Source organism: Dermacentor variabilis, chromosome 1, assembly GCF_050947875.1.
Source record: "Dermacentor variabilis isolate Ectoservices chromosome 1, ASM5094787v1, whole genome shotgun sequence".
NCBI lineage: Eukaryota > Metazoa > Arthropoda > Arachnida > Ixodida > Ixodidae > Dermacentor > Dermacentor variabilis.
In genome coordinates this window covers 225,653,335-225,938,782 of record NC_134568.1, presented here as the reverse complement: position 1 = coordinate 225,938,782, position 285,448 = coordinate 225,653,335, and the positions used below count along the sequence as shown (strand labels likewise).

At 48.5% G+C, this 285,448-nt stretch overlaps 1 protein-coding gene across 1 annotated transcript; it reads right to left on the bottom strand.

The window, feature by feature from the left end:
* Positions 1 to 73,517: 73,517 nt before the first annotated feature.
* Positions 73,518 to 231,650, bottom strand: Atx-1 (Ataxin 1). The gene is made up of 4 exons (XM_075669960.1): positions 231,614 to 231,650; positions 222,010 to 222,075; positions 75,753 to 76,546; positions 73,518 to 75,334 (listed from the first exon to the last, which is right to left on the bottom strand). The coding sequence occupies exons 1-4, from the start codon at positions 231,648 to 231,650 to the stop codon at positions 75,038 to 75,040; spliced, it is 1,194 nt and encodes a 397-aa protein (XP_075526075.1). The 3' UTR covers positions 73,518 to 75,037.
* Between the last annotated feature and the right edge of the window lie 53,798 nt (positions 231,651 to 285,448).

Sequence of the window (285,448 nt, the reverse complement as noted above, 5' to 3'; positions counted from 1 at the left end):
TTTGACTGTAAGATGTAGAGTTTAAGTTCATCAAAGTTATGACCTGGTTGGTTGAAATGCTCGGCGACGGCTTTGGAAAGCTTTTTAGCTGTGTCCGCGCGATGTCCGTTTAATCTGACATTCATTGATTGTCCCGTTTCACCGACATATTGTTCCTTACAGAAGGAACATTCAAGCATATAAATCACATCCGAACATCCCGCTGGGAAAAGCGTCTGCGAAAAGCATTCCCGGATGTACCCAGGGTTACCTATTGCTGAAACAAGAACATTAAAGACATGTTAGTGCACGCAAAAGTCAGCCAACAGCATTCCCCCATAATAAAAGCATGTTGTCGCCCTAGGTGCAAAACCTGCAGGCACCTTCAAAGTGACATTAAAATTAAAAGCATCACAAATAGTTATACACATGAAGTCAAATCTAGCTTCACTTGTACAAGTTCGGATGTGATTTATATGCTTGAATGTTCCTTCTGTAAGAAACAATATATTGGTGAAACAGGACAATCAATGAACGTCAGATTAAACGGACATCGCGCGGACACAGCTAAAAAGCTTCCCAAAGCCGTCGCCGAGCATTTCAACCAACCAGGTCAGAACTTTGATGAACTTAAACTCTACATCTTACAGTCAAATTTCCATTCTGAACGAGAAAGAAAATACAGAGAATCATATATTATTCATAAGCTCAAGACATTGCAACCAATAGGCATAAACGTTTCAAAGGGAGCTTTAGAATCTATTCACTATGCTAAACTTCAGGCTATAGGCAACAACACTTAGTTTGATTTCTTGGCGTATCCCCCCCCTTTTTTTTTTCCTTTGCTTTTTTTTTTTTTTTTTTTTTGAGCAGGGGTGTCAGACGCCCTTGACACCCCGGCTAACGCGCGTGCATTGACAGACCGGGGTGGGGGGTGAGGGGGGGTGTGCCCTGGCTTTGACCTTGTACACAGCATTCCTTTATTCTCAATTCGACACGCTAACACATTTTCCCTTGTTTCCGCATTCTCCCGCCTAACACCCTCTCCCTTTTAGAAGAACCCCACCTATATATACTGTGGCGAGGAAAGCATATGTCGCCTTGAAGAAGACTAGTCCACTTGTCGAAACGTTGGCTCCTGCATTCACCTTGTTCACGTTTTGCTCATCGTCTTGAATTTCCATCTCCCGCATTCCCCGTCTTTTCTCTGGATTAGCTGTTCAAATAGCACTTGAATAGTTTGGTGTTCATTTGGTGGTTCCTAAGGACAAGTGGCCAGTCATGTGATGTTTATTCAGCATGCCCTTTCTGCTCAGCATTGTTGGCCTTAATTTTATTGTTAATTGTGCTCATAGCTAGCACAGTGTAATTTATCAGTGCCCCATTTCATGAACAGCCAAGCATTTGTGTGGTTCTGCTTGTTATGCCTGTTGTAAATATGTGTACATAAACAATGAAAGCACCCATATGTTATCTTCGTTTTATTCTTTGAAGTATTCAAGCTGACAAATTGAAATGGATAAAGTACAAGTATTATACAGTTTGCATGGTAGCTTAAATTCAGATGTAATTAAAAAATTTGTTTTCACCATATCATCATTTAGGTGCATACGAAAAGTCGAGTGTCTCTTGTTCCTTAGTGTACAGCAATGTAAAATTAACAATTCATCAATCAAATTTCATCACCCATTACAAGAACCACAAGTGTATGACGTACACTGGGTTAGCACAGAAATCATGTGAAACAGTTGGTGTTAAATTAATGACAATGCACCCATTTCCTATATTTTGTTCGAACCAGGTCACATTTAATCAACTGAACATGGGCCCAAGTGGAAGTTTTTACATTATGAGCATTTTTTTCCCCTACAACATTAACATGTAACTGACAAATCCTTGTCTTAATATATAGACAAAGAAGCTTTTATTCTTTAACATTCTCTTATTTGATCATTTTTGATAACTAGTGACATGTGCATAAATTACCCTTTGCAGTCATTCTACTGCCCTTATCTTGGTAGCCCAGTGACCATAGCCACTGGGCTACCAAGATAAGGACAGTTCACATGTAATGTCTGTCCTGAAAAAGAAAGTGCCCTACCTAATGGAGCTCATACATGGCAATAACAGTATTGGCCTCGAGCTCCACCACTGGAAAAGCTGGCGCCACCATCGGCGTGACGTGCTAGGAGGGATCACGTGGACATAGCGGCCGCGTCGGCTGCTTCGGGAGCGCCGAAGCGAGCTGAAAACGAGTTTAAATTCCCTCGTACGCTGCGGTCCTCATTTAGTGGCGAAATCTTCCCGCTTCGAGTGTCTCCTTCACAACGCTTGAAAGCACTACAATAGGTAGTGGCTGCCTTTGAACGCGCGCAACATGGTAGGCTACTGCTCGGTGCTTCAGGGCCGGACGCACGTAACGGAGGCCGGTGTCAGCCTTATTCACACGTAACCGCAGGAGTAGAAGCTGCGTGAAGCTTGGCTCCCAAAACATAAAACCAGCAAACAGTCATCGGCTACAACTCGGGTATGCAGCAAGCACAGACGTGAGGACGATTTTTGCTGCGGCGCCCGGTCTGCGATGTTCTGAAAACACGCACGGAGACGCTCGTTCGAGTCCGCTGCCCGACTAATGTCATGACGGTTTGGTCTATGAACTTGTCGATACTATAGATACTGGCAAGTTCAGTGGAGTGGAAAGGCAGCGGTAAGAAGCGCATTTAAAAAAAGCATGGCATATGGTCATGTTTGTGTTATGAATTAATGCACTGGATTACAAAAAAGGAGCAGCGGAAAATTGCACGCTGAGAACACCGATAAACATACAGTGCAACGCAACTCGATAAATAATATTGAAAGGTCAAAGAATTTAGAAGAAAAAAAAAAGATTGAATCGTCGCGACGGCACATCACAGTCCCCGTAGGCGTCGAAGTCTCTACAATGAAATTATTTTTGAATAGCTGTGATAGCGCCCACGCAACAATGGTTGCTTGTATACTGTCAAATGCTCATATTCTGCGGCCTAAAGCTCATGGCACGGTGCGAAAACGCGCGCGCAGAGAAAGCGAAACAGTGCGCGGGCAAGCATGCAGACGCGCAGTCGGTCGCTGTGCATCTGCACGATCGTGCATTGAGGCTTCGTTCTATTACGCTCCATTTAGTTATACAAACACTATAAGAACATATTTCACATAGTTTGCTCTCAGCATTTACCTACCTTTCACGCAAGAAGCCGGTTCGGGAGACTCCATCACGGCGACCGCGCGCAGTGGCGTTCACTGTACGTATTCGGTAAAGAGATAGCGTCTGTAAAAGATTGTGCGCTTTCAGTTTGCCCAAGATTATTATTTAGACAGTAAAAAACTTCTCTCGTTTCGAAAGTACTTACAGAAATGTCCGGGAGAGCTCGCGTGTGGTGTTTTCAGTGAGCGCTGACAGCAAAACTTATGAGGAGCGCGCCGCGCGATCCCTCATACTACGCCAGCCAGGCGCTTCCAATAGATGGCGACTCCGTAACTCCTCGCCGCCAATACAGCTGAATTCACTGGCACTACTGGAAGGACGGTTTTCGTACGGACATTATTGAATAGCTTTTGTGAAAACTTCACCGTACCAACACCAGTGTCTGAAAATGGTGTGCAAGAAAGTAACTTTCTCCTAAAAAGCAAAGTGTTACTAAGGACAGAGTATTAAGACTAGTACACCAGTACTTGCCGAGGACTTAAACAAGAACTTGTCGTCACAACACTGCCACGATGTGTACCTGCAGTGGGGAGTGCACATGCTTGTCCCAAAACAAACATTCCATGCTGACACTTCCTTTGCTATTTCAGCTGTGCTGCACAGTGAAGCCAACCCCATGTGCCAAGATATCCTTCAAATAACCGCTCAAGAATTCCTAGTTTGCTAGAAAATCCCTAGCTTTAGATATTATTTTTCATGAGATAGGGGGGACAATGCAATTTATTACTTGCATCCTAATGGCTTTACTAACGCAGAAAGCAAGGACAAGAGCTCCAAAACACGGCATGCACTAATATTTATATACCTTATATAGACCTTATATTTTCTCATAATGCTGCAAAAGCCATTACAAATTAATTCGAACTCATCCAACTTTCTGACTACATTTCATTGCTCATATACTTCAAATGGTGGCCACTAATTATTGTTATCTTCAATTTTCCCAAGAGGGGGCATATTGTAATTTCCATTTTAAATCAAGGCTCTTAAGGATTGACGTATTCAGGTTTCTCCAGTTATGATGCAGCATCCTCAGTTATGAAATGCATGTACAAGATTTGTGAGTTTTCTTCCTGAACAGTGAATCGACTACTGCGGAGAATTTCTCAACAGCCCATTACTTTGCATTGATTTCAGCACTTTTGCTGGCACCATTCAACACGAAAATCCTTTAAGCTTTTTGAGAGGCCATAAGTTGTGATGCGTATTCACTGATACCATTCTTTGTTTGGCATGCTGCTGAACTTCTGAAGAGCAGTTCCCTTCCAACAGAACAAAATATATTTTGTAGATTACCATGAACGAGTGTTCAGCGAGATACAGAAGCAAAATGGAAACCAGTCACTAGCTGTTTTCACTTCCTAATGTAGCTGGTATTAACATCTACCCGATTGCAGCAGCCTTATTTTGTAACAGTCTGATATCTGTCACGCCAAGTGGCTGATTCAAACTATAACGATGGCATCCCAGCCAACAACAAAGGGCAAGAATAGTGGGAAGTGAACTGAATTATTACAAAATAAGGCCCCAGGTGTACAAGTCCATCGTTAGGAAGTAGGTCAAAGCTGCCCTGTGCATCTTTTTAAAGAAACCCAGATATAGCCATAAAGACTCCAAATGCCCCATTTGATTTCAAGATGCCTGGATCTATGGATAAATTCCTAGACTTTGGCATCACCGGTTCTGCATCTCCAAGACTCAGCAAGTCAAGTGACCTCTAACACTGAGCTTATGAGAAGACAGCACGCACGAATCCACTAGCCTTCTGGGCTCGCAATTGATGCTCGCCTGTCGCTGTGGCGACCTCAGGAGATCACACGACCTCCAGACATGGCGCAAGGGCTGCTTATTCGCCCGACCATGTGGGCAGTATACGAACATGGCTCGATCACGTCGCCTCCAACATTGGGCGTGCAGGAAGACAGCGCGCATGAAGCCACCAACCTTCTTGGTTCACGCTTGCCCGTTGCCCAGGCACCTTCAGCAGATCAGGCTGCGTATTCGCCTGACCACCCGGGCAGTGTGGGCTCGATCACGTCGCCTGCAACACTGGGCGTGCAGGAAAACAGTGTGCATGAAGCTGCTACCATCTCGGCTTGCCTACCTTGGCACCCGCAGCAGTCCACGTGACCTGCAGCATGCGGGCTCAGAAACTTGAAGATTACGCAACCTCCAACACACTCGATCACATGACAAACATTGGGCGCGCATCAAACCACCAGCCGCCTCAGCTCACCCTCGCATTCTTTCCTGTGCAACCGCAGCAAATTATGTGGCCTCCAACGTGGCGAAAACACTCCTGAGTGTCTGTATAAGTATAGGCGCTGACTACAGGGGGGAGGTGGGGGGCAGAGCCCTCCCCGGCGATGCCGTAGCCAACATTCCACCCCCCAGCCCCCAAAAGTGTCCTTACCAGAGTTCTGTTACTCACATAATTTGAGGTTTCTATTGAGTTGTCTCTACCTTTTCACTTAAACTTTTATTGCGGTAGTGGTGGCGAGTTGTAGCAGTGATCGGGTTTAGCCTACTGATCAAGGCCGGCAATTTCTCCGCCCGAGCGCCACTTAGAATATCACTGTGGTGTTTCACAACATGTCCGTCAAAGCAGTCTCTAAAAAATGTGATAAGGAGACGTGAAATTCTTTGCAGGCTATAACTGTTCCTTCAGGAAACACAAGGTGCTGCAGACACGCATGCGGACGGTCCTATTCTTACATATATTCCAGGAGAGTGCCCTTTTCATCATGGAATTTCAGGCACAACCACAGAAAGTGTTCATTGTCTCCTGTCTCGTTGCATGCCATACAGTTCGGAGGATTGATACACCCTTAATCTTGTCCTTATTTGATATAGAAGTGAGGCTTCCTCTCAACGAAATCTCTTGGTTACGCAGGGCATATGTGGTGGAAACCAAAGTGACCCAAAGCGATTTCATATGTCAGATTTTTTAACTTGAATACTGTTTGGGGCCTTTGGTAGGATGATAGCGTATGCAAGAGCATAAACTATTTTGTTGCCAGCACTAGGAATGTGGGAGTGAATCCACTGAAACATTACTGTGAAGCCTTTGTTGTTGAGTTCTTTTACAAGGGCTAGTGATTTGCGCGGGCACTTGATGGACGGTAGGCCACATTAGAGTTGTCGCAACGCGGACTTTTAATCCATAAGGAGAACCACATTTTGTGGAAGCAAAGACTAGTTTGTGCAAAGCAGTAGCTATAGCCACGCCTTCCACAACTGTTGATGAGGCTATACAATCCAGGTGGCCAGACCACACGTATCTCGGAGAGGGAATAAAGAATGCAGCTGCGCAGTGGTCTTTCGTCTACTTTGACAGAGCCATCTGTGTATACTTGGAGATGATTCAGGTAAGTCGTGTTCAAATGTTCCAGAACTAGTGTCTGCTTCTGCTGATGGAATGCAGCTCTTTTCAGTCGTGGTACATTTAAGTTGCATGTGATATCTTCGAGTTTACAGGGCGGGTCCACCTTTCCCGTTGTCTCAAGCAGCGCAATCCTAAGACTCGTAGCATGTTCAGTGCTGCATAACAATGTGAGCGCGGCCTGTGACCTACACCTATCTGTCAGTAAAACGAGTTCTTGGGTGAGTTGGTCACTTATTGCAGGCATAACAGCAGCGAAAAAAAAACACACAAAAGAAAGGAACACTGTCTGTGTCTGTCGATGTTCCTTTCTTTTGTGTGTGTGTTATTTTTGGCGCTTCTGTTATGCCTACACCTATCTGATCTGATGTCACCCTCAGATAGTTGGTACGAGCGCTTAGAAGTCATGCACAGAAAATGTCTTCGACTGTGCCTGGGAGGCCCTCTGCCGGCATCGAACAAAAGTGTTCTATGGAGCTGAATAACCGTCTGGGACTTGGGCTTCCCAGACTCTTGTAACCAACCTACTACGTTTGAGCAAGTCTTTGCCCCGCAAGGCGCTCGTAAACATCTTTAGTGTGGCTAAATGCATGCTGCATCATTGTTGGCGCGGACGTGCACAGCATTTAATTTATATTTTCTGTTTATTTCTGCAAATGCCGACAATAGGAGGACAAGCACATTAGAAGCACCAGCAGCGGCTGCCTCATCCATATTGTTTAACTTCGACATCTTTTTTTATTTCCACTGTAAACGCCATGTACAGACACATTTTAATTAAATGTATACAGAGGACGAAGCCTATTATATCTTTAAAGATTTTAAAGAGAAGGAAGTACCCAACTAACAATTATTTCTAATGGTATGGATAGCCTATACCTAAAGAATGAATATGCTGCTGTATGTGTGCCTCGCTTCAAAATGCTTTGCGTGCTTTCCTGACCCGGAAAAACACCTCCTGCCTTCAGTGACCCCTTGAACAGTCTTTTATCAATGGCACATGAATGATAGGTGTCTCAGTATTGCTTAAAGGGATACTAAAGTGAAACAATAAATCAGTTTAGACTAATGAAGCATTGTTTCAGAAGTCTGCAGGCAGTCACTTCAAAAAAATTGTTTGATCGTTAGATGAGAAAATGAAGGTCCAAGTATCAGTATTGGAATTCCGCGCCGAAACCCCAGCGCCGGTGCGTCAGCGTGACGTCAGGGATTCCAAAGTATGTTTTTGCATTTGGGCCGCGTTGGCTGAGTAAAAGTTCCCGAAGCTTGCCATGTTTAATATTTGGTTCTTTTAGAACACAATGCAGTCAATCTGTACGGCTATATATATTTAGTAGGCCCTAGAAGATGCCACGAAAATCCATGACGTCACAGCCACAAGGTGCGGGAACTTGAGTAGGCGTCGCCACCCATACTTCGTTCTTGCGCTTTTTCTGGCTTACGAAACGTCTTATCGTTGTCAGAGTGGTGTTTTTGGTGTTGTAGAAAGGTAATTTACTGATGCAGAAGAAATCATTTTTCACTTTAGTGTCGCTTTAACTTTCCAGTTAGCAATGCTAATGACTCAAGAAAAAAAAAATTGACAACATGTATTAGGGATGGAAACGTCGCCACTTGCATGCAGAGTTCATAAATATATGGGGTGTTTCATGTAACTTGAACCAAGGATTTAAGAAAAGTGGCGAGCCACAGCTGAATGAAACCAACGGCATATGGTTTGCCGTCATGTGGCGCTCCCTGAAGTTTTTTTTTTTTTTAATATATTCCGCTTGGTTAACTAAGATGAATTATGTCAACGTTTTAATCACTTTAGGGCCAAGTGCCATTTCGTTGCGTTGTAGAGGGGGTTCAGAAACGACCGATTCAATTTCTTGTGACAGCGTACATGCTGCGTGGCGTTTTTTTCTTCCGACGTTTAAAGAAAGCCCGCGAAATATGAAATAAAACCACGTGACTGCGCTCGTGCGCTATCGTATTACAGCGCTCCCAACCGTGCGTTGAGCCAGAGTCCTTCAATGCTTTGTGAAGGACTCTGGTTGGGCCTATCGCTTATCAGGGACGACGGCCGTTCCTCTCCGTGTGCCACCGCCAAAGATGCTGACGCACTGTGAAGCCGGTGACTAGAGCCGCGGCCGCTCGCTTCGCCACGGTCCACGTGCACGGTTCTTTCGCCCGAAGAGCGGTTGAGAGCTCTGCAATACGATAGCGCATGAGCGCAATCACGTGGTTTTATTTCATATTTCGCGGGCTTTCTTTAATCGCCGAAAAAGATCAGCACGCAGCATGTAAGTTGCCGCAAAAAATTGGGTCGGTCGTTTCTGAATCCCCTCTACAACGCAACGATACGCACTTGGCCCTAAAGTAAATATAATAAAGCTTTGACATAATTCATCTTAGTTAATTACCTTAACTAAGCGGAATATAAACACTCTAAGGAGTGACACATGACGGCAAACCATATGCCGTTGGTTTCATTCAGCTGCGGCTAACCACTTTTTTTTTAACTCCTTGGTTTAAGTTACCGTGAAACACCCTGTAATAATTCACTCACTAACCGAAAGGAGGCCAAGCCGGATTCGCTCAAAATCAGAATAACTAGCACTCAAAAAGAAAGAAAAAAAAAAAGCTGCAGTTTCGCCGAAAATGTGAAATAGGGTTAGTGATAGCGAAGTATAAGAAAATTACACGAAAGAAAATTCTTACCATATAAATCCGTGTCAGAGCCACACCCGTGTAAAGGCCGCACTCACAACTTGACAGTCAATATTTTTTTAAAAATTCAACCGAGAAGCAATCGCGTTCAGTGCGCCGATTCCGATCGCGCTGCGGAGCGCGATCGGAATCGATCAGCGTTACAACTGTTATTAAAGGTAAATATTTATATATAATGTGTGTATGTGGGGGGGGGGGGGGCGAAAAGCTAGCAAAGCTGGAAAACTATCATGCTTTGCTGACTTATTGTTCCCGAGCGTGTTTGGTGGCGTGAATCGGACGTTTCCCAGTGTGAGTGTCCAAAAGTTGCTGAGCTGACAGCACAGCTAATGCATTTTGCTGAAATCCTCTATATCCTGTATCTCTTGATTTTCGTTTTTATTGCGATTGCAATAATGCGGACACTACAGGCGAATTTGTGCAGTCTCCAAGATGTTGCAAACAAAGTCCAAGTGCGAGGAAAGTTATTAGCCCTTGCGCCGTATGCTGCGGGGCCGAGGACGATGGCGGCTTGATGTGCGCTAGAGTTGGGATATAACTCTGATGTCCACCGTCTTCCCGCGCGCCTAGCGTTAGAGGTCGTGTAATCTGAGGTTTAGAGATGTGGCAGAGATGGTGAAGCGACAGACAGACAGAGAAATTTAATGAGGTGCTGAGAAGCGCCGCCCTCAGAGCAGCACCGCGGGGCGCTCCCGCGTGAGGACGGGGAGTCCTAGCCTCACCACCGCATCATGGGCTCTCTGGACAGCCCGGAGTTGTGGGAGAAGCTCGGAACTCTTGGTGGCAGAGCTCAACTCCTCCTCGGTGACTTTACTGGGCCCCCGTAACGAGGGGCACCGCCCAAGCATGTGATCTAAGCTGCTAACCGACCCGCAGTCCGGGCAGGTAGACTCGAAGGCGTCAGGAGTAATAATGCTGAGGAAATCTAAACTGGGATATGACCTAGTCTGCAACATTATAAGTGTGATTGCCTGAGACCTGGAGAGTTTACCATGATGGGGGGGGGGGGGGGGAGAGGTGCTCACTCTCGGGCGCGTGCTCGTCAAAGCGCGCGCCCGAGAGCGAGCAGTATCATTGAGGTTGGTGAGGGAACCCAGTTGAGAATCGAGATGTGCCGGAAACCAAGTAACGGTGTGCGGGGATGTCATGTTATTGCCGAGAAGTTTAAAGGCTTCGACGGAAACGGAGCCAGAAGAAAAGGCCCTAGCAGCCGATCTAGAGTCTGTGTAGATTTGCGATCTGCTATCGTCCAGGAGGGCGAGAGCTATGGCCGCCTGCTCGGCCCTCGAGGTAGTGGAATCTTTGAAATATGCGGAATAAAACTGCGAATCTTCGGTAATTCTCTCGCTGTCAATTCCTTTCGGACGTAAACTGCTACTTTTTTCTTTGTTTTCATTTTGTGCATTAACGTGCATGTGTAACTTATTAAACTTACTGCTTAATATGTGTGCAACGTGGGCAGGCTTCACTAAAAGAAGGCTGAAATGCAAACTTGCTATACCGAGAAAACGCATAGTTTTTACAGAGGCAGCTATGGGTTGAAACAAAAATTTTAAAGGGGCCATATGACACCATCTTTTCATAACCCAATTCTGCATATCACCGTGTTCTTTGTACTACATCAAATGACAACACTGAAAAACGAGCGAATTTCATGGTCTCGACATGTTTAAAATACTTTTTATTTGCTCGTGAAATTTTTGGCAGTTTAGCAACCCTCGCGCATTCGCACTGATAACGTCCTAAGTGGTGACTCGCTAATCGCGTCTTTTGCTGCAGCTACTGATAGCGTTTGTTCGCCTATAGATGCATATTCACAACACTACCGGTCGTTGGCTTGTTGTAAAACGCAAACAGCGCTTCGCTCAAGATAACGTGTTAAGCCAGCATTATCTTAAAAAAGTCGCAGTTTCGCGCGAGAGGCGAAGCATTGATAGCGATAGCAAAGTATTATAGAACTACATGCAGTAAAGGTCGTACTTTTATCGGCCGTGTAAATTGCAGCAAACATTCGCTCACTAATAAATTAACAAGCGCCGTGTCACGCACGCACAGGCAAACATGAACAGACCTCACTCGATGACCGCGGACACTCGATCGCTGCCGCAACGCTGGCGTGTTGGAGAGCGCCGGCAGCGAGGAGCAAACGCTGCGTGCTGCGGACCACCAACACTGGGCGCCCGAGAACACAGCGCACATGAAGCCACCAGACATCTCGGCCCGCCCAGCATTGGCACCCGCCGCAGATCACCTCTAAAATAGGGCGCTTGGAGTCGCGCTAAGCCGCGCATTCGCAGCAGCTGTCGGGCTAGAAGAGACGCACAGCTGCCCTTTCGCAACACCCCTCTTGGCGCGCGCTTGATTACGGTACCGCGCGCTCACTCCCGGCACATCATCTCGCGCGCAGCACTGCATGGGCGAGCGGGAAGACGGCGCGCAACAAGCCACCATCCTAAAGTCCCTCAAAGAGGGACCTTACGCCATCCTTCTCGTCTCACAGTCCCACCTACAGCATACGGCGGGTGTGGGGCCCGATAGGAATTTTTGATCGCACTTGGACAGATGATTATGATTATGTGCATCCCTTTTGAAACGGGGCGGCGACAGTCACGTAGCCTGCTTGGTTTAATCAGATTTTACTTCACATATCGCCATCTAGTCTTTTGTCTATCTGATCTCCATCTTTCGTATTTAAAACCTCTGCCGTTTACCCGCCGTGGTTGCTCAGTGGCTATGGTGTTAGGCTGCTGAGCACGACGTCGCGGGATCGAATCCCGGCCACGGCGGCCGTATTTCGATGGGGGCGAAATGCTAGAACACCCGTGTACTTAGACTTAGGTGCACGTTAAAGGACCCCAGGTGGTCGAAGTTTCCGGAGTGCTCCGCTACGGCGTGCCGCATAATCAGAAAGTGGTTTTGGCACGTAAAACCCAATAATTTAAAACCTCTGTCGCTATTTTGTATCGTTACCTACGCTTGCTATGACTCCGGTTCTATCAGTCTCTTTCCTACTTTCTTCCACGAATACTCTAAACGTCTGTTACTTGTCTAATAATAATATTTGGGGTTTTACGTGCCAAAACCACTTTCTGATTATGAGGCACGCCGTAGTGGAGGACTCCGGAAATTTTGACCACCTGGGGTTCTTTAACGTGCACCTAAATCTAAGCACACGGGTGTTTTCGCATTTCGCCCCCATCGAAATGCGGCCGCCGTGGCCGGGATTCGATCCCGCGACCTCGTGCTCAGCAGCCCAACACCATAGCCACTGAGCAACCACGGCGGGTTGTTACTTGTCTCTACTGCCGACCAGTTAATGCTACTATCTTTGAATCCCTGGACTTCTGGAAGGGGGACACAACATGCGCGTCTCGCTGAGTAAATATCTTGGCATTCAGAAAACCGACTGATTTTCGCGAAACTCGGATTTTCACGAAACGGTCGCCGGACCGCCGTTAAGAAAGAAATTGTGCCGCGAAGCACACTTTATCCGGGAACCGCGCGAGCGAATTCCGCAACCACAGCTATACTACTGCGTAGGTAAGTCGCTTGTCAAGCTCTCTTTTGAAGTCGTGTGAACAGCATTTCGATAGCATTTTATTGCTTGCTGTCCACAAGACGGACGAGCCGTGAGTTATCATTCTATCGTTTCCCAAGTGCCAGCAAGGCGAATAGGAAGCAGCTTAGCGTCCAGAAACTGCGGATGAGCAAGCTCATAACGGCGGCGATGATTCTGTGCTCACGGAGTTTTCAGCCAGATGACGAATTTGGCTCGGATGAAGTCTACTATACGCACGTGACTCAATTGACCGCTCCTATAGTGATTGCACGGTTACTTCTAGCAGAGAACAGGAAAATACTGAGGAATCACTTTGGTTCAAAGATCGTTGCGTCAATTCTGCCTTTTATATAGAGGTAGAACGAGGTGTGTTAATTTGCCGACATAATGTGATACACGAAGCAGGGCACGTGGACAGCGGCTATCCAATTTGACCCAGCAACATTTTATGCGGTCCCGATAAGTGTACATAGAACATGCAAGAAATGCCGTGGTAACATCCCGACACAGCTCTGCCAGTTCCACCGCCGAGTAAGTCTCTTGCACCAGACTTGTACATGTTACGGAAAAAAATAACAGAATACAATTAAAATTGCTTCATTGAGAAATGTAATTGATTACAGTAACCGATTACAGGCTCACGAAAATAATTGAAGAATTACCCAAAAAATTTATCGATTACTCCTACGCTATTTTCCTCTGAACTTTTATTAACATTGCATAGATACAAGTAAAGAGAACAAGCTGGCCTGGAACTTCCGGTGCGTCCTCGGCAGCCCTTCATACATTACTTATTTGCACTAACAATCGCCTTTAAAAAAACCTCGTCAGGCATCGTCCAGTGGCGTACCAACTATTTCTAAACTGGGAGGGGGGGGGGGGGGCAAACAGCAGACGTTCTGATCTCTCTCTCTCTCTCTCTCTCTCTCTCTCTCTCTATATATATATATATATATATATATATATATATATATATATATATATATATATATTGCCAATTACTATTACAATAAGTGAAATGGTCTGGAAATGCTTCTGTCCGTTATATTCATATTTAACAGACAGGGACCCATTTATCAATCACACATGGTGAACCATGGTGGCCCGAAAAGTGATCTGAATTTGCAGTTATCTCTTGCAACTATATACAATCTCAAGATGATACAGGGACAAAAGGCATTGAGTGTCCCACAGTGGTCCCGGATCCTGCCCAGTAGCACAGTACAGCGCACGCTAAGAAATGCACATTTGCTCCAAAGAATTTGAATTGAACTTGCTGTTTAAGTCTACAGCATAAATGCTGTAGACTTAAACTTAAAGGAATAGTTTGTTCCTGGCGCTAGTTAAGGTAACGGTATTGTCGAGGTTATACGCAACGACGTACAATCAACTTTAAAAACTTGCTATATTGACACACAAAAAAAAATTGACTGGCCACCCCGGCCCTGCGACTCGCCATCCCGGCCCTGCGAATCTGTTGAAAACCACCACTACAACTGATGAGGCGGGTATGCAATGCTTTATTGCTTTATAATGCCCCCCCGTCACTCAATTGCCGCTAGATATGATATGTGCTGAGTTCGCAGTTCTTCCAGGGTAACGGGATAAATTCTTTGTTCGCAAATCACGTCCATAAAGCTCCGGATAGCTTACATGCGTAATTTACTACAAATGTCATAATTACTGCCCTGTTTTCGAAGTTTACCTACATATTGCCCATAATGCGCCCTTTGATTTCGCCAAATATAAACGAAATATTTAGTTCACAGAGAACATCGCTGAAATTAAGACGGAACGTGTTATGACGCTTGAAAATAAGGAAAGAAAAACTACGGCGCATTAATTATTTGCAATGCTTTTAACCGGACCAGGAATATAACAATTTTATCGCACATTGCAGTTATCATTTCCCCCTTCCCTTTCTGGAAAATATAAACCTGTTGTAAACTACAGCTACGTCGGGACATTAGGAAGCATAGCTGATAGCGGCCATGCATATCACACGCTCTAGCACTTGAATAAGAAATTGTTTACAAAGGCTGTTTGATCCAACCGCATTTAACTTCGCACAGAGTTTCCACAATGTACCACCTATTTTTGCTAAATTTGGTCTTGGCGGCTTTTATAGTTCTGCCAGGGCAGCGGGCTCAATTCTTTCCCGCTCGTTAGACACGCTCATAACACTCTAGAGTGCTTGCATACGTAATTTATTGCGAAAGTCCCAGTTTCCCATCTATTTCGAATTTCGCCTCCACATCACCCATTAACTTGTCCTTAGTCACCAGATATAACGAAGCTGCCTCCTTTAGTTCAGTGAGGACACCAGACGAAACTAATATAACACGCATGAAAAGGTAAGCAGAAAAAAAGATGAGGGTTCAATAATTATTCGTTACGCCTCTAAATAAGCCAGAAAGACTAAACTACGCGACACATTGTACTTAAAATGCTGCCTAATCCTTCAAAGTATAAAATATCTGAAACGCAGAGTTTTCTTGGGACATTGGGAAACCTAGCTAATTGCAGTATCGTGATACTTCCGAACATTTGCTTACAATTTTTTTAAGGCTGTATTTGATCGACGCGTATTTACCATCGCACATAAACTTTGTGTATTGTTCCCCTTATTTTCGCAAAATTCGACCTCAGTTGTTGTAATTATGCCAGCGCAGCGGTCTAAGTCTTACACCGCTCGTAAAACAGACTAATAACGCTACCACTTGCATACGTATTCTACTGGAAAATGCGCATTTCACCCACCCATTTAGAACATTGCCTGCACCTTATCCATACCATGCCCCTAACTTTCCTTAGATGTAAACAAGATGCCTTGTTTAGCTCACAGAGGACACCGGAGAAACAAACTACGAATCTCGTAATATCCCTTTCAGTCACGGCGTACACATTTGTGAACGCGACTTATTTTTGCTGTTACTGTGCAGTGGTTGGAAGGAATTGACAATGAATATTAATATTTTAGTAAATTGAACATTTTGCATTCTTAAAGTACGCCCATTTCATTTTTGAGTGAATTGTGTCGCTTCACACGACCGCTTTCGTGAAAGCACTACCGTATTTGACGGGACGTTTAAAGGGGGACGTTTCGGTAGCAATCGCGAAAGATTATTCCTTCCCTTGTAAGGCTTGTTCCCAATAATTAGCCTGCGCATGCAATTCGAGCGGATGCTTCAATATATTTATTGAAGAAACGTAGCATGACTGAAAGCGCAATAAATAAATGTTTCATTACTATGTAATTATGATGGGTCACTATAAAATGCACAGAGTCATTCTCCCACCTTGACTTGCTTTCTATATGGAGTCTCCAGCCCCACCTTGGGATAAAATTATGTAAATTTCACACATTTATCGACAGTCGATCGTAATTCTTTACTGGAGGTAGTTCACGAAAATACATGAGAAAAAACGAGGGTTTAGTGATTATCGGCGACACTTGCATATAAAGCAGGAAAGTGAAAGTTTCGGAATGCTTGACATTTTCCTATTTTCGCGAAACTTCACGTCCGTATCTCGTGTGTTGTTTTAGGAGTCCAGGAAACATATAGATTAGCGGCAGTACGACACCCTATTACGCTTCAATGAGTAAATTTCTTCAAAGGTTGAATTGAACCTACACAGAATAAACATATATCGCCCGTCACTCGGAACATTATTTCGTACGTCGAATAAATATAAACACCGTGCCCCGCATATTTTACCGCTGATAGCGGGGGAAACAACCAAATGCCGTATATAACGCATAACAATTGGGTTAAACTGACCAGTCAGTTACTGTACTGACGGTTGAAGGCATGGACATCAATCCGGAAGACTTCGATGGAGCTGGGTGGACCACCGCCCTAGGCGCCAGACGACGACGGGATCCGGCAAAGGCCGCGACGCAGGCAAGCACGGCGACGAAGAACGGTTTCAACGCCCGCTCCCGCTCGACAGTTCAGAGGGTCGTAGCCGCTTCGCGGCTCCTCCGGCTGCCAAGAGACGAGATTAAGATCATTGTCCGGCCCCGAGGAGGGCTCGACGTTTCGAAGGCGGACTTGGTGCTGCTGGCGAGGGCTCTGACCATGGCCGCGGCACTAACCGACCAACAAGCATCGGAGGACACGATCTGCCCCAATAAGGTACAAAATATTATTGTAATTTCGACTCCAGTGTCATCCAACGCTGCCGCTTATGCCGGCATCCAGAAAATTCACACAAAAGTCGGAGCTTTCGAGGTCTCTGCATACGTGGCCGCGCCTGAAAGCACTTGCAAAGGGGTCATCAGGAACGTTGACCCCTCGATAGAAGAGCATGCCCTCAAAAGCATGATTGTAAATCAAAGGAACCCGACCGCCATTGAGGTCAAGAGAATCAAAAACACGCATGTCGTTGTGATCCTCTTCGACGGACTTCGAGTCCCAAACAACGTCATGTGCGGAACGGCCCTATTGCCATGTTCGCTTTACAAACGACAAGTCGACGTTTGTCACGCCTGCGGCCGGGTCGGGCACAGGGCCGATGTATGCCACAGCAGCAAAGAAGAGAGAAGTAAATGCCACAACTGCGGAGAAGCGCTCCCAAACGGCGCTGCAGAACTACACAACTGCACCCCGAAATGCAAGCTCTGCGAGGGCAATCACCCCACGGGCGACCGTTCGTGCAGACAAAGATTTCACATCCCATACGTCGTGCGAAGACGCTGGAGAAGAAGACGAAACCGCTCCGACAGAGATGCCAACCCGTACGAGGTCAGTGACCCAGCGGCCATGCAGCAGGATCCGACAGGTGGCTCCATCCCCAAGCAGCGCTCCCAATCCAGAGGGCGCTCCCAATCCAGAAGGCGCTCTCAATCCAGAGGGCGCTCCCAATCCAGAGGGCGCTCCCGCTCCAGGGGCCGATCCCGGTCGAGATCCAGCTCCAGGCGGCCCGGCAAGAAAATGACATGGGCCGACATGGTCGCCAACAACGGTTCTGCACCGCCAACTTCAAAGCCAGGTAAGGCACAGTCAGAGCACGTGGCAGACCCGCGAATACACACACTAGAGAGGGAAAACAAAGCACTCAAACATGAACTAGCTGAACTCAGGGCAACCCTAGCCAGGCTAGAAGGTCGTATCTTAACAAACAACACACCGACACCCATCCCTCACTCTTCAGGGACCATGGTCGCATCGTGTAGCACACACAAACGCAGGGCCGTCGTCATCCAAACTGATGACACATCTGATGCGGATGCGTCAATGTCTGATGTCAGCGAGGCTCCTTCTAACGCATCCGTCAGTGACAACATAGCTAAGAAGCGCAGCAAGAAGAAGAGCAAGTACATGCAACGTACTTCAATCGGCAATTACTGAAATTAAGGAGGTACTCACTCAAATCTGCGGCAGACTCGACCGCCTAGAAAGACCAATCGCTCATCACAAAACCACGAAAATAATCCCCACGCCGGACCTAGGGCCCATGTCTGCACTGGGACCCACACCTGCGCCGCCCGTACCCTCCAAGCCGCCAGGCCCAATGAGTGAGCCCAGCGTAAATGGGGCCATGCCAAACCAGTACAATGGATAACGCACCAGAATATTTCAAGATCTGGCAATGGAACTGTAACTCATTCAACAAAAAGAAACCTAACCTAACGCAATTCGTCAGGTCATGTAAAGAAAAGCCACACGTCATCATCCTACAAGAATGCGGGGCGGAAAAGAACATTCAAAACATGTCCTTCTCGGGGTACAGGGTTTCCAGGCCGACCCTGGACCCCGAGTTTAAACAATCCAGGGGCGTTGCCACTCTCATCCGCAAAGATGTCAGCTTTGTGGAAAGGGACACGCCGACGTACAAAAAAGGCCTGGAATCCATGCTCACAGAAATCATCCCCAGTCGGGCCCTAAAGACCAACCTTTACATATTAAACGTCTACAGTTCCCCGACTGATAGACTCAGAAATTTTAACAAACTACTCACATCGGTCGCGTCGCAAGCCAAGAACAAGCCACTGATCGTTGCCGGGCACTTCAACGCGCACAACACAGTCTGGGGCTACGCCACCAATGACAGGAAAGGAATTAACCTTGCCGAGTGTGCGGACACCCTAGGCATGCAACTCATCACGGACTCAAGGTTTCCGTCACGCAGAGGCAACTCGGTTCAGAGGGACACCACCCCGGACCTGACGTTCCTCAGAAACGCTGACGGGTCGTGGGACAACCTGCAAGAGGACCTTGGCAGTGATCATTACATCCTAGAAATCAACGTCCGCATCACACCCACTTCTCCGAAGAATTACACCTACGTCGACTGGGACCTCTTCAGAAGAATGAGGAGTAATGTGGACCAAGAGGAAGAAACCTTCGAAGAGCTCCTGGAAAACCTGAAAATTACGGTGGCCAATGCCACTAAAGAAATAAGCGTGGATCTGGAGGTGCCAGCCATGGACTCCAGACTCGCACACCTCCTGGAGGCCAAGAATGCGCTAAGAGAAAGATGGAAACAGCAGAAGCTAAACAGGAGGCTGAGGTCTAAATTAACGAAAATCAACAAAGAGATCGAAGAACACTCCAGAAAGTTGAATGCGCAGCAATGGGACGAAGTGTGTAATGAGGCGGACGGTAAAATGAGAAGGGGCAGCAAGTGGAGCCTTCTTAAGAACCTATTCGCCGACAACAACAAACCGACCAAGAGTTATGCCCGACTAACGATCGAAAGGCTCGTTCATCTTCACACGAAAGAAGGCACGAGTCCGCGGGACTTTGCTGACGCCCTGGCAGACACCTACCTACCAGTAGAGCGCAAATCTGTCCCGTGGGACGACCCGACACGCGAGTATAAGGGGACTGCTCAACTATTCCTGGATCGTCCTTTCGAAGTTTCGGAGATTGCGCACGCCCTTCATGAACTAAACGGACGCTCGGCCCCCGGCCCAGACGGACTAACAAACTACTCAGAAATCTAGATGACAAAGCCATACATATCATTACGAGCAAAATTAACGAGGTATGGGCTGAAGGCCGGGTACCGGATGAATGGCGAACTGCCAATGTAGTCCTCATCCCCAAACCCGGAAAACCGCTTCATGCCGAGAATCTGAGACCCATCTCCCTTACGTCGTGCCTCGGGAAGGTCGCAGAACATGTCATCCACAATAGAATTGGAGCGCACATTGAAGAAAATGGCCTATTCCGCCACAATCTCATAGGGTTCAGAAAATCACTATCCACACAAGACGCCATGCTACTCACCAGGAACGCCGTCATGGACAACAAATCCAGGGATGTAAAAGGCATCCTGGCGCTCGACTTAACCAAGGCCTTCGACACGGTCAGGCACGAGCACATCCTCAACGAAATCTCCACTTTAGATCTCGGAGTAAATTTCAACAATTTCGTAAGATCGTTTTTGGATAACCGAACGGCCACCATAAACGTCGGACAAATCAGAAGCAGACAGCACATGCTAGGTAACATCGGTACCCCGCAAGGGTCAGTGCTTTCGCCGCTTCTTTTCAACATCGCAATGCATGATCTCGCAAACAAACTCTCGAAAGTCCCGGGGGTAGGGCATGCGATTTACGCCGACGATATCACCATTTGGTCTACGAACGGCCCGCTAGGCACTCTGGAGCAGAACCTACAGCAAGCGCTGGACACCACGGAAGCTTTCCTTGCAAACACGGGACTGAAGCTCTCCCCCAGCAAATCGGAGCTCCTTGTGTGCAAACAAGGCCCCAGGCTGAGACAGCCCCTTAGCTCCCTCCCCGTTAACCTTCACACCAGGGACGGAGGAAACATCCCCAGGTGTAACACAATCAAGGTCCTGGGCATGGTCATTGGGGCTTACAGCAATGACAACGCGGAGGCACTAAAACGCATCACAAAGAGCACCCTCAACTTCACCAGGGTCATATCACGGGTCGCCAGCAAAAGGGACGGACTAAAAGAGGACAACCTCATGAAAGCATTTCACGCCTTCCTCATCAGCCACGTAACCTACGCCGCCCCCTTCCTCAACTGGAAGAAGACGGAGCTGAATAAAATTGATACATTAATCAGAACGGGATTGAAAAAGGTCCTAAGCCTCCCTAGATACACTAGCACGGAACGACTCCTCCAATTGAGGCTACACAACACGGCAACCGAACTCTTTGAGGCACAGCGAAACTTCCAAATTAGTCGGCTCTCACTCACAAGGGCGGGCATCGAGATCTTATTAGAAGCAGGCATACAGCCCCTGTTCATGCCACCAGAGAAGTTGCAACTATGCACAAACGCCAAGAGATCAATAACCGTTGATCCCATCCCACGAAACATACACCCCATCCACAACGAAGGGCGGAGAAAAGCGAGAGCGAAGGCAATCCTTGACAACATCAAACGTAAGGAAACGCAAGTCCTCTTCGTTGACGCGGCCAGATATTGGAATCGAGGCGCCTACGCGGTCTCTGTGGTGGACGCCCATGGCTCACTCGTCAACGCAGCCACGGTGGTCACCAACTTCACTCACGAAGCAGAAGAAATGGCCATCGCGGTGGCCCTTCGAAGCTGCAAAGGAGCGTCAGTCATTTACTCGGACTCAAGAACAGCTATTAGAACCATCTCGTCGGCCGTCGTCTCTAGGAAAGCAGCTACGGTTATCAACACCATCTTCTTCAAAGAAACGGGAGGAGACAACCTCACGTCCCCACACATCACATGGTTCCCGGCCCACATGGGCAACATTTCCGGACATCCTGACTGTAATCCGAACGAGCGGGCACACCAACTGGCGCGAGAGCTCACATTCCGCGTCTGTGGTCCGCCCTCTCGCTTCAACCCAGCCTGGAGGGACCTAGACAACAAAGACCCACTCGTAGCATACCACGAAATCACTTCAAATCATAGGTTATCACGAAGAATTTTTCCTCCTCCTCACCCAAAGCTCAAAAAAGCACAGGCCGTCCCTTACAGACAGTTGCAGACTAGGACATACATCACACCAACGACACTAAGCAGGATCAATCCTGACCTTCCTACTGAATGCCCACACTGCGGCCACGAATACAACAACTTCGAACACATGCTCTGGCTGTGCCCTGCCAACGCGAGCACGGACTTTCCCGACCAGTCTTCCTGGGACTCAGCGCTCAGAAGCACAGAGCTCATCGCTCAGATCATGGCTGTCCAGAGGGCCCGGGCCGTCGCCGAAGGACTCTGTCTACCGGCCCCGACCTGGGTGGAGCCGCCGGATTGACCTCCCCTCAGGACCTAAATAAAGTTCTAACTCACTCACTCACTACTGTTCTCAGAGTACCTAAGAAACATACACAGTGCAAAATTTCGGCACACATCACCAAAAAATGGCCCTCATTTTTTCAAAATTTGAAATATCTTTTGTGTCCTGCCAGGAAACAAGTAATAGTGTAGCTCCTAATTAGAAACAGCCTGAAAATGAGATCGTCAGTCAGAAGTGACACATGTCTTTAGAGAAAGTCGGTGTTCTATTGGTATTCAAATAGCTCTGCGAGTTCGACCAAGGTCATTTTCACGAGCATATTTATGATAACTCGTGATTACACAATGAAATTCGACAGGTATACCTGTAAGAAGTTTGATTAGATTTCTGATTGTGATAACAACTGGGACCGCAACGCTGCAACGGACAGATATCAAATTGTTCCAGCAGTTGATAATCCAGCGAATTCATGCCGTAAGGCACACCAGTCGTTGGGCGCGGCTGATTATAATACTTTATCCGGACCTCCCGCTCACCTGGAGATGAAATGTAACAAGCTGATTCTGTTTTAAAATACGGATATGGCGGTCCCAAGAAAAACTGGACGTGATTCAAGTTGCGCAAGCCGACAGTTTGTTAAGGCGGGAACTGCCCAGCGCCACACGAGCATGTATGGAGAATCCCGCGCGTCGTCCGCTACAGGGCGTCCCGAGAAGGCACAAAACCGTCGTTGTCCAAGCAAAGATATACGCAGTAAAGAAAAGCATTACTTATGTTGTCACTCAAGCAAAAAAGAAAATTTAGCTTCAGCTGTTTTTTAATGGAATTTCCAGCTTGCAGTCGAAAGTGTCAGTACCCTATGTAAAAAGTGTGTAGATACGCCTATGTCATCGTCTTTCATTTTTGTTCTGAAGACATCAGAAGCGACACTAAAAACTGGTTCGAGGATGAAAAGGAATCGTAAAGAGATGTAGGTAACCAGTTCACTCGATGTGCGTGCCGGGGGTTAGGGCAGTGTTGTAATGTACGTGCATCTTGCGCACAAGATTGTGGTTACTCAGCATCTGGATCCTCGATAAAGCGCAACGCGTTTCATTGTTGCTGGGGCTTGGAGGAGACTCTATACGGCGCCGTCGATGGAAATTAGCCAGAAGTGTCCCGTCAGAGTTGCGGAGTGGAGCCCTCCGTTCCATTCGTACGGCGTTGGAGAGAGGGGAGATCCCCGAAATTCCACTCCTGTTAAATCCTCGTAATGGTCAGAATTGGGCCATTCCCATTCCTGGAGTGGCATGAGCTGGTCCATTTCGTTCCTCCGATTCCAGTGAATGAAACGCTTTCTCTATAATTGTTTGCTACTTGCAAATGCGTGTCTAACAAAAAAAAACAACATATTTTTGAAGTCATAACGACGTACCAAATAATGTTGTGTACTACTTCTTCCCACAAGAACAAACACGCTTTGTGGCCTCTTATCTCAGGGTGTTGCTGCCTCTTAATAATTCGAGCAAAGAAAGTACAAAATTTTCACCCTGTCCCCCGTAGTGAGCGAGCGCAATTATTTGAGGAAGAAGCAGGCAAGCAAAATTAATATGGTATAGTCTTCAAGGAGAATCCTGCTGTCGCTGTAAACGGGTTCAGAGCCAAAAGAATCACTGCAGTCCTCAGCTTTTTGTTTTGTTTGTTTGTTTGTTTGTTTCACGTTCCCTGGCATATTACCAGGCACCATTTTCCAGCACACAGTTCTGACTGCCTGCATGTAATCGCGCCTTCTGGATACTCGACAGTGTGCTAAAAATAGTAATGCGCGTTTTCCAAATCACCGTGGACTCCTGCAGGGTGCAACGGTTTGCGACGTGGCCATTTTGGGCCTGCATCCCTTTGTCGTTTGTATGCCTTTGTCCTTTGTCGTATGCAACGCTTTCATTTGAAAGCGTTGCATACAGGCGAACAATAATTCATCCAGAGAGCGAGAACATCGCTTTTCTGCATTTACTCAGCGCGTCGTCCGCTATCGGGAAGGGGAAGCCAGAAGGTGCTCAAACTTATGGCTCAATGGCGACGAGATTACGTGTTGTAAACGGTCTATAGGCGGGGTGCGCCGCCTGAGCCCGATTAGTGGAATTTTGATGAGTCTGGGGTGAGCCCGGCTCAGTAGAATTCTGGTGAGTCTGAGTCCGAGTGCGCCCAACTGAATTGAATTTGATGAGACTGAGTCCGAGTGAGCCCTCAGAAAAAAATATATATTTTCTGAGTGAGTCTGAGTGAGTTCCGATTATTTTGCCGATCTATGCTTAAAGTACGCAGAGCTGAAACTTCCGTATTAGGTGCACGGGTTCCTATACCTTTCAGTGCAATGTAAAACTCCGGTGTGACGGTCAACCATGTGATTTTCGTTAAACCCTAAGATGTGGCTGTATTGGTAAGCCACCGAAGTTCTGCAGGAGTACATACTTGGTGAATGAAGTTTTTCTTGCCATTAGTTTAATTTCTGTAGTTGCCATTAGTGACATTATATGGCCTAAATCAACTGTTTATTGACGAAGGATGCAGTGATGCATAAATCTGGGTTATTCTATGGAATAATTTGTTTTATCGTTTTAAGTGCGCGTGTTTTTCGTCGCAAATGCGGTCACTGCCCAGAAACGGAACCTGTCGCGCCATCGTTGTCTTGGACTGTGAGGTGTAAAGTGAAGGGAGCAATTGTGCCGTTTACATAGGGCATGACCACATTTGTCTCCCTCAGTGCTTCAGTTTCGACAGCTCCATCCCCTTGCTGCGCGACTGCTTATGAGGCTAAAATTACGCCATTCGCGCTGTAAACCTTTATGGCACACAGATATAGCGGCTACTGCAACACTGCATTTGGCGCGTACACTGTTTGATTGCACGCTGTCACGGTTACGTGGACGCAAATTGTGACGACTGGGGCAGCCATATGCGTGAGCTTCGTATCGCACTGCGTCAATCCGCTTTGCTGTGGCAGCATTCACCGAAACGCTAATTCCAACCCCGATATACGACATCCAAATTCTTATCGCAATATATAAAATTATGAAGATGTAACGTCTGAACACGTCATCCACCCGTATTGCAGCTACATTATCTCGCACAGTGTTGAGCTGCTGAACCGGCAACGTCTTTCGGAGCGCGTATCCACTGCACCGCATATACTGAGTGTACACTTTGCAGTTACATATATGAGAGGGTGATCGATTTTAAGTTTTCCGGAATTTTTGGAAATCGCCTGTGACAGGTAGCATAATTCTTGTCCTTGAGCTGGATTATTCGGAGAGGCGGACATTACTAGCACGGGAAATCGAAACATATATTCTACTAATTAAATAAAATTCACTAAGTACTTTGTTAATCAGTTACTTTACGGCACATATTGCAATTTATGAATTGTAGCCAATGACTTTGCGAGACGTATGCAGTTGAAGTGAATCTTCAAGATGACAAAAGTTTCGAGATATTATTTCCCAAAGTGTGGGACAAAATACGTACATGGGCATACCATTCACTTTTGTGCTTCATTGGATAAAGAGCGTTTTGTTTAGTAAGTCTGTGAAATAACAGTGCATTTTTACGGCGAGTTTGGTGGCAGATCTCCGATCTGGTCTCATTCTGTAAATATATTTAAGACCCCTGTATGTAAGTGGCGATGCTCCTATCACTGATAAATGTGAATACTCAGTTTAGCGTTCAAAAATATTTCTCTCGGCGAGTCGGTAATACTAGCAGATATTCGTGGGATTCATCGGTGGTGGAAAGAAAAAAATTGGGTCAAGGTTCAACTGGTGTTCGATAAGTTAAGTGGTTCCTTCTTAGCGTGGGATGATGCATAATGATCTTCGGTACAATATACAGCGTGTTTCAGCGAACACCTTCAAAAATTCTTAAAGGTTGCGTCTGGCAGATAGCATAATTCTCGTTCATGAACTGGTGTACTCGAAGAGGCGGACATTACTTACACAAAAAATTGAAGTGCGTAGTCGACTAATTAACAATAATTCACTGATTAAGTTATAACTAATTACATTATGGCCCATATTGCAATTTAGGAATTCTAGCCGTGGAGTTCGCAAGGCGGATCCGCTTGGAACAAATTCTCTGGATGACACCAGTTTCGAGATATTAATTCCCGAACTAATTCAAGCACAAAAGTAACTGGAACGACAATGCATCTCTCTGCAAAGTTCAGGAATCAATGTCTCGAAACTGGTTTCCTCCTGAGAATTCGTTCCAAGTGGATCTGCCTTGTGAACTCCATGGCTAAAATTTGTAAATTGCAATATGGGCCATAAGGCAACTAGTTAAAATGAATCCCATGGTGGAATGATGAATGTCGGAAAGCACGCAAAAATAAAAACAAGGCTTGAGGATTGTTTCGCAATTGAAAACCTTATTAATTTCGAACAGGTCAAATCACAAGGCAGGAGAACACGTCGACGTGCAAAGAGAGAGAGAGCTGGGAGCGGTACATATCTGGCATAAATTCTTACAAAGACGAGGCGAAGCCGTGGAATATGGCGAATAAACTAAAAGGCCGAGAGACTAACGCCGTGTCCTTAGTAGTACCCAAGCAGGTGGCCTGGAAGGTCAGGCATACTGTCTGGGTGAACACTGAATATATTTCCAGTGCATCTCATTACACACAATCATTCCTGAGGTTCAAACAACGCGCAGAGCGACAGCCCCTTGATCGGAAATGTGCCCAAAATGAAGACTACAACCGCCCGTTCACTTTGGCTGAGCTTTAAAATTCTCTTGCTTGTTGCAACAGCTCAGCACCAGGTGGTGACCGTATCATATATGAAATGATCAAGTACCTACACACTGAAACACAGAAGACACTCCACTCCCTTGTTAATGTCATCTGGGCCGCTGGGTATGTTCCATCTTCTTGGCAAGAAGCTATAATAATACCCATACTCAAACAAGGTAAGGACGGGTAGTTACAGACCCATCGCTTTGACAAGCTGTCTCTGCAAGCTCTTTGAAAAGATGATAAACCGGCGCCTAAACCATCTCCTTGAGAGCAACGGATTATTACCAGTGTGGTTTCAGAGAAGGCAGGTCGACCGCAGACCACCTAGTCCGTATTGAGGCAAATATAAGGGATGCCTTCATACACAAAGTTTTTTCTCTCCGTATTTCTTGATTTGGAGAAAGCACATGACACCACATGGCGCTTTTGTATTATCCGGGACCTTTCCACTATGGGTATCCACGGCTGTATGTTGAGTATCATCGAAAGTTACCTTTCTAACCGCACATTTCGTGTAAGGGTAGGCCATGCCTTGTCAAGGTCTTTCACCCAGGAAACTGGTGTTCCACAAGGTGGTGTGCTAAGCTGCGCACTCTTTATTGTGAAAATGAATTCTTTGTTCATGGCTATCCCACGAACAATGCTATACTCTGTATATGTAGATGATGTGCAGCTTGTTTTTAAATCATGCAACTTAACTATCTGCGAACGACATGTCCAGCATGCCTTATATAAAGTGGCAAAATGGGCTGAAGAAAACGGTTTCAGGTTTAGCCCACAGAAAAGAACATGCGTTCTTTTCACGAATAAGAGAGGAATAGTACCATGTCCTGCTATTGAGCTCTCTGGTAGCAGATCACCTGTAAGTGCTGAGCACAAGTTTCTCGGCATCATATTGGACTCGAAACTGACATTCATCCCGCATATTAAATGCTTGAAGGCGAAGTGCCTTAAAACAATGAACTTATTGAAACTTCTATCAAGCACAACATGGGGCAGTGACAGGAAATGTCTTTTGAACTTGTATAGGTGTCTTGTCGGCTCACGTCCTGACTACGGCGCTATTGTATATCAGTCCGCTACACCAAGTGCTTTAAAGATGTTGGATCCTGTCCATCATTTAGGAATCCGCCTCGCGACCGGGGCCCTCAGGACAAGCCCCGTACAAAGCCTTTATGCAGAAGCAAATGTATGGTCACTCCATCTTCAGAGATCATATAGCAGTTTTACATATTTCCTTAAAATAAATTCAAACCGCGAACATCCCTCTTATTCATGCATAAATGATATGACCGCTGCCATACTCTTCAATAACCGACCTGCAGCGAGAAGGCCGTTCTCTTTGCGTGCAAGGAACCTTAGTGAGGGAATGAGTGTACGATGCTTGAACACTGTCTTATAGCTCCAGGGAAACTGTTACCGCCATGGCAGTGGCAGCTGATAGAGTGTGACACGTCCTTTGCAGGGATCACTAAACAAGCGCCAGAGACACATATTAAAATGCATTTATTAGAGCTCCAGTACAAGTACTCGTGCACAGAGTTCTACACAGACGCTTTTAAGTCGCATGCCGGGATGTCTTACGCAGCCATTGGTCCATCCTTCTCAGAATCCGGTGTACTGCACCCTAAAACAAGCATCTTAATGGCTGAGGCTTACCCACTATTGTCGGCTGTGAAGCATATAAGGAAATCAAAAATCCAAAAATCAGTTATATATATGGACTCCCTAAGTGTTGTGAAGGCCTTTATGTCATTTTGTAAGCACAAAAATCCAGTAATTAATTAATCTATTCTGTCCTTTGTAAGGCGTATATATCTAACCAGCATGCGATTATATGTTGGGTGCCTGGCCATAGGGGCATCGAGGGTAACGTTCTAGCGGGCCAGATGGCCACATCAATTGCATCGCATGCTGTTAATCCTACCGCTCCAGTCCCGGTCACAGATCTGAAGCCCTTCTTACGAAGGAAACTGCGAAACTACTGGCAACGCTTGTGGGACTTGGAAACAAATAATAGGCTGCACGTAATAAAACCACAATTAGGTTTTTGACCTTCTGCAACAAAATCACGCCGAACAGATGTCATATTCTGTCGTATAAGAATAGGTCACATATTTGGCACCAATAACGTTTTACTCCCTGGAAACGTGCCTCCAACCTATGGTAGATGCGGGGAGAGGCTGACCGTCCTCCACGTCCTCCTGGAGTGTCGGGAAGCCGAATCTGAGAGAAAGAAATATTTTCCCTTAGCATACCGGCAGCACATCCCGCTTCATCCTGTAAAGTTACTCGACCCAGAACCGCTCTTTGACACCAACGCAGTCCTAGGTTTCCTGAAGGATGTTGTGTTACATGTTATTAGCCCCAAACATTCGTAGCGCCTTCTCTCTTCAGAGGATGCCGCTGTGATAGTTGTTTCGCGTAGCACATGCCTCTAGGCCTTTGTGTTTCAAGGGCTCTGGCGAGGCAGCAGTGCTCTAGGCAATTTTAGCATTTCACATATTTTGTATATTGCATCATTGTTTCCCAATGCGTTTTAGTGTTCATAGTACACGTCAATAATCATTGCCATAATTTTATTACGCGTAGATTTTATGCAATTTACACCAACACTTTAGGTCCCTTTACAGCCACGTCACATTAACTTCACAGCCTCCATCAGTCCACTGCGAAATCAATACTAGCATGGCGCTCTTTGGCCATACCTGGCCCTTGCGCCATTAAACATAAAACATTTATTCATTCATAGTTAAAATTGATTAGTTGTTTTCTGTTAATTAGTCGATTATGCATTTCAATTTTTTTCTGCAAGTAGTGTCCGCCGCTTCGAGGAGACCAGTTCATGAACGAGAATTGTGCTATCTGGCACAGGCAACCTTTAAAAAAATTTGATAGTGTTCGCCGAAACCCCCGGTCTATATACGCAACCATATAAACACAATAGGTAATGAAGCTAAGGAAACCATAGGTGAAGTTGTCTGTCGTTTTTAACGAAGTTTGGAAATTTTAAATTAAAGGGTAATGAAAGTGGACCGAAAGATGTCTTGGCGCCGGTGCCAGCCAAAGCCGGTACAACCTTCGCATTACGCATGCGATGCAATTGTGCTGTGGCGGCGGTTGTTCCAGCGTCCACGCTCTTGAGTATTTATGTGTGTTATTATAACCTCCCCCCCCCCCCCCAGCCTCCCCACCCGGCGTCTCTCATAAAACCCCGGAATTCTGACGACCGATCATTTTCCCGCGGTAACGAAAGAGTTAACGGCACATCGTTATGTAATGACTTCGTGCAGAACGACGCGGCTCACATCCCTTCAATGGAACTTTTCCGCAGCGCTGTTTGCCGACGCAGCTGACGGAACTACAGACGCAACCGGCTGCGCGAAACTCGAGAGGTGATGTGAGGAACTGTGAGGAAAAGGAGAATGTGAGGAACTGTTCAAGCCGGTGGCTTCCGTATCGCACGCGCTGGCTTTCTAACTGGGCGAACGGTTCGAGCGAGGCTTTTGTATCGGAGTGGCGACAATCGTCACCCTGCCGTTGAACGCAGAAGAATAATGGGATCCTAGGGGCTAGATTTTTCGTTAGCCACAACCATACAAAGAAACACTCAACGAAGCCGGTGAAAGCATAGGGGGAATTATTTGTTTAGTCTCATTGAAATATAGAAATAATGAGGTAAAGAGAAATGAGAGGACGAAAACGTAGCTTTATTCCGCATTACGCGTGCATTACCTAAGCTACCGCGGGGCCATCTTGCCGCCCACTTTCTTGGGTAATTGCGTATGCGCGCATTTCGAACAGCATTCAAAAGTTCATCGAAGTGCCAATACTAGAGGCGTCAGGTCTCGTATGTCGTTGCTACGTCAGTAGTACGTTTCAAAAACCGTTTTCCGAACGAACTTATCGAGTTAGGTTACGCTATCTGGCTACGAATTCATCAACGTTCGGCGAACCCAGTAAAGTGGTCGTTTACGAGGGCAAATAAGAAAGCCTTTGCCCCTAGTTTTTTTTTTAAAGCCAAATTACGGCTGTTAATGCGAAGTCAACATATCCATTCCCAGCGGTGGGCCTTTCTTGGACCGGCCAGGCCATATATGCCGGTAGCTCCGCGGCGCTGCTGTCAGTTGTTGAAGAGGGCGGTTGTGCTTCCCACGTCCACGGCGTACGAGTAACGAAGTGTGATTTGTTTTCTATGAAGCAAGGGCCGAACGCCCATCGAAATCCACAATGACATGCAGCCCACATATGGGCAAAGGTGTCTCGCTTTGAGAAGTGTGAGGGGGTGGTTCTTTTATAAGCTCGGCGGTTTGCATCCCGTAGCTTTGGTTGCATAGAACTCTCTAATACATTCTGCAGCAAAGGCGATGCGCGGGTCATTTTATCGCACAGTATAGCGAATATTCGTTTTACACGCCACCCAATTTACGTCACAGCGGGCCGCCGACCGCGATTAGCAATCCGCGTACTTAATGAGGTGAATTGAGCGAACAATTTGAGGGCAGTTATTTTGGTCTACATGGCCACCAAGCACACAGATACATAATCAGTTATTAGAAGACCCACAACTTTCTGGAAGTAATAACAGATCGTCACCTGTCCTGGAGCCCAACGTATGTAACTGGAGCCCTCGCATCTCCTATTCGAAAAAAGGTACCACAACTCGCGTTTTAAGATTTCTTGCGGGAAAGTCGTGGGCCGCATCTGTGCGAGTGATGCTTGAACTCTGCACCGAATGCCCTGTTCCTGGCAAACCTTGACAATTGTCGTGCGCTACATCATGCTCCTGTGCAGTTCTTTCTTTTCCTTTTATTTTACTTTATCTCATGCTTCCTTCTATCACTTTGATTCCCTTTACCATCTCACCCGTGCACAGGGTAGCCAGCCGGTCTATGCATCGGCTATAGCTTCCTCGTCTTTCCCGGTCTTCCTCTTCTTTAGAACAATTGGGCGACCGACGCATGCATTCCACGAGTGAAAAGCAACCTTTCCCCTTCGTGCAAGCCAACTTCGCGACTATATAGACGCGTTTGTCGTGTCCCTTAGCAATAATTTGCTTATAAAAGCGAGAGCGCGCCAGTTCCAAGTGGCAGCACGCTTCGAGACGCTGAGATTGCACCGCCTTTGGGATTGGGCCAGTTTCCAGTGCACTACCTTCGAGATCGGCCCACGTTGTAACAGATTGTGAAGTTTTTTTGTCGGACTACAAAAGTTGACGGTCACTTCAGCGCACGCCAAAGAGGACGAATGCGCGCTCACGAGGCATTCATTAGATTACTTTGAGATTCTAATTCGAATGCGCTCTTACTTCCTATTACTTGTTTGCTCCCACCAAAGGTGATGGGTACGAGTACCTTAATTAACTTTGATTTAATTAACATCACAGGTCTCGGGTTCGACTCCCGCCAAAGGTCGTAGGTTCGAGTGCCTTAATTACTTCTATCTTTATTAACTGTTCCTAATTAACTTCACCTTAACACTAAAGGTCGTGGGTTCGACCCCTAATTTTGGTGCCATAATGGCGGACGGTCAAATTTTCGTCCCATAAGCCGTCTAAAGTTTTCACCTTAATAAATCAGGCGTCATACCATCGTGCCGTTGTCGCAGTGCGCGCACGCACGCACGCACGCACACACGCACACACACACACACACACACACACACACACACACACACACACACACACACGCGCGCGCGCGCGTCATCAACTTACACAGAGGTATTCTTCCATCTTGTCATACTAGCTTTGTGGTACCCCACACGATGCTATGACATATAATGACAATGAAGACAATTGTATGCATCGCATTTAGTTTCAGACCATTTATTAAATTGCATCACAAAAGATTTGCATCACATAAATTATAATATGCGCGTTGGATCTGCATAATTTTATTCTATCACTCTTCCCCATTTGTTCCCTGGTTTACGTAACATATTGAGTAGTCACCGTGCGACTCTTACCATACATGCTATTATTTTATAGTTTTGCAACCCTGTCCACATGAAAGCAGGAGCCAACGCTACGACGAATGGACTTGTCTTTTTAAGGCGACATGAATAAACTGGGTAGAAAGTTCAACCCGAACCAATCTTGCTGCAAAAATAAACTTTCAATCAATCCCATAAGAACAGGGGAGCAGGGTCAACGAACTTGCTTGGTGTTCAGCAAGGTACTTGGAAGCACCTGCGTTGAGGGAAATCGGTGCCGGCGAATTGTCAGCTTAGTTGTATATTGTTTATACAGCTTCCCGTTGCTTTTACCTAAAAGGTGGCATGCTGCAGGCTCCACCAGCTTGAATGTTTCGGTAAGGGAGCATATACAGGAACACTATGCAAGGTCCGATTACCGACAATCTCTACGAACAAAACATGACTAACTCGGTTTCACGCGGACGTTCAATGCCTCTAGCGGGCACATAGGTCGGGTGTCTGCTTCACTTTTCTGCGTAGGGTTTCCGCTGTAGGCAGTTCGGCATTTGATAAAGGGAGGCCACCTCTCCAGTCACTGTGGGCCGCATTATAAACGAAAGAGACGCACGCCTGAGTCGTCGCTTGATTGTGCCCGCCCATTTTTTTTTCAGTAATTTGTTAGGCGTGGAGTTTTCACAAGTAAATTTTAAGGCGTTAGCATTAGACATGTCACAGTCTCACGCACGGTGTCGCTGCATCCTACACGGTCCTGAGCATTACGGCGAACAGAACCTGCCTTCTACTTGTGAATTTTCGCTTCACCAAGCAAGTAATTGCACAGGGGCTTCCCGTAGCCCACCTTTGCCCCTGCAAGACTTTCAGCTAGAAGCTTTTGCAATGGATGCTACATGTCCTCAGAAAGGCACTGCGACGCCGACGACTTGTGGCAGCCACGAAATTCGTAGCATGATCGCCAATGACCTTCCGACTGAACACACTGAAGCCCTCGGACCCATTCTCGAGTCGTAGCGAGACATTTTCGACTTCGGTAATCGGTCTTTGGGCCAGATGCCTGTAGTCGCGCATCGCATACACACATGTTATGTCAGCCTTGTTTACCGACGCCCCTATCGAGTGTCTGCGCCTGAGCGAAGCGTCATCCAACAGGAAGTCAACAAGATGCTTGCGAAGGACAGTATCGAGCCATCCTCCAGTCCTTGGGCGTCCCAGGTTGTTTTAGTTAAAAAGAAATTTTGATCGTGACGCTTTTGCGTGGACTATTTCCACCTCAACAACATTAGAAAGAAAGACGCTTACGCGTTGCCGCGAATTGATGATGCTCTTGATTGTCTGTATGATGCCGCTTACTTCCCTTCTATCGACCTTCGATCTGGATATTGGCAGATTGCTGTGGACCCCATGGGCCGAGAGAAAACGGCTTTGGTAATTCCTGATGGGCTTCGCTAGTTTAAGGTTATACCTTTCGATTTCTGTAGTGCCCCAACCACATTCGTGCGAATATACTGAATCAAGACAGCAAGTTAGGCTAGTTGGCTAGAATTAATTATAAGGTTCGTAACAGCGCAATGCAAGACACGGACAAAAGGAAGGTAAAATTAAGCGAACGATGGACTATCTGGTTCATGGGTTCAAGTGGTATAAAAGCTTGTGTTTAGAGGACGTAATTGTGTTCTCGCCTACGTTTGACACCCACCTCGAACGGCTCTCAGCGTTTCTTGACGCTTTAATTCCACCATGCCGGAGTTCAGCTAAATTCATTGAAGTGCCATTTTGGCCGTCGCCGCATTACGATCCTTGGCCATACTGTGAACGCTGCTGGCGTACAACCTGAGCCAGAGAAAATTCGAGCCCTGATAGTATTTTCTGTAGCCAAGTCTGCCAAAAGATATGCGACTCTGCTACTATTTTTAACCGGTTTGTGAAAATTTTTGCAATGATTGCGAAACCGCTCACAAATCCTAAACAAGACGCCCCTTTTACCTGGCGTCCGGCACAAGCCGCGGCTTTCTCCGAGTCAACCACACTCCTCACAACGCCTCCCATTTTGGCCCACTTCGAACCATCAGCTCAAATCGAAGTCCGCACTGACGCGAGTGGTTACGGAATAGGCGCGGCCATGGCCCAACCTCAACGTGAAGCGAACTGCGTCATCACTTATGCCAGCAGGCTGCTGTCCACATCAGAGCGAAATTACTCAATTACAGAACGTGAGTGCCTTGCTCTTGTATGGGCCGTTGCGAAATTTCGCCATTATCTGGTTGGCCGACCGTTCACAGTAGTTTCCGACCACTATGCCCTCTGTTGGCTTGCCTCTTTGAAAGATCCTACAGGCGGACTCGCTCGATGGGCACTGCGCCTGCAAGAGTACACCTGAACGGTGTACTCTAGATGCGGATTGTTTGTCCCGCTACCCTGTGGCCGACTGTGACTCTTCGGGCACTGAATCCCTCATTGCGTCTTTTCCGTGAGCCATTTGCTTAACGTCGCGACGAACAGTATCAGGATGGCTACTTAAGAGAAATAATCGAGCGCCTGGAATCCTCTCCTAGCGACGATATGACTATATACATATGTTTATGTGACGGCTCACGTGTGGATGGTGAACGAGGAAGTTGAGGAAGGGCACGTATTGACGTTGCCAACAGTGTACTATACGAAGCACGCTTACCGTCTCTTTTGCGTAGATTTCGGTTATTAACGGTCCAAACATTCTTAAATATCTGCGATTCCCCTATAAGATTATAAATCATCTTTATTTCTCAGCCTGTAATATTTATTTCAATCTTCCTGTCCTCGGCTGCACACTCCTCAGGTCATCTTCGTACAGGCACTTATTGGTCACTCAGATGTACGATTATGTGAGATCCCTCCTATTGGAAGCGAGAAGAGAATCTCCAGATTAAATTTGATGATATATATCCAAACAACGCGAAACACCTTACTTACAGTGTATTAAATGGGTTATTACAAAATCAATTATTGGAGCTAAAAATAAACACCATCATAGCGACAGGTGTATCGCAAACAGAAGAAAAAATCTGGAATTGTAATTTTCTCATCCGCTTTTGACTGGTTGTTCTCTTAAAGACTTCCCGACTACATACCAGTATATTTAGCTGAGTTTCTGGCAGTTACATTGGCTTTACAAAAAGTGAACTCATCAATCTCGGAAGTTGTAATAGCAACGGATTCTTTATGTTCAGCTCTCAGTGCAAATAGTGGCTGACATATTTCACGCACATTTCTATGTCTAATGCCTTGTCATCTAGCACTAATTAGATTGGTATAGGTGCCTGGTCACAAGAATTAGTTATGAATAAGTTAGCAGACAGCTTGGCGAGAGCGGCCCTTAGTGGTCCAATTCTCCCGATCCTTCCTGTATCAGCTTTCATAACTGCTGCTAGGTTCAGGAGACGCGCCGTCATGCAAGCCTCTGGGAACCTACCATTAACCAAGTTAACTGATTAACTCCAAGGAGTTAACAAAAGTCAACTCCTTGGGGCAGAAACTTAATTCTGCCGCAACAGAAAGTTGGAATCTTGTTCACCAATCCGTTGTCGAATACCAACATTAAACTATTATCTGCATCAATCTGGTCTGGCGCCCTTCCCCTTGTGCTCAAGATGAGACAATAGAACACTTCTTCCTGTCATGTCGCCGTTTTTCATCATTAAGAAAACACTTTAGAAGGACAATTTCATGGTGTTGGATTGGATATAACGATTCCCTCTTCTCTCAGACATTATCATGGGGACGTTGGTGCAGCTGTTGTGAGGTATGTATTTGAATCAGGACGATTTCCTTGCTCGATTCTAAATCTTTATGTGATTGCATTGTTTTAGCTATTCAAAATTTCTCAATAGTGCTTCCTTTTAGACTCGTATAATCGTTTTCTTAAATAATCCGATTCTTGGTCAATCCCTCATAGTGGGTATCAGCCACTGTCGGACGCAAACAAACAAACAAACAAACAAACAAACAAACAAACAAACAAACAAACAAACAAACAAACAAACAGGCGTCCTGAATGACGCTATGACTGCTTTGTCACACTAAGTCGAAAGGATCTACCCCAACAGCATCATCAGCACTTCTAAGAAGACGATCAACCTGACCAAGTACGCCGGGGTCGAAGACAATGTCACTGTGGCCAAGTAGCTGCGCCTATTGGAGACGAAAGCGACCAACGCTACAGGGACGGAGCGAGATGGCATCAACCTCATCAGCGAGCATCTGGAAGGTGAGGCATTCCGCTCGCACCTGACCGAGATTTTCGACGACCAAAGCTCGTGGGAAGGCATAAAAGAAAGCATGTTAGCTCTAGCGCTTTGCTGGCTCAACGGAGACCCATTCCGCCAGTTCTTACGTTGCCGGCTCAAGAAAGAGCAACGCATCAAGTACTACTATGAGGAAAAGACGCGCCTTGGCCGCCTCGCTGAACTGAAGGACGCTCATGTAGTATCAGGTTTGACCAGGAAATTGAAATGCGCCTCGCTGGATTGATTGTCTCAACACCTGCGAAGTGGCTTGTCGCTGCGCTTCAAGCAGAAGTGTCTTTCCAAAAGGATGCTTTTCAACGCTCGTCGAAGCGAGAACTAGACTAACGGGAGCCTCGCCTTATGCGGAAATGGAATTCTGCGGGATCTACGCGCACTCCTCGCAATGAGTGCCGGCGGTGTGCAGGCTGCTGGTTTGCCAAACCAACTTGAATGGCACAATGAGTGCCCCATCGTGAAATGATGTCTGTTATTGCTGACGACCAGGGAAACGACTAGGGCGACCCAAAGCTGTGTTAATACGGTTCGGTGCACTTGTGCACGGACACTTAGTGAGCGCAACTCTACATGCAGGAGCCACTATTACCTGCATCAGTGACGTTGTGTCTAGAACTGTCAACCTACAATTGCTGAAATATTCATGCATCTGTGCCTAACAAGTCACCTCAACAAAAACGTTGGTTCGCGTAAAAATAAAAAAAGGATATAGGAAAAATAAAGAGGGCAGTACAAGCACACGTTCTTCAGGGCATGAAGACTGATTTTTTGCTAGGCCTGGACAAGGCCTCTTTTTTTTAACCTTTCTTTGAACTTGAACACCATGACTTTGCTCCAAGACAACGAAGTTCTTAACACCTCCTTCGCGTACCGAAAGTAAGGTCTCAGTGCTGAGGACTCCTCGCTACAGTCCGTTAATGTTACGCACGTTCCGACTCCGCAGCAAGTTGCTTTGAGGGACGTGCTTCGCAGTTACGAGCACATTTTCTCAAAGTCTCAAATGGACCTCGGGTGTATTGCGAATGAACGTCACATCATCCTCAACAACAACGTTGCGATTCACAGACAGCCGTATCGATGCTCCCCGGCAGAAAATGCGGAAATCTTCAGGCAAGTGGAATCCTTCCTAAAGCAAGGCGTAGTGAGTCCCTCTTGCTCACCGTCCGCGGTACCTATTATTCTTGCAGAGGAGAAAGGCGACGGGTGTACTCGCTCATGCATTGATTACTGCAAACTTAATGCCGTCACTGTGCCCAACTATCGGCTTATTCCGCGCATCGACGATGTGCTGGACCACCTGGGAACATGGAAATATTTTTCAACATTAGACATTACATCAGAATATTGGCACGTCAGAATACACCCAGACGACATTCCAAAAAACAGCTCTTGTTACGCCAAACGGCCATTACAAGTGACTCGTGATGCCTTCCAGTTTGAGGAATGCCTCAGCTACATTTTAAAGAGCTGTCAAGTCAGTGATAAGAAAACATAACTTGAAGAACGTCGTTAACTACTTTGATGATATCATACTTTTCTCCGACAGATCTTCTGAGCATTTAAAGCATCTCCAAGCTTTATTGCAAGCCCTCCGAACTGAAAACGTCCAACTAAAAGACTGAAAAAGTGCCACTTTGGCCAGGAGTCTATTGACTATCTGGATCACGGAGTGTCTCACGGCACCGTATCGCCTAAAAGAAGCAATTTAGAAGCGGTATTGTGATTCCCAAAACCAGGGTATCTGAAAGAGCTGCAGTGTTTTCTGGGTACTATCAACGTTTACCGACTATATATTCTTCATTTCAGCCACACAGTTTTCCCACTTACGAAATTACTGAAGAAGGACACACTATAGGAACGGTATTTCAGTGCGAACAAGCTTTTGAGGAAAAGAAACGTCTGACCGAAGAACCCATCTTAGAATATATTCTTGCAAGAAGCATTGTGTACTTTACTGCGACGCGTTGAACGTAGGCATCGATGCAGTCCTAAAGCAACGAGATCACGAAGGCACAGAACATCCGGTTGCTTATCACTCGGCAAACTGCTAAAGCATGAATTAATCTATGCTATAACTGAGCTTGAATCCCTAACCATAGTCGATGCTGTTGACAAGTGGCGCTGCTACCCCGACGACAAACCATTCACTATTGTCACCGACCACGCTGCTTTACAGTGGCTGAAAAACATCAAAAACCCAAAAGGTAGCCTGTTTCAATAGTCCTTGACGCTTTCCATGTATGACGTCAACATTCAACACCAAAAGGGCAGCCTAAACATCGAAGCAGACGCATTTTCTCGAAGTTCAGTGGTTCAACCCATAATGCAAAAACTACTGAAAACGGCGTACCATTCTCACGTGGAAAGTAATTCGCAAAGTTTACGTTCCTCACAAACTTTGTACGGACCTTCTGCACAAAACACACCATCAGTTCGAACGAGTGGAAGTAATTAAACTCTGGGGTTGTTGTCACCTCATTATTATTGGCCAGGAATCATTAGCGACGTTTCATATTACGTTCGGCACTGTGACATACGCCAAAGGTGCAAGAAACTCAAAACCAAGAGATTGGGATCGCTGGAATCGCAACTACCCCCAGAGCAACCCTTCGACCTTCTAGCAATGGACACTATAGGTGGCTTTTTGGGTACGGCTCCGCAAAGATATTTATTCACTTGGCGATAGATCACGCTACGCGTTATGTGTGGGCCTTTGTATATAAAAACGAAACTTGTGACCATCTTTGCTGCACGGAAAGAAATTCCTCTCTGATCGTGGACCAGCGTTCACTGCAGGCAAGCTTAAGCAGTTCCTAAAACACAACAATATCCACCAGCTTCACATCCTTCCAATACCCCCAATGCAATGGCATGAATTAGCGTATGAATGAAACCATTGTGACCTGACCCAAGTGCTATATGAATGAACAACCACAGAAGTCCTGGAGGAAGACATCTTTCGGATGTTGTTCAGAAGTACAACAGAATCCCACACGAGGTGACCAGGTATCCACTATCATGTCTAATGTATGTCATGCGTTCTTAGATACCATTGTTAGGTACCACTCTTTAAAGTGTAGAAGAAGCAAGGGAGATTGCAGCTCGAAACACTATCACCTACCATGAGAGGAATATGGTCATAAAAACGTCTTTCCGCAAGATCTTCAAGTTGGCGAGCTGGTGCTCTACGAAACACCTTGGCACCCAAACAAAGAAAAGCCGAGTTCGGTCCCCATGGAAGGACCCTAAACAATTATTCGCAGAGTGCCTCCAGTGAACATTGAGATTGATCGATGGGTGACATCGTTAAGCAGAGCTACCGACATTGTGCGCGTTAGCACACTTTACCTTTACTATTATCCGAACAAGTTGTCCCTCTCCAGGCGGAGGGACAAAGCGTGTAGCGGTTCACGGGTGGATTGTAAACGAGGAAGATGATGATTGGCGCGGATTGTCAATAAACTGGTGTGCTGACTGACACTATGACTGCTTCGTCATATATATATATATATATATATATATATATATATATATATATATATATATATATACACTTGAAAAACACAACAGGAAATTTTAGACTGTCGTATTTTGGGACGTTGTTTCTGTTGTCTGTAGTGTGACGTCCTGTAGTTCTTGATCAATACTTAATTAAAAATTGACAGAGACCTCTTTAAGGCTATGTAAATTTGTTAGTAGAAAAAAGAAAAATGTAAAAGTAAAAAAAAAGAAACAGAAAAAAACTTCCCCTGATGATCCGAGGATCCCGAGCCCAGCATCTTACCACTGCACCACGCCGAACATGTCTCTAAGTGTACATTTTAGCTACGTCAAAGTAAGAATCTCTATATGCGTTGATGTTTACATTTGCATTTTAAGAGCCAAGATGCGCTTTCACTCCACCGCGTCAACTGCCGCATTTATAGAAGAGTAAAAGTGTTCTTACCATCGACAGATACATTGTGTAGTACTAGAACATCGATTTTGCTGTAGGATATCCATATTAAATAAGAAATACAGAAATAGACAACGGTGACCGGGGAAACTCTTAGGATTGTTACTGCTAATTTCTACAGTTGTCTCTCGTTCTTTACACTTTTGAGCACGCATATAATTCTGTGTTCAATGCAAAATAGCTACATAAACATTCGTGGATGATTGTTCATTCTGACAGCATACTGGCTTCTCTCGGCAGCGCTGTACCAGAATAATGAGACCTGAGCGAGACAGCTTTTCACGCAACTTTGTGGAACAACCCTAAATTTCTTTTTCGCTTCGTAAAAGCTTATGCAATATTTCTGGGAAATTAACTGTGTCAATGTAACGGCACATGTAAGTCCACAGGCCTGTGTGCCACGTCTTACAAATAACACAAAACGGATACGCAGCCATTCCCGCAGATGGTATGATTTTCATCAGTGGCCGATTTTGAGGAGGCCGGTAGGGCGTTTATGGTGCTTCGTCGTCACGGCACAATTATAACAATTGGCCACGTCGACTTTAATACCGGTGTCGGTGCTATCAGCATTGCCGGCTTCAGAGAAGCACGATTGAATACCGCGCGAGAGAAAAGTACAGGGTACACCACCGATGCGAAACTGACATACAATTTTAAAGCGTCGCTACTGAAAGCGCTTCTGTCGCGGCGTCAGCACTTATGTAGCTGCGACAGAAAGTGGCACATTTCTCACGCCACGACAGAAAATGTGTAGTCCCGACAGAAAGTTCCTGTTCCGACGTCAGAATCGCTGTTGCGATAGAAAGTTGTTGCGACTTCATAAACTCTTGTTGTAGCGACAGAACGTTTTTGTTGCGACTTCAGAACTCTTGGCCGTCGCGACACAATGTTTCTGTTGCGACGTCAGAATTGCTGTCGTAACGTCAGAGTCGCTGTCGCGATAGAAAGCTGTTGTTGCTACTTCAGAACTCTTCGTCCTCGCGACAGAATCTTTCTGTTGCGACGACAGAATTTCTGTCGTATCGTCAGAATCGCTGTCACGATAGAAAGCTGTTGTCATGACTTCAGAACTCTTGTTGTCCCGACAGAACGTTTCTATTGCGACTTTCAGAACTCTTGGTCTTCGCGACAGGATGATTCTGTTGGGACATCGGAATTTCTGTCGTAATGTCAGAAATGTCTGTCGCAACTAAAGAAACATCAGGAACTTCTGTCGTACAACAGAAATTTCTGTAGTTGCGACAGGAATTCCTGTTGTATTTTTTTGTACTAGGTATATACAGTGCAACTGACGAGGGTCTCTGCTCCGGACACCATCAGTTGCACTTCGCTCCTCGAAGAGGCAGGAAGTGTGCCGAATGAGCTCCTGGACAATGTGGTGAAAGCTGAAGTCATGGATCCGGGACCTCGAGGTCCCGGATCCATGAGTTAAGCTGTGTCCTTGATCCTCCTTGATCAAGGAGGTGCGACGTAATGCTAACGCATTTCTCTCGCATTTACCGCTAAATCACCACTGAATTACTTTGGTGCGCCTTTGAATCCCCTCTGATAGCTTACGACACGTCTGGGCACAGGTGACTCCTGAACCGTATCTCCTGAAGACAATATCTTCTGAAACCACATGTCTTTTGGCTGCAGCTGCCGCAGAAACCGGCCCAGAGCGAGAGCATGCGGTGGCGCGACGGAGTTCGGAAGTGTAAATTCTTGCACCGGCGCTGCGTCTCACCAGCTGTATAGTAAAGCGTGAAGCACGTGATGATGTTTACACAGGTGTTGCGTTTCGCCTGCGACACGTGGTTTTGCCGGCGCGACTGTGGCGGGGCGGCAGACATTTTGGCCCGATCGTCGTCGCCGCAACGCTCTTCGGCAGGTGTTTCCAGGCGCGACTGCGGCGATGCGACCGCAAAGGATCATCCTCTCATTACAGTCATTGTGCCCGACCGGCAGCGCTACGACAGGGTGCTACGAGATCGTGCTCGACATGGTGCTACGGCAGCGCTACGACAGGGTGCTACGAGATCGTGCTCGACATGGTGCTACGGCAGCGCTACGACAGTGTGCGTCACCATTAGCCCATTGTACATTCACGTGCTCGTCTTTTGAGGGGTTCCTTCTTGCCCTCAACTGCGAGAGTATAAAAACAGCTGCCCCCGGACGCCAAAAGGAGGGCTCCGATTTCTTCTGTTGAGTGAAGTGCTCTCCCGTCTCTCTACTTCGGTCAAACCTGACCGCCAACTCTTTGCGATGTTAAAATAAACAAGTTGTTTCGTTGTTACCAGTCGACTCATGCTTTGCCGGGACCTTCGGATGCTTCCAGTTGTACCCCAGGCCGCCAGGCCAACGCTACCCTTGGGGCTTGCGACCCAGGTACAACCACGGGCGTCAGCGCCGAGTTCCCAACAGATCGTACCAGCGGTGCGATCCAAACATCTGGTTGGCAGCGGTGAGATCGCCTCCGACTTCAAACAACTGTCTGCCAGCGGTGAGATCGCGACAACGGAGGCCAGCAGCAAAGAGATGCAGTTGACTGTATGCTGAGCAGCTCAACGACGATCCGGGAGCAGTGCAACGAGCCCTGTGTGACGACTGGTTGCCTGCAGCGGAACGACTGCGCGGAATTCCTGCCTGCGAGGTTTGGTGAGTGCGGGACTTTCTTCTTCTGAGCTTTGCCAGGCTTTTGTTAGTGTTAGAAACAGAGCTGGTATTTGTGGTTGTCGTTGCTGCCGGGTTAGTTTGCGGCAAGACAATAGTAAGCAGTAGAGAAAGCAGCATTCAGAGCAGCCATGGATTTGAAGTCGTTGCGCAAACCGAAATTGTTGGAGCTTGCAAGAGAGTTGGGTCTGGATGTCTCAGACAAACTAAGAAAACCTGAACTGCTAAAGGCTATTCTGGAGTTAGAGGCTGAGGATGACGAGCTGTCGGAATGCCTTGAGACCATTGAAGAGAGGGAGACTGCAAAAAGAGAAGAGCGTGAACGTAAAGAACAGAAAGAAAAAGAAGAGCGTGAACGTAAAGAACAGAAAGAGCGAGAGCAACAAGAGCGTGACCGTCAACACGCTTTGGAAATGAAGCGTCTTGAGGTAGAGATGGAACGCGCTCGTAATGGAAGTCAGGCACACGGTGCAGGAGAACGCGTATTGTTCAAAATGACTGACCTAATGCGGCCGTTTAAGCTTGGAGAGGACATTGGTTTGTTCCTGGTTAACTTTGAGCGAACGTGCGAGAAGCAGGGGTTCTCTCGGGAAACGTGGCCACAGCGCTTGCTCACTTTGTTACCCGGCGAGGCGGCCGACGTAGTCGCTCGCTTGGATAGAGAGGAGGCAGAGGATTTCGACACAGTGAAATCGAGTCTTCTAAAAAAGTACCGGCTGTCTGCGGAGGCGTTCCGTCGGAAGTTTCGGGAAAATGAGAAAGGCAAAAGTGAGTCATATACAGAGTTTGCGTATAGGCTTATGTCGAACATGCAGGAGTGGCTCAAAGAAGAGAAAGCGTTTGGTGACCACGATAAAGTTCTGCAGTGCTTCGGGCTAGAACAGTTTTATAGTCGGTTACCGGAGAACGTGCGATACTGGGTCTTGGATAGGCCAGACGTTTGTACGGTGGCTAAAGCCGCTGAGCTAGCCGAGGAGTTTGTGACGCGTCGGGCTCGCGGAGCTAAGGACGGTCAAAAGGGTGAATTTGGCTCCAAGTTTGAGAGGCCAAGGTTCACGCCCATGAGATTTAAGGGGGACACGCGTAGTGAGGATGCGAGTGAAAGCAGTCCGACCAAACGTAAAGAGACGGCGGCAGCCAAACGCAGAAAGCGGTTCGAGATGAGGCGAGCGCGCGTTTGTTATACGTGCCAGAAGCCGGGTCACTTTTCGGCGCAGTGTCCGGAAACAACACCAAAAGTTGTGTTTTTTTCAATAGGCAGCACTGACGAGAACATGAAGCTTCTCGAGCCTTACATGCGAGACCTCCTCGTGAACGGGAAAGAGTGCCGAGTGCTTCGCGATTCCGCAGCTACGATGGATGTAGTTCACCCGTCTTACGTAGAACCCCATATGTTCACGGGCGAGTGCGCATGGATCAAGCAAGCCGTGGAAGCTCATAGCGTGTGTCTGCCGGTAGCAAAAGTGCTTATTGAAGGACCTTTCGGAGCGCTTGAGACGGAGGCGGCAGTGTCATCTATGCTGCCCCCCCAGTACCCGTACCTATTTTCAAACAGGTCCGATCACCTCCTGCGCGAGAAGGGGCTTTTGTTTGGTGAAGCTAGTGTTCAGGCCTTAACCAGATCGAAGGTTCGGGAGCTCGCTGCAAAGGCGGTAGTTGCGGGGCCGACGTTATCAAACAACGAAAAAGGGTCAGAGGCGCAGCCAGCTGATATTCCGAGCACGCCCGAACTGAATAAACTTGAGTCTGTAACGTTAAAGGCGCCAGATACTGGAGAGGAAACGCCCGACGCGGGAAAGTTAGAAGAGCTATCTACTGATTTGCTCATCGCGCCTACGTCAGACGGACTTGATAGGTTGCTAAAAGTCAGCCGGACGGCTTTGATAGCCGAGCAAAAAAAGGATGGCAGCCTGGAAAACGTGCGCTGCAATGTCAAAGAAGGTATCGCCAGGAAAACTGCGCGTTTTGTGGAAAGAGGTGGAGTCCTGTACCGGAAGTATCTAGACCGCAGAGGAGTGGAGTTCGATCAGCTGATCGTGCCTCAATGCTATCGTCAGGATCTGTTGCGCTTGTCACACGGGGGTTCGTGGTCCGGACACCTAGGAGTTAAGAAAACTAAGGACCGTCTCTTGCAAGAGTACTATTGGCCAGGGTGTTTTCGGGACGCAGACCATTTCGTGAGGACATGTGACACTTGTCAGCGGGTGGGCAAACCAGGGGACAAATCAAGGGCGCCGTTGAAATTGGTACCTAACATAACGGAGCCTTTTAGACGGCTCGTTATTGATACAGTGGGACCTCTGCCGGTAACAGCCACGGGGTACAGACACATTTTGACTGTGATCTGCCCAGCGACAAAGTTGCCTGAAGCAGTGCCGCTTAAAGAACTCAGCTCAGTTGAGATAGTTAATGCACTACTGTCCATATTTGCGCGAGTTGGTTTCCCTGCGGAAATCCAATCAGATCAGGGCACAGTGTTTACTAGCGCTTTGACGACAACTTTTCTCGAAAGGTGTGGGGTAAAGCTGTTACACAGCTCAGTGTACCACCCACAGTCGAATTCCGTTGAGAAGCTCCACTCCGTCATGAAGCGCGTGTTGAGAGCATTGTGTTTTGAACATCGAACTGACTGGGAGCTGTGTCTGCCTGGGGTGATGTTTGCTTTACGGACCGCGCCGCATGCAGCTACGGGGTTTTCGCCAGCTGAACTGGTGTACGGTCGCTCGCTTCGGTCTCCGCTTCGCATGCTTCGAGAATCATGGGAAGGTAGGGGCGACGACCCAGTCGTGGTGGAGTACGTACTTAAGCTCCTCGAACGCTTAAGAAGGGCACAGGAGTTGTCAGGTGAAGCAATGACAAAGGCCCAGCAGAGGGCCAAGGTTTATTATGATCGGACAGCCAGGGCCCGTCGTTTTGAGGTGGGCGATGAGGTCATGATATTGCGCACATCGCTAAACAACAAACTAGACGTGCAGTGACAGGGCCCAGCGCGAATTGTTCAGAAACTGTCGGACGTTAACTACGTGGTAAGTCTGCCAGGAAAGCGGAAAGCACAGCAAGTTTACCACTGTAATCTGCTCAAACCTTATAGACAAAGGGAAGCAGTGGTGTGCATGATGGTAAACGTTCCTGAAGAGCTTCCGGTCGAGCTTCCAGGACTAGGCTCAGTGACGAACAGGGAAGACACCGGTCAAGTCATTAGTGACCTTATCAGTAAAGCACCGCTGTCGCCCGAGCAGAAAACCGAACTACACCAGCTATTACAAGAGTTTCAAGGTCTGTTCTCTGAGAGGCCTGGTAGGACTTCTGTACTTACTCATGATATAGAACTTACCTCCACAGAGCCAGTACGATCCAAGGCGTATCGGGTGTCACCCCGCCAGAGCGATATTATGGAGGCTGAGGTAAAGAAAATGCTACAGCTCGGTGTTATTGAGGCAGGTGAGAGTGATTATACCTCCCCTTTGATTTTAGTTGAGGTACCGGGCAAGGAACCTCGTCCTTGCGTCGACTACCGCAGGCTTAATTCCATCACTAAGGATCAAATTTATCCGATCCCTAACATCGAGGAGCGCCTTGAGAAAGTTAGTAGCGCTCAGTTTATTTCCACCCTAGATCTTGTCAGGGGTTATTGGCAGGTTCCACTTACAGAAGAGGCTAGTAGGTATGCGGCGTTCATTTCACCAATGGGAACATTCCGTGCTAAAGTGTTGAGTTTTGGTTTGAAGAACGCGCCATACTGTTTTTCAAGCCTCATGGATAAAGTGTTGCGGGGACAGCAAGAATTCGCTTTACCGTATCTAGACGACGTAGCGATATTCTCCGCATCCTGGTCTGAGCATGTGGCACACTTGCGGGCAGTGCTAACCCGCCTGCGCGAAGCGGGCTTGACAGTAAAGGCTCCTAAGTGCCAGTTAGCACAGGCCGAGGTTGTCTACCTCGGTCACGTGATTGGTCAGGGTCGTCGCCGCCCCTCTGAAATAAAGGTGGCCGCTGTGCGAGACTTTCCGCAACCGCGCACAAAGACCGATATTCGGTCGTTCTTAGGTGTCGCCGGCTACTATCAGAGGTACATCCCTAGGTACTCTGATATCGCGGCTCCCCTGACGGATGCTCTAAGAAAAACAGAGCCTCAAACAGTCGTCTGGGACGAGACAAAGGAAAGAGCTTTTAGCGCCCTAAAGAGTGCCCTAACAAGCCAGCCTGTGCTACGATCGCCAGACTATACAAAAGGGTTCATTGTTCAGTGCGATGCTAGTGAGCGAGGCATGGGCGTTGTACTGTGCCAACGGGAAAAGGGAGAAGTAGAACACCCCGTCCTGTATGCTAGTCGTAAGCTGACCAGTCGTGAGCAGGCGTATAGCGCCACCGAGAAAGAGTGTGCATGTCTCGTGTGGGCCGTTCAGAAATTGTCATGCTATCTAGCCGGCTCGAGGTTTATCATTGAGACGGATCACTGCCCTCTCCAATGGCTGCAGACCATCTCTCCCAAAAATGGCCGCCTCCTGCGCTGGAGCCTCGCTTTACAACAATATTCCTTTGAGGTGCGTTACAAAAAGGGGAGTCTCAACGGTAACGCCGATGGCTTAAGTCGAAGCCCCTAACGTAGGAATCAGCCTCAAAATTGTTTGTTACTGATGTTTTTCTTCCTGAGGCAGGATTTTTTTTAACATATTGCTTTTGTTTAGTGTTTCAAAGTGATGATATGCTTTCTAGTGCAATTTTCCAATTTGTGGACGCGTTCTGAGTGATGCTAGACTACTGTAAGGAACTAGGCAGTGGTATAAAAAGGGGAAAGAGCCTGGCAGGGCTTAGTGAGGGTTGTGCCGTGCTTGCTGACTGAGCGGTTGAGTTTCAGCGTAGTTCTAACGCTTGCCGGGAACGAGAACAAAAATGTGAACTCTCCCGAAGTCACTTTGCAGTGTCCCGTGCGAACCTGAACGAGAGAACGAGGCCTTCTCTGTGCGCTGCGCTCAAGAAACGTCGAGGGACGCCCGACTTCGGTTATGAGCATCATCGAGCGACATCCCTCCGGACAGCGGATGCAGTCCCCTGTCCATCGGGATCTCCTTTCCCCGGCGGGGCGGTCTGTTGCGTTTCGCCTGCGACACATGGTTTTGCCGGCGCGACTGCGGCGGGGCGGCAGACATTTTGGCCCGATCGTCGTCGCCGCAACGCTCTTCGGCAGGTGTTTCCAGGCGCGACTGCGGCGATGCGACCGCAAAGGATCATCCTCTCATTACAGTCATTGTGCCCGACCGGCAGCGCTACGACAGGGTGCTACGAGATCGTGCTCGACATGGTGCTACGGCAGCGCTACGACAGGGTGCTACGAGATCGTGCTCGACATGGTGCTACGGCAGCGCTACGACAGTGTGCGTCACCATTAGCCCATTGTACATTCACGTGCTCGTCTTTTGAGGGGTTCCTTCTTGCCCTCAACTGCGAGAGTATAAAAACAGCTGCCCCCGGACGCCAAAAGGAGGGCTCCGATTTCTTCTGTTGAGTGAAGTGCTCTCCCGTCTCTCTACTTCGGTCAAACCTGACCGCCAACTCTTTGCGATGTTAAAATAAACAAGTTGTTTCGTTGTTACCAGTCGACCCATGCTTTGCCGGGACCTTCGGATGCTTCCAGTTGTACCCCAGGCCGCCAGGCCAACGCTACCCTTGGGGCTTGCGACCCAGGTACAACCACGGGCGTCAGCGCCGAGTTCCCAACAGATCGTACCAGCGGTGCGATCCAAACACAGGGTTCTCTTTTTTTAGAAAGTGCAGTTTCTCTCTCTCTCTCTCTCTCTCTCTCTCTCTATATATATATATATATATATATATATATATATATATATATATATATATATATATATATATATATATATATATATATATATATATATATATATATATATATATATATATATATATATATATATATATATATATAGCCAACGTGGTGTTTTTGCAGACGAGTCGCTAGGCGAGGCGGACTGTTACGTTTCGCCTACGACGCGCGGTAAAGCCGGCGCGGATGCAACGGACGCCGGGGCTTCGTTCAAAGCGGCAGACATTTTGGCCCGTTCGGCGCCGTCGCTACGCCTCCCTGCCAAGCGCGTCCAGGCATGTTCCAATGCCACGTGTCTTCATGTGCGTGTGTGTGTGTATGTGCATGTTGGTGCCTACGCTTGTCGAAGCGCGGCAGCCGGGGAGAGGAGCTCCCCCCAACTGTGAAGCGAGGGGGTCTGACCGGCGCCGACACGACGTATGAGCCACCTTCTCTTCCCATTGTGCCCCAGCGGCGCCGGCACGACGGCTGCGCCACCTTATCCCATTGTGCCCGAGCGGCACAGTCACGTGCTCGTCTATAGAGGGGTTCCTTCTTGCCCTCAACTGCGAGAGTATAAAAGCAGCTGCCCCCGGACGCCAAGGAGGGCTCCGATTTCATCTGTTGAGTAAAGTGCACTCCCGTCTCTCTTCTTCGGTCAACCTGACCGCCAACTCTTTGCGATGTTAGAATAAACAAGTTGTTTTGTTGTTACCAGTCGACTCATGCTTTGCCGGGACCTTCGGATGCTTCCAGTTGTACCCCAGGCCGCCAGGCCAACGCTACCCTTGGGGCTTGCGACCCAGGTGCAACAACGGGCGTCAGCGCCGAGTTCCCAACAACTCGTGCCATCGGTGCGATTCCAACCACTGTCTGCCAGCGGTGAGATCGTGACAACGGAGGCCAGCAGCGGAGATATGCAGTTGACTGTACGCTGAGCAGCTCAACGACCATCCGGGAGCAGTGCAACGAGCCCTGTGTGATGACTGGTTGCCTGCAGCGGAACGACTGCGCTGAATTCTTGGCTGCGAGGTTTGGTGAGTGCGGGACTTTCTTCTTCTGAGCTTTGCCAGGCTTTTGTTAGTGTCAGAAAGAGAGCTGGTAATTGTGGTTGTCGTTGCTGCCGGGTTAGTTTGCGGCAAGACAATATTAGGCAGTAGAGAAAGCAGCATTCAGAGCAGCCATGGATTTGAAGTCGTTGCGCAAACCGAAATTGCTGGAGCTTGCAAGAGAGTTGGGTCTGGATGTCTCAGACAAACTCAGAAAACCAGAACTGCTAAAGGCTATTCTTGAGTTAGAGGCTGAGGATGACGAGCTGTCGGAATGCCTTGAGACTATTGAGGAGAGGTCAAAAAGACAGGAGCGCGAACTTAAAGAACAAAAAGAGCGAGAGCAACAAGAGAAAAAAGAAGAGCGCGACCGTCAACACGCTTTGGAAATGAGGCGTCTCGAGATAGAGATCGAACGCGCTCGTAATGGAAGTCAGGCACACGGTGCAGGAGAACGAGTATTGTTCAAAATGACTGACCTGATGCGGCCGTTTAAGCTTGGAGAGGACATTGGTTTGTTCCTGGTTAACTTTGAGCGAACGTGCGAGAAGCAGGGGTTCTCTCGGGAAACGTGGCCACAGCGCTTGCTCACTTTGTTACCCGGCGAGGCGGCCGACGTAGTCGCTCGCTTGAATAGAGAGGAGGCAGAGGATTTCGACAAAGTGAAATCGAGTCTGCTAAAGAAGTACAGGCTGTCAGCGGAGGCGTTCCGTCGGAAGTTTCGGGAAAATGAGAAAGGCAGAAGTGAGTCATACACAGAGTTTGCGTACAGGCTTATGTCAAACATGCAGGAGTGGCTCAAAGAAGAGAAAGCGTTTGGTGACCACGATAAAGTTCTGCAGTGCTTCGGGCTGGAACAGTGTTATAGTCGGTTACCTGAGAACGTGCGGTACTGTGTCTTGGATAGGCCAGACGTTTGTACGGTGGCTAAAGCCGCTGAGCTAGCCGAGGAGTTTGTGACGCGTCGGGCTCGCGGAGCTAAGGACGGTCAAAAGGGTAAGTTTGGCTCGAAGTTTGAGAGGCCAGAGTTCACACCCATTAGAGCAAGGGGCGACACACGTAGTGCGGATGAAAGGAGACGGCGGAGACGGCGGCAAAACGAACGAAAGGAGACGGCGGCAACCGAAGCCGAACGCAGAAAGCGGTTCGAGATGAGGCAAGCGCGCGTTTGTTATACGTGCCAGAAGCCGGGTCACTTTTCGGCGCAGTGTCCGGAAACAAAACCAAAAGTTGTGTTTTTGTCAATATGCAGCACTGACGAGAACATGAAGCTTCTCGAGCCTTACATGCGAGACCTCCTCGTGAACGGGAAAGAGTGCCGAGTGCTTCGCGATTCCGCAGCTACGATGGATGTAGTTCACCCCTCCTACGTAGAACCCCATATGTTCACGGGCGAGTGCGCATGGATCAAGCAAGCCGTGGAAGCTCATAGCGTGTGTCTGCCCGTAGCAAAAGTGCTTATTGGAGGACCTTTCGGAGCGCTTGAGACGGAGGCCGCAGTGTCATCTATGCTGCCCCCCCAGTACCCGTACCTATTTTCGAACAGGTCCGATCACCTCCTGCGCGAGAAGGGGCTTTTGTTTGGTGAGGCTAGCGTTCAGGCCTTAACCAGATCGAAGGTTCGGGAGCTCGCTGCAAAGGCGGTAGTTGCGGGGCCGACGTTATCAAACAATGAAAAAGGGTCAGAGGCGCAGCAAGCTGATATTCAGAGCACGCCTGAACTGAATAAAATTGAGTCTGTAACGTTAAAGGCACCAGATACTGGAGAGGAAATTGCCGATGCGGGAAAGTTAGAAGAGCTATCTGCAGATTTGCTCATCGCGCCTACGTCAGACGGACTTAATAGGTTGCTAAAAGTCAGCCGGTCGGCTTTGATAGCCGAGCAAAAGAAGGATGGCAGCCTAGAAAACATACGCTGCATTGTCAAGGAAGGTATCGCCAAGAAAAATGCTCGCTTTGTGGAAAGAGGTGGGGTCCTGTACCGGAAGTATCTAGACCGCAGGGGAGTGGAGTTCGATCAGCTGATCGTGCCTCAATGCTATCGTCAGGATCTGTTGCGCTTGTCGCACGGGGGTTCGTGGTCCGGACACCTAGGAGTTAAGAAAACTAAGGACCCTCTCTTGCAAGAGTACTATTGGCCAGGGTGTTTTCGGGACGCAGACCACTTTGTGAAGTCATGTGACACCTGTCAGCGGGTGGGCAAACCAGGGGACAAATCGAGGGCGCCGTTGAGATTGGTACCTATCATTACGGAGCCTTTTAGACGGCTCGTTATTGATACAGTGGGACCTCTGCCGGTAACAGCCACAGGGTACAGACACATTTTGACTGTGATCTGCCCAGCGACAAAGTTCCCTGAAGCAGTGCCGCTTAAAGAACTCAGCTCAGTTGAGATAGTCAATGCACTACTGTCCATATTTGCGCGAGTTGGTTTTCCTGCGGAAATCCAATCAGATCAGGGCACAGTGTTTACTAGCGCTTTGACGACAACTTTTCTCGAAAGGTGTGGGGTAAAGCTGTTACACAGCTCAGTGTACCACCCACAGTCGAATTCCGTTGAGAAGCTCCACTCCGTCATGAAGCGCGTGTTGAGAGCATTGTGTTTTGAACATCAAACTGACTGGGAGCTGTGTCTGCCTGGGGTGATGTTTGCATTACGGACCGCGCCGCATGCGGCTACGGGGTTTTCGCCAGCTGAGCTGGTGTACGGTCGCTCGCTGCGATCTCCGCTTCGCATGCTTCGAGAATCGTGGGAAGGCAGGGGCGACGACCCAGTCGTGGTGGAGTACGTGCTTAAGCTCCTCGAACGCTTAAGAAGGGCACAGGAGTTGTCAGGTGAAGCAATGGCAAAGGCCCAGCAGAGGGCCAAGGTTTATTATGATCGGACCGCCAGGGCCCGTCGTTTTGAGGTGGGCGATGAGGTCATGATATTGCGCACATCGCTAAACAACAAACTAGACGTGCAGTGGGAGGGCCCAGCACGGATTGTTCAAAAACTGTCAGACGTCAACTACGTGGTGAGTCTGCCAGGAAAGCGGAAAGCACAGCAAGTTTACCACTGTAATCTGCTCAAACCTTATAGACAAAGGGAAGCAGTGGTGTGCATGATGGTAAACGTTCCTGAAGAGCTTCCGGTCGAGCTTCCGGGACTAGGCTCAGTGACGAACAGGGAAGACACCGGTCAAGTCATTAGTGACTTAGTCAGTGGAGCATCGCTGTCGCCTGAGCAGAAAACCGAACTACACCAGCTCTTACAAGAGTTTCAAGGTCTGTTCTCTGAGAGGCCTGGTAGGACTTCTGTCCTTACTCATGACATAGAACTTACCTCCCCAGAGCCAGTACGATCCAAGGCGTACCGGGTGTCACCCCGCCAGAGCGATATTATGGAGGCTGAGGTAAAGAAAATGCTACAGCTCGGTGTTATTGAGGCAGGTGAGAGTGATTATACCTCCCCTTTGATTTTAGTTGAGGTACCGGGCAAGGAACCTCGTCCTTGCGTCGACTACCGCAGGCTTAATTCCATCACTAAGGATCAAATTTATCCGATCCCTAACATCGAGGAGCGCCTTGAGAAAGTTAGTAGCGCTCAGTTTATTTCCACCCTAGATCTTTTCAGAGGTTATTGGCAGGTTCCACTTACAGAAGAGGCTAGTAGGTATGCGGCGTTCATTTCACCAATGGGAACATTCCGTCCTAAAGTGTTGAGTTTTGGTTTGAAGAACGCGCCATACTGCTTTTCAAGCCTCATGGATAAAGTGTTGCGGGGACAGCAAGAATTCGCTTTACCGTATCTAGACGACGTAGCGATATTCTCCGCATCCTGGTCTGAGCATATGGCACACTTGCGGGCAGTGCTAACCCGCCTGCGCGAAGCGGGCTTGACAATCAAGGCTCCCAAGTGCCAGTTAGCACAGGCCGAGGTTGTCTACCTCGGTCACGTGATTGGTCAGGGTCGTCGCCGCCCCTCTGAAATAAAGGTGGCCGCTGTGCGAGACTTCCCGCAACCGCGCACGAAGACCGATATTCGGTCGTTCTTAGGTGTCGCCGGCTACTATCAGAGGTACATCCCCAGGTACTCTGATATCGCGGCTCCCCTGACGGATGCTCTAAGAAAAACAGAGCCCCAAACAGTCGTATGGGACGAGACAAAGGAAAGAGCTTTTAGCGCCCTAAAGAGTGCCCTAACAAGCCAGCCGGTGCTACGATCGCCAGACTATACAAAAGGGTTCGTTGTTCAGTGCGATGCTAGTGAGCGAGGCATGGGCGTTGTACTGTGCCAACGGGAAAATGGAGAAGTAGAACACCCCGTCCTGTATGCTAGTCGTAAGCTGACCAGTCGTGAGCAGGCGTATAGCGCCACCGAGAAAGAGTGTGCGTGTCTCGTGTGGGCCATTCAGAAATTGTCATGCTACCTAGCCGGCTCGAGGTTTATCATTGAGACGGATCACTGCCCTCTCCAATGGCTGCAGACCATCTCTCCCAAAAATGGCCGCCTCCTGCGCTGGAGCCTCGCTTTGCAACAATATTCCTTTGAGGTGCGTTACAAAAAGGGAAGTCTCAACGGTAACGCCGATGGCTTAAGTCGAAGCCCCTAACGTAGGAATCAGCCTCAAAATTGTTTGTTACTGATGTTTTTCTTCCTGAGGCAGGATTTTTAACATATTGCTTTTGTTTAGTGTTTCAAAGTGATGACATGCTTTCTAGTGCAATTTTCCAATTTATGGACGCGTTCTGAGTGCTGCTAGACTACTGTAAGGAACTAGGCAGTGGTATAGAAGGGGAAAGAGCCTGGCAGGGCTTAGTGAGGGTTGTGCCGTGCTTGCTGACTAAGCGGTTGAGTTTCAGCGTAGTTCTAACGCTTGCCGGGAACGAGAACAAAAATGTGAACTCTCCCGAAGTCACTTTGCAGTGTCCCGTGCGAACCTGAACGAGAGAACGAGGCCTTCTCTGTGCGCTGCGCTCAAGAAACGTCGAGGGACGCCCGACTTCGGTTATGAGCATCATCGAGCGACATCCCTCCGGACAGCGGATGCAGTCCCCTGACCATCGGGATCTCCTTCCCCCGGCGGGGCGGTCTGTTACGTTTCGCCTACGACGCGCGGTAAAGCCTGCGCGGATGCAACGGACGCCGGGGCTTCGTTCAAAGCGGCAGACATTTTGGCCCGTTCGGCGCCGTCGCTACGCCTCCCTGCCAAGCGCGTCCAGGCATGTTCCAATGCCACGTGTCTTCATGTGCGTGTGTGTGTGTATGTGCATGTTGGTGCCTACGCTTGTCGAAGCGCGGCAGCCGGGGAGAGGAGCTCCCCCCAACTGTGAAGCGAGGGGGCTGACCGGCGCCGACACGACGTATGAGCCACCTTCTCTTCCCATTGTTCCCCAGCGGCGCCGGCACGACGGCTGCGCCACCTTATCCCATTGTGCCCGAGCGGCACAGTCACGTGCTCGTCTATAGAGGGGTTCCTTCTTGCCCTCAACTGCGAGAGTATAAAAGCAGCTGCCCCCGGACGCCAAGGAGGGCTCCGATTTCATCTGTTGAGTAACGTGCTCTCCCGTCTCTCTACTTCGGTCAACCTGACCGCCAACTCTTTGCGATGTTAGAATAAACAAGTTGTTTTGTTGTTACCAGTCGACTCATGCTTTGCCGGGACCTTCGGATGCTTCCAGTTGTACCCCAGGCCGCCAGGCCAACGCTACCCTTGGGGCTTGCGACCCAGGTGCAACAACGGGCGTCAGCGCCGAGTTCCCAACAACTCGTGCCAGCGGTGCGATTCAACAGGACATACTTTGCAGCTAATAACGTGAACATCGGAAGACTAATTAACTAACATTCATTAATAACCTTTTTTTATTTGCGCTTTTTGGTGCAATTGCTTAAACGATGAATTTGAAGGTAGTCACATTTTAACGCACCCTCAATTTTTTAAATATCTTGAAAATCGCACCTAATTCTATGGATGCTTATCAGCGAATTTCGTCGTTACATATCGAAACGGAGCGCCGCGGGAGCGCAGAAAAGGCGGCCCCGCTATCATATCAGACCGAAACGCACCGTGACGACAAGCGCAAGGAAGTTTGAAACTTCTGGGCCAATCGCGGCAGCTACTAATACGGTGCGCTTGGCCTGGCGAACATGTGGCGCTGTGTGTCGGGTCAGGATTTGCCACGGCATGATGCTGTCACTCAAACTTGGCCCCACACTTCTTTGCGGGGCGTTGCCGTCTGACGCGCAGCGGGACGCACTCTAGTGGCGGTATTGCCTGGATTTGGCCTTCAATTTCGATTATGAATATCTCAAATTGCCTGCCATTTTTTGGACTTATAAAGAATGGTTATGCCGTAAGGTATGACGCCCTACAAGTGTTTCACATAAACAACCGCCCTCAAGTTATTATTTTTAAAAATTAATCAACATTTTTTTTTTTTGTTAATTGGTATTTTCAGAACAACTTAAGCGGCGGCAAAACGTTTCCACCTCGCCAAGACGGCAAGTATGTGAACTAACGGCCACAGATTTCTTAGCGAAAAAAGTCTGTATTGTCTAAAAAAGAAAAGAAAAGGCCTCGTGCACCGCCTATAGAGGCGCCACTGATAGCCACCTAGCGGGCGCTTCCAACAATACGCGCGGGAGCAGTAGCAGACGACAACGCTTTGCAGCAAGGGTGACTGAAGTTCGCGGCTGCGATTTGTCCTTTGTTCGGGCGCCAGACTGCTTCTTCTGCGGTGACAGCTGTAGGGAAGACGCAGACCTCTGTGGGAGCGGGTATGAACAAGATGTTACCGGTGTTTGGGGCAACATGGTCCACACACGCGCCAGGTGCGTCCCGCAGACAAACGCCATGAAGACCATTTACATGAAGTGTAGCTCATGTAAACTAGCCGACAAATTTTGTTGACTAATGCGATGTCTCGACCGTGTTTTTTTTTAATTCTACCCTTGCCGTAATGCTGCTTCTGTACCTCAATAATAAGCACCCGTCGCTAGTGCAGGCTTAGATAACAAATCCGCACGGTGCGATGTCTGCATATGCCGTTGTGATTTTTCTGCCGATGAATACATGTGACGCCGCCGAATAAGTGTAGTGAAAGTCGCCTGAAGAAGAATAATTGCGAATTTATTGATAGAAACGCGTACACTATAGTCAACGAAGCCACCAAACGCACGGGTTAATAAAAGCGCGTGTTAGCGCTGTACCGCCGATGAACTGCCGTTCGCGCTGCAGTTTTTGCAATCTTAAATTCCCTAAGGGAGCTGCTTGGAAACGTACAAAGTTATAGTCTAACGTTGCAGTACTTTTTTTAAATGTTACTAGAGAGAGGTGCCACATGATATATTTAAAGGCAGAGCAGCGCCAGTCAAATTAGATCCAGCGCTGGCGGCAAGGCCGGGTTTAGTCCTATGCGGCGTAAGCATAATAAGAAATAATTTAGTTGAGTAAAAAATTCACTTGCAAGAAGCGACTACGTTGTGAAACAAACAAATCACTCGGCGTGTTAAGTCTGCTCAGACAGCATCAAGGTGTGATGACTTACCAAACGTGACGCGAACTATTCAGCGAAAAATGGATCAGCGAAAAATGGAACAAAATACTATATGCAGCAACTATTAGCAATTCTCGCCCTGAGCTACCTATTTTCTAAACACATTTCCCAAAAAACCACGATATCTAAGATGCCCTCGGGCGAAATGAATAAAGCTGTTAAAGAAGCACTTGCTTGGTGTCATTCCGATAAGACACAGCGTGATTTATACCCTTTACAAACGAGGCAGGGTGAAAACCTCGCAGCTCAAAAGAATCAAGAGTTATGCATGAAGCAACTAGCAACAGTTAAACATGTGCGAAGCCACGCATAAAATAGATGTAAAAACATGAAGCGCGCGACAGCTGGTGCGAGGATTTACCGGGCCACATAAAACTAACAATTTCAGTTCTTGCAAACTTCTGTAGCTTTAACATACTACACAATGCGCTCATGCAGTCGTGCTGCCTAGCTAGCCCAACGCGGTAAAGAAGCGGAAAACAATATAAGCGGCAAACGGCATTCCGAACTTTAGCGAAAGGCCTTTAAACCACATGCTGCACTGCAGAAGGACTTCGTCGCTTACGCGTCTAACTACAATCGAGTAAAAAAATAATAATAAAAAAGAAAAAAAAAACCGAAGCGACGAAGGAAAGGATGAGAACAAGAAATTTCGCGCCGAAGCGACGATCCATTGCCACCGTTGCTCCTGCTGATGAGGCTTTGCGGGGAATAATTAGAACCCTATCGCCGGCACGTTTTCGCCGGTATTTGAGCTCCCCACCCTGCAACAATTCTTCTTCGACATTCTTCGGAAGCTTTGGCCATCCCACACATGCGAAGGGTGTTGCCTATTTTGCTCTCAAAACACAAACAAGACGGAGAAGCACTATCAGCGACGCAACAAACTACGGCGTGCTACGGCGCGCGGCTCGCTCCTCTCCCGTGCGTTCCGCGCAAGGCCGCCACCAGTGGCGCGGCCATCGTGCACGCCGCGAACGGAGCGTTGCTCGCTGCGCCGGCCGGCAGACACGCGAAGTCGGAGCATGTGAAACGGAGCTTACCGATGGCGGTGCGGCGCTGCTCGTTGGGACCATCGCAACACATTTAATGGCTTGTTGGTGGGCTAGTTGGTTCTGGTTCATACAGTCAACGAATAACAGCGAGAACTGACGGGTACGAGCGCATGTGTGCGTTTTTGCCCTCTCGTTTCGCCAGTTCGCGCTGTTATTCGTTCAAAGGTCACTATGAACCGTAAAACGGCCGGGCTTGTGTGGCAGTCGCCCGTCTGACTCGGACCGTTTCGATAGCTTCGCGCATTTCTGGGAACTAGACAAAGTCATCTAATGAATGATCACTGCTTAGCAGCAGGCGTTCCTGTGCTTAACTGCTGAATTTCAGGCTACACGCTACAGAGAGAGAGTCTTGCGCCGCGGGATGGCGTTAGGGCAAGGAATCCACCAAGCCCATCGACAAATACGTCCAGTAGTAGGAATGAAGGGAAAATGGTTTATTCGACAGTAGTTACACTGCTCCAGTTACGGAAGCCCACTCCATGCAGGAGCATGTTAAACGTCCGAGATCACACCAGGACACGGCGGCCACACTTAACGAAAAGTCTCTGCGTCCCTAGGCGACTCGACTATGGAATATGATCACTGTATCGCGGCCAATCACAATTGTCGACTCGGTTGCAATAACACGCCCGTGATATCGCATCGTCCCGCAGCAACCGCACCTCCGATCAACTCGCACACCTGAAGCATGGAATAGGAGACAGGATAGAAACCTGGGAATCCAAGGCCGGCGCCGTTTTTCGGTAGCATTTGACGTTGACCCTTTTCATAATTAGTTCAGGCTGTCAGATAGTGGTGGGGGGTGCTTTTTGTGGACTCGTCAGCAGTCGGTGTCAACGCTGCGTTGACTTCTCGATGGGCGCTGATGGATGGGTGGGGTTGCCTCGTGGCAAACGTCTAATTAACGCCTTTGGCCGTGTTGCGACATAACAAGAGTTCACCTTTCTAACATCTAAGTGCGCTCGAAGACAGGGAAAGGGGGTCAATTTTATAGTGCAGAGGGCACCGCCTGCACCGCGCTCTTCCACTTGACTTCGTTCAAGGCAAGTTCTACTCGAGTTCCGGTTCTCCTGCGACAATAATTTGGAAGTTCAGGTATCGCGCAAGCTCCCGGTAGCAGAGGAAGAACGCAGCGCTAGTTAAATATTGGTGCGCTGACGTAAATATCTTACGCTTTGGTAATAACAGTTCTTGTAGCTAGCATAAGAATGTGAAGTACAAGTTCGAGAACTGAATGGTTGCGAGGGCAGGTTAGTAAAGTCATGTGACGCATTAAATTGCTTTCGATCGCATGTCTTTCTCTCGGAACGCTTTCTATGACGAAAAAGCATCATCTATACCCACCATTCCGTCCTCACGACGTATAGTACTATCACAATAGCGATTATTGCGATAACCAAAATAACACACTCTCCCTTTCGTTACACTCATATTTGTCGGAAAGGTTCACGACAGGCTTTGCACTAAGTCTATGGGAGTTTCTGCCCGATTGCAGATGCTGTGCTCAAAAATTGGCTCCTGTGCACAGGAGCCAATTTTTTAGCACAGCATACTTGAATGCAAAGCATTTCTCGAACAGCGAGGAGCAGCACCAACTCAAAAAGCGCTCGTAGGACGATGTGGCGCCAACAGCAGACGCTATATGATACGCCCCGCCGCATGCTGTACGTGGCGCGTCACAAAAGCAGACGATACGACACAACGTGCCAGACACGCGATATGCGCCGAGGCTCGCACTTTTCTATTCATTTTCGAAATAAACGTGCAGCGCAAGTGCAGCCACAGCACTTGAACTTTCTGAACTGGCACTGCACTATATGACACTTGCACAGTTCCGCAATGGAACTAGTAGAGAAAGTGCAAACAGACCTTTTGTTTCGCGCACGTGGGGGGAAATGCGCATGCCTAGAACGCAAATATTTGAACCACGGTTTGAGGGCATGGTTCACGCTTGCGTTGCATGCTCAGCACGCGCGGATGGGAGGCTTCGTAATGACATTACGCGAACAAGGAGCTCTTGGTTGCAGCAGTGTTCACATCCCCTTGTTGCGTTTCGCCTGCGACACGTGGTTTTGCCGGCGCGACTGCGGCGGGGCGGCAGACATTTTGGCCCGATCGTCGTCGCCGCAACACTCATCGCCAGGTGTTTCCAGGCGCGTCTGCGGCGATGCGACCGCCTAGGGATCCTCCTCGCATTCCAGTCATTGTGCCCGAAACAGGCGATGCCAAAGCAGGGATCTCATTCCAGTTATTGGGCCCGAAACAGGCGATGCCAAAGCAGGGATCTCGTTCCAGTCATTGTGCCCGAAACAGGCGATGCCAAAGCAGGGATCTCATTCCAGTTATTGGGCCCGAAACAGGCGATGCCAAAGCAGGGATCTCGTTCCAGTCATTGTGCCCGAAACAGGCGATGCCAAAGCAGGGACCAGCCTCTCATTACAGTCATTGTGTCCGACCGGCAGCGCCACGACAGGGTGCTACGAGATCGTGCGCAGCGCCACGACAGAGTGCTACGAGATCGTGCGCAGCGCCACGACAGGGTGCTACGGGATCGTGCGCAGCGCCACGACAGGGTGCTACGAGATCGTGCGCAGCGCCACGACAGTGTGCGTCACCATTAGCCCATTGTACATTCACGTGCTCGTCTTTTGAGGGGTTCCTTCTTGCCCTCAACTGCGAGAGTATAAAAACAGCTGCCCCCGGACGCCAAAGAGGAGGGCTCCGATTTCTTCTGTTGAGTGAAGTGCTCTCCCGTCTCTCTACTTCGGTCAACCTGACCGCCAACTCTTTGCGATGTTAAAATAAACAAGTTGTTTCGTTGTTACCAGTCGACTCATGCTTTGCCGGGACCTTCGGATGCTTCGAGTTGTACCCCAGGCCGCCAGGCCAACGCTACCCTTGGGGCTTGCGACCCAGGTACAACCACGGGCGTCAGCGCCGAGTTCCCAACAGATCGTACCAGCAGTCCGATCCAAACATCTGGTTGCCAGCGGTGAGATCGCCTACGACTTCAAACAACTGTCTGCCAGCGGCGAGATCGCGACAACGGAGGCCAGCAGCAAAGAGATGCAGTTGACTGTATGCTGAGCAGCTCAACGACGATCCGGGAGCAGTGCAACGAGCCCTGTGTGACGACTGGTTGCCTGCAGCGGAACGACTGCGCGGAATTCCTGCCTGCGAGGTTTGGTGAGTGCGGGACTTTCTTCTTCTGAGCTTTGCCAGGCTTTTTGTTAGTGTCAGAAACAGAGCTGGTAATTGTGGTTGTCGTTGCTGCCGGGTTAGTTTGCGGCAAGACAATAGTAAGCAGTAGAGAAAGCAGCATTCAGAGCAGCCATGGATTTGAAGTCGTTGCGCAAACCGAAATTGTTGGAGCTTGCAAGAGAGTTGGGTCTGGATGTCTCAGACAAACTAAGAAAACCAGAACTGATAAAGGCTATTCTTGAGTTAGAGGCTGAGGATGACGAGCTGTCGGAATGCCTTGAGACCATTGAAGAGAGAGAGACTGCAAAAAGACAGGAGCGCGAACTTAAAGAGCAAAAAGAAAAAGAAGAGCGCGAACGTAAAGAACAGAAAGAGCGAGAGCAACAAGAGAAAAAAGAAGAGCGTGACCGTCAACACGCCTTGGAAATGAAGCGTCTCGAGATAGAGATGGAACGCGCTCGTAATGGAAGTCAGGCACACGGTGCAGGAGAACGAGTATTGTTCAAAATGACTGACCTGATGCGGCCGTTTAAGCTTGGAGAGGACATTGGTTTGTTCCTGGTTAACTTTGAGCGAACGTGCGAGAAGCAGGGGTTCTCTCGGGAAACGTGGCCACAGCGCTTGCTCACTTTGTTACCCGGCGAGGCGGCCGACGTAGTCGCTCGCTTGGATAGAGAGGAAGCAGAGGATTTCGACAAAGTAAAATCGAGTCTGCTAAAAAAGTACCGGCTGTCTGCGGAGGCGTTCCGTCGGAAGTTTCGGAAAAATGAGAAAGGCAGAAGTGAGTCATATACAGAGTTTGCGTATAGGCTTATGTCGAACATGCAGGAGTGGCTCAAAGAAGAGAAAGCGTTTGGTGACCACGATAAAGTTCTGCAGTGTTTCGGGCTAGAACAGTTTTATAGTCGGTTACCGGAGAACGTGCGATACTGGGTCTTGGATAGGCCAGACGTTTGTACGGTGGCTAAAGCCGCTGAGCTAGCCGAGGAGTTTGTGACGCGTCGGGCTCGCGGAGCTAAGGACGGTCAAAAGGGTGAATTTGGCTCGAAGTTTGAGAGGCCAAAGTTCACGCCCATGAGATTTAAGGGGGACACGCGTAGTGAGGATGCGAGTGAAAGCAATCCGACCAAACGTAAAGAGACGGCAGCCGAAGCCGAACGCAGAAAGCGGTTCGAGATGAGGCGAGCGGGCGTTTGTTATACGTGCCAGAAGCCGGGTCACTTTTCGGCGCAGTGTCCGGAAACAACACCAAAAGTTGTGTTTTTTTCAATAGGCAGCACGGACGAGAACATGAAGCTTCTCGAGCCTTACATGCGAGACCTCCTCGTGAACGGGAAAGAGTGCCGAGTGCTTCGCGATTCCGCAGCTACGATGGATGTAGTTCACCCATCTTACGTAGAACCCCATATGTTCACGGGCGAGTGCGCATGGATCAAGCAAGCCGTGGAAGCTCATAGCGTGTGTCTGCCGGTAGCAAAGGTGCTTATTGAAGGACCTTTCGGAACGCTTGAGACAGAGGCGGCAGTGTCACCTATGCTGCCACCCCAGTACCCGTACCTATTTTCAAACAGGTCCGATCACCTCCTGCGCGAGAAGGGGCTTTTGTTTGGTGAAGCTAGTGTTCAGGCCTTAACCAGATCGAAGGTTCGGGAGCTCGCTGCAAAGGCGGTAGTTGCGGGGCCGACGTTATCAAACAACGAAAAAGGGTCAGAGGCGCAGCAAGCTGATATTCCGAGCACGCCCGAACTGAATAAACTTGAGTCTGTAACGTTAAAGGCGCCAGATACTGGAGAGGAAACGCCCGACGCGGGAAAGTTAGAAGAGCTATCTACTGATTTGCTCATCGCGCCTACGTCAGACGGACTTGATAGGTTGCTAAAAGTCAGCCGGTCGGCTTTGATAGCCGAGCAAAAAAAGGATGGCAGCCTGGAAAACGTGCGCTGCAATGTCAAAGAAGGTATCGCCAGGAAAACTGCGCGTTTTGTGGAAAGAGGTGGAGTCCTGTACCGGAAGTATCTAGACCGAAGAGGAGTGGAGTTCGATCAGCTGGTCGTGCCTCAATGCTATCGTCAGGATCTGTTGCGCTTGTCACACGGGGGTTCGTGGTCCGGACACCTAGGAGTTAAGAAAACTAAGGACCGTCTCTTGCAAGAGTACTATTGGCCAGGGTGTTTTCGGGACGCAGACCATTTCGTGAGGACATGTGACACTTGTCAGCGGGTGGGCAAACCAGGGGACAAATCGAGGGCGCCGTTGAAATTGGTACCTATCATTACGGAGCCTTTTAGACGGCTCGTTATTGATACTGTGGGACCTCTGCCGGTAACAGCCACGGGGTACAGACACATTTTGACTGTGATCTGCCCAGCGACAAAGTTCCCTGAAGCAGTGCCGCTTAAAGAACTCAGCTCAGTTGAGATAGTTAATGCACTACTGTCCATATTTGCGCGAGTTGGTTTTCCTGCAGAAATTCAATCAGATCAGGGCACAGTGTTTACTAGCGCTTTGACGACAACTTTTCTCGAAAGGTGTGGGGTAAAGCTGTTACACAGCTCAGTGTACCACCCACAGTCGAATTCCGTTGAGAAGCTCCACTCCGTCATGAAGCGCGTGTTGAGAGCGTTGTGTTTTGAACATCGAACTGACTGGGAGCTGTGTCTGCCTGGGGTGATGTTTGCTTTAAGGACCGCGCCGCATGCGGCTACGGGGTTTTCGCCAGCTGAACTGGTGTACGGTCGCTCGCTTCGATCTCCGCTTCGCATGCTTCGAGAATCATGGGAAGATAGGGGCGACGACCCAGTCGTGGTGGAGTACGTGCTTAAGCTCCTCGAACGCTTAAGAAGGGCACAGGAGTTGTCAGGTGAAGCAATGACAAAGGCCCAGCAGAGGGCCAAGGTTTATTATGATCGGACAGCCAGGGCCCGTCGTTTTGAGGTTGGCGATGAGGTCATGATATTGCGCACATCGCTAAACAACAAACTAGACGTGCAGTGGGAGGGCCCAGCACGAATTGTTCAGAAACTGTCGGACGTTAACTACGTGGTAAGTCTGCCAGGAAAGCGGAAAGCACAGCAAGTTTACCACTGTAATCTGCTCAAACCTTATAGACAACGGGAAGCAGTGGTGTGCATGATGATAAACGTTCCTGAAGAGCTTCCAGTCGAGCTTCCGGGACTAGGCTCAGTGACGAACAGGGAAGACACCGGTCAAGTCATTAGTGACCTTATCAGTAAAGCACCGCTGTCGCCTGAGCAGAAAACCGAACTACACCAGCTATTACAAGAGTTTCAAGGTCTGTTCTCTGAGAGGCCTGGTAGGACTTCTGTACTTACTCATGATATAGAACTTACCTCCACAGAGCCAGTACGATCCAAGGCGTATCGGGTGTCACCCCGCCAGAGCGATATTATGGAGGCTGAGGTAAAGAAAATGCTACAGCTCGGTGTTATTGAGGCAGGTGAGAGTGATTATACCTCCCCTTTGATTTTAATTGAGGTACCGGGCAAGGAACCTCGTCCTTGCGTCGACTACCGCAGGCTTAATTCCATCACTAAGGATCAAATTTATCCGATCCCTAACATCGAGGAGCGCCTTGAGAAAGTTAGTAGCGCTCAGTTTATTTCCACCCTAGATCTTGTCAGGGGTTATTGGCAGGTTCCACTTACAGAAGAGGCTAGTAGGTATGCGGCGTTCATTTCACCAATGGGAACATTCCGTCCTAAAGTGTTGAGTTTTGGTTTGAAGAACGCGCCATACTGTTTTTCAAGTCTCATGGATAAAGTGTTGCGGGGACAGCAAGAATTCGCTTTACCGTATCTAGACGACGTAGCGATATTCTCCGCATCCTGGTCTGAGCATATGGCACACTTGCGGGCAGTGCTAACCCGCCTGCGCGAAGCGGGCTTGACAGTCAAGGCTCCTAAGTGCCAGTTAGCACAGGCCGAGGTTGTCTACCTCGGTCACATGATTGGTCAGGGTCGTCGCCGCCCCTCTGAAATAAAAGTGGCCGCTGTGCGAGACTTTCCGCAACCGCGCACCAAGACCGATATTCGGTCGTTCTTGGGTGTCGCCGGCTACTATCAGAGGTACATCCCTAGGTACTCTGATATCGCGGCTCCCCTGACGGATGCTCTAAGAAAGACAGAGCCTCAAACAGTCGTCTGGGACGAGACCAAGGAAAGAGCTTTTAGCGCCCTAAAGAGTGCCCTAACAAGCCAGCCTGTGCTACGATCGGCAGACTATACAAAAGGGTTCATTGTTCAGTGCGATGCTAGTGAGCGAGGCATGGGCGTTGTACTGTGCCAACGGGAAAATGGAGAAGTAGAACACCCCGTCCTGTATGCTAGTCGTAAGCTGACCAGTCGTGAGCAGGCGTATAGCGCCACCGAGAAAGAGTGTGCATGTCTCGTGTGGGCCGTTCAGAAATTGTCATGCTATCTAGCCGGCTCGAGGTTTATCATTGAGACAGATCACTGCCCTCTCCAATGGCTGCAGACCATCTCTCCCAAAAATGGCCGCCTCCTGCGCTGGAGCCTCGCTTTACAACAATATTCCTTTGAGGTGCGTTACAAAAAGGGGAGTCTCAACGGTAACGCCGATGGCTTAAGTCGAAGCCCCTAACGTAGGAATCAGCCTCAAAATTGTTTGTTACTGATGTTTTTCTTCCTGAGGCAGGATTTTTTTTAACATATTGCTTTTGTTTAGTGTTTCAAAGTGATGATATGCTTTCTAGTGCAATTTTTCAATTTGTGGACGCGTTCTGAGTGATGCTAGACTACTGTAAGGAACTAGGCAGTGGTATAAAAAGGGGAAAGAGCCTGGCAGGGCTTAGTGAGGGTTGTGCCGTGCTTGCTGACTGAGCGGTTGAGTTTTCAGCGTAGTTCTAACGCTTGCCGGGAACGAGAACAAAAATGTGAACTCTCCCGAAGTCACTTTGCAGTGTCCCGTGCGAACCTGAACGAGAGAACGAGGCCTTCTCTGTGCGCTGCGCTCAAGAAACGTCAAGGGACGCCCGACTTCGGTTATGAGCATCATCGAGCGACATCCCTCCGGACAGCGGATGCAGTCCCCTGTCCATCGGGATCTCCTTCCCCCGGCGGGGCGGTCTGTTGCGTTTCGCCTGCGACACGTGGTTTTGCCGGCGCGACTGCGGCGGGGCGGCAGACATTTTGGCCCGATCGTCGTCGCCGCAACACTCATCGCCAGGTGTTTCCAGGCGCGTCTGCGGCGATGCGACCGCCTAGGGATCCTCCTCGCATTCCAGTCATTGTGCCCGAAACAGGCGATGCCAAAGCAGGGATCTCATTCCAGTTATTGGGCCCGAAACAGGCGATGCCAAAGCAGGGATCTCGTTCCAGTCATTGTGCCCGAAACAGGCGATGCCAAAGCAGGGATCTCATTCCAGTTATTGGGCCCGAAACAGGCGATGCCAAAGCAGGGATCTCGTTCCAGTCATTGTGCCCGAAACAGGCGATGCCAAAGCAGGGACCAGCCTCTCATTACAGTCATTGTGTCCGACCGGCAGCGCCACGACAGGGTGCTACGAGATCGTGCGCAGCGCCACGACAGAGTGCTACGAGATCGTGCGCAGCGCCACGACAGGGTGCTACGGGATCGTGCGCAGCGCCACGACAGGGTGCTACGAGATCGTGCGCAGCGCCACGACAGTGTGCGTCACCATTAGCCCATTGTACATTCACGTGCTCGTCTTTTGAGGGGTTCCTTCTTGCCCTCAACTGCGAGAGTATAAAAACAGCTGCCCCCGGACGCCAAAGAGGAGGGCTCCGATTTCTTCTGTTGAGTGAAGTGCTCTCCCGTCTCTCTACTTCGGTCAACCTGACCGCCAACTCTTTGCGATGTTAAAATAAACAAGTTGTTTCGTTGTTACCAGTCGACTCATGCTTTGCCGGGACCTTCGGATGCTTCGAGTTGTACCCCAGGCCGCCAGGCCAACGCTACCCTTGGGGCTTGCGACCCAGGTACAACCACGGGCGTCAGCGCCGAGTTCCCAACAGATCGTACCAGCAGTCCGATCCAAACACCCTGCTTTGCTACGCCCAGAGAGAAGAATCTGAAGACCGGCATTTCCAATATGTCCTCGTGGCGACTTCTACGTACGCCGAATGTATATTTCTCTCCTTTTTTGTTATTACGTTTGTGGCTATAGTACGAACCATGAACGGGATGGAAAATCCCTGGGCCGCACCGCAGCCGTCTAGTTGACGCATGACGCGCGGAGGGGTACCAATGTAAAACAGCACTAGTAGAGACGTTCTCTATGGTGTTGGACAGAAGTCGACAGAAGAGTACATAATGCAGGAAATAGTAGCGAGGAGAAAAAAATGGGGGGGGGGGGAGATTTATAGGATTTCGGGCAGTTCGCGCTTGTGGCAAGGATGGTGCCGCGTGAACTTTACTGTCCACCATTTTTCAAGAAAGAAGTTATCAAAGCTCGACTGAGTCTGCAGTGCCTTCTAAATGCGACGTAATACGTGTTTATCGACGAACTATGAACACGTCCCGGGCAGAGTAGGCAAAATCTCGTGATGTCATAGGGTACTGGCGTGGCGACTTCCAAAATGACTTCGCTATCCGTCTTTCGTTCTTGCGTATTTCATGGCGTGCCAAGCCTCCACTCACGGCAAGACTTGACATCTTCGGTATTTGAGAAGGGTAATATATCAATTGTCTATCTGTCGCTGCAACTTTTGGCACGAGTCGTTAGCACGGGTGCCGCTCGCGAAGCCCCTGCGCACGCATGTGAACTGTCTATAGCATTTTAGCATAGCGTAAACGTAGTAGAGAAGACGCGCCTTCTCTGTTATACATATTCAGGAACAACCATAGAGTTTCCCACAGCAATTATTATAGGGGACTGGGGGCGCTAGCGTCTGGAAGTTGCAAGCATGGCTATACAGCCAACATGGGAATGATGATTAGTGCATAGATCTGCCTAAACTTCCGTCATTGTGGCTTCAAACGGCTTTGTCACTTTGCAAGTTGATCATTTCCATCAAGGTACTACGTTATAAATGCAACAATCCACAATTACTATGCACATGCGCACAGTGTTATAGCCTCCCGCATTTAGAAGAATAAGGTTGCTCCGAAATTTGGGCCAGCGAAAGCAGGTAAAGCACAGTAAACAATGCCACAAAAAAAGTCTTGAGCTACCAACAAGAAGTTCAGACACGCCCACGTTTTAACCATCATTCCTATTGTGGCTGAACGATCGCGGCCCCAGAGTGCTCTATATAGTAATTTCAGTAGGAAACTATGGGAGAAGCAGTATTGGTGGCGACATCATGCGATTTTGTGATGGTATATAATGCGTTTGAAGCGTCCGGGTTGAAGGACTCTTGGGGAAAATGTACGAAGAAGCCTTTGTGGTGATTATGTCGCTGCTGACACGTTAACAGTAGACTATGGCGGAAGCCGTCAAGATGTCGCCAGCGGCGCTACCGTTTCATATCTACACGTTCTAGCATACGTATGCGCTATGGTGTACGTCATTTATGCACAACGACACACAGAACACGTTTAGCCCGTGATTTAGTGGCATTGTACCGCAGGCGAATCATCCTTAGGAAGATCTTAGATCCATGGCCAACATATTCATTGCCAAGTCCAGCGTCACTGTCCCTCCAAAGCGAGCAATATTTTTGGCAACCATTCAGTTGAGTGTTTATCTGTGATAAGCCCACTCGATGGGATTTTGACCAGACTTGGGCCAATTCAGTGCCTGGATTCATGTACTTTCATTTGAATGTAATCCGTTCTTTCTTATGTGCCCCGATTTTAGTGGTTATGTGACTGGGCTATGTGTTTACTGTGGTGCACCTATGTGACTGAGCTTTTGTGTTGCTGCGTTTCTGAGTTGACTTTCAGTTTTAGTGTGGTAATAGGTTGACTTCAGGTTTAAATGCGTTTAAGCTAATTCTTTTTTTTTTTCATATGTCTATGTGAAAAGGCCAAGCCAGCAATTAAAGGCGACAACATCCATCTCCCGAGTACCATACATAAAAAAAGAACAAGTCTACGCTATGAATACGTCCACACTATGCTATAGCTGTCTAGGAGACAGAGGAGCACCAGTTGCTGTGTTTCTAGCACTCTATTGTTGTAGTATAATCAAATCCGCGCTTGTGCTGCCATATTACTGTCGCACCATGTAAGCGTCGCCTACACCTAAACTCTGCCAACAATCACAGTATGCTCGAGCAAATGGGCGCAGATTAGGAACAGCCTTTCGTGCGGATAAAATACTATTTTTCCACCTATAGTAATCTATTAAAGAGCCCCAGATTTGGGCGTTGCAAACAAATGAGCACGGTGCACAGAACACACTGAAATGATTGTCTGAAAAAGAGAGAGAGAAGCAACCAAAGAGCTGGACAAACTATCGACGATGATTGTCAATGTAAGAGAAAAGCCGAAGGCTTTAACAACACTATTCGCTTTATTAAAGGATTAATTGATGCAGAAGTTGTATATTTATTGTAGCCAGGATATTTAGGTAGCGTTTTTGTTTCATTGCATAATTCCGTAGAAAACAGAGGCATATAACCAGCACATCTGTAGCGGTACTGTTAGACAACTATATATACTATAAGCAGATTCGTCATATTTGCGTCTCCAACGGCGCGAGTGCCGTCGCGGAAGGCAACTGCCATTCTCCTCAGTCGCCACCGCTACGGGGGAAGAAAGCGGCAGGGGAAGAGGAGGACTGCCCTTCCCGAGCGCTCCATCACAGTATCTAAACCTCCAGACGGGCCCAAAGCTCTAATGTGACAGCATGCGCCCTTTGCATTGGCAGCGAAAGTTCGACCACCACGAAAACGGGCGTCAGATCCGAAGAAAGCTGTTCGCCTTTATAATTCACTAATTTAAGCCGCGAAAACTGCAAATTCAAATTAAGGTCACGCGCCCTTTCTTAGAGCGGCCATTCCCTCCAGCAGAGGCGATGTCATAACTTTCGTCCTCCGCATCACACTTCCCGGCTGCAGCGCACCAACAGCAACTGCAGCACTGCGAATACCCAATATTTCCCACGATGCAGTGTGTGCAAAACCGCCACCCTAAAAACATGTATTGCAAGGAAGGGGATAAAAAGTGGCGGGACTCATGACGGAAGCGTCACGCGGGCCCTTAGAGCCGACATTGAAGGAATGGGAGAAATGCGCTGGCAGACAGAGCCTCTGCTGCAGGGAGGGTAGCTCGCTCCTCGCATCATCGCCTCGTCACTTTATTTACTTTTGTGTCAGCTACTATACTAAACCCATTTTTAAAAATTCTCGCGGTAGAAAGCTGCTTTGCAGGTGCTTTTACTTTGTGTGTATACGAAAAATTTGCGGTAGTCTCTAGTGAGGGGCACATTGAAAAACAAGGTTCAGTAAATGAACTATGATGACGAATACAGCAAGCAATCATTACTTCTCGGACCATTAGTGCACGCAAATAGTCTGTATGGGATAGGGAGGCGTTGAAATTTTGGCGAGAAATCATGATGGATTTTAAAATGTGTGCGTGTGTGGGTGGGGGGCACTTTTCTGGAACGTTAAGCCGAAAAGAGATTGCATGATTGCATGTCTTGCCCACATGCAATCAAAGAAAGTGTTGCGTCCCAGTTGGAAAGGCTGAAAGGAAGTGGGCATCCTATGCATGTAATCGTGGAAGCTTGTGGGAGACTGGCAAAGTGGATCAAGGCAGGGTCGCGACCCAAACTCCAGGAAACAGACCGTCGAAGCGTTGCTGTTATACCATATGTGCACAAATTGGCACATTGCCTTAAGGATGTAGCAGGGTGTTACAACATTCCGATAGTATTTTCCGCCCCTAGGAAGTTGTTGGCAATCTGTTCGCAGGTGTACAGGCAGACGGAAGAAGACGGCATAAAGAAAAAAAAAAAGAAAAAAAAATGTTTGCAGTATCAAGCACACAGCCCCGTTCGTTCCTTGTGCCAGGGGAGTTGTCTACCAGGTACCATTATCCTGTGGCGCACTGTACATCAGCCAAACCGGACGATGCGTTAATGAAAGATTAGGAGGGCACCGAAGATTGCTTGGGGGAGCTTCCCTTGTTAACCTCCCAAAACATTGCCACACGTGTGGTAAGAACGATAAGAAAAAGATGCAATGCAAACCGCTCTTCGACAAAACAACAATCCTATTCAGGCACAGGGATCAACTCATGAGAGAGCTCATGGAAGCCTTCCATAGGCATATCAGGAGAGATAAGTGCGTCAGTCAGACTTTCATCCGCTTCTCTGATACGGAGTTTCAGTTTTCGGCCAACTCAATCAGGTACACAGGGTAGCACGTGATGTTCAAAATGATAGCCTTGTTTTGTTCCGTTTCGGTTTTTCTATTTATTCGTGTGTGCGTTTGGAATAAACTTCAGTTGTGAGTTAGCGCTCGTCCCTGTCTTTTCTCGGCATTGTCCTCGTGTCTCCGTGCAGACTTTTTCAGTATGCTGAAAAGAGAACTCCGGAGAAAGAGGAGGGGAACTAGATCGGTTTACCTCTTGGGTCGGAACACAAAAACTCCTATGCGTAACATTCTCTCTAATCCTTACCTCTTGAACATGTACGCAAGCATTAACGGCAATGAGCACTTTTGGTTGTCCTGCTTTCCTGTTTGGAATATGTGCAGAATCACCACTGACTAACTGCAATGCAGAATCCACCAGCAAACAATAACTGCTTGCACAATAGGTGTTGGTTCCTCAAGCTTACCATTATAAAGATGGCAAAATGAATGATATAGCACGGTATGCACACAGAACTCATGGCATGCACAAAAAAGTTAACGTGACGCACATAGCAGGCAAAGATGCTTGCAATGGACCTTGGAAAGCACAGAGAAATAAGAAGTCAGACCTCACTGCTTTCCAGAGTCCTGCAAGTAACCCTACAGCTGCCACTACCTTCACACAAACGCTACTCGGGGAACTTGGATGCCACGTGCGGCACCTGGCTCCAGAAATTGAAACCAATGTACAGCTAAAGATAAAACTACTAAAATAAAGAAATGCAACATTAGCTTGAGAATTTTACATTACGCTCTGCAATTATCAATTACAGGTTCATTATTTTAAGCAAAAACAAAAGGAAGGACTGTAATTTTCGCGTGTCTACTCCTTTAAAGCTGCTTGCTGCTTTCTTGGATATCATTGAAAAGAGGCGTGAGTCGGAAAGAAACAAACACTGGTTTAATCTTGGTACGTAGGCCAGCAACACTGACAGTTATAGTATGTGCACTGGTATAGAACACTTGTCTCAAAGACAACAATGAGAAAAGAAAAAAAGTTTTAGTCTTGCACTTCTACCACTTCGTGTTGACAGGTGGTGTTAAGAGATCAAGTGAAGGAGTCTCAAAACTTTGGTGGTGCCCTTATTGGACAGAACAGCCATTACAAACAGTGTGGGCAACACATATGTAGGAAATTCGCACTTGCCCATTGGATAGTGCAGTAAAACCGGCCCCTGAAACCCATCTGTCCAAAGGGACAGCCACTGCCCTCGTAGGAAGTACACAACACACCTTGTACAGGTTACTCCAAATGCACTGACTGTGCGATGGCGGTTTTTGGAAGCAACAGACAGCGCTTGTTTCTGGGCTTCTCTGGCAGGAAGAAGGCACTGGACTTTTGCTGGCACTCCAAAGAGGACTGTGCCCACACTAGCTGTGGCCTACATTCAGCAAGATTTCTGCAGGGGCAGGTTTCACTAGCATTTCAATTGGCTTCAGTCAACAAGGACCCTGTGTAAGCATTTAATATGAACACGTGGACTTTCCTTTAGTCCATTACCTTTTGGCATCACTAATGTGGGCTTCACATAAGCAGCCAGAAAGACAGCCAGGGCTTGAGCTGACGACTTTTGCCCATTACAGAATGGCATGTCTAGCTGAGCAAGGAGAGGCACCCAAACAGACAATGGCAATATAACGAATGCAGTAACAAACATGTTTGGTGAGGGAGCACAAACAATTACAGAAGTATTAAACAACAAACAAAAAACAAGTAGCAAACATTGCTGGAGATCGCCAAAACACAACACCCATGGCCAGCATGGTCTCTGCAGAGAGCAAGGAGTCTGCTGCTAACTTCCAAGAGAGCCTCAGTATTTGAATTCGGAGTTGCCTTGAGCCTTGCTCCAGGCAGTGAGATCGTTCTCATTTTGCATCTGCAAATATTGATGGGAGCACTCAGCTCTCTGGGTGACTTAGATTTGGACAACTTCCCAAAAATTCCCTTATAACTGGCCTTCGGCAACATTTTCTGGTACGGCTAGCTCCAAAAATGGAGCTTTTTCATTCGAAAAATATTCTTTGGGAGGTCTTTCTACCCAGATTGAGAGATCTTGTGTACATATGGCTCTGCTATGGAACCGAGAGTTCTTTGGGTCTCCAAGGGCACAATTTGTGCCTCGGAGACTAGCACATGGTGACGGGCAGTCTAAAGGCCTATCTGGGTATACGTAACACATGGACAAACTTGGGGAGCCCGACATCACAGTTCTCATTAACCGGGGAGCCCTTAACTGGCCATTGCATACCCAAATCTGTAAGTAGACAGCTAAGTCACACGGTGGTTGGATGTGCAGCCTGCTCCTCCCAGCTGGAAGAGGCCACTGGTCCTGGAGAGGAATGTGGCAGGGAGGCCACGAGGAAAAAAAAACCAGTCATCACAGCACTACAGCAGAGCATCATGTGGTCCTCTCTGACACAGGAGCCACCTGGTCTGGGGCAGACCAGCGACGCTTGCGGGGGCCTGGCTCACGGATGCTCAGCGGGTTCATTGGGTCTGCCCCGGGGGCTGTAGGGGGTGGTCGTGGGGGCAGCCCTGTTCGGCGAGCACGGTGTGTCAGCGAGATGCAGACATCACCAACACTCAGCTGGTGGCACTGGAGCTGGTAGCGCTGCAGAGAGCGCTCGGGATTGCAAGAAGACCAACCCCGGTTGAAAACAAAGAAAGGGTGTTCCACTGGTGCTTCCACTGTCACCTGCATGCCAACATATCATAGGTATGGTAAAGTGATGGAGACAAATTCTACTGCTACCACCAAGCATACAGCTACTGGATACTATTCTACGAACCCTTTGTAATTGTGTTTTTGTAATGGGTCCCTCACTAACCTAGTTGGCTATGGACCCAGATAATTTTTCAACCATATTTTTTTGCATACATCGAAAATGAAACAATGCAGTTATTATTATTATTATTATTATTATTATTATTATTATTATTATTATTATTATTATTATTATTATTATTAATAAACAAACACCTGGCTCTGCTACAATCTAATTGTGCAACAACCACACACAGCTATGTGTTGGCAGCGAATTGATTAAATGAACAACGACCTGAGCAGAGGACGCAATTGAAAGAACGTTTCTGAGTAGAAGTGTGATGCATACCTGGACCTGGTTTTGGCCGACTGAGAAGCTCAGCAGGGCGACGCCATCGCCCTTAGAGGGTGCTTCAGCAACGCGCAACACACGGCTCGAGTCGATGCGCAGGTCTCGGCTCAAGTTGGCACTGCTCACGAAATCCTCCGTACGCAAATCCTCAACTTTCTTGAGCAGACCACTGCCGAGCTGGATGATGGAGCCTTTGACAAAGTAGGCGGGGTAGTGTAGAGCACCGGGCACTTGGCCGCTACTGCTGCTGCTGCTGCTGCTGCTGCTGGCCGCGACGGCCAGCTGGGGCACCTCGGGCGCCCGAGTGCGCACGGGTGGTGCCGACAGTGGCGCACCTGCGAGCAGCGAGGCCGGGGGCTCAACGATGCTGATGCTGGCCGGCGGCTGGAGGATGCGGTGCTTGAGGCTGCCCTCCTTGCCGCTGGGCAGTCGGTACGGCGGGCTTGGCGGCGACCGGCGCCGGGTCTGGAACGCCGGTGGCGGCGGTGGCAGCGGCGGCGGCTCCGGCTGCGGGTAGGGCCGCCGGCTGGCCAGCAGAGAGGCCGGCGGCGGCGCCCCATACGCCGCCAGCGGGAAGGGGATGCGTGGGTAGAAGGACGGGTAGTCGGGCGGCCGGAACCAGGCGTCGGCCGGCGGCGCCTCAACGGGCGGCGCGCCGCTCATGGACGCCCAGTCGTGGCCCCCCTCCGAGGCGCTGCGCACCTTGCGCTCCGGGCCGCCGCCGCAGAGCGGAGACAGGTAGTCGGGCTGCCGCAGCGACAGCATCGAGGCTCTGGCCGCCGCGCACGGCCCTGCGCAGAGCAAGGCACGTGTCGAGATCGACAGCCACCGGCAACACTCGGAATTACGCTGGCAGTGTCCCGAGACCAAACAGAAGTCAAACCTACGCAGCTGGTTTGAGAACTTGATGGCGAATAGGGCTGGAGACTCAGCATGGGAGCAGCGTTGCGACAAATGGACTTATCGGACAAATACTTGTCGAAGCAAGTACTTTTTTTTATTTTTTAGGATGTCGATATTCGGCAATTTTTCCATATAAAAAAAAAGAAATCGGCTTCATAGAGTCACTAGTATTCAAATTTTTCTGTCAAATGCAACAGATTTCATTTAAAGCGGTCCAGCGGTTATCACACAAATCCTTTCTGCGTTTTACATCTATTTGAATAGGGAAGTCGGAGTTGGCCCCGAACTAAACCTTCCTCTTAATGCGACACTAGTGCATCCCATCATCTTTCTAGCGCATCAGCTTAATGCGCGTAACGGAAGGGATGGAAGGACAGACGGATAGAGTAGTTTGAAGCTATTAACTGCATGCTGTCGCAGTAAATTGGTTCCATATCGTCCTTACAACGTAGCTTGCATTTTTAGAGTCAAGGGCTGTTCATAAGCTAGAGTACAAATTAGGACTTACGTGCACCCAATGCACTTTTTACAGCTTCTCTTGCACAAGCTATACAGGGTGTTTTAAATTAGCTGGACGAAAAGAAACAAAAAGCCACATGTGACAGGGCGTCTCGAGTGATATTGCTGTACGGCTATTTGGAGACGCCAGCATCACTTGCTGGAGAAATCAAAATGTTCAATTAGCTTATTAATATTATTTAGTGTATCGTTTCTTTAACTACATCAGGGCGCATATGTTGCAATAGTCAAGAGTCTGGTCATGCAGTGTTCAAGGCATTCATCTAGCCCGAAACGGGCCATGAAATGCTGCCAGTGCTTTAAGTACGTATTAGGCAGGTTTTGGGAGCAATTACACCGATACGTTCAGGTCCTTTTTGAGCGGCACTGCGGCTGTTTTGACACTTTCACTGCGGCTGTAGCATACATTTCCAACACCGTGTCTATTGCAGCTTCCAAGGTTACGTGTGTAACGCCATACAAGACGTTCATCAAGGCTGGCTTCTCCACAACATGAGGCCTTGTGAGGAGAAGCCCGCTTTTTGCACTTCCCTGCGTTATTCAGGCGATACGTGAGAGTGTAACCGAAAATGTTACCACGGCATTTGCTAGCGTCGTTGTAAATAGCAAATAAAAGCGCAGCATCGGGCGTTCGCGCTCTCTATTTCCACCTGCTTGCGCCTAAAAGGCTCCAGAGCCGTGCACATACAGAACACTGATAATGAGTGATGATGAGTTTAATGCTCAGAAGTGGGGCAATGCTGTAACAGTTTAGGCGTATCGTATACAAGGTCAAGTGCAGTGAACACGGAGGCTAGTGTAAGCTGTCGAAAGGATAACTGCAAAATCTCAAGTATATCGATATAGCTATCCCGAGGTTTGGTCGTCCAAAATGAGCCAAAGATCATAGGTAGCGAATTCATGGCGAAGGCGTAAAAAAAGGAACGTTGCGGTAGAGTACACAAAGTTTAAAAAGGCAATTTAAAAACGGACAAGCGATAGTGTTCATATTTTATCGCACAGTAGCTTAAGATAACAGCAGGCTTTCTATTCTTTTCCTTCTTTTTTTTTTCGTACGTGGTTTTGTCTGATACGCTCAGAGAGACAGCGCTTCATTACAGTATATCAACAATTTATGCAAACAAAATTCTGATGCCTGTGTAACTGAATACGTTACCACGGTGCCTCCGTTACAGGCGGCGGGCACCACGAACAGACGTTCCCATAATTCCTATACAGGAATGATTTCGAAAATGTTTCCTATATTTTTTGGGACAGCGTTACCACTTTCTCCGCGGTTCCTCCTCGCCTGTTAATTGGCGGCGGGAAACGAGTTGGCATACGGACCTCCGTTGCTCCGTCATTCAATGAAGCGCTTACTCTGGTTCTGTAAGCTCAGCTCAGTGAGCCCGTCGCCTTTCGTACGCGCACATAACTGGAAGGCCAGGGAAGGTCGCTTCGCCAGCAGCAGGCCTTTCATTGTCGACGGAAAGCGACAAAAGCACTCCATGCACGGTGATTAAGGCCAGCCACCGACAGGAGACATCAAATGCGACGGCTTCGTTCGCGCTGGTCTCTCGCTGCCGCGGTGTCCGCACAGGACACGGGTGCCATCGATACGCGTCCACGTTTGAGTGGCCGAGAGTGCGACCCATTTGCTACCACAAAAGATGTTACCACAGGGAACCCCAAAAATGTGCTTCTCCTGTGCCATGACCTCGAAGCAAAGATTCTGACACGTAATAAAATTAAACACGACACCAAAAGTTTCAAAGGACGGCACTGCCACGAAACTGTCACGAAGACATCTTAATATGGCACGAAATAATCATCATGACACGAGGACGTTTCAAAGAGCGGTGACACAAAGTTCCGATTGCGCTTTTTGCAGTCAGCTTTCTTTGGACCGGAAAGCGGCATTGCTTTCCTCCCCGGGCAAACTACACACAAGCAAAAACGTTCACGAAACGCTCGCCGCCAGTCATGTCTCGGCTTCCAATTGTATTTCACAAACAAAACACAATCAGGTTGCCTAATCTAATTTTGCTATTTTAGTTTATATATCTAGCAGTTTGAAAATGAGCGCATGCAGGCGGGCAAGCTCTGTTGTAAACAATGCGGCGTAAACAAGTGCCTTTGTGTGCACAAAATAAGGAGACAATGTGGTACGCAATAGACAATAGGTGCACAAATGCGGCTCCAAATGCGTGCTCGCTTCCATACAAAGCAACTATCAACGATGCAAATCGCTTGCGCAAGACGTAATTAACACACGAATTCGATACCGCAAAGCGCATCCTTGAAAGGAACGGAGCTAACAGCTTTCGTACCTTGTGTCAGCGTCGCACACGTTCGCTCACTATACCGCCTTTATTGCGAAGTGTTCACCACTATACACTGAGAGACAACATAAAGCCACGTGGTCACTGCAATGCTGGACACACGCCAAATGCGCTGCTGACCATCTGACCATTTTACGCCGTCTAAAATACTAGACCTACACAAACTCTGCCAAACGAACGCGGCATCATGCGCCAAAAACATACAACGAGTGCGCGCAGAAGAGTGTGCATGTCCACTCCGAAAAGCGCATCCGGTCTCCACTCCCGCTCTCTCAAACACACCCACACTTTGCACAGACAATGCTGCATTTCCTGAAAACACGGTACCACGTGTGAATCTGGGCAACACTGAACACCGGCGCGCTCCGTGACGTCACCCATCTGATACTCTGATAATCATTGCTCCAGAGAAAGACTGACGTTTCGGGCATCGCCCGCGTCTTCCACTGAAATGCATGAGCTATACACCTTCCGCGATGTCACGGCGCAAAGGCCGCAGGCGCTGGTATTGGCCTCTGCCAGCATCGTCGTCTGCGGCAACAAAGCGTACGTCACCCATCTTTTTTTTTTTTTCTCTTCAAGAAATACATGCCCTAGATTCTTAGTTGTGCTACGTATATCCTACTAGTAGTTACTCATATTCTGTAACCTTGTTTGTTCAGTTCTGTATCATTCCTGTGTACAATGACGTATATTATATGTTTTGTATACTATCACGCTTGTTTTACAGGTATCATTTTAAATACTTATTATTTGTGTATTATCAATGTTAGCTTGTACGATTTATTATTGGATGTACTTATTGTTTCTTTCTTTTTTTCTTCTACCCCGCTGCTTAATACAATGTCACCTCTTTTATGTACAATCGCGATCAAAAATACCCGGCCCACGGCTCCGGGCGCAGGAGCGGCTGCGGGGCCACACCGCGGCGCTGCTATCTCCATCGGGCTAACATCGGGCGCCTGCTTTGAGGGTGCACCGAGTGACGACAAACTTCGCCCTCACTCTCGTGCGGCCAAGTTACACTGTAGCCAAGTCACGCGCTTGATAAATTTCAAGTGCGGCGTTCGGCTGTTTCGTAGCTGACGCCTCTGTTACCAGCTGGCACCTCTTGCACACACGCACCGACTCCGGCAGGCGCGCGTTAGGCCGTTCGGCGATAAGCGCATGGTTTCACGCTTCATGTTTACGTGCGCCTCGCGCCCGTGTGTGCCGCGCTTCTGTGCTTGGCGTACGGCGCACGTCATGCAGGCTCTCAACCAAAGACGCCACGTAAAGCCATTGGTGCATAGGAGTAGCAAGCAAAACGCCACCACTTTGTTGGTGTCAACGCCCGTCCTGACTAATGTTCCATTCTCGTTTAAGGCGAAAGCGTTACTAGACTCACATTGCAGAAACCGTCCGAACCTGCCAGCCGTGCCCGGAAGCCGTCCGCCGCCGCCGTGCAAAGAACTACGACAACACGATCGAAGCAATATGGAAGCGCCCTCCTGTGCACTGACCATCAGCAGCGCAACAGCCGAGCGCCGCACTTGAAAATTATCAAGCGCGTGACTTGGCCGCACGAGAGTGAGGGCGAAGTTTGTTGTCACTCGGCGCACCCTCAAAGCAGACACCCGATGTAAAGAGCTTTAACCCGATGGAGATAGCAGCGCCGCGTTGTGGCCCCGCAGCCGCTCCTGCGCCCAGAGCCGTGGATCGCGTATTTTTGATCGCGATTGTACTACCTGACATGAGGTCCCTGACTAGCCTTGTGCTCTGGGACCTCCTCCTGCATCGTCATTTATGTATACCACTTATTAACTCATTAAAACATGATTCTCACATAGTAAAGACCTAGCCATATGAAGAAGAATTTAAAAAAAATGTAACAAATGGCACTAGAGGTTCACATTTACACAAATCACTCACGCTACACTCTTAGAAAATTTTACACCCTTTGAGGCTTATCTTGTCCCAGAACGATAATCGTCATCTGTCTTGCAAGCGTTTCCTTTCTTTAACGCCGCGAGCCCGGTACTTCCCAGTCACGAACGACATGCGCGTTATCAGTGTGACGCAGCATTCTCGACAGGAAAGTAGCGGGCGCCGAGTTTTCAAGGAAACGCAAGCAAGGCAGATGACCATTATCGTTGTGGGACAAATATACACCCCAAAGGGTGCAACCGTTTCAAGAGTGTAAAATGTTCACACCCTTTGGGGTGTATATCTGCCACACAACGATAATCGTCATCTGCCTTGATGCGTTTCCTTTCTTGAAAACGCTACGCCCGCTACTTTCCTGTCGAGAATGCTACGTCATGCTGATAACGCACGTGCCGTTCGTTACCGAAAAATACCGAGCTCGCAGCGTTAAAGAAAGAAAATACGGACAAGACAGATGACGTTTATTGTTGTGTAACAAGATACGACTCAAAGGGTGTAAACTTTTCTTAGAGTGCTGAGTCTTCTTCGCAGGCGCCGGGCGCGTGGTCTCTTTCCAGAACGTCAACAACGTGCACTGGAACACATGTCAATGACAAGGCCACTGATGCAAGGCACACTGCCTATCCTTCATTGCAACGGAAAATGTCTACTGCGGTGCCAAATTACCAGTTGAAAGTAAGACAATAAAAAGGAAACAAACAAGTGCTGGTGTCTGCACGTGTCTTCTGTTGCGTCCCGTATTTTGTCATTTTGCCATGTCTGCTACACTGCACCCGCGGCGGAAGAAGGGCGGGCGAACGAACGACCGAACGACAACTTCCGCCCTTCTTCGCAACTCGGTTGCGCGGTGGTATGCACCGTTCCCCTCGGCGCCTTTGTATCACAATTCCGACGACCGACCGCCGCCAACCACGATATGGGCGAAAGAGGAAACGAAAGTTGTTCGCTTTAAAGAGGACGCTAACTGCTATGGACAACACGTTCACTGACGCTGGTTAAATAAATAACCAAACCATTGACGTTAATTAGCAGATCATACAGGATGGTGAATACGACTGGAAACTGCGGTAACCAGTGCGGTATAGACTATCTATAGAGACCTCTTACAGGACAAGCCCCTGAAGCAAGTAAAACCCACCGCAGCGTTTGTTTATAAGGTTACACGTACCACAATATTGGGCGCAGTGAAACGGCGGTCAGAAATACTTAAGTCTTCGATAAACAATCGTTCCTCCGCGAGAACACGACTGCTTAAAAAAATAACATTAGTTCGACCCGCTGTGAGCGCCAGAAATGCATGACAGGGAAATTTAAACAAAAATTAAAATTACGGGGTTTTACGTGACATAACCACTTTCTGATTATGAGGCACGCCGTAGTGGAGGACTCCAGAAATTTGGACCACCTGGGGATCTTTAACGTGCACCTAAATCTAAGTACGCGGGTGTTTTCGCCTCCATCGAAATGCGGCCGCCATGGCCGGGATTCGATCCCGCGACCTCGTGCTCAGCAGCCTAACACCATAGCCACTGAGCAACCACGGCGGGTTTTTAAAAAAATGATAACGTGGTGAATAATGCGCGTAAATTTCGTTCAGCCTGGAATATTGCGTTGTGCCGGAATACGCCATTTTGCCAGTACGGTTTTCTAAACGAACGGACTGATAGAAAACTAAAGAGAGGAAAGAGTTGCTCGATTGAGAATCCTTGGACCGTCTGCAGAACTTTTCTCCCGGCGCCCTACCTCTATTTTAACCATGCATCACACTGCTAGAAAACTTCTAGAGAAAACTTAATTGACTGTTGTCGAACAGGCCACCATTAATAAGATATGTTATCCTGATGTCCAACGTATAGCAATTGTTCGGTGTTAAACAATGATACGTCAGGAAACCGAGCTGCGCTTGATTTTTCAAGTTACGAGCTGTCATTGGACGCCGGCGCTGCAAGTCCATGGCCTGCATATGAAGTGATTTAGCGACTTGTGTGCCAGTGTACTGCGCTTCCTGCTTTCCGTAAGTATACATACTGTTATATTTCATTTCAAAGTTCGTCACTTCTCGCACAGTCGCTTCGAACAGTCGTGGTGGTGGTGATGGTGGTGAGTTATAGCAACAGTCGGGTTTAACCTGGCGATCAAGGCCAGCAATTGCTCCGCTCGAGCGTCTCTTATAAAATCACTGTGGTGTTTCACCACATGTCCATCTGACCAGTCTCTCTTAAGAATCCGATAAGAAGACGCGAAGTTTCTTTGCGGTCTATGACTAGACAAGTTGTAGGCACGTATGCGGAAGGTCCTTTTGTTGCAGATTCTTGAACAAGGCGTCCCTTTCATCTCGGAATTTTGGGCACGACCACAGACAGTGTTCAATGTCTCCCGTCTCGTCTCATGTCGTACAGCTCGGAGAATTGATGCACCCCTTCTTAAATAACCATGCTGTACTAGCTGACCCTGTCCGTATTCGATATTTAAGTGAGGCTTCCTCTCGGAGAAATCTCTTGGTTACGCATAGCATACGTGGTGGAACCCAAAGTGACCCAAACTGATTTTGAATGTCAGATTTCTTAACTTGATTACTCTTTGGGCCCTTAACTTTGGGAGATTGATGGAGCGCTGCGTATGCAAGAACATCAGCTTTCTCGCTCCCAGCAATGCCAATGTGGGAGGAAATCCACTGAAACTGTACTCTGAACTTGTTGCCGAGTTCTTTCACGGGGGCTAGTGATTTGCGTGGGAACATTATGGACGGTATATGCCACGGTAGAGTTGTTGCTCGCCGTATACGAGCAGGCAGACAATGCTGATATGATGCGAATGTCACGAAATATTTAAAACCAGAGTTTAGCGAACTAAGTGACCTCCTGTCATCATTCGTGCAACATCTGCCCTAACGAAAGTAGTGATCGCTACAAGCGTCATGATCGATCATACTACACATTAGTAAGGCTCTTGGTGGTGAAAAGTGGATTCAGCGCTGTAGTTCACGCCTGTTGACTACCGGTGGATTGAAGGGTCCGTTCATTTTAATGCAAATGCGAAAATGGGATGGCGTGAGCAAAGTAAACGAATGTAGTCACGCGAGGGGTGTTAGGAATGGCCGGCCGGGGTGGCAACGTGCCAGCTATTTCAGCCCGCTGCACGTGCTTCGACCGACCCGCGGTGGCGGCGCCCTTCAGAGAACGAGCGAGCACGACAACGCTAACCGACCATGCGCCGCGTTTGGAGGATCGAAGACGACAGCAGGGCTGGCCACGTTTGGCGCCCCGTGCATTGTTGGTTAATTTGCCGGGTCGTCATGGTCTCTCTGCGGCAGGGGCAGCCTCCCTGGCAAAAGGGTGCTTTGCGGTACGGGGGCCCCAGGATTCGTCACAGTCTACCGACACACGTGGCGACTACAGGAAAAAGGCAGCTCTGGAATTTCGAGGCGCCGGCTGGGGTCGGGCGTGACCATCTGACTACGGGGACGCAAGACAATGGATACCACGACGACTGCGCTGCAAAAGTCGTCGGCCCTCGGAGAGAGCACTGAAACCTGTGCGGCATGTGTGTGTGTAAAACCCCTACCCCCTTCTCACAAAGGCGACCGCGAGGACTTTCTACGATGACGTCGAACGGAGTGGTTATAAGCGGCTCTTGTCGGCTGCTAGTGCGTGCTCGTTGTCGTGCTCGAAATGTACTCGTGAGCTGTGTGCTCGTTTGCTGTATGCTTCGTCTTGCGGGCTCCATTTGGGAGTCACGCTAGACTGTCGATGTATGTCTTGTTTCAACTGTAAATAATGTAAATAAACCCTGCTCGCCTAAGTCCCGACGAAGAGTCAAGGGCCTCCCTACAGCCCTTCTCCAAATCTTACAGGGGGAAGAACAGTAGTACCTGTATCAGTGAAACGGGCATGCACCTACGGCAAACTTGCTGCCATTAAAGGCAGCAGTGTCGGCCTGCATATCTCTGCTCAAAAATGATCAAGCTGACTTCGTACATTCTATTCGTGCGCATTAGTTTAATGAGCCATGAATACGCTTCGAACTGCCAATTCTGCGTAATCGGTGCTCACGCGACTTGCGCATTTTTTAACCTGCATAGCGCGAATACCCTTGCGAAAATCATGCGCGATATTCAATTGGATATAAACCGACAGACTGCCGAAAATACGCGAAAATTCAATAGACACACACGGAATTCACATGACGCATTTATGCTAGTGTAAATGAAGAAAATAATCAGCAGAAGGCGCAACCCTACTTACCGTGTGGCAGTACCATTTTTTATGCTTTGCAATGAACAGTAATGAGATCGCCAACGGCGATCGCAGGACACCACTCTGAATGCCCACGCATGTTAGCACTCGCACCATACCGGCGGTGTTCGATCACTTCGCCTTGCTTAAGCTTTTGCATGACTCCTCCCTACCGTATATCGACTCGTGCTCGACCCCGTAGGCGCGTTTCTCCAGCGCGCTATGTATACTACGTAAGAATGTCGCACCATTTTCTCTACACGGCGCCGAACATACGCTGTTCACGCTTCGCGCTGACTTCCCCGCCGCAAAGCCATCTTTCGTGAGCGGTGCTTCCGTCGCGACGGTGCATATGGGTTGATCGACCGCGCTTTGTGCGCGAATTTCTGCAGCCCTCGTGCCCGCGCTGTCAGAGACAGGAGGTGGCAGACAACGAATTATATTGCCCGTCCTTCCCCAACGGCCCTGGGCAACCGCTTCGCGAAAGATCATCATCATCAGCCTATTTATGTCCACTGCAGGACGACGGTTTCTCGCAGCGATCTCCAGTTAACCCTGGCTTGCGCCAGCTGACACCATCTCACGCCTGCGAATTTCCCAATTTTATCACACCACCTAGTTTTCTGTCGACCTACAGGCTGCGCTTCCTTTCTCTTGGCCCCCGTTGTGTAATTCGAATGCACCACCAATTATCAGCCTCTACGCATTACATGGCCTGCTCAACTCCGTTTATTTCTTTTTATGCCAACTAGAATACCAGCTATCCCCCGTTTGCTCTCTAATCGACAGCGCTGTCTTCCTGTCTTTTAATGTTACGCCGAATATCTTTCGTTGCATCGCCCGTTGCGCGGCCCCCTAACTTTTTCTCAGGCTTCTTTGCTAACCTTCAAGTTTCTGTCCCATACGTAAGTACCGGCATAGAACGCAATGATTGTAGTTTTCTTTTCAAGTATAGCGGTAGTAAGCTGCCGATCATGACTTGGAAATGCCTGCCGTATGCACTCCAGCATTATTCTGTAAATTTCCTTCTCGGGATTCGGGTTTCCTGCAAGTAATTGGCCTAGATAAGCGTAATCTTGCACCTATTCTAGAGGCAGACTGCCAATCATAAATTCTCTTTCTCTTGCCAGGCTGTTGAACATTAGCTTTATCTTCTACTTATGAATCATTAGGCCTACTCTTACACTCTGCCGGCTAAGGTACTCAATAATTTGTTGCAAAAGTCATCTCCAGCGTTAATGTATCTGCAAACGGCAGGTTGCCGCTATATTCGCTGTTGATTCTCGCTCGCAATAATTCCAAGTCTATATCGCTACTGCTAAATTTGTAGTGATCATTATCTGATCCCCTTTCTTGATCGGTATTTTTACGCTTGTGAGGAATTAATGTAGCTGTGGAATCCTTATAAATATTTGCTAAGATATTCACGTATGCTTCCTGAATGAAAGGTGGTCCGCAGTAATGCGCTACCTCCTACACACCTTATCAAACGTTAGTGAGGAGAAGGCGCAGCAGATCTATTGCGTTTGTTTGCTGTGTGATATCTCTTTAAAACAGTTAGAGCTCTGCCCTCCTCTCCGCAATTATCTGCCAGAAGCTGATGTATGTTGCGTGCATTAGACCCGGAAGACGCTGCTACATGCACCACCAGCGGTCTCGTTTATACGAGAGATTATAAACTAACTTATTGCCTAGCCTCTTTTCCAAGCTTGTGCATCATAAAGAGCAGTGGGAATAAAACGAGCAACTCTGGCGCGCAAGCCTTTTGAACGTCAACTGCCCCACCGCGGCGCTAGTCAGCCTTTTTACTTGCCTATTGTGGCGGTACAATGCGACACAGAAATGACTAGTTTACCGCCACAATACACTTGCTGCACTACGCTTGAATATTTTATCTCAGGGCCGCAAAGTGCTCGTCCATTTGGCGTGCTCAAACGTATCGGGACTCTTTGTACCTACTTCGATGTCTAATATCATAAAAGATGAAATAATGATTGCAAGCGCATGTATAGCTACATATCGACATGGCGCGAGTGAATAAATGTGCCGAAAAAAAATTGTCAAGCCCACACGCATGCATATATGTACGCGCACGCGTGGGTGCATCTGTGCGCGCGCCCACCAAGCTGAATGCGTTTATATAACTCATTTTTTACGTGACCACAGTGCGTTGCTTGGAGGTTGTGGGACATAATAATGTATACGTTTACTGCATAAGTTTCTATGATACTTCGATTATTGAAGCATACCAACAAATATAGTGTACTTTTACTAGAAGTTAAATATGTGACGTTGACGACGTTGCCTTTCTTTTTTTTTTTTTTAGAAATGCACAAAATATCTAAAATGTGTACTTATATTAAGGATTGCGAGATAAGAGTGCGCACACACACACATACACACGCATATAATTTTGCGAAGCACACAAGATTATACGGCATGTGTTTCCTTAAAATTAAAACCTATCCATTTAGTGACGTTTCAAGCCGCGTTGAGCCAGAACGTAAGGTCTTCGTTACATATGTGCGAAAGCTGTCTGCAAGTTTGTTTACCTCACAATTACACGCGATGCGTTGCGCTAAGGCGCCTCTCCGGGCCTCAGCACAGGTCGCAGAAATGCGGCAAGCTTACTTATTGCGCCTGCCTCTAGTGCGAAAGCCCGACTCGGGGGGGGGGGGGGGGGGGGGGGCTTACGCCGCATTAGACGGCGAATAAAGGGGCTGTCATCAGAATAAAGTGATGCCTGTAAGCCAGTGAGCTGCTGGAATGACAGTATGCGCAAACCTACATGCACAAGCAGTGCCACAAGCACAGGGCACACAATATAAAGTGGAAATCATTACACAAGCACGGTCTGCCTGCCACCACTCTAGACGCCAGCTCATGGGTACATGGTTGGGCTCATGGACAGTGGGCTAAGGAAAGCCGGCGATCGCACCCGCCACGGCCAATTACTCGAAAAGTGGACTGAGAAGCTCGACTGCAAACCACTACCGCGCAACATGAACACCACAAGGCATGCCGGACGACGCGACGCCCGGGCAAGAGCCATCTCCAGGACCCTGGAGGAAGACGACACTGTCCTATATACAGACGCCTCTCTACCGAAACGCTCCACGAGGGCAAGAGTCGTGGTCACCGGGCTAGAAAAGCTGGTCACCTGCGCATCAATCAACACTCCGGCCTCAGAGGAAGCAGAAGAAGCGGCGATAGCCCTCGCACTCCTGCAACCTAACGTCACCAAGATCGTCACGGACTCACAAGCTGCATACAAGAACTACGGATCTGGCTGGGTGTCGCTTGCGGCACTAAAAATCCTCGGAAAAGCTACGCCTCCTGAACAAACAATCGAACTAGTTTGTGTCCCGGCCCACTCCTCAGTTGAGGGCAACGAATATGCTCATCAACAGGCCCAAGCGATCAACTCCCGGGCCACCGAGGAGGAGGCAAGGGGATGGCAACTCATCACCAGTTACATAGATAGAGTCAAGTATTACAGGGACGGTAGGAAGACATGCCCGCAACTCGCCTCCCCCCCCCCCCCCACACACTCCTTGACCAGAGCCGAACAAACTATATACAGGCAAATCCAGGCAGGATCCTTTCCCCACCCCTACCTCCAGAACAAAATATACACCGAGAAAGATACAACACATGCCCTCACTGCAATGCACTATAAGGCAACCTTCGGCGCGTCATAGGAGAGTGCAATTTTTCCAAAGACCCCCCGCCCCTATACCCATAACTAACCCGCCTACTATCCCCACCCTTAACGAGCGATGGGAGATCATGCTATCCAGCCCCGCCCTGCAAGACCAGCTTCGACTGATCCACAGGGGCCAGGCGGCTCTGGAAGCATATGGAGCCCGTGAAGAGGGAGCCACCGCATCAGATGCTTAACGTGCTCCATTTCATTATGGGCCAGTAAAGTTGTTTCTCTCTCTCCCTCTATCTCATCTTCCACAAATCAAACGTCGTGGAAACACCGGCAAAAAAGAAAGAAAGAAAGAAAACGTTCCCCCCCCCCCCCCAATTTCACCAAATAAATAATTCAGAGTCGGCACTATAGCTCTCCAGTGACGAAAGCGGTGGCCTTTTTACATTGTATGCGAGCGTTACTTTATAAAAGCCGAAAACTGCGACGTCACTTTCCTACGGGAGGAAAAACACCTACAATTGGCCCGCGATACGAGACGCGCGATCGCGCGTTATCCTCCAGTACGAATCTGAAGAGCCTTCAGATTGTGCAGCACTCGCGCGAGACGTCGTAAAAAAGGGGCGCCCTAAGAGAGCGCGCCAGCCAGGAAGAAACGAAAGCCACTGGCGCTGCTACGCGACGACGGTTTTGCTGCCTCGTCCGCTGTTGTACGCGATAAGATATAGTCAGGGAATGAAAGCGTCGCCTATTACGGAAACAGCACAGATCACAAAGAGACGCTGTACCCAGCGAGAAGATAAGGGCGCTCACGCGACAGCTGTTTGCGCGCCGGAACGCGGGCGCTGGTGGCTGATGTCGCGCACACTCCTCGCACGAGAAGGACTCGGTCTGTTGGCAGTAGTCCACGCCGCCGCGTCCCCCCGTCTCCCAAACGGCCCTGTCGTTTCAGAAGCGGGCTCTTCAAGTCCAGCGGCAAACACGGCTTCCTAATAACAGTGCCGAGCCCTGCTCACACGAAGAAACCGATGAACCGACACAATCACTCGTTTAGACGCATCTGCGGAAAGGCACGCGAAGTCAGATGGGAGGCCGCTTCTTGCTCACTGTCATCCACGTCCTTGCGGGGGTATTGCGGGCATTCGCGGGTTGGTATCGCGACTCCGTCGCCGCATACTGCTTTTGGCAGACGCATCTCGGAAGACGCAACTCACCACGCTGCAAGTTCGTGAACTTGCTGCATTAGATTATCGCTTTAGGAAACCACTTTGTCACAGTCGCAGTCATCGCGGGCTCTTTGCTACAGGGTTCCGCTAAGCTGGCCGCACGGCCGCAGCGATCGGCACTTGCCGACGGTGCTGCGTCCCATGACAAGAGAATCCGGAGCAAGAGCTGTGGAAATATGGGGTCTTTGCTTCAATGCAGTTTTATCCGTCGATTATTTTACTTACAGCCTTTTTCTTTTTTTCTTACTGCTTTTGTTTCCAGCTGAAGTAACGATGTCATAAACACCCATTGATGAACTCTTGTGCAGCGCTTTCATTGGTGAACGGTGGCCGATGCCACGACACTATAACCGTGCGCTTGTTGAATTATTTTGAAGCTATTAGACATGTTAGTGCCGGTACATAATAATCCTTTCATTTTTTTTTCCCTGAAAATTGTAATGAAGCGGTCGGAATCAGCACATATCGACACCGTCTCTTCAGATAGAACTACGTATATCTACACTATGACACGTGCAACTGCAACGGGATTTTATTATATAACCCCTACCCCATACTCCAGATATACCCTAGATATGCGAAACAGCTTCTTTCGCTCTGCCTGTGAGATAAGAGCCAACGGTCGCAATCAAGACCGCTTTCATCACCGTTCAATGTAAAGGTCTGGGTTCGGTGTTCTTAAAGCGGCGAAAGAAAAGAAGCTATCACGTTAATATTACGAAGGGTCTGAAGAAGTTTCAATAAACAAAGGCTTAACTTGCGGTAACTGAAAACGTTTTTTTTTCTAAAGGTTGTGATACGGCCCGCGCGGGAAGTGGCACGTGACGCCACACGTGCCCTTTGGAATCTCGACACTACCGCGCTTTGCGACGGAGACGTGAGTCTATCGAGTGCGCGCTGAGCACACTAGACGTCCTCGATCCAATTTACACATTATTAGTGGCACGAGCATCGAGTGACACTCTTGTTTCTTGCGCAACACTTCCGTCTCACCTTCTGAGACGACAGGGAACGAAATTCAAAATAAATCAGAAAAAAAGAAAAAAAGTTGCACAGTACAAAATTAATGGGTTTCATTATAGATATGCTATCAGAGCATAAGTTTAGTATCAAGTTGTGTTACTGAAGTGTCTGGAATAACTAGAATTAATTAGAAATCACTGATTACTGCATGCCAAAACACAGAATCTTAACCTTTAAGAGACCCGCCACGCGAGCCCTACTTCGGCGAAATTCCTGGAAACCCGGAAGAAAGCGGAATTAATGGCGTCATTGATGACGTCACACACAAGAAAGTGGCATAATATTTAACCAGCTAATTAATGGAAAACAGTTGCCTGGCATAGCCTGAACCTCTACCTAGCAGAGCGGATGTGACGTCACTCCCCCTTTCTCGCTCCCCCTCTCCCGGCGCTCACTCGCTAGCAAGCTGCGCGCGCGCGTTCATTACAGGCTCTGACGTCAGCACCGGAGAGGGCGCGTAAGGTGCGCTTCGTGCGCCGCTCGCTGGGGGCTACGTCCCGCCTGGGGCGCGCGCTGCGCTATCTTCTCGCCGCTCGCCCGCACATCGTGCCAAGGGAAACGCCGAGGTGCGAGTGCCACTAAGAGACAACACCTAATTAAGTCAAACATTAGGGTCGCCTACTATTTTTTTTGAACCGACAATACTTTTAAACACTGGTAAATACGATGCACCTGAAATCTCGGAAAGTTAAGGGCACGCATCTACAAACAATGATCCCTTTTAAGAGCACAGACACCGAATTTCAAACGTCAGATGTTTGTGTTCAATTCCGTTCAACAGCGAAACTCTGGACTAAGGGCTCTCTAACCTATCGGCGCGTCTAACAATTAATAAAGCTTTAATTCATTAATTCCGCTGACACGCTTATCACTGAACGAATGTTAACGGATAAAGTTGCCGAGAACATACCTTAATAACGAATTTAATAATAAAATATTTTGCGGGCGGCTGACTTAAAACCGCAGCACCTCGCGACGTTGACATCAACTTGACATATTCTGTGGCTCCTACGCCGCGGCGTTAGAAAGCTCGTGTCCTAGGCTATCTGCGACGCTCTACGAGGACTGATGACGTCCCTTATAAGCTCGCGCGCACACGGGGCACCGCAGGAGAAGACGCTGCTTTTTCTTCGGGCTGCTCGCTCTTCCGTGTGTCTCGTCAGGAATAACGATTAGCGGTTTCACGTCAGAAAACAAACAGTCATGACGCGGCATAGGTGCACAGTACTATTGTGTCCCTCACAGCAGAGGGATGCAGCAATCATGATGGCGTTTCATTCGTATTACCACGTGCGGGCTCGTTAGCCTTGGTAGCGCCTTGTGCCACTTTCCCACTGCAAAACGGTTTGCTATGTCCTATAAGACGGTGTTAATAAGCCTCGCTTGAAGACAGCTGGTAGGACAAGTATGCACGATTCAGACGGCAGCAATCTGGTGCAGCCCATGGTGTACGTAGTGTTATGACTGCAGTAGACAACATGCTGTTGGTCACGCGCAAGAGTACAATGCGAGAGCCACGCTAGGAAGACAAACGCAGGACAGTTCCCACGCGATGCTGGGCACTGCTAATTTTCCCGTAGCGAGCTCCTCTCGTCAGAGAAGCATCACCACAAACGGAAGAAAGAGCCTGCCCTATCCTGAGAAGCAGCGGAGAAGACCAGTTGGGAGTAACAGATCTTTCTCCCATTCCCATGGCCAGACCCTTTCCTCTCTCCACCTTTGCGCCCGCTAGAACTTGGTGGGGCCGCCGTCCGATATTTCGTCCGCAACTGTGTTATTTGTGCTTCTTGACTGGCTGTCATCCTGGGGGATGACAGCCAGTTCGGAACGGTGGGAAGGGAGGGAGGGTTGTTTAAATGATGGTGCGGAGAGAAACAAGGTGATCTGGAGCCATGGAAACGAGGCTCATCCAAGACGCTCGTTGCTAAACACTTGACATTTTTCTGTTTTTTCCTATTCAACGATGGAAAGAAGTTTTGCTCAAGTGTCAGTAAACCTGTTGGTTATTGTTTTCCCAACTTCCGAGCTCCTGATTTCTTCAACCCGAAGCCGCCACGCTACCATATGCAGCCGGGTTCGAGACATAACCTCGCGCCGCAATAGTAGTACCAGACGGCGACTGGCAAATCAACTGGCATGCGTCGTCGCGTCAGTGGCATAGTCCATGTGCTCAGCTGTGCAGCCACACGATTATTAGCCGCTGTGTGGAGATTTCTTGCTCTCGTCTTGAAGCAAACTTGGAATTGGTAGCAGTTATTGATTCGAAAATTCGTCGTGTTGAAGCATTTGCGGCTTCTTTCCGTGATTTGGCCCCACAATGACTTATGCAAGCCTGATGGGACGAGGGGGGAGGGGGGGGGGTGCGACGCGCTTAACGCAAGTTAGTTGAGCAAACCTATAAGCACGGCGTCAATGGAGGTGGGCAAACTGTACGATAAGTCAAGTGACATCTGAGTAAAACTTACCGAGACGCTGGCTCCTTTAGTGCGGAATGCATTCTAGAGCCGAACGAAATCGCCGAGATCTTATCTCACGTTAATTACGGTCGCCGAGAGCGGGAGTGATTGAACGGTGCTGAATGGTACTGACGCATGGCTGTATGCAGAGAACACGTATACAATAAACGGTTGGACGTCACGGTGCATTGTCCCATAGCATCTGCTCATGGAGGAACAAACTCAGTAAAGAACATAAATAACGGTTAACAAATCAACGACGAACTGGAAAGACGCTTGCGATTATTTATTTGCGCTTCAGAACAATCCATGCGGTGTTCCTAAAATGGCGGATAGAAGAAATGACTGCCGGCGGGAGCACCAATAGTGCCAACTAGCTGGCACAGATTATTTCAGTCCAACGTGGTCCCACGCGAGTGAAGTATACTGCCACGACAGCAGGAATAATTTGCCATTCCCAATACACACTTCAGTGAAGACGAAATGGCACTAACACATAACACATGCGCATATTCCCACGATGATAAAAGAAGGAATGAAAACGAAAGCTTTAGAAGTTTGCTACACCTTCATGCTATCTCCCGAACAACTTGGCGGAGCCAGTGGACGCTACTACGTAAGAGGCTATGAAAATGTGTGCAACGCTACGCATCATGAAAAAATCACACGCGACGACAGATGGAACTGGGGCAGGAATAAGTACTAGCAAGCCAAGTATAAGCGTCCTGTTTTTAGTCTCTCCCGCTGTCTGTACAGGAGCGAAATTAGCAGAGCGCGGCGCGGATGCCTAACGCCCCCTGAAATCAACGACGTGAAATCGCCACCCGCAGCAGCTGCTGTCAAGGACACAGCTCCATGGTGCATGTGCCGATCCTGGAGTCTGTGCGAAACCGGGCTGACGCGTGGTGATTTCCGTTGCTAAATTACGATGCTTAGCAGACGCTTATAGTGCGATTGTTGTGCATAAACTATTTTGTTAATGTTTACAGTAAGATTTGACTGTTTTCGGTATCTGTGCGTATTTGGCGTTGAAACAGCGTCTCTGCATGGCTTTTACATGTAGATTAACACTACGATCATCCCAACAAAGCACGTACAATTTCGGTACAAGGTCCTACAGTAAGCACTATGCGGCTGTATCGGTAGTCGTCTGACATTTACAGACGCCGATCCAGAGAGCAGAGTACTAGAACACTTAACAGCTCGTAAAAATGTTTCGACGAGGCGGTGATACAAATGCGCCATGCACGAAGTCATGGCTATATATGGAATCCTTCATGGCGCTCGACACCTCCGAGAGTCGTATTGCAGTCTTGATCAGCAGTGCGTTTGAAGGAGATACCCACGTAGCAGGCGCAACGCGATGGCTTCTCGCGGTAAGTTTCTTGCGGACACGATTTGAACTTCCGAAGTTACGCCAACAGTTAGGCAGCAAGCTGTTCCTGAACTAAATGCTCAGCCTGAGCGCGCTGCACTAAAGAAACGGCCAAGCGCTCAACTGTGGCGCGGTCATCTCCTTGAATATAACCCGCGGGCAGCCGCTCCACCATTTTCGCCGTCTCCCAGGGGGAACGCGAGGCTAACACTCGATGTTACTATTCGATGGTTGAGCATTTCGAGGTGGCGCAGTCGCGCAAATATAATGTATCCGCCGACACGCGGCTGTATGCGAGGAAGCGGCGCGCAGTCCCGATTAGCGACTTCCTTTGAAGCGGCGCAAGGCGATTATGCTCAGTTAATGCCGATTCTCATACTCTGGGGGTTAGACGGTTTATATAATCACTCAATTCAAGTCGAGCTAACGGGCACAGAATGACTGCAGGCGTAGCCGGGAAGCACGATAAGTCAGCGCCGACAAAGTGAAAACCACCTAAGTGCAGCTTCCACAGTATACTGACACTCGCAAATACCGAAGCGAACTCGGGAACTCTGCCAGTAAGAGGGTAAGGACGAAATAAAACATCAGGCCCTTTTGAGGTTTGTAGGAGCCACAGCATATCCTCTCTCTCTCTCTCTCGCCGTCATGCAGACCCCTATAAGTAGCAACCATCGCGCTCCGTAGTAAATACAGACACCAGGGAAAGCATCGTCCCTGTTCGACAGTATACTCGGCGACCTTCGGCGCCCGTGGCACGCGCATGGCTTTACGTGCGAAGGCTCGTTTAAAAGGGTGCACAGACGAGCGCTTGCACTCGCCGGCACGGCGCGCTCCTGGCACGCCTGATGTTGGCAACACGGCAGCCCGCAGTAACGCGTACGGCAGCAAACTTGCAAAGACCTTGTAGGTTCACACGCACGATATCGCCAGTAGTTTTCCTTCAACAAGAGTGCGTCGAGCTGCACTTCACAGTCTCGTTTTGCGACAGGCGGCGCTCGTATTCCCGTAGTTTTCTAGTTTTTTCTTGTTTTTGTTCCTCTCTCTTTTCCAGCCCGTGAACGGGCACTTCCTAGCAGCGCCGCCACTGATGCGACCGCAGTGACGACAAAGCGAGCACCGCTCGGTCGGAAGGGCGAGCACGACGAAGGCCAGCCACCGACACTGATTGCGCGCACGTTCGCCCCTTTCCCGTCTTCCTCCGCGCAGACCAAACTTGACTGCGAGAGCAAAAGACCAAAAGCCCCGCGAAATCGTCTTATATCACACTTTACAGGGAGCACGCATTCTCATGAATGATTCTAGTGGCGTGCGTTGCAACACGCGGCGGCGGAGCCTTGCGACACAGCAGGATGATCCGGTGCTCGGCTGCAGATAAGACGAGAGCCTCCCGGGGGATACGCAATCTCTGTACGCGGCACTCCTTCCTGCTGCCTTCTTCCTGCCTGCTAGAAAACGTGTTCACGCCTCGTCGCTATACGCGCCGATCCGCGCAGTTTCCCGCTTCGACGGACACCGCTGATGCCACGGAGGCACCCGCTAAGTCTTTTCTCGCAAACTGAGAAGTGCGCGCGTTACATGGAAAAATAAAAAAAAGAAGCCTCGTAGCGGAAGTAAGCATACATATCCTTGTATTATAAGTCAAAAATAAAAACGCACTACTCACACCCGCGCACCGCACCAGACGCGTGGGTGTGTGCGCGCGCGCGTTTCCGACATGGTCGCACGTATACCGCAAAAATTGAGTGGTACATTACTACATACAAGACAGCGAACTAACTTTACCACCTCTCTGCGTGACCGCGTTTTGACACTTCTACAGCGGGGCGCCATACGAGAGCGCAAATAGTGCACGTCAAGGACGTGCACGAGTGGCTTCTTTCGCAGTCAAGTTTGATCTGAGCGGAGTTAGAGAGGAAAGGGGGCAAACGCGCACTATAAGAGACACCTCGAACTGCTTGACAGCATATGCCCACCTGAGGAACGGACGCAAACCCACGGCAAACACTGTCACGCATCCATTCGCGACAGTGTTGAAGCGATGAAGCGCGGAGATACGAGAAAGTGAGATACCGTTAGACAAGCGCGAGAACAATGACTCTATCGAACAACATGAATGGCGTGTAGCCATTCCAACACGCTGAACTCGCGCACACGTAGTAACAGGCGTGTTGTGCCGTCCAGCCGTCTCTAATCGCCGATGGCCGCGCCACACGCGATAAACTGTCTGCATCTGTCTCTGGAATGAGCTTATCGGAAGAGGATTCGCGAGCCAGATAAAGCGGGTGGCCTTTCAATCGTTCCGTTAGGCGCGCGTGCAACTGCGCAATACACTGGGTCTGTCTCATATATCGCACGGAATGCGGAACGTTTCCTCACATTTTTCATTCTTAGTATGAAACTCCACGCCTCGAAGGATGAAGTGGCGTGAAAGCCGAAGCGAAGTTAAAAAAAGCCAAGCGTTATCGACCGCATGCCAACAGGCAGCCATTTCGTAAACGTGGAAACCGCGCGATACAAGCATATGGATCCCGTGGGGGCCGCGTTACCGGTCGATAAGCTTTCGCGTGGCGTAACGTATGGCGCTACGCTTCACTGGAGCGATCGGGCATCCTGTCAACATAGTCTAGAAATACGCAGCGTGTGTAGCGTAACACTGATGCCGTGTGTAATGTCGCTTGTATGACATCCGTTGCCGCTGCGGATTTGGTCATGCAACACTCATTGAAAGTGGTGGAGAGCAGCCGAGATGGAGAAGGCAAGTTGCTTGTATCCTTATTAACGCAAGGCAGTTCGGTACTAATGCAAGTGCGGTGCAGCGCGCCTCGTCGCACTTCTACGCTCCAGAGCCAATTAAAAGATATACACACAAATATAAGAAAGCTTTCAAGGCAACGAATAAACTACTACGATTTGAATGTTTCACATCTTCTAACGGAACGTACAGTCTGACGGTACGCCGTGTGATCGTACGGCATGTCAGGCGCTGTCACCAGCGCTATATAGCATGACGATCACCAACAGAGCAGAGGGAACTATAAATAATCTCCGCAGCTCGGTGACAGGACATGTGCGCAGCTGCTGCGTATAGTATGACGTCGGCAATGACGCGAGTAGCAGTGTGCACCGGGCCACAATACGACGCATTCTTTTGATGACTTCCTACAGGGCAGACCTCACTTGCTGCTGAAATTTTCTTTTACTCTTTTTCGTTATCACGATAACGAGGTAACGTTACAAAGGACCCTTCAACAACGCCGTGCTGTTTCCTTCGCAAATGCGGATAGCGCGCGCGCAAGCACAGTTACGAACGGCCCATCTGTTAATACAAAACATTTCTAACCTTACAGCCCCGAGGCGTTGGAACATACGCTGCGGCGTATGTGCCAACAGAAAAATACTTGTTACATGAACGCGTTCAGCATTTCGAAAGCGCCGTTAACTTGGCGTCACAGCGGCCGCAGAACCGTTCATAGCTCCAAGACAGCAGCGCACACCCCACAGAAAGCGAAGCAGTAAAATGAGCAGCCACACGCACGACAGCCTCGATGGTGGATTACTGTTGCCTGGTCGACTCCTGCTCAGGTTTAGCGACAGTATTCATGAGGGCGTGCTTGGTTTACGGAAGGACTAGTTGACCTCAAGGTGTGCATTCCAGATTTTAAAAAGTAACCCGCACACGGGCGCCAGACGTATCCGCGTATGCATCGCATCCTCTTTGGCGACTTTACAGGAATACCATGAAAGAAAAAAAATTGCCATCCACACGACTTGCAACACGAAGCTACAAAGGAAACCCATACAAGTTTATCAGAATTCTTCGCAGTTGAGGAAAAATTTGTCCTGGTCCGGACAATTTTTTCCTTTCACGAAGTTTCCTCCACCTTGCAAGCTTCCGCATAACTGATTTTCCACATAGGAATGCCGTATACGACTAAAAATTGAGAGCGCGCGCGCGTGTTTGTGTGCGTGCGCGCCTGAGAGAGAGGAATAGCCGCCCAAGAAACTGTTTCCAGGCTGACATCTGCCCAATGCGTCATTTGTATTTTTTTCAGAACGAGACCTTTGCCGCATCCGAAGCCGCCGACTTAGATTAAGAAACATACGTGAAAAGGCCAACAGAACGCTTGTTTTCGAAAACGCGCATAAAATATAGCAATAAAACGCTCGCGCAGGTCGTTTAATGCGCACTTCATCGGTAACAATAAAACGCGAGTGGAGGATATTAAACACGCGCCTTTATAGGTGTATATACACACCACTCAAAAGTCAAAATCAACGCACAGCCTTGACATTGTGGCTGGGATATAAAGTCAGAATTAGGATTATGGATGAAATCGCGTCCGCAGTTATATACTGAAGTGTCCAGGTGGCTGTATAAACGGTGGACAAGGATACGAAGAAAATGATCGCAAGTGTCGCAGGTAAAATTACCGAACGAGAAAGGGAAGAGGAAGAGAGGGCATTCTGAAAGACCGTTCTGTAATTCTCTAACGTACGCGCTGACAAAAAGTCGGAGAAAGCTCAAGAAAAGTCGAGTATGCAAATGAGCATACTGAATGAGAAACAGAAGAGGAAGAGAGAAAGGGGGGATTCTGAAAGGCTCTCTCCTAATTCCCTGACATACGCGCTGACGAAAAGTCGAGAAGGTTAAAAAAAAAAAACAGTGGAGTATGCAAATGAGCAGGGCATGCCTACTGCCCAGTACGCGCGAATCAAGGTATAGGCGGTAAAAAAAGAAAAGTCTCGGCTGCCAAACCTACATTAAGCGCAGATCATATATAGTGAGGTGCACAACGGCTCAGCAAGAATGTTCGCTTCATGCTCTTAGCTGAGGCGGGATTTGATCCCGCCCCTGCTCCATCATGCTAACCAAAATAATAACATTGCATTTTTGAATTAAAATTGAACATATATACGTTTCCTATGCCGGAAGATGGTGTAAACCATACTTGAGGACTGCGGAACAGGATAAAACGTAGTGCCACTACTGGTTCCAAAATTATTTAAGTGAAATTATGAGATGCTCATGTCAACAATTTATTCATTAATGTAGAACCAATTGAGCCGCGGAAATGTAAAATTTGCGATCAACTACATTGCGCTGTTTTCCGGCGGCACACTCGCCACGTCAGCAGCAGATTTAACGAACAAGTCTGAGCTGCCTACGAATAAGCGCGCCTCTGCGTTGCGCTTTGGTGGAAGACTCTCCTGCAAGACCACAAAATGCCCGGCACCGGCGCCCTTCATACGTATTTGTTTCTACACGAAACATCTGTCAATAAAGGCACATAATGAAAAAAAAAAACGCTATATACGCCGAGGCGTACCTTTAATGAAAGCTAGAGATGCCGGCCGGAAGATGTGAAAAGAACGCGAAAATAATAAATTAAGAAATTTCTAGTTATTCAAATAAACGAAAAAAGAAACAAGTACTGGCATGACAGTGTCGAAAAATAACAGCCCTGGGGCCCTATACCGTAAAACTATTCCAATATGTTTTTATTCCAATCTCCTGTCGTCAAATTTGCGTAACGCCGACGCAAGCACCAGGAGGGCATCCGCAGGACTGTCTGAACAGACCAATCAAACGCTCTCCTCGTTCACAGGAGATCACTTTGTTTGCTTGAAAAACGAATAACATTGCCTACAGTGAGCGGCTTGTCTTATCTAATTGGCTGACAAGAGGCGAGGAGCACGCTCAAGCGCAGAGGGTTTCGACGGTGCCGAGCGACCGCACTGAAAATCGCTAACCGGATGAAGAGGGTGGTGCCGGCGTCTGCGATTGGTCCGCTTCCCCTTAGTTTGCAGTGGCTGGTCGAAAATCGCGGCGGCGTGCACCGGAAGGTTAAGAATGCCGCTAAAACGGATCCTCAGCAAAGAGGGATTGGCAGAACGAGGTCGTAAACGTGCCGAAAGTGTTCGAAAACGTTACACGGCCACGCAGAATGTTTGATTATACACAAATAAACCCATGCTCTTTTACAACTTACAACCTATTACAATTTTTTTTTCTCGTCGAGCCATTTCAATTCGTGGCCGCACTAATCAGCCGCCTAGCTTGTTCTCCTGTACGACGATAAAAGGCTCAAGACCAATGGAATCACGCTCGCCTGCCAAAACCAGCAGATTCGCAGCATAGGCAACGGTAGGCAGCTCTCTGTATGAAGTCAGGGCCCAGAGCAGGGTCTGTATATACATAGTAGGCGCGTGGGCAGCTGCGTTAATAAAAAAAAATGCCCTAATTTCCTTTCGCTCACTACGTCATGCTTATCATACGCTCAAGAACAACCTAGAATGATTCTGTAAAACAGACAAATCGCAACATCGCTAAATCAGTGACAAAGGGGACTCCTTAGTTCGGTGGAACCGTCCCTTTAAGAGAAGACGACGGCTAAAAAAACCGAGGCCGCGACGTAAAAACCGCTAGCAGAGCGAGAGAGGTGGGGGCATACACATCGGCGGTCTACCGGCGCAGCAGCCCCCCCCCCCCCCCCACGGAACGTGCACGCCGTTGTGCCCCCGAGGAGTGCGGCACAGGCACGTGCTCGTCCCGTATCGCAAATGGCACGTCGCACCGCGCTGAACGGCAGCATTGCTTTCCCCGCTCGGAAAGCCTGCGCGCGCGCACACTGTCTCCGCGGCAACTGCAGTGTACGGGCCGCGCTCGTCACGCAGCCTGTCACACGCGGCGCGGACTGTCGACAAACACACGCGAGCTGCAGAGACAGACGCCAGACACCGGAAAGCCTCGTGCCGCGGGAGGCTCCCTCGCTCGCGGTCTGCACCGATCGCACACCTCTAAAAGCTGAGCTACGCACCTGGACCCGCGGCTGCCCCCATGAATGGCATCGCAGAGAGACTGGAAAGAGCATTGAACCTTGATGAGCATTGATCCGCCTTAATCCGTGGGGCAGGCCGAAGGGGCCGTTCCTTCAAAAACGGTAAGCGCGAACAAAAGTCAAACCCGCGGCTGACGTGCCGCCACAAAGGGACCTAGAACCCCGGCAGCTCACAGCGGGCCTCGTCCCCGAGAACCAATCACGCGGCGCTGGTCGACGTCATCGCAGCTTCACGTTGCTGCCGCATGTATTGCAGACGGTTAAAAAAAGACATTTTCGCCCGAAAGGCGAAGCATCGACTGCGATAGCAAATTATTGGATAGTAAGGATAGTAGCTTCATCGGTGGTATAATCGTGCAAACATAGGTAATAATAAGTAAATTAACAAGCCTGGTGTCACGCGCGCACAAGCAAACATGAACACATGTCACTCGATGACCGCGGAAAATTGCTGTCAAAACGCTGGGGTGAGGAAGCGCGGCAACAGCAACGAGCGCATTGACCTTCGTGCTGCGTCTCACATCAACGCGAACTAAGCCGCGATAACACAGCGCATGGAGGACTCTCTCCCGGTCACAGATGGCTTTCAAGATACAGCGGCCCGGGCGGGCGCGGCACCCGGAGCAGAACGCCCTAATCCCCCCCCCCGTCACTACCTGAGACTTACGCGCGACCGAAGACGGCGCGCTTCCTGCCCGCTTTCCTCGCTTGCGCGCGCGAGACTGAACCGTGATCGCTGGTTCATGCTCGAACGCTTTCACTCGCACACAGAGCATACGGCGCGCGGCGACGATTTCATCCCCCCTGGACTTTATACAGAACCTCACGGCGACGGCAGAAATGCGCCTAGAGTGTAAATATATTTGCTATCGCAATAAAACGAAATCGAAACGGCGACCGCGCGCGGCACTGGGCCAAGGAGCAGCGCGCTCGAGCGCAGTGTTGACCGAAGACGAGTATGCGTCGTACTGCACATGCGTGTATGGGGGCCTACACGGCGTTTCGAGACTTGCTTTGCACAGCGAGAGCGTGTCGCTGCGATTACGAACACGAAGCGCACGAGGAAGTTCCCATTTCGTAAAGGAAAACAAACCCCGCAGTTGAACTGGCCGCAAGGACCATGGTGCGTTAATTACTGAGCTTCGGGAAAAGCCAAGTCTCGCGAACAGTGCGACATGCACTATGGCAAGCACAGTTACATCGGAGAAGTAGGAACGCCCCCCATCGCTGTATATTTACCTCTTCGTAAGGGGTACAGCCCTACAGTAGATAACAAGCCAGTGTTGAGTGTGAGTCAAAGTAATGAGCGTGTTGTGGTAACATCACGGGAGCGATCAACAGTGATAGAACAAGGGATGTCGCTACAGGCAACGTTTCGACAAAGGTATTACCGGTCTTCGTCCGCAGCGACATCACTTGCTTCAGCGCTGTCGAGATCGAGTCTCCATGCTCCTGTCTTATTCAACAATATCCCGGAGCCGCTTATCCCAGAAGTAACCACAGAGCAACATGTCAACACTCCAAAAGTGTGTACTTTCAGCCTCATAGAAAAAGAAGAAGAAAAAAACATAAGGAAGAAAAGGATTAAGTATGTTATGGGGAGGAAGCAAGCTTTTTCACATACACAGTAAGCAGTCAGGTCAGTAAGCTGCTATACTTGACAAGCCGAGGGTACGGTTCAACAGTAAACTGCCGCACCGCGCCGTCGACTTGCCCGTCCCTTGCACGAAGAATAACGTGTGACCGAGTGCGCGCAGACGGATGCTTCCAACGGCGAGTCCCCCGAGTGGATGCATGAGCCCAAGCAAGGCAGGCGCGAGGGCTGCAGTTGCCCCTAAAACCCCTCCATACTGCTACCGCCGCCCTGAATTAAAAAAGCGTGAGCTGATGGAGAGGCTTTAGTTGCCCTTATTGGGGGCGACTTGTTCAGCAGATAACGCGCGCCAACGCGCGTCTCCATGTCAGCCCCCGTCACATAATCCGCGGCGCGACAGTGCGCGTTTTGACGTTCTCGCACGCCCTGCATACGCTGGGAATGAGCTGCCAACGTGTCGCCAACATTAAATAATAATAATAATAATAATAATAATAATAATAATAATAATAATAATAATAATAATAATAATCGCCTGACGGGACGCCATCAGCGGGCACCCGTGTTGTCGGTCTTTTTTTGCATCGCCTTTAGAACTATAGTTTCTACCCACTATAGTGGGTAGAAATCTGAGCGCGTGGGAAATTAATTTTTATTAACCAATATAATTTTCTTTTATTTCTTATAGCGGGAATTTTCCATGGCTACACCTCCAACTCTCTGTCACGACGGATAAAAGGGAAAAGGCATAAAGGTTAACCGGGTACGTAACTCCTCAAAATACGCAACTTAAACACCCGCATGAATCCGACACGTTTAATGGAAATGGATCTGCCAAAGGGTGTGTCCCAAGAGCGCACCAATTTCTCCACGCATGCAGCGGTGAAGCTAAACAAACATTTGACAGCCGATCGCCCCTCGTCTACTTTCATCCTTATTTGTTGTGTTGTTGTTGACCTACAGAATGGAAAGCGAAAGTAGCTCCAGCGCCCAGCTCGCACTGCTTCCTACAGCCACACACATAGCTTTAAATAGAAGCAGCTGCTGAATTGCCAGCACATCTGCTAATACAGGATACCGGCACATACCGGCTCGAATGAAAACGCAGGTCAACGTGTGAGGTCAATACGCTGCCGCCCGCACTTTCCAAAACAAGCTTTGTGGGCCATGCACGTATAGTTCGCACACAGCTATACACGCGGACAACTTTCTGTGGCTACGAAAGGAAAGCTACGGGCGCGTGGCCGCTGCACATGTGTTACTGCGCCAAGTAGTCCGGCAGCGTTTGACAGTGCTTTTTGGTTGCTCCGAACAAACGTCGAATCGATGCAGCTTCCACGTGCGACGGTTTCGCGTTTACTCAGACGCGAAAGGGAAAAGCCGCCAAATAACTAAACCTTTACACTCAGTGGTGTGTTCTGTCTTATTAAACTGTTGAGAATAAGCGTTTATGTTTTCTCTTCACCAGCCTAAACTAACGTGGTATAAAACGCGGGACTCTTTTCAGAAGCGCTCTCACTTGTGCGCGCTTTGCCTCCGTAGCTTTCCCTTCATAGCCACAGAAAGTTGACCGTGAGTATAGCACTCCCTGGGTTGTACAGCTTGACGGGGACATCTTACGTCCGGCTGTCAAAACACGCTACAGTATACGTCTTTTGATGCACTTCGACGCGAGCGGCAACGAGTCGCATGCATGGGCAAGCATGGGTTTCGATAAGTCGGAAGGCGGTGTTGCTAACGGAGAGTCCCCCTGGCTCAGTGTTTCCGCGGAATATTGACTCGACGCCAGTCAACACAACTAGCCACTCTACATATAGCTTCCTGATAAAGGACCTCGTTGCGACTAAATACGTCAGCTTCTGTGTATATTAAGAGCCTTTTCACAGTTCATGGCTCCCTAATTGATAGTCAACAGGCCTGCGGCGCCATTGGACTAAGCTGTGCTAAGCGCATTGTGGTATTTCAATCGACAAGGCAACGCAGGAAGTTAGCAGCTGGCCGCGGCGGCGTCATATTATCGGTAAACCTGCTTCGTATAAGCAGCACGCACCAGCACCTTTAGTATGGGAGGGGCACTATATTTAAATTAAATTAAATTATGGGGTTTTACGTGCCAAAACCACGTTCTGATTATGAGGCACGCCGTAGTGGGGGGACTCCGGATTAATTTTGGCCACCTGGAGTTCTTTAACGCGCACCTAAATCGAAGTACACGAGTGTTCTTACATTTCGCCTCATCGAAATGTGGCCGCTGTGGCCGGGATTTGAACCCGTCACCTCGTGCTTAGCATCATAGCCACTAAGCAACCACGGCGAGTGGCAGGGCCATTATAGCATTATGAGGTGGTGACTATGCTAAACCTATGTAGACTAGACTGTACATGGCCACGCCCGCTTACGTGAACTACTGCGTTAAAATTTAAAGCACTCATAGCAGCTCAAGTTTTTTTAATACAGTTTGCAACATAAGATTTCGGTAGCAGACATCTGCGTTAAGCGCCATTGTGGCACCTTTTCCACAAAAGAAACAAATGCTTATGAGGAAGCTTTAGCTCGGGTGCTCCTATCTTAATACATGTAAAAGGAGAATTCGTTTTTCTCGGCAACCACAGCACGAACTTTGGCGAGGTTTGTTGCATTTAAAAGAAAAACCTAAAGTCTAGTCACTATTGGTCTCGAATTTTCGATTTAGCTCGTCAACTTTTTACTAAAAATTGGCAAAAATCGCAAATTTTCAGAAAACGAAAGTATCAAGTTAACAACTCTGTAACTCGGCAATGAAAAATGATATCACAATTCTATGAATTGCATCTGATAGTACATATAAACAGACAAAATTGATATGTCACACGTGAATCCGAAAAAAATTAGTAATACGGAAATGCAACTTTTGCAGATCCCTTGTACACAACGTAACAAATTCACGTAAGATATAAAATGACATATTGAATTTGTCCGCTTTCAATGATCTAATGAATGACCGTTTTACACAACCGCGATATCTGTTCTTGATGCAGAGCTATTAATTTGTAAACTTCGTGCTCCTATTTTTTTTTTCTAACTTTCGAATTTTTGAAAATTCTTTTAGCTAAGTTCAGGCGCTAAATCGAAATTCCGTTCCCGGCAGTCACTACAATTTAAATTTCTCACCTAAATGCAACAAATTTCACTAAAATCGGTCCTCGGGTTATCTCAGAAAATCGTTTTTACGTTTTACATGTATTTGAATAGGCCGCGTCGGGGACCGAGCTAAAGCTTCCTCTTAAGTCATATCGGAATGAATAGTAGTAAATTTATTTAGCATACATGAACAAATGGTTTCCTCTACGAGTGCACGAACCCGTACATGACACCGAGGACGAAAGTTGCCGAAAAAGACACCCGGCATCGAATTCACAAAGCGTTTCGTTCATAAGAGCTACTTGTCATTGGCCTGGCCACCCTCGCGATCGGCCGGCACCTCTTCTTACACGAGTCTTGTATGTCTTGAGCGCTAGTTCGGGAGACTGCAGAGGAGGACAGTTGATAGGTGCAAACGCGTCCCTCGGTCAGGAATGAATGATGCACGCCACAACGGCGGCGCACGTTGTTTCAATCTACGATGATGCCGGTGTGCCGCAGTGTTCAGCCTATTTCCGCGTACTCGAACGAGGCCTCCTGTACTGTGCGCACGTGCATGATATATATATATATATAGAAAAGGGTAACGGTGAGCATGGGGGGGAGGGGGGGTCACGAGCTGGCAGGCGTCGACAGCATTGTTGCAAGAAGCGTACGGTGCGCGCTTTCGCTCGTCCTCTCCCCGTGCGCGCAAAATGCGAGGGCTGACGCAAAGGCGACCTTTCCTGCCACACGCGGCGTGGCTTCTCGTCGGGAGCCGCCATCGCGCCTGCGACGGTGCGCGGAGGGCGGCGACAAATAGCTGCGCGCGCGCTTTTACACCAAGCGTCAACTGGCTGGGCACGTTCACCGCGGCGAACAAGCAAGGGGTGAGGAGGCACGCGGCTGGCTATGGATCTACAAACACTGGAATAGGCTGTTGGAACCTGTTAGGACGCGGTAGAAACAAGTTGCAAATCCGTTGGATACGACTGTTGGCTCGGCAGTCATACGACGGACCGGATGGTTCTTACGTATACGCTAAAAGAGAACTAACACAACGTCACTAAGGTCACCTCCGGCCGTTTGGGTGTACATACATTTGCCGTGATTGTCGGTGCGCACGACTTGACAGCGCGGTCGTGCTATGCCGCTTTTTTTTTTTTTTTTTGGAATATGACAATAATAATTATCGCTGAAGTAGCAAAACTGAACGAGGCATGTGTGAGCATGGCGCCCTTGACGCAAACATAGAAAAAGAAGAAGAAGAAGAAGAAAGCCGTCGTAATTATGCGACGACCGAGTGTGTGTGATTGTTGTATCTTTAGGTTCTTTATTTTCGCACGCCCGATGTAGGGCATATATTCCATGCACTTGAGAAATCCAAAGTGGTGGAAAGTTAGCGCCGCTGTTTATCGCGGGCGCTAAAAGTGCGTCCTGTCCTCCGTACGTTCGCACTGTTAAACGTTCACCATGATTTTACGTAGATGAGTTTTACGCATTATGAGCAAACCGCATTGAGCGAATATATACGCAAGAACCATCCAATCATCGCACGACTTTTGTACCAACAATAGCATTCAACAGTTTTCCAACAGGTTTCCACTGGGTTACAAAGACCCGAGCAATCAATGTCACTGTACTAAAGTCGAAAGTACCAAAAGTATATCGACAACAGTGGCTGATGCTACCTGGAATATATAGGTGCAGCTAAAAGCACGGTTACCGGGACACTGTAGTATACCTCTGGCTACGAGCTTATACCCCTGACACACGGACGAACTCAAGTCACTTGAAGTAAAGACCTTTCTTTTATGCTGACGGACTCCTTAACAAAATGAGTTTCGCCGCTGTGACGAGGTACGGCGCCGTCTCCTTTATATGTTTTCAATAAGCAGCGCAGCCAAGCACACGGTGCTGCTTCTTTAAACGATAGGCAAACGAAGCAGGCACAATATCTTTTTTTTTCAAAATTCATCTGGTCAAACTGCACCACTACTAGCTATATAATCGTTTTTGCAAGCAGTAAAATTATTAATAAGGTGCCATTGTGTTTCGCTAAGTTTAGTGTTGTTGAAGACCTGTGCACGAGGTTATCCCTTTAGGCCAATAAAGGAGTTCGCCTATCTCGCCTTCAGTAAGGGACCTTCACCGAAAAGGAGACACCCCTTTGTCGTCAAGCGTGAACATCCTTTGCAGAGCGCCCGTGTGTCAGGGGCTGCGGTTTGGAATGGAATTGGAGCAGGTCCACAGTATCATCGTGGCCGGGCCGATTTCACAAAGCGTTTTGTTCGTAAGCGCTTTCTGCCATTGGTCAACTGGCTACTTTGGCTAATAATGATGTCCAGCGTCGGGATTCGCTGACATTTGCTCTTACGGACAATCCTAGCGTAAGAGCGTTTTTTCGAATGCGGGCCCCATATCCTGCGCACTGTACACTGACGGTCAACAGAGGCTCCGACTCATATGCCGAGGAAGGGCAGTCATCTTATTTCGCACAAGGTCCCCGAGCCTAACAACACCAAAGAAGTTTGAGGCCGCAATCTGACGCATTTAAATTTAACCGCTGCAACAGACGCATGTGTTTCAGGTCGCAATCTGTGAGACGCACTTAAAATGCTACGGTCGGTGCTTAAAATGCTACGGCTCGGCAACAAGGAAAGCACACGGGTAATTAGTATTCGAGCGTACAAAACTTCTCAGGTTGGAACTCCAATGCCACGCGCCTGCGCCCCTTTCAACTGACAAGTTAATCCACGGGCAGGGTATGTTCGCAAGAAACTACGGATACCTGCATACTAACGAAGCGAGCGAGCATGTATAGCAGCTTGCGGCCGCGAACGCTGTTAAAGGAGGCGCAGAAGCAAACAAAGCTGATCGACGAAACGCGCGGTCTCAAATGGCGAGGGTTCATATAACTACTAAGTTATTCGCGCGCTCGTGTACTCGGCGTCGTCACTCGCCAACTGGCAGCGCCGAATGCCGGGAACACAAATTTAACGTGGCGCGCGCGCGCGCGAGGGGGGCTCCGCAATCTGTCGACAACAAGGTGTACTGGTCGCCCCTAATCGCGGTCGGTCAACGTTCTCTGCAAGCAGAAAAACAAAGCGGCGACCTTATCGAGCGAAAAAAAAAAAAAAAGTGGCGCTTGTTATCGCGAATCGCGTACGCTTCGTATATACATACGCATAGCCAGCCGACACATCCGCCCCGAATTCGCCCTCTTCGAAATACATACTCGTCCACTTCACACAAAAGCGCGTTTCTGGAGTGGGAGAGCACTCTCGTTTGATTTGTATCTCGACTTTTAGCATAATTTACTCTGCAGACATTCCGGTAAATTAACATTTTGTTTCCGTTCCGATCGATACATACACCCATGATATACATCGATCTTGTACTACTAAATGAATTAATGAATAAATTAACTTCTGTAGCTTTCCCATGTGCTAATGCCGCGGTGTGTGATAAAGACTTTTTTTTTTTTTCCCTGCAGAATGGCATGCGAGGAACCACGTTTCCTTCGTTCCTCTTCATCCGGTGCCGAAATCACCCAAGTTTTTTCGTTCGTAAGTGCTCTACGCCATTCGCCCAGCACTTTAACTAATAATGTGACCAACATCAAGAGATTTTTTTTCTTCTTTCGAACAATTCTAACGCAATAGCTTTCATGTTTTTTTTTTTTCTTGCGAGCAATTGCAGCGCATATCTTTTTGTGAATACGGGCCGCCCCAGGTACATATTCACAGAAATGTTTACGGTAAAGCTGTTCGTATGACCAAATGCCAGCAAACGGTGATGTTGGGTATATTAGCGAAGGCAGCAGGATGAACGCAAAAACAGCACTGAGGAAAGAAAAAGTTCGTGAATTCGGCCTGCCACTCATGATAGCGATCGGCGTGATAGCGACGCGATTGTCGCAGCGGTGGCCAAACAGGCGGCACTATGCATATGATTTTTTTTTTCTTTAGTACGGGCGCTGGAACCGCATAATGAAATCTCTTTTCACGGATTCCATTTTCTTATCGCCCATCGCAACGAGTGACCGATACCGGCGAAAACGTAGGCGTGGCGTACTGTCAGCCCATGGCAAAGGGCAAAAAAAGAATGGAAAATAAAAGAATAGTTACATTACAAAGAATCCCCCAACCTACCCTCTCCTGTGTCAAACTTACACTCAGCGCCCTAAGCTGTGAACGCTGGAATGCTGCGGCTCAGCAGGCGCCTACAAGCACGAAGATAAGCAGCGCGAGCTCTCTCCGCATGCTTGCAAAAACGTGTTTCGACACCGCAACGGAAAAGCGTTCACGTTCGCGGTCAGTTTATTGCTCGTTTTCACTCGCCAGCCACACGAAACGTACTCCCCCCGTGGTTGCGGAGTATAACGTGCGAACGACATATATATATATATCATAGGGGCTGTACGCATACCGAACTGGGGCTCTCAACGCACTGAAGGATATGCCAACAAAATAACAGGAAGCTCTTTTTAGACGGTAGGACATCGCAAAGAAACAAAAAGAGCAGTTATTTGTCATTGTGCTAAATATTCCAGCATTTAGACTATATACGCTGTTTCATATAGCTGTATTTTGCAATTCCTCGCAAAATAAATGTGCGCGCGTTGACGTCAAGGGAAGTTCCAGAGTTTTGCAGCGAAGCCTCCGACGATTGTCGGTCAGATAATGACACCACAACGGCTCTTCAGTGCAAAAGAACATCGACTGGAGGTATCGCACTTGTTCAGTGTGGGTTCCGAACATCCGGCTATTCAGACGTCGGGTAACAACATGCGATCTGTCCGCTTATGCTAGCAGTTTTCTGTGGTCCTGAGCGAGACTGGTTATTTTGTGCTGGCGGCTGTTTCTTTTTATTATTACTATTACATATTTTTTAAACGGATTTAAGGTTACGCTAGGCCCGGTTTTGTGCCAGTATAAGAATTTATTCTTTTTTCCTACTTGTTAGCGTTTAATGGGCCCAATTCACGATAGTTTTCCGTTCGCAAGAACCGTTAATCGTAGGATGGCCGCCTTCGTTAATAATGCGCTCGCTCTTACGAACCGCGCCATCGCATACGAAGTGCATTGTGAATGCGGGCCCAAGGTTTCGCAGACACGCGGTTTAGCACTGACCGTAATAGCTCTGATAACCAATTTCTTCGCGAAGAAGTGATACCGCTTTTGTCTCTCCCGCCGTGTACAAATGATTTCCTCGAAAGAGAACTCAAGCATTTATAGCAACTGTACGAGTTCGGAGCACGTCAACCTCGTTCTCGCGCGCTCTGTTACCGCGAGGAATGAGATGCAAGTGCTTCGAGACAGCTTGAAGAAACGAAGAATAAAAAAAAAAGTTCAAAATAAGGCCTAACTACGGTGCCGGAATTCACAAAGAAAGCTGTTACGTCAGAACTGCTCGTAAGATTAGCAGCTAACTGCCAGTCAATCGCGATGCCGCACATATTATCGATAGGGAAGGCGGCCTGCCAATGGCAAAGAGCACTAACGAAAATAATAATAATAATAATAATAATAATTGGGCCCCAGGCGTCGACCTATTCACCACAAACTCGCTACTGTTCTCGAGGTGCGCGCAAGTAATTGGTGCCACGCTTTCACTGCTTTGACCTGGAAGTTTTGCGCGATGAAACAAACACCCATGTTCTTTGCAAACTGCCCAGAAATTTTGAATGACCCTGTATATCACCATGGAAACACCTCAAAAAAAAAGAACGCTTAATGTGTGTTCCTCTTTGGCTCAAGCTATGCGAAACTGTCTTACGTAATAAGCTTGTCACGGTCACCTACTAATTTGTTTTGCTTAGGAGAATGTGTAACATGGGGAAAAATTAAAAAAAAAATACCCTAGATACTTCGCAGTTCAGCCGCGGTGGCGCTGTAAGCGGCGAAACCGAAACTGAAAGCGATACAAAAGTGGTCTAAATTACTTGGTTCTGATGCACGTGCTACGACAACCGAGCCCGCAGCATTGCACGCGCGCAGTCACAAATGTTGTCCTCTCTGGTACAACCTTTCCATGTTACTCCAAGAGTTCTCAATTACTTCCCAGAGCCATTTACTCGGCTCTATTGTGGGGTAGCGCAAAAAGGTTTTGCCGGCGTTGCTACAGTTTTGATTGTCGACAGCACTGCAGGTCTTCGTACATTATGCGGACAACCGGTACGCTAAGACGCCCATCGCAACGGTGGTGCGAATCCAACGACAGCAGAGCCCGGACATCCGTTAACGTTGATTCGGGTCCGTTACATTAGATCACCCTAGATTTCGCTTTAAGCGACCATTAACGTCCCTCCCGTGTGTCAAATTGTGCGCGCGCTGGTTAATCTGCGCGCGCGGAATCTGACCGAGGAGGTGACGCTATAACAGAGAAGCGGTAACGCTTCGCAAAAGTGTTCCATTCTTTCAGGTAAGCTCCACAGCAGCGCCAGATTCGCGGAAATTATTAAGCAGCGGCGATATTCGAGCGATGCAAAAAATCGGTCAACATATACAGCGTGTTTCATAAGCACATGTAGCAATGAGTGTGGGTGTTCTTCTTCGGCACAGCGCGCGACTGTCGCTGCGGAAAGAGCTACTGCGAGGAACGGCGAATATGGATGTCGTTAATGACAGAACTGCGAAAGGAACGAAGATAGATCGCAGGCAGTGACGAGGCAAACATACTGAGCGTTTGTATAGTGCTTGTGTCCTTTTGCGCCGTTCGATCACCACTGTTTGCCTGTCAATTAGCCCAGTAAGGCACCTTTACCGATGACTTGTTCGGTAGCACTATATTATACTTGCTTATAAAATAAACTCCCGCCACTATAGGCAATTTTTCGTATTGTGTACACTGGTTAAATAAAAGCGGTGTGAAAGCGCAGACGATAATCACGTCTTTCTCGAAGACTGATCGAAATGCCATGGATGTCTTTGTTTGTTCTTTCTTTCTGCGGCTCTAATGCACATACATTGCTTAACCGCACCCAGGTCTTGTTCTCACAAAAGACAAGAAGGAGGGTTGAGGACCTAGAGAATTTTACTGTTCTGTTGTTTGAGAAACGTCGTTCTCCTCTCATTCAGGATATTTTAAGAAATCATGGGAGAGTAACACGGGAACGAGATGCGCAGTCGATGGGGTGCCCCAGTTGCCTACAAAGGAAGAACAGAAACGCATTTTGTGGAAATCAGCGATAAACGCACGTTCCGCAAGCACACGCAATGCGTGAAGTGGCGTAACCACATCGGTATTCTTTGCAGCCCACGGTCATGACCTTTGGATGTCTCTGTAACATTCAGCGCGGAGGCGGTTACATGTGGGGTGTGAACAGCACACTGCAGCTGTCGCAGACACCACAGTTTCTCCTCCAAAGACTAAAGAAGCAAAATGTTTTTTTTTTTCTTACACTTCTGTTTGGGGGGGGGGGGGGGGGGGTAGTACCTGAAAGGAGGATACTGCGCGCACCGTTCACTCAAAGTCTCTCAGCATGCGGCTCGCTCGCGTCACCCGCGCGCTAGCGGCGCACCGAGATAACTACGATTCGTTTCCTTTTTAGCAATAAGCATGCTTGTTATAGAGAAGTGATTGATTGCAATGATTCGCTTTCTTTCTCGTCACGGAGCGCGTCTTGTTCTTTTTGCGGCGCTCGCCGTCATCGCAAGGCTTCGGTTGCCGCTTTGAGACGCGCGTCACGGCGGGCAGCCCCGGTGACGTCTGCAGCACTGAGGAGACCACGAGGCCGGAGGAGTGTAGGCCGCGGGCTGCGCACCGGCGGAAGCGTGCCGCACGCACACACAAACAAAATAATGCCAGCCGCAACAAACGACACACATCATAGCAAGATGTGTAAGAAATTACAAGGGCGCGCAGCAAGCCAGAGGGTACCGCGTCAGGGGAAAACACAAGGGAGCGCGGTGGCGTTACCAGTACCGGTTTTGCACAGCGCTTCCAGTAGTCACCACGCGGAAAGCTGCGAGCGCTTCGCTCGCGCGACTCCCCTCACTCACTTCGCCATCTCTCCCAAATCTCTATCCTTTTTTTTAAGTAATGCAGACTGGGAAATATAAGAGCAAGCACGAGAAGTTGGAAACAGCACGAAGCGTTCGAGAACCATACCGCGTACAGCTTCATTGCAAGCAGCAAAGTAGACAGTGCAAATCGCAGGTGTAAAAGGTCAGTATTAGCCTTGCCACAGAAACACGCGATCGCGCGACAGCTTGCACACAAATCAAATGCGCTCTTGCGCACATCGCGACAACATTACTGGCACTCCATCAATCAAACACGGCGCATACGGACCTACTACGTCGGCAACAACGCAGGCGGCGAAAGCATTGCAACATGTGCGCACAGCGAAACGAGGGCCGTCGGAGTCCTTTTAAGTGGATGGTAGCGAAGCAACATGCACCGCAAGGCAGTTCGCGCCGTCGACCAGGACCTGTTGCGCGTAGATGCGCTGCTATTCGCCGAACCGCCTATCCGCACCGCAGGCTAAGAAAATGCGCTTGCAGCTCGAGGAGCAGCGCCAATGTGGTGCCCGATCGGCCGTTATTTTTGGCTCGTCGCGCAGTGACGTCAGCGCCAAGGTGCTTTTGGTCGCGCCGGTTAAAGAAAGGCGCGCGGCCGCTGCTGACGCGTCGCCAGCCGCACTGCAGCAACGGCTCGCGTATCGTGCAGTGTGTGCTCACCTGGCTGTTTGGGCGAAGAGCCGCGGCGCACGGCTGTATCCAGCGAAGCGCCGGCCGCCGACTCGTCAGCATGTGCGCGATTCACCGGCGAAGCCCGGGCAGCAGCACGAGCGGCGGCGCCGCAACAGCCATCACCAGCGCCGCTGCCGGCAGAGAGGGGCTCTAGCGGAGGATGGGGCCGGCGCCAGCGCCCCCACGTGCCGCCAAGGTCACGGGAGAGGGGTGCCAGTCCCCGGGCAGCCCCCTCGCCCTGAGCCGGCTGACCGCACGCTCCCTCGACCAACGTTCGTTGACACTTGGCCTTTTTCTCCGCGCGCTTTCCCTCGCGTGCAGCACGCAGGCACGTGAGCGAAAACTGTGCGTGCGTGCCGCCGCCAACACGCGCGCGTCCCAGCGAAGTTTGCGGGGCCCCTGCTGTGGGTGACGCCCGGTCGCTCAACCAGCCGCGTACGCTGCTGGCTCGCGTAGAACGTCAGCCCTTCCGATACGATCTACGCCGAGGCGCTTCACGACAGCGGTTTTAGCAGTAGCGCACTAGGGGGCGTACGCTAACAGTACACGAAACCGGCCCATCAAGATATTAAAATATATATATATATATATTGGTTCGAGATCAAAAGACGCTGCTATAACGTAACATCCTTTGTTTCGATGTCGCTCTAATTTTTATGTTACAGTTAATGCGTTTTGAAAGCAATAGTGTCACTGCTTAGTCTCGCACGCAGCGATAAAGAATATAGAGGGCGCGATGCTTGCTGTGTGTTACGTTACGTATGTGCTAGTGAGATGAGGTTTCGAGAATACTCGTGAATTATAATTTTCTACGAGCTTCTCAGAATATCCGAAGCGCGCAGTGCGAATGTCCAGTTCCCCACTTATTGCAGAACACCGACATTACCCGTTGTGCCCTTCCGGCAATGCATGTCGTTGCCTTGCAGATATTCCGGGGCGGAATTCTGTCTCTGTGTGCGTGTGTGTACTCAAGCGACAATTATTCGCTCCGTTCGTGAGGTGATCGCGCTTGTTCGAGCAGTCCACATGATTTTCGTATCGATCAATTGTAGTACGTGATTTTATTCGCCATTATTTAATGTCATTGTATTGACGTCCCGCTTCACATCATAGACAGGATTGTCGTCAGTCGTACGCATACGTTCGCTCACACCGTCTTGCTGAATTGAAACTATGACCAATACAAGGCCGATGCTAACAGGCTATAAGGCGACAGCAAATTGCACAACAGCAACACGTTCTGATAATTACAAACGTTTACGATTTTTTTTTCCTTCCTTCATCTCGCATGCAGAATTGCAACTTCCCAAAAGTGTGTGGAAAAATAGTCATCCGCAGCGCTATGAGCGAGAGAAAGCTCAAACTAGGGGGGAATAAAACGATAAAAGTTCGCAAGACACATCAGTGAGAAACTTGACGGCTGTCAGGGACAACCACTACATTTCTATTTGTTACAACATGTCGTGACGAGTATGAAAAGTATGGCTATATTGCGCGCATAAAGAAACATAGCCTATCAGACATTAAGCAGTTCGCAGCACAGTATTAATGTTACTGCCTTCCACAGCAGCGCACGCACAATACAATTATGCACTAAACTGCTCGAAGCACTTTGAGATGGCAAATAAGAGCGCTGTTGGAACGCGCTGTTGTGGCCGATTGGGCTCTGGCCAATCGGCCACGACAGCGCGTTCCAACGCTTATCCGCGTCAGCTCGAGCCGCGCTGATAGACGTAATTATGTTCGTAAGACTGCCAAACCCACATCGCAGAAATCTTTTCTTACGTCGGCAGCTGCGATGGCTGTTTATGTTTTGTGAATCGACTCACGCTTACTATTAGAGCAAGTACTGAAGTTCGCGCCTGTGCTACCATTACATACACGCCTTGTTTTCGACTACAGCACTCGTCTTTGCAGCGGCGAGCATCGCAATCTTGCTGATATTATACGAACAGAGTTTTAGCTTTGTGATTTGAGATTTTTGAGATCTGAGATTTTTCTTAAACCAAAATTTGTTCGTAAGTTCGTTTAGCGAATTCCGCCCTTGAATCCGGCGCAAGTACAATACGGTAAATTTCAGTGTACGCACTGCGGCGTGCATACGTAATTCGTCCAATGCAGCCGCAGATGTGAACGATTCGCGCAGCTCATCTGCATCGGACACACCTAGTAGGCGCATCTGGACGAGACGGTCATACGCATCTGCCATGTTGAGACTCGGCTACCAATCATAACACGCACGGGGAACTGCAGCAACCCCAAAGAAGAAAGGTAGCGTTTATTTGCAGGTAAAGGCATAAAAGTTATCCATAAGGCTGTCGATCCAAATCCATAACAAACAGAAGGCACCCGTAAGTAAACAATCATCCACGAAGTCAAGTTTTTGCTAGCGTCCTGTAGCCATACGTTACAGGGGTCTAATTCGCATAGCTTTTCATTCGTAAAAGCTCTACAGGCATTGACCGGCCGCCTTCGCTAATAATATGACCAACTTCACGATTGGCTGGCATATCTTGCTAACGGTTCTAGCGTGACAATTTTTTAAAAGCGAAGCTTTTCTTTGCGAACCTCGCCGGGTTTCGTGAGCGTGGGAGCTGCGGCCTGGCTGTTCGCTTGCCGAATAGGTCAACCTCGCCGGGTTTCGTGAGCGTGGGAGCTGCGGCCTGGCTGTTCGCTTGCCGAATAGGTCAACCAATCACAGCGGCGCACGCGCGCCGCTGGGTTCCTTGCACCACCACCAGATGGCACTCGCCTCCGTGCATCCGCGGCAGCGACGGCCGTGCGGGAGAAAAAGAAGACCCAGAAAGCTCGCATCCGTGGCTGCACGGTCATGAGGAAGTAAACGCTCCTTGCGGATAGAATGCATTCGAATTGCGCTACGTACGTATGCGCATGCTGCCTCTGAAAACTATAATTGATGCGTTCAAGGCGCCCGTCGTACTCGCTGGTAGTCAGCAACTCCGCTTAACGAAAGGCTCGGCATAATTTGTGAGCCCGCGCTTGTGTGTGCGCGCGCGTGCACGCACTCGTGTTTCGACTATGTATTCACTCGCACAAAGATTCGCAACATATAAATTCCAACTCGTCGGATCTGGTGCATTCTTTAGAACGGGTCATGTGCCCGTATTCACGCGAAAAGTTATTATGCTAGAACTGCCTGCGCACGTCCCAGGCAATCGCGGTGTTCAGCACATCATTAGCGAAGGCAGCCGGCCATCGCTAAACAGCACTTACGAACGAAAAGCTTTGTGAATTCGGGCCTAGTAATGTCGCTAGAACGCTGTCACATCAACCCAGTTTGCGCTTACATTAGCTTTGGCTCTACTTTCGTCCGGACAACAACCGTATCTGCGGAGGAAAAAGCTGCCAAATGTTGCAGGAAAATTCGCAAGCTGGTCCGAATTAGAGTCAGAAGCAACTTCGCACTCACGCATAGTCACCGGATGGCAACAAGTGCCTACCGAGCACGCTCATTCAAAGCATCGATCAAGCCGTTGCGCCGTTTTTGCACAATACAACAAAGAATACTTGCGTGCCCAAAGTCAGTGCTGGCGCCAACACCGCACACCACGCGCTCGTACTATATAGAGTATTTCGCACGAACTGCGAACTACGCATTCTGCCTAAGTGAATCCGGGCCGGCCAATGGGAAATAGGGCGCATGCGATTCACGAAGCTTTTCGTTCGCAAGTGGTCTTTACCATTGGCTGGACGCTTTGCCTAATACGTCCAGCACCAGGATCGGCTAGAATGTTCTCTTATACGAGCAATTCTAGCGTATGCGCCTTTTGTGAATACTGGCCCAACAATTTACGAACGAAAAACTTTGAATTTGGCCCCTGACCTCGGACTAAACTTCCAAGGCTTTTCGATCATGGCTAACCCACGGGTCCATGCGATGGCGAGCCGCAATAACGAATCGCACCATGGTCAGCCAAGGCGGCAACCAATTACGCGTAGTTATACTGCCCTTGAACAGCCTTACATGTTCGGTCCTTGAATGGCCACTTCTGTGGTCTGCACGACTTTGCGGCAAGCTTGCGTGACTTAATATTTCCCAAATCAGACGTAATATTCACGGGTCATTACCATATCTCATTGCTCACTGAGGTAGTGTACATTGCGAGCAGCGCGGTCTGACGGTGACCGAAGACGATACATATACAACATATGCTATGCACGGTTAGAGCAAAAATCGCTAGCTGTCACAATATTTTTGGCGAGTTTAGGCAATCGCTGCATCCCGCAGGGTCGCCGTAGGACCTCAACAATATATTTACTTCCTGCATGATAGTTATCTGAATTCGTTAAGCACGTAGGCCATCAACATATAAAAAAAGAAAGCCAAACAAAGTCTAAATCGACTAGAATGATTCGTGCGTTCGTCTGCGTTCGCCCACGTTTGTGACAATGGCTGGATTGCCGCTCCGACACGTATACATTTGGGACTGTACCATGCGTGGAAGCCAGCTGCTCAGAGCATCGCGTTGTCATGCAAGTCAGCGTAAGATGAGTTCTGGCCCGGTATAATATATGGCGATTCCTCTTGTTTAAATCTATTCGTTTCTTACAATTTACCCCTCACAACCGACCAATCGTGGTGATGATGCAGGTGAAGAATCCGCTCGAGCGAAGCGCGGAAAGGAATAGAATTGTGATAGAATTATTACGTCATCTCCGTCCTAACTTCTCCGTTCCCGCTTGAGTTTATGCTAATGATACCCCGAATTGAAGTAAATAAAATAATAAATGTCGTCGCTAATACGTCGTTCCTATAATAACATTCAAAATCAGAGTGCGTGGTTTCCCCTACGGCCAGCATGTTACACAGTTCCACTTCCAGGCTAAGTGGCGAAGCCGCAATAACATTCAATTTGCTCACGATGTTGCGTGCCCCGAATGCACTTGCGGTGGGCTGCATACACTGAACACGTGCTAACCGACCTCATTAACTTTTCTTTCCCCTCGCAAAGCTGCAAGACGACGCACAGGCGGCAACTGCTGAGCGAAAGCCATTGCGACAGGGAGCACGGACGCTTCGTCGGCTCCGACGTGCACGCTTGCGAGGCGGATATCGGTTGGCGTATGTGCCGTGGCTCACTTTACACACCGGCGCCTGCGCGTCAACATGATATCACGCAGAAGGCCGAACGCTACACGAAGAGCTACACCCGAGTCAGGCGCAGCCATGGGCTCTGTCTCACCTTTCTCGCGCGAGAAAGCGCTCGCACCGAAGCGGATAGACGCGGTGACGGCGAGACTTAGCGGGATTCGCGATTCCGCAGTGTCTATTTAAAAAGAAAAAAGAAAAGACAGAGAGAGAGAAAAAGAGAGGGGGAGAAGGAGGGGAAAAAAAAGAAACAGGTGCACCGTACAGTACTGGCATAAGCAGGACTCCTCACCCTCGTCGATAGGGGAAAATAATGAGCATGTAAAGAGTGCGGAGGATTCCCTACATAGGATGTTCATATTAACGATGATATCACTCTTAATAATTTTAAAATAGAGATAGTAAATTCCTTTAAAGTACTAGGTGTACTTTTCAATGAGAAAATGACGTGGGATGACCACACAAATTACGTAGCATCTAAACTGTCACGTGTCATCGGATCGATTTACACTCATAAGGACATCCTCCCTATAAAAGTGAAATTGCTCCTTCACAATTCATTGTTCTGTTCGCATCTAAATTACTGTCATTTGGTCTGGGGGGAAACATCCTTCGCGAATTTACGAAAATTACACGTTCAGCAGAAAAGAATGCTCAGAATAATACACAATGTAGCATATGACCACCCATCTAAACCGCTCTTTATGAAAGACAACATAATGCCGATTCATGATCTGTACGCATACCGCCTAATCACTAAATACATTACCGAGGTCAAAAATAACGTCTCGTTCATTGCACAACTGGCATCACTGCAGAAAAGAAATTTCGCTTACGCAACTAGAAGCACCGATATTTGGCACATACATTCATTCAGAACAGGTTACGGACAACATATGCTCAGAAACACTCTTCCACATCTCTTAAACCTGCGCCAACATTACAATTTAAATCTCCAACGCACCCGGTCAAAAGATTTGCGTCATTTTGTTTCATTTATAAGTGGAAGGGCAGCACTTTCTGTTTGAAATATACGATATGATATTATGCACATCGCTTTGTTTTTTTGGAATTGTATATTTTTGTAAAAATTGTCATTTGTGATATTGTGATATTTTGTCTGTACTCATATGCTTGTACTGTTTGCCTTTTTTTTTTCTAAACATCATGTATTGTATCGGGGAGGCGAGAGCCCGTCAAGCTGGATATCGAACTTTTTCTCTCCCCCTCCCTCATCCTTGGGATGGAAAATAAAGGCATTATTATTATTATTAGATGGTCCTCCAACATTTTCTTTTTTTCTACCCACTTGCTTTTGTTGCTTCGAGTGATCAGAACGTCGAGCGATGCACATTATTCCGAGGCGTGACGAGCTTCGCTTATTTTCTATCCAATGATTCGACGACTATCGCCGTGACTGGCCGGTCACTAAAGTGCGTATTCATATTTCCCCGTTTATTGTAGCGAGCCCTTACCGGCGTGAACCCTCTGACAACACTTGGTGAAAGATGATGTCCGTGGTAACTGTGGGAAATATCTGTCATTGAGCAGGAGCTGCAAGTGCCTTTTATGCGCAGCGCGCTGGTCGAGTAAAGATACGTCCTTAGTTGCGGAAGTAAGCGCCCGAAGGCGGCGCGCTTAAAAACTCGCGCCGCGAAAGGCGCTTTCGCGGCAAGAATTATTCGGGCGAAACTGCGAATTTTTACTCGTGTATGCGTAACATCCAAAGCATTCAACAACAGCGTTTTTTTTTTTCAGAGTAAAGCGACCTATATTAGAATAGCAGCTTGGGCTTGTTGGTTTTCCATCCCGGTGTTAACAGCGCAAAACGTAGACGGGACACGAGACGAGAAGACGACGCCACAAGCGCTGCCGAAATAAGCGCGCCGCCTTGCGCGCGCTTTCTTCCGCAAGTGAGGACGTACGTTAACGTAACGCCGAGTCTTTTCCCTGTGGCAGAATTCGCAAACGTTTTTCTTCCGCACGTCATTTGCCGGCCACCTTCGATGATGATATAGCTCGCTTTCACGGTTGGAGGGGGCCTCTTGCGTACCGTACGCCTTAGCGATTGCACTGATTTGCCATAACAGGCGGCCAAATACGCGCAAAGCTATCCCTTTGCAAGAGATGGGACGTCACGGTTCGGACGCCTTCGACTGCCAGCCCCGGAGTGGGGAGACCGCCGCCGCTGCCGGAGGAGGCACGTGCTGCGGCGGGCACGTGCGCTAGCACTGTTGCGGTGCCGGGACCCGGGTGCCGGCCCATTCATGCCGGCCGCATTGATCGGCACGTGACCTTGAGTGCGGCGTGCCGAGGAACGCTTCGATCGTTGACGACACGCGGAACAGGCGCCGTCCGGACACCCGATCAATGCCACTCCGGAGAGACTGGCGCGCCGCCGGAGGCATGGCTGGTCGCTGCTGCGCCGACCTCGTTTCGACGATTTCCCCGGAAGGGATCGTCGACACCGAGGCGCCTCAGGTGACAGGCCTCGCATGGCACAACACGAATCCCGACTCCTGCGTCGTCGTCTTGCGCATGCGGCTAGCTAACATCCAACGACTGGCATGCAACTAGCCCCCACACCGCCGTATAGGTTCGCGCAAAAGGATCGCAAGAAGGGTTCGGCGTCCGTATTTGATAACGCTCTCAACGCTCTATTGACATTTCCAACAGCACTGCGCAAGGGAGGGGACTTAAAGAAGAGGAAGGGGACTTCATGACGTCCTGAAGTTATGCGGGCTGTCGAGGAGACGTCCGAGAAAGCGGCGAAGATTACATTGCGCGCGCGCACTGCGAGCAATCGCCGCCGCGTCAACCGTCGACAACGCTCGCCATGGGCGGCAGCCTCGCGAGCGCACCTTCGCGCCATGGGAGCGGCGGCTCCCGTTTCGCGGTTGTCGCCAGTTTCAGAAGCGTGTCGGGTTACAGGAATGCAGTGTGGCGCGCTCGGATTGCGGGAGGAGGCGTGAGGGTGCGTCCGAGGCAGACCGCGCGACGAGCGGACGACGCAGGCGTAACGCGAAACGACCGAAATGCGCGCAAAGCAAGCCTTTCTCCGACCACCGCTGCCGAAGAGAGGGAGGGGATATGTCGAAGGAGCAGTGATAAACGACGGTAGCCGGGAAACAATTGGAATCGCGCAGCTGCGACCAGCGCGGCGAATGCCCGGTGTGAGCCACAGCGGCCAAGGACGGCAGTGGCAGCTGTGGTCCTCCTGAGCGCAGCTCCTCGAAGCGTGCAAAACGGACGAGCTGGCTGGAGCTCGCACCGCACCTTGCACGTGTTGGCCATAATCTCTGCTGGGGCGAAAGGCTTCGGCGATACCGGGGCACGCGTGTACGCTCCCAATCGTGCGACCCCGTCCAAGTTGCTCGACCACGCGCAACGGGTCTGAGAATAGTAATTTTCGGGAGCGAATTCAACTGTGTGATAGGCGAATCAAATTGAATCCAATATCGAATACATATCGAATAATGAACGGCCGTTCTCACCATCAATCTTCGCATCCTATAGTATATTCACCGGGACGGAATTTATCGCACAGTGGCGATTTGAAGTACTCGAAAACTATGCGAAAAATATTCTTATATACGAATGCTGAATAGTTGAATCGAAGAGTGAATCGAATATGGAATTATTCATTCATTATTTGAAAGTTTCGAATATTAGCACTGCCACGTAATATAGTAACTAACGGCCAGAAGCACCAACTGCGAGAGCATAATGGCGTCCTCAAAGAATTGCGCGTCTTTGATCAGCGGAGGAAGGTTATACTGTATAGGACAAATGCATGGAGTGACGCCGAGGATGGTGCAAGTAGAGGGGCAGAGTTTCAGGACAAAAGGCAGCCCTTGGCCTGTGTTCCCACTCCGTCCCTAGGTTGCGCTGCCACAATAATCATAAAGAGATACCAGCTCGGATAACGTTCTATGTTTTCAGCATATGAGGTTGCACACTGGAGCTAATAAGATTATATTGTGCCATCGGCAACAAGTCCTCAAAATAACTAAATCAAGGTCAAACATTATGAAGGTACTTTGCGGAGTTCCACAGGGGAGTATATTAGGTCATCTATCGTTTATTTTATATATTAATGATGTGGCACGTAATAATTGTAGTGCAAAGTTTATTATTTCATTTCATTTTTTTCATTTATTGAACCCTCAGGGCCAAAGGCATTAAAGAGGGGGAGTGGTTACAAAACAAAAATACATAAATAGATACAATGCATATTACAGAACGAGTATTATCATCCTCCTGTTATACAAAGTTAGCTAGTGCAGAACGAAAATGCTGGTTATCAATTATGTCGACGATATCTGCGGGAAGGCGGTTCCATTCACGTGATGTACGAGGCAAGAAAGACTGAAATGCAGTTTTAGTGTTACATCTTTCAATGCCAACTTTGTGACGATGATCAACGCTATTTGACACGTATTTGGGGGGCGAAATGAGGGAATCGCGTAGCATGGGGTGATGGTATAGTTTATGAAAAAGGCGCAAACGAATTGTCTGCCGGCGGGATGCTAATAGAGGTAAAGAAAGATTAGCTTTCATGCTTGTTACACTTGCGGTATGGTTAAAGTTGGACAGGATAAAACGAGCAGCGTTATCTTGAACCAGCTCAAGTAACCAAGTAACCAGCTCAAGTTCTGCTGATTACAGAAACCTCTTCTTGTAACATTCATAACCTTATAGACATCTTTAATGACACAGTACAAAAACATGAGCAATATCGTCGTTATTTAATGGTATGGAAATTAATGAGAACAAAACAAAGGCGATTATTTTTAGACCAAAGAACAAAGAAATCCCTCCAGATGTACATATAGTTTTAAAGGGCCGTAGCATTGAACTTGTTGACCATTTTAAGTGCCAAGGCGTGGTGTTTTCTGTAACTATGTCCTGGGATGGCCATGTAAATCTTCCAATCCAAAATGTTCCTCGCATAACAGGAATTCTTGGTCGCTTCAAACCCCTTCTCTCGACACAGGTAAAATCGGTTAGGTATAATTCCTTGGTTTCGCTCTCACTTAACCTATTATGTACCAGTCTGGGGTACCACGGCGTTTTCTAACCTGCAAAAAATACATATAATGCAAAAACGGCTCATTTGGTAATACTTATAATACCCCTTTTGGGACACCAACTGCTGATTTATTTATCAGTGCTCGTATCATTAGAATCCACCAGTTGCACCACTTTAGACTAAGTGTGCGATTTAAATTTGAGGTTAAAGAAAACTTAAGTATTTGACAGGGATTTCTTGTTGAGAAAAGAAAGAGAAAGCAGGGTTATCAGACAAGGAGAGGCGAAATATGGATGGGACCAACCGCGCGTTTAAACTCGGCAATGAAAGGCGTGTAATATACGTTGCCATGTCTTATCAATCACTATGAATGCATTAATTTTGATTTGTTTTCTTGTGCATCAAGGAAGTTAAGCTTGAAAGTTGTAAACGCGAGAGCATAATTTATTAGTATATATACTTTCTGCATTGTGTGGTTATATTTGGCACTTTGTTACTTTAACAATCTGATCTCTAATTACGTGTTCATTTTGATGTGATCTTAATTTATGTGTTCATTTTGATGTAATATATGATTATGTCTGTGCTGCTGTGAACCTTTCCAATGGGGGCAGAGGGCTCGTCAAGCTGCGGAATGGCAGATTTTATTCGCCGCTCCTCTGTCTGTTTGTGAAATAAACGAAATAAAATTGATTGAATTCAAGTTATGAGTGCTGGTTTGAACGCGAAATCATTCGACAGGTCCAAGTGGTGATTTGGCGACTATGTAAGACCTTTTTATTTTTTTTAAGTCTTAGTCCACCATTTATTTCGCGAAATTCTTTCTATGCACAGTAAACCAAAGCATACAAGTTTTACTATTCAGAAGCGTCAAATAAACAATGACAACTATTAGCGAGAGTTTGTGAGTCACAAGGCGCTATGAATGCAGCCAGTGGCGAGTTGTCGCACGAAGTGTCACACAACATCGCAGTCACAGGCAACGACATATATTCCGGACAGGCGGGACTTGATTACGGCAGGCAGTAAAGCCGCGCGTAACCAGGTGGCAGCAGCGGCGGCGGCGGCTACAGGTCGCAGCCACCATGCAGGACCTCGCGAGCCGTTGTTTGTGCCACGCGGCGGCGCCGCACAGGCGCGCTTCCAGAGCGGCCGACTCTGACGCTTACCACCGGCGTCAGGATCAACGTCAGCTGCGCTCAGCTGAAAACAGGCCGCTAATCCCCCCGCTGCAGTGCGGCGCGACGGTGAGCCTTATCTGGCGCGAGCGCCGGACAGAGGGGAGCGTGCAACGGCGCGCGACGCTTTCCATTTCGCCGCCGCTCCCTCGCCATTCGTTGACCTTTGCGAGCGACGGTCGCCAAGCTGCTGCTCCGCATCCTTGTCAAGGCCACCCTCAGCGGTTGGTCGATCAGTGATGTGACGTCGTCAGCCGCTCTGAAATGTTCGCCTTTCGCTGCGTTACCAGGGCCGCCGAGATTCTGTAGCGATGCCTTTTCCGATTCCTTTTCGCGCTTCGTCAGTGGTCAGAGCGACGCTCCGCCCGCGATATCAGCGGGATCAGCCGGCGGCGAACGGTGGGTGACGAGGGCGCCAAGAATCGAGCGGAAGGCATCGCTACGAAATCGCGGCCCAGCTGGCGTGTCTGTATTTATTCCGCGCGCGAGTTTCGAGGACTTGTGAAAAGGCGTCGGCTGCATTGCGCGTCAGCGGAAATCGGCGGTCGAGCCACCTCGCAGCGAGCGCAAGCCGGGTCGTCCTATCGCGAGACGTATCGCACGCCGTTGCATGGCCGCAGCCTCGGGACCGATGCGACTGCTTCGTACTCGCTGGGCCGCGCCAGCGGCAGCCACGCTTGCTGGCGCATTGCTCACCGGTTAGTCGCAGCGCACCCTGCATTCTGGAATTCAGCTCACCTATACTTCAGGGAGCGCTCGCCACATGCCGCAGAGAAAAAGCTCGCCCTGAGGTCTTGAAGAAGGTGATGGCCGGGTGCAGAACGAGAAACTGCGTTTGCAGTCGTCGCCAACGTCCTTACGGTAGCACGCTGCAGTACATTTCTATGCACAGCTAACCGGCATCGTTCACTTGAAGTGAGGCTCGAGCGTTTAGTCTCGATCGCTGCAATCCTTCACCGTGCGATGCGAATATGTCCCATAGCGTGCGAAAATAATCAAGTGTTGCACTTCCATAGGATCGGAGTAGAGCGCAATGTACTGTCAACAGACGCGTGGACAAGTTCCTCCGTGGCTGAGAAACCCGCAGGTCATGATTCTTCCCGAAGAGCCATTTATATATAAGTGCTATAGGAATTGGCAGGCCAGCAGGCGCGTCGGTAGTTCATTATTTCGAAAAGCGGAAACGGCCCAGGAATGCTAACATCACGCGAAAAAACGAAAGAAAACAGGATTTTTTTTCATGCATGCGGTAAAATCTGCACGAAATGAGACACAAAGTGCTTATCTTTGTACTGAAGTCGTCATAAAACGATTGGCTGGCTGATATTATAGTCGCTGGACGTTGGGAGCATCGATCGCGACGCAACTTCTTGTAGCAACCAGCCACACCGCGTTGCTGACCTCGCGGCTGTGAGGATGTAGATGTTCAATCAGGAATCGAATGCATTAAAAGCGTTCTCTCTGTTCATTTGATGAGATGACGACAAAGTTTCATGCTCGGTTGGTGGTTTCTTCTGGTACTGATGTTTTTCTCTATTCATGTGCTTTTTCGTGCATCAGTAACAGGCAACGACGTTTGTGCTGAACTCCGAAGATTCCTATACTCTGCTGGGATAGCCTCCCTGCAGAGTTTGCCATGGGAGAGATGGTTTTGGACTCGTCTGGCGGCCGGCACAGACCGCCCGCGGCTCGCAAGCGGCTCAGTTCTTCAGCAGTATCAGACGCTGCTGACTTTGGGCTTTCTGACTCAAGATCGGAAGATTCGGATGCATTCATACCTGCCAGGCACCGCCATTCAACACGGACGCCTCCGTCATCGTCCTCAAGCGGAGCGACTATCATATACAGCGGCATCGTGACTATACGACAGTAGCTTTCATGCCCGTCGACACGGTGGTAAGCCTGAATGCTATCTCCTGTCAGAAACTTAATGATTCCTTCTTCAATCTTGCCCCTGGACTAATCCAAGAGGTTCGCGTGAACCCCTGGATAAAATGTCATTGCTGTTGACACAGCAGAGGATAAGATGGTGCTTATCGTTTGTCTGAAGTCTGGTGCGCACACGCGGCCCCCAGGGCGTTCTTCAGATACCACGCTACTTGAGTGCTTAGTCTCTCGGTGTGGTATATCATTTGTGATATGCAAAGATTTTAATGCCCGCGATCCACGATGGTGTTCCCGTCCCCAAAACGGTCGTGGGGAAGAGATTAACGAGCTTATTATCAAGAATGATCTGCAAGTACTGAATGACGGTTCACCTACATTTATAACCAGAGGAAAGGAGCATTCCACTATAAAAATTGCGATATCAGCTAGAGATGTGCGCCTGTCCTAGCCATGCGAAGCTGAGCCGTGGGGCTCAGATTACCTACCCATTTGGCTAACATCAACACATACTTCGGGCCGCCAGATTGCTGTCTATACAGTGACAAACTGAGGCAAGTTCCATCAGCTGATCTCAGAGGCACCATCTCAAGACAGTCTGTTCAAACTGACGAGTGAGTGTTTGCGACAAGCTACAGTACAACGACGACGGAGTATCGGCAAACCAAAGCCCGATTTCAAGCTTTTGCGGCTCCGCGCATGTCGACGCCGCGCTTATAGGCAATCAAATGACGATCTTCCTTCTTTGACAAGTCAGAGTATGGTATAATTGCATCCTATGGTCCTGCCTGCCAGATGTACGGGGCAGACTTCAATCTTGAGGAGCTGCGACACGCGCTCAGCCTCTCCAAATGCCGCACTACCCCAGGTGAAGACGGTGTGACGTACTAAGCATTGCGGAACTCTGATAAAAAGTTTTCATGACCGTATAGATTGGATGATTATAATGAAGTATGGAGAACCTGTGTAATCCCTGCTGAATGGAAATCGTCCGTGGTAATGCCGATTTCAAAGTCCGGGTGCCCGGCAAGACACCTCAAGTTGTACCGGCCAATATTCCTAACTTCAAATGTCATCAGGTTAATTGAGCGAATGGTTCTGTTTGGCCTAGATGTCGGGCTATAGAAGCTGAATATTTTCCCTGATGGTCATGGCTTTCGCCGCCGCCGTTCAGCTCTGGACAGCATTGCAGACCTTGTCTCGGCGCTTGAATTTGCGAGATGAAACGAGCACTCCGCCTACATGCTCTTCCTAGACATACAGCAAACTTTTCACTCGGTTCCGCGTAAGGCGATTATTTTCGCTTTTGCAATCGCGGGAATTTCGGGTCGTCTGCTCCGCTTTGTGCACAATTCTCTATAGGAGCGCCGGATGAAAGTGCGTATCGGTGGAATAACAAGTGACTCCCGCACTGTCAAGTGCGGTGTCCCACAGGGCAGCGTTTTATCGCCGCTTCTATTTAACACCGTACTCGCTGCGCTTCCAAATCGCTTGCCTCGGGACAGTCACTTCCCTGTGGGCATAGATATCGATGCAGATGATATCGCTCAGTGGATAAGCGGCCCCTCCCACCTTGGTCCGCAGCTTCGTGCAAGCTTGCAAAGAGCTAGTTGAGTGAAGTTGGCCTGAAGATATCACCCGCTAAGTCGGCTGCAATAGCATATCATGCTAAACAACGCGCTCGTCGAACAATGAGCCGACTGTGCGTTGAAGAGACGCCGATAGGCTGGGTTCGACAACACCGTCATTTGGGCTTAATTGTGGATGATCGCATCTCCTGGCGTCCTTCCCTTAAATTTGTACGACGCAAATGGAGGACTGACACACGACGCTTAAAGACGACGCTTAAAGGAGGACTGACACAAAAAAATTTCGACGATTTCCTGCAGGCGGGAGTCGCCGCCGTATTAGACGTGCTCAATTACTTTCGATTCGATCCACTAGAAGGCAGCGACTCGGATACTGCGGCCGACGACAGCGAGGACGAACCTCAAGACCCTCGCGTCGGCCACATACAATGGTCGGCGCAGTCAAGCTGATAGCGCGGGAAATCTGCGGACACGACAAAAACTGCCGCTTAATTCTGCACTTGCAGCGACACGGAGAGCGTCCCACTACAGCAACAACTGAGAAGAGGAGCACATGCAAGCAGCATGGCAGTCAACGAAAATTCATGACGTAGCGTTTTCTTGGTTGTTTACAATTCTTCCTTGATGTCGATGTCGCGAGGTGCTGCGTTTTGCGGTTGGTTGCGCGAACGTACTTTAAAATTGATTTTAAATATGTTCTAAGCTATATTTGCCGTTGACATATTGCAGACGATGTGTGTGTGCCTACACGAATCGATCTCACGCATCATCTCCTCTTCAAAATTTTGTGTCAGTACTCCTTTAAGTATGCGGCCGCCTTGACTTCTAGAGGTGCCGGCTGCGACCAAAAAGCGGCACTGCAGGTGTACCAGTCATCTGTACTCTCAGGCATGGTGTATCCGTTGCCAGTCCTGAACGCGCCACCTAGTTTGATGGGTCAACTTGAACGAGATCATCGCGTTGCCCTTGGATGCTTGGATTACCTCGTGAAGCGCAATCTGTTGTATTATTCACTGAAGCGCACTAGTTACCCCTGAGGCTGCAAGCAGAGCTCTATATCGGATTGATCGTCTGCACCGCGCATCGAAAGGTCACTCGCTCCTTGATCGTCTCATTCACTGCCCGTTATCTCGCATGGGAAAAACGGCGGCATTATTTACGAACATTGCTGACATTTCTGAACATGCTGCTTCAGTTACGCCTCCGAAAAATATCAAGAAATACGTATTTCTCATTTCTCTCGCGATCCCTGACATACACAAAACCTCTGATATGCCTGTTTCGGCAATATTCCAATTGGATCAGTCACACATGTTCGAAAGATGTCCAGATTCACCGATGCATCTGTACACAGAAGTATTCACCGATGCATCTGTACAGCGACGGTCAAGGCGCGCCTCTGCAGCTTTATTTTGCCCTTCGACTCAAGTACGACGTATATTATTTCATATACCGTATCCAGCCTCGTCAGCAACTTCAGAGCTTGCAACGATTAATGTTGCGCTGAAATACGCGCAAGACTACGCAAGACGAGTTAACCGCATCGAAGATTACCATTTTTACGGACTTCCGCGCTGCCCTTAGCAGATTACAACGCAGTTATAATGATTGTCCAGTTGTACGCAGCATTACTGGCTCTGCCAACGAAATTGCAAAAGGATGGATAGGTGGGCTGGTTAGTAATGCATTATAATAAAAACTTCGAGTGCTAAAAACACACGTCCTGTGTGTTTTTAGCGCTCGAAGTTTTTATCATAACAAAATTGCATGACGCGGGGTATCGCCGGAAGTGAAGAGGCTGATCAGCTGGCTTGAACTTGATGATAACGGCTGTGTCTGCCCAGAAATCTTGTGCAAGCTTGATGGCGCTCGTCTGCAGGTTCGTCACCACCTGCTCAAGCAGCATCCAGACCACCGCGTCGCAAATGGAACGTTCCCGCCCCGTGTTCGCGGTCGAGGCTTGCCTCGTTGCGTTATAGTGCAATTTCTCAAGCTAAGGGTTGACTGTGTGAACATGTGAAAACGTTTACACCGACAAGGACGTGTGGGCAGTCCACCGTGTACGTCTTTCGGTTGATGCGAGACACATCAGCACCTGATATTGGGGCGTCCTGCTTTCAGTGCGCAGCGCATGTCGCTAGTGAGGGACTATCACCTCCTTCACCGGCGGTATACGACACTCGATTGTGCGTCTCGACGCGATCAGGCTCATCGCGCTCCCCTTACGTTTCTAGAAGTAACTACCTTATTTTTGTTTTCAAATGACAATACTTCAGACACTATATATTCTAACATTCTTTAGTAGCGTGACCTGCAGTGGACCGGCACTACTGTGCGTGACCTGTAACTGTGTGTGTTGTGTTTTATTATTTGAAATTTGTCATCTTGCCTTTTATTTCCTCTTTCCTCCCCTTCTCTCCATCTTCCGTTTCAATGTTTCTGTCTCCTCCTTTCTGAAGAGTAGGCAGGCGTCGTGCCCCTTCCGGTGGCAGTTGCCAGCCTGCTCCTCGCTTGCCCTTTCCCGTCAAATGCATGCATGTTTTCGAAATAAAGAATAATAACAATGTTCATTTTACTTTCTACTTCCTCGGTTTTAGCCAAACCTAGAGCGCCAGGAAAGCACGAAAGAGCATGAAGCGCGTGATTTGCATGAAAAAGCACAGCTCGGCGGTGCTGAACCAGTGGAAAGAGTGCGCAGCCTTCAGGCGCCACAAATTGTGCTCGTGGCAGCGGGCGCCATTTGCCTCAGACTGCATGTTTATCAGCACCGGTTAGGAGACCGACAACTTGAGAACGCCGCGCTTCGCTAAATTCGGAAGCGTGTATATATATATATATATATATATATATATATATATATATATATATATATATATATATATATATATATATATATATATACGCGTAACTGAGCCGGAGACATCGGGACATCAGCGCGGAAAAGCGCGAGCGAGCTGAGCGAGATCTCGCATAAGCAATCGCAGATTAGCAGATCTCAGTGAATGCCACGACTGCCAGTGACGCAATGGGCGCTGACGAGTGCGACCCCCCCTCCCCCCTACCCCACTTTCGCTAACAGCCGACCAGACAGCCTGCGGCACGTAATGCGTGATGAGAATGGACGCAAGGCCATCGAAGCGGGCATCTGTCCTTGCGCACCGCGCTAAGAATGCTACAACTCGAACGCGCGCGCCCGCTGATGCAACGGTCCAGATAAATATAGAGCGTTTCCCTCAAAGTACCGCTGCGCTTGCGATATCACGCAGCGGAACGCGCAGTCGCGCACGATAGCTCGAGGAAGAGGAAAAAGCTTATCGCGCTGAGCGTAGCGTGGCGTGACATAAAAACGTCCGGGGAGACATGGCCCGCGGCGGCGGCGGCGAAAGAGTGAAGCGTAAACAGTGCGTGGCAACGCTCCATGGTTGCTGCTGCAGCATCGGTGCTGGCGAGACCTGGTCGAATGCAGGGGAAAGAAGCCACAGCGGCGTGTACTCGGTGTTTTCACACCGCAGTGGATGGGGGAGACGGTTGACAGCGCGAAGATCAGGCTCCCGAGCTCTCCCAGATCTCGCTCCGCAAACGACTTCGTCTGAGAGGCCGAGCGACAAGCCAGATTTAGCACCGCGGCCCGCCAGAGGCGAGGCTCTCTCGCGCCGCGGGGAACGTGGAGGCGAGGAGGCACGCCAGCCGAAAACCCTTTTGTGTTCTTCTCGCGGTGGGGGCCGACGGAAGCCATGATCGCGCCATCTGCGGGTCACGGGAGCGCCGCGCATTCTGGGAGGGCGCTTCGTTTTTGCACTGCGTCTCCACGGCAGCTTTCTCTTTGCTGATCGAGCGGCGAAGGCCGGTACCTGAGAGCCTTGAAGGGGACGACGCTTTCCAGAAACCGTATCGCCGCTCCAAGGTGGTTCGCGCCGCCGCCGCTCATTCTGAACGCGCGCGACACGAAGGCTTCGGTGCGCCCGTGCGGTTCTTCTGCCGGCCATTTCCTGTCCACCCCCGTCGCTTTCACTCCTTCAAAATAAACAGCATGGCTCAGGCCTGCCAGCACGCGCAGTAATCAGCGATACTCTCGGAGGCACCGTCCTTGGTACAGAAATAATGCCGGAATCGCCAGCGGCGAGGGGCCAGGCCAACGCGCGACTTGGCACGCTGGATACTGAGACGGAGTGTCGACGGCGATTGCCAGGCTGAGACGCAATTACGCCCCTCAGCTCCCAGTTGAGCCACGCAGCCATCATGCCCTTCGATGGCCAGAGGCAAGCGATGCCGCCTGCTTGCTTTGACGAGAGTTTTGCTTTGAGACACTCAGACGATAGGCCTTTCACAGAGGATTAGATCTTGGGCCCGTGGCCTCGTGCGTCTGCTATGTGCAAGGCCACAAATGCGCTGCTGCGTTTCTTGAAACGCACCAGCCTGTATGACCGCCTGTGACTGACTCAGCGATGAACGTTTGTGTGTGTTACAGTGCAAAGTGTGAACTTCTCTCTTCCTTCTCCTCTTTCAATCCCCTTCCCCTTTCCCAGTTCAGGGTAGCCTACCGGGCTCAGCCTGGTCAACCTCCCTGCCTTTCCTTTATTACTCCTCTCTCTCTCGCTCTCTCTCTGCGCCAGGCACACGTCGGCGCTGTCGACGAAAGATCGCGATGTCACTGATCGAAACAGGAAAACCGTAGAACACAAAGAACAAGTCTCCGACTGACGCTTTCATTTGTGCACAGCGGTGACTCAACGTGGTTATGGTGTTCCGCCGCTGAGCGGGCGTGTTTGGTTTTAAAGGTTCGGCTCCCGATGCCAACGGCGGACGGAATACGATAACACCCTCAGACTGAGGTTTCGGTAGGCATTATAGAGAATCTCAGGCGGTCGAAGTTAATGCAAGGTTCCGCGCTAAGGCGTTCCGCATAATCCGTGCCATAGCCCTGGGGCATGAACACACATTATTACGAACGAAACAATCTTTGACGAGACTCATTCCCGTTTCCTTATGTTGGTTTAAGCATGTATATATTCCGCACGGAGAAACAACAGCTCCAAAGGTTAACGCAACGTGAGTGCCGTTTCTCGAAAGTTTCGTGCAATGCTTCACCAGTGTGTTTAAATTTTACGCTTCCCGCAACCCTTTCGTGAACGTGTGTACGCATCTTATAGTGTATAGCTGCATTTGTTGATCGCGCCGTTTCCACACGTGCAGATTACACGAGCAGGCTCAGCCTGAGTGCGAATATTGCACGATTCGCACCCTCATACACCTCTAAGTCTTGTGAACTCACTCAATGGAGCAGGTGCAAGAGAACAGCATTAATAAGAAACGTGAATAGGAGGCTCTGTGATTTTCAGTGGTACTCCCGATCGCTCTATAAACGCACGCAGAAGAGTGCGCTCCGCGTTCACACGCGCTGCCCCTCTGCGTCGATGCAGCGCCCTCGCGTTGCGAAACGACGCGCACTTTTTCCGAACATCGAGCGCTTGCGCTCTGCACGCATGCCTTCAGTTTCGCAGACCAGACGCATGACTCATTTCAAAATGAAAGAAAAAGAAAATGCCTCTGTAATCACATCACGCATCTTCACTTGGGCGACCTTTTCAGACAGGGTATGGGGAAAGGAGGGGAGTTGGGGGGATGGGGGTCGGAAGCGTCAGTTAAAGAAACGTATAACGGGACCGCTTAAAGAATACGGGAATATAGACAAACGCGCCGGTAGGTATAGGAAAAGCGCTGGAGAAAGATGAAAAAAAAAAAAAAGAAGTAAACCCACAGGGGAGAAAGGTCGCGCGGCAGCAGGGAGCTCGCGCTCAAGGCGGGGGAAAACAGATGAAAGGACTGAACATCTGGAGGTCGTATTTTGTAACGATCCCTTTCTTTTTCCACCCTTCTTATTATCCGCAGTGCCGATCTCGGCGATATCGGCGACGTATGTCGATGGGCGGAAAGAAAACGAAGCGGATCGCGACAAAATACGGAGACAGCCGGGCCGAAAACGCGTGGGCCACCTAGCCGAAAAGCGCGCGCTCACAACACACACGCAAAGTACCCGGGGCGGCAGGAACGCAGGGCGTGCGATAACGAGCTGCCCCCACAGCTCCCTGCTGTGGGCCCACACGAGAAACCGGCCGCCCTCCTCGCCTACCTGCGGCCCACGCTCCCGTCTCCGAGGGGCTGCGTCCTTCGCGCGAGGCGCGCGGTTGGGAGGCCAATGCGGCGGTGCTCTCAATGCGCCCACCCCGGTGCGCCCTCTCCTTTCTTTCTCTCCTAAACTTTACGGCACGCCGTGCAAAGAAAAGCCGCCTGAGCACACCAGGTGCGGGGGGTTTAGCGGGGGACACCAGTGCGTCGTCGCACTGTGACTCAGCGCGCGGCCCGAGGGCGAAGCGTGGGAGAACGCATGGCCCGCAGCAAAGAGTACCGTTGCAGCCAGCGAGACCGTGCCATGCGCGGCGGCGCCTTCACCTGTTGAGCCGCCCGCGCAAGCGCGGGGCAACGGAATTCCTTTCACGACGCTCGTTCATTTTGGCTCCCCTCCCCCTTAAACGTGCCTCCGGGTGAAGAAAAAGACCGATGTCGCAGGCTTGGGGTTCGCGCGTCTGGCTGACGCGTTTTCCGCACGCGTTTCTTTTTCCTCGGCTCCCTTCTGCTGCGAAAACTACGCGTCCTGGAAAATTAGCGGGAGCGCGGGAACGGCCGTCAGAAGACAGGGGTACATACAGCGGTTTTGCCGATGTCCTCGAACGACGCGAGGGCGCGTTATTGGACGCCACTGTACGTGTTTGTTTTACACGAGGCGTTTTCCTTGCGGCCGTCGGCTCGTCCCGCATAGCGCGGCGATGTCACGGAACCCTGGCGCCACGATTCCGCCTGTTTCGCTTCCGGCATCACCCGATGCATCCCTGCGTGTACCGATCGCGCTGACGCACAAGCACGCGCGCTTCGGGCGGCATCCGGGACGACGCCGCCGCGACGAGCGAGCCTTGTCGGCTCCGGAAAAGCGATGTACGGGATGGACTCTCGACTCAGCTCGATTGGTTTTGGCAATCTTAAAGGACGCGTTTGGGGTTCCTTTTTTGTTTGTTTTCGCTTCCTCTCTCGCACAGCTTTCGTGCGACAATCGGCGCACGCATACGTTCGGGGCTGAAACTTGGTAGCTGTTACGCCGCCAGCTGGCCATAGCTGCACGACGTGACAGCGACGAGGAGAGTGCACGCGTGCTTGTCACGTGTGTTTGCACGGGTTTCAGTTTACGCAAGGTTAAACACACCAGTTCGAAGCGTTCAGAACGCGGGCCCGATTGGGCGGGGCGCGGCGTAACCATGAACGCGCGCTGCGCGTGTCGCAAAAGGACATTTGCGAAAGAAAGCCTGCCGTAAGAAGAAAGTTGCATGCGTTAAGCGCAATTTCTTCTTCAAGATACACAATTCTTGCACATTTTTTTTGAAGATATACGGCGGCCTACATCGTGCTATAGAGTTTGTTCTTGCGACTCTCACTGGTGCCCCTAGTGTACGGCAAAAAAAGCTGCGCCCACTCGCTGCAGCAGCCTCGCTGAAACCTGCACGCCCAGTGCGACCGGCGAACTCGTCAGAATAGGCTTGTGGTGCTGATTTCGCGATCGCGTAAGCTCACGTGTGTTTGCGCTCGCGCAGCCGGGCTAAAAGCCTCAACTGTCACTCGAGATGTACCCTTAAATCGCTTCATTAGTCGTTTAATCGGCCTGTATTATCAGCACGGACATCTTGGATTATACCTGTAAGTACAGTATCCATAGAGTGAGAACTGTAAAAATGATTTTAAAAAATAAGGCAACATTGTAAGGTTCGCAACAGCGCAAACCCAAGACACGGACGAAGGCAAGGTAAGAAACGACGGCATGGCGCTGATTCTCAACTGATATTTGACACAACTGACAACTGACACACACACACACACACACACACACACACACACACACACACACACACACACACACACACACATATATATATATATATATATATATATATATATATATATATATATATATATATATATATATATATATATATATATATATATATATATGCCAGTTCAAAGTCGGTGCAGTGTGCGTGCGTGTCAGAGCATGTATTCCTGTGCTCGTTACCTTTGTCGCTTGATTATGCGTCAGTTGGTTACAGTTGCCTCAATGTATCTCTGTATCTCGTGCATGTCATGGTTTCTTGAACTGGCGCCTATATATATGTTAGACATATCTTCAATAAAATATCAGTTGAGAGTCAGCGCCATAGTCCTCGTTCTTACCTTCATTTTGTGCGTGTCTTGTGTTGCGCTGTTACGAACCTTTCAATGAATCCTAACCAACTGGCCCAACTTGCCGTCTTGATGCAGTTTGAAATAAGGCAACTTCTACATTCACTGGTCGTTTAAACATTGTTAAAGTAGTGTGAGATGCTGAGTGTGCAATTACTTTGTGATGGCAAGCCAAATTAGCGGCTAAATGAATGACGCGTGTTACAGGTAAGAGAACTTATCCTATGTGCTTGCCAAATAGATCAAGCGAGATCGAACCCGTCGCTGCGCTTCGCGGAACCATCGTTTTTGTCGTCGCGTGTATTAGCAACAACAGGATTAGAACAAAGCGTCAATAGTTTAACTCTTCAAGCAGGGCGTGGTACGCGTATATGACACTTACAGTAATCTGCATACCTTAGTGTATGAGCCGACAGCACTGTCTTTCATAGCAGGAATGGCAGGTCTCCCCAACGAGATGCAAATCGTACTGAGAATATTTAAATCACGCATTCGAGGCATCACCTCCAGTAAACGTTGTACTCGGCTGCAACAATTGACAGAGAGGATAACCTGTCACGTTCAGCGCATCGCTGGAAGTGTGCTCACGCGATGCCGTATTGCGATCTCGGCAAGTACAGCGAAGCTCGCAGTATCGCGAACAAACTTATATATTTGTTTGACACGTGAATTCTGATCTACAGTACCCGCCGCAGTGGTCGCTCAGAGGCTGTACAGTGTTCTGCCGCGCGAGGTCGCGGGCTCGGTTCCCGGCCGCTGATCGATCTAAATTCAACAGCCAAAATCAATCCGGAGCCCTCCACTATGACGTCCCTCATAAGTGCAGTCTCGAGACGTTCAGCATTACCATTTCATTTATTCTGATCAGTGGCCATAGAAGTCGGCAGCTTGCATTTTTTGCGTGGCTTGAAGTCATTAAATCTTCTCTCCGAGGCATCGTTGCTTTCCTCCGCTTCAAATTAATTCTTCGGTCTCCCCCCTCCCCCGTTATCAGCCTTCGCTTGGGTCAATGAGAACTTGTTTGTTTTGTGGCATTTGTATAGGAATATAGACACGATTTCTCGTTTTCCTTTATTATTATTATTATTATTATTATTATTATTATTATTATTATTATTATTATTATTATTATTATTACCTTTTTCTCGTGTTCATTTCTTATCACGTCATTCACCTCCATCTGAAGTCGCAGGCCTCGATTTAAGCAGGGCTGACATTTTAAGCATTCGTTAAAACGTCCCTCTACCACACATATGCAAATAAGTCAGCGCAGTGTGCGTGCGTGTACGAGCACGTATTGCTGTTTCACGCGAGTTCACTTTATCTAGGCGGAGAAAAAAAAAACAAAAAACAAAGGGCAACGTTTCTAGCTGCAACTTTCCTCGGAGAAACGGATGCCCGCAGCGATGCACTCTGGTGCTTCCACGAAACACGAACCGGCACCACTGCGTGGCATTTCGTCATCGGCCGGCGGCGACGAGCGCTCTTCCGCGCCGACCCAAACGCAGCGGATGTCGTCGTTCTCGCGCTATCTCTTCGCGGAGGTGTTATTTCCGCGCGCAGACCTGTTTTCTCGCACGCTGCCCGGTTACCCTGCAGCGTGACCCGTTTTTTCCGCTCGTTGATCGCCAGCTTCCCAATTGTCTGTCACGCGCCGAGCGGGCGCACGATGCGATGCCGTGAACGCATCAATGCGCGGCTTCGACCCGTTTTGTGACCGTCGCCGCTGGCCGCGGGCTTATTCTTTGCGCGGCCGGCCATGCCGCTCGACTGGGGAGGCCCCCTTCCTCCTTTATTCCCCTCCCCGGTGCAGTGCTGCTGAGGTGTCCTCACAGCGAAAGACGGCGCTGCACTTTTCAGTCTCCTTCCTATAAAATCCGCTTACTGCATGTGCTGCGCCGGCCGCGAGAGACACAGTCGCGCGCACACAACGCCCCGGCGATAAAAGAGGCGTGGTGGTGCGTGAGCCGAGTTCGGGTCGAAGTCAACTTGACAAGATGAGACAGACGGCGCGACTTCCCTAAAGCTAGTCCGACACGGGCAGAATACTTCATGCAACATATCTATCTGAAACGTTCTAGAAAGAAAATAGCTCTCGTTAAAGGTATTGGAGAAAAACGGTAAAGAAAGAAAAATCACCGACGATTACGGTACTCTTTAGTGCGAATTTTGAGCGCAGCCGCTTAAGTGTTTCGAATTCGCGATATATTGTGGAAAAGAATTTGATTCTGAACGACAAGTGCAAGGGTGGCGGCGCTGAGGCTCGGCTCGGGCAGCTCGTTTAGCAGCAGCGGCAGGCGAAGCATTTCCACCGGTTGCGTCGCTCAGAGTTCACAAAGAAAGCGTAAACACAGGGAACGCGTTGCTCACGCGGGGTGCATTCTCCAGCGGCGGCGGCGTAGGCGAACTAGCGCATGCGCAGTGGGTCCTGAAGCACACGTAAGCGCTTTGTTTCCATATACGGCATCGGTGGACGCGCTCGCCGCATGCCTGGTCGCCGCCGTGGAGCACGTCTCGTATGGCGCTCCGCTTCCCTCCTCATCCTTTGGCCATACACTCCTCCTCGCTCTCGCCGTCTTTCATCCCCCACTGCGCTCCACGTTCGCTCTTTCATCTTTCGCTGTGCTCGTGCGCTCGGTTACGCCGAGGGACGCCGACGCTCAACGTAGGAACGGGCGCCTAAGAGTTGCGCTCTAAAATAATGCCCGTCATTCTGGATTACAACCCTAACTTAAGCATTGGGGGTGATTGAGCAAATGAGTTCTGTGGAAGCCCGCAAGGTGGAGAAAAGCTAATTAAAAGGAAAACTGTCATCCGCCCGTCTTGCAGCACGAAGCTACGAAGAAAGCCCAACCGTATGTGCTTCCTTTCCGTAGCTTCGTGCTACGATACGGGTGGACGACAATCTTCACTTTCGTGATGGATTCAGGGGTGCGATCGGAGATGGTTGTTCGGCGCGTTCGTTCGGTTACCGGCGCGCGCGATTGGCCTACTCCGCGGCGACGTCGCCAGCCGCGGGGCGCGGCCACGTTTTTGGTGACGTCAAAATGACGACACGCTCCTGTCAATCATCCTCCCACCGAGCATTTCGTCTGCTAGGCGCCGAACCCGACGGGAGCTGGGAAGTTTGGAGCGATCATACGGCTTCGCATGGCGCGTCTGGTGGATTGGATTGGATTCAACAGGCGGCCTTTTCGGCTGTGGAATGGCACGTTTGAATCCAATCCACAGCTTAATTCGAGAAAATGGCGCTTCCGTTGGGAACTTGGGTTGTTGCGCTGGCGTTTCTAGAGGAAGGAGGAGAGCGGGTGGCGGTGCGAAACGCGTTTGAAGAAATGGCAGAAAGTGAATTCCGGCGTCGTTTTTGTTACTCGAAACAAATAATTCGTTGGTTGCACAGAGAAATCGACAACATCATCGGTGCCAGCGAGCCACTGGAATGTTGTCGCTGCCTCTTGAAAAGTGCACCACTCTTCCCGTCCTGTTTTTTTTCTTTTTTCTTCTCGCTGTGCGCGACACCACCTAGGGACGACGCAAAGAACCTAATAGTTATAAATTGCAGTAGTCACACGTACTACTATTTGAAAACGCGTTTGGGCTTGAGAAGAAAAAATACATTTTTTTAGATAAAGATTTAATTCATTTGGAAGACGAGAAACATTTGGTTTTGTAGTATACTGTTTGCAAGCAGACGACAAACGACGGAAGTAAACTTCCGGGGAGGTCACCGCTTCCTGATTGGCTGCTCTCTCCGCCCCGCTGTCACAAATTTTGCATACTGCAACTCTGTGACGTTGCAGCAACTGAACAGAACGTGTATCGAACAAAATATCTCCGATCGCGCCCCAGGATGCTGCTCCAATTTCTGATGACAGCTTACATGCGCATACACCACTTCGCGCCACCTTGAAATTTGGCCTTGCGAAACGAATCATGAAGACAAGAATGTACATAAATCTGACTTTCTTATCTTTCTTTTTTTTAAGCGAGAGCGTTGCTTGGCTCATCGTGCGACCCCGCCGTCATCAGAAAGCCGTGGCAGAAAAACGGCACACAAATTACGCCATCTCCATTTAACCAAAAAGTGAAGTGGCGACGTTAACGATTCGTTCCTCTGCCCCACCGCTACTGCTGCCACTCAATAGTCGAGCGGGCTAACCACTGCGTCACCGTTGCATTACGTCCACCATTGCAACAGGCGACAGTGATGAATATCCATTGGAATATCTTCTAGCCTGTGCGCGTGGTTAAGCTCTGTCTCGCGGGCGATTCACTAGATGGCAGAGCGATCGAGCGGCTGCGGTGCGAGCACGGCGAGCTGCAGCCGCTCGCGCTGCCTTTCCCGTTGTCGGGGTCCCACAGACGCCGTCGCCGCAGGCCATGGGCGACGAGGACGAATAAATTAAGATGCAACGCGCTTCAGGTACCATCGGACTACGACTACGGCATCCATCCAGAGCGTGAGGTGGATTTCGCCTACGAAACCGGTGAAGAAATGTAGTGTCCACACCATGTTGCCACTCGGACAAGTACTGTCATCGCTCGGCAAAATGGTGTCATCGTGCCGAAAAGTGGTGTCATCGAGAAAGAACGCTCAACGGAATGTGCGTAAAACACTACTTTAATGAGAACTCCGCAAATAAAACTAAGCTGAGAGATGGTAATATGGCTGCTTTGTCGTCTTGCGTTGTTGCGACCTCATAATTAAGCAGCAACACTACACTCAGAAACATAACGCAGCAGCACTAAACTCAGCAAGATTTCGCCTCAACAATAAACTCAGCGACATAACTCAGCAACAAGTAATGATCTCGCATTTACACATAATAAGAATAGCCTATAGGTGCCCCCATAGTTTTTCTTTTTGTCTTCTTATTTATTTTTCTTTCTTGTGGAACAGAAATCACGACCGGCAGCGAGCCCAAAAAGAAAAAAAAATAATAATAAGGAGGTTTAGAAGTATAGGGAAGCCATAGATAGGGAACGCTGTCGGCCATACAAAAGAACACAAAACTAGTACAAAAAGAATGCAAAAGAACTCGAGAGTGGTTTGCGTTTCTGTAACGTAGACTAATCTGCTTGCGGACGTCATTTGAAAGTTCCTGTAAAGGAGTTTAAAAACGAAGCGTACCCGAGTAGCCTATAGCGTGAGCAATAACGGAAACATCGCTTGGATTCTTTCGTACACCTCGCGGATTGCGGCCCGTTACTCTGCATCCCTTGCTTTTAATATCTCCGAATAAGTTGCGAACTTCTCGCGCGCAAGCTAATCGGTGCGGCGCACGCACCTCGCATATGCGACGCTGAGTTGTCGTAGCGCGCTCACGCTGACAGTGCAGTGTTTTATAGCGTAGCGTTACCGTAACCGTTACGGCTAGTGCTTTGCTCCCACCGCGCACTCGCAGTCGGCGGCAGGGGGCATCGCTAAAAGCTACAGCAGCACGACGTCACCGAACGGATGCCGAACTCGTACGCGAAGAGCACACGATTAGCGACCCTGGACCGCACAAATGCGCCCACTGCTACTTGGACAGTCGCTTCGGAAACACGCAGTCAGTCGTGCGCGTCCTTCGTGGCTGCGTAATTAACACCAGACGTGCCATCGCCGAAACAACGCTAAGTAAAAAAAAAAAAAAATGAACACAAGAGGAGCTATGTTCTGTGACTGACATTTCTATCACTAAAAGAAAAGAAGAAGAAGAATAAAAAACAAGGAGGAAAAGAGGGATGCAAGGTGAAATTTCGATGTCAGACATGCGCCCTCTTTTCTTCCCCGCAAGTAGCAAAATATAGGAAGAAGAAGAAGCATAAAAACGGAGCGCTACGAGGTTAACTATATATAACGGGCACTCTTCTGCAAGCTAAGTGCATCTTTAGGAGCTGTGGTGCAAACAATGTGCTTACGCGGAAAAGACAGAAAGGGTATAACTGGCTAGTAATATATATATATATATATATATATATATATATATATATATATATATATATATATATATATATATATATATATATATATATATTAAAGGATATCAAGTAAAACGCTGACCACCCTGCACGCACGCACAAACGCACACATTCATGCACAATGACATCATAAGGAAGTCAGCGCTTACGTGGACGAAATAGTAGCAGTTCCATATCAAACACCATGGTCGGCGTGAGGCATACGATACTTTGTACACGTTTCGTACAAAGCAGTATACAGTTCAGCACACTTGCACGCCGCGCTGATGACAGGGGTTGTCACTGTGGAGCCGAGAGATAGCGACGTTCGTTTCAGGTACCAGCTGCCGGTAGAAGAACACTTGGTTGCCCCTCGAGCTCCCACACCAACTAGTCTGTCGAGACTACTGCATGCTCAGCATATCCAATTAGTGCATCGTCCTTTCTTCCAAGCGTCGTGCAGCCCCGAAGGCAGAGTGAAACTTAACTTATCAGCATGACGCTACGTTAACAAACAAAACTCGTCATGCACGCCGAGCAACCTATAGCGACAAACTGCGTTTTAGCATATAGCCCGTGTTGAGCACCGACAGCGCGAGCATGAAGAAAAGAAGAAAATCGGGTCAAAGGACATGCAACAAAGGCCTGCACTGCCAATCCCCTGCAACGAGCTCGTTCCGGGCGGCGCTCCTTTCCGCGACCTTTTTCTTCTTCGTCTTCGCACGGCGCAGCGTCATACTCCTGCAACTTGGTCGCGCATGCACAAGAAAAGTCGCATCGTTAGGCGCACGCTGCATAGATGTTACAACTCCTTGCCCGCCGCAACCTTAGTTTTGTGCGCGTTCGCTGGCACGAGAACAAACGCGGCTGGCAGCATTATTGATGAGACCCTCGGTGCTATACACGTAAGCGACACGCAATTGTTTTGCGTCGAGTACGTAGCAGATGCGTCCGTCTCACCGTGATGCACAATCGTTTTGAACTACGCCATTTGCGGAGCGGCACAGCCGAGGGCTCTGCCGCGACTTGCAAACAAAAATGGGGCGGGCTTGTGTTTGTACTGTGTATACAGCATTCAGCGTGCCTGCGGTCGCCTTGGTCTCTCTTGCAGCTGCTGTGCGGGGCCTCGTGACGCAAGACCCTGAACTTGGGCTATGTTTGCGCTTATGCCATAAGGGGGCAAGCGTCGCTGGTTGGGCGAAATGTTGCGTCTGAAATTGAAAACGAACCGCGGACTGGTCCATGCGTATAGGGAAGATGGACAATCGAAGTGAGGCGGCAATTTCCCCTATCGGACTGCGACTTGGCTGATCAGTGAATGTGCACGCCTCGTGCGGTTGTTGTCGCATAATGCACACACAAGGGAAATGCGAAGCCCTTTCGGTGAGAATTCCGCGTCGCCATAATGCCCCATCGACTCTTGCGAGTGACAATAGGCGGCGCAGAAGCTTTTCAGTTATCGTTAAGCATCAGAGCAGCATGCAAATTGCGCTTTGCACCCGCACGTAACGGGTAACGATAGGACGCTTGACGCCCCAGGAAAGGTGCATGTGGCGCGGAGGCCGTTGGTGCAGCACCGTGGAAAGAGCATTAGTGGACGCTATTCGGCTGGTGACGTTGATGGTCACTGTCGGACCTGGGACTGAGTGCACGAATAAACCGGCGCTCTGCAGCAGCAGCAGCAGCAGCGCGGGCATTATTTGCAGAGCAGCCAGGATCGGCTGTTTCGGCACTTAATTCAAATCTCGCACTCAGCACCGAAAGTGATGCCGCTCACATGCTTGCGGAACCCAGGAAAGGCAACTTACAGCATAGACAGCCGCCGAAAGAAGGAATCGACCAGTGCAATGTGGACTATGTCTAGACAGTATATAGTGTTTACACCCACCGAACGAAATTGCAGCCGTTCTTCTTTCGCGATCTTTCGTGCTGTATCTGGATAAACCCTCCCAACGCTGCGAAAACTACATCCAGCCCGCTTCAGAAAACCTAAGGCCACATTAACGATGTTCTTCGGGCCTGAGAAAGATCTGTGAGTGGCTTCGCATCCTGTATATCGTATCATCGCTGATGTCGACTGGTCAACGCAGAATACTGGACAGCCACGAAACACGCGCACGCACGAACAGCTTTGTGAATTCTGGCCCATGCTCGGCTGACACACGCAGCCGATCCTGCGGCATGGTGGGGCTTTATATAGCTATAGGCATAGCACGTATGATGCAACATCAAGCGACATGAGTTGCGTCGCTGCCGTTTGATGGCTTTTAGTGAAATGGCGGTCCTGGTGATGTGCACTCTAACGCAGCTCGTAACCACAACTTCTGAAATTCGTCCCGCTTCACCTTATACCAACGACGATAATAAGATGCAAAGGACACTTGAGCGGAGCGTCGCTCCGTAGCGAATTTAAAAACAAATGGGGATCGTTCACGTGCTCGGACATCTTCTCGGCAAACACACAAGCACCTTAGCATTTCGCCCCCCCCCGCCCTCTCTCTCTCTCTCTCTCTCTCTCTCTCTCTCTATATATATATATATATATATATATATATATATATATATATATATATATATATATATATATATATATATATATATATAGTGTCACACATAACTTGAGCCAAGAGAGAGAGAAAGCAAGGGTAGGGAAGGCAGGGAGGTCAACCAGAACAGCATCCGGTTTCCTACCCTACACTGGGGGTGGGGGAAAGGGGAATAGAAAGAGGAAGAAAGGGAGAGAGTAAGCCCTGAGTACGAGTGGGAGGGACACCATACACAAGGACACTATAAACGGTCTCTTAAGCCAGTGCACTTCAAGTACTGCACTAGTTCACGAATCGCTTTTCCAGCCAGTGACGGTTGTGGCCACGGTCCGAGTATCTTTGACTCGGTGAACGGTCTCGAGTCTAGTCTGCGTAAAGTTGCCCGCAGAGAGAGGCGTTGGACATCGTAGCGAGGGCAGGTACACAATAGGTGCTCGATGGTCTCCTCGCACCCACAGGAGTCGCACATCGGGCTCTCGGCCATCCCCATACGGTAGGAGTATGCGTTCTTGAACGCTACTCCCAGCCACAAGCGGTACAGCAAGGTTGCTTCGCCGCAGGAAAGGCTAGATGGCAGTTGTAGCCGTAGCGTGGGGTCCAGTTTACGTAATCTGCAATTGAAGCCACTTGAAATCCAGAGATCTTGGGACTTCTTGCGCGCAAGTAGGCGAAGTTTCCTGACAGCGTACGACCTCACCAAAGGTATTGAACGCATCTGGGTATCTTCGTGGGCACTCCGGGCAGCCTTGTCAGCTAGGTTGTTGCCGACGATGCCACAGTGAGCAGGAATACACTGAAATATAATGTGGTGTCCTCTTTCCATAGCAAGGTGGTGCAGTTCCCTGATTTCAGATGTCATTTGCTCGTAAGTTCTGTGACGTAATGCGGACTTGATGCTATGAAGGGCTGCCTTAGAGTCACAAAATACGACCCATTTCTCTGTTGGCTCTTCGGTGATGTGCATCATAGCGGCATGGAGAGCTGCAAGTTCTGCCGATGTAGATGTAGTCGTGTGCGACAATTTGAATTTAACTGTAACGTTCTTGGCTGGAACGACGAATGCGGCAGTTGAGCTGGTAGGTGAGGTCGAACCATCGGTATATATATGTATGCGGTCATGATACGTCTGGTGCAGTAATAGGAGTGTAAGTTGCTTCAGAGCCGGCGATGGATGATTGGACTTTTTTGTAATTCCAGGAATAGCAAAATAGCAAATAGCCAAGAATTTAGAAATGAAAGGCGCCTCGGAAGCGAATTGAACCGAACGCATACTATTCGCAGTATATAGGCTATGGTAACTCAGACGATTTTGTTTTCCCCATAACTCACTCATTAATTAAGTTTAATTATCCAACTCTCTAATTATTGGCTGAGGATCCCAAGTATGATAGGCTAATTTGTAGAGCACCTTCAGAAACCACAGATCGAGTTGTTTCCTTTACGATACGTCGCATGTAGTGCTTTTTTTCCTGCTTGCAAGAAAGCCCGCGTAAATTGAAGAAAGACACGTGACGGAGCGTTTGCCCAGTGGTATTGTGCTGCTCTCAAGCGCGCGTTCGGTGGGTAATTATTGGGTTTAACCAATAAGTAACACGTTTGGCAATTAAATTAATTAATTAGTGAGTTATGGGGAAAACAAAAAAAGTTGTCTGAGTTACTATAGGCTACTGCGAATAGCACGCGTTCGGTTCAATTCGTTTCCGACGTGCCTTTCACTTTTAAATTCTTGGCTACAGTTATGTGGGACACCCTGTATATGCACCGCCCGCTGGCTCCAACCCCCGAACCTTCATTCGGCAACAGCCGAGTCAGTGAGGCGCCTCACAGCATTAAGTGGAGCACAACTTTGACGGGTACGTATGAACGCTCAGCCATAGAATAACGAGCCAGCTTGCTCAGCCCCGGCTGTGTCCCATGAAACCACGTCCCGGTTCATCGCGCAAAAGACGCACGCGTAAAGTCCGGTCCGCGTATATTCCGCAAGTCGATATATTGGCACGACGCGCGAAGTTTGTGACGTTTACTAGAGAGTTTCGGGCGTTTGTGCTGTACCTTTACCGAAGCAGCCTGCCGCCGACAGCGCATGCACGGGGCTGACAGCATCGCGCATGAAGAGTTGAGAGGTCGCATCGGTAGCGGTAGGACAGTAACGCGGTACTAAAATACTCGAGGCTACTAGCGCACGTCACCCGATTTTCGATTACGCTCGACTTCCTCCTTCCTTTACATTCTTCACGCTCCCTTTCATTCCCATTCCCCTCCCCCGTGTATTACTGTTGAGGTGACCTCCTAACCGAGAGACAGTTACAGTGCTGCACTTATATATTCAAACTTTCCACCTTCAAAGTCACTACGTACTTACTCGATTTTCATTGCTAGTGCACAGCGCAGCGGAAAGCACGCGATGAAGTTTCCTCGTCTTACAATAGTAATCGAGATTCAGTTATACTCCAACACACACACACACACACACACACACACACACACACACACACACACACACACACACACACACACACACACACACACACACACACACACACACACACACACACAAACGCGCGCGCGCTCTTTTCGTGCCCCCAGTTTTAAAGGCAGAACTGGCATGGCGCTAAAACTGAAGTCACTACGCACTGCGAGAATGCTGCTGCTCCAGTTATCACTGGTACAATTGACATCGCTACAATACACATACATGCACTTGACACGATCAACGAGGACGTTCGCGCATTCTACTAGGCTTCAGGCGCTTTATCAAATATACACTACGGGGCCCATTACTGATTACCTTCAGGGTTTGAGACAGGGCTAGCTGTGCACGTAGTAACGGTTTGCACAGCGGCTTCTAAGCTACAGCGCACACCCAATCCTGCCGAAAACTCGCGGAAAGTTCTCTCTAGCGAGGTGTTCCAGTAGAATAGTCCCGTACAATATCGCCTCCCAAAGGCACGTACACGCAGAAGCCATGGCGTCAGTGCTGGTCGCCGCCCACCAGCCGTGCCAGCTGGCGCTTCAGACACACCACCGCCTCGGTGTGACATCGGGACCCGCGTCTGACATGGTGCCCCGACACGGGAGAGAGCGGCTCGCAAGCGTGCGAAGGAGATTCAGGGAGTGGGGGGAGGGGCGAGGCGCTCTCACCAGGCTCACCGTTGGGTAGGGCTCTCACGAGATCCACGCTCATGGCACAAGAGCAGCACGCTGTTCACACCGGAAGACCACGGGTTCGCGTGCCTGTTGGGGCCGCATGCGGCCCCTGCGCGTCGAATCCGAGCAGCGGTGCCGCAGCTGCAGCAACAGACCGGGGGGGCGCCACACCAGCGCGGAGCCGTCAACCTCCGTCGTCCGACACGACCGCGCGCGCGCTCCTCCTTTCACGACGGCGCAGCTGGAGAAAGTGCGTCCGCCGGAGGCTCTGGAAGAAGAAAGGGGGCTCTTGGCAAAGCGGCGGCGGCGCACGAGCGGCGGCCCAGTTGTGTGTGCGTGTCCCGGGGCCCGCGCGGGGGCTCCTCCTCGTCTCCGCCGGAGGAAGGGAACTTGCTCGGGGGGCTTCCCCCTCGCCGGCTCTTCCGTAACGCCTACTCAGGAATGCACGCGATGGGGAAGAGGGGGAGGCGTACAACCGACGCCGCCACCGCTCTCGCTACACATACCTGAGCCGCGCGCAGGACCCCAAAGCTGCCCAGCGTGTGCACAGGTGCTGGCCGAGGTCGCCGTACTTGCGGGAATGCAAACGAAATATGTCACCGTCGCTGACGTCAAGCGTCAGGAGCCGGAATCGCCCTGCACGTCGGATGCGGGCGACCGCGAACTACACAAAGCGCGCAGTCTGCTCTCACGTGCATTCCAGGCGCGCACGTGGACAACCTGTGCGTGCACTGTTGCGCAAGGACGCGGACGGGAGGCCGCCCGTTTTCGATGAGCAGGAGGGTTGGGGGGGGGGGGGGGTGCACGCTCGCTCCAAGGGCGCACGTCTCCACAGACTCGGTGACCCGAAATGCTGGCTCCGGCCCGGCGCCAGATGGTTACATGCATTGCCGCCGGCTGCGATGTAAACAAGGCACAAGGGTGAAATAACGAGCCAAAAAAGAAAAGTACCACCTGCCACCTCTCAGTTTTTGAAGATTTTGCCTCGGGATTCTCGTCGTCCCTACTCAGCGTCCACTGCCAATGACGCTGTCCTTTCTTTTTTTAATCCGCATGATATGTTTTGCAGTGACCAGCCACTATGCCTAATATTATATATATTCCCTACTACTATTGGCCGGTTCCTGTTCTTATGAACCACTAGAACGCACGCGAACTGTTGCGAAAATACAGGCTCGGCTTCACAAGGCCATCGGTAAGATGGGTTGAAGAACGGTTGAGAGCGAAACGCGATTGGAAATGGTAAAAATTCAATGAGTGCCGCTCAACACGAATTGAAAAATAACTGATGTTGTTTCCATTGGCAACAGAGGGCACCGGACGAAAAGACCAAAGAACTATGCGATAGTGAAATTCCCAGGGAAGCTTTATCCTCCATCGACGGTGCGAGCCATCAATGGATCGCTTGTCAAGTCAACACTCGACAAGTCTCCTTGTCGAAACGTTGGCTTCAACGACATTCCTTGTTCTACCACTGTTAATCATTTCAAGTCCTCATCTTCTTGTCAAACTCTCGTTTTGGATTCAGTCTATAACAATGATAACTACATGAGGGAAGCTTTGGTGCTTTCACGGTAACGCGAACCGTCAGGTGGCATATAAGAGAGAGAGAGAGAGAAGTGGAATTCGAAGCGAAGTCCAGAGGGTTTCGTTAAATTAATCAACCCTTGTCAAAATCAACTAAGCATATGTTTGCATCAGAAATAGCTGATTGCATTTTCAGCGGCTCACGTGAAAACATTATCTCTACAGGCAACAACGAAGAATGCGCTGAATACCACAGCAATGGAAAGATTTATAAAGAGGAAGAAGGAGACGAAACAATGGCGCGCTGGTTTGAATGGAACTCCTAGATGAACGAAGTAGAAAGAGAGAGAATAAACATCTTTATTGTGTGAATGTAGCTTTGGAGAGGCATCCTCACTCCAGAATACACTCAGCTCGGGCCACGTCCTGGGCCCTCGCGATCAGCCGCTGCTGATCCTCGAGGTCGGAGTAGGCCAAGGCTCTGTCCCAAAGCTTGTTGGTGTGATGAGGGTTCGGAGGATTTAATGGCACCTGTCTGTAACCCCTATTATATGCCTAAGCATAGGCGTATTTACCGGGGGGGGGGAGGCATGGGGGCACTTGCTTCCCCCCCCCCACACATACTTTTGAAAGCGGGCACTTTCCGCTGCATGCTGGAAAGTCCACGAAGGCTACAGCTGAAGCTAAATTTTCTTTCTTAATAGAGTGGGCACGTAAGTAGTGCTTTTCTCTACTACGCATCACCTGCTTAGGCAGCGATGATCGCCTTTTGTGCCTCCTAGGGACGCACGGTAGCGGACGACGCACGAGATTCGCCATAGACGTTCACGTTGTGGAGAAGGCCTGTAGCTGGGAACTTCCCGCCCTGAGAAATACCACCTTGCGCTATCATGCCCAATTTTTGGGGACCGCTATTTCCATATTTGAAAACACAAACAGCTTGCTATATTTAACCTGCGGGCGAGAGGGAAGTGCAGATGGATAAAGTTTTACAAACAGCCACGTCCCACGATCAGTGTGCCATACGGCATGAAATCGTCGGATTATCAAACGCTGGAACTATTTAAACTCCGTCCAGAGGCAGCCTACATAGCGCTGAAATCTCAGTATCTTATAATCATCAGAAATCTAATCACACCTCTTAGAGGTGTAACTGTCGAATTTCACTGTCTAATCACGACTTATCGTGACAATGTTCGTGAAAATGACCTTGGACGAACGTGCAGAGAAATTTCAATACCACTAGAACAATTACTTGAATTTTTCTAAAGGCATGCGTCACTTCTGACTTTGTCGATTTAATTTCCGGGCTGTTCCTTAATAAGAGTGACGGTATTGCTTGTTTCCCGGCAGGAGCAAGAATAGCAAATCTTTCATATTTGAACAATTTGGGCAACTACTGGTGACGTGCACCAAAACTTTGAACTGTGTAGGTTGCTTATGTATTCTGGAAACATTTACTGAATACTCGCTTTCTCCCAATGTTTATGTGCTATGCCTGGCATTTAGTTATTTTCCCCCGGCATCCTCGGTAAACTATGCATGGTACGGTGTTTATATTTATTCGAAGTACGAAGCAATGTCCTACCTGACGAGAGATAAATGTTTATTCTGTGTAGGTTCATTGCAGCCTTTGTAGAAAGTTACTCATTGAAGCGCTCTAGGGTGTCATACTGCCGCTAATATAAATATTTCCCAAGCCCTAAAACAACAGGACGAGATGTTGATTTGAAATTCCTTGAAAATAGGGAGACTTTTAAGCGCAATGTGTTGCGACGCTTTCACTTTCCCGCTTTAAATGTAAGTGTTGCAGATAATTGCTAAACGCTGTTTTCCATGTGTTTTCGTGCATAATACAAGTGGATGGGAAAACGACGCCGTGGTAGCTAAATTTGTAAGAGCATCGCACACGTAATGCTTAGACGTGGGTTCGTATCCCAGCTACGGCCAGCTGTTTTTTTCATCGACTTCCATTTCCATTGATTTATCATGTCTTTAATTCAATTGATAAGTAAAGGTAATTTCCCCTATGCTGTACTTGGTGTCTGTTGGCTTCTTATGATGTATATACGTCATAAGAAGCCAACAGACAGACACCAAGGACAACATGCTGGTAGTTGCTTTCGAGCTGGCACGGTATGCTTATAGTATGATGTGATGCGGAGATCCTTGGAGCATGGCCGAGCGCGTCGCTGGCGCAGAAAGCAACGGGTGCGTTGGTACACAGTATGCCTCGAACGTTTGAGCGCAACTATAGTGTTCTTTCTCTTCCGTTCTTCCTATCTTTTCGTCTCCCCTTTTCCCCAGTGCAGGGTAGCAAACCGGACGTGCGTCTGGTTAATCTTCCCGCCTTTCGTTGTTTCCCCCCCCCCTTCTCTCTCTCTCTGTCTTCTACGTTGTAAGTGGTTCTGCGTAACTCACACCAGAGATTTAACTGCACACGGGCGGCGTTTCCGGTTCTGGTAGGTCGGACGGAGCACCCGCTCGTGCTCGAGCCATGCAATCAGCTTTTGCAAGGTGATTTGTGTATATATAAATTCGTCTCCCGAATATGTGCTCGTATCCAGCTTTTCTGGACACGAGGGTTTAGTTCGCGTGAGTGCCATCACGTGGCGTACTGACCTTAAACTTTTTCTAACTTCTCGCGGTGACGCGATGATGACGTCAACGAAGCAAAAATAAAATAATTAAAAGCTACCACTGCGCCTTGAACTTCGCCACAATGCTTGTCCGGCCGGCGTTATCAATGTTCTTGATAAAGCGTAGCCGCTCGTCGCCTGGAAATGACTTGTCATCCTAAGAGCGTTTAGTCGCGACGAGCGATGATTGATTCTGGGCTTTATATACGGTTCTTTCTTTTTCTTTTTTTTCTTTTCCTTTTTTTTTTCTTTTCGATGCTACGGAGTAAACAAGCTAGGGTAACCGTCAGAAGCACTCCGTGGCAGCCTTTCTTCAATCGGCACACATTAACATCCGAACATCGCACACCGTCTACGAGAGACGCCATCGTGGACGGCTTTTGATTTTGACCTATCGATTTCGTTGAGGTGCCCCCAATCATTTCCCTAGCGGCTTTGCTATCCGCACTCATGGGCTACCGCAGCAGCTCCAAATCGAGATGTGCTTAAGTATTAAGACATATACATGTATATGTTGGTTTTACACCTTGACGCAAAAGTCACAAGAATTGAGCAAACTGACTCTTTGTCGTCGTCCGTTAGCATGCTATGGCCGTAGCTGCTCGCAATATTACGTCACATTTACTGGCCACCGGGCCAGGTACACCCTTGTGTATGACATATACAGTACTTGAAGTTACTTCCCAAAGCAGTCTCCTGTCACGGTTATCCACGTGGGTGAAGGAAGACCGCTATTTAAAATTATTGTGCAGTAATATATGCGGGATTTGTCTGTTCTTCATATTGTCTACCATGTTGTCGTTCCGCTTTTATAATATAGCCACAATGTAGACTATCAAGTGTCGAACGCCATAAAGGCTACCCACATACTCAAAGACCTAGCGCACAACTCCTGACACTTGTATTCAAGAGTTGCGCGACTGCCAAGGACAACCTTAACGAATGTTACATAATAAATTATGGGGTTTTACGAGCCAAAACCACGATTTCATTATGAGGCGCGCCGTAGTGGGGAATTCCGGAATAATTTGGACCACTTGGGGTTCTTTAACATGCGCCTAACCCTAAGTACACAGCCGTTTTCGCATTTAGCCCCCATCGAAATACGGCTGCCGCGGCTGGGATTCGATCCCGCGACCTCGTGATTAGCAGTCGAACCCAATAAAAACTAAACAACTGCGGCTGGTAAGGAATGTTGGCAGTTCGAGGAAGGTGACAGTCGGCACTGAGACAATTTGTTCTCATCCTCATTGCCCGAGAATCGGTGCCAAGCGTCGAAGAATGACACCGTAGAGTGCACTGTATTTAATGTGATGGAGTGCGCGTCCAATATTTCAGAACCGTATCACCCTGTAACGACTGACGACCAGGCATCTCGCTTATACGTGCAGTCGCCTGACAGCTGCCGGGCGCTGGCGTCGGCCACAGGACCTACGTACTTGACCTCTCCTCTACACTTGCCGACATTCTCGCCTTATTCGCACCATCGGGTTTCAGCTCAACTGCTTCAACAGCCAATTTATTTGTGCCAAAATTTGGCCACCCTGTCAACGTTATGGTTTCTTATTTTTAGGTTATCTTTTACACTTAAGCTAATGCTGTCCTGAGATTTCCAGCGGTTTCACCTTTCCCAAAATGCCTGCATTTTTGTCGGCCTAGCATTGTTCATATATTGGAGGATATTTAATAGACGTCGAAACAATCGCACGGCACCCTGACCACGCTGCTCAAAAAGTTATTTTATTTTCCTGAGGTCTTGTGCAAGCTTCTGCCTTCTTGCTGTTCATCAACCTCCCGATTTCCTTGTCAGTTGTATCCAATTTTGACGACTACGATCCCACGGAAGTTGGCAGTGATGTAATGGCCATGGGATTGAAGCCGTTTGAATCAATTCTACCGTGAACACAACATCCGCTTTTGCTAACTGCGAATGAAAATATTGCATTAATGAGCGCCATTCTTAAGCATATAAATTCATAGTCTAAAAAATTATATGCGGATCCCACGCAGTGTGCGAATCGTTTTAAGTGAAGCTTTCTGTGTTGTTTGTTTTGATTGACGTTCATTAGCGGTAATGCTGACTGCGAATGTATGATTTCTTCAGCGTATAGTGCAATACGAGAGCAGTAAGTTGATAGAAAATGATACCTTGCGTGCACTAGTGCTCTTTGTCTGCGTAGTACACAACATACAGCGAGCCGTGTTTGCTTGAGGCGTTGTTGTGCGCCATTGTTTGTAACCTGTGAGAGGGTTGAGCATTGCCATTGCTTCACATGGCACATCGCATCGAGGCAGACGTGTTGGCAGAATTATGGTGCTCTACGTGCCAAAACACTATCAGGTTATGAGGCATGCCGTAGTGGCGTATTCCGGATTAACTTTGATACCCTGCAGGGTATCAAAGTTAATCCGGAATACGCCACGTTAAAGACCACCATCGTGTCCACGTGATCCATGTCCCATCATGCCGACGGTGGCACCAGCTTTTCCAGTGGTGGAGCTCGCCCCCAATAGACACCACGTGAACTTGCACGACTGTGTTTCAAAAATCGCTTTTGGGAGCAGTGTTACGCCATATGTAGAGAGTCGAGATAGACATCAATCTAAAGCTGAGTCTCCGGACTACGTACGCTGCAGCGACTTTTACGATAGACGCCGTAGTTTCATCACAGATGCCGTTTTTGTCTCGAAAATGGAGAACAAATTTTCTTTGTTTCCATAGGCTTCCATTGCTGAATCTTTAACCGCTCTGGGAACAGAATTCTTACTTGCCACAGCGTGATTATTGCATTTAGCTCATGTGGATTGTCTTCCAGAACATGTCTGTCACTTGCCTTTTTTCAATAATCGACCTGCAGCTTTTGTTATTCGCGAAAAACCCGCTCGTTCCATTGAAGACGCGCTGGCTTCGTGCCGGGGCCGCTTGGGGCACTAGTTGATACGTGTCCAGAAAAGCTGGATATGCCTTCTGTAGCAGCGTTCGCGCAGGCTGTAATTCAGCAGCAGTGAGTAGTGTAAGAAACACACGAGACGATCGTAAGAACGTGTGTACCGCTCTGCTGATTACATCGACAAGTGTTCAAACTATGTAATTTGTAGATGCGCTGCGTGTGCAGTTTGTTAACTAGACGCACTTTCTGCCCCGAATAAAGTAATAAAATAATTGTTATTAGTAATAAGACCACGCCGTACAAGTCGCAAGGCGATGAAAACAGATTTTTCTTCTTTAGTCCTCTTATTGCCCGCCCGCTACGACGCGCCAATCCCGTTTTGAGAAAACCGTGTCCCGAAAAGAGAGCCGTCGCATTTTTCTTGTGCAGTGCCCGCTACACATCAGTGCTCACAGGGCAACGAGCTGGTGCTGAAGCACAAACTTCATGCATCGTGTCGGTTGAGAAACAGCAGGGATTGCCACGCATAGACGCGTCATCGGCCTCATACAGGAGGCCCAGAAGACCTATAGCGCCGTGCGTTCGAAATACTTGAGAACGATACTGCTGGCTAACACGAGTATGCTCACGATTCTCGGTCAGACGTTTCGCGGTTGTACACGCAGCCCTTTTCTTGAGACCGCATTGAGCTGTAGCGCGTAAATGGGCACTGTTGATGTTTCAGTAGCCGCGTAGTCAGATGGTGAGTTTTTTTCTTCTTCTTCTTCTTGTTCTTCTTCTTCTTCTTATTATTATTATTACGTTGGCAATCCGCATGTCCCACGGCTGTCAACTGAGTGGGAGCCGATGCAGCCGAAATAGTTGACGAACACGCATACACGCCGTGGCTGGTGGTGCACGTCGTATGTTTGCGCAGCCAATAGCTTTCGATTTTTTTTTTTTTTTTGCAGCTATTGCTGCAGCCGAAGCCTACGCAGCAGCTGGCCGACGACCTTGCGACATCGTAATAAGAGCACTGCAAGTGCACCAAGCAGCCTACGTCACCGCTTCCGCAGCAGCGTCATTTGAGGCAACGCATTGACGCCTCCCCCCCTTTTCTTTTTTGCGGTCCGAGGCCACACATCGGCGCTCGCGGCGGCGCCGCCGATAGCCGTCTCGCACTCTGCAGCTGCGCCGCGCACGCGCTCTGGGAGAACCAAGGGCGGCTGTTACTCCCGACGCAGACGAGCTTGGTTTCTCGAGTGACTGGTCAGGCGCGGTTTGACGTCCCAAGTCAAACGGCACACTCTCGTCTTGCTGCATTCCGCCTTCGTAGGAATGCGACCGGGGTTCGAACCCACGATCACGTGCTTAGCAGCACAACGCCCGTGGCCACTAAGCCACCGCGGCTTAGTGGCCACGGTGGCTCCGAAGGGGGCTGGAGCCCCGGAGACCCCCCCTATAGTCGGCACCTATATATATATATATATATATATATATATATATATATATATATATATATATATATATATATATATATATTGCATAATTTGCATAAACAAGGCCTGGAGTGCGGCCTGATCCCGGTGACCAGAACCGGTAACGCACACCCTCACCAGAGCAGGATTGGCCACCCTGGTGCAGTACTCTGCCACAATCTCCTATATGAATACAACAATCAAACCCCGGCCCTCAGTCCCCAGCAGTTGCGAAGCAACTGACCACGGCGGCGGTCAGACCTGTGACGCAGTAGAGGGTGCTAAGAATCCCTGGATCCGGACAGGCCGCCATTGTAATCTGAACCTGGCAACGTTTAACGCTAGAACGTTATCTAGTGAGGCGAGTCTAGCAGTGCTGTTGGAGGAATTAGAGGGCAGTAAATGGGATATAATAGGGCTTAGTGAAGTTAGGAAGACAAAAGAAGCATATACAGTGCTAAAAAGCGGGCACGTCCTGTGCTACCGGGGCTTAGCGGAGAGACGAGAACTAGGAGTCAGATTCCTGATTAATAAGAATATAGCTAGTAACATACAGGAATTCTATAGTATTAACGAGAGGGTGGCAGGTCTTGTTGTGAAACTTGATAAGAGGCACAAATTGAAGGCCCCTACATCCAGTCATGATGACCAGGAAGTCGAAAGCTTTTATGAAGACGTGGATTCGGCGATGGGTAAAGTCAAAACAAAATACACTATACTGATGGGCGACTTCAATGCCAAGGTAGGCAAGAAGCAGGCTGGAGACAAATCAGTGGGGTAATATGGCATAGGCACTAGGAATAGCAGGGGAGAGCTATTAGTAGACTTTGCAGAACAGAATAATATGCGGATAATGAATACCTTTTCCCGCAAGCGGGATAGCCGAAAATGGATGTGGAGGAGCCCGAATGGCGAGACTAGAAATGAAATAGACTTTATACTCTGCGCTAACCCTGGCATCATACAAGTTGTGGACGTGCTCGGCAAGGTGCACTGCAGTGACCATAGGATGGTAAGAACTCGAATTAGCCTAGACCTGAGGGGGGAACGGAAGAAACTGGTACATAGGAAGCCGATCAATGAGTTAGCGGTAAGAAGGAAAATAGAGGAATTCCAGATGAAGCTACAGAGCAGGTATTCGGCTTTAGCTCAGGAAGAGGACCTTAGCGTTGAAGCAATGAACGACAATCTTATGGGCATCATTAAGGACTGTGCAATAGAAGTAGGTGGTAACTCCGTTAGACAGCATACCAGTAAGCTATCGCAGGAGACGAAAGATCTGATCAAGAAACGCGAATGTATGAAAGCCCCTAACCCTACAGCTAGAATAGAACTGGCAGAACTTTCGAAGTTAATCAACAAGCGTAAGACAACTGACATAAGGAAGTATAATATGGATAGAATTGAACATGCTCTCAAGAACGGAGGAAGCCTAAAAGCAGTGAAGAAGAAACTAGGAATAGGCAAGAATCAGATGTATGCGTTAAGAGACAAAGCCGGCAATATCATTACTAATATGGATGAGATAGTTCAAGTGGCTGAGTAGTTCTATAAAGATTTGTACAGTACCAGTGGCACCCACGACGACAATGGAAGAGAGAATAGTCTAGAGGAATTTGAAATCCCACAAGTAACGCCGGAAGAAGTAAAGAAAGCCTTGGGAGCTATGCAAAGGGGGAAGGCAGCTGGGGAGGATCAGGTAACAGCAGATTTGTTAAAGGATGGTGGGCAGATTGTTCTGAAAAAACTGACCACCCTCTATACGCAATGCCTCATGACCTCGAACGTACCGGAATCTTGGAAGAACGCTAACATAATCCTAATCCATAAGAAAGGGGATGCCAAAGATTTGAAAAATTATAGACCAACCAGCTTACGGTCCGTTGCCTACAAACTATTTACTAAAGTAATTGCAAATAGAATCAGGAACACCTTAGACTTCTGTCAACCAAAGGACCAGGCAGGATTCCGTAAAGGCTACTCAACAATAGACCAATTCACACTATCAATCAAGTGATAGAGAAATGTGCAGAATATAACCAACCCTTATATATAGCTTTCATTGATTACGAGAACGCGCTTGATTCAGTCGAAACCTCAGCAGTCATGGAGGCATTACGGAATCAGGGTGTAGACGAGCCGTATGTAAAAATACTGAAAGATATCTATAGCGGCTCCACAGCCAACGTAGTTCTCCGTAAAGAAAGCAACAAAATCCCAATAAAGAAAGGCGTCAGGCAGGGACATACGATCTCTCCAATGCTATTCACAGCGCGTTTACAGGAGGTATTCAGAGACCTGGATTGGGAAGAATTGGGGATAAAAGTTAATGGAGAATACCTTAGTAACTTGCGATTCGCTGATGATATTGCCTAGCTTAGTAACTCAGGGGACCAACTGCAATGCATGCTCACTGACCTGGAGAGGCAAAGCCGGAGGGTGGGTCTAAGAATTAATCTGCAGAAAACTAAAGTAATGTTTAACAGTCTCGGAAGAGAACAGCAGTTTACGATAGGTAGTGAGGCACTGGAAGTGGTAAAGGAATACATCTACTTAGGACAGGTAGTGACCGCAGATCCGGATCATGAGACTGAAATAATCAGAAGAATAAGAATGGGCTGGGGTGCGTTTGGCAGGCATTCTCAGATCATGAACAGCAGGTTGCCATTATCCCTCAAGAGAAAAGTGTATAACAGCTGTGTCTTACCAGTACTCACGTATGGGGCAGAAACCTGGAGGCTTACGAAAAGGGTTCTACTTAAATTGAGGACGACGCAACGAGCTGTGGAAAGAAGAGTGATAGGTGTAACGTTAAGGGATAAGAAAAGAGCAGATTGGGTGAGGGAACAAACGCGAATTAATGACATCTTAGTTGAAATCAAGAAAAAGAAATGGGCATGGGCAGGACACGTAATGAGGAGGGAAGATAACCGATTGTCATTAAGGGTTACAGACTGGATTCCAAGGGAAGGGAAGCGTAGCAGGGGACGGCAGAAAGTTAGGTGGGCGGATGAGATTAAAAAGTTTGCAGGGACAACATGGCCACAATTAGTACATGACCGGGGTAGTTGGAGAAGTATGGGAGAGGCCTGTGCCCTGCAGCGGGCGTAACCAGGCTGATGATATATATATATATATATATATATATATATATATATATATATATATATATATATATATATATATATATATATATATATATCATTATCATCATCATTAGTGATATATATATATATATATATATATATATATATATATATATATATATATATATATATATATATATATATAATCAGCCTCGCAAATGTTTATACCCGGTGTTGCGTTTCGCCTGCGACACGTGGTTTTGCCGGCGCGACTGCGGCGGGGCGGCAGACATTTTGGCCCGATCGTCGTCGCCGCAACACTCATCGCCAGGTGTTTCCAGGCGCGACTGCGGCGATGCGACCGCCTAGGGATCATCCTCGCATTCCAGTCATTGTGCCCGAAACAGGCGATGCCAAAGCAGGGATCTCATTCCAGTCATTGTGCCCGAAACAGGCGATGCCAAAGCAGGGATCTCGTTCCAGTCATTGTGCCCGAAACAGGCGATGCCAAAGCAGGGACCATCCTCTCATTACAGTCATTGTGTCCAACCGGCCGCGCCACGACAGGGTGCTACGAGATCGTGCTCGACATGGTGCTACGGCATCGCTACGACGGTGTGCGTCACCATTAGCCCATTGTACATTCACGTGCTCGTCTTTTGAGGGGTTCCTTCTTGCCCTCAACTGCGAGAGTATAAAAACAGCTGCCCCCGGACGCCAAAAGGAGGGCTCCGATTTCTTCTGTTGAGTGAAGTGCTCTCCCGTCTCTCTACTTCGGTCAACCTGACCGCCAACTCTTTGCGATGTTAAAATAAACAAGTTGTTTCGTTGTTACCAGTCGACTCATGCTTTGCCGGGACCTTCGGATGCTTCCAGTTGTACCCCAGGCCGCCAGGCCAACGCTACCCTTGGGGCTTGCGACCCAGGTACAACCACGGGCGTCAGCGCCGAGTTCCCAACAGATCGTACCAGCAAGTCCGATCCCAAACATCTGGTGGCAGCGGTGGGATCGCCTCCGACTTCAAACAACTGTCTGCCAGCGGTGAGATCGCGACAACGGAGGCCAGCAGCAAAGAGATGCAGTTGACGGTATGCTGAGCAGCTCAACGACGATCCGGGAGCAGTGCAACGAGCCCTGTGTGACGACTGGTTGCCTGCAGCGGAACGACTGCGCGGAATTCCTGCCTGCGAGGTTTGGTGAGTGCGGGACTTTCTTCTTCTGAGCTTTGCCAGGCTTTTGTTAGTGTTAGAAACAGAGCTGGTAATTGTGGTTGTCGTTGCTGCCGGGTTAGTTTGCGGCAAGACAATAGTAAGCAGTAGAGAAAGCAGCATTCAGAGCAGCCATGGATTTGAAGTCGTTGCGCAAACCGAAATTGTTGGAGCTTGCAAGAGAGTTGGGTCTGGATGTCTCAGACAAACTAAGAAAACCTGAACTGCTAAAGGCTATTCTTGAGTTAGAGGCTGAGGATGACGAGCTGTCGGAATGCCTTGAGACTATTGAGGAGAGGTCAAAAAGACAGGAGCGCGAACTTAAAGAGCAAAAAGAGAAATATGAGCGCGAACTTAAAGAGCAAAAAGAGAAACAGGAGCGCGAACTTAAAGAGCAGAAAGAAAAAGAAGAGCGCGAACACGCTTTGGAAATGAAGCGTCTCGAGGTAGAGATGGAACGCGCTCGTAATGGAAGTCAGGCACACGGTGCAGGAGAACGAGTATTGTTCAAAATGACTGACCTGATGCGGCCGTTTAAGCTTGGAGAGGACATTGGTTTGTTCCTGGTTAACTTTGAGCGAACGTGCGAGAAGCAGGGGTTCTCTCGGGAAACGTGGCCACAGCGCTTGCTCACTTTGTTACCCGGCGAGGCGGCCGACGTAGTCGCTCGCTTGGATAGAGAGGAGGCAGAGGATTTCGACAAAGTAAAATCGAGTCTGCTAAAAAAGTACCGGCTGTCTGCGGAGGCGTTCCGTCGGAAGTTTCGGGAAAATGAGAAAGGCAAAAGTGAGTCATATACAGAGTTTGCGTATAGGCTTATGTCGAACATGCAGGAGTGGCTCAAAGAAGAGAAAGCGTTTGGTGACCACGATAAAGTTCTGCAGTGTTTCGGGCTAGAACAGTTTTATAGTCGGTTACCGGAGAACGTGCGATACTGGGTCTTGGATAGGCCAGACGTTTGTACGGTGGCTAAAGCCGCTGAGCTAGCCGAGGAGTTTGTGACGCGTCGGGCTCGCGGAGCTAAGGACGGTCAAAAGGGTGAATTTGGCTCGAAGTTTGAGAGGCCGAAGTTCACGCCCATGAGATTTAAGGGGGACACGCGTAGTGAGGATGCGAGTGAAAGCAATCCGACCAAACGTAAAGAGACGGCAGCCGAAGCCGAACGCAGAAAGCGGTTCGAGATGAGGCGAGCGGGCGTTTGTTATACGTGCCAGAAGCCGGGTCACTTTTCGGCGCAGTGTCCGGAAACAACACCAAAAGTTGTGTTTTTTTCAATAGGCAGCACGGACGAGAACATGAAGCTTCTCGAGCCTTACATGCGAGACCTCCTCGTGAACGGGAAAGAGTGCCGAGTGCTTCGCGATTCCGCAGCTACAATGGATGTAGTTCACCCGTCTTATGTAGAACCCCATATGTTCACGGGCGAGTGCGCGTGGATCAAGCAAGCCGTGGAAGCTCATAGCGTGTGTCTGCCGGTAGCAAAAGTGCTTATTGAAGGACCTTTCGGAGCGCTTGAGACGGAGGCGGCAGTGTCATCTATGCTGCCACCCCAGTACCCGTACCTATTTTCAAACAGGTCCGATCACCTCCTGCGCGAGAAGGGGCTTTTGTTTGGTGAAGCTAGTGTTCAGGCCTTAACCAGATCGAAGGTTCGGGAGCTCGCTGCAAAGGCGGTAGTTGCGGGGCCGACGTTATCAAACAACGAAAAAGGGTCAGAGGCGCAGCAAGCTGATATTCAGAGCACGCCCGAACAGAATAAAATTGAGTCTGTAGCGTTGAAGGCGCCAGATATTGGAGAGGAAAATCCCGATTCGGGAAAGTTAGAAGAGCTATCTACTGATTTGCTCATTGCGCCTACGTCAGACGGACTTGATAGGTTGCTAAAAGTCAGCCGGACGGCTTTGATAGCCGAGCAAAAAAAGGATGGCAGCCTGGAAAACGTGCGCTGCAATGTCAAAGAAGGTATCGCCAGGAAAACTGCGCGTTTTGTGGAAAGGGGTGGAGTCCTGTACCGGAAGTATCTAGACCGCCGAGGAGTGGAGTTCGATCAGCTGGTCGTGCCTCAATGCTATCGTCAGGATCTGTTGCGCTTGTCACACGGGGGTTCGTGGTCCGGACACCTAGGAGTTAAGAAAACTAAGGACCGTCTCTTGCAAGAGTACTATTGGCCAGGGTGTTTTCGGGACGCAGACCAATTCGTGAGGACATGTGACACTTGTCAGCGGGTGGGCAAACCAGGGGACAAATCGAGGGCGCCGTTGAAATTGGTACCTATCATTACGGAGCCTTTTAGACGGCTCGTTATTGATACTGTGGGACCTCTGCCGGTAACAGCCACGGGGTACAGGCACATTTTGACTGTGATCTGCCCAGCGACAAAGTTCCCTGAAGCAGTGCCGCTTAAAGAACTCAGCTCAGTTGAGATAGTTAATGCACTACTGTCCATATTTGCGCGAGTTGGTTTCCCTGCGGAAATCCAATCAGATCAGGGCACAGTGTTTACTAGCGCTTTGACGACAACTTTTCTCGAAAGGTGTGGGGTAAAGCTGTTACACAGCTCAGTGTACCACCCACAGTCGAATTCCGTTGAGAAGCTCCACTCCGTCATGAAGCGCGTGTTGAGAGCGTTGTGTTTTGAACATCAAACTGACTGGGAGCTGTGTCTGCCTGGGGCGATGTTTGCTTTAAGGACCGCGCCGCATGCGGCTACGGGGTTTTCGCCAGCTGAACTGGTGTACGGTCGCTCGCTTCGATCTCCGCTTCGCATGCTTCGAGAATCGTGGGAAGGTAGGGGCGACGACCCAGTCGTGGTGGAGTACGTGCTTAAGCTCCTCGAACGCTTAAGAAGGGCACAGGAGTTGTCAGGTGAAGCAATGACAAAGGCCCAGCAGAGGGCCAAGGTTTATTATGATCGGACAGCCAGGGCCCGTCGTTTTGAGGTTGGCGATGAGGTCATGATATTACGCACATCGCTAAACAACAAACTAGACGTGCAGTGGGAGGGCCCAGCACGAATTGTTCAGAAACTGTCGGACGTTAACTACGTGGTAAGTCTGCCAGGAAAGCGGAAAGCACAGCAAGTTTACCACTGTAATCTGCTCAAACCTTATAGACAAAGGGAAGCAGTGGTGTGCATGATGGTAAACGTTCCTGAAGAGCTTCCGGTCGAGCTTCCGGGACTAGGCTCAGTGACGAACAGGGAAGACACCGGTCAAGTCATTAGTGACCTTATCAGTAAAGCACCGCTGTCGCCCGAGCAGAAAACCGAACTACACCAGCTATTACAAGAGTTTCAAGGTCTGTTCTCTGAGAGGCCTGGTAGGACTTCTGTACTTACTCATGATATAGAACTTACCTCCCCAGAGCCAGTACGATCCAAGGCGTATCGGGTGTCACCCCGCCAGAGCGATATTATGGAGGCTGAGGTAAAGAAAATGCTACAGCTCGGTGTTATTGAGGCAGGTGAGAGTGATTATACCTCCCCTTTGATTTTAGTTGAGGTACCGGGCAAGGAACCTCGTCCTTGCGTCGACTACCGCAGGCTTAATTCCATCACTAAGGATCAAATTTATCCGATCCCTAACATCGAGGAGCGCCTTGAGAAAGTTAGTAGCGCTCAGTTTATTTCCACCCTAGATCTTGTCAGGGGTTATTGGCAGGTTCCACTTACAGAAGAGGCTAGTAGGTATGCGGCGTTCATTTCACCAATGGGAACATTCCGTCCTAAAGTGTTGAGTTTTGGTTTGAAGAACGCGCCATACTGTTTTTCAAGTCTCATGGATAAAGTGTTGCGGGGACAGCAAGAATTCGCTTTACCGTATCTAGACGACGTAGCGATATTCTCCGCATCCTGGTCTGAGCATATGACACACTTGCGGGCAGTGCTAACCCGCCTGCGCGAAGCAGGCTTGACAGTAAAGGCTCCTAAGTGCCAGTTAGCAGAGGCCGAGGTTGTCTACCTCGGTCACGTGATTGGTCAGGGTCGTCGCCGCCCCTCTGACATAAAAGTGGCCGCTGTGCGAGACTTTCCGCAACCGCGCACCAAGACCGATATTCGGTCGTTCTTGGGTGTCGCCGGCTACTATCAGAGGTACATCCCTAGGTACTCTGATATCGCGGCTCCCCTGACGGATGCTCTAAGAAAGACAGAGCCTCAAACAGTCGTCTGGGACGAGACAAAGGAAAGAGCTTTTAGCGCCCTAAAGAGTGCCCTAACAAGCCAGCCTGTGCTACGATCGCCAGACTATACAAAAGGGTTCATTGTTCAGTGCGATGCTAGTGAGCGAGGCATGGGCGTTGTACTGTGCCAACGGGAAAATGGAGAAGTAGAACACCCCGTCCTGTATGCTAGTCGTAAGCTGACCAGTCGTGAGCAGGCGTATAGCGCCACCGAGAAAGAGTGTGCATGTCTCGTGTGGGCCGTTCAGAAATTGTCATGCTATCTAGCCGGCTCGAGGTTTATCATTGAGACGGATCACTGCCCTCTCCAATGGCTGCAGACCATCTCTCCCAAAAATGGCCGCCTCCTGCGCTGGAGCCTCGCTTTACAACAATATTCCTTTGAGGTGCGTTACAAAAAGGGGAGTCTCAACGGTAACGCCGATGGCTTAAGTCGAAGCCCCTAACGTAGGAATCAGCCTCAAAATTGTTTGTTACTGATGTTTTTCTTCCTGAGGCAGGATTTTTTTTTAACATATTGCTTTTGTTTAGTGTTTCAAAGTGATGATATGCTTTCTAGTGCAATTTTTCAATTTGTGGACGCGTTCTGAGTGATGCTAGACTACTGTAAGGAACTAGGCAGTGGTATAAAAAGGGGAAAGAGCCTGGCAGGGCTTAGTGAGGGTTGTGCCGTGCTTGCTGACTGAGCGGTTGAGTTTCAGCGTAGTTCTAACGCTTGCCGGGAACGAGAACAAAAATGTGAACTCTCCCGAAGTCACTTTGCAGTGTCCCGTGCGAACCTGAACAAGAGAACGAGGCCTTCTCTGTGCGCTGCGCTCAAGAAACGTCGAGGGACGCCCGACTTCGGTTATGAGCATCATCGAGCGACATCCCTCCGGACAGCGGATGCAGTCCCCTGTCCATCGGGATCTCCTTCCCCCGGCGGGGCGGTCTGTTGCGTTTCGCCTGCGACACGTGGTTTTGCCGGCGCGACTGCGGCGGGGCGGCAGACATTTTGGCCCGATCGTCGTCGCCGCAACACTCATCGCCAGGTGTTTCCAGGCGCGACTGCGGCGATGCGACCGCCTAGGGATCATCCTCGCATTCCAGTCATTGTGCCCGAAACAGGCGATGCCAAAGCAGGGATCTCATTCCAGTCATTGTGCCCGAAACAGGCGATGCCAAAGCAGGGATCTCGTTCCAGTCATTGTGCCCGAAACAGGCGATGCCAAAGCAGGGACCATCCTCTCATTACAGTCATTGTGTCCAACCGGCCGCGCCACGACAGGGTGCTACGAGATCGTGCTCGACATGGTGCTACGGCATCGCTACGACGGTGTGCGTCACCATTAGCCCATTGTACATTCACGTGCTCGTCTTTTGAGGGGTTCCTTCTTGCCCTCAACTGCGAGAGTATAAAAACAGCTGCCCCCGGACGCCAAAAGGAGGGCTCCGATTTCTTCTGTTGAGTGAAGTGCTCTCCCGTCTCTCTACTTCGGTCAACCTGACCGCCAACTCTTTGCGATGTTAAAATAAACAAGTTGTTTCGTTGTTACCAGTCGACTCATGCTTTGCCGGGACCTTCGGATGCTTCCAGTTGTACCCCAGGCCGCCAGGCCAACGCTACCCTTGGGGCTTGCGACCCAGGTACAACCACGGGCGTCAGCGCCGAGTTCCCAACAGATCGTACCAGCAAGTCCGATCCCAAACACCGGAGGAAGCCTTTGTGGCTCGCTGCGGGTGAAAACTAACCGGAGCGGGGTCCCATTTATACAACACGACCGCACACCTTTGCCCTTACCGCCGCCGCGTCCCAAGGCGTACCCGTTTCTCAACAGAGAATAGGATAGCGACAGCAAATATGACACTCGAGACTCTTGTTGGTGGCAAACTTTGTCGACTGCGCGCTCCTCCGCTTATCCTGTCATGTCGCTTTCGCAACCTCCGCCGTTAGCACGCTTCCGAGACGTAGGAAAAGAGATGCGTAGCCTGGGCTTCGGGAGTGCTCGCCGCGTATCGCACGCCCCCTGCACCCCTCCGTGTCGCCCTCCAATAAGAGAACGTAACGAAACAAGAAAAAGAAAACGAGATTTAGATGATGCCTTTCGAAGGAATATGTGTCTGACATTTGGACCTGTAATCGCGCGCAATGTCGCGGCACGCGGCAGCCCGAACGCACGCCTATAGCGGGCGCCCGCGTGCTCCTCGCTCTCTGCGGTTGTCCGCGAAGAAAGGTTCGCCGATGCACGTTTTCTCTGGGCCACCGCGGTCGCTCGCTCTTGCGCAAGCGAGACTGGATCGCTGTTGTTCGGATGATTGAGCCGCTGAGACAGCTCGAGCTTACGCAACAGGCAGCGCACAAGGAGCGCGAGCCACGTGCGTGACCCTGACTCCGGATCCGCGTGCACAGCCTCCTGGAAGCGCGTTGCGCAACTGCCGCCGGCGCGCGCGAGTCGAAACCGCGGTTCGAATTGCCCACGGCTGTAGCTGCACTTGCGAAACTGCTGTGCAGTGTCGCGTTCCTAATCGGCCATTCGAATTGGAGGCGCAGCCGCTCCGAAAAAAGCGGCTTTGCAGCGGCGACAGGCGAAGCTCGAGGTTCGTCAACAGGTTGATGAGAAAAATAGGCATTACGGAGGCGCCCCGCGGCTGCTTCTCATGTTCTCAATCACGAAGCACAGCGTATTTTTGGCCCGCTTTGCAGACCTTGCAAGGACGCCGTCTTATGCGCATGCTTGTCTGTTTCTCGCTTTCGCGGGATGGAGCGTCATTACGTCGTGTGCTCAACGTGGGCATTGCCGCACCGCTCAGACTCCGACCGCGGGCTCTTTCCGCACGTGTAGAACACGCGCCGAACCGAGCCAGACGCGCACCTTTCGAGCTTCCTTTTTTTATTCCTTTTTTTTTTTATTCTCTTCTTCAAAGTTTTGTAGCCTTTGATCTCTCTCAGCCGCAAACTCGCCTGAAGCTGCTCGGCGGAAAGGAACATGTTTTGTGAGCGCGCCGAGATCGAATGTGCTCGGATTCCCCCGTTCCACCCGCCGGTTTATTATTTCCTGTAATGGAACAAGCACGGAGCATTCGATGCTCGGCGCCTTGCGGAGAAGCAAAGCGAAGACAAGCCTCCGTCAACGTACTGTGTCCTATTGTGCGCTTCTCCCACGTGTTGTGATGAAAAAAGGAAAAAAAAATGTGCTTCAATTTGTTGCGAAATCAGTTAGGAAACTCAGACTGCGTTGTCCCGAAATGCATCGGAATTTCACTCTCTTCTTGTCAGGGAAATTGGTGCCGACTGCAAACATCGCTCGTTGCACTCGACGTTGATCTCCAGCCCTGCGGCGGCGGGAGCGGCGCGCAGGAGGCTAGCGGTGTTAACGCGATGACTGCGAATACAGCGCGCCTCTGCGATAAGACTGTCACACATTATTAAAAGTTAGGCATTCGAGACGAAATAAATTTTACCGCCGAAGCTCTCTCCTTCTGTCTCTACATACACACACAAGGCGTATTTAATACCCCTATTTGCGCTATAAAAATGTCGCAGACTCCCTTGAAAGGCAAATAATTGGTAGCGACAGCAAAGTACTAGACGACTACCCAAAGTGAGATTCGTAGCTTTGTCGGCGGTATAAATTGCAGTAATGATTCGCTTACCAGTTAAATTAACAGGCCTGGTAACACGCGTGCACAGCCAACATTAACCGATCTCGCTCGATGAGTGCGAACACTCGCTGTTACAACGCTGGCGTGATGAAGAGCGCAAAGAGGGGGGGGGGGGGGGCGAACGCTTTACCCTCAGCACGTCTCGGAAACTTGAGATTATACGGGACCTGCAGCACCGCGCGCGCGGAAGGGCGGCGCACCTGCCATATCGGCTCGTTCAACATTTGCACCGGCCGGAGATTACCTCCGATTACCTTCGGCTACCTCCGAGTACCTCTGAAGTTACCTCCGAAAGGAGACTTATCTTCATACTTGGTCACCATACAAGAGTTGCATAAGTCACTTCGCTGGTAGTCCCATATAACCTTCGCATATATATCCTCAAATATATCTGCCGAGATAGCGACCCACCCAACAGCACAGAGCAGTCAGGCAGCCACGTCAAAGCCTGAAAAGCAGGCAAAGAAAACTTGGCTTTAAAAGAGCTCTGCGCATAATGATACATAGAACAGTTCCTATATTTACAGCGCCGGATCGTTTGCGCAAGTGCTTAGTGTTTTGACTTGGCCCCGTATAATACTGCCTCCTTGGTGCATCAAATCGTTATTAGTAAAGTATCTTGCAGTTTCAATCCGCGGCGACCCGCCGTGGTGGCTTAGCGGCTATTTGGTGTTGCGCTGCTAAGCTCGTCAGGAGGTCGCGGAATCAAATCCCGGCCGCGGCGGCCGCATTTCGATGCGGGCGAAATGCAAGCACACCCGTGTCCCGTGCATTAGTCTTATCAAAGAAAGAATTGCCCCGTTACTACATTTATTAAAAAAAAAAGTAAAGAAAAGAAGTGTTATTACCATCATTTCGTGCATTTTCTTCCTTCATTTTTTTTTCGTGCACTCTAGATTGTGTTGTATTTTTTTTCACCCTGTACGAAATAGGTTAGTTTCATGGCTAACATAGTAAATTGCAGCCTGCGTATTGTTCCTCTTTTTGAGTTTGCGTTCGGTAGTTATAGTAGGGGCGTTCGAAAAACAAGATCTTGTATCGAATAGAACACCGATATTCGAGAGAAATTACCTTCGAATATCTAATCGAATACCGAATATTTCCCCACTTCGAAAGAAAGTAAAATATAAAGATTGCGTGAAGGCCGCCTGATAAAAAAAAAGAAAGGAGGGAGAAACAGCTCTCATTAGAAATATCTGATGATGTGAGGCCTTTGACAAGTGGAGTTGAGTCGTAAATGAGAAACAATTGAAAGATAATTTTATGCGGCACGCCATGAACTTACACCATTGATAATGATGTTCCACCACGCAAAATGCCCTTTTTGAGGGCCGTATGGAGGTGCCAGTTATAGACACATAAGAACACCCCGATGGGCGCAATTTCACTTTCACTGATGTTCAACATCGCTAAGAAAATCACCGAAGTACATATGGCGTAACTGTTCTCTCTAGCTTCTCAGCTGTCATATATAGAATATCAAACGAACCGCGCGCGCGATATATTAGAGACCGTCCCATCATACCACCCCGTTCTACCGTGGTTGGTATATAGAGTAACGTAGGCCCAATCTTCAGATAAGGATGCGCTGCTGTCACGCCTCGCCTTTCCCTTCGTGAGGCGTAGAAAGAAATTCAACAAGAGAGGACACTCGGGGAAAGCTGGCAACAGGAAACACGTCACGGCTAGTGTTAATCCCATCCGTTAGTTGACGCGAGCATCGAAAAAAAAAAATGTGAAACGAACTTACAGACAAACGTCTTATTATTTTTTTTTTATTATTATTTCGCTCTAGAACTGAACTGGTTTGCGTATAAATGAACTTATACTTTGAGACATATTTTTTTTTTCTTGCGTCACCTAGCAACAAGTTAACGGCACGCCAGGCGCGACATGTGCATGCGTCATGCGCCAGACAGGCCACCGAAGCCAGCGAGGCCGGTTGCGCATGTGAAGTTCGCCTGTTCGGCCACTCGTCTCTTATGGATGTAGCGAGTTTGTTGGGCTCCCGGCGTATCCTTGCGTTCCTTCTGCACCATCGACACTGCACCACTGCAGTATTGGACTACGGCAAGGTGAGAAATTTTGCTTGACAGTCTCCGACACATTTCAAGCAATTTTGGCTTTTACGACACGGAACCGAGACTTGTGACGCAGTTAGCGAAAAACTGCTCGGCCGTCCTGGCGTAGTTAATCTGAAGTAATGACTCGTACTGTCAGATGTTTGCGACGCTTTCTGTGAGTCCCAACATTATTGCAACTTATTTCGGTAGTTTTTGGGCACGCTTGCCGCACCCGGCTTTGTGATGCAGTTAGCGAAAAGCACCTCGGCCGTGTGACGCAGTTTCGCGTGTACTGAATCTTGCTGGGACAAGTTCGTGACGCATTGCCTGACCCCAAAAATTATTGTAATTAATTTCGAAACTTTTTGGGACGCTTTTGAGGCACGCTCGCCGCGCCTGGGGTTGTGAAGCAGTTAGCAAGAAAGCAAGCCGGCAAGTGGTGACAGTTAGTTTTGCGTGTATTGAATCTTAGCGAGACAAGTTTGTGGCGCTTTCTACGGCCCCGCCAACATATACCTTCTTTCGGTACTCACGCTTCTCAGAGACGCGACGAGCGATTATTTCCAAGAGTGATAACACTGGAGTGTGTTGCTTGCGCCGGGTGAACCCGCAAAAGATAACGCCGAGGCGCTCAAAAACCAAGAACTTGAAAATTCTATCTTCTGAGCGACTGAAAACGGGCTTTGCACCCACGCATTTCTCTTGAGTGCAAGTAGAAGGCATTCTGCGAGCGTCTAGCAAGGTCTCGCTGAGAGCCTGTGCTGTGGCCACCTCTGTGGGTGTAGCGTACTAACGCTTCGGCTGAGGCCAAGTTGTTTTGGAAACGCGCAGTCGCCCGTGCATTTGTGCTCTTAAAGTGCAGGAAAAAATGCCCGGGAATGGGGGAATGCCTAGAAATGAGATGTTTTCTTCATAATATATGGTGCGGTTTGGAATGAGTCGGGTATTTTCGACACTATGTATGTAAAAGCGAATTGCTTTTGTTTGTAATCTCACCCATTCACCACTTTGGCACGTTTCCCTTCCACACGCAGTATTCCTATAAGGTCTGAATACCAAAATGACACGTTTGTAACCCATTTTTTCAGCTGATGGCGTCCGGTGGAGCTTCGTATGGAAACTACTGCTGCTTACCTGGTGACACAACGTTGGATGAACGCACAAAAAGCCAGTAACGAACATTTATATAGAGCGAAATAAACATTTCCTCATTTACAAGGCGTTTTGCGTCTACCTTATAAAATTGCACGTGGCACATATTCGATAGAGGCTTGTAAAGATCGTTGGCAATCACTTTAATTGAATAAACGTTTTCGCACTAAGACCGCACGCGACTGAGCAGCAGCAGAAGGGAAAAAAAAAAAAAACGCGCCGACTAGCGCAGGCGGCGTAGCACGTGCCAGCTGGCGCTCAAAATGCGCGCGCCCAAAATTGAAACCGGAAGGAGTTAATCACTTCCGCTTGGTGCGCTACAGTCAATTCGGCCGCTGGCATGGCCGCTGGGCTCTATCGGAGTGTCCGCTCTTGTTGAACGTCTTTCTCTAGGCTTAGATAGCCGGCGAACGCTCGAGCATCGGATGGGAGCGGAGTACCTTAAAACAGAACGGCTACAAAACAACCTTTACACGAAAATGCCCAGAAGAAGAAGCAGGACCTTGAGACTCCCAAGCGATTCGGAGAGCGCCACACCTAGAAGCTTAAACATTCGTGCTACACACTCGTAACCGCCTTACGAGTATTTCCTTTTTTCTTTGTTTGAAGCGTTACGCAACTGTGAGCCACGCTATCAGTTTGCATTTTTGTAAGCGGACGCCAAACGACTGTATAGTAGCCGAGCAAGAGGGGGATGAACCGCAAAGGTTGCGGTAATATGTCGGCCGGAAGCGCCTCTCTTCCTACGCGTACTGCATCACCGACACGCCTGCGTTGGCTCGTCCACATCGCCATGCGCGAGTATCACGCCGTCATCAAGCGCCGAATGCACGCGTGTACCGCGAGGAATGCGCAATTCAATCTTTAATCGCACGAAACTCATTTTGGCCTCGGTGCGTAAAAAATAGGCGCGCCAGGCCGCGCCGAGTTGGAAATGCATAAAGATGCGAAGGTGTTTACCAATCCCGCTATCCCAAACTCACTAAAGCAAACACTACGCACAAAATGAAGAACAAGGAAGTGAGAAGCCCAGAAGCGCTATGAGAAGGAGCACCCAAACAGAGTCTGCTGGGAACGCGCCAGCTCGTGCATGCCGCCACGAGACTCGAATGCGAGGCCGAGCTTTTAATCCCGCTGCCACAGAAATGACGCGACTCGCGTTTACGACTTGAACGCGCGCGAATCGGCACGCGTGCTCCTTCGACGAACGTAGCGGCTTCGGAGTGTCCTGTACGAAGATTCGCACATTGTGTTCTATCGAGTCACAAAGTTCGACGACGCACGGCAGCGATTTGACAACGCGCGGCTCCGAATCGCGGCGCAACACGAACGCATCAAAAGAACAGACTGGTGAGCTAGTCGGTAGTGCATAACTTGAGGCACAGCGCAGCACGCAGGACAACAAACGGAAACCAAGACACAGCGGGGGGGGGGGGGGGGGGGTGGACGATGGGCGGCGTCTTATCAGCCACTTGGAGGCGCCGCGCACAGCGCGTGCACGAGCGTGCATCTTTTGCGCACGCGCTGCACAGAAGACGCCTCGCACTTAATGTTTGCGGAAACGAGCCTCCCGCCGAGCAGAACAATGCGCGCTTTCGATGATGCGTTATCAGAGAAGCACTATGTGCGTAAAGAAAATACTCAGCTGCCGCGTCTCACACACACACACACGCACACGCACACGCACACGCACACACACACACACACACACACACACACACACACACACACACACACACAAAAGAAAGCACAATTTATGCACGCGTCGCTGGCTTATTTTCGAGCGCTGACGCATTTCCTCTTTTTTCTTCTTTCTTTTTTTGGCCGCCAAAACTGTCGCGCGTTCTTGGAATCGGCTCGTGGGGCATCTTGTGGAGCGCGGCCTGCACGCTCTCGAAGTATTTTATACAAAGCTCTTGGTCTGCATTGTTCGCATTGTTGTGTTTGCTCACCAGCTTTTAGATAAATCGGTGCAACGTTTCCTTGTTTTCTGCGGCAAGTTTCCGCAGAAGTGCGAGCTGTATACATTGCGCCACATGATGATGGGATGGCGCCGAAGTGTAACAGAAGTCATTTGAGCATCCAGGCAAGGAGGCTGCAGCGACTAACCGAAGGGCAGAAGGACCTTCGTGGAATATCTAGCACTACTCTTGAGATTGCGCAACTGCGGATGCTTGAGCAACATCTGCGGCGGTGTTTTTCAGCAGCAGAGTGCAACACTTGTGCTCGGAACGTTCGAGGTGTAGCTTTGAGTTATACAATGTAGCATTCTGCGTGCTTACATTGGAGAAAGCTCGTATGTTATGTCAGCCCTCGTCAAAGAACAAACTACATACATACATAAATACATACATACATACATACATACATACATACATACATACATACATACATACATACATACATACATACATACATACATACATACATACATACATGCATGCATGCATGCATACATGCATACATACATACATACACGGGAGTCCAAGAACAAATAAAACGAGAGAAAAATGGACGAACAGCAACAAATGAAGAAAAAGCAGAGCACCGGAAATAGCGGACACGAGCAATCTGCGCATGCCCAGGCGACCGTTCGAAGAAACAGAGACCAGACGGCACTGCAGATGCGAAGAACCGACTCTCGGTGCGCAGGACAGACAGCGCGTGCCAACGTTGGATCCGCTATTCCTCCCTCAGTGTATCCTACTTACAGCGGCATCTTGCCCAGGACATGTTCGGGAACATATCTACCTGGCTCAAGTATATGCTAAGACGCTATACGAACTCATATCAGCGCGATACTGTGAGAACGGCCCCTTCCGTGCCCGCTCAGTTGCTGAAAGGGGACAGAAGATGCGATGACGACGGAAACGAGGCACATATTGCGCATCCGGGGGCCACCGGTCAGTTCGGTGCAGAGAGCGTAGTACACGTACGGGCAAAGGCCAGCGACCGCTAGCCTCACCGCCTGCGCGCCCGCGTGCTGCGCATAACCCGGACTCAGCCGCCCCGCCATAGCTTCCGAAAACACAGGGCCCAGTGTGTCACAGAGCCGCCTCGCAGATGGGCCCTTTCCCCTCCTGCCGGGGGCCCATTCCACCGTCGCGCGCACAGCGGCTGACCCTGCACGCGCGCGCGGTGGTAATTGCGAAGAATGAGTCGATCGTTCAAGACGCTGCCAAGGGCGGCCTTGTGGGCACAAGTGGCCGCGTTGGCGCCAGATGGCCCCCTTCCACTGCGGGGAGGGAAGAGGGGGAAGAAAAGAGGAAGCGTATCAACGACGGTGGGGCCCTGTTTTTGTCTCGGCGCGTGGAACAGAGCACGTGCACTCTAGATTCTCCTCCGGGAGGGCCGCCCATCCCAGTGTGGCCCACAGGTTCGCGACGGAAGGAAACAAGCTCCCTTCCTCCTGTTACGCGCGCGCGCACAATCGCGGCGTCACGCGTCCGTGCGCCGGGTTTCGCCAGCGCAAGCGTCATTGCCGCGCGGAGCCTGTAATGGAGCAAGTTGGGATCATTGGCATTCTGCGGCGTCGGGGTGGTGGCGTTTCCCGTCTCTGGCGGAGGGCAATCTCGTTGTGTGCTCTTGCGTGATTCCCGCGGTCGGCCCACGCCGCAACTCGGTCAGGCGTTGTTTTTTCGGCCTTCGGGAACGCGCGCGAGAAAGGTGTTTCCTGGACAGGGCATTTAGCGATGGCGGCTGCGAGCCTCCGTATGAGCGCGGTACGGGTGAAGTCCCCCGCTTTCGGTGGTAGAACATGCACGCATCGCGCTCTTTGACGAGGATCCAAAAACAAACAAAGCGACGGACCGATGACCTAAGGCGAGAACATGGATTCCAATCACTAACTATGCGCCAGACACCGCGCGTCTCAGAGCCGTTGGTTAAACTGCATGGGTCCCCGCCCAAGCTCGGAGCGCCTGCCAGCTAGCATGGTTTACTTCGCTTGGAGAATACTAGATAGGAGACTACTATGAGGGACAGAACCAAGCCAAGCACTGCGGAGTCGATTGCAAAACTGCACAGGCTGCACTGCTGATCGTCCTCTTCGAGCCGTACATGTATTCGCGTATCGATGAAAGTTACCGCTGTGGGCCATAAATAGTTTAAGGAAATCGCATTTCCCGGATGTATACTTACTCAAATGCATTACTTACATGTCAAAGCACAACGGAATTCCTCTAAGTTTTTATTTCCTTTACGACACACGTTGTAGGCAAGGTAGCACAACGAAGTCATGCCTGCTTATCAGAAACATTTGAAATCCTAGATTGAGACGAAATCTCTATATATGGCGCCGCCAATCCTGCCTATTCACTCGACAAACAGGCGACGTGAAAACTAACACTGGCGGCAAGACAGCCGCCACGAAGTTCCCCTCGTCCACATTCGCATCTGCCTGTTTTGACAATGGACATGCGCTGAGTTGATATGCCCCATAAGGAAGCCAAGTGAGAGCCAAGCTGTTCCGAAGACGGAGCTCACGCGTTCTGACACGCGCCACAGGCCGTGTCGTCACGCGGGAAGGCAGTGGGGGACGCGGGCAAGACCTTAAACAAGATTACGTTTCTTTCTTTCTTTTTTTTTTCAAAGCTTGGCTTTCAGGAGATGCGTCAGCGTTCGTGAATTACGTTACAGTCAGAGCGCGCAGGACATTCTGTTGTCTAAAAGGTGCAGAAAGTAGAGGCCTGAAGAAGAATTAAAATCAACTGGTTTATTTGACAGTTTCACAAGAGTTGAGAAGGACACCGAAGATCGTCCGCATTTCTTCGTTTTAAAGCAGTAACTTTCCCTAGGTCCCTAGATGAACGAACCTGACAACATGATGCGAAGCCAATCAGTTTCTTCTGTTTAAAGCCGATGCCTTTCTCCAGGTCCCTAGACCAAGGAACACGACGACATGATGCGAGGCCAATCACTTTCATCCTTTAAAAGCATTGACTTTCCCTAGGTTGCTAGACCGAGGAATCTAAAACAAGATGCAAGGCCGATCAGAGGGACCATAATTCTCGCAGGACCCCTTCTCCTATAGCGCACACTCTCTCCGGCTCAGCCTTGGATGCGGAAGATGTAGTGTAGAATCCTCAGAGTGCGAGGTGGAGAGGGAAACGCAGCACCAGTTTCGCCGTAAACGTAAGACACCTCACTAGGCTCATTCATGGACCCGCCGTAGTAGCTCAGTGGCTATGGTGTTGGGCTGCTGAGCACGAGGTCGCGGGATCGAATCCCGGCCACGGCGGCCGCATTTCGATGGGGGCGAAATGCGAAAACACCCGTGTGCTTAGATTTAGGTGCACGTTAAAGAACCCCAGGTGGTCAAAATTTCCGGAGTCCTCCACTACGGCGTGCCTCATAATCAGAAAGTGGTTTTGGCACGTAAAACCCCAAATATTATTATTATTAGGCTCATTCATCGTACATGGAGGCAGCACCACAGCCGGTGTGATCTAAGATGTGGAAACAGATATTAATAATGGAGATGTATACCAAGCTAATCTCCTCAACTGTCCATATCACACATACACCATTTTTGGCGGTCGAGGTGCATAAAGCTTATTTTTGAAGGAGACAACTTACCGACACATGTGAAAGTGGGATACGTGAGGCATCCTGTCCGTCCATACGTCCCTAGGCCATTACAGTGCCGTAAATGCCGTAAAATCGGGCACATAAGTATTGTGTGCGTGTACAAGACGACATGCCCCCGCTGTGGTGGTGATCATGATGAGTCGACGTGTGCTGGCTCTGACTTGAAGTGCCCTAACTGCGATGGGCCGCACGAGGCAACGTCGAAGGATTGTCTGAAATTAGAGACTGAAATGTCCGTGCTAAGGAAAATGGTACGAGATCGATCTACACACAGAGAAGCGCTACCAAGGTACACCGCCGCCAGAGGCGCTCACGTAATCGCAGAAGGAGATCAGCATCGACAACAGCACAACATGTTCTCCCTGAAATGTCGTCGCGCGCTCCTGCCATTCCTCAAACACCAGAGCAACCTCTAGCCACATCTACTCTTCCGAACACTAAGGACACGACTATGGCCTTCCCTGCCACATCTCGGAGTACAGAAGTGCAGCCGGAGCGCCAGCATGAACGTGAACCTTCGTCGTCGGATGGGCAAATCAAGGCAATTCTTGCACAGTTGGTTCGTTCCTTTCGAATGTTGGTTGTAGGAGCTAAGACGCCTGTTGGCAAGGCTCTGCGGTGCAAGTTCTCGACGCACTAGAACCGGTGCTCACTGCTATATAAAAGCTAGCAAACGTCATGGCATCATCAACTTCATTGTTGTCGCTGCAGGAAAGGAGCAACCGTTCCGTAATATTTCAGTGGAACGCACAAGGTCTACGTGGTCGCCTGGGAGATTTTAAGCAGAGAGTGCTCAAACATCGATTTCCAGTCATTGTGATATGCGAGTTGACCATGACATGGCCATTTGTACTCTCTGTATACGAACAATTCGCGTCTGAAACAAGTGAAAATCCTAGAATAGTTTTACATGCGTGCGATGTGGCCTCACGTATTCGCTAAATCAAGTTCCGCTGCATAACAGCAACGAGGACGTTTCTACAACACTGAAGCTAAAGGGCCGGACAATCTCGATCATCGGCGGCCACATTTCTCCCAGGGGAAGATTTGACACTGGACAGCTGAAACTTGTTCTTGACACATTTGAAACTTTGGGGTGACACACTTGAATCTTTCGGGTAGCAGGGTCATAAATATTCGAGGAAGACAACTTCTTGACTTCACAAGCAGCAATGGTCTTGACATCCTGAACGACGGCTCGCCAACATTTTTTTTCGTAGCACAACGTACAGCAAGCAGCTGTCTCGATTTAGCTACCGCTTCACGATGCCTTTCGTCTTCTGCTGCCTGGTGCACACATGCTGAAACGTACGGCAGTGATCACCACCTGCTTATATACAACTGAGATGGTCTACAAGACTCCCAAGTTTTCATGCGCGACGCACTGACTGGGATGCTTTTCAAAACAAGCCAGAAGAGTCCTGCAACTGCATAATTTTTCCTAAAGAGATTGGAGACCGCATTACAGCGGCAATGCATGCAATAGCACACATCATCCAAACATCAAATTCAAGAAAATCCATTGACTTTATATATGAAGAGCTGCGGGCAGTCCGACGTTGCGCCGAGAGGAAATACAGGCGAACTAAATTGATATCAAACTTCAGGACGTCACGCCGTATGCAAAAGAAAATTCAAAAATACTTAGACAAGCTCGACAGATAACGTTGGAGGTCCTTTTGCAACAGCCTGGACCCAAGAAAACTGTTGTCCACGATATGGCACGTTGTACAAGCCTTACCATCTTCTCCACAACTACATCCCTTCCGAGCTTTGGCTTTCATCGAGACGCGCAGTGAGAAGGAGATCGCGGAAGGTTTCTGCATGCACCTCTCCGGATCTACAACAGCGGTAGCGTCACTACTCAGGTGCGCTCCTCGAACAAGGGACGATCATTTCGACCCCCCATTCACGCTGCAAGAGCTATGTGCAGTGATTACTTCTTCAAGACACTCAAGTGCGCCTGGGCCTGATGGCATTACCTAGTCTACCTTGCGCCATCTAGGCCCTCGAGCGACTGAAGAGCTTTTGGCTTTATACAATCTCTCTTGGTCCTCGGGAACTGTGCCTGCACACTGGAAGACAAGCAAGGTCTTAGCATTATTGAGCCCAGGCAAGACACCCCGTGCTATGCTTTCCTACAGACCTGTGACGCTTGCCAGCTGCATAGGAAAGACCATGGAACGCATGATTTTGACGCGCCTGGGGTGATTTTTGGAGAAGCGCAATATATATCCAGACGCGATGACAGGTTTCCGAATGGGTAGGTCGTCAATCGACAGCGTTTTTGACCTAGTAATGAATGTTGAACATCAGAAACGTCGCCGTCGATTTACGGCTGCTGTCTTTCTTGATATCAAGGGTGCTTTTGACAATGTTCTACATGATGCAATTTTAAATGGCCTTGAAGAATATGGCATCGGTGACCATATGCATCAGTGGATAGCCAGTTATCTTCAAGAGAGAACGATGTTCATGAAAACTCTAGACGGTGAAACAAGGAACCATCTCGTCTTTCGTGGGGTGCCTCAAGATGTACTGAGCCCAACTTTATTTAATGTCGTTCTCGTCGGACTCGTCAAAGAACTCGCAAGCACACTCTAGGTATCTGTGTACGCAGATGACATCTGCATACGGACCACAAGGTTAACGAGCTTGCAAGTGCAAACGATGCTGCAGCGTGCGGTGTCAATAACCGTCGACATACCTAAACAATCGCGGACTACAGCTCTCACCGACAAAAAGTGTAATCATGGCGTTTACACGGAGGTCAATGGCCTGCTACCCCGTTATGATTGCTGGGAAGATTGTACCTTCGGTAACCCACTACAAGGTCCTCGGAGTCACCATCGACCGTGACTTACCTTGGTCGAAGCTCATCTCTGCATTAAGAAAAAAGCTGGACAGCTTTACTCAAATCCTTCGACATATGTCTGGAAAATCGGGGGGGGGGGGGGGGGGGGCGTCCAAATCATCTCTTCTGCAGCTCTACAAGGCACTTTTTGTTGGCTACCTCCGCTACAGTGCGCCTGTACTTTCTCGGATTAGTACATCTGCCGTACGCACACATGCAAGTGCTCAGGCTCGCGCACTGAGAATTTGCCTACGACTACTACGATGTGCGTCTACTCGGGACACTATTGCAGAGGAACGCGCGAGCCCAGCTCGCGTTTATCTGCAACATGAGCCATTGAGAGTGCATATAAGGCTACTGACTAGACACAGGAACCATCCACTGACGAACGTCACAAGCATACCGGGCCTGTCGCCGCCTACTCAGAAGCCATGTTGTCGCAGCAAGACTTATTGCCGTCGGTATTCTAACCGCATGAAATACCATAAGTTCCACTCTGGGCTATGGAAAAGCCAACGATGAGACTCTCAATCCCCGGTATAACGAAGAAATCGAAAATGCCGTTTGTTGGGCTCAAGCATTTCGCGTTATTCTACATTGCTCACATGCATATGGATATTCCGAACGTGTTTTTGCAGATGGCTTTGTGACACAGACCTCTTCCGTGGCAGCTTACACTGTGCCTAGAATGGGGATAGCGCAACGGTTCAAGAAAGGACACAGAACGTTGTTTACAGCGGCTCAGTTGACTGGAGTTCGAGAAGCAGTCGGCTGCATACTGCAACAAAGCCTCGAGAAATGGACAGTGTTCTGTGACCCAAAACCATCACTGCAACTCATCAGCAATTATATTACTCACAGAACCTCATATAGTCCTTTGGTTTATGATATCACGTCACTGCTTGCTGAGGCGTCTCAACCCGGCCATACCATCATGCTGCATTGGATTCCTAGCCATTACGGAATAGCTGGAGATGAACAGGCTGACGCGGAAGCAAAAATGGCACACACTGACGGAAAGAGTATAAAACTTAATTTCTCCCGGTATAAACATCAACGCCTTGCTCCATAACTCCATCAAAACCGCTATGGCGCGACAATGGGACAACCCCGAACATCAGCAAGAGTGCCTCCATAGACCTGACGCTGGTTTACGATTCCGGCTTCCACTTCGGGTTGCGGAGAGGCCAGGAAACACTCATCCATCAATTACGGCTGGGTGTGGCGTACACTAACCGATACCTTCACAAGATTGGACAAGCACGGGACCCTGACTGTAGCGTCTGTCATACTCCTGAGACAATAGCTCACGTACTTTGCGTGTGCCCTCAATATGCGGCCGAGCGAAGAACATTTAAGTCTTGACTGCTTGTACTCCCGCCCCTTTTCGGAAGCAAATATTTTAAGCGCGCGGAGAAGAGTTGACCATGCCCGAAATGCCCTAAAGTAACTCTTGAACTTTCTACGTGAGAATGGCTTAGACGATCGCCTCTAGAACCGGTGAGACGTGCAGACAGTGCGAAATGTGTTTGCGCGATAACGTTTTGTGTAATAATAATAATATTTGGGGTTTTACGTGCCAAAACCACTTTCTGATTATGAGGCACGCCGTAGTGGAGGACTCCGGAAATTTTGACCACCTGGGGTTCTTTAACGTGCACCTAAATCTAAGCACACGGGTGTTTTCGCATTTCGCCCCCATCGAAATGCGGCCGCCGTGGCCGGGATTCGATCCCGCGACCTCGTGCTCAGCAGCCCAACACCATAGCCACTGAGCAACCACGGCGGGTAACGTTTTGTGTGGACAAGATTACTCTTGTGTGTATTGTATCTACAGCGCGCATCCGCGTATTGGACAACGTGTATATAGTAGCTCATTGTACCATAACACAATCACCTGCCACCTATCTTGCCCTGTATTTCCCACTTCCCCTTGCCTCAGTGAGGAGTAGCAGGCTAGATTTACGCTCTCCAGGCCGAGCTCTCCTCCTTTCTCTTCTTTAAAATCTACTCCTCCCCCCCCCCCCTCCCCTCTCCTGAGCCTGGGCACAGTGAAACGGGCGGTACACGGCAGGTCGCTCTTGCCGAAACAGTGGGAATATCCTATATTAAAGTAGAAAGGTAGGTAATTTGCTGAGCATTCATAACGGTAACAACGCGAAAAAAAAAAAAAACGACGGACGGGGTGAAAGAAAGACAGGACGAGCGCTGTCCTGCTCTCCCCTGAGGAAGTGGTGGTCGGCTCGGGCTGCTCACGTTTGCCTCAAAGCACTCAAGAAACGAATGACATTTTCAAGACACACTTCTTCAGGTGGAGCTTCCGGGAAACTATTGCATGAACCATGCTACGGGTACGGGGTTTCTCGACCTTCAACAGCGTCTGCTTGAAGCTCGAACCAGATTGTCCATGGAAGAGCGTTAGGCAGGGAAGCCGAGGGGATGTAAAGACTGAAGTTTAATACATCGTTACGGGCGAGCGGTGCGCTCCAAGACAAAAAATACAGAAACGTTCAGGCGCGTGCAGCTGCACGTAAGGGCAGGGAAGATGAGTGCATGGCGGCTCACCTGGCCTTCTTATACCCTCCACAATCCCGGCAACCTCATTCTCTCTTGATCCCCGGTATAGGGCCTTGTCGGCACACGTCTGGTCAACCCGCACAGAGGGACACCGAGCTAAACCACTCCTTGGCGTAGAAGGGTGAACGTAGGACAGATAATAATGGGATTTGCACATTCCGCGCATAATTCCGTCGCACACACTCGACGGAAAAGTCTTTACATGTTGACGAATGTGACGATTAGGCACGTCGTGTCTCAGGCGTTTGGCATCCGTTACATTCATTGCCGCACAAGGTGAACCGTAACATCCGCGAGAATCACCTCATCGCCGAGGGCTGCGCGACTAATGTGCACTCGGTGAATGCCCTTCCTTGCAGCAGTTCCCAGGAAAGGGGGGGGGGGGGGGGTCATATGGTGATGACGCCGGTACACGCACGCCCTTGTGTGGAACGCCATTTTCGACAAAGCATAGCATTAGCTATCGCGGCCATCCACTGGCAAACAGTTTCTGCGAATAAAATGCTGTGTGAAACAACGCTTCTTCTCGCATTCACTAGGCAGTCGGAACACTATAGAGCGGCTTGTAAGAACAGGTGCTTGTTAATCGTGACAGAGAACATAATGTATTAGCGACATCCGGTTAATGACAAGCACTCTTTCTAGGGAACTATAGGCTTTGTGAATGCGCTTTATGTAAAGAAAGCTCTGCTTTAATTATGACTTCGTGCTGCGCACGTCACGGCCAGGAACAGAAACAATGTAACCGGCAGAGCTGTGAAGAAATGACTCATCTGAGCCGTCGGAAGCCTAAAAGGGCATGGCATCAGCACCGCGGTAGGTGTTTTCATGCTCCAGCGGCGAAATCGCCTGGTTCGCTAACTGCAATCGCACTCATTACAGACACGGCAAGAGAGACCGAGAGAAAGGTAGGAAAGCGGCGTCAGAAAGTAACAAAGCCGACTGCTTTGCTGGAGCATCGAAGCCAGCATTTGGCTGTTACTTATACATTTCCCGATTTTAAATATTGCTGCACGAGGGAATAAATGAACGGACAAATTTTTATTGTTTAGCTATCGGATTATCCTGTGCGCGTATAGAATACCGAAGCTACCGACTTGTTGCATTTAACCAACAAACACAGAAAACCATCAGAGGGTTAAGAAAGATCGGGTCGATTACAACCGATGAACGGGCGTCTGCCTTATATGGACTCTGTGCAAGGCTGCCATTGCAGCAGTCTTGAAAACGAAATAACTTTACTTTTATATCGCTGGTTTACGGCGGGTGTAAATTGAACGGCATGTCCAAAAATAATTAAACCCAGGCGTTCCGCAAAAGTAGGTCTTCAGTACTCTGCGCTCGCATTGCTTATATGTGTTTTCATTTCCACTGTATATTTTCTCTCACTAAAACCGTCTGAAAGATAAATATATAAACTGGGACGATCAGAATATATTTTCTTGTGTTTCGCCTCTACGTCCCTGTGTTCGCGTGGAAGGCTGTTTCGATCATTGGGATGTTTGTGACAGGTCAAAGCACCGCAAGGGTATAATGCTCCTCTCGCTGTCGGAGGTCGCATCATGCGCTGTGCCAAACGCGCAAACGTGATGGCTTTCACTCGAGCAGTTGTATAGTTTACTTCGTCAAAACTGAGGTCATTGTAAGAAACATGCGCAGCAAACGTGCAAAATGAGTATTCGCATTCCCGCCGTTTAGCCCGTACAAGAAGTTACACGCATGACATCGCTCTCGTAGCGTCTCTAAATAAGACCTCCTTTTCCACTTAGATGTAACAGAAGTGATTTTCATACTGTATCTGCACATGCATTATTTATTTAATCGAGGACTTTGTCCACAGCTGGGCCTGTTTGTTTCTATTTTATTTTTATGTTTCTTCTTGTTACACAGTTTATGCGAGTACTAAATTTCTGTAGCAGGCAATGCGTACCCATGCCCGCTATGCAGGCCCAACGCTCTTTCTGGTGCTACTCAAGAGCTTCTTCTTAGTATAACCTATACTTTGCGGCACCAGTACAAACATTACAAAAAAAGATCTGTTTGTTCTTTTTCTAAATGAAATAGCACCGAAAAATTAGTTTATTATTGCTACAAATAAAGGTTGCAATATCGGAAGTCAGACTATAATGTACGAAATACGATGCGTTGTTAATCGGCAAATTTATGTAATCGCAAAACCAAACCGTAAAAAAAAGGATAGTTCGGCTTTGACCTCCAAAAAGGTCATGATTTTCCCTATACGACAAAGGTCGCCGTTGCATTCGTTGTTCCTTAAATGTGTAACACATGGCTCACATCAACTGTGGGAGACAGTGTTTGGAGATGGGCTGAGAATGAAGTGGTTGAAGAAGAAGAAGAAGAAGAGAGAGAGAGAGAGAGAATGGCTGATGGAAATAATGACAAAGCAAATCACGGGTATGCTTATATGCATTAGTTCATGAAGGAGCTCGGATATTGTTGTTGCTGTTGTCCAAAGGTCAACGGCACGACCCCATCTATACGGAATAGACAGGTGGGCAGCCACCCTATATTCCAGGTAGCCTTGGCCCTGTGCTGATAGTCTAGGCATTTTCACCAGCCCTAGCTGGTCCTCAGGACTTGGGCTTGTCAGCTGGGCCTCCCACTGGTCTTCTGTCGGTGCTTGGATGGGCGTTGTGTATGGATTCTTTCTGCATTCCCAGACCATGTGGTAAAGGGTATTTGAAGCATTACAGAATTGGCAGTCACTTGAGGTGTACATCGCGTGTAGTAGAATGCCGTGGAGGTAATCACCCATCTGAAGTCGGCGCAGCATGACGGCTTCTTCTCAAGTTTGCAAGTGTGGTGGCAGGTATTCCGGCCTGTTCTAAATGTTCCAGAACGTTGTAGTAGTTGCTTTGTATCCTTTCTTATTCGTGAATTTGGGCACGTTAAAGATCCCCTGGAGGTCAAAATTAATCCGGAGTCCCCCACTATAAGGCGCGCCTCATAATCTAATCGTGGTTTTGTCAAGTAAAACCTCAGAATTCAAACCAATTCCTTTCGTTTTGGTCTGACGGCAGACGATGTCCTGGTGGTGGGGTTGCTCGGCGTACATGTTCTCGGGCGGCGGCGAGAGCCGCTTGTTTTTCCGCCCATGATTCGTGTCCCGGGGTCCAGACAATGCACGTTTCAGAGATGTCTTGGTTCTTGATGATCTTGCCTGCGGTCTTGGTAATTATTCCTGCCCGAAAATGGCGATAGGCTGCCTGTGAGTCTGTGACAACGATGACCGGCATGTCCCATCGGCAGGTCCGTATGGCGATTGCTATGGCGACCTCTTTCGCTACCTCATTGCCCCTAGGAACTAGTGATGCAGCTGCTATCTGTTTGTGCTGCTTATTGGTTACGCAGACAACGTATCAGGCACGTACACAGGATTTTTTTTTTTTTGGGGGGGGGGCAACCCAGGGCAACCTTTCTGTGCAAATGAGGCGGAGGGGAGGGGGATACCTTTACTAGTACAAATGTGAATAATGCCCCCCGTTTGCCATAAAGACACGTAAACCCGCAAAAGAGAAATGAAATGAGGTGTATCTCACAGGTATACGTCTGTGAGATACACCTCTCCTTTGCTTGACAAACAAGGAACCGCATCAAATGGACTTGCGCAGGAAAGAAGCGCAGGAAGAACATGTTCCAAGCGAACAAGTAAATAAGCGAACGTGTAAAATGAAGATTTCTAGCAGCGTTTTTTCTACTTAGCTCTCGAAGAAATATACAGAAATATATATTTGTGAAACAATCACAGAGCGACGGCGGCCGCATTTCGATGGGGGCGAAATGCGAAAACACCCGTGTACTTATAGATTTAGGTGCACGTTAAAGAACTCCAGGTGGTCGAAATTTCCGGAGTCCCCCACTACGGCGTGCCTCATAATCAAAAAAGTGGTTTTGGCACGTAAAACCCCATAACTTAATCACAGAGCTGTTTTGCATCCCTCGTTTACTGCTCTACCAAGTGCCAGAACCGACTCGCGAGTATTGTTATTTGACAAGTTACGCTACGGTTCTAGACGTGCTGCGCCCACAGCGGAAGGTTAGAAAAACACCCACATAAGCATAACAGAGAAGTGGCTACGTCAGGCGGTTAATTAGACTGATAACGGTAGAAGAGTCATTAAAAACAAACGGAATTCTTCTCGACTTCCGGCGGCATTTTCTCTACTTCCTTTTTAAATAAAGAGATGTTGATCCATAAATATTTTCACAAACAACGATTAAATTTGTTAGTTTTCGTTTTTCTTTCCGGTTTGGTTGTTGCCTCGGCTCTCTCCCGTAGTAGATTGCTTAATTTCTCAACTCCTTGCGACTCTTGTTTCCAGTTGCCAATTTTGCATGAAAAGTGCTGTACAAATATAGGGAAATACCAGGAGATGTAACGGGTGACATTCACATTGCTTACGGATTTAACGGTTATTGCAGGGTTTGATGATGGACGCTGTTTTGCATGATTTGATTTTCCACCTTATCTAACCTATATCGCGGGTATACGGTTCCGAGGATACGCCAGCGTCGCGGCGAGTCGTCACTCGAGGAAATAATGAAGCAAAAGGAAAAGTTAAACGAAATTGGCGTTGTGTCCGGCCGCAACTCGTTCCACGAGCATACAGACAAGCTGAATACAAACTGAATCCTTTCTTGGTCCCTGGGTCAGTCTAAGGAAAGGAGGTTGAATTAACGAAGCAACAGCGATGCGCGTGACCGTTTCAATAGATGGTGACAACTGAACGCATCTCGAGTTAATCGCACGGACACCGAATCGATGAGAAAACTGGCCTTCATATACCAGGAGATGCCGATAACTACCGCCATCCAAAAGGAGTGAAAAAGGCAGCAAAATGTTGACCGCCGAATAGCTGCCAAGCCTCAAGATTGATTTGGCGGCTCTTTAGGAATGTGTGTGAGGAGTGGTGGCGCGGCTTGGGAAGGGGGGGTATGCTGCTTAGTTTCATCCCCCCCCCCTGGGTAACATATAAACCAAACAAAAGATCAAGATTTAGTGGGGAAAAGCCTTGAACGTCTTCTTCTAACGACTGTGTACCTTAGCTCGCATGCATGGCCCGCTGCTTTTGATGAGTGTTCTTTTTCCCGGTGAGCTCACTTATTTCAAGATTCGTTCGTCCACGGCGGGGCCTTAACACTTTATTTGACGGCATATCGACGATCTCTCTCAAGGCCGCGGCCTCGTTTCCACTTACCTTCAGCATAGATCAACATTGCTTAGATATAGTAGTTCGATTGCTTCTTGCCATCACGCGAACGAACATTTCGTTGTTCCCTCCAAAGATTTCGCAACAATGACCGCCATATCTCCCATCGTTCGGCTGCGGCCGGTTCGAACATAATGTGAGCCTTTATCGTAAATCGACACATTTAACTCTACGTCCTCGTTTTCAGCTACTTCGAATGGTTAGGCTTTAATGCGATTAGCATTCTCTCGGAACTTCACCTAGTTTTCAGTATGTCCGTTTGTCCTCGGCTAACCCCTTTCACGCCAAGATGGGTCACTGGGCAGTCCGTAGTCTAATGTGTAGATGCATCTAGCTGCTGTGCTGAGGCAACCGGGATCGGAACCAACTGTCGGATCACTTGGGTGGCTGGGTAGGCGACACTGAGTATGCGCCGCTCTTCGATGAACTTGAGTCACTGAGGGTACGTGTACCACTGGACATGTGCCGTTTTTCAATGACAAAAAAAAAAAAAAGATCCTTTAAAATTTATCCGGCGCCGGACGGAATCGAAACCGCGTCATAAATAGTGAGACGATGTTGTCTGAGTATATATACAAACATACTCTACACACTTCGCGGTGGCGTTGCTTCATCACGCAGCGTGTCCAGGGGGAAGCGCGACAGAGAAGCCCGGCTGCAGTACGTGCCTCACACATGACGCGTCTCGGCGGTGGCATATACAGTGTGTCGCCATCATTGCTTCAATGCTAGTTGCATTAATGTCGACGGTCATCCTGAGGTGGTATTTGCCGGAATTTTATTTAAAGGGAGCGCTCGGGTTCTACATCACCGGGTGCACGGTCCCCGCGGCAAGTATATAGAGACGCCAAAACACACAGCGTCGGGAAGAAGAAAAAGTGACCGTGCGTTCCAAGCCGAAGTACAGAACGGTACTGGGAGTACAATGCTGCCAAAAGCTGTATAGCTTGGCCGTTCTTTTTTTTTTTGTTGTTGTTGTTGTTGTTGTACTTGTAAGACGTGCAAGTATAGCCTCCCCGAAGGAGCCTGTGTGACGACGCGTCTGCGGCGAAAAATGGGGTCTAGGAAGTGAAACCTCGTTCGACGTATAATATGACCCGTCGGAACACGTACCCGCACGGCGATGCTACTCCATCCTACAGGATGCAGTTGCAGCGCGAAAACGACCCGCAGCGGGAATTCCGGTGTACACGGGTGATCGGTTACAGTACACGCAGCCAGCGCGGCTGCTTTGGACGTTGTTCAGTAGGCAACTTGATCACCGCAGAGCCTCCATAGAAGCCTGCGGGAAGGATCTGTCGCGAGGACACGGACACCGAAATTGGATAGCTTTAGAAACAGGGGACACAAATTTAGGGGACGTTATCGCCCGCGGACGTAGAACGCAAGGGTAAGGCGGAACCCCATAAGGATTTTAAGTATATTACCTTATGCCAAACCGCTTTATCAGGCATTTCTAATGATCCTTGCTGGCTCTTCGTTTGATACACAAAGGGTCTTCGGTGACTTTTGAAGCGACCCTCGCGGTACATATGCACCGTATCGACGACCGGAAGTAGTTTCTACAACTTGGAAAATACGTACAGTTCGGTACTCCTTTATATTCTGGTGCTTCGTACCACCTGTGACTTGGGAATACCCACACCGCCGTATACCCATACCACCCAACTTCCAGCCCTCCATCGAGCAGTGGGAGCTACCAGCCTTCACCCACCGGACGGACCAGCGCAAACTGGTGGACCGGGAATAGAGGAAGGCTCGGTGCCAAGGATTCCTGGACTAAGGGAGGCCTCCCACTACGGGACGAAAACAACCATCGGCTAAATAAAAAATTGTTCATCATCATCCCGTACCGCCCCACTGCCACTACGCTTTTTTCCGCCGAAGAAACATGCGGTTATCCACGTTATAAGCCGTGCTGCGCAAGCTAGCAACGCAGCGTTACGATCAGGATAGAGATAAGATTCTATTCACTTTGCATTCATTATGGTTTCCAGACAGCCACTTGAACGGTGCGCAGCCATGACTGACTGAGAGGCACGTTTAAATGGCAGGAAAGTACTACAACACAACCACAGAGAAACTATCAGCAAAAGCTTTGTTTACAGCAGAGCGCCGCGTGTTATCACAGCGTTGAGGATAAGGCTGTCCAGGCACGTCGGCTGAGGTTTCACGTAGCCCTTTCGCGCAGCTCCTGCAGAAAAGATCGGCGGCCGTGCAAAAGGACGAGTTTAGCGACGCTGAGACATATCGGTGGTCATCGCTCTCGCTACCTATGCAACCTCCTCGACGAAAGGCGTCTCTCAGGCAAAAACTCCGTTTCGCGCCGCCTGCGCTATACGAATTGGCGAATTCTCTCTCTTCAAAACGGTTTGCACCATTTGGTGCGTATCTTGTCCCGCAACGATAAACGTCAACTTTCTTGCCCGCATTTCCTTTCTTTAACGCTGTGAGCCCGGTGCTCCCAGGTCACGAACGACATGCGCGTTCTCGACAGGAACGTAGCGAGCGCCGAGTTTTCAAGAGAGGAAACGCAAGCAATGCAGATGACGATTATCGTTGTGGGAAAAGCCCCAAAAAGTGCAAACCTTTCATTGCGACAGCAGTTACATGGCCACTACAGGCGCATTTCTGCCATCGCCATCGCCGTGATGTTTTGTATAAACGCCAAGGACGATAACATCGTCGCCACGCGCCGTATCAACGCCTCCTAGATAGCAGGCCTGTGCACTTTGCTTTATGACGTCATGCTACTTGGACCGAAATTTCCGCTGTCAAGCCCGCCGTTACGAAAGCGGTTAGGTCAATATGCCCGCGGCTTACTTGCGAGCATCCCCATTAGATTCTATGGCAGTCGGGCAAGGTAGCATGACGTCATGGATCGAAGTGCACAAGCATCTAGGAAGCGTTGGCCGTATGCTGTAAGCACGAATGAAAGCTTGTGAGGGTGAGCCGACGACAGCGGCTCAGCCTCACATGTATTCATGTTTGCTTGTGTGCGCGTGGCACCATGCCTGCTAACTGTTAGTCAGCGAATGCTTACAAGTTTATATGGCCGATAAAACTACTATCCGTACGTCGTATAGCCGTCTACTAATTTTCTGTCGCACTAGATGCTCCGCCTTTCGGGAGAAACTGCGACTTTTTAAAGAGCGCAGACAGCGGCGTTACTCCCGCGCTGCGCGAGGCGTGTGGCACGCTTCCTACTATAGTGTCCTTGACACGTCAAGGGCGCTGTGCAATGCCGAACGTCTCGCCTGTGTCTCTGATGGCACACACTTCTCGACATGCGCGCATCCAAATAAACGTTTGAGAGTGCATCAGGGTCATCGGACAACAACAACCAGAAGTTCTCACAGAGGCGGTTCAGACTGCGGCGACCATGCTATCCGGCAGCGCGACGCCCTTAATTTAGGATGTGTCCTCTCCTGAAGCCGAGTTTTGCTTCGGCCCGAAATACCTTTTTATTCGTCACGTTCATGCTAACAGACGCACTGCGCGCGAACTGTTCCATCTCAGCGACCGACCGAAGTCCGCGTGGGCGTCTCGTATACAGGTCGCCGGGCGCACAAAACGAGCGTGTCGCGCAGCTGTCACGTGTTTGTCGCGTCGCCGTCTCCACTACGGACTGCCCTTGGATGGTGCGAGGCCAGCGTTTGTGCGCGCTTAGATGACAGCTGCGGTACGGTCGCCCACAAGTTTTCCTTATTTAATGCCCTTTACGTCGACAACCAATTAAAAGGAAAACGTACTGCTGTTGTCGGGCAGGGCTGCTATAGCGCGCGGGGGCGTCGACGGCCGGCTCATTGCAGCGCCCCGGAGATGAATCGCGCACGGCGCCTCTTTCCGAGAAGGCGTCGTCGCGCTGCCTTTGTGCCGAGCTGGGGCGCGTCGCTCACGCGGCGCTGATTCACGCGCCCACCGCAACAGCAACGCGAGGCCGAACTTGACATCGTCCGCTGCCGCGCGACGGGTCACAGCGGCGCGTCCTCCGCGACGGATGCACGCGCGCCGCCCCTTTGCTGGGCGTGACGACGTTCGAAGCCAGACGTTTCTCGTTCGTAGTGAGTTGCAAGCCACCCGAGGTCCCGGAACGAAAATATAATTCCGAAACCGAATCACCTCGTTATCGGCGCATACGTTACACAATGGAAGATCGACTAGGCGTGTGGTGAAACAGAAACAAACGAAAACAAACTTCCAATTCTTCGACAACTTCGAACACTGTCGTGCAAAAGTGGCATATGTTCGCGACTTCGGCACTCGCCCTGGATTTCACGGGTATTGTGTGCTACACCTTTCTATTGCTCAATACGTGCTACATAAAAGTGTTTTTTTTTTTTCCGAGCCTAAAAGAAGCTCGCAAATGCGCGCAAAATTGCCGCGGGACTGGCCGGTCGAGGCACCTTGCGCGTATTCGCGGGCTTCTTTCACGCTCGGGAAAACACTGTTATGTAGCACGTATTGAGCAACAGAAAGCTTTATCGGGACTTTTTCATGTGGCTCTACAATTTTCTCATTGACACTTTTCATCTAAATATAATATTTGAGAAGTTGATCAATTAATTAAGAATACTTATCTAATTAGGCGGAATGAAAAAAAAATAATATGACTATCCACAGGCCATTGCAAACAACACTAACCTTGTTCTGCCCAACTACGTGACATTTTCGTATTTTTTAATTCTGGCTAAAGTTAGCTGGTACACACTGCATATATGTGGAACGCCTCGGCACGGGACCCGACGTTCATGAAGATCGGAGGGCACGGCAACAGGTGAGTATGCGAAACCATGCATCAGCCGGAGAATCGCGGACATTGCAGAGGCAGTATGGTGCCACACAGAGGGCGAAGACGTTACTTACCTGTACGCCAGAAAGCTAGCCTAATAAAGGAAGTTTTTCAGAGACAAATTTTGACGCAAAGGCTCTTCTTCCACAAATACGCACGCAAATCCAGAGTGCACGACAGTCGGATCGTACGGACTGTTAATGGTAACTATAAAGGTGCGCGACATAAGTCAAACCTGGCTTCTACGCGTCTTACCCTCCTTTGCACCACATCACGGACCCGAAGGAGCTGTAACTCTCTAAAAACAAATTTCTGCCAATCACACGTGACTTTTCTTCCACAGCCTCTCTGTTTCTCTCTCTCTCTCTCTCTGCCCAAGCATCTCACACGGCCTGACTTAATCTTGGCTGGTCCCTTACCGCACTTTGTCTCCAGCACTTCCTCATAAACGTGACGCCTGAATATGAACCGACATCAACTGTGCCGGAACAGTGTACAAGAAATGGCGCATAACCAATGTGCAGTTGAAAGACCCAAATCAGTGGCATACGCCTTCAGCGATTTAGAAACAAGCGTTCGGTTAACGTGAACCCTGAACCATGCACTCGCACAGAAGGTAGACTTTCGATAAATTCGCCACTGAGCCCGTGCGTAATTACACGCCGTGGCGGCTGAGCGACCGCCTTTCAAAGACTGATTTTGAGGCTCCGAGTTCAGGCTGCATTCCAAGAGGGGCGAAACGAAACGCGACACATTGGTATATAGAGTACTGATATGCCGGTGCAAGCTAAGTGTTTTCGTTGGAACACTAAAATAATTAAATCAATCAATCGATCGATTGATCATCTATTTAAGGCGACTAAAAAACGCGAAGCCAGCAGCAAGTCTCAACGGACGCACATTTCGTGCTTACTTTTAAATTGATTTATTTAGTGCCCTCTCCACTGGTCCACTGACAAACAGGTATGAGCTCCCTTTCCTTTTTCCTTTTCTGCCAGCTTCCTCTCCCCCATTATAGGGTAACAAACCAGGTGCTTTTTACTCCCGTCTACCCTTCCCGATGCTGAGTAGCAGGTCAGAACTTTAATTTGGGCCAACCTCTCAGCTTTTCAACCATAATCTCTCTCTCTCTCTCTCTCTCTCTCTCTCTCTCTCTCTCTCTTTCAGGTGCAGCCTGGTTAAGCTCAAGATAGTCCAAAATCGGGCTTGTTGGTTCACGGTGATCGGGTTGCATAGCGCAGAGGGAACGACCACAAAACGAAGCACAAGTCGACACACAGAGCGCAATCTGTGTGTAGTCTTGCCCTTATTTTTGTGTCCGTTCCCTCTGCGCTATGCAACCCGATGAGTAAGCTCCCCGCCTTTTCTTCTTTTTTCTTTCTCTCTCTCTATCTCTATCTCTATCTCTGGCATGAGCTCCGGATCATACAGAGCATTCGCATGAACTCGACAAAAGCGAACCGTGCTCACTAGTCGGGCTGAAAAGTGCACGTCCACATCACGTAAACACTAGTGGCTCGGGCCAAGCGATTGCGTATATAGATCGGCTATGTAAACTGGCCTTTTCTTTGATCTTCTCCGTGTCAATCCTTAGTCTCTGCAGGCGGGTCAGCCGCAAGATAACGTTTGCTCCATTTGCACGAGAAAAAAAAAAAAAAACATCGTGCCGAAGACGTCAGTAATTCCATTCCACTCTCATGCGTCAAAGTGCGCGCGGGACACAGCGGCACGCTGCTTCGACAGTGGGCAGATGACGAGCAAATGTAATGCGGGAAAAAAAAAATTCTACATGCAAGCCCTCTTGACGTTCCCAGCAATAAAGTTGCTACGTCACCGACATTGTATGAAAAAAAAAAATCAAACCATTGTGAACAGAAGTTGCGGGACAGGACAACGCGCGATATTTTGGAAGCAGAAGAAATTGTAAGGCTGCAAAGTACGCGTGCTAGGGCGCGCCTTCGGTGATAGATAGGACAAAGAACTACGTGAATAGACGGCCTATTACTCGCTGTTGTCACGTCAATCTCAAGACACTTCGCTCCTTATATTTTGCTCTTCCTCTCTGTCTCTTCGTTCTTTTGCTTTGACATGATGTACCTGTCATGCCGAGTGTTCTTCTTTTTAATGCCTTAGCATTATGAGTGTGAAACTGGGAAGAAGAAAGTATATGTGTGCGAATTCTGGGAAGCCGATCTCGCGGTAGCGGTAGAGAGGAGATGGGAGAGCATATATATATATATATGGGCTAATGAATTTCTCTGGCATTTACGGCTAAATCAATAGAAATATTTTTTTCTCTTAGTGTTGACAGATCTTGAAATTATCCCATGGAGCACAAACCACAATCCAGTCTGTTCCCAAAAATTAACTGAAGAGCCTGACATGTTTCCACGACAAATCACACTGTCGACGCAGACAACTTAAAAGTTTCCCAAATCAACTTAAGAATAAAATTACTTTAGGACATAAGTTGCAACAGCGAGATTGAAGTGCTGAAGTGACGCCTGAATGGGGGGCTTGGCAGAAATCCTGCAACTAGCAGCACTTTCGAGATACATGCCCGCTGCGAAATACACCGGCATTCCAGTTAACAGGTTCCCAAAAGCCTTCTCCCAACAGTTCCGGAGACGATCCCACGTAGGCCGCCAACGCATTTCTTTTTTAGCGGATTTAGGGGATGGACATCTCGAAAGTGGTGCTATAGCTCTAGGATTTCTGTTAGGTAGGCGCGGACTTCACTACTTCTCCGTTTCAGATTCGCAGTTCCACCATGTATAGGCCTATATATAGTTCATAATTACAAAGTTAATTGATCAATATTTTGAGCTAGCTACACGAACATTGCGATTTCGCATACAGGCTATTCCCCCACCTCTTCGAGAAATACAGCTGTGAATGAATAAAATGCGTTATCTGTCACAGGAGATTAAGAATTATACTAGTAGTAATCCGCTCGAACTAAAAACAAACAAACAATGAAAAACAGGTGGTATATACAACAGTATGCGCGCACACACACGAGCACGCGCATGCACGTAATCGCACGCTCGAAAAATTAAACTGCGCGGTTTATCGCCCCATAAGTGCTATGGGGGAGCTTCAGATTAATCATGACCGCCCGGTATCTTTTGAGGTGCAAACAGTGCGCGGTACACGAGCGTTTTTTTTTCTTTTCTTTTTCTGTTGCACCCCGCCCTCTGGCGATTCCGACGCCGCCGCGGCCGGTAAAACGAACCCGCGTCATCGAGCCACTGAGCCGCCGCGGCGGGTGACCATATGCGCACTCAGATACTAGAGCGCACATTTGTGCGGTGCTTACAACCTAATTTAAATAATACCACTAATAATAATAATCGTAAACAAAGATTATATATATATATATATATATATATATATATATATATATATATATATATATATATATATATATATATATATATATATATATAATCATTATAATTAAGTGGGAGAGAAACACGGGGGCCTTTCGGCCCCGAAGTACAATCTGAATGAACCGCTTTTCCGCGGCTGTCGATCATCATGCCGAACAGTGCGTGCACGAGCACGAAATCAGCCGCTGTTGGCCCACACATACGCATTTCGCGGTATACCCCGTTCCAATGAAGAACATTCTCGAAATACGCGCCATAACATCACACGCAAGTGCGCCTGAACGATTATACTTTAAAAAAAAAACACGAAGGATGTATCCGGTGACGTCACAAACGCGCGCCGTCCTTTCAAACACCACAACCACTGCGCAACACGCTTCATCGACAAAATAGAGTAGTGGGAAATAATCTTGTGCGATATGTCCCCAACAAAAAATGACGGTGCCTTAATGACTCGGTGACTTAAGCTGCCATTATTGTGGGTAATAAATTTGTACCGTAAGTTCAATATGGAGCGCGTTATAATTTGCGTGGGGAAGGGACCGGCAACGACATCGTTGTCTGTCCCTCCCTCCCACCCTGCCTAAAGTCCCTAGATTTTCTGCTAAAGTATATAGGGAGGTTAGTCCTGCCCACTGCGCTATTTTTTTTTTCAGCTGAGGTCATGAACCAACCAGGCCACAAGGCACGTGCACACTTCTATAATATACGCTTCAGAGTAAGCTTCTCTTATCATGACAGCGCTAAGGGTCCCGTGTCGCAGAAAATCCGGTGTCGGTGTCGGCATCGGCAGAGTTGTCCGTGAGCGAAAATTTCCGTTTATACCTAGGTATACGTATATGCCACGCCTTGCTATATGAAATGCGGTATACGCGGGTTATCTTGCCACACCGTTCTATCGCTAAAGTTGCTCATATCTTGTCTTACCATTCTTGACAAAGTTATTCCTCTGAACTTTCAGAATGACAGCCCATGCACAAACAAATGTCATGAAACAAAACACCGAAAGCGCATGTTTTCTTTTTTTTACGTTAAATCTTCTCAGACTGAAATATTAGAAGTGCGAAACAGTAACAGGAACCTGAAAATGGTCTATTTTCTTTTTATGGCGCGGCTGTGCACTATACGTCCGCGATCGGCCCACGCAAGAGGCCGCGTTTCTACTAGAAAGCTCGCCTTCAGGCATAGCGTTCGCCGCCAGCGTTTCCGGGTAAACATTACGGCTACACAAGCTGCAGTTGCCGCAAAGCGTGAGAAGCAGTAAGGGATCTTCGAATGCTATCGTGTTCCGCCCTTAAACGCGAAGCTTAAGCGTCCTCCAATTCTTGTTTCAGTCTTTAAAAATTTTTCTTTTTTGGTCGCATTGCCCCGCTTATCTACTTTCACAATAATGCATCTGACATTTCTTTCTGCTACCGCGCTTTTCGCCCCAACCTTCGCGACCTGTGTAGATGGACATTGGATCTTCCTATACCTGACGAGAAACGCGCCGAATATAGCGTGCCTAATTTTGTAGTTAGGCTGATTGAATTCCGAGTATCAGGCAAATATCATCAAGTTCTCGGCAGACAAAAGAAGCTTACAAGGTATACAGAATGGTTAATTTCAACTAGGATCATGAATTAGAAGGCAGTCGTAATTATTGCTGCCATTATTGCAGTCGTAATTATTGCAATTTGCTTCCCTTGAATATCGTACACCAATAGTCAACACTCGTTGTACTGGCACTTGGTCCTTACCACAGTTTAGAACCGATTACAAGCTCCAATCCTCGGCCCACAATCTGCCATTTTTCTCAATAAACATAAAGATACTGCTGGTTTTAGTCGAAAACAACTGCGAACGTACTTTGTGCACATGTAATCCGTATTTCTTCATATGTCGTTTAAGAAAACTTCTGTGTTATTGCTGTACTTGATTTGATGACTACTTCTGTATTGCTATTGTTATTTCGTTCTGTCTGCTGCTGCCATGTAATGGTTTCCTGGGCCTTCGTCAAGCTGTTCGTACAGCTTTTAGCCCAGGTGACCACCCAGGTACTTGCTGGAGAATAAAATATGATTTGATTTGGTTTGATTTGATTATGAAAGCAAAATTTTCTTACCACTGACACTATAATGGCTAGACAGGTAAGTTGCGAAACTAAAGTCCGTTCCGTATAGATTCTTTTGGAAAAATATATTCCGACTAGAAAGTGAGGAAACAAACAAACAAACAAACAAACAAACAAACAAACAAGTACATCCCGCTGGCATTAATATTCGCAGTATTTGTTGAAAGCACTTGTTGGCATCGTTCTTACGACAGCATTTCTTTCTTCTTTAATTTTATAATGAAAATAACTGCACAATGTTGAAGCTCCGCGCATGCTTACACATAAGCTATCCGCTTAAACCGAAACCTCTAACACGTAAAAAAAAAAAAAAAAGCTAGACGCCATCACTTCGTTGTATTGCCCGACAGAATATGTGACATTGGTGCAAGGCTCCGGCACGAAGTTTTGGCACACAGCGCATAGCACGCTGAAAGTAAACACGCGTTAGGATTCAAAGAGGCGATCCGATTCACTATTTCTGTTCGCGTTTTGGTTGATGCTGATGGTACATGGTATGTCACATGCAAGGAACAAAGCCGAAGTAAGATGCCGCGTGCAGGACATTCAAATGGAGAGCGTGACGGAATCCCGTCGGGTGAGAGCGGAAAGAGAAGACAAACACCGGCCACAAAAATAATCAATAAAGCTAGCGTTTCGGCTTCCACACGGTATAGCCATATTCTCAATAAGATTACAACACTGACGAAGCTGTCGCCTAGGTACGCCGTGTAGCGTGACCGATACACCTATGGCGTATACTGGTGGCAAATTACCATCGTTTCGGTTGCGAGCGTCCGCATTTTGCTCTAGAGAAACAAAATGACGCTTTCGGCGTCGCGCTACACGTTGCCTGAGCGAAAGTGCACGAATACGAAACCATTACCGCTTCTGCTTCGCTAGTGCGCGATCAGCTGTCGGAAATGCAACTTAGTGTTTGCTATAGCGCACTGCGCTCCATTCGTGCGGCAAAATGTGGAACGGTAAAGGGAAGACGTGTGCAGTAGTTGGCTACATAACTGCAGAAGTAGTGACTGACATATTAAGGAATAGAATTAACCTGTATTACCAAGTCCACGGACCGGTGGTACAAAAGGACTGCCTGTGTTGCCGGCTCTTCGGTTTGCACGGCTTTCCTCGAGGATAAAAAGAAAAAAAAAAACAAATCACTTATCCGCCAACATTGTATCGGTAAACTCGAGAGAAAGAACTTCAACGCTGGAACGTCGGCAAGAGTGAGCACCACTTGTTACGCACAGTGATAAAAGTCAGGGGAGAGGGGATTTTCTAAGGAAGGAGCATGTCAGCTGTAGCACTGCGGCATCCATTAGACAAGAATGGTGGTGATTTTATTGCCAGTAGTGCTTTGTGCGGGGCAATTGTAACTCTCCAATCTTTCGATTAATGATTTAATGAATGGTCGGTTGATTCGGCATAAGCAAAATCGGGCATTGTCGGACTGCTGCATGCATTTCCCTGAGGGACTGCACATTACGGTCGCCACCCTTTTTTCGACTAAGATTCTTGCCACAGAATACTGTCTCTTGAGCTAACTGAGCGTGAAGCTATTTACTCGTGAATTATTCAGGGTTCAACTTGGTTTCTTTAGGTTACCACTTAATTTTCATTCGTTTAGTTCTGCATTATGAGTGCTATTTTGTGCCAAAGACACATCAATTTTGTACACTTTTGCACGTAAGAAGGTGTAAAACCGTAAAATATATTGCTGTAGTGCCTCAGGTTGTCAATGAAGCAAGTCAACTCATGTTCTGTGTTGTAGCCAGATTTTCTTTCAGATACCTCACATATCTTTAACCCTTTACCTCCCGACTTATGTGTGAAAAACGTTTCCAAAATGCAAACATTTTCTAAGTGCTTCACTGAATCTGCACATTAAATAAATGGCCGAAATACATTAACAATAATATATTTATTTTCATAACATCCACAAAAATTTGTTTAATTCTAGAGAAAGTCGTATTCACTACACTGCTTGAAGTTGGCTTTTTCAGCACCAAAAAAGTAAAAAAAAAAGTGAGCGGCCCAAACACAACTTCTGTGACCTGTAAGAATTGTGACGAAACCGATTGTCACGCAGGATCATATTTAGTCGTTTAAGAAGACAAGTTTAGTGCGGCACACATCAAACCCACTATCACAAGGATTAACATTCCAGTCTTCCCAGCGTGTATGCGTTTCCTTCTTTTTGTACATTTATAATATATATATATATATATTGGTGTCATTTCGGCAGCAGCTGTGCACAACGAGCGCACGTCTCATTACTACTCTGCTCTTTCGCAGGTTGGTTGTTCACTAAAAAGACTGTATTTACTTAAATAGTTCTGCTGCTGCTGCCGCCGCTGCCGCAACCCTTGCAGCTGTTGCCTTTGCTGTCATTGCGCATCTTGTCAAATTGTGCAGTAATTAGGACGAAAGATGTTTGACTCTCCATGTGAAAATGGCTTAGGCACACCTGATGTATCAGTTCAATGTGCGAAATATTCTGCTTTCTACCGTTTCGGAACCTGCTCGAGCCTTACAGAAAAGCAATACAGAAGCAAAAGCATAGTAGCCAAACAGAAATGGGTGCGCCCTACGTGCAAGGCTGCAAAAAAGGCAATGAAGATGCTGAAAGATGCGGCTGGGAGGAATGAAACCGCTGAAATCCGAACACTTTTGTGTAGCGTTAACCAGAAACTTGACGGACCCGCCGTGGTTGCCCAGTGGCTATGGTGTTGGGCTGCTGAGCACGAGGTCGGGGGATCGAATCCCGGCCGCGGCGGCCGCAGTTGGATGGCGGCGAAATGCGAAAACACCCGTAACACTTAGATTCAGGTGCGCGTTAAAGAACTCCAGGTGGTCGAAATTTCCGGACTCCTCCACTACGACGTGCCTCATAATCAGAAAGTGGTTTTGGCACGTTAAACCCCATAGTTTAATTAATTAGAAACTTGACGGGTTGATGCCATTGAAGGAGACAGTGTCAAACGTTGAAAGGTAAGTTCTTATGATGTCATAAAAGTATGACGAGCTTCTAAACCATCTGGAAAACCAGGAGAAAGAGACTAAGGGCATTCAGAAACGAAAAAAAAATTAAATTATGGGGTTTTACGTGCCAAACCCACGATCTGATTATGAGGCACGCCGTAACGGAGGACTCCGGAAACGTGGACAACCTGGGATTCTTTAACGTGCACCTAAATCTAAGTACACGGGTGTTTTCGCACTTGGCCCCCATCAAAATGCGGCCGCCGTGGCCGGGATATTCAGAAACGAATGTGCGCCATTGAGGTGTAACGTAAAATATATGCTGATGAGAAGAAAATGCGCAGACGGAACTAAATGATCTTGAGTGGCGGAACAGAAAACTAAATTTAGAATTTCACAGAAACCAGGTAACTGAAAATGAGAACCTGCTACAAAAAGTAAACAACTTGGTTGATGTGATAAGTGTGGCGAAACTCTCAGAACAAGAAGTTGCTGCCAATCATCGCTTGCCAGCGAGGCCGGGGAAAACTCCAGGCACAATTGTGAAATATACGAGGCAGGGGGTGAGGGACCACTGGCTGGAGAACCGGCAAAAATTGAAGGAAAAAGGTTGTCGTGTGATCGTGCTAGAGAATCTAACTAGTCACAACAGGCAGTTGCTTGACGTCGCGAAAGGATGGGAGAAAGAAAATGGCTTTCAGTATGCGTGGCACAGAAATGGAAAGGTTTTGCGGAACACATACGACTTCCCCGTATAATCTTGTTTCGGTCAACTGTAAACAATCGCCATTCTACCTAAGGTGGCTGAAGCAAAAAATCATGTATTTCTTTCGTAAGAAGTAAATGTTATCGGTTCCACCGATTGTAAAAATTTCTTGAAATGTTTACATTTAAACATTCGTTCCCTTTGGAATAAACAAGCCGATCTTCAATTTTTTTATCTCTGAATTTTTCTAGTTTGATGCCATATTGCTTACTGAAACGTGGGGCAAAGATAACGATGACGCACCGGTCTTCACCGCTTATCAGTCTTTCTGTTTGAATCACGTAACGCGCCGTCGGAGCGGTCTTATGTTACTATTGAAGGAAGGAATGCAATTTGAACTACTTCCCGGCTTTTGTATCACATGTGATCATACTGAAATATTTACTACTCGCGCGGGTAAATAACTGTTTTGGATGTGTTATAGTCTACCAGACGGAAACCCTGGCAGCTTTTCTAGCTTCTATGAAAAGCTATTATGTTTTTATTCTGACAACCTGTATCTTTTGGTATCTGCAGGCGACTTTAGCATAGATATGTTAGGTCACTCTGCGTGACAGCAAACCATGGATACACTGATTGTATCAAATGGTATTCCTAGCGATATTGCTTCGCCAGCCAGATTTACAGAAAAGATTGCAACTTTTCTCTACTTTTTTATTACAAATATCAACAGTAAAAACATTTTTTTTGCCAGACTTTTCTCACAGGATATCAGGGATCATCTTCCCATATTTTTACTCATAAAAAAAAAAAGATACTGTTCGCGAGAACGTAAGAAACAGACGGTGTGGGAGTTCCTTCGGTCTACCGGGGCGCAGTCGTTGCTGTGCCTAAGGCTCCGGACTTATTCGCCATTGCGAGGAAAACCCCTCCCAAATGCCTGCCCCTCGACCGCTTGCCGTTTTCCCCGGGCGCCGCGACCGCGTCCCGCGACGTCATGCTACGCGGCCCTGCGATTGGGTCGTGGGGGCGTGACGTAGGGAAGAAGCCCCGACTGGGGACGATCGCCGTGCGCGGGGGAGTCGTGCTGCGAGAGGGACTAGCGCCGGTCACGAGAGGCAAGCTGCGAGGTACGTGAGCGACCAGCTATTTGTGTCCCCAACGCCCCGGCCTGGGGACGTTCACGTTGTTGCGTTTCGCCTGCGACACGTGGTTTTGCCGGCGCGACTGCGGCGGGGCGGCAGACATTTTGGCCCGATCGTCGTCGCCGCAACACTCATCGGCAGGTGTTTCCAGGCGCGACTGCGGCGATGCGACCGCAAAAGATCATCCTGTCATTCCAGTCATTGTGCCCGAAACAGGCGATGCCAAAGCAGGGACCATCCTCTCATTCCAGTCATTGTGCCCGAAACAGGCGATGCCAAAGCAGGGACCATCCTCTCATTCCAGTCATTGTGCCCGAAACAGGCGATGCCAAAGCAGGGACCATCCTCTCATTACAGTCATTGTGCCCGACCGGCAGCGCTACAACAGGGTGCTACGAGATCGTGCTCGTCATGGTGCTACGGCATCGCTACGACAGTGTGCGTCACCATTAGCCCATTGTACATTCACGTGCTCGTCTTTTGAGGGGTTCCTTCTTGCCCTCAACTGCGAGAGTATAAAAACAGCTGCCCCCGGACGCAAAAAGGAGGGCTCCGATTTCTTCTGTTGAGTAAAGTGCTCTCCCGTCTCTCTACTTCGGTCAAACTGACCGCCAACTCTTTGCGATGTTAAAATAAACAAGTTGTTTTGTTGTTACCAGTCGACTCATGCTTTGCCAGGACCTTCGGATGCTTTCAGTTGTACCCCAGGCCGCCAGGCCAACGCTACCCTTGGGGCTTGCGACCCAGGTACAACCACGGGCGTCAGCGCCGAGTTCCCAACAGATCGTACCAGCAGTCCGATCCAAACATCTGGTGGCAGCGGTGGGATCGCGACAACGGAGGCCAGCAGCGAAGAGATGCAGTTGACTGTATGCTGAGCAGCTCAACGACGATCCGGGAGCAGTGCAACGAGCCCTGTGTGATGACTGGTTGCCTGCAGCGGAACGACTGCGCTGGACTCTTGGCTGCGAGGTTTGGTGAGTGCGGGACTTTCTTCTTCTGAGCTTTGCCAGGCTTTTGTTAGTGTCAGAAACAGAGCTGGTAATTGTGGTTGTCGTTGCTGCCGGGTTAGTTTGCGGCAAGACAATAGTAAGCAGTAGAGAAAGCAGCATTCAGAGCAGCCATGGATTTGAAGTCGTTGCGCAAACCGAAATTGTTGGAGCTTGCAAGAGAGTTGGGTCTGGATGTCTCAGACAAACTAAGAAAACCAGAACTGATAAAGGCTATTCTTGAGTTAGAGGCTGAGGATGACGAGCTGTCGGAATGCCTTGAGACCATTGAAGAGAGAGAGACTGCAAAAAGACAGGAGCGCGAACTTAAAGAGCAAAAAGAAAAAGAAGAGCGAGAACGTAAAGAACAGAAAGAGCGAGAGCAACAAGAGAAAAAAGAAGAGCGTGACCGTCAACACGCTTTGGAAATGAAGCGTCTCGAGATAGAGATGGAACGCGCTCGTAATGGAAGTCAGGCACACGGTGCAGGAGAACGAGTATTGTTCAAAATGACTGACCTGATGCGGCCGTTTAAGCTTGGAGAGGACATTGGTTTGTTCCTGGTTAACTTTGAGCGAACGTGCGAGAAGCAGGGGTTCTCTCGAGAAACGTGGCCACAGCGCTTGCTCACTTTGTTACCCGGCGAGGCGGCCGACGTAGTCGCTCGCTTGGATAGAGAGGAAGCAGAGGATTTCGACAAAGTAAAATCGAGTCTGCTAAAAAAGTACCGGCTGTCTGCGGAGGCGTTCCGTCGGAAGTTTCGGGAAAATGAGAAAGGCAGAAGTGAGTCATATACAGAGTTTGCGTATAGGCTTATGTCGAACATGCAGGAGTGGCTCAAAGAAGAGAAAGCGTTTGGTGACCACGATAAAGTTCTGCAGTGTTTCGGGCTAGAACAGTTTTATAGTCGGTTACCGGAGAACGTGCGATACTGGGTCTTGGATAGGCCAGACGTTTGTACGGTGGCTAGAGCCGCTGAGCTAGCCGAGGAGTTTGTGACGCGTCGAGCTCGCGGAGCTAAGGACGGTCAAAAGGGTGAATTTGGCTCGAAGTTTGAGAGGCCGAAGTTCACACCCATGAGATTAAAGGGGGACACGCGTAGTGCGGATGCGAGCGAAAGCAGTCCGACCAAACGTAAAGAGACGGCGGCAGCCAAACGCAGAAAGCGGTTCGAGATGAGGCGAGCGCGCTTGTGTTATACGTGCCAGAAGCCGGGTCACTTTTCGGCGCAGTGTCCGGAAACAACACCAAAAGTTGTGTTTTTTTCAATAGGCAGCACTGACGAGAACATGAAGCTTCTCGAGCCTTACATGCGAGACCTCCTCGTGAACGGGAAAGAGTGCCGAGTGCTTCGCGATTCCGCAGCAACGATGGATGTAGTTCACCCGTCTTACGTAGAACCCCATATGTTCACGGGCGAGTGCGCGTGGATCAAGCAAGCCGTGGAAGCTCATAGCGTGTGTCTGCCGGTAGCAAAGGTGCTTATTGAAGGACCTTTCGGAACGCTTGAGACAGAGGCGGCAGTGTCATCTATGCTGCCCCCCCAGTACCCGTACCTATTTTCAAACAGGTCCGATCACCTCCTGCGCGAGAAGGGGCTTTTGTTTGGTGAAGCTAGTGTTCAGGCCTTAACCAGATCGAAGGTTCGGGAGCTCGCTGCAAAGGCGGTAGTTGCGGGGCCGACGTTATCAAACAACGAAAAAGGGTCAGAGGCGCAGCAAGCTGATATTCAGAGCACGCCCGAACTGAATAAAATTGAGTCTGTACCGTTGAAGGCGCCAGATACTGGAGAGGAAAATCCCGATTCGGGAAAGTTAGAAGAGCTATCTACTGATTTGCTCATCGCGCCTACGTCAGACGGACTTGATAGGTTGCTAAAAGTCAGCCGGTCGGCTTTGATAGCCGAGCAAAAAAAGGATGGCAGCCTGGAAAACGTGCGCTGCAATGTCAAAGAAGGTATCGCCAGGAAAACTGCGCGTTTTGTGGAAAGAGGTGGAGTCCTGTACCGGAAGTATCTAGACCGAAGAGGAGTGGAGTTCGATCAGCTGATCGTGCCTCAATGCTATCGTCAGGATCTGTTGCGCTTGTCGCATGGGGGTTCGTGGTCCGGACACCTAGGAGTTAAGAAAACTAAGGACCGTCTCTTGCAAGAGTACTATTGGCCAGGGTGTTTTCGGGACGCAGACCATTTCGTGAGGACATGTGACACTTGTCAGCGGGTGGGCAAACCAGGGGACAAATCGAGGGCGCCGTTGAAATTGGTACCTATCATTACGGAGCCTTTTAGACGGCTCGTTATTGATACTGTGGGACCTCTGCCGGTAACAGCCACGGGGTACAGACACATTTTGACTGTGATCTGCCCAGCGACAAAGTTCCCTGAAGCAGTGCCGCTTAAAGAACTCAGCTCAGTTGAGATAGTTAATGCACTACTGTCCATATTTGCGCGAGTTGGTTTTCCTGCGGAAATCCAATCAGATCAGGGCACAGTGTTTACTAGCGCTTTGACGACAACTTTTCTCGAAAGGTGTGGGGTAAAGCTGTTACACAGCTCAGTGTACCACCCACAGTCGAATTCCGTTGAGAAGCTCCACTCCGTCATGAAGCGCGTGTTGAGAGCGTTGTGTTTTGAACATCGAACTGACTGGGAGCTGTGTCTGCCTGGGGTGATGTTTGCTTTAAGGACCGCGCCGCATGCGGCTACGGGGTTTTCGCCAGCTGAACTGGTGTACGGTCGCTCGCTTCGATCTCCGCTTCGCATGCTTCGAGAATCGTGGGAAGGTAGGGGCGACGACCCAGTCGTGGTGGAGTACGTGCTTAAGCTCCTCGAACGCTTAAGAAGGGCACAGGAGTTGTCAGGTGAAGCAATGACAAAGGCCCAGCAGAGGGCCAAGGTTTATTATGATCGGACAGCCAGGGCCCGTCGTTTTGAGGTTGGCGATGAGGTCATGATATTGCGCACATCGCTAAACAACAAACTAGACGTGCAGTGGGAGGGCCCAGCGCGAATTGTTCAGAAACTGTCGGACGTTAACTACGTGGTAAGTCTGCCAGGAAAGCGGAAAGCACAGCAAGTTTACCACTGTAATCTGCTCAAACCTTATAGACAAAGGGAAGCCGTGGTGTGCATGATGGTAAACGTTCCTGAAGAGCTTCCGGTCGAGCTTCCGGGACTAGGCTCAGTGACGAACAGGGAAGACACCGGTCAAGTCATTAGTGACCTTATCAGTAAAGCACCGCTGTCGCCTGAGCAGAAAACCGAACTACACCAGCTATTACAAGAGTTTCAAGGTCTGTTCTCTGAGAGGCCTGGTAGGACTTCGGTGCTTACTCATGATATAGAACTTACCTCCCCAGAGCCAGTACGATCCAAGGCGTATCGGGTGTCACCCCGCCAGAGCGATATTATGGAGGCTGAGGTAAAGAAAATGCTACAGCTCGGTGTTATTGAGGCAGGTGAGAGTGATTATACCTCCCCTTTGATTTTAGTTGAGGTACCGGGCAAGGAACCTCGTCCTTGCGTCGACTACCGCAGGCTTAATTCCATCACTAAGGATCAAATTTATCCGATCCCTAACATCGAGGAGCGCCTTGAGAAAGTTAGTAGCGCTCAGTTTATTTCCACCCTAGATCTTGTCAGGGGTTATTGGCAGGTTCCACTTACAGAAGAGGCTAGTAGGTATGCGGCGTTCATTTCACCAATGGGAACATTCCGTCCTAAAGTGTTGAGTTTTGGTTTGAAGAACGCGCCATACTGTTTTTCAAGTCTCATGGATAAAGTGTTGCGGGGACAGCAAGAATTCGCTTTACCGTATCTAGACGACGTAGCGATATTCTCCGCATCCTGGTCTGAGCATATGACACACTTGCGGGCAGTGCTAACCCGCCTGCGCGAAGCAGGCTTGACAGTAAAGGCTCCTAAGTGCCAGTTAGCACAGGCCGAGGTTGTCTACCTCGGTCACGTGATTGGTCAGGGTCGTCGCCGCCCCTCTGAAATAAAAGTGGCCGCTGTGCGAGACTTTCCGCAACCGCGCACGAAGACCGATATTCGGTCGTTCTTAGGTGTCGCCGGCTACTATCAGAGGTACATCCCTAGGTACTCTGATATCGCGGCTCCCCTGACGGATGCTCTAAGAAAGACAGAGCCTCAAACAGTCGTCTGGGACGAGACAAAGGAAAGAGCTTTTAGCGCCCTAAAGAGTGCCCTAACAAGCCAGCCTGTGCTACGATCGCCAGACTATACAAAAGGGTTCATTGTTCAGTGCGATGCTAGTGAGCGAGGCATGGGCGTTGTACTGTGCCAACGGGAAAATGGAGAAGTAGAACACCCCGTCCTGTATGCTAGTCGTAAGCTGACCAGTCGTGAGCAGGCGTATAGCGCCACCGAGAAAGAGTGTGCGTGTCTCGTGTGGGCCGTTCAGAAATTGTCATGCTATCTAGCCGGCTCGAGGTTTATCATTGAGACGGATCACTGCCCTCTCCAATGGCTGCAGACCATCTCTCCCAAAAATGGCCGCCTCCTGCGCTGGAGCCTCGCTTTACAACAATATTCCTTTGAGGTGCGTTACAAAAAGGGGAGTCTCAACGGTAACGCCGATGGCTTAAGTCGAAGCCCCTAACGTAGGAATCAGCCTCAAAATTGTTTGTTACTGATGTTTTTTTTCCTGAGGCAGGATTTTTTTAACATATTGCTTTTGTTTAGTGTTTCAAAGTGATGATATGCTTTCTAGTGCAAGTTTTCAATTTGTGGACGCGTTCTGAGTGATGCTAGACTACTGTAAGGAACTAGGCAGTGGTATAAAAAGGGGAAAGAGACTGGCAGGGCTTAGTGAGGGTTGCGCCGTGCTTGCTGACTGAGCGGTTGAGTTTCAGCGTAGTTCTAACGCTTACCGGGAACGAGAACAAAAATGTGAACTCTCCCGAAGTCACTTTGCAGTGTCCCGTGCGAACCTGAACAAGAGAACGAGGCCTTCTCTGTGCGCTGCGCTCAAGAAACGTCGAGGGACGCCCGACTTCGGTTATGAGCATCATCGAGCGACATCCCTCCGGACAGCGGATGCAGTCCCCTGTCCATCGGGATCTCCTTCCCCCGGCGGGGCGGTCTGTTGCGTTTCGCCTGCGACACGTGGTTTTGCCGGCGCGACTGCGGCGGGGCGGCAGACATTTTGGCCCGATCGTCGTCGCCGCAACACTCATCGGCAGGTGTTTCCAGGCGCGACTGCGGCGATGCGACCGCAAAAGATCATCCTGTCATTCCAGTCATTGTGCCCGAAACAGGCGATGCCAAAGCAGGGACCATCCTCTCATTCCAGTCATTGTGCCCGAAACAGGCGATGCCAAAGCAGGGACCATCCTCTCATTCCAGTCATTGTGCCCGAAACAGGCGATGCCAAAGCAGGGACCATCCTCTCATTACAGTCATTGTGCCCGACCGGCAGCGCTACAACAGGGTGCTACGAGATCGTGCTCGTCATGGTGCTACGGCATCGCTACGACAGTGTGCGTCACCATTAGCCCATTGTACATTCACGTGCTCGTCTTTTGAGGGGTTCCTTCTTGCCCTCAACTGCGAGAGTATAAAAACAGCTGCCCCCGGACGCAAAAAGGAGGGCTCCGATTTCTTCTGTTGAGTAAAGTGCTCTCCCGTCTCTCTACTTCGGTCAAACTGACCGCCAACTCTTTGCGATGTTAAAATAAACAAGTTGTTTTGTTGTTACCAGTCGACTCATGCTTTGCCAGGACCTTCGGATGCTTTCAGTTGTACCCCAGGCCGCCAGGCCAACGCTACCCTTGGGGCTTGCGACCCAGGTACAACCACGGGCGTCAGCGCCGAGTTCCCAACAGATCGTACCAGCAGTCCGATCCAAACAACGTGCTTTGTCAGCTTGCGTAAGTGTGGCTTGCTGAGTGGCTCTGCGTTCCGCCCTTGCGGTAGTCGCAGGTGCTCAGTGCGTCACATTTTGCGTGTTCGAACCGTCGCAGACCATTGTCGGTGACTGGAAGCGCTAGGTAGCGTTTGCGAACGCATTTCGGCCCGCGCGCGCAGACCATTGTTCGACGCGGCTTGTAACCCGCCTTCCTCGCCATCGGGAACCGCGGGCGCCGAGTGTACTCCGTGTGTTTGGGTGCAGTCTGGTACATGTTGGCCATTTGTGACCAATAAACGCCTTAACTGTCCTGGACGCCTTGTGTTCCTGGGAGAGCGCCCATGCGTACGGCCAGAGCCGGCCAGGTCTTTCGGCTCGGTGCTCGAACCTGCGGTGGGTCTATCGCCGTGCGCCATCGTGCCGCGTCGTGAGGCTCTTCTCGGGGGGGGGCTACTTGGCGACGCCGTGCGCGGAGACGTACACTGAGCCCACATTTTGGCGCCCAACGTGGGGCAGTAACTGCCTTTGCATTGCTGCGGTGCGTAACGAGCCGGAGACCCGCTTGATCGGCTGGCCGTGCCATGTTTTCCAGCTTCAAGGAGTCGTCATTGTTGACGACTCTCGCGAATGTCGCCCTGTTCGATTACTCAGCCGATGCTGGTGTCGAGCGAGGAGGCACAGCTCAACTCCCAGAGCACGAAACACGGAGTGCAAGCTTAGTTGGCGCAAACCTACTAGATGCGTGTGATATGTCCACGCCGCTCCACGACGGGAGTGGATCTCTCAATGCAGCGATAAGCAACGATGAGCTTGCCGCCATGGAAGAGGGGAGACTGCCGCGAACCCCACCCGCATTGAGGAGCTACGCGGCTGTGGCCTCCACCGCCGACGGCGAGCGCGGAGGGAGTAGGGGGTTACCGCCTACCGCGAGCACCGTTGTGCGAGGTGGCGAGGTAGCCTCGAGTCGCGTAGGGTCGAGCGAGGTACCGCTAACCGAAATGAGGGGAAGGTTGCAGGTGCCCCAGCCTGCCCAAATCCCGCCTGCAGACGCTCCTGGTGAGACGAGCGCACCAGACGCGGGGGCGTTGCTTAGCGAAGCCACGCGACTAATTCAGTCCCTTTCGAGTGCCCTCCGGACTTCCTTGGAGTCGCCAAGGCACTCGCGGCCGGTGGTTAAGCTGGCAGTGCCCACATATCGCGGTTACGCGGATGCGGTTAGTGTCACAGACTTCCTAGACAGTTTGGCGCACTATCAGGCAGCTGTGGGGCTTGATGATCGCGAAATGCTGGCTCGTGTGGTGCCCGTTGCTCTTACAGAGCGAGCAGCACAGTGGTACAGGCTTTCCGACGACGGACATTTAAGGGGAGAGGGATGTGGGAGTTCCTTCGGTCTACCGGGGCGCAGTCGTTGCTGTGCCTAAGGCTCCGGACTTATTCGCCATTGCGAGGAAAACCCCTCCCAAATGCCTGCCCCTCGACCGCTTGCCGTTTTCCCCGGGCGCCGCGACCGCGTCCCGCGACGTCATGCTACGCGGCCCTGCGATTGGGTCGTGGGGGCGTGACGTAGGGAAGAAGCCCCGACTGGGGACGATCGCCGTGCGCGGGGGAGTCGTGCTGCGAGAGGGACTAGCGCCGGTCACGAGAGGCAAGCTGCGAGGTACGTGAGCGACCAGCTATTTGTGTCCCCAACGCCCCGGCCTGGGGACGTTCACGTGCTTTGTCAGCTTGCGTAAGTGTGGCTTGCTGAGTGGCTCTGCGTTCCGCCCTTGCGGTAGTCGCAGGTGCTCAGTGCGTCACATTTTGCGTGTTCGAACCGTCGCAGACCATTGTCGGTGACTGGAAGCGCTAGGTAGCGTTTGCGAACGCATTTCGGCCCGCGCGCGCAGACCATTGTTCGACGCGGCTTGTAACCCGCCTTCCTCGCCATCGGGAACCGCGGGCGCCGAGTGTACTCCGTGTGTTTGGGTGCAGTCTGGTACATGTTGGCCATTTGTGACCAATAAACGCCTTAACTGTCCTGGACGCCTTGTGTTCCTGGGAGAGCGCCCATGCGTACGGCCAGAGCCGGCCAGGTCTTTCGGCTCGGTGCTCGAACCTGCGGTGGGTCTATCGCCGTGCGCCATCGTGCCGCGTCGTGAGGCTCCACTTCTCGGGGGGGGGGGGGCTACTTGGCGACGCCGTGCGCGGAGACGTACACTGAGCCCACAACGGGTACGTTGCATTCAAGATATCTCTGGTTCTAGGATAGAGGCTTTTCGAAATGAATTGCTTGGCAATAACCCGCAAGAGATTATTTCGATAAGGAACGCTTAATAAGCCTACAATAAATTTTAGACATAACCTCAGACATTTATAGACGCCACTTCCCAGAAAAACCAAGTCTATCTTAAAAAAAAAAAAAAACGTAAGCCATGGATGACCCCTGGTCTTCTAATGATACTTCGCATCGCACGCGTAATGCGAAGACGTGGAATCGTTCCCCACCGGCGGCAAGTTGTTTTTTCATCCACTTTCATCGCCATTAATTTACACTTTCTTTAATTCAATTAGCAAGTACAAGCAATTTCCCCTGTGTTGTCGTTGGCGTCTCATGATATGATTAATAAAAATCGGGCACCTCGGTCAATTCCCTTTCTTCCTAGTATGCCAAGTAAGATTATACATAAGCATGAACTCTATCACAAGTTCGTGGTAAGGAGAAATTCTTCCATTCTTAAAGAACACAAGACGTGCCGAAATCGGTTAAATAAGGAAATTAGAAAGCGCAGATCGCACTACATACTCAAAGAAACAGAAGTCAGCGCAGATAAGAATGGCATACTGCGCAAAAAACTGAATTTATTTCTAAACCGGAATACATCATGGCAAAGTGCGGAAAACCTTACAATCATCGGGAACAAAATATCAGGAATCGAACTTGCAAATATATTTAATGACTACTAGGTGAATATTACACATGGCGCGATGTATAGTAAGTTTATTCAATTTGTTCCTAATACAAATTCATCTTCCATATTTTTTGAGCCTGTAGTGGAAGATGTCTATTCCGTTTTTTCAGAACTTAAGAACAATTCATCTTCTGATATTGATGGCATTAAGATTAGTGCGATTAAATATACGCTGGGTATTCTTCTCTCTTATATTACTCAAATATTCAATCTTTGTTTATCGAGTGCAGTTTTTTCGGAAATAATGCAGGTAGCAAAAGTCAGTGTTTTGTTCAAAAAGGGTGATAAAAATGATGTTAGGAACTATAGACCTATATCTATACTGTCAGTGTTTTCGAAAGAATTATAAAGAGTTATGCACCGTCATCTGTACCAATTTCTCGAAAAACAATGTGATCTACTTGGATTCAGAAAACACAGATCTATAGAAATGGCATTAATGTGGCAAAAAAGTTCATTCCATCCAAATTTGAAAACGAACATGTCGTGCTGGGTATGTATGTAGACTTTAGCAAAGCTTTTGATAATATTCAGCATTCTACGTTGTTTCATAAATTACAATGCTATGGAATTCGTGGTCATCCGCTATAGACTTAATAAAATGTTATCGAAAACATCGCAAACAGGTAGTCGAGATTGATAGAAACTGCTCGGAGCTGAAGTCTATCTTTAAGAGCGTACCGCAGGGAAGCATCCTTGGGCCTCTTTTTTTATAGCCTACATAAATGACCTAATTATCATCTATTCCAACGCTACATGCGTTCTATATGCCGATGATGTCAGCATATTTGTTTCGCTGAAGACAGTATAACGCTCCAGGAAAGAATGAACCAGATTCTTGCGAAACTAAAACACTAGTCATTTCTTAATAATTTAAGCGTAAACACAAATAAAACAAAGGCAGTATTATTTAGATCAAAATATAAGCGATAAACGATAATTTGCATTTTACGTATGGTGATTCTGAAAGTGAGCTGGTAAATTATATAAAAATTCGCGAGTTGCGTTTTCAAGCAATATGCTTTGGAACGAACATATCGACAGTGTGCTGAACCAGTTATCGCGAATTGGGGGCATGACATATAGCTGCAGAGCAGTGTTGCCATTTAAAGTAAAGCTTTCACTTTATAAATCACTATGTTATTCACTCCTCACCTATTGTTTTTTCGGTATGGAGCTCCACAACTTCCACGAACTTGCAAAAAGTATGCGTGACGCAAAATAAACATATCAGAATACTTCTTAACTTACCGTATGATGCCCACACGCGAGAACTGTTTCGGCTGGCCGGAATTTTACCTGTCCGTAATATCTACACTTATAAGTTAACTGTAGCGATCAGGCGCGAAGTGAGAGAAAATTGACCTTTTCTACATGACCTTTCACATGTACAGCAAAACATTACATCGCTTAATACACGATATAAAGAAATGTGGAAAGTAATAACCCCGAAAACAAATTTTTCTAAATATAAGTTATCCTACATAATGGCTACAGTACTTAATAAATATGTGAAAGCTGGTGTAGATTTTCTGCAGTGTACACCGATCGAATTGCGAAAACTGCATATGCTAGGTCTTTGAATTACATTGCCTCTCTAAGGCCTATTTTAAGGCCTTAGGCAAGGAATGGGAGCAGGGATACAACATAATACAAGCGAGCTGCTGCCGTCGCGGCAGCAGCTCGCATTTCCATAAGTGCAGGCGAACTTGCACTTTTTTCTTGAAATCCAGGCAATTAAATGTGCCCTGTGTTATACTAAACGACGTATAGACTCCAAAATCAGATATTTCTGCAAAATTTGGACAAGAACTGGGCAGGGGTGAGCGCAAAATATTTTTTCGACCAGCCGCAGCGAAACAAGCAGGACTATATATATATATATATATATATATATATATATATATATATATATATATATATATATATATATATATATATATACGCCCAAGAATGGAACCACATAGGAAATAAAATCAACTGGCCTCCTTCGGAGTGAAGAAATATGCTCAAGTAAAAGCCTTGCTTGGGCTAGTCGGTTCATGCTTTGAATGAGTAAAGAGCAAGGCGCAATAGACCAGGGAAGAAGAAGCAGGAGAAGGCGCTGGTCCTGTCGTTTGTGTGCTTCTGTCCTGATCTATTGCGCCTTGCTCTTTACTCATTCGGAGTGAAGGCCGGTCCCCAGCCGAAAGGCCAGTAAAATCGTGGTATTTTTTTTTCTATCTTCTACGTGCTTCCATTCCCTGACCTGTTTCACCTCGGCAGGTCAACCGTGGCACTGCGGCACGCGTTCGACCAGCGCTGTAGGTGAATTTGTTACCAGCAGTGCCTTGTGCGGCGTCATTAAAATCCGATTTTTTTTCTAATAATGATTTAATCGACTGATGTGGCCGGAGCGAACGTCAGCAAAATCTTTGTATATTTTCCTACGCGCTCCTATTCAACGGCCTATTTCACGGCCGGATCTTGTAATTCGACGCTCCACTTATATATATGCACGAGTGTGTGTGAGGTGTGCATTATAGTGTTCGCGCGAGTGGCGCCCTGCGGTGAAGTCGGCTCGTCGACTCGCCAAGCTTTGTCAGGCTCCTGTACGCTCCAGCTGCGAGCGCGGCAATTAAATGCTTTCACTTTTACTGCGTTCTCGTCCACCATGGCGCTCTGAAATTAATGTCTATATTTTTGTCGAGTGTTGATTTATGCGCGCAAATATCGGTATTATGAGGCCAACAAACTTTGTATTATTTATGTGCCTTCTATAAAACCACAGCCGTCGCGGTCAGGCACACGATCTCGTGACTCAGTCACATCACACTGAGATTCACATCTGCGCAGCTTTGTGTCACGATCTTCCCGGCTCAATCGCAAAACAGCGCTTCTACTGACGCAGTTTAGATAAACGGTATATATATATATATAGTCATATCATGAGAAGCCAACAAACACTGACACCAACAACAACAAAGGGGAAATTACTTGTGCTTCATAAATGAAATAAAGAACGATAAATTAATGGAAATTAAAGTGGATGAAGAAACAACTTGCCGCAGGTGGGAACTGAACCCACAACCTTCGCATTTCGCGTGCGATGCTCTACCAATTGAGCTACCGCGGCGCCGTTTTCCTATCCACTTTCTTGGGTATTTATGTGTCCTAGTAGAACCCTGGCAGTGTTCGGTTCCCACCTGCGGCAAGTTGTTTTTTCATCCACTTTAATTTCCATTAATTTATCGTTTCTTTATTTAATTTATTAAGCACAAGTAATTTCCCCTATGTTGTCCTTGGTGTCAGTGTTTGTTGGCTTCTTATGATATGACTAATAAAAATCGGGCCCCTCGGTTAACCCCCTTTCTTCTCGTTATATATATATATATATATATATATATGAACAATGCATTTTTATGACCAGGAAGGGATACTGTACAATGGATCACATCCACGTAATCAATCAGGTAATCGAGAAATCTGCAGAGTGCGATCAGCCTCTCTACATGGCTTTCATAGAATACGAAAAGGCATTTGATTCGGTAGAGACAACAGCTGTCATAGAGGCATTACGTAATCAAGGAGTACAAGAGGCTTACGCAAATATTTTGGAAAATATCTACAGAGATTCCACAGCTACCTTCGTTCTGCACAAGAAAAGTAGGAAGATACCTATGAAGAAAGGGGTCAGACAAGGAGGCACAATCTGTCCAATGCTATTCACTGCGTGCTTGGAAGAAGTATTCAAGCTATTAAACTGGGAAGGCTTAGGAGTGAGGATCAACGGCGAATATCTCGGCAGCCTTCGATTTGCAGATGACATCGTCCTGTTCAGCAACACTGGAGACGAGTTACAACAAGTGATTGAGGACGTTAACAGAGAGAGTGTAAGAGTGGGGTGGAAGCTCAATATGCAGAAGACACAGATAATGATGAATAGCCGGGCAAGGGAACAAGAGTTCAGGATCGCCAGTCAGCCTCTAGAATCTGTGAAGGAATACGTTTACCTAGATCAATTACTCGAAGGGGACCTCGATCAAGAAAAGGAAATTTACAGAAGAATAAAAATGGTTTGGAGCGCATACGGCAGACATTGTCAGATCCTGAGTGGAACCTTACCATTTTCATTGAAAAGAAAGGTGTACAATCAATGCATTATACCGATGCTAAGATATGGGGGAGGAACTTGGAGACTTGCAAAGAAGCTTGAGAACAAGTTAAGGACCGCGCAAGGACCTATGGAACGAAGAATGTTAGCCTTAACGTTAAGAGACAGGAAGAGAGCGGTGTGGATCAGAGAGCAAACGGAGATAACCAATATTCTAAGTGATAAGAGAAAAAAAATGAAGCTGGGCAGGCCATGTAATGCGTGGGATGGATAACCGGTGTGCCATTGAGCTTACAGAAAGGGTGCCAAGAGAAGGGAAGTGCAGTCGAGGACGGCAGAAGACTAGGTGGGGTGATGGAATTAAGAAATTCGCAGGCGCAAGTTGGAATCGGTTGGCGCAGCACAGGGGTAATTGTAGATCGGAGGGAGAGGCCTTCGTCCTGCAGTGGACTTAAAATAGATTGATGATGACAAACTACATGAACGTTCAGTCTTCCTAGGATGGACCCCAAGTTTTACTAGACTCCGCTGCAATGCATTCGTGAAGCACTATAGACGCGATATAGTCTGACCCACCCCCGTTTCTGTATGCTTCGCGGTAATTATGCCAGGTCTCTCTCATCAAAACCCCATGCGCACTGTTTCAATAGAAGACAGAGGGACAGACGAGTGTTCGAACAGGAAACGCTCGCCACGTTTGAATGTATACTAACACAGGAGCTTTGAAAACGCATTTGAATATGCATGCACTCTGACTGCTTTACAGTTTAATCGACTTCCCAAAAGCAGAATCGACAGACTTTTCTTTCTTTTTTTTCTCACTCCTATATTTCGCATCTATCGGCGAAAATTGAGAATTCCGAGAACTGTACGGGGGGGTTATGAAGCGCGCAGCGGAAATCGAAAGAGACAGACGTACTATGCGCTCCCTCGATAATTTGAGCGGGGGTGACATCCCCTAAAGTGTCACTTCAGCAGTTCTCTTTCTTTCTTTTTTAACATAGCATCTCTCCGTATTGCAATGATGATATACGTTGTCGGAAAACACGTCGGACGAAACGAAATGGCAGCTGCGAACAAGCGAGTTTACTGCCATCTGTGCGGACGTTCAACAGCGCCCTGCTCGGCGTCACAAATGCTGTCCCGCGCTTTTGTGCGAGCCGCTTCCGCTCGAGAATGATTCAGAATAACGCGAAATGAAAAACGCGATATGCGGAAACGAGTCGACGTTTGCCGTTCTTCAGATGAACACGTACGAAAACGGGAAGAAAAAATTCTGAAGAGATTTACGAGAATCAACCACGCAGAGACACGTTCAACAGCTGTATGGTAACAGTCATATCTGTCACCTTGCGGTACAGGTAGCAGTGTTCCCAGAACTTGCTTTCCGAATGCAGTTGCTATAAGGAACTTATTCATTTTCAAGCAAAGAAGACAGCAGTATTTGACTCCTGTGGTAGACGTTATCAGCGCAAATGAGGAACGCGAGCGCAGACGAAACGATAAGGAAAGCAATTGGTTTATAGCCACACGATGTTACGATATAGCGCGCCGCCCATTCGGTGCAATTCACATAGCAGGTAAGGACGTCCGATGCGTCGCCGACTTGCTCGGATGCGAGGTTGATCTCAGGCACCGATCGGACCTTGCGCGAAAGCAACGAAGAGTGGCTGTATGTCGGCGCAAGGGCCAAATTCTCAGTTTTTCGTTCGTAAGAACTGTTTGCCATTATTGGCAGGCCGTTTTCGTTAATGGGTATGTCCAAGATTACTATTCACTGACAACTGCTCTTAGGAACAGTTCTACAGCGCAAGAACTATAGTTTGTGAATGCGGGCCGATGAGCCGAATTAACAGTCTTTCGTTCTTTGCCATTGGGCAACCAGCTTCGCTAATAATATATGCCCGTCATCACGATTGGCTGACGGCTGTTCTTACGAAGAGTTCTAGCGTAAGTGCTGTAATATTTATTGGCTCAGGGCCCGTATTCAAACACATGCAAAAAAAAAAGAAAGAAAGAAACAAAGAAAACAAGGCTCTTACGAACGAAAAGCTTTGTGAATACGGCCTCCAGGCGACAATTCCCAAAGCTTTTCGTTCGTATTAACTGTTCGTTACTGACCGACCTTGTTCGTAAATAATTTGTTAGCTGATAGAAGTGACCGGCGTGTGTTTTTTACGGACCGCTCTATTGCGAAACTCGGCCATTATTCACGAAACGGTCTTACGCTAGCCTTGTTCGTAATAGAAAATTGCAGCCAATCTTGATGCTGGACATACTATACTAGCGGAGGCGGCTGGCCAATGGCAAGAACACTTATGAACCAGAAGCTTTGGGAGTGCGGTGTCTGCTCAGCAAATACGGGCGCTGGGATTGAATTCACGAAGCTTTCCGTCCGTCAGAATTGCTAGTCATTATTGGCCAGTCACGCCGTCCAGTCACCGACTCGACTCGGCGCCCGTTCTTACAAACAGCTCCGTAGCGCAAGAAATGGTGTGTGGAACAGGTCTCAATGAGAAATGGTGAGCATGAGTGTCTGCAAAAAAGGCCAGACGCACCGATCTTGCCGTTCCTTTTCCAGCGTCCAAGGTGCCTCTGTGAATTCACACTTGGGTCCCCGCTTCCTGTTCGCGCAAAGAAGAAAAGACAATGTAAGAGGCGGCTCATTATCGACAGCCTTCCTGTCTGGAGAGATTAAAGTCTGGTATAGTTATGGATGGGGGGGGGGGGGGAGTATACGTATAGTAACATACAAGCATTAGGACGAAAAGAGCTCACTTGAACGGGACAAGAAAGGGAGACAGGCAGCCTTCTCTAAACCTATATGACTGCGGTTCATGACGATGCATGTATGCATGTACTGTCGGCCAAAAAAGTAAACGGACCACGGCTATGCCACGGCTCCAGTGGCCGGAGCGGCTGCGGGGCCACACCGGGGCGCTGCTATCGCGCCCCGCGCGCTGACGACGAGAGTGCCCCGAGTGACGCCAGACTTCGCCCTCACTCTCACGTGGTACCTCATCACGCTTGATACATTTCTAGTGCACCGTTCGGTTGCTCTGTTGCTAACAGTCGCGACGAAGGGGACCGTGCGTCGCTGGTAGTTTAGAGTTACTGTATATGCTACCGTGATACCGTTACTGTATGTGCTACCTGCGGTAGCACATACAGTAACTCTATGGTAGTTCAGCACATGGCGCTGTCGTGCAGTAGCGGGCGGCCGCAGCGCATCAAAGCGCGGCACTCAGAAGGAACGAAGAGCCGTCCTGATTGTTGTTTTGCTTATATTCCCCTTGTGTTTCATATTAGTGCATGTCGCCGGAGTCCACCGCTGCTCGATTTTAGGCAGCATAACGCAAGTAGCCGCAACGGCGGCTACGGTGACGCACGCTCTTTCACGTCCGCGCAATAATTTAGATAGTGGGAAGCGCTGTGCGGATGGACGGAGCTATAACGGCGGCGCTCTACGACTCGATGCCAAGGCGAGTAAGCCAAGTCACCGCGGTCGACGGCAACCTTTCATCGCACCGAGGACCCCTTCAAATCACGGAATGCTTCCGTGAATAAACTTTCACGACTGACTAGTTTCTCCGATTCGTCTTGCCAATAATATCTTCCTGGCCGTACTTTTGTAATGTTTCACAACGGCCTACGCATTGTAGTAGCTAACTAAAGCAGTTTTCAGAGGCGTCACTAATATAAATAGAAACCCACTGCTGGAGACACTGCCGGAAAAGTAATCTTGACAGAAAAGCCGTGCCCTCAGTAAAGCTTTGCGCCTGTAACTTATTGCGCGGGCGTGAAAGAGCGCGCGTCACCGTAGCCGCCGTTGCGGCTATTTGCGTTATGCTGCCTAAAATCGAGCAGCGGTGGACGCCGGCGACATGCACTAATATGAAACACAAGGTGAATATAAGCAAAACAACAATCAGGACGGGTCTTCGTTCCTTCTGAGTGCCGCGCGTTGATGCGCTGCGGCCGCCCGCTACTGCACGACAGCGCCATGTGCTGGACTACCAGCGACGCACGGTCCCCTTCGTCCCGACCGTCAGCAGCAGAGCAACCGAACGGTGCACTAGAAATGTATCAAGCGTACAGTGTACTAGAATAGGGGCAGTGTGCTCATTGCCGCATCCCTGCGACACGTCGCCGTGGCGCACTCAGCGTCGACGGCTCTGGCGCCCGCCAGAGGCGCTGCCGCCTATTTATCCTGAAAACTTCCCCTCGCTTCGTGTGTTCTGTTGGATCGACATGCTGTCGACTGCAAGTCCCCCCGGCGTTTTCAGCCGTACCCTTTGTGCTTGCTCTGCGCTTGACGCTTCAATCAATGTGCACTGGGAGTGAATGAGAATGGCAAGCCGCAGTCGAAATTACTACTTTGCACCCTAGTGCAGAACTGTCTACAGTCGCGTGAAAGATGCACCAAAGGCGTCTTCTTTTTTTCAGCGTTCCACGTGATGAACAACGGCGAAATGAATGGGACAGGAACCTCCACCATGCAGATAAGACACTGGATGAATCTTGCGCGGTCTGTGAGTTGCACTTCGAACCGCGATTCATAATTAGATACTTCATGCACCTTATAGACGGCAAAGAGGTGCGCATTCGTTGTGAGAAGCCACTGCTATCAGAAAATGATGTTCCTACGATTCTTCCGAATTTACCGCAGTACCTGAGGAAGACGACACCGAAGCCCAGGAACAAAAGGAAAAGGTGTGAAAGCACCCGCGAAGAAAACAAGCCGATGCGCACTGGACAATAACCATTCGGAGTTTTCACTGGCTGCTCCCGGCGCTTCCGGGATAGACCACGACTCGGCGCAAGAGGAGGGCGTTACAGCGGAGCGTCAACACTGTTGGTCGTTTCTTTTTGATTTAAAGACTCCTTTCAAGTATTGGCGTTCACATCAACTCCCTGACCTTGACGGAGTGCTTTACTGAACGCCGACCAACCCAAAAGAGGGCGACGTCACGTCTGATAAAGTAGTCGTGTTCCTCTGCGACAGACAACCCGATGTTTACTGCAAGGTATACATGAGGCGACAACTGATTAAGGAACTCAGCCTGAAATCTTAGGAACAAGCAGAGAACATACAGAAAAGCGTGGACGGGGCAACGTGAAAATGTTTGCTTTAGTACAACACACTTCCGCGCTGCACGCGCCTCACCTGCGAAAAAAAAAAAGAAAGAAAAACTAAGTGGTGGGTAAATTCGGCGCGGAGATGCTGGAAACGCAGATGCACGGTCGTTGTGCCAAAGCCAGACTCGCAATTTTATCGATCAGCAGGAGAAAACACTCGAGTGTCCCTTGCTACAGTGACTGCAGCGGCCGTATCAAGCTATTAACAGAACGGTGTTAATAGCAAGTCTTAGGTCTATTCGATTCAGCCAAGTTTCTCTGCACCTATTAACTGTGCACTGTGCCCAGGCCTTCGATTACCCGAGGGGCAGCGGTGCACCCTGGACCCCCGTGCACGATTGAACGGGGTGCAAGGCAAGGTGCCACCGCGGTGCAGTGCACCCTTGAACCCTGCAGCGAGTGGGTGCAGCCCGGCACACCATAACTGGCACCCCCTGCACCTTTTCGTTCGTGGTGCCGTGCACCTTTTTTATTCATTCATTCATTCATTCGCGCCTCCGGCAACCAAACATCGCCAACCATCTGTAGATCAACCGCAACAATAGTAATTTAGTTCAGTGCACACTGCGAAGGTGCACCAAAAGAAGTTTCGTGCGTTGCATGTCGTGCATTTTGCTTTTATCACGGTCAGAACAGCAGCGCGCTGGATGGATGGAAGGTAGGAGCGTCCCCTTTGAAACGGGCTGATGGCAGTTGCCACTATGCTCAGCGATAGCCGTTCTACCGCAACGCGTAGAAAAGTTTCAGGTGACGCTGCGAACCGCTCCACCTGTCGGTGGCGACACGAAGTACGTCAAGCTCTGCCGCGTTGTGAGCGCACTACAACTATTCTAGTACACTGTAATCAAGCGTGATGAGGTACCACGTGAGAGTGAGGGCGAAGTCTGGCGTCACTCGGGGCACTCTCGTCGTCAGCGCGCGGAGCGCGATAGCAGCGCCCCGGTGTGGCCCCGCAGCCGCTCCAGCCACTTGAGCCGTGGTCCGTTTACTTTTTTGGCCGACAGTACGTACACATTCTCTCGCAACTTGCCCTGAGTGACTACGCGTGAAGTTGTGTTTGCTCAGCTGAGGCTTTACCGTCGTCTCTTAGCTCTTCAATTCGCTCCTCGCGTGCGCGAGAATCGTAGAGACGACATAACAAAAAAGGCCTAGCACGGCATTGCCTCACATCATGCCGCGTCGCGAGTGCTGCTGTGCTGGCAGCGTGCCGCCACACATGCGCGAAAGGAGCCCGGCCCACAGACCGCAGAATGGCGGTGAGGCACGAGAAGGAGCGGGGGTCCCGTCCTCGTGGGCGCCACAGTAGAGGTGACTCGGACGCACTGAGGTCTGACGACACCGCCCTCAGACGCGCACTGCATGCGTTCGGGTGCACGCTTCACGGCATTGAAAATGATTGAGCAGACGCCCATTTGTCTGGCCGCTTTAAGGTCACGTCACAGAGACAATAGACGGGCCACGACATTCCTCATCCCGGGAATAGAAAGAACCGAAAAATTGAGATCCGCGAGGTAAATAAAGATAAAACAAAAGAAGACAAGAAAAGTTGCGCCCGTTGTCGCTTGAACGTGCACGCACGCGCGCACACGCAACTAGTGACTCGTCACTTTTGACTTGTTCGACAGGCGCGCATGCTTCGCCGGACGGACACAGAAGTCTGCTCGTTCATGTGTGCTCTCGGAGGCCCGTTTTCAAGGCGTGCCTTGTGGCGGCGCAAGTTGATTTAGAGCAGCTGGCAACTAAAAGAAGTGCCATCTTCAACAGTAGCGCTGAACACAGGGACAAGCGAAAGAACACAGACTTGTGCAGCACATGTCGATGTCCTTTCGCTAGTCCCTGTCTTATGTGCTGCTGTTGAAGATGAATCGCTACCAACTTGCAATACTAAAGAAAGAGGCGTCATCATCCAACAACTGCGCTTAAACGTCCCTCTTGACGATCAGCAAGTGCATCGAGGCCCTCAAGGTCTACATAGGGAACAAATTACGGGCCTCGGACTACAGTTTCTAACGATTTCATTTACGGCGCGTGAAAGTGTAGCCATTGAAGCAGCATTGTGGAAACCGAAGTAATACCAGCCGCAACCTGTTATACTATTTTCAGGCAGCGAGGCTACCCTACAATTGGTGCAAGAGAGGTTGCCCCTATAGACTATTCAACGCACGTTAAGTACTGTTAAAGAATTACGCGTCATGTGTTTTACCGTCGTTTTTCAGTGGCTATCCTCACACATCGACGTAGCAGGCAACGAAGCTGCTGACAGTCCGCACAGCGTTTGCATTCAGGCCAACGAAGAAACCTCCTCACCACACAAAAACAGCGGTGGGACAGGCTGTCTTTAGGCCGCTTTCGTTCGTTGCGGTCTTCACCGCACCAACCTTAAGCGACTAAGCGATTACACAGAACCGAAGCTACCTGCCATCGCATCCGCAAAAGGTCAGCGCGAAATTTAGGAGGGGGGTGTTTCAGGATTGCCATTTGTTAGGCGTGTTGGTAAACTGACTTGGAAAGCGTGTTTAGCGCCAGCGAACAAGGACAGAAGGGAGACGACACCACAATGCGCTATCAAATAGCGCATTGTGGTATCGTCTCCCTTCTGTCCTTGTTCGCTGGCGCTAAATACGCTTTCTAAGGAGGTGTTTCACCGCGATACAGAACTGAACTGTGATTGGTGAGATTTATGGGCGGTATATCAGGGCCAAGTGGATGACCCACGGCATGTTGCGCCCTGTTTCAAATCCGTCCTAACGTTTAGTCTTCCCGGTATAAATGGTCGTGGGTTCGACTTCCACCAAAGTCTGTGGATTCGAGTGCCTTAATTAACCTTACCTTAACTATAACTAAATGGTCGAGGGTACGACTCTCACCAAAGGACGTGGATTCGAGTGCCTTAATTAACCTTCCCTTAAGTATAACTAAATGGTCCAGGGTTCGACTCCCACCAAAGGCCGTGTATTTGAGTGCCTTAATTAACCTTCCCTAAACTATAACTAAATGATCGTGGGTTCGACTCCCACCAAGGCCCGTGGGTTCGAGTGCCTTAGCATTACCTTAACTATAACTAAATGGTCGCGGGTTCGACTCCCACCAAAGTCTGTGGATTAGAGTGCCTTAATTAACCTTACCTTAACTATAACTAAATGGTCGCGGGTTCGACTCCCACCAAAGTCTGTGGATTCGAGTGCCTTAATTAACCTTACCTTAACTATAACTAAATGGTCGAGGGTACGACTCTCACCAAAGGACGTCGATTTGAGTGCCTTAATTAACCTTCCCTTAAGTATAACTAAATGGTCGAGGGTTCGACTCCCACCAAAGGCCGTAGATTCGAGTGCCTTAATTAACCTTCCCTTAAGTATAACTAAATGGTCCAGGGTTCGACTCCCACCAAACGACGTGGATTCGAGTGCCTTAATTAACCTTTGCTTAACTATAACTAAATGGTCGAAGGTTCGATTCCCACCAAGGGCCGTGGATTCAAGTGCCTTAATTAACATTGCCTTAAGTATAACTAAATGGTCGAGTATTCGACTCCCACCAAAGGCCGTGGATTCGAATGCCTTAATTAACCTTCCCTTAAGTATAACTAAATGGTCCAGGGTTCGACTCCTACCAAAGGCCGTGGATTCGAGTGCCTTAATTAACCTTTGCTTAACTATAACTAAATGGTCGCGGGTTCGACTCCCACCAAAGGCCGTGGATTCGAGTGCCTTAATTAACCTTACCTTAATTATAACTAACTGGTCGTGGGTTCGACTCCCACTAAAGGCCGTGGATTCGAGTGCGTTAATTAACCTTACCTTAACTACAACTAAATGGTCGTGGGTTCGACTCCCACCAAAGGCCGTGGATTCGAGTGCGTTAATTAACCTTACCTTAACTACAACTAAATGGTCGTGGGTTCGACTCCCACCAAAGGCCGTGGATTTGAGTGCCTTAATTAACCTCCCCTTAATTATAAATAAATGGTCGAGGGTTCGACTCCTACCAAAGGCCGTGGATTCGAGTGCCTTAATTAACCTTTGCTTAACTATAACTAAATGGTCGAAGGTACGATTCCCACCAAAGGCCGTGAATTCAAGTGCCTTAATTAACCTTGCCTTAAGTATAACTAAATGGTCGAGTATTCGGCTCCCACCAAAAGCCGTGGATTAGAGTGCCTTAATTAACCTTACCTTAACTATAATTAAATGGTCGTGGGTTCGGCTCCCAACAAAGTCCGTGGATTCGAGTGCCTTAATTAACTTTACCTTAACTATAGCTAAATGGTCGTGGGTTCGATTCCCACTAAAGGTCGTGTGGTCGAGTGCCTTAATTAGCCTTATCTTAATTATCGCTAAAAGGTCGTGGGTTCGAATCCTGCCAATGGTCGTGGGTATGACCATCGACGTTGACACCATCAATTTTGGTGCCATTGAATTTTGGTCCCACCTAAGGTCGAGGATTACGCTCCCACCATAGGTCGCGGGTTCGTGTGCCTTAAGAACTCCATCTTAATTAACTTCGCCTTAATTAAAACGAATGGCTGTGGGTTCGACCACCCATTCTGGTGCCATTGAATTTTGGTGCCATAACGCCGGGCGGTCAATTTTTCGATTACGCCGTACAACGGATTTTTCGACCCGTCAGCCACTAAATGCCCGTTTATAGTCCGACGTTATCGGCGAGCGTCGTTCGCGGTCAGTCACGCTACGTCGGTTGCGCTGCGCCAGCCGAGATGCCTTCAACGCGCGCGCCGTCGGCTGCTATCTTCGGAGCATGCGCAGAACGTTCGCCAAGTCGCGCGCCGTCCGCAAAAGCCGTCTGCGGAGTTGTGTTGGCGCCTTTTTCTTCGCGCGCAATGCATTGTGGGTCGACGCGGTCGGCGGCGCTGGCGCGCGAATGGAGCAGGAGCCAAATTTGCGCCGAGCCCGTCGAGGCGCGCTGGCAGCCGCCGGTTACACCGGTTACGTCGGCGCTGCAGTGCGTCGGACTAAAAAGAAGGAGTTGTTTTCGCCAACGTAACGTAGCGCGCGCGCGTTACGTCGGACTATATTGACGCCTTAAGAGGCCGCCTAGTCCAATACATGGTAACCCACCGTGGTTGCTTTGTGGCTATGGCATTGCGCTGCTAAGCATGAGGTCGCGGGATCGAATCCCGGCCACGGCGGCCACATTTGGATGGGGGCGAAATGCGACGCCGCCCGTGTACTTAGATGTAGGTGTCCGTTAAAAAGCCCCAAGCTGGTCAAAATTTCCGGTGTCCCCACTACGGCGTGCCTCATAATTAGATCGTGGTTTTGGCGCGTAAAATCCCATAATTAGTTTTTCTAAAATACATGTTAAACGCAGAAAAGCTTTTCTGGGATAACCACTGGGCCGATTTTAATTAATTTGTTGCACTTGAGAGAGAACGTTGAACTCTAGTGACCCTTGGAAGCGGAATTTCGATTTAGCGCCTAAATTTTCTTTAGGGAATTTTGAAAGTTCGGTAAGCTTGAAAAAAAGAAATGGAATGACGAAGTTTGCAAATTCGTAGCTCGGCGCCTAGAAGAGATATCGAAATTAAGTATGTAAACTGCATCCGTTAGAACATCCAAAGCGGACAAATTCGATATCTTGCGTGAATTTTTGTCATATTTTAAAAGGGTTTTGCAAAAGTTCCACTCACAAAATAGTGCTCTATTTGAAAGTCATGTATAATATATCAGTTTTGTCCGCTTTAGATGTACTGTTAGGTGCAATTTACAGAATCGTGATATAATTTTTTATTGCTGAGTTAAAAACTTGATAGTAGCGTTTCATGACAATTTGCGATTTTTGACAATTTTTAATAAAATGTCGACAAACTAAATCAAAAATTCGCAACCAACAGTCACTAGACTTTTTCTTTTAAATGCAACAAATATCATCAAATTTGGTGTAGTGGTTGCCGAGAAAGATGATTTCTCCTTTTCCATGTATTTACATAGGAGGCCAGAGGAAGCTTTAGCTCGAGAGCACCTATTTAAACACATGAGAAAGGAGAAATCGTTTTTCTCAGCAACCACTGCAATAAGGTTGATGAGATTTGTTGCATTTAAAAGGAAAAGTTAAAGTCTAGTGACCGTTGCTTGCGAATTTTCGCTTACTCTATAGTTTAAGGTCGCGTAATATGAAGTTTTCGAATCGCGGTGAAGCGAGAGGCCGCACGAAGCGGTTTACTCCCCGCTGTTGGCGCTCTTCATCAGGCCAGCGTTGTGATAGCGAGTGTTCGTGGTCATCGAGTGAGATCTGCTGACGTTTGCCTGTGCGGTGCGTGGCACCATACCCGCTAGTTTAATTAGCAGGCGAAGGTTTACGGAAATTTACACGGCCGATAAAACTATGAACCTTAGTTCGGGTAGTTGTCTAATATCTTGTTATCACTATCAACGCTTCGCTGTATACTGCGACCTTTTGTTGTCCTTCCATAAAGTGAAATAAAGCCGCCTTACCCATAAGTTTCCTTAAACTCCACAAAAGATGGATAGGCAGATAGAATGGCCAATTCATAAAGATTCTTTCTTTTGTTATGACGGTTGAGGGGTTGTTTGCAACCGATATTGCGAAGAGGAAACGTTCTCGAGAACATTGTGGAGACTCATATGAAACACCTGATATTGAGACACAGTTTCGAGGCCTAGAAGCTAGAGGCCGGGGTCGCGCCCGCCGATGCGGTGCGATTGCACGAGCTCGTCCACGCCACATAGGAATAGCGGCAACAGGGACTCGCATTGCTGTCTACACCTACGCTCTCTGCGACGTAGCACGTGCCCGTATAGTAAGTAGCACGCGCTTCGAACAGCGCCAGGCATGGATGGCGTAAATCATTTAAATTTCGCGCTCTTTTTTTTAAGCTTTCGTAGGAACTATTGCGGAAATTGAGCCACGTGCTGGTCATTCTAATTAGCGCTCAGCAACGGATTTCCGATTTATTACTGAATCCGCGTTCCAGCAGCTTATATTTGATATTTTTCGAAATAACTGCGTTCGTTAAATTAATTATAAAGTGAAAGGACTCACTCGCATCCAGCTCCAAGACCACTAGCGTTGGCTTCATGCTCGGGCAATGAATCACCGATTTTTCTTTTTTCGAGCTTTTCCTTTTCTTTTTTTCTTTCTCTCCGCAGCCGTTTGACTTTTCTCACATCGGGAAGCGGACCGCGTCCGCGCGCCGGAGTTCGGAACGTCGATTAAAAAAAAAGAAGAAAGAAGAAAGAAAAATAAAACTCGCTCAGCTTGGCGCGCTCGGCGGCTCCTTCTGGCGAAAAGGTGAGCGCTCCGCCGGCGCCAGCTTTCACCCGGCGGTCTCCTCCTCCTCCTCCTCGCGCTTCGTGATGTGGGGAGAGTCCCCGCGGCGGACACACGCGCGCGCACGCAGCCGGCTGCGGCCAACGCTTCCCGGAATCGGCGATGACGAGCGCGACGACCACAGCGCGTGCACAGCAAGCGCGTCCATCCGCGGGCGACCCGCCCTCCGTTCATTCGCCGTTGCTTCTGGCGACGCATCCGCCCCCCCCCCCCCCCCCGGTGCCTCACTCACCCCCCTTCATTGCCTGTGAAGCCTCTATTGACTGTTCTTTCAAGCGGCCTTTTCTGTCCACGATCCGGTGCGCAGGACGCGCGGAGAGCGGCTTTGTTACGGTCACGCCGGGTCACTCGCTCTGACCTTGGCGTTTGTTTATCCCGGCTAGGCGGAGAGGAAGGAGTTAATTGAGTTCATCCTCAGGTGATATATCAGGCATTCGTATGTAATAATAATAATAATAATAATAATAATAATAAACCTTGGCACTGTTGTTGTTGTCACTCATTAAGCCTATGGTTCGCGTGCAATTAAGGGATTGCGCAGGAACCGAGTCCATGAGGTTGAATGATAGGAGAAACCGAAATTCTGGAAATGGGACCTATTATTATGCTAACTTCCAATAATGGAAACATTCCATTAGTGAAAAGGATTCCATCGGCTCAGCAAGCTCGCATGTTGTCAGGCAGATAGCAACGAGGAGAGACAGCAAGAAGTGGCACGAATTGGGGAACCTGTACTGAAAAGTGCAGTACGTGCGAAAAGGGGAAAACAAATGAATTTGACGGGGCAAGAATGGGTGGGGTCGATAAGGGAATCCTGGGTGGCGGAGCAAACGTTTCCTCAGACCGAATCTTCGCCGCGGAAGGAAGAGAAAGTGTCCGCAATCGTCAAATGGCATTAAATTTTTACCCTGCTTTAACGCGAACAAAACGGGAAGTGGAGTCATTTTGTACCTCTTGACACAGAGGCAACGTGTCTGTGTGCATGCTTGGTAAAGGGCGCCAGTGTAGCTGGACTTGTCGATTTACTGTGCCCTTTGCGTTGGTTTATACTTGATGTGTCATCAAGAGGACTTACTTCGTGTGTGCTAGCTTTGCTGAGTGCACAGCTGCATCGCACTCTTTACTTCCCAGCTTTGGTGCATCGTACCGTTTGAAAGACGGCTGTCAGGCAGGCCCGAGCGTCTGCGTGATCACATGGGTGTGTACGCTTCTAGCTAATAGCGCATGAATTTCCGTTTTGCAGTTTCCGCGAATGGAAGAATCACGCTGTGAAAACGATGGTATAATACTCCTTCAAGACCAACTTGAAGAACTGGCAAATGCTTCTTCGGCTTATCCCAAGTTTGAATTAAGACATTTGTCTGGCATCAGTTACTACAGCCGAGTTCACGTTGCGGCCAGCTGCGTCATAAAGTGAGAGTACCTCTGTTTTCTCCGTGTCTCGGTGGTGAGGTGTAGCGAAGGCCAGCATGGCGGTAGCTCAGAAAAAACGAGTAGACCACACCACTAAAAAGCTTAGGACTACGGTGAAACAGATCTCCCGTATAATTCGTAGAGTAACTTATCACCGAAAAGGTTTCAAGGAAACAGAGACGATCCGGCTCGTTCAAGCTTTTGTGCTAAGTCGTCTCACGTATAGCCTCCCTTTCCAGGACCCCACGAAAACAGAACTAAAGGCCCTAGATGCGTTGATCAGAACGTCGTACAAAGCGGCTCTCGGCCTACCACAGGGAACCTCTACTGAACGCCTGGTGGCCCTCGGGATTCACAATAACTACGAGGTGCTACGGGCAGCGACGCTCATATCTCAACGGGAGAGGCTTAGCTTAACCTCCTCTGGCAGAAAATTACTTTGCCGCGTAGGTTACCCTACTCGTCCACAGTGTGCGGGAGAAGAAATCGAATCTCTGCCTTAAGTCCTTCGTGAAAGGGTCATAATAGCCCCAATCCCTAAGAACATGAGTCTGAAATACCACCGGGGTCGTAGAAGTGCTCGAGCTCGAAAGTTAATGCAGCAATTAGGTGGAAACCCGGATACAGTCTACACAGATGTCGCTCGATGTGGTGCCTACAAGTACGCCCTCGCAGTAGTAGGAGCGGCCGCAGATCAAGGGCCTGTGACTTGCGCCACGGCTACAATTGCATCTGCGAATACCGCAGAAGCTTCAGCCATCGCGCTAGCTATTCAAACTAACGACGCTCCGGGACAATCGTCGATAACTCTCACAGATTGCCAAGTCGCATGTAGACTCTTCCTTACCGGGAGGCTACCACACAGCACCACTCACCTACTAGGATCCAACCTAATGCAGAAACACATGATCATCTGGTGCCCGGGTCACGAAGGACTCGAGGGCAATGAGAGAGCGGACGACGCAGCTTGTGCTTTTGTCAACCGAGCAGCCGACCACTCTGACGAAAACCCCTTCTTACCACGAGACACATCCTTGAGCACCAACGGCGCGAGCGAAGAAAGTACAGTCCACCACGCCCTGACCTATCCAGGTGGGACTCTTATGACTGGCGCCGAATACAGACGCACACATTTTCAAACCTCTATTTGAAACATGCCATTCACCCAACGCTGTACAGCGTTCGCTGTCCTTGGTGCGGAGGCCGGCCAACTCTCGCCCACATTACGTGGGATTGCCAGAACAGGCCACCCAAAATTAACACACCAAAAATAGCCAGCAAACTTTCCGGAAGGGAGCAGTGGGAGACTTGGCTCGCCAGCGAGGATCGGGAGATGCAACTAGCGCCCCTCGACAAGGCACGGCGGACCGCTCAAGTCAGTGGGGCCCCGGACTAGGGCGCCACCCACACGCTTTCTGCACTTCATTTTTGAATAACCGTTTTGACACACACACACACACACACACACACACACACACACACACACACACACACACACACACACACACACACACACACACACACACACACACATATATATATATATATATATATGTGTGTGTGTGTGTGTGTGTGTGTGTTAGAAACCTTGTTTGAATAAGGCCACGCATGCGTAGTGATCAGAAAAAAAAATACACGTGTCCTTTCAATAAAGGAACGAAATGTACACCGATGAAAATAATGGACATATACGAACCAGTTTGTTTATCGATCCGCGTGCATTCATTACGTCGAATTCTGTCTACGGAAAGTTTTGAAGTTTGTAATGAATGGCCCGGTAGTAAACAGGGTGTCTAAGCTAACTTTAACCAGAGTTTAAAAATATGTGAATGCCACGTAGCTGGACAGAACCAAGGTAATGTTGTTTGCCCTCGCTAGGAGATACTATTTCTTTTCGTTCCACCAAATTAGTTAATTAGTCTTAATTAATTAATAATCTTCTCAAATATTATAATTACATGAAAAGTGTCAGTGAGAAAATTGTAGAGTAACATGAGAAACTCCCGATACAGCTTTCTGTTGCTCAATACGTGCTACATAAAAGTGTTTTTCCGAGCGTGAAAGAAGCCCGCGAATGCACGCAAAGTGCCTCGAGCGGCCAGTCGCGCGGCAATTTCGCGTGCCCTAAGGCCCTAAGAAAGGGAGGGCGACAATGATAAATAAATAACGAATGAGGTAAAATGAAAAGTCAACGTAATATTTACAGGTTGGGGAGGTAAAAGCCGAATAGATTTATCCATTCCGACAAGAAACAATGAGAGTGGCGCCACTTTTTGGCTTAGTAAGTTTCTCGCACGTTATCTACACACATCCACCCCAACTCACACAGAAACTTACGTCGACTATATCACCAGCGTATCAAGATTAAGGGAATGGGCGCGCAGTTGAATCGATACGCCGAAGCATGAGTGATGGCGACTACACCGATAGCACACGAATGTTGGAAGCTGAACGTCTCGTGACGATCCACTGAGTGAGCGAGTGACTAGCGATAAGTCTTTGCTACAAGCTATTACCTGTAGTGCACAGCGTCTGTGCTCCAAGCCTTGTGCGCGGCAAGAACAAATCTACCGCAACTAAGTACACCCGTGAGCGATTAGGCAGAAAATGAACGACTGGATAGTGACCGCACAGAGGAACCTTACCGAGTCAGAAACGTGACAAGCCGTTGGTTCAAAGTGTTTGCCAAATAAAGAACGAAGAACAAAACACAGTAATCCTGATTTCATTCATAAGCCGGAAGTCTGGACAGCTTATAGAATACATTTTTAGCCCCGCTTTTAGTATACACGCACCGTATACAGTGCTTGCGCCGTTTAGACAACGTGTAAGGAGCTCCGAAATTCCTTACATGTCCACTGCAGCTGTGGACAAAGCTTCGTATCGTCCACCCAGTAACTGTCTACGATATACGCCGAAACGGAGGTTTGCTGAGCCTCACCGGGGGGCCATGCACATCCATTGAAAACACGGAGGAAACGGAGGAAGCTGCGGTAAGCAATGGGCGCGTCACCACGAGATCAAACATGGCGGCGCCCATGATATCGCTGTGAAAAGGCTCTATGAAGTACAAGGCAGAGGACATAAAGCGCTTCTCAGCGTCAGTGGCATCTTACAAATGGTGTCACTTTGACTAAGATTCCGTCGTCTCTGTATAAGCTGGACATTATAATTAACTAGGCTCTACCGTTTATACAGAGCCACAGTTGCCAGTATGTATCGGTGGTTTCTCCAAGTAGGCTTGGATAACCATACTTGTGAATGCAGCGTCCTGGTGAAATAGACGACACAGAGTTCCAGCTAACGTGGAAGTTAACGGGAAAGTGCGGGTTGTGCTGGGGGGAGGCCCTTTATAGGGAGACGTCTTGGGGAAGTTCACAAAAGGCATGGCCACATTTTATTTACTTTTCTTTTTCTTTATTTTGTGTTGTGCCATTGTCCTTTATTAACAAAAAGGAATTCACGGCGCGCGCAAGCACAGCTGACTGCATGTGGATATATGTAGCGGCACGTCAAGTTGCGTCCGCACTCTTCGAAAACTCCGGAGAGGGTTAGAATTGGGTCAGAACTTCTTAGGAAAAGAGAGAAACGGGACAGAGAGAGAGAAGAACGCGACAGAGCGAGAGAAGAACGGGACAGAGAGGAACGCGAGTTGAAAAAAAATGAAACTGGAGCTTGAAAGAAAGCGTTTGGAGTTGTCTCAAGGAAGTGAAGGGGCTCTGGGACGATCAAATGAGGCAGAATCATACCGCATGGACAGGCTTTTAAAGCCATTTGAGGTCAGGAAAGACATAGGTTTCTTCTTAGGAAATTTTGAAAGGACTTGCGAGAAGATGAACTTCGGTCCGAGTACATGGCCACAGCGGTTGCTGTCTATGTTGCCGTGTGAGGCTGCGGAAGTAATCGCCAGACTCAGTGCACAAGATGCATATGATTATGCGAAGGTTAAGGCTAGTCTTTTGAAGAAGTACCGCCTTTCAGCCGAAGCTTTTCGGCAAAGGTTTAGAACCACAGGTAAGAAGGATAGCGAGGGATATCCGGAGTTTGCATATAGCTTAAAGGCCAACCTAGTCGAGTGGTTGAAAAACGCGGAAGCGTACGCGAGCAGAGACATGATTGTTGAATGCATGTGTCTAGAGCAGTCTTACAAAAGCATCCCACAATTTGTGAAGCTGTGGGTGCAAGACAGAGGGAATGTAAACCCTGTGGAAAGGGCGGCTGAATTAGCCGAAGAGCACGCAACGCGTAGAAAGCTGAACGCCGAGGTCGGTAATTGGGACGCTCGAAATGGACCGCGGAAACCATTTCCGTTCAAAAGGGGTTCGCAGACTAGACGATCGGAGCCTGTAGACATGGAGGAAAAGCCCGCAGAAAAGAGCGAGGAGAAATCAAACGGGGAAACAGTATAAAAAGAGCAGAAAAGAAAGTTCGAATCTTTTAGACCGATCCGCTGCTATAAGTGCCATAAACTCGGACATATCGCAGTAAACTGCGGGAAGCCTAGCGTAGTTTTCTCCTACGTGGATGAAAAAGACAAGAATATCGAACTTTTAAGCCCATATCTTCACGACCTGCAAGTTAATGGGAAATCATGCCGGGTGCTGCGAGACAGTGCCGCCACTATCGACATTATCCATCCGTCTCACCTGACGGCAGATGACTTCACCGGAGAAGTAGCATGGATCAAACAGGTTGTAGAAGAACACAGCGTGTGTCTGCCCATGGCCAAAGTCAAAATCAGTGGACCATTCGGGGAGCTCGTGACCGAGGCTGCAATTTCCAAATTTTTGTCGCTGCAGTATCCTTACATTTTTTCGGATCGGTCGGATCACTTACTGCGTGACAAAGGGCTTAAACTCGGAGAGGGCGTAGTACAGGCGTTGAAGCGAGGCCAAGCTCGTAAAATCGCTTCGCTTTCGGCTGAAAATGCAAAAGCTGCTCCAGCGGAAGTAGCAAAATAGGTAATTTCAGTAACCGAATCCGAGCTAGGCTCGAGGGACGAAAAAACGGTTGAGGAAAGCCTGCCAGCTGACCAGCTCAATGAGAGCGTATCACTAGGGTGTCAAAGTTCACGCCTGCAGGAAGAGCCAGCTGACGCACTCGCAAGCGAGACAGGGTCGTTACTATCACCGGCCTCAAAGAACTTTGAGCAGCTCTTACGTGTGGACAGAGAGTCACTCGCAGCCGAGCAAAAGAATGATGAGAGCTTAGCTAAATTGCATCACAGAGCTAAAGAAGGCATTGCTAGGCTCAACGTGACGATAGATGAGAGAGGAGGATTGTTGTATCCGCACTACAGAGACCGAAAGGACATGATTCTGGATAAATTAGTCCTACTTACTAAGTACAGGGAGGACTTTTTGAGTCTCTGTCATGGAAATTTGTGGTCTGGCCACCTAGGCATAAACAAATCAAAGGAAAGATTGCTTATGGAATACTACTGGCCTGGCTGTTTTAAAGACGTAGAAAGCTTTGTAAGATCATGCGACGCCTGCCAGCGCTCGGGTAAACCAGGAGAATCATGGAAAGCTCCATTAAAAGTACTGCCCTTAATAACAGAACCTTTCAGACGACTTGTGATAGACACAGTAGGGCCTCTACCAAAGATAAAGTCGGGTTACAGGTACTTATTTACCATGCTGTGTCCGGCTACAAAGTTTCCGGAAGCAATCCCTCTGAAAGAGCTCAGCTCCACCGAAGTAGTAGACGCGCTTTTGACAGTATTCGCACGAGCCGAAATTCAGGCGGATCAAGGGTCAGTATTCACCAGCTCACTGACTTCCACATTCGTACAAAAGTGCGGGGTAAAGTTGATACACAGTTCCGTCTATCACCCTCAGTCAAATAGTGTAGAGAGGTGGCATTCAGTGCTTAAGCGAGTTTTGCGGGCGCTCTGTTACGAGCACAAGGAGGACTGGGAGAATTGTCTTCCGGCCACTTTGTTTGCTTTGCGACCTGTAACGTTCTCATGTAGATACTGTAAATAAATCCCATATTCCTCGTTCTCGATGAGAACAAGTCCTTCCCTTCAACAACGTCCTCAGCGTGGATGAGTTGGACGACGGCATGGGCCAGCTACCATCTATTTCATGCCCGACCCCAATCCTTAAAACGGATAGTTTCAAGGCTGGCAGTCTAAGGAATCCAGAAGTGCTGCACCCGCAAGGCAGCGACCGAAACTTGGCAGCTCCGAGATCGCCTGACTCAGTATACACACAGACAGACGACGCTCGAGCAGCCTCTCTTCCAAGACTCGTAACGCCGGAGTGAATCAGCCGACGAACGACTCACACGCGCGCGACCCTTGCAAGCTACCTCTGAGATATGATGCACCCGTCGGTGCCTTTGGAGCACACGTCGCCCCACAGGCCGCCACAGGTTCGCGCGGTGATTGGAGTGGACGCGCCCCAAACTTGCGTGGAATGTAGTACTGTACTCTACTGTACACGGCACGCATACTCACACGTGTCGACTGATACGCAAACACGGCGCCGCTTCAGTATAGGTATTTGCGAGACCGCATTTTTTAGCGACGCTGCTCTCTGAGCAAAGGAACGATCAACGCTGACGCGTTCGACTTCTTCGCTATGACATTTATGTGCATGGTGGACACATTTATTACGTAGCCTGGTACGTGAGCCCAAAATTATTTGATTGATATATACAGTGTGCTCTCTTAAAAAAAAAAAAGAAACTGTCAGCCCAAGTACTCCGTACAGATGGTTAACCAGCGAAGCTGAAACGTGCGGCCCCGGTGTTTATCACTGGGCAAATCCCGGCGGTTCACTAAAGTCTTTCTCAATTATCAGCTACGTCTTTGTGTTCCTTACCCGCCGTGGTTGCTCAGTGGCTATGATGTTGGGCTGTTGAGCACAAGGTCGAGGGATCAAATCCCGGCCACGGCGGCCGCATTTCGATGGGGGCGAAATGTGAAAACACCCGTGTATACTTTGATTTAGGTGCACGTTAAAGAACCCCAGGTGGTCAAAATTTCCGGAGTTTTCCACTACGGCGTGCCTCATAATCAGAAAGTGGATTTGGCACGTAAAACTTCATAATTTAATTTTAATCTCAGTGTTTCTTAATTAATTAATTAATTAATGACGACGACGAACGCGGGAGTAGTGGCACGAGCGCGTCGACGAGCCAGCTGTGGAAGAAGACAACGACGCTCGAAACAATGCTGATGATGATAGTTTTTCTACACGCGGACACGACAGTGGGGAAAGTAGCCCTTAACAGCTTCGCTGTACACACACACACACACACACACACAAAAAAAGAAACCGCTGTGAGCGTAGCAAACGCGGCGTTTTTGTAGGAGAGTTCCTAGGCTATAGGCGGACATATACTTTGCCTCTCTATTAACGCGAGGTTCAGACTATTTAACAAACATTCATTAATTACCTTCTTTATTAGAGCTGTGGGTGGTGGGGGCAGTTTTTATATGGCAAACTTGGATGCAGTCACATTGAAATGCACCCACACTTAAAGAAATATCTTGAAAATCGCCCTTAATTCGAGCTAACCATCATCGAATTTCAACGCTCAACCCAGGCAATATCGGAGCAGCGCGCCCCGCTGTTACGTCAGACGGAAACACCCCGTGACGAGGTGTGCGACGAAGCTTGAATGGTGTCATGTCGCGGCAAATAACGACACAGCAGCCGCGGCAGACGCTTGCCAGGCAAAGCCTGCCGTATCAGTAACTGACCGCGACTGGCTGCGACGTTCAGTTTCAAACGCCGTCGCGTTTTCCGTCACGGGGCGTGTCTGTCTGATAAGATAGCGGGGCGGTCTTTTCTACCCTTCCGGCACTCTCTCTTTTGATATTGCCTGGATTGAGCGTTGAAATTCAGTGATGAGTATTCAGAATTAGGTGCAATTTTCAAGATTAAAAAAAATGAGAGTGAATTACTATAGCTGCCTCCAAACTTTCCATATGAACAACTGCCCCCAAGTTTCTAATAAAAAGTTAATTATAGATGGTTTGTTAATTAGTCTCCTGAAACTCACGTTATTAGCGCCAAAATATGTCCGCCTCGCCCAGGAGCTCCTCTGCAGAAACGCCCGGTTCGTTATGTTCAATTTCATATACATTAAACAGAAAAAAAAAAACTCTAAGGCGTAAAAAAGAAATGAACATCCTGTATATGTGTAGAAATCAATAAATGCTTGCTCTCCTGCACTGTTCTTGTGCATGCAAGTGTACTGCTATACATATCAGGCCAGAGTGCAATACACCCAACATTCATAATGGCAAAGCTAGCTTTCCAGCGAGGCAGTTGGCCCAACTAATGACATGTAGTCATTTTTCCAAGCAGCATGCCTACAAGCAGTTTGCTCGTATTAGGACACGAGCAATGTAGACGTGGCTATCGTTATGAAACGATGCGCGTGAGACAAGCGCGAGCTCGTGCAGCTAACAATCCATGTTCATTTGAATCGTGACCGGTGCCGCCAGTAGTTGGGGGCGAATGTGCACTGCAGAGAAGCGCACTAGCGAATAAGGAAGGTGCGCCGCTCACCACTCATGGACTGAAAGGTCTCGCGTATAGCTGACATATGACCTGAAAGGTTCCATTTTTTATTACATTTATTCCTTTTCCTTACAATATATCGAGCGCACTTGGGAGGGACGCAGTTCTGCTGAACTGTTACCTTCAATGGCAAGTTGTGCTAAAATGTTAAATAAATATATGTGCACTTTACTTTCTGCTGAGTTTTCTACCACAGCTGCTCGTATTACATAAGATATTGTTGCGTTCTGAATACTGGTGTCGCCTTCAAATGCTTTGCGGAGTGCCGTACTATAATTCTTCCGCCGAAATAATGTCACGCATAGTATTAAAACTAAAGGCACTTTTTTTTTCTTCATGTCATGTCACTAAAATGTCATTTCACTACACCTTGAGTTTCGTACGTTAGGCCAGAACTTGTACAGTTATGGTCTATGTTTTCACAAGTTGCAGAAAAGTTTGATCGCGATGACACTTTCTCGAAAACCATGTTTGTTGCGAAATCGCCGGAATTTACGCGACCGCCCTCGCATTGAAGCCCACGCGCATGCACTCGCACGCAGAAATGAATTTATGCTCAGCCATGGACAGTATACGCCGACTGCAGAATTGAGGATTTACTGATAGTCATCACAAGTACGGCGTGTTTCACGCCCGAATTCTAGGTGTTGCCTGGGTTGCACACATATCGGGCTTTGAGGCTGATACTGTAAACATGTGTGCATATATTAAAGCTGTTCAGTTGTGTTGTAAGCATAGCAGGCAATATTACACCGGAGCAACAACTGCATGGACCAACCGTGCTTGCACTGCATTTGTGTAAAGCCCCTTAAACTTCGTAAAGTAGCGACACTCTCCTCCTCCGTCTTCATTCCTCCTCGTTTCTCCTCTCTTTCACGCTTCCTCCTCGACCGTGGCGCTGCGTACACTGCTCGAGCGTAGCAACGGCGCCAACATGCGCTCCTCGCCACTCCGAAGACGCTCCTCGAGCAAAAATGGCGCTGATGCACGGCGTGAGGGCCCACGTGATGCTATTAGGCCAATAGCGACGCGGCGCGTCGGCCAGAGCGTGCGAGCAGGAGGCGGCATTCTTCAAAGCCTGGCATTACTTTACGAAGTTTAAGGGGTTTTACATTTGTGAGCAACCGCGCGCCGCGTGGTGGCTAACTGTAGACCGAGATTGTGGGTTCGGTTGTCCGTCGTATCTCGTTCGGTCGAAATGCAAAAAAAAAAAAACGCTCGTGTACGTACATAGGTTTATATGGCCACGTTAAAGAAACCCAGGTTGGCAAAAGTAATTCAGATCACTCAACTACGGCGTCCCTCATAAACCACTGTGCCACTTTCGGTACTTTAAACACCACAATATTTTTGAGTCGCTCGACAACAGCTTTCATCATGCGCTCGTTAATGCTGACTAGCAGCAAAAGCCACTCACTCGGATGAAAAGTTCAAGCACTTAATCGAGAAAAGTGTTCGACTTATTTCGCCTCCAGGTGCCGTAATTACGTCACTGCGCCGTAGCCTGTCGCAGGGCTCAAAAGCGCGCGCTGACATATACATCCTAGCGCTGATGTGCTGAACGTGTGGGTATATGCCTCGTGCACCGCCTATAGAGGCGCCACTGAAAGCCACCTAGCGGACGCTTCCAACAGTACACGCGGGAGCAGTAGCAGACGACAACCCTTTGCAGCAAGGATGGCTGAAGTTCGCGGCTGCGATTTCTCCTTTGTTCGGGTGCCAGGCTGCTGCTTCTGCTGTGGCAGCTGTAGGGAAGATGCTGACCTCTGTGCGAGCGGGTATGAACACGATGTTACCGGTGTTTGGGACAACATGGTCCACATACGTGCAAGGTGTGTCCCGCAGATAAACGCCATGAACTCCATTTACATGACGTGAAGCTCATGTTCACTAGCCGATAAATTTTGTTGAGTGATGCGATCTCTCGATGGTTTTTTTTTATTCTACCCTTGCCGCAATGCTGCTTCTGTACCTGAATAATAAGCACCCGTCGTCAGTGCAGACTTATATCAAACAAATCCGCACGGTACAATCTCTGCATATGCCGTTGTGATATTTCTGCCGATGAATACATGTGACATCGCCAAATAAGTGCAGTCGAAGTCGCCTCAAGAAGAGTAATAGCAAATTTATTGATGGAAACGCGTATGCTAGCCAACTAAGTCACCAAACACACGGGTTAATAAAAGCGCGTGTTAGTGATGTACCGCCGATGCAATTCTGCTGCATATGCCGATGAACTACCGTTCTCGCTGCAGTTTGTGCAATTTTAACTTCCCCAAGGGAACTGCTTGGAAACTTACAAAGCTAAAGACTGACTAACTTTTCAGTACTTTTTTTATATTACTAGAGAGAGGTGCCACATAATATATTTAAAGGCAGAGCAGCGCCAGTCAAAGTAGATGAGCGCTGGCGGCAAGGCCCGGTTTAGTCGTCTGCAGCGTAAGTATAAGAAAGAATTCAGTTGAGTACAAAACTCACATGCAAGAAGGGACTACGTTGTGAAACAAACAAATCACTCGGCGTGTTAAGTTTGCTCAGGCAGCATCGAGGTGTGATGACTTCCCGAACGGGACGCGAACTTTTCAGCGAGAAATGGAATAAAAATACCATATGCAGTAGCTATTAGCAATTCTCGCCCTGAACTACCTATTTTCTAAACACATTTCCAACAACGCAAACAATATCTAAGATGCCCTCGGGCGAAAAGAATAAAGCTGTTAAAGAAGCACTTCCTTGGTATCATTCCGATAAGACGCAGCGTGATTTGTACCCTTTACAAACAAGGCAGCGTGAAAACTTCGCAGCTCAAAAGAATCGACAAGAGTTATGCATGGAGCAACTAGCAACAGTTAAACATGTGCAAAGCCACGCATAAAATAGATGTAAAAACATGAAGTGCGCGACAGCTGGTGCGAGGATTTACCGCGCCACATGAAACCAACAATTTCAGTTCTTGCAAACTTCAGTAGCTTTAACAAACAACGCAATGCGCTCGTGCAGTCATGCTGCCTAGCTAGCGCAACGCGGTAAAGAAGCGACTAACAGTAGAAGCGGCAAACGGCATTCCGAACTTTAGAGAAATGCCGTTAAACCTCATGCTGCGCTGCAGACGAACTTCGTTGCTCACGCGTCTATGATGAGTGGAAAACAACACCGACGAGACAAAGGAAAGGATGAGAACAAGAAATTTCCCTTCGAAGCGACGATCCATTTTTGCTACCGTTGCTCCCGTTGATGAGGCTTTGCCGGGAATGGTTGGAACCGTATCGCCGGCACGTTTTCACCGGTATTTGAGCCCCCCACCCTGCAACAATTCTTCTTCGACATTCCCTGAAGCTTTGGCCACCCCACACGTGCGAATGGTGTTGCCTATCTTGCTCTGAAAACGTGAATAAGACAGAGAAGCACGATCAACGACACAACAAACTACGGTGCGCGCCAGGCGCGCTCCTCTCCCGCGTGTTCTGCGCAAGGCCGCCACCAGTGGCGCGTCCGTCGGCGTGCACGGCGCGTATAGGTCGGGTCGGTTCACCAGTCAGGTTCAGATCCATTGCAACCGAGACAGGGGCAGCCACGCGTACGCACTCGCTAATCTGAAAATGGCCGCAACGGAAAAGAGCGGCGCAACGGAAACAGCGCCCGGACATAACTAGTAGCGCGAGCGATAAACCGAAGACGCTGCGGACAAACTTATCGGGACTGCTCGACGGCGTGCTGCCACTCGTGCCAGGCTTGGCAGGCGACAAGCCAGCAGAGATAAGGATCGTCCAGCACTGCCTGGTGTTTGCACTCCGTCGCGTCGATCGCCGCGCTCTAGTCGCTGACGTTTACTGATCGCGGGCGCCGCTTGGAAGGCGCAGTGTAGACAACTGGCACGGCGTTTCGAGGGCGCCTCGCAGCGTCTTGGGAGCGAAAGCCGCCTAGGCAAGCAGTGTGCGCGCTCGGCAAACAGCGAACGTGCTTGTCGCGCTTGCACGTGCGTCGCCGCTCTCGGCTGCGGACACGAGGCCTACCGGGCTACATGCGAGTCCGCCCGAGGGCGCACACCTGCAAGTCGGGCCAAGCCGTCGCGCGCTCTTTGTCGGCACTGTTTGCCTATGCGCAGCGGCCCCGCATGCGTTTGAGATGAATCCCCAACTGAGGCCGGCGGCACAGAGCAGAGCAACGAGTGTCTGTGCAACACCCGGCTTTTCGCGAATCCTCGCTGCACGGCGCCCGAACGCTCGTGAAGAGCTACGTTCTCTTGTGTCAGGCGCGTGTTCGTTACGGGACTGTCGCAAGAAAGGAACGCATGCGTTATGCGAACGTTCTGAACCCGCGAGCCAACTTTAGTTGGCAGGCGGCGAAAGTCCTTCGTTCTCGTCATCACTTATAACTGCGGAGACAAAAGCTCAAAGCGACAGCGAAACAAAATGAAAATCCAAATGCAAAGGAAGAAGAGAGCACGCCACGTATTAGCATGTCCGCGCATTGTTCCCGCGCGCTAGTCATGAAAACTAACGAGAAAAGTAGTATAAGCTATAGTCTATATACGCCTGAGGGTGTGAAGCGTCGACTGTTGCGAAATCGCCGGACTTGACGAGTTGCGAAAGCGTTCACGTATGCGCTCTGATTGCGTCACGCACTCCGTGTGCACCAGTCACGACTCACGACGTCTTGTTTAGTTGCGCTGTCAGGCGAGTCGGGTCGTGAACCCAGTGTCGCTCTTTTTGTGGCCGCTATGATGCGAAAGGGAGACATTTCTTATCACAAGCCAAGTAGCTGCTTTCTATACACAGTTCATGTCCAGTGTTGTGCACATTAGTCATACATATAGCCGTATAGCCCTGGGTCATGACCCGCGGCCCAAGGGAATAAGTACCAAGCGTATTCTGACGAAGGCCGTGCCACAGCCCAAACGTCGGAAAGTTGCTTTATTCCTGCATGTGGCCACTTCTTCCCTCGAATAGATGCCTACTGGACGTACTGAACTTTCCCTTGGATTATACGTACATCCAATAAGATACAGCTTGCTCGATGGAGCGCATGTGTTCGAGAGAGTCGAACCGCGACCTGAGAGGACTGCGCAGCCGCCACTACCGCCGACTGATGATGATGATAATGACGATATTTATTGGCATCCCTTTTGAAACGGGGCGGCAACAATAGTCAACTAGCCGGCGCATTAGCGAACGTACATGCAAGCGCTGCTTTAGGGTAACGACAACACCACAAGTTTAACCGCTATTTGCCGCCAAATTTGGCGAGCAGCCATCTTGGTCTCCAATCTCGCAAGAAGTCGCGGCACGTGATTTATTCATTTTTCTTTTAAATTAGCTTTAAGCACCCAGGAAACCTGCATACACTTGAAAATATACATGTTGTTTTCTACTTCTATTTTAACACATCAAATTTATTTCTTTTCAACTGTAATTCACGAGAAACATATATAGCAACAAGCTGTGGAGCACGATGGCGTGCTCTTAGTGGTAGCACTATCTGAAGTGCATTGAGCACTGTCGCTGCACTGTACTTACGCGTAATACAAAGGCTGTTTTTCGATGTGTGCGTTAATAAAGACTGTGCTTGCACTAGCCTGCTGAAACAGAAGGTAAACGTGTCGTGTACTGCGCTCACATACCCTATATGGCTTTGGTGGCTGAGACCAACGTTTGTTGAAAAAAAAAATAATATATATATATATATATATATATATATATATATATATATATATATATATATATATATATATATATATATATATATATACAGTTTTGACGTCACCAACGGATGCAGGCGACGTGGTCTGTCTGGCTGGTCTTTCGCCATTTTGTTTGTGATCCAACAACATATAACGGTGATTGGAAAGTTTGACCCTCCCTCGTCCCAAATCAGCTGGCGGCGGCAATTACCCTTACAAAGACTGTCGCAACCCTAAAAACAAGACTTGGCTCCCTGCTGCCCATCTGTTCGCTGCATCCCCTACCAGGGTTGCCAGATCGCTCCAACCACAGGTAGCCAAATTGGCCTCCGCAGTAGCCCAAATGTAGCCAAAAGCGAAACTTTTGGGTAGCCCAAAAGTAGCCAAAAAGCTTTGTCTTTTTGTGAAGTCATTTCTTAAGCATATTGAATTAATTTTCGGCAAGAATACCTACATATTAATTTTTCCACGCATGACCACGCATGACCTCAGCGCGCATCGTGACAGAGGCCACGCGGCGCGGAAAACGGATGCTGCACAAGCGCAGGAAGTGCAGAAATGCAAGCATGCAGGCAAATTCACGATAAGGCAAATGCGGTCTTCATTGCAAGTGCACTGTTTTATTTTTCCCAGAGCACCAAAACATCCCGAAAAGAACAACACACAAATAGCACCACGCAATAAACGCGCTAAGCAATGGCATGCATTAAGGCCTTCAGTATTATTAACAGCTTACAGCTCATGATCATTTCGCTTAACACCACACAATGCACTAAACGAAAAACTACAAAAAATTGCAAGAGCAAGCGTAATACAATAGATGGCGGTTGGTACAAAATCTAGTACGATATATAGACATTAGGAAGTATGCTATCATTAAGCATCACAAGCTTATTGCGCACTGGAACTGCTTGGTCCGTACAAAATGTCAAAGCTGAAACGGGACAAAAATTCTTGGCCCGGTTTAAAATCCTTGCAGCAGCCTCCATTCCTGGCCAGGCCAGACTTCAGGTGGAAGAGCGCTACCAATGTCTCGTTCGACATTCTATTTCGAAGGCCGGTTTTAATGAGCGAGACCTGGCTGAACACTCGTTCGGCGGCGGCATTTGATACGGATAGTGATAGCAAAGACAGGAGGAGGGTTTACGGGTGGCTGTGGCGGCTGTGGGGCAACGGAAGAGGACGTGTTCTACGTTGGAGTTGGAGCAGGGGCAATTTGGGCAGGAAGGGTCCGAGCGAATTGCCACGTAGGCGCCATGCGGCAGGCAGAAAATTCGGCAAATTTCGGTTAGGTTCAGCTCGGTGTTCTCCCTCCGTTCTGGCGCCGAGGTCACCCGCGGCGCACCGTCAACGGGAGCTAAAAGCATCGCATGCTTGAAACGTATACGACGCCGAAAGCTCACATGTGGAGACAGCAATAGGCTATGTTCGCTGGCGCGCGGGTAGCGTTAGTTCGCGTATGGAGACGTGTTTCCTGAGGCCAGCTTTCTTAATTAAAGGTATCAAAAGGCCGCGATTCTTGACCCTTTGACATGCATATGTGTTCCCTAACATAGAACTTGCAAATTTTGATTTTGTAGCAGACGCGCTCAATTTCTTTATCCTGCTGTCGCCTGCATTTTGATTCCAGCGTGCTTTTCATTTGTGTTGAACTATGTTTACTTTTTTTTTTTACACAGGAAGAAGATGTAGCCCAACTGGGACAAAAAGTAGCCCAATTTGGCTATTAATAGCCCAATCTGGCAACCCTGCCCCCTACTTGCGCGGGGCACGGAGAAATGTAGACAGACCACAGGCGCTAAGTGGCTGATTGAGGCAAAGAATGCTTCGCGTTAAAAGCACCAACTTGTGGCCGTACATAGTGATCCTTCAGCTAGCGCATCCACTCTCGAACCCTGGTACGCATGGCAGTATGTATCTATCTACTTTGTTCATTTTACGTATGACACCTAGGAGAGGATCCGGAGCCCAGTAGCTCGAGAGAGAACGCGTTCGACTGGAAGCGGCTACATTTACTGAGCTTCAGGTGCGACGAGCTTAAGGTCAGTGCGTGACGCCACAGCTAGGAAGTTTTCTCAAATACTAAGTGTCATAAAGCTTATGACGCACTACAGGCGAAGGAAAAAAAAATGTCGGCCGGGAGAGCACGTTTATACCTCCAATACGTAAGAGGGACTGAGATGAAGAAGATAATGCCAAATGACTTCATGCTCAAATTAGTTTTTGATGTGATTTGTGGGGTGAACTGTTTTTGCGCATTTACGTCACCTGACTGTCTGCCTTTTTCGTTGTTACCTTTCTTTTGTAAAGTACACGCTTGTTATGCCATATTTAGCATATACGTCTTCCATGAGAAAAGGAGTAGCCGGTGCGGCCTAACGGCACCAACATCTCCTAAATATCATGTATAAAAAATAAAGATAATGGAGGTGATGATCCAATGCATCAACGGCGCGTTTCAACATGACATACGTGCGTCATCATCAGTCTCTGTCAAAGACACGAATTTTAGAGTAGGATACAGATCCCGTTACAGTGTACTGTCACAGTGCCGCAAGGTGCCTTTTTTATGTTAATTGTCAGTAGCTGGCATATTTACTTATATAGGTGACAAGGTTTACATTTTTCGTTTGACTTGAAATATTTCTTTAGTATTCTTGCTGGACTGACCGTTTATTTCTTTCTTGACCTGTTTCTGTTGCTATGTTTTCTTGATGTGATCCCGGTATCTTCTTCTATATACAATTCATTTTAAGTCTCCACACGCACATTTTATGGTAATTTTCTATCGGCGTCTCTCACTTTAAATGCGTTGCACACACACACACACACACACACACACACACACACACACACACACACACACACACACACACACACACACACACACACACACACACACACACACACACACACACACACACACGCACACACACACACACACACACAAACACAAAAACACGCATACATACATACATACATACATACATACATACATACATACATACATACATACATACATACATACATACATACATACATACATACATACATACATACATACATACATACATACATACATACATACATACATACATACATACATACATTTCGCTATTGAAGTATAGAAGAAACGGAGAAGTGCTCTTCTAACGTGAGTGCTCCTCTATTATCGACCTTATACACGTGTAGGCTTTGAAATAAACAGTAGAATCTAGAGATTTAAAGAAGTGGAACTGGGCCTGTAGTTTAGAAAATTGCCGGAAATTGCATAGGTTGAGTATTTCAAAGCACGAAATTTTCAATTGTGGAACTAAATGTGTAAGCAATGTACAAAATTGCGTGATTATAAATGTAATTATCTATCAGATGTCGTAATCTATAACTGTATGTGCACTTAGCAGCGTTATGGTTTCCCATAGTCGCCGCTCATATTGATAGTCGGGAGGTGAGAATGACACTGAATACTGTCTGTCCTGGCAAGCCTGGAGGGAGGCTATGCAAAAGGCCGCAGCTTGCTGCGAAACAAGCAGCGACGTTGTACTCCCAGCAGCACGCCTAGAGAACGTGTGGGTATAGACGCCGATTACAGGCTTCATTGACAAAACTTTCCGGCTTCACTGTGCCGGTATTCGCACAGTCACCTGTCGTAACAGGCCGGTTCCCGTTTACATGTCAAGCTTCGCCTACTTCACCTCGAACTTGGAGGGCCTGTCTGGCCTCGGTTGCTATCGCAGAGGGGACGACGAGGGAGATCTAGGCGCTGGAAAACGAATGAATTCTGGGGTTTTACTTGCCAGAACCACGATTTGATTAATGAGGCACGCCGTAGTGGGGCACTCTGGATTAATTTTGACCCCCAGGGGATCGTTAACGTGCCCCCAGTGCACGGGACACGGGCGTTTTTGCATTTCGCCCTCATCGAAATGCGGCCGCCGGGGCCGGGATTCGATCCCGCGACCTCGTGCTTAGCAGCGCAACACCACAGCCGCTAAGCCACCGCGGCGAGTCAAAAGCGCTGGAAAACAGCCAGGCGAATAGGAGGGGCCGAAGTGGTCGGCGCTAGCGCTGACGTGACACTTCGCCTAGATGAGGAGGCGTGCGCGCACTATGGAGTAGAAAGGGTAGGCGACCGCCTCATGGCGCGAGCGATGACGTCACAGCGAAGGGGAGGCAGGGCCTAATCGGCGCGCGCTAGCTCGCAAGTGGCGCGTTCATTGAGTTCAAATGCTCGTGGAATGGATACAGCACCAGCTGCAGTACATAGTGCAGTGGTTCAGTATCAAAGTGTAATCACAACAAGCACAACAGACAGCACTAGTACCATACGCCAAAATAAAATAGAATTCCGTGGTATGCACATCTCAAGACGTTTACACCAGGAAACTATCGCTTGATTTAGGCATCGATCCTCCGATGGCTCAGGACCATTTTTTTTCCTTTCCATCTTAAGAACCATTCTTGCGTATACGAGCGGATCCAGGAATATAACGTTGCAATCCGCTATAAGAATGGCGCATAGAACGATGACAGGCTATTTATTTACATACTTACAACACCATAACGGACATTAATGTAAGGGTAAGCAATAGGCATTCCAAATACAGGATTTTTTGTGCGGTGCGCTTTGTTTACTACATCGTATATTGAAGGTATGGGAATACTATAGCCCATATAAAATTATATGGAATCGTAACGATAGGATTTTTTTTTACTTACTCAACATCGGTACAAGTGGACAGGGCTGCATGTGCACAGAAGAGGACCCATGCACCTCGACCAGGCACGCGTCCCGATGCGCCAGGAATCAGCAGGCACTGGCCAACGGCGTTGACCACGCTTGGTTGAGCCTGTGAAAGGATTCCCTCCTGAGCCTTCTGTGTCTCCCGACCCTTGTGACATGTAGCACCGGAGTTTTGTACATATTCTTTTAAATGCGTGAGCATTTCTATGCCTAGCCAAACGAGGACACCCGCCCGTCCGTCCCTCTGTTACGTAAGACAAATCGCTATAAAGAAATTATGTAGAAAACAAAATAAATTCGAAAGTGAAAACGCTGGCGGTGTCGAGTTTCGCACCTACGATCCCACGCTTAGAAGCCGAGTATGCTGCCCATTGGGCTAAACACACACGCTTACAGAAGGTGGATATCCCTGAACCATATGAATATGTTGTACTTGCGGTAGAAAACAAATGTCAAAGGAGAACAGTTTCCACGAACACTTTGTTAAAAGATTTGGTGGTCGTGATGGAATAAATGCCATCTCTAGGGCCAAATCTAGACCTGATTTGGAGCATTGCAGACATCGGGAAAATTTTGATATTGCGAAAATTTAATGCCAATCACGTTCCCCGATGCGTTTCGGTTGTCGCGGGATGCGCCTTCCGTTGGGGGGTCGTTCCTTCGCCCGTGGAGTTTCATGCAATAATCACTAAGGGCAACTCTGGCCGCTGCAATGGAGGCGCTTCAGCCAGCGTGGGGAATTACGGGAAGTACACGGATTTGCCTAAACTTCGTCCTTCTGGCTTCAAGGCCAGTTTCGTGACCTTGTGATTTTCACCAAGGTACTGCGTAATAACTAATTCAATAAGCATTATTAAAATTGTCCGATGGCACGACTCGGACACAGGACCTCTAGTACGGAAGTCCGACATTGAAACCATTAGGCCACGGACGCATGCATCGACAAGCGACACAGAACTCCCGAATGAGTTTATTGCGGGCACGCCAGTGCCTCGAGACGCTTGGCACGTTTCGATTTGGCCAACTCGACAAGCTGAACCGTTGCAATTAGTAGCGAGTGTGCGTGTTCGCAGCGTCTTCTGCACTTCGAAATGTATACTAGATTGCTCTGAAATGTACGACAATGAAGGCATATAAAGCGTAATAAACAAATCCACAAGAACGACTGAATCTACAAGCACGAAGATCAGACAAATACATGTACTTCCTATCATTCCCACGGTGGCTGAACGATTGCAGCGCCAGAGTTCCCTCTAGTATTTATTGTAGGAAACTATGTGTCTTCACCGACCAAAATGCCACCGATCTCTGAGGGCGCATGCGCTTCACGTCGCGCAACACAGACAGATAAGCAGTCAATGAGTTGATGAGGATGACAAGGAGTGATGAGGGGTTATATGGGTCTCGATCACCACGGTCGATAATGGCTCGACGCGGATGGATAAGGTGCTAAAAAGCGACAAGGGCTTATAATGGGCGGGGATATTCTGATAAGGATTCTGATAAAGAGCGAAGAAGTTTTTGACAGTGAGTTCGTTACAAGAAACTACAACGTTTTTTGAAAAGATCGTGATCGAAGAGAAGGAGGCGTAGCGGTTCTTTTCAAATCTTCATTACATGTTATGGCAATGCCTGGCGTAACAGGCGTGGAAAGCCTATTTTGCAAACTTTACATAAATAAAGTCTGTTACCTTTTAGGAGCAGTTTACAGGCCTCCGAATTCATCTGCCACAATATTTGAACAGCTGAACAAATATATGCATCGCCACATAAAGCCTGAAGACAAAGTGATTCTGACAGGTAATTTTAACCTTCACAATCTGCTCTGCAACACCTTTTCGATAACCAGTGCCAAAAGTGTCGAGAATGAAATGTTAAACATTGTGTTCAATTTCGACCTCTTACCAGTTGTAAATGAGGCAACCAGAATTCAAAACGGTTCTGAGTCAATCCTTGATCTGTTCCTTATAAGTGGGAATATTAAAGACAAAGTGATCTGCAGCGTCACCTCCGGCGTTTCAGATCACAAAGCAGTAGTCTTGACGTTAGAGGGCGTCGCATTGGAACAGCGAGGCGATGTCAAGTTGTTTCCTGATTTTTCTAAAGCAGAAGACGAGTCTATTCTTGATGCTCTCAGTTTTAATTATGACTCTTTCAGAAACAACGCTTGTTCGGTGAATGACTTGTGGCTTTTTTTTCAAGGGGGTAATTCACGAATGCATTCAGCGTTTCGTGCCAATGATAGCTAAAAACATAACTTTCGTAATCCATGGATAAGTCGAGTAACGCTACAGTTGCAGCGAAAATTGAAACGCCTAAAGAAGAGAGCGTGAACGACAAACAGGTCTGACTTGAAACTAATGGTGGAACAGATATCGGAAGAGGTGAAGAACAAGATTGTGCATGATAAGAAAAACTATTTCGATACAACACTGCCATCCGCTATCAAAACGTCACGCGAAAAATTTTGGAGGTTGGTGAGCCCGAAGTCTCGCTCTAACGACGGATGTATATAGTTAATGGTGGTTGCGTGCAGGATGATGCAGGGGCTTCGACGGCATTCAATAAAAATTTCAAAGACGTATTTACGCAAGATGACGGCCGTCTTCCGCCTATTGAAGTGTCCGTACCTCCTATTCCTGATGTGGTAATGAGTGAACATGGCATCCTAAATCTGCTGTTGAACCTTGAGGTAAAAAAATCTCCTGGACCAGACAATATCCCAAATGCTTTCTTCAAACGTTATGCTGAGTGGTGTACAAATACTTACATGTTCTGTACACTAGATGTTTAAACGAAGATGTACTACCTAATGTCCTGATGATTGGCGGGATACCAGAATCATGCCTTTGCATAAATCTGGTGACAAAACACTCATTCAGAATTACCGTCCAATTCCGCTAACCTAAACAGCTTGTAAAATATTAGAGCATATTATTCACAAACATATAACTGCTTTTATTAAGGGACATAAGCTACTTACCTGTATGCAGCACGGCTTTAGGCGAGGATTTTCAACTAATATCCAACTTGTCGAAATCATTCATGAGTTTGCAGCAGCCATAAATGAGGGTAAACAAACAGACGTAATTTTCATGGATTTCCGTAAGGCGTTCGATAAAGTCTCGCATAACAAATTGTTGTATAAACTAAGCTACATTCTGCAAAATAAACTACTGGACTGGATAAGGAGTTATTTGACTAACCGACGTGAGTTTGTAACACTAAATTCAGCCAGTTAAGATAAGGTGCCCGTTGATTTTGGCGTCCCCCAAGGATCAGTTCTTGGTCCGCTTCTGTTCTTACTTTATATAAATGACATTGTGGATCAGATTTCTGTGGGTATTAGGCTGTACGTTGATGACTGTGTCCTGCACGAAAAACTTTCCTCTGTTGACGATCAAATTAGACTGAATGATGCCTTTAAAAACATAGTAACATGGCGCAATGAATGGCAAATGGAAATTAACTTCGATGAAACTGTCTTTATGAGGGTATCGTTAAAAAATAACCCTTTATTGTACAACTACAATGCGGAAAGCATCATGCTTTCTGAGATAACCGCATATAAATACATTGGCCTCAGGATTACTAACACTCTCTCGTGGAACAAACATGTTGACATTGTCACAGCAAACTGCATTCGAAAACTATTTTTCCTAAGACGCTCTCTAAAATTTGCTACGCCTCCTGTGCGTTTTCTTTCTTACAATGCCATCATTCGACCAATGTTAGAATACGCGATTGTCATATGGGATCCCTTTACTAAAAGGAACATCACTAAACTAGAAAAAGTTCAAAAAAGGGCAGTACGATTCATATATAATTATATAATTTGTATGGCCGCACTTCAGTTACAGAACTCCTCAAGAGAAGTGGATTGCCATTTGTGACGCAAAGGAGCCGAACATGCCATTTAAAATTTTTATTTCAGCTCATAAAAGGGCACTACAACATTGATACATGACGCTTTATCAGTTTTTCTACTGGTTATGCTACACGTCATCGATACTCACAGGCAATAACACCGTTAACTACTAAAAAGAATTGCTTCAAATTCTCCTTTTTTCCTAGAACTATTGTTGAATGGAATAATCTTACTGATGACGTTGTAAACCAATGCTCACTGCCATTATTTGAGTCGCATCTATGTTTATGTAGCGAGTGATTTACTGTGTGTGGTTCAGTAACTGCTTGCCTTTGCACGTCGCGAGTGACATGTTATGTACCGCTGTATATTGACTTAGAATTTTCCATTTCACTTTGTATGCACCCTGCTAAGGTCCTGGAAACAGGACCGCAGTATCAATAAATAAATAAATAAATAAGCACCGATAAGGGTTGATAAGGGTCGGACCATGTCCGATAAGATTGATAAAGATAAATAAGGGTTGATAAGGAACGGATCGATTTTGATAAGGTTGATACCGAACGATAAGGGTTGATAAGGCTTGGATCGAGTCCAATGAGGTTGATAACGATAACAAACAATAGGGGTTGATAAAGGTGGGATCTAGTACGATAAGGTTGATAACGACCGTTAAGGGTTCACAAGTGTTTATACTGGTCGGATAAAGTTTCATAAAATTGATAATGACACTGGGCTGCCTGGAGATATGGTATGGTATGGCATGATGAACATTATTTAATGTCCTGAAGATCAACCCTTAGGTTAACGCAGGCGGCTCCCACGTCGGGACAGTAAGGTTTAACCTTACCGCCGTATCGTGGGCCTTCTGGACGGCCTGTACTTGATCGAAAAGAACTCCACTGTGTAGGACTCGCCGCCACCAGTCTCTCTCTTTTTCACAGTCTGTGAAAGTCACAGGACACTGCCAAAGCATGTGATCCAGAGTGATGAGATCCAGAGTGATGAGTGATGAGAGTGATGAGATACAGAGTGATAGGAGATGAGCAAGTGGCACAATGCTTACGCATACTTAGACAACTCCCAGAGGAGTTTCTGCGTGAATTTTGTTGTTGTTATAGTAACTGTCAGATGGTTTTATTTTTTCGTAGTTCTCGTGAAAACTTTGATATGCAGCTTATTCCCCGCATTTCCTTTCTCGCTCGTCAGATTACGAAATCGCGAAAGTTATTTTATCACCTAGAAAGCTCGCCTACATTGGACAATATGAGCTGACGAGCGTATAGCTCTGTCAACTGTCTTCATGGCCTTGATTAACGTTTAAGTCGTACGATGGAGATCACGCGATCGTGTTGGTAACAAAATCGGATCTTCGGGTATTTTGGTCAAATTTTGTTGATATTTTGGTCAAATTTTGTGATTCGCCACAATGTCAGCGTAAGACGTTTTTTTTTCTTTTTTTGTGCAAGGAAAGTACACTTTGTTGCATGGACATGGGGAAACGTGTGATGTGTTCAATTTTTTTAAGGCATCGGGACTACTAATTATTTTACCAATTAAGCTTTTAATTCGCAAGTGACTTTGCGACTGGCGTCGCCTTGGCTAACGATACGTGTCCGGCATCAGAATTGTCTGGAATTTGCTTTCACAAATAATTCAAGCGTAAGAGCGTTTTCTGATTACGGGCCAGGATCATCGCTTAGCAGGTTAAGTCAATGATGTCAACAAGGGACGCGCTTAATTAGCAAGAAAAGTAAGGGGAAAGTGAAGAGGAATAAGAATTTTGCTATACGGGTGCAGATCTGCGGGCGGTCGAAGCCTTGCAAATGCTGCCGGCAAGGGTTCAGCCCGAGCGCCGCCTTTTAGATGAGTCACGCGCAGACCGCTCAGCGAACATGAAAGCTTAGGTGTGCACGGAGCTCACCCCTATTTATACCAGTGCATGGGCAGGTTGTTTTTTTCTGGCCCGGGCCCGGCCCGAGGCCGAACGTACCGTGCGCTGGTCCGCCCATGCCTGGCCCGGGCCTGAAAGATTCGGGCCCGTACCTCGCCCGGCCCGGTATGGCCTTTTAATCCTTAACGAATCATGGTCCAATTCTTATTTATTGTGAAGATATCAACCGCACCCAGATTCTTTCCTAGAGACAAATTTGACTGTGTCAGGTTTTCCACTGGAATTGTTGCTGACAAGTAGAAGAGAAAGAAAGAATACATCGTCTGTTCGTTATGCACGTTCGAAACTGTGATATGAACGCCCGTACTACATTTCCCAAATAGCTGAACAGTAATTTCTACTCTTGTAAGCTTTCCTGATTTACAAGAGTAGTTGATGGAAGAGGAATTGGTTTGTGGAAACACATCCACTGCATTATTTTTGGTCATCAAATTTGGGCCGCCCAGAGAGCTCACGATGCGGCGGCCAGGCTCGGCCTCCCCGTCCCAACGTGGGACCGGCCCGCTGCGCGACAATCGCGTATCTCAGGACTCACAATAAAGTTCTTTTCCATCCATCCATCCATCCATTAAGGCAGCATATGACTCCATTTATAATAAAGCAATACTTCGCGCTTTGCCAATACAGAATGTAAGTTTCTCTGGACTAAAATAAAGTTCTTGCCATGCCATGCCTTCGCGCTTTGAAAACCCTTGGTCTTGGACAACGGCTTTATGCATGGATTGCAGACTATCTTCAAGGACGCCAACTTTTCATGTGTGCTCCGTATGGCCCCACGGTGCTTTGTGCCGTCGAGAAGGGAGTGCCATGAGGAGCTGTGTTAAGCCCGGTATTAATTAATGTAGTCCTCGTCTATCTGAGAAGAAACCCGAATCGTGGCGTCAGATTCAAACTGTATGCGGACGACGTCTGCATTTAGAGAGCGGCGCGTTCCCGCAGTACCACCCAACAACGTCTCCAGAGTGCGCTGGCAAATATATCGGCCTAACTAAATTCAAGCGGTCTGGAGTTGCCCTCCGATAAAACCGTTGTTATGGCCCTATGCTTGCGTTGTTATGTTCACGCGGAGGCGTATGGAAAAATACCCACCAGTGTTGGGTGGTCGCACACTTCCATAAGTCAAGACAGGAAAGTTCCTTGGAGTGACGATCGACAGGAATCTCACATGATCGCCTCAAGTGAAAAATCTGAGTGGGAAGATTTCCTCAGCGTTGCACGTATTCCAATCTTTAGCCGGATCACAGTGGGGCAGCAACTGTAGATCAAGGGTGCTATAACGTAAAGCTATTCCAAACTTTTCAATTCCAAATCTGCAATCAGCCCTCCGCGATAGGTCAAACACTTTTTCGACCACCTCCACTTCGCATGTCTGTCACGCGACGTCACGAAAACCGCGATAGCTTCCCATCTGATATGACGTGTACACACTGATTATGCATGATTCAAAAGAAAACAAAAGAAACATAGTTATTTCTGATTCAATGCATTTTCGTCATTAGCCCTCGGCTATCGGCCAAAAGTTTTCGGGTTGCATCCACTTCACCTGCCTGTCACGCGACGTCACAAAACCGCGAAAACTCACCGCGTCAAAGTGACGTGTACGCGTTAAAGATGCATTAATATGCCGAACAAAACTGCTCTTTTTTCTGTATAGCCGCAGGCTGCCCCGTTCCGAAAGGAATAAAGATGGCTGCCGCCGATCGCTCAGGCATTGGCTACTCGCACCTGCCGGAGATCATGGGTTTATTTGCGTATAATGAAGCTTTTGGCGCGTCAGCGTATCATTTTCGAGCACTTTCGGCACGTTTACGACCTCGCTTTGCCAACTCTTCTTTGCTGAGGATCCGTTTTAGCGGCATTCTTAACTTTCCCTTGCATGCCGCCGCAATTTTCGACCAGCCACCACAAGCTAAGTAAGGGAAAGCGGACCAATCGCAGACGCCGGTATCACCCTCTTCATCCGGTTGTCGATTTTCAGTACACTGGCTCGGCCCCACCAAATCTGTCTCCACTTGAGCGTGCTCCTCGCCTCTTGTCAGCCAATTAGATAAGACAAGCCGCTCAGTGTAGGTAATGTTATTCGCTTTTAAAGCAAACAAAAGTTATCTTCTATGAACGAAGAGAGCGTTTGATTTGTCTGCTCAGACAACCCTGCGGGTCACCGCCCTATGCTTGCGTCGACAGTTACGCAAATTTTATGTCAGGAGATTGGAATAAAAACATATTGGAATAGTTTTACGTTATAGGGCCCCAATTGTGCTCCTCCATAAGGCCTACGTTGACGGGACACTACGGTATTACCTACCGATCCTGCACAAAATAACTCCCACAAACAAGAGAAAACTTGAGGCAGCACGAAACAACTGCCTTCGAGTATGTCTTGGCCTATTCCGAAGGGGTCGTCCCGCTCACGAACTGTAGCAGAAGCTGGATGCCTGCCTCTTGTAGTGCTATCTTCGCAGGAGACACTTCGGATTCACCTCAGACAAGTCATTCATACGAAGCTCCACTTTAAAAAGGATGTTTCTACGACGCATGCAACATCTAGCTTTGGGCAGGCTGTTGGAAGCACATCTATTCTACTTCCTTCCCAGGCGTCACAAATTATGCCACGAAGCTTATCACCCTCGGTACTGTCACCACTGAAAATCGTGCGATGTATCCCTGCAATCAATGCGAAAAAGATAATGTTCCAAGCAGGACCCATCTGACAGCTTTGGAATATATGCACAAAGAATACACAGCCGCAACGCACATTTTCATAAATGGCTCTACAACTCAACGCCGCTCATCGTGCGGACTTTGTGTGCCCTCTACAGGGCAAGGATTCACGTTTCGTATTGAGCGAGCGACATCATCTACGTCAGCTGAGCTATACGGCATTAAGGAGGCCCTTGTGTACGTACTACTACAGGAGCCGCCAAAGACGTGGGTGATATTCCTGGATTCGAAAGCAATCCTACAATGGTATATGGAACAGGCACAAGCGATGTAATATAACCAACCTGCAGTATTTGACATTGCTTATCTTCATCACAAGGCTAGGATTGCTGGGCACTGCGACACGTTTCAGTGGATACCTGGCCATACCGGTATTTCGGGAAACGAAAAAGCGGATGAAGCTGCCCGAAGTGGACTCCAATATAGACATTTCAGAAGAATATTTTTTACCGAGGCCGACGTTTCGAATATGGCAAGAAAATATGCCTATCAAGAAAAAGACCACCTCTGGAATCTGCCGTTTCACCAAGATAGCTTTCTGCGTTATACTGAACCATAAGTGAGATCGAAAATTACACGACCACTTCCTCAACATTTAGAGACATTGTACCATCGTATTCGACTGAACGTGGCATACTCGAACAATTATCTGTACTGCATAGGGCGTACCACTAATCCCTACTGTCATAACTGTGGCAGCTTAGAGACAGTGGAGCACATGCTACTTGAATGCCCCAAGTGCCGCGACGAGCGATAATTTTTTGAGCGACAAATGGAAATGATTTGCCACGATCCGTTAACGTTACCCAGCATTTTAGATCCAATGCCCGGCCCTTCAAAATAGAGGCGGGTTTTGGATTTGTTGTTAAGATACCTGTCAGGAATCGGTCTAATCAGAGAGCTTTAAAGAATCACCATTTCATATAGAAAAGCGTAAATTTACCCGCCACCTCACCTGTAAATAGTAGTATCAGGTCCCTTGCGCATTCTATATTTATGTATGTGGGAAGCAATTAATTAGTTAAATAAATATAATTAATTCGTTAGTTAGTTCGTTTTTCACTCTCCTCTGGAATCCTTTAACCCCATTCCCCATGCCTATACAATGTAGCATGCCAGCGGTTGTATACGCGCCTGCAAAAATATCTGTTTTTTTTAATAAAGAGCCTCTCTCTCTCTCTACTTTTGTGCATACCGCTAACCATCTCATCTCTCTTGACGTTTGAAGAACAACTTGGAACGTACCATGCTACAAATTCGAGGGAAACAAGTGGACAGGAATGTAAATTTTTAGATGGTCTGCAGGCTTTCTGAATTTCGCAATACACCGCTGTTAGAAACTTTTCTAGCTCTATTTTATATAAACAGGTAAAGCACAAGGGTAACGCTCATGTGCGACGATATCGTCACATGGAACAAGTAATTTTCATTGCTTAAGTATTCGTGTTTCGTAATATGAGATAATTTCGACGCTGTCTACTTTTGTTTTAACATGTGCGTTAAGTACAGTGCATGTACAGCGCAGACAACAGAGCTTATTTTTTTCTCCGCCGAGTGAAGACGTTGTACTTCTTCGTGGGTGGTCATTCCCAGCTAACCGTCGTAGTGCAAGAAAGAACCAAGTCAAGTCAATGAACACAAGTGTCGCGCCATTTAACATGTGAAAACTTGGTTAATAAATTGCGTTAATATATTAGATTGTTTTTTCTTTCAGCGTTCTCTTTTGTTTCCCACAGCACATCCACTTCGTCAACTGTGCAAGGTTTTGCAGCATCCGCGTTAATATTTTATAATTGGTTAAGCGGTGGGGATGGCAGGATAAAAGCTGCATAAAGGCAGCCTGACTATTCCCACCTCCCCATTTTTGGAGTATTTATGGAAGAATACTTGAAAGTCTGAATTCAATTATATTGGTTCAGTTACGTGACAAACTGCGGTACATTATTCACCTCTCTATATCAAAGATTACTAGAAGCGGGTTGCACCACGCTTTAGCGAGCAACATAATTTGCGATCCTATATTCCCGAATTCTTTCGCTAATGAATTCTTTCATTGCTCTAGGAAAGCGTTTGATATGTGTTCCAAGTTTGTTATTGTACAAAAGTGCCGGCAGGTAAAGCAATGCTAGGCGGCACATTATTCATTTCTACGGACACGGAGGGCGTATAGCCAAGCCCCGTCCGTTCAAAAACATTTTCACGCGTTTCTCGCCGCATTACAATTACACATCTCGCCAGTGCGGCCTGCCTTCCCCGCTGTATTTCTCCACTACGGTGCAGCGCAACTCGCAACACTTGGTCAGTCATTCTCTGCGCTCGATATAATTTTTTTCAAAATCTTTCTATTCTTCGTAGAACGTGCTGTGAACTTGCCTTGCACAAGCTGTTCAAACAAACCTACCATCGGTGGCATTTGCATTCAATGAAGCTTTACAGAGCGCACATCCTAACGGTATAGGGACAAAGAAAAGTTCACAAAAGACTGGAAAGCCCGAAAGGTCGAACGCGGGTGCTGCAGAAATACGGTTACAAACAACTAAATTGTGCGAAGCGCCTTGTACAACCTGAACATGGCAGTGAAAAAAACATCTATCTATCTATCTATCTATCTATCTATCTATCTATCTATCTATCTATCTATCTATCTATCTATCTATCTATCTATCTATCTATCTATCTATCTATCTATCTATCTATCTATCTATCTATCTATCTATCTATCTATCTATCTATCTATCTATCTATCTATCTATCTATCTATCTATCTATCTATCTATCTATCGTTGCGACACAACAGGCGCTTATGAGACATGGCGCAAAGGAAGACGAAGACGCGGGCATCTGGGCTTGGAACGAGCTGGTTACCATCGTGGTCTCTGGCTGCGCTGCTCTTGTAAATACATCGTAGTTAGTTCCTTTGTTTGTGTCTCTCCGCACGTAACAATATATATATATATATATATATATATATATATATATATATATATCCCTTTATATGCAGGTCTACAAATCTATTGCGCTATTGTGCGACCCTCCTCTGCCTTTGGGCATGGCTCTAAGCACTGCCTGTTTTCAATATGTAACGGAAACGTGCCTCGTGTTATGCGTTACGTAATGGAAACACTGTGTAATTAATTTCTGTAATGGAAAGAAATTCTGCGTCCGGTATCTGCGTTGTATATATAAAGTAGAATTTGTGAGTCGCGAAATGCGGCATAATACAATCTTTTGAGCAGGCGAATACCGGCTGTTCCTTCTACATTTTTCTTCTTTCCACAGATTACCCGTTCTGCGCTTCCGACCACACATAGAATGCCAGACAGTATGACAAACGGGGTGCCTTCAGGGGGCGGTGAAGAGCTCGGTGCTACAGCGTGCCGAATAAGTCTGAGACATAGGTATGCAGCACGAACCTAATGTTTAAATCGGATCCCGCATTCGAAAGCACAAGAAGAGGTTAGGTCGCACACAGCCCGTGTAAAAACTCTGATTCAAAGTCTATTGAAACTAACTAAGAGAGACTCGGGAATAAGTTCCCGAAACGGCTAAATGGAACGGTAGAAATTCGGCCTTGTTCGAAAATTCGCCTCTAAATGGAGGCGAATTTCCTGTTGCACGCTGAATATACCCTCCTAATTGTTTCGCCCAGCAATTCGGATATACGGCGTTGACAATCTCGTGCGTGATAGCAACGGTTCCCCGTGTTATATAACACGCAAGACACTTACATGAACAAGAAAAATTAGAGTCGAATTGGATCGTCGGGTTGAAATTCGTCTGTCAGGACCAGCAGTATAGTCGGGTCGGGTTGGGTCAGCTTGCTTGCGCTGGGTGCACAGGTCCACTCATCCCGGCCCGCTTGCAATCTACACCACGCGAAGCCCGCAAAAGCGCTGGCCGAGTCATCTGCCCGTATTACAGCAGCGACAGAACCGCGCACGCGGTGCTCGCGCCCTGCTCTGTTCTACGCCCCGGCGCAGAAAAGCGCTGCCATCTCGGTGCGACGGAATCGAGTTCGTGTAAACTCTGCCCTGTCGGGTCGAGTGGAGCCGCTCGCGTCGAGTCCACCTAAGAGAACCTATACCTCGATTAGGCGCACATGTATACACGGAAAAGGCGAAGCGTTCTATGGGGACGCGTTTAATGCAGAGCAAAAAAGCTTTTATTTAGTGAAGGCAATGACTTTTCCTGCACTCATCACACACTGCAGGCGCCGCTAACTTGAAAGAGAAAGAAGCATTCATTTGGAGATAACCTAAGGCGCGTCGTAAGCGTGTGCTCAGAAACGTCATTGTACGGTGTGAGCTCCGTGCAAAGCTTAAAGCACCGGCAGAGTACCTGCGGTAGCACGTATAGACCCTTTTTGTCCACGCTGCGGCAGCAGTGCATTCATGACCCCAGAAAACTTCCGGTCATGCATTTTTGACAGTCAAGTTAGCCAAGAAAACGGAATTATTTTTTCGCATGGTTTACTGTAGGCATATATTCTTCATGTGCTGAGATATAAAGAAAGTGCGGCATGTGTCGATCTCGTGTATGGCCTTTTTTTGTTGAACTGAACAATAAAATTCACTTGTAGAACATTACAATTGCACAGCAAAGCTGATGCCAGCTGGAGGGTTTTGTATATTTATAGGCTATTGTAACTTCTGTTGTTCCAGAAGGCTTAGCCGGAAGTCTTCTGGGAAGCCTGTTTGTAAGCATAAAAAAGGGTATATACTCCAGTTACTTGCATAATCTTGCGGTCGCTGTCACCCCACAAGAACATCCTGTTTGCTTTTCATATCGCTGACATGGTGGCGCACCTAACCTTCAAGCTCTGTCTTCCGTCTATGCTGCGAGGAAACTGTGCTGCACTGGCTGCGTCACGTTTACCAATACATATCCGTTCACAATTAGATGAGCCGACAGGCCTACCTGTGACACATGTGACTCTGATGAAATAATCGGACATCTTCTTTGGATCCGCCCACGTTTTAATACGAAGAGGCAGGCTCTGTGCCACCCGACGAGAGTTACTGGAAACACGGTCACTGGTCACAGCAAAATACAAGCTGCTTTTTTTTCCTTTCTTCTTTTTTCACCATAAACAATCTTTTTTTTTTTAAATTCCCTGTGGCAGGCAGCGTAATTGTAGTCCTTGAGCTGGATTACTCGAAGCGGCAGTCATTACTCGCACGAGAAATCGAAATGTATAATCAAATAATAAAAAACATTTACTAACTTTTACTGAGTTACTTTACGGCGCATATTGCAATTAACAAATTGTACCCGGTGACATTACAAGGCACATCCACTTGGAACGAATTCTAAGGATCGCAAGGATATTGGGATATACACTGTGAAACTTGCGGTAAAAATGCACTATTGTTTCACTTACTTTGTTTAACAAACCGCCGTTTTATGCACTGGGGCACGAAAGTAACTGGAACGCCCCATGTACTTAGTCACAACACTTTGGGATAGTACACCTCGAAGCTGGTGTCATCCTAAACAACTCGTTCCAAGTGAATACGCTTTGCGAAATCACCGGCTGCAATTCGTATGTTGCAATATGTGTCGTAACGTAATTCAATAAAAAAGTTAATTAGTTGATTACACATTTCGATTTCTCATGGAAATGATGCCCGCCTCTTTGATTATTACAGCTCGATGACTGGAATTATGCTATCTCGCACAGGTGATTTTTAAAAATTCTGTAAGGCCTTCTTAAAATAAAAAGCAGGCATACATAGGAATTCTAGTAAAGCACGTTGTCGGGCTAGTTGGTTTTCTTAAATGCATAATAGGACACTGGCCACAACGGACACTTGCGTTAAAGGCAGGCCAGCGCACTACTTCGCTTCCTGCATAGTCTACAGGAGATAGACTGTGGCAGTGATGCGTGTACCGCATGAAAATTTTGTGCGACGATTTCCATTTCTCTACTAATCATACTCCCGGTCCTACCGCTTCACATCCCTGTTCTGCGTCCTCACGTGCAGGGTGCCGGAAACCGATTTCTTTTTTTTTTTGTTCTGATTAACCTCCCTGCCTTCCTTTTTTATAAATGGGGGAGGGGGGCACGCTGTAATAGGATTATGTTATAGCGGAAACGAATACAGCCTCCAATCGTGAAGAAATCGCAGTTATTTATCACACCATCTATGGGTCAACACGGCGTCCGAAAGAAAAGTGATCTACACATTGCTGTCATACGTCTCAAGCCCATCGGAAAAAAGACGGCGTATAGACTAAAAAAAAAATAATAATAATTCACTCCCTTACAAGTGAATAAGGGCGTATATCGGTTTATAACTCCCACACTTACGCCTTTCGTTTTTAAATTATTATTCCAAAAATTATTTACTCATCTTAGGCTTCTTATAACGTCTGCAATCTTCCTAATATCTCACTAGCAACTGGGCACAAGCTTCTAAGGCACATTCTAAGTTTTATTTTGGTGAAATATTATTTTAAAGAATGAATTTCCAAACTGCCTGCTCCTTGGCCACTCAGCCTCCCGTAATAATCCGCTACGCCATCGCTTGCAAACAAAAGCCGTATAGTCATCAAACTTAGGTATAGAAACATTATAGGTATCGCTGTCATAACATCACACTTGCTTAAGTCCGCAACTTTGTTTTGTTCGTTAATCTTCAACCTTCTTGTTATTTACGAAACTGCGAAGGACTCCAATGAGTGAAGCCCATTCAGGCTTGTAGCGTACGTGTCTTTATCGCACCGGGGAGGGGGGGGGGGGGCGGAGAAAGAAAGAACGCGTAGTCCCACTTACCTCATGTTTCCTGCAGTATCATCAACTGGACTCAAATATTGCTTACTGAGGCAGCGGGCGTGGACAGTTGTCAATCTGTATACGCGCAACAGGTGCTCTAAACAGAAAGCAGTTTCAAGCACCCGTCAATAAAAGAGTCTGAATAGGATCAGCGTACGCAAGCGACATGCGTACGTTATGAGTGATATTTCATAGAGTACTCAAGATATAGCGTCGGCAGCACTGCGCACGCCCAGAGCTAGGCTATGGCCTCCTTTTTTTTTCGTCTTCTTAATTATCTGTATGAAGAGCCGGTATAGCGTCAGAATGTTGGCATGCTGTTGCTACAGCTCCTTAATTTCACAATTATCCTATGTATTTCACCGTTGTGGCGCGCTTGACTCCTGGAGCCACGGCATCTGTGCGCATTTCTAGGCGTTTGTATACTTGTATATGAGTTCATATATCGAAATAGTGCAAGAAAAAAAATCACGCTTCATTTATATATTCTCTTTCTGTGGTGGTTGGGAGGGGGGGGGGTACTTTTTTTTTTCTTGCACGGGAAGCTGTTTCAACAGGGAAAAGTCACGGCATGATATAGGGGGACCAACTCAGTTCTCTGCACGAAATGCTCCGAAATCAAGGTTGTGAAGCGGAATCGTTGAATTCCGTTCGAGGAGAAGAGAGGCGGATGATACTTCACTCGAGTATCAAGGGTGGCCTTCAGTCAAGGTGGTAATGGTAGGGCCGTATCTGAAAAGCGCTGTTCGTATTCGCTTTCCTAAAATGATCGCAATCGCTTAGCCGCTCCACAGGCAAGCGTTATTGTCACTCCCTTCCAAAAGAAACACACTAGCTGACACACGATCGATCACCTCGTATAGTACAACCCTCTATTTTTCTAAGCTGCCTTTGAATTTCGTACATGCATGTAACTTTTGTATTCTGCCCCTTTCTGCACTTTTCTTCTTCCGTCCTTTCGGAATGCATTTATGCACCGCTTGCAACTATGCATACCTGCCTGCCTACCTACCTACCTACCTACCTGCCTGCCTGCCTACCTACCTACCTACCTACCTACCTACCTACCTACCTACCTACCTACCTACCTAACTAACTAACTAACTAACTAACTAACTAACTAACTAACTAACTAACTAACTAACTAATTAATTAACTAACTAACTAACTAACTGACTGACTGACTGACTGACTGACTGACTCATAACCATATACGCAAAACTTGAGGTTTGTTTCTGTTCCTGTTTACCTTGACGATTGTTCGGCCGTGCATCGCCCTCGACAAAACGCGCCGTAGGTTTTGCACACAAACTAGATAGTAACGGGGGAAGCCAAGTGGAAACGTTCACGCAGTTTCGCTTCGCATGTGCTTCGCGAGAAAAAAGGGAGAGAAAGAGAAAGTAAAAAAGAAATGTCCCGGAAGGCTGCACTGCAAGAGCTATATCTCTGATAGTGCCGCACGTGGAACTTGAATTCACAACCGGTACGTTTGAGGGCACTGAAAAACAAACGCAACGCACACACCATACTTTAGAGCAAAGAAAAGCGAGATTGCAAAGCAGCAGATGTGTGCAATGCGCGCAGCCCAGCGGTCCGCGCCACGGCGATTCTAAATATACCACATGCGTTTCCATACGCCTAGCGGAGAGCACCACTGTAAGCTGCCGTAAGGAATTCTGCTTTGCTGTCCCAGTGCTGTCTACAACGGCGCCCCCACAGGGAGTGAACTGCCAAATGCGCCGTCTGCAAGCGCGACAGTCTCAGTGCAGGAATAATTAAAACCTTTCTCCGAACAGTACCGTGCATGTCTATCGACAACCGCGAAAAACAGATGAATTTCGACATTTCACTGGCGTTGTTTTCCCGTACTAGCATACATTTGTATGGGTTGCGCGCTTGACAGTTGCGATTGGTTGCTCTTGCTGTCGTCTGCTACAATTTCGAGGTTGACCAACAAACAGCAATCATTACATATTATTCACTCGATGACGCGGCACGCTTACATTTTGTTTCGACAGGGAAGAGTTGTCACTGAAGGCATCGAGGACAAACTTCGATGCAAGTTATATACGTTTCACTAAATCTGCTCTCATCCTCTGGGCAGTGCAACAAGAAATCATTGCAGTCAAGTAAATGTAGAAAACTTCGAGCGCCCTGTCATCGTCTTGTTTTGTGTGCACTTTCTTCCACAACTTTTTGCTGCAATCTTCCGAAACAAGTTAAGCATTGCGCAAATTAATTACCGTTAAATCGCATGCTGATGCCTTTGCGACAGCCGTGACTACTGTCACTCGCGCGCTACCGCAAGCGAGCAAATCTGCAGAAGAGCGCGCGTGTCGACGCGCAAGTTGAGGGGAGTCGAGAACGGCACTCACGAAACGTTGTCAGTAGCTGTTGACAGAAGAGTGTCGCCCGAGTTGCGGCCCAGTTGCACGGCGGCGAAGCGAAGCGTCAGAAGCGTTGCCCCGCTGATGCGCCTTTGAAATACGGCACGTAGCGGCCATGGGAAACCTCAACGGCGCCCTCGCTTATCAGCCGCGGGCGACAGCCCGGGTTGCCTCCACAGGCCGCCGCACGACGACGCAGCGGCGCTCGCGGCGCTGTGACAAGTCGCCTCGGCTGGCAGAGTCGCCGCTCTCGCTTGCTACTCTCCGTTGTAATATCTATGCTATCGCGTCAGTTGGCCGCTGGGCTCTGCAATAATGAGTGAAACTCACTGTGTGTTTTCTGCTTAAACACCGGCAAGTACGCAAATTGGTCTAATAAGCATCTACAAAGCTTTCGCCCCATCACCTGTGATATATCTCTCCGCTGAAGGGGCTCACGACATTCCACGAAAATCCTTTTAAACAATAAATGTTTCTCTCTCTCCGCTACCAAAAGGATATGTCAACGCATTCTATCCCCATGCAGCGCTTAGTAACAAGTTGCCACGAATTCAGGTACTGTTACCGCTAATAGATGGCGCATCAGTCCCCTAACTCCAGAAAGTTGGTCACAGTGGGCGATCAGGTTTTGAAGTCTGAGAGTTTGCACGTCTGCCTCTCTCCACAGATCAGCATCCAACGTGGCTGGAGGGCGCTGGATTTGGCCCTCTTTTCCAGGCTCGGGCCGCGCAGAGCGCACGAGAGGAGAGCTGGGGACGAGCTCGTGCGTCATCGATTGGTTTCTCCTGGGGGCAGCGTGTAAAGATAGCTCTGAACAGGTTGAAACTTGAACTTGACCCGGCTCCTGCCTGCCTGCTCGAGTCGGTGGGAAACAACAGCAAGGCTCCATCGATCCATGGTTGCTCGGTTGCTCCCTACGTTCCGTTGCCTCGCATTTCGATGTTGACGTTTCCGGCGGTCGATGCCGCCCCAGCACGGCAGTTCGTCTGGCCAAAGTTCTTTGTGCTGCCTAATTGAAATAGAGAGGAGGGTAAAGTGCACGGTAAAGCGGTCGGCCTTGAATTGACGCTTACGTTAACGGGGGGGGGTCTGCTGAATGGAATAAATTTCCCCACTGATTTACCATATATGCGTTGCTTTTTCGCAGTTGTACACCAAGCAGACTGCTCTTTGCTAATCTTACATTTCCATAGTGGAGTTTTTATTTTTTAACTTTATTTAGCGTTTCGTCTTCTTTTATAGACCGCGCTATCCAACAGATCGCTCTTTCATCTTTAACTCTTAAATAGTGTGCAATTTAAGACTTCACAAATAATCATTAAACGAAGCGGAAGGCGTTAAGACGACGTCTAGCATTTTAAATGAACTCAGCTGTATACTTGCCAACGTGGTGCAGTTTGTTTGGTTGCATTTCGAAGACAGCAAGGTACCAAGGCGTTCTAATAGCCCCTTCTTGATAAGCGTTTCACGACAGTTCCATACCGTGTGTTACTATATCCGTGCCCTATATTACCAAACGAATTTTGCTTCCCTTGTCAACGCTACCTTAGAACTAACCGCGCGGAATTCAGCGCTTGCGCCTACGGTTGTTGCCATGGCGCACTCAAGTGCACTGCCTGATCAGCGAAATCTGGTAGTTTCGTCCGTTCGTCCGTCCAGCCACAGATGAACAAGCAGCTGATTTTTTATGACAATGCACACTCCAAATTAGCAAAAAGAGGAGTCGCTATTACATGCCTAAAGGAAGCACCAAATAAATCTTGCGCTCACAAAGTAGAAAGCAGCTTTAATAATCAGGTTTGAAGGCTGAGCCAAGCCGGTTTTCCGTCATTTTTAGCTTCTAGCGTTTGTGATAAGCTTCTTCAAAAGATCAAACAGGTAAGGGAGGGGGTTAGCAAAGAAAAACCAGGTGATAGGAGGAAGATATGATCCCATATTGGCACAGGTTGTCCCACAACCTCAAGTAGGTTGCGCAAAGGCAAAATGTTAATATTGTCTTCAGTGCGCCTGTAAATTGGCCAAGATATGCCCTGTGGGGACTAAAGCAACCAGACCCTTGCTCTAAGAAACATGCACTACAGTACACGCAATGCACAAGAAATGTCGTCTATGAAATTTCCTTAAACTACAACCATGTGATTGGGCAAACGGGGCGTTGTTACAATGAAAAGGCGCGAGAGCATAACTGAGTCGTAAATAAAAATGGGGGCAGGAATTTGGCTGAACGTTGTAAACTTAGCAAACTCCGTCCAAACCTTAATCACACTAAGTTTCCGGCACATTCCGGTGATAGACTAGAAAGGGAGATACTGGAAGCATTTTGCATTGAGAGGGCCACGGGCATGTGCATTCGCTGCCCATCAGTGGCACTTGACGACAAAGAGATTGCCTTTCTGATGCGATAGAGAGTTAATGACGTCACAATGGTGCAATTATTTTTTATGTATATAAACACTGTGTCTTCAAATAAAGATTTAGTTGTAAGTTAGCGCCCGTCCGCTGTGCCTGTCTTCCTTTCGTCTCTGTCTCTTTTGCGCTTTCTTCAAGTCTGTCTGTCTGTCTGTCTGTCTGTCTGTCTGTCTGTCTGTCTGTCTGTCTGTCTGTCTGTCTGTCTGTCGGTCGGTCGGTCGGTCGGTCGGTCGGTCAGAGTACTTAAGATCACGTGGGATACTCTGAACATATTCAGGAGTCGATAACTCGCAGTAACTGAGTTAGGGAAATGAGTCACAGGAGTCTTGCTTTATTTTCTTTTGTCCTTGCACTGTAAATGTAGGTACCTCTGGGTAACAACGACCTGATATGATATTGCTGGGCTGATTACAGTTTTGCGCACTAACTCACATATGGGCCAAGTTTTGTTGTGACCATATTTTGCTGATCGCATACCATCTGGGCACATTCATCATAAAAGAATAAGCTAAGTTCTAAAACAACTTAAAAAATCGATAGGACACAAGACACCGCAAGTGTTCGCATAAACGTGCGGCGGTTAACATATATGCAAAATATTTTTTCAGGGCGGCGGTTAGGTGTTAATCCGCTGCGCGACTAGGTTTTCGAAATCTACGCTTCGTCGTCGAGCTTTGAGGCTTAACAGAAAAGCTTCCTTGCAGTGAACTGCCCCGCAAATTGAATTCACTTTGAACGGCCTAGGTCTCTTCAATTTGCACCTAAATCTCACGACTGAGGCGTTCGCTCGTTAAAAAAATAATAAAATGTATCAAAATTATGATGGCATGTACGCAAATCGAACATGCGACCTGTAGCGCAGCAGCAGAATCCGCGGGTTGATAGGCCACATGAAACTGAAGTTACCAAAGCAGCATTTACACAGCATTTAAAGCTAGAGATGATTGCTTTGTTCAATTCCTATGTGTGCATAAGTGTCTCATATCGAATATTTGTGGAAAACGTTGCCGAGAACATATCTTAACACGAGTTCAAAAACCGCGCAGGTGTCCGACTTCAAACAGTAGCACATCGCAACATTGAGATCAACAGCGATGAGTGCTGACGTCACCAACTGGATGTCGGGAAATCGGTGTGCAGTACAACTATGTCCCTCAAAGTAGAGAGATGGCATGTTAGCCACCAATAGCGTTTCATTCGTTTCACCACGTGGTGACCCGACGGCAACAGTGTGGCAAGTTCGTTCCCGACCGCAGACGCAAGGAGTGGACGCCTGGGAAATGCAGCCTTATTTGATCGCTTCATTGCGGCGGCACTTGCTACCCGCAGAACTCAGTTTACCGGTATAAGGAGCATGGAAAGAAACTACGAACCAATCAGGGCAGGAGAGCGTCGCAAAGAGACGCGCAGTGGAGGTGACAGCTTTGCAAGCATGCAGCGTGTCACGAAGGCGCACTTGAATACGCGCTGAGTGTAGCCAATGTGCGCGTCTTGAAAAGTCCGCCTTCATCACGCTGCATGCTTGCAAAGCTGTCACCTCCCCGCCCGCGAAGTGGTCTGCTATATCACACACACACAAAGAAAGCAGTGACTCCGTGTTGCAGAAAACAATCAGTCTCATTTGACGATGGCGATGAGAAAGACCACAATTCAGTCAGCGACGACAGCATGGTGTAGCGCGTGCGTGTATAAGATATGAATTCTGCAACTGGCGGCTGAACTTGAGCGCTGACTCGCGTCACTGTTTTGTACATAGAGTTTGTTCCTAGATCACGTATTAATCATTAATAGCACAACAAACGCACACAGTACGCATGAGTGCAGTGAAAACAGCATAGAGTTAGTATAACTAACTTTGAGAATGGGAAGCGCGCACTGTACCGATGAATAAAACACAAAACAATAACTTGGAAACGTCGCCTTCATGAGTGCTTGCGTATATTGCGCTGTCACAATGCCATTCTGTTCGAAATTAAATGGTACAATTTTATAAACTTGTTCCCGTTTACTGAACTGTTAAGTTATAAATTTGAATCTTTTGTGTTCGCAAACGTTGATGTACGAGGGCGAACCAGAAAGTCTTTGCCCCTATTTCTTATTAGTCAAAATAAGGTACATTCAGCTAATTACAAATATACGTATTCCAAGTGCCTTACTCAATTTTTTCTAGATAGTCCCCACACTGGTTCAGACATTTGTCCAATCGCAGCACTAAATTTTAGATGCCCCTGTGGATTCCGCCTTTTCCACAGCGCGACGGCGCATGCGCCCTGCCCTAGCGTATTAGTCGCGAAACGAAAAGATATTGGGGGAAAGTACCCCGAAAAAAAAAAAAGCACACAGACGCTCACTGCAGCGAACACTTGTGCCGTGTACCGCGTTGAAACTCTACTGGTAGCTCGACGCCGGTGCGGTGCAGAGAACGTGCGTAGCGTAAGACTGCAACTCCACTTTAGAACAGAAAAGGGCCAGAGCTTCGTCCGGACTGCACCGTGAACCACGTAGTTGCCGCCTTGCAGTGACGGCTGTCAAATTTATCGGTAAACCCCTACGTTACACTTGGGCGACACTTCAAAAACACGTTGCTGACGCAGTCTTCTTGCAGCGTCGGCCCACTCTTGCTGGTGGTGGCAGCGCGTGCCTGACTTCACGTGCTCGTTTAAGGCGTGGTAACACTGGGTTGATACGACACCGACAAGACGCTGACGTCAACGATTGGCCGGCATTTCAGCGCTGTGTCACTGAGACCATTTGATCATAATAGGCCGACAACGACGCAACCGACGGGTGCGAGTTGTCATATAGAGCGACGGGCTTCCTTGTCGACGACGGCATCGACAAAATCAGCGTGCCGACCGTGATCGCTCGACCGAACCCTACGCGATCAGCCGTCGAATCGACAACGCGATAGCTGCAGCTCATTCACATGTAAATATAATTATTCGCGCTCAAAACGCGTCGACATGCCTTCGAAGTTGAAATACACAAGCTTCAGTCCTCTCAAGCCGTGCACGTGGAGTTTGAGCCAATGTTGACCGTGTTTAGCGAAGGTTGGGTTAGGCCTGACCCCGTCGAATTCGTGCACCCGCGATGCTGATGGACCTGAACTTAAAGAATATGCAGTCAGGACAAAGGAAACCACTATTATAGTTCAGTTGTGGCCCTGTAGTGATTTAATAACTACTCTTCACTTCGCACGGCACGTACACAATAAGCGGCAAGCGGCGAAACAGCGCTGTGCCAACATCTTTTACTTTGGTCACCGTTCCCGAACGCTGCCGGTCGTATTTCCGCAGATGGTGAGTCTGCGTGTGTTGGTATGCTGAAACATTTCTTAATTCCACAGAAGCACTGTTTACCTCTGCGTCAAACGGAAAAGAAGAGAGTGCATTCGGTACAGCAGCATAAACTCGCTCAGTAACCAACGGTGTCAGCGATAGCATCCGCGTTTTCGCGAAAGAACTCGCGGGGGTTTATGCCGAGCACAGTTTTTTTTAATAATACTTTTTGACACGCGCAAACTGTAAGTATGATGAAGTTAAAGAAAAGCGAGAATCAGTAGTAACAGCCCGTAATATATGTGTCTGTATCACAGTCGTAGTTGTTTAAGTGGTTCGGCCGCTCATATTGACTCGTCTCAGGGAGGAACAACGCGGTTGATATCTGCAGATATGTATGTTTTGCTACGTTTTGAGATTATTTCACATCAGCGATGCGCCGTTTCTACAATATCCGAAGCTAACAGCGATATGAAGCTGTAGATGTAGATGTAAACAAATGCACCGCTTTGGCAAATCCAACGTGGAAGGCTGCACTCGGAGGCTTTTTGAATATGCGAAATGTTTAGTTAATGTGTAAAAAGAAAACAAAAAAGCGAGCTGCAAGCACAGACATCAGCGACAACGAACTCTAAGGCATCTGCGTCGGCAGACGGAACTCAGCGTGCCTTTATTGGCCGCGCTGTTACCACAACAGCGCACTCAGGCTTAGTCACCCAGTACAGTCGATGGGTGAACGACGTGCTGCCCCGGAGAAACCATTAATAATTAAACGCCATCCATGAAACGCACAACCGACGCACACTCAACATGGGCGCAGGTACACAAATCAACCGGCGAAATCCCCGCCACCCTTCCAAAACGTTTCCAGCGGCGTGCGTCAGAGGGCAGCACAGGAACATGAAAGAACATATACGGAAACACAGGAAAAAACCATAACAGTAAAGGGGAAGAGAAATGCAGCCATAATGGAAGCACAGAGCGCTACCGGGATACAATAGGTACGAGGTCCTCCGAGGTATGTGGAAAGGTGTAATGGTTCCAGAACTTACTTTTGGAAATGCGGTTGTCTGCCTTAAATCAGTGGTACAATCAGGACTCGACGGGAACAAAAGGTCAGTGGGTCGCCTCGCATTGGGCGATCACGGGAAGACTACAAATGAAGCTGTGCAGGGTGATATGGGCTGGACTAGTTTTGAAGTGAGGGAAGCTCGCAGAAAAATTGAGTATGTAGAACGGCTGAGGAATAAGGAAGAAAGTAAATGGGCTGGGAGAGTGTTCAGGTATCTGTACAGGAAAAACATTGATTCACAGTGGAGGAAAAGAACTAGAAAGCTTACCAGCAAGTATGCGACCTGTAGGGTGGACAACACAGCAACAAAGTAGGTCAAGTGGAAAGTCAGAGAGGCTGAAATAATCTCATGGGTGGCGGCAATGGAAAAGAAACCTGCCATGAGTAACTATTTAGGAGGAAAAAACGAAATCAGGAAAGAAACCATTTATGATAACCCAAAGGGAAGCCCATTACTTTTCGAAGCGAGATCGGGATGACTTAGAACACGCACCTATAAAGCGAGATATAAGAAGGAAAAAGAAGCATGCGCTTGCTGCGGTAAAGCTAGGGAAACGATGGAGCATGTTTTATTAGAATGTGAAGACGTCTACCCAGCGGTCGATTTAGGCACCACTGGCCTCCTTGAAGCCCTTGGGTTCAGCGGGAGCAGTCGTAAAGCAAACATGTCCGCAATAGGCATTACTAAGAGGTGATTGGAAGATTGGTGGAAGAAAAGTGGGTAAACGACAAAAGACGGAGACGTACAAAAGCACAGTTCGCAATAGGGGATCAGAAAAATTTGGGCGTGGTAGTTCATAGTGTTTCTTTTTTTCATTGTTTAACCTAGGTAGGACATTAGGCAGTATAATAGCAAGAGCTTGGTGGATAACATCCATCCATCCATCCATCCATCCATCCATCCATCCATCCATCCATCCATCCATCCATCCATCCATCCATCCATCCAGAGACGGAGGAACCACCGTCGGCTGCTGTCTTGGTTTCATCGTTGCACGTGAATCGCTGTCCTGTCAGGAACTTTTCAGCGGGCCGGAAGCGTGGAAATCACCGGGGGCGAGGTCCCGACTGTTTGGTGGGTGGTCCAGACTCTCCCAGTGAAATAACCGGAGCTGTCGGCGGTTCTGATTGCCACATGTGGACTCGCATAGTCGTGGAGGATGACCGCATTCACATTGAGAATCCCTCGGCGTTTTCGCCTGACGGCAGCCAGCAGACGTGACAGTGTGGAACAAAAAAAAAAAAAAAGAAAGAAAAAAATGCAGATCCCACGCGTGGGAATCAATGTAACCGAAGCTTTCTGCGCTGTTTGCTTTGATTGACGATAATTAATGGTGATGTTGGTGGCGAATGTTTAATTTCTTCAACGTTCAGTCCAACACAGGATTGGAGAGCAGATTTAAACTCTACTTTGCGTGTATCACTGCTGTTTGTGTGCGTAGTACACAGAAAACACAGGAAGTGGTGTTTGCTTGAGGCATTGTTGTGCGCCATACTTCGTAACCTCTGAGTGGGTTGAGCATTGCGATTGTCTCACACGGCACAACGCATCGTGGCAGAAGTATTAAACTTTAATTGAATTATGGGGCCGTACGTGTCAAAACCACAATCGGATTTTGAGGTACGCCGTAGTGGCGCACTTCGAACTAATTTTGACACCGTGGTGTTCTTTAACGTGTCCCTAAATGTAAGTGCAAGAGCGTTTTTTATTTGGCCCCGTCGAAATGCAGCTGTCGCGATCAGAATCAAATACGCGGCCTCGAGCAATGTCATAGCCGCAAAACTACCGAGGCGGGCACAGTAGTGCTGTCTTGACGTGCTACCGCTTCCGTAGTGTTGCCTAGACCCTGCGGTGCACTTCAATTTTTGCGGCTCTGCTTCTGCACGCCCCGCGTAAGTTGTCCGTTTGAAATTTTTGCATGGTGTTTATTTTTCAGAAATAGGAGAAACGGAAAGCACCGTACCTTGAACTTAAATTTATTCCGTTTCCCCACAACAGCTGTCGTGTCTAGTAGTAGCGTTTCCTTGCCTTCTCACGCGACCATTTCCCTATCTCCCCACCTTGTATGGGAACTGCGAGCAAAGAGTGGCAAGGCTGTTATTCACTCGTTTCACGACTGCGTCGGTTCCAAGGAGGTTATACTAGTTCTTAGTATAAGCTCCTTGGTCGGTTCTACCGATATTTGCCTCCTCTCCCCATTTCTCTCTACTATTCTATCTAGCTTACCTCTGAACTTGCGGTTAGTAGAAAGGTAAGCGCTGCAGTTTCAGCAATACTTCTGAGAGGGGTGAAGGATAATTACAGCTGTTGAGAGGCTAATGGGGCGAAGCCTAGAGAGCTCCAGAGGGCATTGTGCACATTCGAAGCGGTGCAAAGGTACAAACGAGTTTCTCGCGTCACCTTTCCTCTCTGTTGCACTCCTGCCATTATATACTGTTACGATTGGCGTGAAGCACCCAGTGCAAAAAAGGATTATCGATGCTGTTGCGATTGGCGTGAAGCAAACAGTGCAAATAGGATTATATAAAAACCATGCCTAATCGGAAAGCGCAGGGTAGATCCCAAATTCCTATGGGTGTCTCATGAGAAGACAACAAAGACACCAAGGAAAACATAGGGGAAATTGCTTGTACTTACTAATTCAATTAAAGAAAAGATAAATTAGTGACAATGAAAGTGGATGAAAAACAATTTGCCGCAGATGGGGAACGATCCCACGTCTCCGCATTACGCGTGCGTGTCTCAGGTGGTTTCCGGTCTAGCTGGCGCCTCGCAGTGATTACGGTCCCCTCTGTGTCTGAGTCAAGAGGAGGCCCTCCTTCCTCGAAGCAAACGGAGCCCACGGGCGCCGGCGGAGGCAAGCACGTACAACACCGTTTAGGAGAGAGGGAGCAGCCGCCAATCACCGACCGGACTCGGTACACACTAAGTGACGTTGGCGTGGCCAAAATCCCGCCTGCGATTTTAGCTGGCGTGTTTAAGCGGCTCCAAAATGCACCTTTTTTTTTTATTCTCTTCTTTCTTTCCCATTTCGTTACCATGGAATAAACAGTGCAAGTTTCGGACTAGAAATCGTATCGCCCCTGCTTGGTCGCGACTGCCTCCGGGACTCCTGCAGCCTGCCGACAAGGCCACGCTACCCAGTAGTAACGCTGGTCAAGGTTTAAGTAACCGGCGTCGCAGCAACACGCTCTGAACACCCCCCCCCCCCCCCCCCCCAACGCGGTGTGCCAGACAGCAGCAGCAGAAAAAAAAAGAAAAAAAAGAGAAGAAGTAGGGGCAAATACTTCCTGATTCGCCCTCGTAAATAAAAGCGCTATATTCAAATGTACTGGCTTTATGGACCAGAGAGTCGTGGCTCGAAAAATGTGTCACCACATGGGATATTGCTATTAGCCCTGAGAACGACCTAGAGGGGCTCTACGAGCGCCGCTCGCGTGACGTCAGTGCCCGGACTCGCGCCTGTCGTCTGCTGCAGTTCGGGCGGTGTCCGCACGCCTTCTGCAGTGTTTCCGTTTGTTGGCTCTCGTTCCCAATGCTTGTATACTTATGACGGGCCTCTCAAATATATATTTTACGATGTCTTCGTTCGCTAAATTGTAATCAAGGAGCTTATTTCCTAGACGACAATATATTTCTCAAAGGCAACGCTATAGTGCCACCCGAGGGAGCTCAGACCAGCCCATTAAGGGTTTTTCATGCGCGGATTTACACTTTCCAGTGGTAGCTCACGTGAATAATAAAAGAGTAGACGTAAAAGCACAGCACATAAGAATCTAGTTAAGATTCCATACCCACCATGGTGCAGTATGCGTGTCACAAATAAACGCTGACTATATATGACTTCTACAACATTTATCTTGATTTTGACCCGCTAAAACATGTTTGTTCACGACGAATAGTTCACGATATAATATCGAATTTTTCTATTTCTTCACATAAACCCTCGGCAGTAACACGAGGAGTTAACTACCACTGCAGTTTAGATTCGGCCAGCACCACTTGCGTTATTAACTGGTTTTCAAGATTAGGCCGTTCTTCATTGGTTAAATTTAACTGGCGGTAACTTGAAGCAAAGCTAATTGAGATTTACAGCTGTTTGCAGCGCACAGGAACGAATGTACCAATATTTATTCCCTTTCCGTGCGACACGTTCAACTCACTCGAGCAATTTACTGGTGCTTCTTGATTGAGAAACAGACATGATGAATCTGTTTGGAGAATTGACACAGGCTGCTGCGGTCAAATATTTGAGCGAAATATGCCTTTTGGACCGGTTCGCTGCACCCAGCAAGAAGCCTATAAGGCCCATTCATTAGCAGTGTTGCACATATTCAAGATATCATTGTTCCCCAGTGGAGGTCAAGTGTTCATGTGAGACTTGTGGTGTCTTCTTTAAGAGGCGGGTACGCGAGGTTTTCTTTTATGCACTGAGGAAGCAAATAGTTTTCAGTTTGTGTAATTAAACAACGCAGGATCGAGACATGTTGAGGCAGGATGTGTTTGCATTTTCCATTTCAACGGAGCCTAAGCTGCGCTGTAGAGCCTTGAGTATGCTATAGGCATTGTAAGTGGAGCTGTAAATAACCACTTCATGGTTTCAATTCGAAGTTGTAGTGAAATGCTGGGCTTCGCGAACAAAGCGCGCCTCGTCATAACGACAGTGGGTTGCTTCCGTTGCGGGAGGGGTGTGCGCAGGTGATTGCATGGTTCTCGTCTTAACCACGAAATTTTCTTTCATGTAATTGCTGGTATGGTGTTCGTATATATATATATATATATATATATATATATATATATATATATATATATATATATATATATATATATATATATATATATATATATATATATAGTGCCGGCTAACACTCCCAGGCTTAGTTCTAGTAGTAACACATAAATACCCAAGAAAGTGAATGGGAAAATGGCCCCGCGGTAGCTCAATTGGTAGAGCATCGCACGCGTAATGCGAAGACGTGTGATCGTTCCCAACCTGCGGCAAGTTGTTTTTTCATCCACTTTGAATTCAATTAATTTATAATTTCTTTATTTCAATTAGTAAGTACAAGTAATTTCCACTGTTTCCTTGGTGTGTTTGTTTGCTGGCTTCTTATCATAGGATTAATAAAATCGGGCCCCTCGGTTAACCCCCTTTCTTCTCGTTCACGTTAAACATTGCAAGACTAGCATTCCTTATAGTCAGGTCTTACGTTTCAAAGCACCCGCCGTGGTTGCTCAGTGGCTATGGTGTTGGGCTGCTGAGCACGAGGTCGCGGGATCGAATCCCGGCCACGGCGGCCGCATTTCGATGGGGGCGAGAACACCCGTGTACTTAGATTTAGGTGCACGTTAAAGAATCCCAGGTGGTCAAAATTTGCGGAGCCCTCCTCTACGGCGTGCCTCATAATCAGAAAGTGGTTTTGGCACGTAAAACCCCATAATTTCATTTTTACATTTCAAAAGAATCTGCTCAGCACAATCCGGGTATAAAAAAAAAAAAAAATTGCACCCGCCGTGGTTGCTCAGTGGCTATGGTGTTGGGCTGCTGAGCACGAGGTCGCGGGATCGAATCCCGGCCACGGCGGCCGCATTTCGATGGGGGCGAAATGCGAAAACACCCGTGTGCTTAGATTTAGGTGCACGTTAAAGAACCCCAGGTGGTCAAAATTTCCGGAGTCCTCCACTACGGCGTGCCTCATAATCAGAAAGTGGTTTTGGCACGTAAAACCCCAAATATTATATTAAAAAAAAATTGCGGAGCCCTGAAGAACGCTTTAGTCAAACAAAATTTTCCACCACAACTAATCGACGGCGCAATAAAACGCGCTGACGTGCATGACCGCAGGACGCTTCTGTCCACTGCGAAGAAACGGACTCCCTCACCCTAGACAAATATTGTCCTAACCCATTCTGCGTCAGTCCCGCGTGTTTCAGATGTACTGAAGCGCCAAAATATCCTAATGCAAAGGGAACGCCTCAAAGACATCTTCGCTGAACCGCCTAAAGTAGTATACCGTAGAGCTAAAAAGATTCGAGACATACTATCATCATCATCATCATCATCTAAAGATGACTGCCCTGATGCCATCGGAAGCTATCCCTGCCGAAAACCGCCATGTAAAGTATGCCCCTGCATCTGTACATCGCAGCAGGTGACTAGTACGGCTCCAAACTTTCATTTAAAAATCAAAGGCGATCTCAAGTGCGACACTAAAAACGTAATATATATGCTTGAATGTACACTGCGCAAGAAACAGCACATTGGACAAACAGAAGGGCATTTTAGATTGCGCTTTAACAATCACAAATCCCACGCTAATACGTTGCCCAACCTGCCCATCTCAAAACACGTGCATCTATCTCCCTGACCACTGATTTGATAAGATGAAAGTGACGTTGCTTGAATCGGGGCTTCGTTCAAATTATGATAGAGAAGCCCGTGAATGTTTTCTTACCTATAAGTTTGATACCGTCGCGTCCGGTCTGAATGAAAGTGTAGGAAAATTGAGTTGCCTGTCCATATAGCCCGTTACATCTTCCCTCGTTTCCCTTGCTTTTTACCAGTACGGCGCTATTTTTCCTTTTTACTAGCACGTCACTATTTTTCCTTTTTGCTTTTATTTTTATTCCTTTCATTTGTTCTTGACTGGTGACATAGCACCTATTCGGTGACGTTTTTTGCTGTCACCAGACAATTCTTTCGAATTTCATTTTTTTTTTTTTTTGCGTACTTCAAACGATGGGTTTTGCAAAAGCCATCTATTTAGATATGTATCAGCTGTTCTTCAGAACGATTGACACGCATTCTGTACACGCATTTTCTTCGTTTTTTATGCGATATCCTCATCTGGTTGATATGCACAAGTACAGAAACTGTACTAATACATTGTATTCTGATGAAGGCCGGACCCCGGCCGAAACGCATATATATATATATATATATATATATATATATATATATATATATATATATATATATATATATATATATATATATATATATATATATATATATATATCGTGCGTCACCAATCGAGCTATGCAGTGATATACTTTGGCGATATATAACTTGGCTAGCGAATCATTTTTTCCATTTGTCTAAATACCTCCTTGAGATATATGCACCGCACAAGGAATTTCATAATCTTTTCGAGGTTTAGAAGTGCAAATTTTCTTGGAGAGGAGGCAAGTTTGATAGAAGTAGACAAGAAATTATGCAAATCCGATGCACACCTTAGAATCCACGTGAAGCGATGGTTTTTTTTTTTTTTTTTGTGAAGCGTTTAATCAAACGCTATGAATGTGCCCATTTCCTTCCTGCGTCTTTGGCGTAACGGAAACTGACGCGCGCACATGTGCTATCGCGCACATATGACGCAGGCGCGACTGTCTCAAAAAACTAGTTGGCGTTGGCACAGTTGAACTGCGCCCGCGACTGTGGCCTAACGGTTAGAGCATCATCGGTACGTCATTCACTTGAAGAAGAAAAAAAAAGAAACGATGAGCTATTCGGTAAGACAGCAGCAGCCACGTACAGAAAAGTCCTGGAGGGACTTCTCGCAGCTTTCTCGCAAAGAAAGCTCCGCTTTAAAAGAACACATTTCCTCACAGCTGCGACGGCACGGGGCCAGAAGTGCGTTCGAAAAACGCGCCGCTGATATGGCTACGTTTAGGTTATTATAATATTATCATTAATTTATCATACCTTATTTACTACAGCCCAGACGACTGCACTCGCCTCTGTCGGGTTCATGCAAACGCCCTGAACGAAGAAACCGAACTAATCATTTGGCGAAATTGTAGCCGCAAAAGGAAGAAACGCCATGAGGAACACTGTCACACTGCCTCCGTGTTATTCATGTGGAATGTCCTGGATAACGGACGGACGGCGCCAATTTTTATAGCCTTTGATTCGTTGCATAATCCCGATAATGTGATGACGGGCATAATTTTGCCCATATATGCTTCCTTGTAATTAATTCATCAGCCTTGCGGACCGTGTTTATAAGCTTCTCTTTTACATGTCAAGACAGGATTAGCCTATTTTCTATCCTTCCATCCCTATTCTTACTAATGCAATGCATCTTGAGCACTCTTTTATTTTATTTTTTATATTGCATTCCCTCATTCTGATCGGTTGTTTGTTACTTAAAGAACGCTGTATCCTCTTTTTTTTCCCGATTGTTTTTTATCTTGCACACATGTATCATGGCTATTAAAATTTTCATCTTCATTGCTGGCTGTCTCTCTTCGTCGTCCTGTGTATATTATATACCGGGTGTCCCACGTAACTTGAGCCAAATTTTAAATCTGTACAAATGCCACGTAGCTAGACAGAACCAAGGTAGCGTTGTTTGCTGTCGCTTGGAGATACTCAGACTATTTTGTGCATTACGCCTAAATACATAATTAGTGGTAATTAATTAATCAACTTCGCCAATGTTATAATTAGATGAAAAGTGTCAACGATAAAATTGTAGGGCAACACGAAAAGCTCCCGCTGCACCTTTCTCTTGCTCAGTACATGCTACAAAAAAGTGTTTTTCCAAGCATGAGAGAAGCCCGCGAATACATGCAAAGTGCTCGAGCGGCCAGTCGCGCGGCTTCTTTCATGCTTGGAGAAAGACTTATATAGCATGTATTGAGCAACACAAAGCTGTAGCTGGGGGTTTTTCATGTTGCTCCACAATCTTCCCGTTGAC

What these genes read in the sequence shown, in the direction of transcription:
- Atx-1 (XM_075669960.1), bottom strand. Translation starts at nt 231,650, where the DNA reads ATGAAGCCAACGCTAGTGGTCTTGGAGCTGGATGCGA. An exon ending in GAAAAGGAACGGCAAGATCG is followed by an intron (nt 76,547 to 222,009) that starts GTGCGTCTGGCC and finishes TGCTCTGCGCAG; the next exon opens with GGCCGTGCGCGGCGGCCAGA. An exon ending in TCGGCCAAAACCAGGTCCAG is followed by an intron (nt 75,335 to 75,752) that starts GTATGCATCACA and finishes GTTGGCATGCAG; the next exon opens with GTGACAGTGGAAGCACCAGT.